The sequence below is a fragment of the Ochotona princeps genome, chromosome 13 (genome assembly GCF_030435755.1).
Source record: "Ochotona princeps isolate mOchPri1 chromosome 13, mOchPri1.hap1, whole genome shotgun sequence".
In the NCBI taxonomy this organism is placed as follows: domain Eukaryota; kingdom Metazoa; phylum Chordata; class Mammalia; order Lagomorpha; family Ochotonidae; genus Ochotona; species Ochotona princeps.
The window spans coordinates 64351547-64636842 of NC_080844.1; the positions used below are offsets into that span (position 1 = coordinate 64351547).

Sequence of the window (285296 nt, forward strand, 5' to 3'; positions counted from 1 at the left end):
TGGATGACAACTGGAGCTTTAGGTCCTGGATGTTTCTGAATTTTGAGAAAGACTCACTAGAAGGACCATGGTGCGGTGCAGGGGGTTAAGCCACTGTTCGGGCCGCTGGCATCCTGTATCAGTGTCCACTGGAGTCCTGGCATTCCTGACCCAGCTCTCTGCTGATGCGACTGGGAAGAACAGGTGATACTCATGCATTTGAGTTCCTGTTACCTACACAGGACACCTTGGTGAAACTCCTGGCTCTTGACACCAGCTTGGCCCAGCCCTTATAGTCGTGGGCATCTGGGGAGCAAAGCAGCAGATGGAAGACCTCTCGCTCTCTGCTTTTCAAATAAATAAGTAAATCTTCTGTTTTAAAGACTCACTGAAAGTCAATGATTTTTCCCTACCTGGGTTAATCTGGTGTACCAGGAGCCCCAGAAAGATTTATTTTAAAATTTGTTTTGGAAAGGCAGATATACAGAGAGAAGATACAGAGAGAGCCAATCTGAAGCTAGGCGCTTCTTCTAGGTCTCCTACTCAGGTGCAACATCTCAAGGCTTTGGGTCATCCTCTATCATTTTCCCAGGCCGCAAACAGGGGGCTAGATGAGGGAGGGCTGGGACACGAACCAGTGCCCATATGGGATCGCGGTGCATGCAAGGCAACAATTTAGCCACTAGGCTACCGTTCTGGGTCTGAGTGGGAACTTATCAGACATAGGCTGACTTTGACCCAAAGAATATAAATTTCTGGTGTGGAGATGACAGCAGGCTTGGCATTGGGAAAGACAAATGAAACTTCTTTTGTCCTGTGATCTACAGGTGTCTTTTCAGGCAGATTTGTGAAAAGTAAGGATGGGACCGCAGGCTGGTCTGCCGTTCCACATGGCCAGGTCCTTTGATGTAGGAGAATGGGTTAGGCAGCATCACTACGGCACATGTGCTGTTGGAAAGAAGAATCAGGTACCCTGTACAGAGCAAGCGGAGACATTGGTAGGGGTACTTCAACAATTTCATGAAAAATAGAGTAGGAACATGTAGTGAAAAAGTAAAAGAGCGAGGCAGACATCCCAGTGGTTCATTCCCCAAGTTTCTGCAACAGCTCTGGCTGGGTCAGGCTGAAGTGAGGAACCCAACACTGGAGCCAAGAATCTAAAAGGGATGGCAGGGACTCAAGTACTGGCTCCTTTTCCTGCAGTATCAGGAAGCTGGAATGCAGGATGTGGGCATAGTGATGTGGAATGTGGGTGTCCCAAGTGGTGTGCAATTGCTATGCTGAATGCTTGATCTGGTAAGTTCATTTTGATCAAAGAAAAAGAAAAGAAATAAATACATACATAGTGTTTTAGTACTATATATTCTCCACCAATTTAAAAAATTTAAAATATGTTTATCTGAAAGAGAAAAGGAGAGATTTTTTCTTGTACTGGTACACTCTCTGAATGGCTGCAACAGCCAGTACTGGGACAGGGAAAGCAAGGGGCTAGGAGCCAGGAGTTTGGTGGGAGTCTCCCAGGCAGATACACTGGCCCAAGTATTCTTTCCCAGACCATTAGCAGGGAACTGGATCAAAAGTGGAGCAATTGGGATGGGAGTGATACATAATGGCTCAACTGACTAATCCAATAAAATTTTTTTTTTTAAATGTGGAGAGGCTGGAGCTTTTTAAAAAAAGATTTATTTATTTTTATTATTATAATTGGAAAGGTAGATATACAGAGAAGAGGAGAGATAGGAAAATCTTCCGTCCGATGGTTCACTCCTCAAGTGACCACACAGCTAGAGCTGAGCCAATCCAAAGCCAGGAGCCAAGAGCTCTTCTGGGTCTCCCACATGGGTGCAGGGTCCCAAGGCTTTGGGCCGTCCTCAATTGTTTTCCAGGCCACAAGCAGGGAGCTGGATGGGAAGCGGGGCCTCTGGGATTAGAACTGGCTCCCATATGGGATTCCGGAGGGTGCAGGGCGAGGACTTTAACCACTATGCTGCTGCGCCGGGCCTGAGAGGCTGGGACTTAAATCAACACTGACATTGGATGTTGGCATCACAGGGGGCAGCTTAACCCATTGCACCAACACCCCCGAACATAAGGTTTATTTATTTTTGTTAGAAAGTCAGATTTACAGAGAAAAGGAGAGATAGAGAGAAAGATCTTCCATCTGCTGGTTCACTCCCCAAGTGACCGTAATGGCGGAGCTGAGATGGTCCAAAGTCATGAGCCAGGAGCCTCTTCTGGGTCTCCCACATGGGTGCGGGGTCCCAAGGCTCTGGGCTGTCCTCTACTGCTTTCCCAGGCCACAGCAGGGAGCTGGAAGAGAAGTGGGGCAGCTGGGACATGAACCAGTGAGCATATGGGATGCTGGCACATGCAAGGCGAGGACTTTGGCCACTAGGCTTTCGTGCTGGACCTTTTCTTCCGGTAAGATTTATTTATTTATTTTTATTGGACTCTCTCCAACTTTTAAAAGACCTTTCATATGCTTGGACTTTCAATGTTTGCACACAAATAAACATAACTTTTGATTTTTTCATTAACTTTTAACAAATTTGCTTACTTGGCAGACAGAGCAACACAGAGAAATCTGTCTGCTGGCTCACTGCCCAGATGATTGCAACAGCCAGGGCAGAGAGGCTGAGCCCAGGAGGCACGACCTCATCTGGGTCTCCCAAGTGCTTGGGCCGTGTTCTCCTGAGTTTTCACGTGCCTTAGCAAGGAGCTAGATTGAAAACAAAGTAGCTGGACTTGAGGTAGTGCTCCAACAAGGGATTCTGGCATTGCAAGTGTCTGCTCTGCTGGCTGCACCACTACACTCATCCATTCATGAACATTTTGAAGATTTATTTATTTTTATTACAAAGTCAGATATGCAGAGAGGAGGAGAGACAGAGAGGAAGATCTTATGTCCGATAATTCACTCCCCAAGTGATCACAATGGCCAGTGCTCGTGCCTACCTGGAGCCAGGAGCCAGGAGCCAGGAACCTCCTCCAGGTCTCCCACGCGGGTGCAGGGTCCCAAGGCTTTGGGCCGTCCTCAACTGCTTTCCCAGGCCACAAGCAGGGAGCTGGAAGGGAAGTGGAGTTGCCAGGATTAGAACCATCGTCCATATGGGATCTTGGTGCGTTCAAGGTGAGGACTTTAGCTGCTAAGCCACGCCTCTGGGCCCATCCATGAACATTTTGAAGTACTGTATCATGATTGACATTTTGGGCAAGATGTCTGAGAATCTGTCCTTGCCACAACTGAAGCTTTCTACCGTTTCTTTTGAGGGAAACTCATTCGTGTAACTATCTCTTGGAAGCGCCTCAGAAGACCCGCCTCAGCCAGCTTGACCCAGTCTGAGGACAAGGCCATGCTCCTGATCCAGGAGTGTCCTGCTCCGGGGAACCCCTGCAGTCTGGTCTCCCCACTTTGGGCCTGACTGGGGCCTGCAAACCTTGCTCAAGGAAGTGCTTCCCTACTGCTCCTCCTGTTACCCGCTCTTATTGGTGTGTCTCCCCACAACTTGTCCCACATCGCCTCTGGCTCCCAGAGCGAGGCGCTTGGCTTGCAGGGGAGAACGAGGACATGCAGCCGGCTGCATCTCTCGCATGTCTCCTTCCGGGATGCCCCTGCAGCTCCTGCTGGTGAGCCAGGGTGCCTTGTCGGCCTACACCGAGGACCGAGCTCTGGAGCTGGCCTCCCTCGGGGGTGACCAGACCTTCCCTCCACCCCTGCTCCTTCTGTTCTCCATTTGCCAAAAATTACTCTAATTGCCCCTTCTAACAAGTACCTAACCAAACCCCACTCCTTTCCGTTGTTCCTCTTGCGTGGGTCTATTCTTGTATTTCTCAGGCTCCTTTCACTGTCAGCCAGGCTCCACAACTCGCTTGCGGCCTGCACCCTAGAAGTTTGGCTTTTCTCCTCCCCATCCTGCTGTGAACTGTTCTCTCGAAGTCTCTTGTTTGTCAGATCCAGTGGCCTTTTCCTGTATTCTAACTATTCCCCGAGATCACTGATGACCATGAACTTGAGGCACATAGCTCCAAGGTCTCCAAAACAGTCCCACATTTTCTCTCTCCTAGCTTTTTGACCACTCTTCCATTTCTTACTCTTCTTCAATATTTGTGTCTTTCTCACTTCTGTGGCTTTCATGGGGCCTTCTCCTTAGGGAATACCCGATGCTGACCGCGACAGCCATCATGCTGCTGTGAGCCCCGGATCTCCGTGTGCCTCACATCTCTGATGGAGACCTTCTCCGTGTGACTCTCACCCAGAGCTCCTAACTTTTGATTCCTCCTTCTGCCCCAGCTATTTTCCCTAGAAAATGCTGAGATTCTACGTCACCCTGCCCCACCCATATACTTCCTGCCCATTTCTGCAGCTGCCTTTCGATGTCCTCACTGGTGTCTCCTTGTTTTAGCTGCACCCGTGTTCGTCTCACACACATTTTGGGTAAAGGGTAGCTTCGGTACTGGTGCCTTTGCCCGTTCCTGGCTCTCTGCTTAAATGTAACTCAGCACAGAGCCACAGTCTGGCATTGGAGATCTTCACAGGGAGGCCGAAGTGTCAATTGGAGCTACACCTACTACAGGTAGTGTGACAAACAGCTGCAATGAAAGCCAGAACAAATTCAATGTCAAGAAAGGTTTCCTTTCTCTAGACTGCACTTATGGTTTTTAAGAAAAAGAAAATAAAGATACAGTAGCTACTTTTTAGCAAATATTTCTCAGAACTCAAATATATATAAGTAGACTGGTAGTTTAGTCTCTGTGTCAAACAGCAGGCTGCAGTTTTTCAAGCGCTCCATTTGTCAGGAAAAGGACATTTGTCTAGGAAGTGAAGAGCTCTGAGTTCTAGTTCCAGCCCCAGCTGCTCCGTCTTTGCTAAGTCATTTCACATCTCAAGGCATCAGTGTCTGCGTCTGCCAGCTTTAGGGGTGGCACTCGCAGAGGTTCTCAACTGGGCTGTGCACGGCAGCCGCGGAGAATGTGTTGAGGGCACCAAGGCCCCCACTCTCCCCACCCAGGGTTTGTTGCCAGGGGTCGAGGGTGGGGCCAGGCATCCACACTTGCACAAAGTAACCCTGGATGAGAAGCACTGATCTCATCTTCAGCATGCTTTCTGGGTGAACGGAGTTGATTGGGATTTGCTCTTTTTGCCCATTACACAATGCCTGTCCCCTGCATCTGCCTGTGGCACTTTCACTGTGTATTCTTAGTAGGTCATTTTCGTCTGACCTTTGCCAGGATGTAGTTTTCTCAACAAATGTACTTCTCATCTGTTTTTTTATTTCTTGCTACATGTTAGATATTCATTAAACACTAACTTAATCAAGAATTAATAACCTTTCTCTTACTGAAACGGACCGGGACACTGCTCTCTGGGAATCCTGCTAACCTGTAGTCAAGCCTCTTAGCAGTTTTGATTCACAAAGCAGAAACGGGAGGCTCTTGGAAGCTCCTAAAAAAGTGTCCACGGAACTATTTGTTCTTACCCCCAAACCTGGTGCTTTTCTTCACAACTGTGCTAACTTCATGTCTGAGAATGCATGTTAAGCTTTGCAGGCAAAAGATTGTTGTAGTTTAAATTCAACTCACTGACAAATCCTTGAGCAGATGGTCCTGCTCGGAGAAAATGGGATTGCTGGAAATCTCTGGCTCAGACCAATAGCTGTGAGTTGTTTTCTTTGGGGAGGGAAAGAGTGACATGGGGAGTTACTTCCTCACCCTAGCAGTGCAAAGAGATGAGTAGCACACAATGCCTCTGCTCATTAAATGTAATCTCACCACAATTTCATTTATTTTTCTGCAAGATTTTCCCCTACAAACTTGAAAAATTAATTTGAAAGACGGAGAGCTCTCCCAGCTGCTGGTTTCTTCCCCAGTTGCCTGTAATGATGAGTGCCAGGCAAAGCCAGGGATGAGGAAGTCGATATGTGGCTCTCACATGGTACCGTAGGCATCACTGCTGCCTTGCAGGTGCACCTTGGTGGGAACCAGACGTGCTGGTGGAGCCCCCCAACACTGTTGACAAGGGATGGGGTGTCTTACCCCAGCCAAATGTATGTCTCTCATCCACAACCTAAACCTGGGATTCAAATGTGAATAGCAGGTTCTTGAGGCCAAATACCCTGGGTGGTGCATGGTGCTACAGGTTTCAATGGTAACTTTGAAACAGGGATCTACCACTTTTAAGGAGTTAATGTCTTTCATGGTCTTTCAAATGCTTGAAACCAACAGATTTCAAGTGTAAGGTAAAGTTGGCTGGGGAAAGACTTTCTAGAAGAAAATTTTTTGACATGACCCTAGGGTTTTAGTAAATGTAGATATATGAACACTGTTTGGTTGTTTTTGCGGTTAAAAATATACCTCACCGTGGAATCTGTATTCTACCTAGAACTTGGGCTCTGGGGAATTCTCACGGGCGTGTTTTATGCATGACTATAATTTATCCTCTGCCTGCGATTTAAGGAAAAGGAGACCTTAAGAAAGTTGGGTTGACCTACAATGGGCAAGGAGCTTATGCTCACGTGCCAGGAGGTATCTAATTAGAGGTGATACATATTCACAAAAACCCACACAAATGGGTAGCCTCCGCGAAGACGTGAATAAAAACAATGTCAACCACACGGATGATTTCAACTGTCACAAAACACCTAGACATTCCTGTCCCCTGACGTGCAAGCCTGGGTTTGAAACCGCCCAGGAGGCCGCCCGCCCAGCGCCTCAGGCACTAAGCCGCTCCGACGCTGACGTGCGACCCGGGAGGCCCGGGGTTCCAGAAGGGCGACGCGCACGCCCCTCGCCTCGCCCCGCCGCGCGCCCCCGCCGCCTCACAAACGGGGCCGCGCGCCGGGGACGTCACCGCGCCGCGCCGCGCCCCCTGCGTCCCGGAAAGAGGCGGCCGGCCATTGGCTGCGGCGCTGGCGGCCTCGGGGCCAATGACAAGGCGGCGAGCGGCGGGGTCCGGCCTTGACGTTGTGCTGCTCGCCGCGGGGTTTATTTGGCTCCGGGTCGGCCTGCCGCCATTAGCAGCCCGCAGCGCCCGAGGCCGCCCCCCGTCGCCCGCCGCGCCCCTCCCCCGCCGCCGCGCCTCCTCTCCGCCCCCCAGCCCCTCAGCCCCCGCCTCCGGCAGCCGGGCGCCGCGCGCGGGCCCGCGGAGACCATGTCCTGACTGAGGCGGGCGGGCGGAGGCGGCAGCCGCGGGGCGGGCGGCGGCGCTGAGGGAGGCGGAGGGGGCCGGGCTCGGCTCGTCGCCGCGGTCCGTGCGGGGAGTCGCCGCCGCCGCCGCCGCCGCCGCTGCTGCCGGGCGTCACGCGGACTGGAGGGCCGGAGCTGGAGGAGGAGCCGCCGCCAGGTAACCTCCCCGGGAGGCGCCCCGCCGCAGGCCCTTCGAGGCCTTGCCGGGCCCCTCGCTCCTCCGAGGCCGCCCGGCTTTGCCCGTCGGCTCTCCCGCTCGGCCCCCGAGGCCGGGGCTCGAGGGCAGCCGTGGCCGCGCGTCCATCTTGGGCGCCCGGTGCGGGGCCAGGCCCGGGGCTTGGGGTGGGTGGATCCGCTCGGCCGCTTGTTTACGGACTCGGGCCGCCGCTCTTAGGTCGGGTTACCCCAACTTGTGTGCGTGAGTGGGGGTCAGGCGGGAAGCCGTCAAGACCTGGGGCGCCCCAAGTTGGTGCAGGTCTGCAAACTTGTGTTTCGGCCCGTCGGCCCGCTTCCCGTCCCCTCCGCCTCCTGTGCCGGTCACCCTCCTGGGGTTGCCATGGCCGGGGACGTGCAGGTGGGCAGCGGAGGCGCTGGCCCTGGAGGAAGGCTGTCTCCCCTCCGGCTCGCCCCGCGCTCTGGGCTGCGTGCCGGTGTCGTCTCCGCCGTGTCCAGACTAAAGGCTGTAATGAACACTTGCACCAAGCGCCGGACTGGCTGAAGCCTGAAAGTTGGAAGCGGCCCATTACTTCGGGGAGACACTGGTGTTCGGGGTGCCTTCTCTCCCCGAGGTTGGGGTCTCCCCGTGGAGTCCGTCTGTGGTCGTGTTGGTGAACCAGTGTCAAGGGTAGAAACGCTGACTTAGGAGGAGTACGGTTGACGATAAACATGCCAGGGGTTGTGCCTGCACCTGTCTTGGTCACCCGTGCTCCCCGCTGGGTCCTCCCTGTTGATCCGACCGCGAGCCCGGAGATGCCTGGAGGGGTTTTTATGTTGGCTTGTGCCAAACAAGGACTCGGAGAAAGTCACCGAAACTATATTGAAGGGAAAAAAAACCCTGGGTCTTGCCCCTTGGTTATTATTTGTAACGAAATAAGGCAACTTAAAAACTCCGAACCCTGGTGTCTCTGGTTTTCTCGGTTCCTCTCTGTTCCGAAGTTTCCTAAGGTAGATGGGGCCCGTGAGGTTCCAGAAGGCAGGTTGGAATGTGGGCGAGGGCCTTGTGGGACTGTCGCCGGTGTGGCCCTTTCAACACCTTCTAATGCCTCAGCCTGCCACAGCTGTTTATTTACTCTTGACATGTGCTTGGGCTAGTTGCTGAGCCCATTCACGGGGTTTATTTTAAGCCCGTGGCCTTGATCCAGATCTGGGCTCTGATAGGGGTTATGGCACATCACAGAGTCCCAGCTGTGTAGTATTGGAGGTGAATTGCTTCAGGTGTTTAATAACTACAGTCGGAGTTCTAGCATGTGCTTTGAAAACAAGTGTGTTAGAAAACGGGTGTTGAAGAGGTAGACCATTCAGCTTTGTTCCCTCGTGCTGGGCGTGGCTGCTCCCCTTCGCCGCCCAAGGTGTGCTGTGGCTGGCCATGGGCACCCCTTTTCCCACAGAGGGGATGTTTTCCCACTTAGGCTGTGGGTAGGCGGTGTCCTGCGTATTGGACACTGACTCACATCTCAACACGTGCGGGGTGCTCCTTGGTGGGCTCTTCCAGTGTCGGGGGGTGGGTGGTCTTGGTGTGATCTTCAGGCCTAACTCCTGCTTCCCTGAGCAAACCCTTACTTCCCGCTTGCTGTTCTGTGAGACCTTGGAGAAGTGGGCTTCAGCGGTGTCCGTTGTATCTGTGGAGGCTGTATTCACTGAAAGTGGATAAAGTGGCTAGTGTTCACGCAGGAACGCTGTCCTGGGATATGTGGCCTTTTAGGTGCTGGAGTTTGAGGCTTGGAAAGCTTCTGAGACAGAGTATTTGAAATTCTCCAGCTCTTAACTATTCTTAGCATAGCTCTCTGCCTGTAGATGACGCTCAACTTTATGATGATTGTATCGTAGTATTAAAAATAAGCACCACAGTTGTGTGGCTTATTTATTTATTTTATTTATTTATTTTTTTAAAGATTTATTTTTATTGCAAAGTCAGATATACACAGAGGAAGAGAGACAGAGAGGAAGATCTTCCGTCCGATGATTCACTCCCCAAGTGAGCCGCAACGGGCCGATGCGCGCCAATCCGAAGCCGGGAACCTGGAACCTCTTCCAGGTCTCCCACGCGGGTGCAGGGTCCCAAGGCTTTGGGCCGTCCTCGACTGCTTTCCCAGGCCACAAGCAGGGAGCTGGATGGGAAGTGGAGCTGCCGGGATTAGAACCGGCGCCCATATGGGATCCCAGGGCGTTCAAGGCGAGGACTTTAGCCGCTAGGCCACGCCGCCGGGCCCTATTTTCTTTAAAGATTTATTTTATAATTTTTTTTACTTTAAAGTCAGATATACACAGAGGAGGAGAGACAGAGAGGAAGATTTTCCATCCGATGATTCACTCCCCAAGTGACCGCAAAGGCAGTTACTGAGCTGATCCGAAGCTAGGAGGCTCTTCCAGGTTTCCCATGCAGGTGCAGTCTCAAGGCTTTGGGCCGTCCTTGACTGCTTTCCCATAAGCAGAGATGGGTAGCAGGGCCGCCGGGATTAGAAACGGTGCCCATGTGGGATCTCGGCACGTTCAAGGTGAGGACTTTAGCCACAAGGCCACCGTGCTGGGCCCTGTGTGGTTTACTTTAGATTTGAGACTGGGGGCAGTGGGCTGGTTCTGCTTGGCACCCACAGTGGTGCTGTGGCTAACTTTCCTATTTGTGTATAAGCCACCTGGAGTTCCATGGAAGAAGGAAATGCTCCGTAGTCTCATTGGCGTTCTTGACCATAGGTGTTGGTGGCTTTGTGTCATTGGTCATCAGGTGGATGTGACAGGCGCGTCTGTGATTCACTGCTGCCTGTCCACACAGTTGGCAGCACAGCAAACTGGTCCATGGTGTCAGTGTATGGTGCCTGGGTGGGTGCTGACACAGATGCAGAATAGGTGTGTGTGTTTCTGTTGTATGTGTGAAGAGGAGGCCTGCGGGCTCATGCACATGGAGTTTCTGGGCAGGAAATCAGCTTGACGTAACTCCTTGTGACTACATGGAAGCCTGTCCTCTTTCTCCAGTTGATCAAAATATTTTTCTTCTTGAAACTTGATTATTTTTTTAATTTTTTTTTTTTAAAGATTTATTTTTATTGCAAAGTCAGATATACACAGAGGAGGAGAGACAGAGAGGAAGATCTTCCGTCCGATGATTCACTCCCCAAGTGAGCCACAACAGGCCGGTGCGCGCCGATCCGATGCCAGGAACCAGGAACCTCTTCCAGGTCTCCCACGCGGGTGCAGGGTCCCAAGGAATTGGGCCAACCTCGACTGCTTTCCCAGGCCACAAACAGGGAGCTGGATGGGAAGTGGAGCTGCCGGGATTAGAACCGGCGCCCATATGGGAAGCTGGCGCATTCAAGGCGAGGACTTTAGCCGCTAGGCCACACCGCCGGGCTCATAAACTACTTTCTAATAATCAAGAATAATCGGGCCCAGCGACGTGGACCCTGCACCCGCGTGGGAGACCTGGAAGAAGCTCCTGGCTCCTGGCTCCTGGCTCCTGGCTTCAGATTGGCATATCACCGCCGTTGCGATCACTTGGGGAGTGAATCATCAGACAGAAGATCTTCCTCTCTGTCTTTGCTCCTCTCTGTATATCTGACTTTGTAATAGAAATAAATAAATCTTAAAAAAAAAAAGTAGTTTAAATTATACAAACTTTTTTCCAAGTGGAGCAACTAGGACTTGAGCTGGTACCCATATTGGATGTTGGCATTGGACTTGTAAGAATTATTTATATATTCTAGATAAAATTCCCTTATCAGATAAGTAGCTTGCATATTTTCTGTTTTGTGTGTTTTTGTTTTGTTGATGGTTTCCTTTGAGGCATTGAAAATTAGGTTTTGGGGCAGGTGCTGTCAGGTGCTCGTATCCTGTTTGGGTGCCAGTTCAAGTCCTGGCTGCTTCACTTCTGACCTAGCTTTCTGCTGATGTGCCTGAGACAGCAGCAGTGTATGGCTCAAGATAGAACTCCTGGTTCCTGGGTTTGGACAGGCCCAGCTCTGGCTGTTGCATTCATTTGGGGAGTGAATCAGGGAATGGAAGATCTTTGTCTCTCTTGCTCTGTGTAATGCTGCCTTTCAGATAAATATGCAAATAAGTCTTTGAAACAGGAAATTTAAAATTTTGATGTCTAGTACATCACACACACAGTGTTATAGAGAGGGAGAAACAGAGACAAATCTTGCATCGGCCCTTTCACTCCCTGAGGGGCTGCAGTGGCTGGAGCTGAGTTGAGCTGAAGCCAGGAACTGCTTCTAGGTTTCCCACAGACTTGAGCTCTCCTTTGCTGCTTTCCCAGGCAGTGTAAGCAGGGAGCTGGATCAGAAGTGGAGCAGCTGGGACTCGAACCGGTGCCTGTGTGGGATGCCAGTGTTGCAGGTGGAACATTAACCACTGTGCTGTGGCGCTACCCTCTCACTTTTCTTTGGACCTTGTGTCTTTGCTTAATCCAAAGACATTATCTGTTTTCATTTAGCAGTTTTATAGTTTTAGCCACTAGGTATAGGTCTGTGATCGTATGAAGTTTTGTGTGTGATACGAGATTGGGTTTGTATTAAGTCTGCTGTTATTGCTACATAAAGTCCCTGACTCTGGGTACAAGCATGGCACTGCCTTCTGCTGTGCTCTGTTGAGGCTGTGGCAGATGCCTGCTGAAGAGATGCCATGGCCCAACTGGGTGTGTGAAGTTTGCTCTTTTTCCCCAGCTCCTCACAGTCAGCACTAGTTCCTTCTGATGGCAGCACCCCAGGCGATCACATTACTCACCACTAAGTTCCCACCTTGCTCTTTTTTAAGATTTATTTTTCTTGAAATTCAGAGTTGGAGGGAGAGACAGATTTTGCATCTTCTGGTTCACTCCTCAGATAGAGCTGGGCCTGCCTAAAACTAAGAGCTAGGAGCTTCTTCCAGGTCTCACCTGTGGGTGCAGGAGCCCAAGGCCTTAGCCCATCCCCTGTTGCTTTGTCAGGTCATTAGCAGGGAATTGGATCAGCAGTGAAATAGCCAGGGCTCCAGCTAACTAGCACCCATTTGGGATGCTGTTACTGCATGTTGACGATTAGCGTGCTACACCACAGTGCTGGTCCTTAAGTCCCATCTTTTAAAGATTCCTCCATCTCCCAGCATTGCCACATGGAGGACCAAACTTGCATCCCTTGAACTTTCAGTGACTGTATACCAGAACCAGCTGTAGCAGCTTGCAGCCTAATTTACTGTAACTGACTATCCAGTTGTTCAGCACCGTCTATTGAAATTTTCTTGGCCTTGATAATATAATTACTGTCAACTCTAAATTGATTATCTTAAGGCTGCATTTCCTGGATACAGAGATATTGCCTGTGTTCTGCAGAGGAAGAAAAATTGTCTCCCCTTTCTGTTGCACATTAAGTTGCAATGATCTGCCTGTGACTGGAATTGTGTTAACAGGGCATCATTTCTATGCTTTTCATAAGCTTCTAGATCCTGTTCTGTTGGGGTTGAGATGGGTAGTAACCTTCATATTTTGGTATTTAATGGGGCTGAGTTTTATCTTTTAATTTTTTTTTTAATTTATTGAATCGGTGGAGCTACAGAGAGAAGAGGAGGTGATAGAGGGAAAATCTTCCATCCATTGATTCCCTCTCTAGGTGGCTCCAGTGGCAGGAACTGAGCTTATCTGAAGCCAGGGGCCAGGAGTTTTGTTAGAATTTTGTAGTTCTCATTCTAGATATGCTTTGGGAGGATTTGTGTATTTGTTTGTTTTTTAGTTATTTTTATTGGAAAGTCAGAGTGAGGGAGAGACAGAGTGAAAGGTCTTCCGTTCACTGGTTCACTCCTCAAGTAGATGTAATGGTCAGAGCTAAGCTGATTTGTAGCCAGGAGCCCGGAGCCTCCTCTGGGTCTCCCATGCAGATGCAGGATCCCAGGTTCTTGGGCCCTCCTCTACTGCTTTTCCAGGCCGCAAGCAGGGACAGAAACTGATGCCCATGTGGGATTCTGGGTGTGCAAGGAAGAACCTTAGCCACTAGGCTGCAGCACTAGGCCCTGTACTTACTTTTTAAAAAAAATTTATTTCTTATTCATTTTTGAAAGGTAGGGTCACATAGCTAGAGGTATCTTCTATTCTCTAATGGCAGCAATGGCTGGGACTGGACCAGGCTGAGTCCAGAAGCTTTATATGGGTCTCCTGTGTGGGAGACTGGCACCCAAGTAGTGGGCCATCTTCCACTACTTTTCCAAGACCGTTAGCAGAGAGCTGGATAGGAAGTGGAGAATTCTGAACTCAAAAGCAACATTCCTATGAGATGCAGACTGCAGTTTAACTTTGAAATTTTTGTAATTTAAAATTGAACTGTGGACAGAATGTATCTGCATCCTCCCCGTCATCTTCCCCCTCCCCAGCACGTTTCTTGTTTAGCTGTTGCCTGTCAGTGTTTGTCAGGGAGGGCCTGCTCTGGGAGAGGACTCTAGCTTGTGACCAGTCTGGATTCTGGGAGGGGAGGGCGGGTGACTCTTGGCTGCAGTGTGTGTAGTGCCCACCTAGCTTGCACAACACCTGGGCTTAGTCCTAGCTCTTGAACTAACAGCTTGTGGCCCTAGGCAAGCCTACTCTTTCTTTGTGCTGGCTTTGTCTTTAAAATTGAGAATAATAATAGTATTTGTCTTTTAGGGTTCTGAGGATTGAATCAGTTAGCACATATGAAATACCTAGGATGCTGTATGATACATAGTCACTGCTTAGTAAGCTTTAGCTAATTTTTCTTTCCTTGTTGGGCAAGGCTGGCCCTGACAAGACTGTGAAATAGACAGTATTGGGGCCTTTGTGGCCAAGTGGGTATACCAGTCCACTGCCTGTGATGGCCGGCGTCCATCTGCAGAGGTGTTCAAGTTCTGGCCGCTACACTTTCTCTCCATTGCCCTCCAATTCTGCCTTTCAAATGAATTAACAGACCTTCCCTTTTTTTTTGTTTGTTTGTTTTAAAGATGTTCTTATTTAGCTTTTAAGTTGAAAGACAGTGTTACAGGGAAAGACATCTTTTATTGGCGGGTTCATTCTGCAAATGGCTGCAGTGGTTGGGATGGCCAGGCTGAAGCCAGGAACCTAGAACTCCCATGTAAGTGGCAGGGGCCCAAGCACTTGGATTATCTTTCCATGCCTTCCTAGGTGCCTTAGCAGGGAGCTGGGTCAGCAGCAGAGCAGCCAGGAGTTGAACTGCTTGGGAGGGTGGCATTGTAAATCTTCACCCACTGTGTCACAGTGCTGGCCTCAATTAGCAAAGATTTTGAACGGAGTAGACAGATGGGGAAAAAGATTTTTTGGGGCCAAATTGTGTATGTTGTATTGGTATTACCTGAAATATTTTATCCATTTGCCTTTGCCAGCTTTTTTTTTTTTTTTAAGATTTATTTTTATTTGAAAGGCAGGTTTTACGAAGAGGAGAGACAGAAAGAAGGTCTTTTATTCACTGCTTCGCACCCTAAATGGCTGCAACAGCTAGAGCTGAGATGATCCAGAGCCAGGAGCTTGTTCTGGGTCTCCCAAGGCTTTGGGCTATCCTCTGCTGTCTTCTCAGGCCACAGGCAGGGAGCTGGGTGGGAAGTGGAGCAGCTGGGACAGAAACCACTGCCCATATGGGGTTCCAGTGCTTGTGAGGGGGAGGATTAGCCAGCTGAGCCATCGTGCCAGGCCCTGCTTCTTCTTGTCACATAAACAGTATTACTAACATTTGATAAAAAGGCATCCTTAAGTGAACTAGATGTCCTAATGAGCATTGGTTTTTCTAGCTGTTTTATAATTTGGTACTAGTTGGTTCATATTGGGAACATAGAATGGATAGAATAGTGAAAGTGATTAAATTCTGAGTTGGGGAGAACATTTGTAGTTCCTGCAAAATTTTTATGTTTTATACGCACTGGATGAATAGTCTAGTTTTGGAATTAATTAGCTCACCTCCATATGTGTTTAAGGAAACTCCCGACTTCCTCAGTGCTGAGACATGGTTTTATCTACTGATGAATTGCTGCACATTTCTGAGTGCCAGTTAGGTGGGCATTGCCCTTGGCTGCCACACTGCCACAGCGTGTGGGGTGTGTGATCCTGCCCAAGTCTCTGAGCCGCAGGAACTGCTGTGCTAGTGGGGGTTTTACCAGAGCTCAGACCTGGGGCTCTCTTCCTGTCTTTGTTACTGTCCAGGAACTGAAGTGTTTAGGTAGAAAAGTTTACCATGTGAAGAAGTAACATTACTCCCAAAATGATGTGAGATGAACAAAAATCCTACTAAATTTGACACAAGGTAAGTAACTTTGTGTCATCAGGATCTTTTTTTACTCTGTTGGCTTGCTAATCTGTTAGTTTAAAAGGAAAAAGACCTATTTTAGTTGTGGATTTAATTTTTTCCTTATTAGTTCAGTCTCAGCAGATTAGGTTGTAAACTATAAGTTTTTTTTTTTTAAATTTATTTTTTATTGGAAAGTCAAATTTACAGAGAGGAGAGACAGAAGGATCTTCCGTCTGCTGGTTCATTTTCCAAGTGGCCGTGAAGGCCGGAGCTGAGCTGGTCCGAAGCCAGGAGCCCTCAGGTCTCCCATGTGGGTGCAGAATCCCAAGAGTTTGGGCTGTCTGCTCCTGCGTTTGCAAGCCACGAGCGGGAATGGGAAGTGGGACAGGGGAGATACCAACTGTCTTCCATATGGCATCTCAGCACATTCAAGGTGAGGACTTCGGCGTCTGACCTTGTAAACCACAAATTTTGTTACATTCTAGACACTAGGGTTGGGTGAAATGAAGCTAGATATAATATTTATAGGGGTAATTACTTCAGTTAATTGTGATACTGCCTGTAAGACCAAAGTCATGGTACCAGGTCGTTTACTTAAATTTACTTTGTCCAGCTTGTTCCCAAATTCCTGGGAAGGACACGTGCAGTGATGTTTGCTTACTCCGTACAGATGCCATTCATAACAGGTGACCTCTGTGTGGGTAGGCCAGGTCAGCTTGGACATCTGCTGATTAGTGGCTGATTGCTTGTACGTAGTTTTAATACGTTCAGGGGATGTTTAATGATTGCAAACCTTTGTAGTTGTGTCCTTATATCACAGGTCTTGAATGGCTTGCCAGCTTGTGGGCTGTTGTAGTAACTCATGTTGCTCATTTTTGGTGTGTGTTTAAGTCTATTTTAGAATCATAGACTTTCAGAGTAATGGGGAAAGGAACAAGTGTCTATTGAGAAGTTCTGTGGCTGCTGGTCTGATCCTGGAGTTTGTAGGTGAGACAGAGCACAGGCGTAGGACATTCTAGGCTGCAGTGTGATGCAGTAGGTTACACCACCGCGTGTGACATGGTAGCAGATGCGCCGCTTCCAGTCCAGTTTCCTTATAACGTCCCTGGGAAAATAAGGGTGATGACCCAAGGGTGGAGCCTCTGCCACCCGTGTGGGAGACCCAGATGGAGTTCTGGGATCCTGACTTAGGCCTGGCCCAGCCCCGGTTGTGTCGCTGTGTGGGAGGAGTGGACTAGGGAATGGAAGATCTTTGTGTTTCTCTCTTGCTAACTTTGCTTTTCAAATAGTAAGTCTGTAAATCGGTCATGTAAAAGGAAATAGAACGTATTGATTAGGAATTCAGTCTAGGATAGCCTAAGTTTGAGCTGTTTTCTTAAACATTCGGTTGAAATGTCAGGCAGCTGAAATCACAACTGCTTGAATCAGGAAAAAGATCCAGCCTGGAGCCATGCATTTTGCTTCATGAATTTGCATGTCATCCTCCTGTCGGGGTCGTGCTCTTCTCTGTTGCGTTCCAGTCTTAGTGCATGTGCCTCTGGAGCGAGCCCTGGAGTCGTCGATCTTTTGGTGATGGGGTGGGCATTAGGTTTGCTGCTCTGATGCCTGTGACTCCATCTTCTGCTTGTGTGCATCCTGGGAAGCAGCAGCACCCACAGGGAGAGTGCATGGGCTCCCCGCAACCCCTTCTGGCTCTGGGTCTTGGCCCTGCCCTGCCCAGTCCCTGCCCAGTCCCTGCCCAGTCCCTGCTGTTGTAGGTTATCTGAGGGCTGAAGCAGCAGATGGGTGAGCTCTCTGTGTAACAGTTAATGGTTAGGGGAGGACTGAGCGTTGGATGCTTGTGCTTCAGCCCACTTTTAAATATTTATTTAGAAGGCAGAATAACAAAGACTTCCTAACTGCCCTTTTACTCCCTAAATGCCTTGGAACAGCCAGAGCTGGGATAGGCTAAAGCCAGGAGCCAAGACTCCATCACTCCATCCAGGTTTCCTGGGTGGATGGCAGGAGGAGCTGGTGGAGTGAAGGAAAACTAGGAGAGCCTCTTGTGGGCCAGGGGAAAACAATGTGTGTAATTAGGGATATGGAACCAGCCATTCACCAAATAACTTAATGATTATTGTGTTTTATGTGTCATTTGAATTTTTTGTAAAGATTTATTATTAGAAAGTGAGATACGCAGAGAGGAGAGACAGAAAGATCTTCCGTCTGCTGATTCATCCCCCAAGTAGCCACAACAGTCTGAGCTGAGCCTATCCAAGGCCATGAACCAGGAGCTTCTTCTGGGTCTCCCACAGGGGCTCAGGGTCCCAAGGCTTTTTTCTACTGCTTTCTCAGGGCATAAGCGGGGAGCTTGATGAGAGGTGGGGCCCCTGGGATACGAACTAGTGTACATGTAAGATCTGGCTGGTACATGCAAGGCGAGGACTTTGGCCAGTAGGCTACTGTGCTGGGCCTAGTTTGAGTTTTTAATTGCTGATGGAAAACTAGGAAAGGCTAGATGCTATATAGTTTTATCGGTTTGATTAATTTGCATATAGTGTGTTTTTGGTGGGAACAGATAGGGAGACAGAAGTCATGACTTTCTGAATAACGTTTTCCATGTCCGTGTAGCTTCGTATGCAGTTATAGTCTTATGAATTGTGGGGAAATGTAGTAAGTTTTGTGTGGTTTGTAATCTGGAGAAATGGGAAGATGTCAGTTTGATGAAGACTGTATCTGTCCAAAAGCTCTGATAGATGGAAGGTGCACTTGCTTTCTTCAAATCAATTTGATTTGAAGTCTGAACTCTCTTGGCAGGAACTTCAGCCTTAGTCATCCTGTGGGCATCTTCTCATGTCATGGGAAAGTTTGGTGTCCTTTGGTTCAGTCTTGCATGCCATGGTTGTGTCGTCTTAGGTTGCACTCCACAGTGCTCCTGGAAGTGCAGGTCCTGGGGCTCTGTCGCCAGCTGTGGCTCCCAGTGCTTACAGCTCGGCATCTTGTGGACATCTTTTACTCAAGTCTTGCTGCTGCAGTAAATTCTCATTCTCTTAAATTTCTCAAAAGCTCCACTCCTTTCTTTTTAAGTCACTGACTATGCTTTTAAGTGGTGTTGGTCCACATTCTGTGCCACTGGAATCCTTGAGACAAAATTTTTGAATGTCGGATTACTTCATTGAAAATTGGGTAGAGGGGCCCGGCATGACAGCGAAATGGTTAAGGTCCTCGCCTTGAATGCGCCAGGATCCCATATGGGCGATGGTTCTCATCCCAGCAGCTCCACTCCCATCCAGCTCCCTGCTTGTGGCCTGGGAAAGCAGTCGAGGACGGCCCAAAGCCTTGGGACCCTGCACCTGCATGGGAGACCTGGAAGAAGTTCCTGGATCCTGGCTTCGGATCAGCGCAGCACCAGCCGTTGTGGTCACTTGGGGAGTGAATCATCGGACGGAAGATCTTCCTCTCTGTCTCTCCTCTTCTCTGTATATCTGACTTTGTAATAAAAATAAATATGAATTACTGTTCAGAAATTGTCTACAAAAAGAAATAAATACCAAGTTGCGAGTAAAACGATGGTTTCAGAGGATGGTTGGATCACTTCCTGAGACTTGAAGATGAGCCTTGAACTGAACCTTGTAGAACAGACAGGGTTTGCTAGAAGCAAGTGCATGTGTCTAAGACAGTGCCTTGGTGTGTTCACCGTAGGCTATGGTGACCGTGTTTGAACTGGGGGTGTGGGAGTGGGTCTGTTTGGAGAAACTGAGGTTGTAGTGAGCTTCAGAAGGAGGGTTGTGCTGCTAACAGTCAGCTGGGTGCCTTTAGAGCAAGGTGCGTGAGGAGGCTGTTGTAGCTCTGACCTGAACCGAGAGAGGATGGGTGTCAGCAGGCAGCCCCCTGGAGTCCAGGTGGGATTCAGTGTAGTTCCGAGTGTCCTGGCTGGGAGAGGTGTCCTTGTTGGGAACTGCAGCTGTCAGGGGAGGGGAGGAGTCTGCAGTGAGAGGAAGGCTAGGGGTGTCACGGAGGAGGCCTGAAGTGAGGCGCCCGGGTGTGAGCAGTGCCTTCACTCCAGCAGAGGTCTTGAGGATCCTAGCACGGACGGCTTGTTTTCTTGGGTTAGCTGTGGTGAGGAAGACAGTGATACAGAAAAATAACTCCTGAGGAACATGGAAGTGACTGTATTAGAGTTTTGGCTTAAGAGTTTAGTAGTACTTTGAAAATTTTAAGTTTTACATTTCAGAATTACCTTAACTAATTTTAAAAACTTGAAATGTCAGTGAATTTGGATTGTTGCTCTTGGTTTTAGCTCTCACCTGTGTTCCTTGAAGATGCTCTGAGCCTTGTTTTCACTGATTTATCTTAATAAATTCAGGGTTACCTTAAAAAGCTAAAGGAAAACCGTCCTGTAAAAGATGAGTGTGATCAGCTCTTTCTCTGAATGACTTGCCATTTGAAGCCATTGACACAGTGTTCCTTGTGTGGAAGTAACCATGATTGCTTGTACCTCTGTGAAGGAGTTTGCACTTGATGCAGCAGCTTTCATTTTGTGCTGCTTTGGTTCTCCGATCGTCTCTCAGAGCTTCTCTTGACATCCAGAGTCTGCAGTGTGGCTGTGATTTTGACCTCAGCGTAGATAAATTTCGTATACAGTGCTTAGTAATGTTTATAAATATGGCTTAATCTTTAAATGTGACGGTATGATATTCTAGCCCATCCCTCCCCAAGAATATATTGTTTTTAGTCTCTGGGAGTGTATAATGAAAGCAGTTAGGAATTTAGTCCTAGAAAATGGCGGCTGTGTTTGGAGACTTCACTCATTTGTGGTAGAGCCTGATGCGCAAATGGACTCCTGGTTCACAGAATGGAAACTCTCAGGATTGAGTTTGAAGCAAAGGGTATTTAGGAGTAGCACTGGTGGTAAGTTCTCCTTAGAAAGTTCTGGATTGTGCAGATTTTATTAGACCATGTAATTGAAGTATGATTCCTATATAGAATCTGGAAATCTGGGCCTGATGCGATGGCTTAGTAGTTAAATCCTTGCCTTGGCGTGTGCCAGGATCCCATATGGGCACTGGTTCTAATCCCGGCAACTCCTCTTCCCATCCAGCTCCCTGCAGTTGAGGTTGGCCCAAAGCTTTGGGACCTACACCCACACTGGAGATCCAGAAGAAGCTCCTGGCTTTGAATTGGCTCATCTCTGGCCAGTGTAGCCACTTGTGGAGTGAAATAGTTGATGGAAGATCTTTGTCTCTTCTTCTCTGTGTAAATCTGGCTTTCAAATAAGTAAATGAAGTAAACAAATCTTAAACGAATTTGGAAATCTGTGTTATATACAGAATTACGCATATAAATTAACTTGTGTGTATATGTTACAATGATATTTAATAGCAGTTTTTTAAGATTTGTTTTTATTGGAGAGTCAGATACACAGAGAGGAGGAGTAACAGAGAGGAAAATCTTCCATCCACTAATTCACTCTTCAAGTGGCTGTAATGGCTGGAGCTGAGCTGATCCAAAGCCAGGAGCCAGGAGCCAGGAGTTTCTTTGGGTCTCCCACGCGGGTGCAGGGTCCCAAGGCTGTGGACTCTCCTCGACTGGTTTCCCAGGCCACAAGCAAGGAGTTGGATGGCAAGCGGGGTTGTCAGGACAGGAACCGATGTCCATGGGATCCCAGCATGTGCAAGGCGAGGACTTTAGCCGCTTGGCTACCGTTCTGGGCTCTAATAGCAGTTTAAGGTACAGTGTTTTTAGAACTGATTGCTTTGGATTTTACATACATTTAATTTAATGGATTTCATTTTACACACATTTTGGAATGTTTTGAAATCTAGAAGAAATGCACTTAGTGAATGTCTTAGTAATGCAGAATCACAAAATTGAGGTGATGTTACCCTTTTCCTTTCATTTTACTTACTATCGTAGGTATAAATGGCTGTCTCAAAGAATCCTCTCAAGTGAATTTTAGCTTTCAGTTATTAAAAAAAACTCTATCTTCAGTTCCTACAAAGTGGATTCAGTACATTGTTATATAACTTATTTCCAAACTCATGAGCTTGGTTATATCTGGACTTTCAGAAGAGACAGGCTGAGCAGTAGCCAGCTGTTTGTCCATTATTCTACCAGGCAGAAATGGTGGTGCTTTGTTAAAGAGGCAGTTGTTTGTTTAGTTTTTATTGTTAGCCTTGAACATTTAAATATATCATGCTGTTAAATTAGTTCCATCAAGATAAAGATAATGTAAATAGGCTATTAGGTTGTGCCTACAAGAACGTCAAAGTAGAAATTACTAAAGCAAGCCTGGATTTTTGAATATGAATATTTTAAATAAAATATTAAAATTATTTAGAGTAGCTTGGGTTATCTTTGTTATAGCAATTATTCTTGTTAAATGTTTTTATTGGTCATTTTAATTTTCAATAGCATGAGAAAGTAGCATTTTTGCATTTCATTTTTGAGAGGAATGACAATTCCAAATGAAAATGAAAATTGTATTCAATTTCTATTGTTTACTCTTTGGATGCCTTTATAATTATGTTCTGTGCCCTTTAACGAACTTTATCTTTTTTTTTTATTGTGATGCTATGTGTGAGATCTTAGTTTGCATAAAATCTAAAAATCTAAGTAAGATCATTTGAACAATCAGGGTGAAGAGATAGTTTACTGAAGTAGATTTCAGAGCCGCATAAAAGCAGTTGCGTTGGCTTTCTCCTTCCAGTAACAGATTGCGATGCTTGCAGGGAGGAATTCACTGAGTAGTGCTAAAAGTATAGCAGCAGGCATGCATCATACGCGTGCTGGAGAGTGCATAGAAAATCCTTTGGCTCACCAGCCCGTTTGATTCACCAGTTTTATTGCTGTATTAAAATTCTAAACATAGCATTCTATCATTAAAACTAGTAAGACTGAAATAAATTGATTAAAGTCTTTTAAAAATGATTTAGGATCCAGTAGTAGCAATCGTCCGGTGAAGTTCAAGTTGGGTCTCCTTTGCAGGAGAACTTGGTCCCTTGGCTGTGTCTCCATAGGAGTCAGATCTGGCCAGCGTGGGGACTTGTCCTTGGTCTGAGTTCAGCTGTGCTTCCTTCCAACCATGTGCAAGGTGAAGGGGCTGTAACATAGTTACTTAATAGGAGCCCTTGGTATAACAGAGTTTTGTTTTTGACATTGTTCATAGCATAAATGCAGATTAGCAGATAAGAACATGATACAAAGTGAAAATGTAGCTTTCCTCGTTCAGGAAAGTGAGTAAAAAACTTCTGTTACTCTGTATGATTTCTTTCTCTTTTTTGATTAAAAATAATGGAGGGGTGATACTGAGTGGCAAAGGGATTTAAGAAAACAGAGGTTACATATGTCACTAGGGGGCTGGCACCAGGAATTGATGGGCTAATCCTCCACCTACAAGTGCTATCACCACATATGGGTTATGGTTTGTGTCCTGGCTGCTCCACTTCCTGTCCAGCTCCTTGCTTGTGGCCTGGGAAGGCGGTGGAGGATGACCCAAGTCCTCGGGACCCTGCACCAGCGTGGGTGACCTGGTGGAGGCTCCTGGCTCCTGGTTTCGGGTCAGCTGTGCTCCAACTGTTGTGGATTTGGCAGTGAACTGGTGGATGGGAGATCTTTCTGTCTCTTCTCTCTGTATATCTGGCTTTCCAATAAAAAATAAATTAATACTTTTTAAGGAATCACTAGATTATTTTGTGTAAGTCATTTTGTGAACCAGTTGTCATTAAATAATAAAATCCTCATGATAATGCAGTGTTAGTAAGCCCAGACAGACTCCTAGGAAGTTTAAGCAGTGAGTAGATTTTGAATAAGAATTGATTTTTGAATATTCAAAATATTTTATGTTTTGAATATGGACCTTCAGAATGATATTGAAATGATTATATAGTAGTTATTTCTGAGATGTTGTATTGCTGATTTGATTCTCCAAGCTCCCATCTAAACTAGATTTTGAGGATTCAGGAATCAGGATATTAAGAAAGTATCTGGGGGCCCGGCGGTGTGGTGTAGTGGCTAAAGTCCTCGCCTTGAATGCTCCAGGATCCCATGTGGGTGATGGTTCTAATCTTGGAGGCTCCACTCCCATCCAGCTCCCTGCCTGTGGCCTAGGAAAGCAGTCGAGGACGGCCCAAGGCCTTGGGACCCTGCACCCATGTGGGAGACCTGGAGGGAATTCCTGGCTCCTGGCTTTGGATCAGCGGCGCACACTGGCCGTTGCCGTCACTTGGGGAGTGAATCGTCAGATGGAAGATCTTCCTCTCTGTACATCTGCCTTTCCAATAAAAAAAAAAAATCTTAAAAAAACACCAAAATTCAGACATTATAAAGCAAGTATATGCTGTACCTAGATAGCATAATCCGTGTTGCTTATAATTTAACATTGCTTGTAGGTTTATGGTGGCATTTGGTTTCCTGTTGTGCCTTTGAGACTCTTAACTGTTAGCAATGACTTAACTGAAATTAAAATTTGTGGCTTCCTCAGTTTATTTTCCTTTCCTCTTAGTACAGATCTGACTTTATCCTCTGCTCCCCACCACCGCCCTTAGCATTTCAAAATGCAATTTGATTAAATCTTGGGGTAAGGGTTTTCTTTAGGTATTCACCTATAGTGTATTTGTGGAAACTGAAATAGAAAATTAGGTCCTATCTCTGAAACCTTTGTAAAACTTCGAAGTTGAAGGGTATATTTATTTTTTGCATGTTTTAGAGTAGAATTACGTAGTTATTGTTTAATAACCACATCCTAAATAATCATGTTCTGCTTATTTGTAGCCTCCTGCCTGACATAATTCACTTGAAGAAGTGCACAATGTCAGAACGTGGAATCAAGTGGGCTTGTGAATATTGTACGTATGAAAACTGGCCATCTGCAATCAAGTGTACCATGTGTCGTGCCCAAAGACCTAGTGGAACAATTATTACAGAAGATCCCTTTAAAAGTGGTTCAAGTGATGTCGGTAGAGACTGGGATCCTTCCAGCACCGAAGGAGGAAGTAGTCCTTTGATCTGTCCAGACTCCAGTGCAAGACCAAGGGTGAAGTCTTCATACAGCATGGAGAACGCGAATAAGTGGTCATGCCACATGTGCACGTACTTGAACTGGCCGAGAGCGATCAGGTGCACGCAGTGCTTGTCGCAGCGCAGGACCAGGAGTCCCACAGAATCCCCTCAGTCCTCAGGGTCCGGCTCCAGACCAGTTGCTTTTTCTGTTGATCCTTGTGAGGAATACAATGATAGAAATAAATTGAACACAAGGACCCAGCATTGGACTTGTTCTATTTGCACATATGAAAACTGGGCGAAGGCTAAAAAGTGTGTCGTTTGTGATCACCCCAGACCCAATAACATTGAAGCCATAGAGCTGGCAGAGACTGAAGAGGCTTCTTCCATAATCAATGAGCAGGACAGGGCACGGTGGAGGGGAAGCTGCAGTAGTGGCAACAGCCAGAGAAGATCACCTCCTGCTGCGAAACGGGACTCGGATGTGAAGATGGATTTTCAGAGGATTGAGTTGGCTGGTGCTGTCGGCAGCCAGGAGGAGCTTGAAGTGGACTTCAAGAAACTAAAGCAGATTAAAAACAGGATGAAAAAGACTGATTGGCTCTTCCTCAATGCCTGTGTGGGTAAGTTTTTATTGGCTGTGTTTTTTGAATGAGCCTGGGAAAGGTATTACAAGTGATGTGAACAGGGATGGAGGTAGAGTCAGTGCTGTGGAGTTGGTTCAGCTGGTAGCTGTGCTGTCAGGTGTCATACCTCACAACCTTGGAGTTGTGCTCTTGTGGTCATTTGTGTTGAACTGTCCACATTGAATTGTAACATCTCTTTCCATCGCTAGGAGGAAAGCCTTTCAAATTAATGTGTAGTTTTACATATCACTAGTGGACTCTAGTTATTGTAACGAGAGGTAGCTGAGTAGCCCAGCTGCTGATGGAGTGTCTGTAAACAGTGGGAGCATCTTGGGATGGCAGAAGCTTTAGTCATATGTTAAAAATATCACAAAAATGGGGACTCCACCAAGTTGAACAAACATAATGGTGACCTTGAAAAATATGGGTGTTAATCTAATATGAATGCCATGTAATAAATATTTGTGAACTTTGTGGAGCTGAGTGCACATAACCAGCTGACTCCGTAACTCAAGCTGTGGTGTGTGTGCGTTGTTGGTGTTTCCCTAAGGAAGTGTTGCATGTTGGTCTGAGTCACCAGAGCTGTTGAGAAAGCCCTGCTCCCTCAGTGCTGACCTTGGGAGGTAAACATGTGTGACTTGAATCGTTAGTGGGTTTTTTTTGGGCAGATTAGATGTTTGGATTTTATGACTTAATTTATTTGGATGGAATGCTTACTTTGACGTTCAATTTGATAAAGGAGTAAAGTTTGTGTGGACAGCACTGAAGCCTTCGCTTGCGTTTTTTCTCATTACTCATTTATTATCCCCCGGGATGTACTCTTGAGTTTGTTCTATATCCTGCAAGTTATAAGTGTAGAATTAAGGGCCCTGCGGCGTGGCCTAGAGGCTAAAGTCCTCTAAAAGCTCCAGGATCCCATATGGGCGCCGGTTCTAATCCTGACAGCTCCACTTCCCATCCAGCTCCCTGCTTGTGGCCTGGGAAAGCAGTCAAGGATGGTCCAGAGCCTTGGGACCCTGCATCCGCATGGGAGACCCGAAGAAGCTTCTGGGAAGTGGAGCATTTGGGGCAGGAACCTCACCCATATGGGATGCTGGTGCCATGTGGAAAGCAAGGATTTTAGCCACTGAGCTGAAAAAGTCTCCTGTCTGGGAGGTCCTCTTATGTTCCATTGATTTCCACCCAGTCTAAATGTGGGAGTCACAGGTGGTGTGATTCTCTATTTTTAAACAGGAAATAAGGGCCCAGGTGCAGTGGCTCCGTGGCTAAATGCTCACCTTGCAAGTGCCCAGTTCATCTTGGCTCTCCGTAAATCTGCCTTTCCAATATAAATAAATAAATCTTAAATAACCCAGGAAATATAAAGGGATTTTTTTATTGGTGTTTTGAAATTGAGATCAAATTCATACAGCCTAAAGCTGACCATTTAGTGCATGCCCAGTGTTGTGCAGCCACGCTCTCTGACTAGTTGCATGCATCATCCCCAACATAGTCCTGTGCCCGTGGACCTGTTGCCATCCCTCGTTCCCAGCAGCCAGGTTCCTCCCTGTCTTCACCTATTCTGAAGGTTTCATATTAATAGGCTTTCTGTGTCTCATGTGATTGTCTTTTAATTATGTATGCTTTTGTAGCAAATAATTTTTGCAGAGAATTGTGTGTTCTATATAACTTTACCACAGGACTGCCTCTGAGTACATGGAAATCTGCAGGTGGAAGTGAGCTGCATCTCCTCTGGAGGTCATTGTATGCCTTAGGGGTCCAGTGCCCATTGTGCCAACTTACTGCATCGTAGGACAAGAATTGCTTGAAACATTTTCTGTCCTTAAGGCATACAAGTTAAAATAAATCAGTGTTTGTCTTTATGAGTCTTTAAAAAAAAGATTAGTTTATTTTTATTAGAAAGGTTTACAGAGAGAAGACGACGCGGAGATCAAGATCTTCTATCCACTGGTTCACTCCCCAAGTGGTTGCCGCAACTGGAGCTAAGCCATCTAAAGCCACGTGCTTCTTCCAGGTCTCCCGTGCGACGTAGGGTCCCAAGGCTTTGGTCTGTCCTCTGCTGCTTTCCCAGGCCACAAGCAGGGAGCTGGAAAGTGGGTGGAGCAGTCGGGATATGAACTGGTGCCCATATGGAATCTCAGCGCATGCAAGGCAAGGACTTTAGTCAGTAGACTGCTGTGCTGGGCCGTCTTCTTCTTCTTTTTTTAAAAGGTTTATTTATTTATTTACTTAAAAGACAGAGTAGCGCATACCCAGGGATCTTCCATCCAGTAGTTAAGTTTACTCCCAAAGGAGACTGCAGCACCCTTTTCTGTGTGCAGCACCCCCTGCTGGATCTGCCCAAATCAGCATCTTGGAAACCAGTCCCCTCTCTCTCTCAACCCCTCCCACCCTCTCTCCAAAACACAACACAACAAAACACAAATACGACACAAGAGTGGGGCCAGCAACTCAGTCAGTCGTTTGCTACTTTCCCTGGTATATTAGGGAGCTGGATCATACGAGGGTAGTGAGAAATCAGTGCTCGAATATGGGGTGTTGGTCTCCCACCGCAGTGAAATGCTACCTCTTACCTTTGTCGTCGTTGTTGGTGTGCCTTTGAATAGACATCTTGGGCCTCTGTGGACATGAACCTGTTCCAAGGGGACTGATAACGGATTTGGTCTTGGGTCATTGACAAAAGTTTTTTTGTCATTACTCTTTCCATCCCAAATGTCCCGGATTCTTAGGCCTAGAGTTGGTTGTATGATAGTTCCTGCTAATGTGGACTGTTTCCCATCAGCAATATTTTTGACTATTTGCTGCACTCTGTTATTCTGAATTGTTAGACGATTGTGGTCCTGCCCTGTGGCACAGCAAGCTAAGCTGCCACACTAGCATTCTAAGAGCAATGGTTTGGTCCCACTGCTTCTGATCCAGCTCCTTTCTAGTGTGCCTGGGAAAGCAGTAGAAGATGGCCCAGGTGCTTGGACCCCTGCCACCCACATGGGAATGAACCAAGCTAGACTCCAGTTTGATTAGGCTGGCTCTGGCTGTTGTATCCTTTTTAAGATTTATTTATTTGAAAGGCACATTTCTGTTGGTTCGAGCTGCAAATGAACACAGTTGCCAGAGGTGAGCTAATTAGGAGCCAGGAGCCTCCTATAGGTCTCCCATGTAGGTGTAAGGACCAAAGGACTTCAGCCGTCCCCGCCTGCTTTTCAAAGCCATTAGCAGGGAGCTAGATCAGAAGCACAGAGGTAGGACATGAACCGGTGTCCATCTTTTCTTTACTTTGAAGCATTTCAGAGAGGAAAAAAATCTTCCATCCTCTGGTTCATTCCCCAAATGGCCTTGATTACTAGGACTGGACCAAGCCAAAATCAGGAGCCAGGAGGTTCTTCTGGGTCTCCCGTGTGGGTGCAGAGCCTCAAGCAGTTGGGCCTTTCTCTGCTGCTTTCCCAGGAACGCTAGCAGGGAAGTGGACCAGAAGCAGAGCAGCCAGGGCTTGAACTGAAGGCAGTTTGGATTGTTGATGTAGACAGAGGCTTGACTCACCATCTCACAACTCTGGCCTCTGTTGTACTCGTTTGAGAAGTAAACCGGTGGATGAAAGATTTCTTTCTGCAGCTTCCCATCACTCTGTTTTTCAAATAAATATATGGTTAATTAGTTTAAAATAAAAGTCATGGACCCGTCTTTATTTATCCTGATTTGCGAGCAGCAGTAAAACATGTTAAAAGGTTGGGGCTTATAGTTTCGTGCATCAGGTTAAGATGCTGCTTGCAGGGCTGACATCGGGTGCCAGTTCCAGTCCTGGTTGCACCCAGCTAATGTGTCTGGAAAAAGCAGTAGAGGATGAGCCAAGTCTTTGGGCTTCTCCCTGCCCCGACAATGGGAGACCCGGATGAAGTTCCTTTCTCCGGGCTATAGCCTGGTGCAGCTCTGTCCCTTGATTCCATCTGGGAATGAGCCAGAGGATGGGAGATGGCACTCTCACTGTCTTTCTTTGTAGTGCTGCCATTCAAGTAGATAAATCATATGTATATATAAAACTTAAAACTTGTTAACCCCCTATCCTGTGGCAGCAAGATATCCTATATGGGCACTGGTTCGTGTCCTTGGTACTTCACTTTCGATCCAGCACCTGCTTGTAGCATGAGAAATCAGCAGAGGATGGCTCAGCTCTGGTCATTGCCACCGTTTTGAGAATGAGCCAGCGGTTAGGAGACTTGTCTCTCCTCCTCTCTGTATAAAAAATCTGTCTTTTAAATGAAAAAAAAAAAATTCCACATTTAAAGTGTTTACATTGTGTTGGGTTAATAAACACAACAATGTGACTCCAACATCAACATGTACTGAAAAGTTAATTTTCTCCTTTTCTGTCTCCTTTCTGTTTCTCAGATTTCATTAGCTATACATCCTATGGCTGTGGTTATTATCCGTTGAATTATCTTCACAGTATGTACACTAATCATAAAATACATGTGAAGGAACTGTCTCTGTGAGGTAGTGGGTAAAGCCACTGCCTTTGGTGTTGCTTGGAGTCCTGGCTGCTCCGCTTCTGATCTGATTCCCTGCTAATGCACTTTGGAAAGCAGTGGAAGATAGTCCAAGAACTTGTGCCCCTGTAACCACATGGGAGACCCAAATGAAACTCCTGGCTTTGGACTAGCCCGGCTCTGGCCATTGTGGTTATTTGGGGAAGTGAACCAGTAGGTGAAACATCTTTTTTTCTCCCCTCTACCTTTGTTACTTTGTCTTTAAAATAAGTCTGTTAGAAAATGTGTATGATATATAATATGTGAGACTTTGTCATGTCAACCTCAGGCCAGTGTGTACCTCATACAATAACAAGAATAGCTCACTTTTGAGGGAGCAACAGTATTCATCAAGCTTCTTTCATCTTAAATATTTATTGGAAAGGCAGAGTAACATAGTGGTGGAGGTAGGGAGAGATTAGTAGAGCTTCTGTCCTCTGCTTTGCTTCCTGAGTGGGCACAGTGGCCAGGGTTGGGCCAGGCCAAAGCCTGGAGCCGGAAATTTCATCGGCTTCCCCTGGGAGTGCAGGGGCCCAGGTACTTGGGCCATCTCCTGCTTTCCCAGGACCGTTAGCAGGGAACTGGATCAGCACTGGAGCCACTGAGACTCAAACCAGCATCCATATTGGGATGCTGTAGGTGCCTGCTTTACCCACTACGTCATAGTGCCAGCACCCCTCCCTTTTTAATTTTTTATTTGTAGAGATTTATTGAAAGGCAGAGTGACTGGGTGACTCAGAGAACGAGTGAGTGGGAGATCTGTCTGCTGATTCATTCTAGAAACGGCATGATAACCATGGCAGGACGATGCCAATGCCAGGAGCCAGGAACTTCATCCAGTTCTCTTGTGGGTGGCAGAGACCTGAGCAACTGGGCCATCTTTTGTTGTCTTTGCACACCCATTAACAGGAAGTTGGATCGAACTAGAGTAGTTGGGGATTGAACTAGCATTCCAGTATGGGCTATGGGTGTCCCAAGCAGTTCTGTTGCCTGAGTAAGACTGTTTATGTGGTGTGAGGACATTGGCGAAAGCAGTGGCAAAATCTGATATCAGGGAGAGTGGCATCTGGGACTGTGTGCCTGTGGTGCCAGGGCTTCTCAGGAGGCTGCCCCAGTACTCCCCTGTTTGTAGACTGCCTTGCCACTGGGTGGGCAGGTGTGCCCGGGGAGGAGGGTGGCATTGTGTGGTACATGGTTGCTCTCATACTGTCTTGAGTCTGTTGCCTTGTGAAATTGTACTTGAGTTTATGGTCCAAGTAGATTTCATGAAAAGATCTAATGAGAATCCCACATTAAATCTGTGCTGTGGCTTGTATTCCTGAGCTCTGGACTCGCATAACCAAGCTGTCTGCTCAGCATTACTCTGTGTATGAGAGATCAGATTCATTTTAAGCTTAGGCTGCAACTGTATGATATCTCTCTCAAATCTATTCAAATCTTACATTTTCTCTTAGTCAGTGGCTAACTCTTCGTCCCATTATTTGCACCAGAAGCCTTAGTTATCCTTTTCTTTTTTTCTGTTATATCCTATTACTGATAATCCAAAAATCAGAATCTGATTCTTTTCACCACCCTGGTCAAACCATGGTAATGTCCGTAATGTCCTTTCCCTTCCCTATCCTGCCCCCCCCTTCTTTGTGCCTGGCACTGTGGGTAGTAGGTTAAACCTCTGCCTGAGATGCTGATATTCCTTGTGGGCACTGGTTTGAGTACCAACTGCTCCACTTTATGTCCAGCTCCCTGTTAATGTGCCTGGAAAAGCAGTGGAAAATGTCCCAAGGCGTTGGGTCCCTGTACCTGTTTGGGAGACCCAGGAGAAGCTCCAGGTTCTTGGTTTCAGTCCACCTCAGCTCCATTTTGGGAGTGAATGAGCAGATGGAAGATCTGGCTCTCCTCCTTTCTCTGCAAATGCGCCTTTCAAATAAAAATAAATAGATCTCTGAACCCTGTAGTGATTGAGAGTGAAAGTCAAGCCACTGAAGACTCCTGGAGACCTCCCCTGGCCTGGAGGTGCACGGTTAGCTCTCTCTCTGCTGTCGGTTTGCTCCCGCCCTGGCTGCGCTGGGCGCCTTTCTTGTCTGCAGATGAGCCTCAGGCTTTGTGCTTAATCGGTCTTCTGCCTGCACCGCTCTGGATCGCAGAGTTTACTAAGTTACCTCCACCAGTTATTTATCAGATGTTGCCTTCTCAGTGAGACCCTCCTTGGCTGTTGTATCCAGAATTTCATCTTGTCATGTACTCTCTGCTCCTAGATTTAATTTGTAATACTTGTCACTTTTGAATATAGTTAGTTACGCATCTCTTTTCCCATCCTGAGTTTAATTTGCAGGTGGAGGGACAGAAATTTTATTTGTTTACAGCTGTATCCTGGTACTGAGAACTTAAATATTTGTCTGGTGAATCTTTTTGGAACTGAGATTTGGATGAACAGGCGTTATATCCTGCTTGTCTTCCGAATGTCTGTATTCTTTCCTTTCTTCCTAGCTCTTTACAGACTTCTTGGGGCTCAACCCAGCAGAGCCGCCTCTGTTTCTCCCTGGCTCAGCGTGGGGAGACTGAGGCAGTGGTCAGGCGGGGCCTTCCTGGAAAGAGGAGAGAGGCTCAGCTTCTCTGTCATTAGGCAGACTGAGGAAATGAAAAATCGCAAGTCGATTTTCTGTACATTTCTCCATCTTCCTGTTTTTGTTGATGACAATACTTGATTTAAAAAATCATTTTGTGGGGGCCCGGTGGCGTGGCCTAGCGGCTGAAGTCCTCACCTTGAATGCCGGGATCCCATGTGGGCGCCGGTTCTGGTCCCGGCGGCTCCATTTCCCATCCAGCTCCCTGCTTGTGGCCTGGGAAGGCAGTCGAGGACGGCCCAAAGCTTTGGGACCCTGCACCCGCATGGGAGACCCCGGGGGAGGTTCCAGGTTCCCATCTTCGGATCGGTGCAGCACCGGCTGTTGTGGCTCGCTTGAGGGCTGAGTCATCGGATGGAAGATCTTCCTCTCTGTCTCTCCTCCTCTCTGTATATCTGACTTTGTAATAAAATAAAAAATGAATCTTTAAAAAAAGAAATCATTTTGTGTGTTCTTTCTAGGGTTCTGTCAAATAGGTTTTACCTGAAACTGTTTTACTCAGTTGTCATTGGACATACTGTTTCATAGTTGGTATTTTACGTAACTTTGTAAATACTGCCTGCATTTTTTTCAGTTTCGCTCATATAGTGCTTCTGCTAATGAGGTTGGGAAAGAGCTGAGACAGAGCTTTTGAAGATGTGGGCAAAAGGAATCAAGTGTGCATAACAGGTAGACCAAGTAGACACTGGACTTTATTGATTGATATTTTTTGGGGCCTAGGGCGATGACTCTGTGGCTAAATCTTTGCCTTGCAACTGCCAGGATCCCATGTGGTTACTGGTTTGTGTCCTGGCTGCTACACTTCCTATCCAGCTCCCTGCTTGTGGCCTGGGAAAGCAGTCAAGGACGGCCCAGAGCCTTGGGACCCTGCACCCACGTGGGAGAACCAGAATAAGCTCCTGGCTTTGGATTGGCCATTGCAGCCACTTTGGGAATGAACCAGAGGATGGAAGATCTTTCTCTTTGTGTTTCCTCTCTTTTCCAATAAAAACAGATCCAACAAACAAATATTCAAAAAATTTTCTCTGGTCCTTGTCTGCTTCCAATTTTGGGTCCCCACCCCCTCTCGTAATAACCATCAGGAGCGCTCCAGAAACCCCTCATAACAAACAAACAAACAAACAAACAAAACTAGAATAGATAGAGAACAACAAGGAAAGTTTAGAAACAGGATACGGTCAGCGGGGATGCACTTATAACTCACTGGGTGGGACACAAAGATTAGTTACTCCTCACTGGGGTATGGAAGATTTCTCTGCACACCCCTCCTAAACATGCTCACCTAAACTGTTGACATATATCCTGTTAGAATTATAGCGTTAGACCACCTGAAAAACAGCCAGGTTCAGCGAAAACGTGCTTCAATGCTATAAACTGCTAAAGACTAAAATTAAAATAGGCATGAGACAGCTGAATAGCAATCTAAGCCATTTTAAGGTGTATAGAATACGGTTGAATATAAACCAAAATTGAAATGTCTATGAAGAAGTCACAGACTTCTTGAGAACCTGCATTTTCCTATTAACATATTGGTTAATCAATACCATGTCAATTAATGCCACAATGTTGTAAATGGTTGGAAATATTATGTTGGGGCTTTTAATTGATTGGGATGATACTCTGCCGGCTCTACCTTCAGACCAGAGATGGTCTCACCAAGAAACCATTGAACTTACCAGGACAATGAGATGCTGGACTTTATGTTTGGTAAATACCTCCAATGAAAAAATCTCAGCTGAATTTGAACTATGGAAATGCAACAAGGTGGAGCAATCTGCCATGGGGGGAGGGTGTGGGGAGGGGCGGGGGGAATCCCAGTGCATAAAAAATGTATCACATAATGCAATGTAATTAATTTAAAAAAATGAAATGCAATAAAAATGTTTAAAAACCAAATATTCAAAAAATTGTTATTGGAAAGGCAGATTTATGAAGAGAAGGGAGAGACAGAAAGCTCTTCCATCCACTGACTCATTCCCTAAATGAAAGCCAGGAGCCCCTTTTGGGTCTCCCATGTTGGAGCAGAGTCCCAAGGATTTGGTCTATCCTCACTGCTTTCCCAGGCCACAAGCAGGGAGCTGGAGCCAAGACACTAACTGGTACCTATGTGGGATGCCAATGCTGCAAGGTGGAGGATTAGCCAGTTGAGCCATTGTGCTGGCCCTTGATTTTTTTTTTCAAGATTTATTTTTTTTAATTATTTATTTGACAGGTAGAGTTACGGAGAGAAGGAGAGACAGAAATCTTCCGTCCACTGGTTCACTCCCCAAATGGCTGCAGCAGCCTGAGCTGGACCATGCAGAAGCCACGAGCTTCATCCTGGTCTGTCTTGTGGGTATTTGGACCCGAGTGTTGGGTCATCCTTCACTGCTTTCCCACACACATTAGAATTGATCTGGATTGAAAGTGGAGCGGCTGGGACTTGAGCCTGGACATGAACTAGAGCCCGTGTGGGATGCTGGCATTGTAGTCAGCCCCAAAATTGGAATTTTCGTATTGAAATGTTCATTTGTCCCACAGTAGTGGCACAGGTCCCTCTGACTGTAGAGAGTGCTTGTCAGTAATGCCTGCCGTCATCTGATCCTGGAGGGTGACTTGCAGTGTGCTCTGGCTGCTTGAGAATTGGATTATTTTAAAACATGGGAAATACATTGGAATTCTGTTATCTGCAAAAATATTTGTTCTAATAGTTTCCTTTTTCTCAAAACTTAATTGCACCAAGGATCATTGTTTCCGGCATTTTTCGTATTGATGCTCTTTTGCCCTTCTTGTGAGAGCCTGTGTATTTTGTCAGTGAGTTACCCAGTGTAGGGTGCTAGGTGTCATTGCAGAACATGATTGGTATTCAACATGCAGTAGTATTTATCCATTTGGTTTCACTAACACACTGTCTTCATTTGAACAAAAATGAGCAGAATAAGGAGTGCTTAAAAAGGTTTGTGGAAAATAGAATTATTATCGTGGTGCAAAAAATTTTGAAATCTTTGCCTGTGAAGGAGCCTCAAAAGTTCGTGGAAAATGTATATTGTGAAAATACTGTGTATTGATTTCAGAAACTTCTTGCAACAAAGCACATTTTAGTAATGTTTTCCCATGAACTTTTTTTTTTTTCAAAGTCAGATATACAGAGAGGAGGAGAGACAGAGAGGAAGATCTTCCGTCCGATGATTCACTCCTAAGTGAGCTGCAACGGGCCGGTACGCGCTGATCCGATGCCAGGAACCAGAAACCTCTTTCCGGGTCTCTCACGCGGGTGCAGGGTCCCAATGCATTGGGCCATTCTCGACTGCCTTCCCAGGCCACAAGCAGGGAGCTGGATGGGAAGTGGAGCTGCCGGTATTAGAACCGGCACCCATATGGGATCCCGGGGCTTTCAAGGTGAGGACTTTAGCTGTTCGGCCACGCCGCCGGGCCCTTCCCATGAACTTTTAAAAGTAGCGTTGTATGTGTTTAATACATATTTAGAATATTCTTTTTGATTGCTTTGTTTTTTAAATATTTATTTATTTTTATTGGAAAGGCGGATATACAGAGAGGAGAGACAGAGAGGAAGATCTTTCATCCATTGATTGATTCCCCAAGTGGCCGCAGTGGCCAGAGCTGAGCTGATCTGAAGCCAGGAGCCTGGAGCCTGTTTGGGTCTCCCATGCGGGTTCAGAGTCCTAAGGCTTTGGGCCATCCTTCACTGCTTTTCCAGGCCACAAGCAGGGAGCTGGAGGGGAGGCAGAGCTTCTGTGATTAGAACTAATGCTCATATGGGATTCTGGTGCATGTAAGATGAGGACTTTAACCACTATGCTATTGCGCCGGGCCCTGTTTTTTGTGTGTGTGTGTGTGTGGTTTAAGATTCATTTATTGCTTTACTGAAAAGTCAGAATTACAGAGAGGAGGAGAGATGGAGAAAAAGCTCTTCCATTCGCTGCTTCACTCTCCCAGTGGCCAACAAGGGCTGGAGCTGAGCCAAACTGGATCTAGGAGCCAGGAGCTTCTTCCAAGTCATCCACATGGGTGCAGGGTCCCAAGGCTTTGGGCTGTCCTTGACTGCTTTCCCAGGCCACAAGCAGGGAGCTGGGTGGGAAGTGGAGCAATTAGGATACAAACTGGCACCCCTATGAGTTCCTGGGTGTTTAAGGTTAGGATTTGAGTCCTAGGATATTCTTGCAGAATTCATTTTGGTGTCGCTGTTAAGAATTGTGTTGTCAAGGAAGTAAATCATGAAGATTGCCTCAGTGTTGTTTTTCCTCCTGAAAAATGAAACTATTCCGTATACAATCTGATTTTTTTTCTTATTTTGATCTTTGTACGTATCTGATCAGATTAAAGGGGTGTGTTGTATGATAATCCAGACAAAATTTTAACTTCAACTAAAGAAGTCATCACAATAAGCTCCTTTTTGAAAGATGGCCATCCTATGAACTGGGGTGATTACAAGGTGATTTAGTTTTTTCACCAGGACCATTATTGAATCATCATAGAAAAGGGTGGGTGGACAGATGATACAGAGGGGAGAGTACAGCCCCGGGCGCGCCTCCTACAGAGTCCTGCTGCTCAGTACCCGGCAGCGGTGCTCAGGGCTCAAGTACTGCATCCTGGGCCCATACACAGACCTGACTCGAGCTCTAAAGGCTGAGCCTGGCTCAGTGTGGTAGTTGTTAGCATTTGCGGAGCAAAACAGCAAATGCAAGATTCAAAAAACCAAACAAAACAAGGTAGTTGACAAGGAAACTCCTGGGCTGGACAGTTGGACACCGTGGTAATTGTTAGCTATTCACTACATCTGTTCCCTAAGTGGCTGCAATGGCCAGTACTGGTCCAGGCCGGGGCCAGGAGCTACGTCTGGGTCTTCCTTGTGGGGGCAGGGGTTCAAGCAGTTGGACATCTTCACTGCTTTTTCCAGGCACATTAGCAGAGAGTTGGATCCAGAATGGAGCAGTGAGAACACTACTAGCCCTCTTAAGGTATGCTGGTCTTGCAGGAAGTGGCCTACTGTGTATTGCCACAGCACTGGCCCTCAAATTAGTGATTTTTTTCAGAGGTGTTTTACTGGTGACAAACGTCACACAGTGTTAGATATCTTTAAAAAAAAAAAAACACTAGTAAGTTAGAGTGTCTGACTTTGCTGTTTTTATTGTCCTGTAGTCCATATAGGAGTACACCTTCGAGGGGAGGGAAAGGGAGGAGAGGGGAGCATGTGTTTGTGAGAGAGAGGGAGGGAGAGTGAGTTAGAGTGATTGACTTGACTATAGTGTATGAGGCAAAATGATGTCTACCCCACCCCATGTGCACATTTGAATTGCAGAATCTGGAGTGTACTATGTGGTGTGTAAAGGCGGCTCTGCCTGTGTGCTAAATTAAGGCTCTCTGGTGTTATCCAGCCAGGGGTGTGGTGGGTCCTGCTGAGTGGAGGACAGCCCGGGCGCCAGTGTCTCGGGGTAGTGGAGAAGCAGGAGTGTCAGTGATGCACTCAGGCTCCGCGGGAGCTCAGGCCTGCTGTCACCTTTGGTCCAGCAGGGCCCATGAAGAACTTCTGACTTCATGGTTGGAATTGTATCAATTGCCATATCTGTAGGAAGTTAACACAAACAACCCCCCCCCCCAAAAAAAAAACTAGACAAATGGCATCTTAATTTGACACATTTTTACCTGGGTTTGGTATTGTGGCACATTTGTATTCTAGCTGCCTGGCTTCCAATCCAGCTTCTTACTGATGTGTCTGGGAGGCAGCGAATGGTAGCTCAAAGCCTTGAGTGCCACCCTTCGTGAATCCTGAGTCGGCTCCAGGCTTCTGGCTTCAGCCTGCCTCAGTCCTTTTGCAGCCATTTAGGGAGTGGACCACTGGATAGAAGATCCTTCTCTTTTCTCCCTCCCTCCCTGTGTCCCTGTTTGTGTCATTCTGCTTTTCAAATAAATAAGTAAATGTAAATCTTAATGTACAAAATATTTCCTGATCATTACTCCCACCCCCCTTTCTAAAGATTTGATTTATTTGTGGGTCCGACATGGCAGTCTAGTGACTAAATCTTGGCCTTGCATCGCTGGGATCCCATGTGGGTGTCAGTTCATAATCCTGGTTGCTGTACTTCCCTTCCAGTTCCTTGTTAGTGGCCTGGGAAAGCAGTGGAGGATAGCCCCAAAGCCTTGGGAGCCTGCACCCACATGGGGGACCTGGAGGACAGTCCTGGCTCCTGGCTTCAGGTTGGCTTAGCTCTGGCCATCATGACCACTTGGGGAGTGAACCAGCGGATGGAAGATCTTTTTCTGTGTTTCTTCTTCTGTATATCTTCCTTTCCAATTAAAAACAAAAAACTTAAGCATCCCCCCAACAACAAGAAAAAGATTTTATTTACAAGGTAGGTTTTATTTATTTATTTGCAAAGAAAACAAGGGGAGACACAGGACAGATCCCTCATCCAAAGAGCTGCAGCAGCTGGGGCTGGGGCAGGCCAGAGCTGGAGTTTCCTCTGAATTTCCCACGTGGGTCCAGGGGTCCACACAAGTGGGCCTTCCTCCACTACCGCATTGAGGTGCGTTCGCAGGAGCTGGGTCAGAAGTGGAGCAGCAGGGACCTGAACTGACGTCCATATGGGGTGTTAGCTGTCTAGGTGGCAGCTGCATGTGCTGTGCCACAACGTTGGCCCCACCTTGCCAGTTTCTAGAGGGCGTCAGTGAAATTGACTAGATCATGAAAGAATTGTGGGAGTTACCAGGCAGCTGTTAAATCTTTATATAGGCAGTGATGGGAAAGGTGTCTGTTGTTGTTTTTGTTGGTTGTGATTGAGAGGAGTACTGTTATTTGAACTTCTAAAAGCTTGATTCCTATGAACATTATGTTTTCAATCCTGCTGTTTTAAAGTTAGCATAATAAAGATTCTTAAAGGAGATTCAGGACTGTGTTCTGACATGATCTGTAAATTTCACAGCATCCCATGGTTACCCACATTATTTGGACTTGATTTTTTTGGGGGAGGGAATGATGGTGTTTCTGTAGTATTCATTCTTTGGTTTGCTTGTATTGGCTTATTTTCAGCTGGCAGAATATCATCCTGATCAATTTGAATCCACAGCATAACATCAACGACAATTTACAACATTATGGAATTAATTTACATGGTATTGAGTAACCAATATGTCAAAAAAAATGCAAGTTCTTAACCACATCCTGTGACTACTTCATTGACATTTCAATTTTAGTTTATACACAGAACCGGTTGCTATACACCTTAAAATGGCTATAGGGTACTATTCAGCTGTCTCATGTCTATTTTCATTTTAGTATTTAGCAGTTTATAGTGTTGAAGCATAATTTTGCTGAACTTGGCAGATTTTAGGATAGTCTAAACTGGGTTATAACTCTAACAAGGCATATGTCAACAATTGAGGTGCAGAACAGTTTTAGGAGGGGTGTGCAGAGAAATCTTCAATACCCTAGTGAGGAGTAATCAATCTTTGTGTCCTACCTAGTAAGGTATGTGTGAGTTCATGCTGACCATTTCCTGTCTGGTTCTAAGCTTTCTGATTACAGATGTGTCTTTTAAATAGTAAGTATTGATGGATGTGTTTAGACCCTGTAGAGAATTGTTCAGTCTAAACTATAACTTCAGCTTTCAGTGCTTTATTCAAGTAAATCATGCACATGTTTTGTTTTGTTTTAAATCAAAAAACAAGCAGCAGAGTGGCTGCAGTGTAGCAGTTTCATCTTCACCTCCAGTCCTGCTGGGAGGGGACAGTCATTTGTTCCTCATCAGTCCTTTATTCTGAGACGTTTCAGCCTGTGTGGAAGGGGCAGAATGGTGGTGGAGCACACGTCCTCTGCCCTGTGCTGCTGGGAAGCCACATGATGCCGATTTGTGTCGTTGATGCTCCACTTCGGATCCAGCTTTCTGTTATGGCTTGGGAAAGCAGTGGAGGATGGACACATGTTGGATGCTGGGAAGAAGCTCCTGGCTCCAAACTTTGCGTCAGCTCCGCTCTGCTCACTGCCACCATATGGGGAGTGAGCCAGTGGGTGGAGGACTTCTCCCTGTGTCTGTCCTCTCTGCAAGAATCTAATTTCAAATAGAAATAAATAAATCTTTTTAAAAACCTGCATGAAAATTACAGGATTTTTTAGGTAGTGCTTTGCTACTTTTGATGTCTTTCTGTGTTTGTTTTTCCTGATTTCTGTGAGAGTTGGTTGCAGACATCATGATTTTTTATAAAATTTATTTGAGGACCCGACTCAGTAGCCTAGCAGCTAAAGTCTTCGCCTTGAATGCACCTGGGATCCCATATGGGCGATGGTTCTAATCCTGGCAGCTCCACTTCCCATCCAGCTCCTTGCTTGTGGCCTGGGAAAGCAGTCGAGGACAGCCCAAAGCCTTGGGACCCTGCACCCTCGTGGGAGACCTGGAGAAAGTTCCTGGCTCCTGGCTTTGGATCGGCACAGCTGTGGCCGTTGTGGCCACTTGGGGAGTGAATCATCAGATGGAAGATCTTCCTCTCTGTCTCTCCTCCTCTCTCTATATATCTGACTTTGCAATATAAATAAATAAATCTTTTAAAAATCTGATTTGATTTGAAAGGCAGAGTTGCGAAAGGGAGAGAGATGGAGATTGATGCGTGTTCCTTTCTGGCCCTGGTTCATCCCGCAGATGGTCACGGCTTCCAAGGATTGACCAGGTCAAAGCCCAGAGCTTCTGGGCCTCCCACATAGGGACAGGGGACAAAACAAGCACTTGGGTCACCTGTCGTTGCTTCCCTGCATCTGAAGTGGTACAGCCAGGACTTGAACCGATGCCTATGTGGGATGCCAGTGTTACTAAGCTACAGTGCGGTCTCTGTGATGGCAGTTTGCCCCGATACTTTAGCGTACATTTCCTAAGAACAAGGACGTTTTCCTGTGTAACTGCACAATGTAATTATCCAGGAGATTAGCTCTGAGACGGCTTGCTGTGTCACCACTCGTCTTAACCATTGCTGCCTACTGGACTCTGTCCCAAGGATTATCCATTACATTGTTTAGTTGCTTTGTCTGTAGTGACTACTAATGTAAAACAGGGCTTTTTCTTCCTTTTTATAACATTAATAATTTTGAGGAATCCAGTTTTGAAGAATAATTCCCAATTGGAACTTGTAGTTTTCCTTATAATGCAATTCTAAGCTGCTTTTTTTTTTTTTTTTTTTTAAAAAGGGAATATTATAGAAGTGGCTTTTTTGGGGGGGGGGTGAGGCAGCACCTGAGATATTTCTAAATAATGTCCCTTTTGAACTGTTTTAAATTTTACTTTATTTTGAAAGTATGTCTAGAGAGAATGAGAGTGACAGAGGAAGAAAAGTAAATATTCTCTGTTGATTCATTCCCTCCCGAATGCCCATAACAGCTCAAACTGGATCAGCCTCCCCGTCCTCCGCAAGGAGGAGCCCAGTCTGTGTAGGGCTCCCGTGTGTCAGGGACCAAGGCCTCGAGCCTTGGTGGCCTCTGGGTTGTGCAGGTTAGCAGGAAGCTAAGGTTCCAAGCGAACGTGGGACCTGAACCCCGGCTCTCTGAAACAGGCTGTGTATGTTCCATGTAGTGTTGGTTTCCCCAGACGCCCACTTCTACACTTCAGGTGTGATAAAATATAATAAAAACTTCTCTGAGGTTTGTTTGGGCTGTCTAAAAAATTTCTAAGATTGAGCCTATGTTTATGCCTACCTGAAAGCACACTTTCAGACTACTGAGGTAATTTTATTTTATAAAGCAGCTGGTGTTTGGGTTTTGAAAGCGTTTGCTATGACTAAGCAGATCTGTGATTAAATCACAGCTAGATGTTAGCGTATGAAGTGGAAGTCATGCCAGTGTTCCAGTTTTTTTAACATGCAGAACCAGTTGAATTGAGTAGAGGAGAGCCACCTGCACACTATAGGCAGCCACATCTACATCTTTCTGCTGACCATGGGTAAAGGACATGACCACTTAAAACTAACTTTTCTCTTTAAGGGTTCCTGAAATTGTGCCAGCTGACTCCAGGTCCACCCTGACCCCACAGCATAAAGCATGCTGTGGTATCACAGCTACCATAGAACTCCAGGGTAGTGTTGAGCTGGCCCATGGGGGCTCAGGTAAGTCCTGGCTTTTTTTTTTACCATTTGGCATTCTTTTCAAAGTTAGTTACCATTATGATTTTATGTCATAAAGGAAAAATAAGGCAAAACTTTGAAAACTGTGCCATATATGGGGGAAAAATAAGTCTGTTTTCTAAACATTTATGAGCCAGCTCCATATTCTATCCAACGGAGTTCCATAGTAGCTGTGAAGTCCCCAGTGACTTACTGACTTGCGGCTTCAGGATGTTTAAACCTGACCCCTGGCCCAGCTTAGAGCACACTGTGCTGCTGCTGCTGCTGCTTTTGTTCACTTCATAGTTAATGACACGAGTGACTTTCATTTCCTTCTCGATCTGCATGTTGAGCTAACTATGCCATTCAGTTTTGCGTATTTGATTATACTGTGGGTTAGTTTGCTGTTCATCTTCAGCTGTTAACTCGATAACATGAAGGAAGAAGGGGTGTAATGTGTAATACATGTTTGTTAAACTTTCATAAAAGGATTAAGAAAATGATGGTGCTCCATTTACTCCTGAGACATCTGGGAGTCAGCAGCTCTAGGAAGCACCTCTAGGTTGTTCTTCTGGAACTTTACCATCTGCTTTCTCACCACTGTTCCATGAAGTGAGATTTTTGTACTCATATGCACTTGCTATCCTTGCCTCCCTTGTTCTTTCTTTTTATTGCTTGATATTGAAAGGTACTCAGAATGTGTGTGTCTGTGAGTCTTCCCCCACCCCACACACTACTTAGTGTTCTCCAATCCCACCCAGGTAGGAAACATCAGGTGATTAAAATTTTAAATTCTGTGCCAGTAAGTGCGTGCCATACGCTGAGCAGCGTGCTGTTTGCACTTCATCAGCAGTGCTCCCTGAGCACGGGGTAATGAGAATGCACCAGAGAGCTGGCAGCTTCAGGACAGCCACGGGAAACTTCATTTGTCAAAGTTGACTAGACGCACTATCCCGCTCCTAGGAATAGACCCAATAGAAATGAAATTTGCAAATGAGCAGGGGATCTGTAATCCTATATTTACAGCAGCACAATCTACAATAACAAAGACATGGAAACAATCCAGATGTGTGTCCAAAGAAGAGTGGTTAAAGAAACTGTGGTACATCTCCTCCCTGGAATATTATTCAGCTATTAAGAAGAATGAAATTATACTATTTACAACTACATGGTCCCAACTAGAGACCATTATGCTCAGTGAAATGAGTCAATCACAAAAGAACAAATACCATATGTTCTCTCTTGCATAAGGAAACCAGCATGGAAAGTGTACCCATGTGGGCAGTGTGGAAGAAACTCCTGGCTCCTGGTTTTGGATCGGCTTGGCTCAGCTCAGTTCCAGCTGTTGCGGTCACTTGGGGAGTGAAATAACTGACAGAAGATCTTTCTGTCTCTCCTTCTCTCTGCAGATCTGCCTTTCCAATGAAAATAAATTAAAAAAATAAAATACACGGAGTGTTTTTAGCTGGTATAAAAGTCTTTTACCTAACAATAATTTTTTTGACTTAACTTAGGAACACTTAAAATTATGTTTTTAAGGTTTTATTTTTATTGCAAAATCAGATATACAGAGAGGAGGAGAGACAGAGAGGAAGATCTTCCATCCAATGATTCACTCCCCAAGTGACCACAATGGCCAGAGCTGCACCAGTCTGAAGCCAGGAGCCAGGAACTTTCTCCAGGTCTCCCACATGGGTGCAGGGTCCCAAGGCTTTGGGCTGTCCTCGACTGCTTTCCTAGGCCACAAGCAGGGAGCTGGATGAGAAGTGGAGCTGCCGGGATTAGAACCATCGCCCATATGGGATCCCAGGTGCATTCAAGGTGAGGACTTTAGCCGCTAGGCCGCCGTGCCTGGCCCAGGAACACTTAAAATTATTTGATTTTACTTTCAAAAGAGCACTGTGATCAGTTGGAAGTCAGGAGTGTTTATTGTTCATGTTGTAACTACCGCTTAGAAAATAGAAATACTGAACTTACCATTAATTTATGTTAACATTAATAAAATAGAGACAGTTGTTTTTAGTTTCATGGTTAAGATGTCTGGGAGGGAGTGCCTGGGTTTGTGTCAGGCTCCTGCTGCTGCTAGAGCTTTCTGCCCCTGCTGGCCTTCAGAGGGGAGGCTCAGGGATGGGAGACTTGGACTGGGTCGCTGACTCTGGCCTGCTGCGGCACCTGGCCGTCTCACACAGTTGATGTGGACCAGTACATGAGAGCTCTCCTGTGCCTTTCCCCCAGAAATAGTTATACAGATCTGTTCAGTCTATGGAAATGAAAGGTTTTTGTTTTTGCTTCATGATGGTTCAACTTTTACTTCATTAACGTTTCCTAATGGATGTTGGGAAGACTTGCTATGATGCATTATCACCTGATTTTGTGTACAGGACAAATGGTTCTGGTCCCTAGCCAGTTGTTACAAGGCTGCAGAGAATAGAAAGCTTGATATTTATTTTGAGTTTGCTGAACAGTGGAGTGAAAATGGCAAGTGTAGTCTGGCACCAATTAAAAGAACACCCCGTCACCATTTTTTAAAGAGATTTATTTTTATTGGAAAGTCAGATTTTACGGAGAGAGGAGAGACAGAGAGGAAGATCTTCCTCTGCTGCTTCACTGCCCAAGTGGCCGCAAAGGCCAGAGCTGAACTGGTCTGAAGCCAGGAACCAGGAGTCTCTTCTGGGTCTCCCATGTCTTTGGGTCGACCTCCAGTGCTTTCCCAGGCCACAAGCAGGAAGCTGGATGGGAAGTGGAGCAGCCAGGATACCAATAGTCACTCATATGGCATCCCGCTCATACAAGGCGAAGACTTTTAGCCACTAGGCTACTGCACTGGGCACAAGTCCCCTCTGTTTTTAATAGTCAGAAATTGTACACCTGGTGCGTGTTGCTTGCTCATGCTCTATAGTTCTTCCATCCAGTGAACTTACTGGCAATTTTCTAGACTTCACCAAAGGCTGAAGCCAGCACTGCTGATTAGGTAAGTACCCAAGTAGGCAATTTAGTTCTGGACAGAAATCTTGGAATTTTGGGAGCAGTAAACTAATTTTCTTAGATTTGGGGGCAGTTGAGTGATATGTCGAGTTTCAGCAAACCTGGGGAAATACAGGTTCGCAGTGAGTGCTTTGCAGAAAAGCACAGCTGAATGCCTCCTGTCTTGGTGCTCGTTGCAGGGGTCGTGGAAGGCGATTTAGCTGCCGTAGAAGCATACAAGTCGTCAGGAGGCGATATTGCACGCCAGCTCACTGCAGATGAAGTGCGCTTGCTGAACCGTCCTTCTGCCTTTGATGTTGGCTATACCCTGGTCCACTTGGCCATACGCTTCCAGAGGCAGGATATGCTAGCTCTATTGCTCACAGAGGTGAGTGTGATGTTTTGAATCAATGTTTTTTTCTTATGTTGAGAAAAAATGTTCTTTAGTTGTCATTTTTAATGTGATGAATAAGCTATTTAATTTTCACCACATAGTTTTTAAATGTTTTGATTTTTTAAATAAATTTATTTCTGATATTTACATAGTTGAGTAGGAATGTTTTTGATTCTTACAGCTCCTTTTGAGCCCATTATTCTTAAGGACATTTTCAAACAGAACAGTTTGTTACATATTTGAGTCATCATATTAGAAAAAAGAAATTGGGATGTGTGAGTCATTCAAGTAAGAAACGCCTTGTTTCTACATTCTGAAGAAAATATTAAATACGTATTAATTCAGAGTTTAAAAATGTCTGTTAATGTATCTAGATGTTTCACTTATATTTCACAGGCTACTTCCTTAATATTTTAGTATGTTATGCTCTTAGAAATGCTGTAGGAATTTCTTTACTTTTCTATAGACACGTTCAAATTAAAAACATAGTAGCTTCCACCTTAAAAACAAGCAAACAAGCAAGAAGAAATGCCTTGTTAGTGCCAGCTGCTTGCCAGGGACTGTGCTGGGAGGGAAGGGCTGGGATGATGCCGGCTCTTCACTCTGGGTGTTGGATGGATGGCTCTGCTGAGCGTGCGGTGATGGAGAGCTCGGGCAGTGCAGGTATCCAGGAAATACAGGTGTGAAAATGGTGCTTTCTGTTATGTAGACTAGGCAGTACATTTTCAGATCCATTGTGATCTGAAAAAAGAAAAGGATTAACCACGTGAAGTCTAGGCAGAGAGGGGCACTGAGGTAACCACTCATGCAGGGCCAGTGACTGTAGCATCTGTGGTGATGTTAAGGGACTGGCTGAATGTGGTCGAGCTCATGATTGGAAAGTGATAGAAGGGAGTAAGAAGAGATGAATAGGGTCAGATTCTGAAGGATCTTGTATGTCAAGGAATTGAGAGATTGATTCCAAGGGCATTGGCCTGTGTCAGGTACAGGAGTAGGAGAATGATGGGCAGATTTTGTCTGGCTGTGGCACATTGGAATGGCCTCTGCTGGTTCCAAGGGCCCTGAAATGCTGCTGGCAAGAACTCAGCCAGGAGGGTAGTGGCTGGCCATGGTGTGACAGGAAAGGGCTGGTTGGGGTGGGAGACTTGTGGGGATGCAATCAGTCTGAAGAAGTGGATAGATTGGATATGAAGAAGAACAGTAATAAGGAGTCAAGTTAATTCTGGGTGTTTGGGCTTAGATAACTAGAAGATTGCATGTGTTAGAGGTTGCAGATAATTCATCCACGCAACTGTATGAACATCCAGGTCTTTTTATTTTTTGATGGTAACAGGAGGAATGGATTAAATATGCAGAGAGACAGATCCATTACATTGAAGTTTTGTGTTTAGTATTTATATATAGTGCAGTGTGTAGGGGCTTAAGAATGTTAGGTGAAAATATGATTTAGATGGATAGCGATTGTGTTCACTTAGGTAAGTTTCCAGTGAAATGGGGGGTCGGGATGAGGAGTGACCTGATAGGCTCAGGGGAGCATTGTGATGGAAAAAAGGTCAGGTTCACTGAACATTGGGCGGGAGGGCACTACTGGAAAAAGGAGCAGAAATTCTGGAACATGGGCTAGAGCATTTCGGAGGAATTCCTGTAGTGTGTAAGATCTGGCTGCAAATGTGTAGTGATGTCCAGCCGTGCTGTGACAGGTGTTCTGCCTGCAGTGTGATGCTGTAATAGGTGATGTCCTTGTGTTAAAATTTGCCTTCCGGGTCTGTTCCAATATTTTAGGATTGCAGGACGCAAGACTGCCCTGTTGGTGAACATCTTGGTGGTAGAGTTTATTCCAGGAGTAGGAGGAAGAGATGTGGGAGATTGTCTCTGCCTGTTAGCTGGTTGGTGTGGCTCTCAGCTCACCTGCCCATGACTTGAGACACTGCTTCCGTGACCTCTGACATGATGGAGGATCTAGGGGAACAGATGGGCCTTCTAGCCAATTACAGTGTCATTGTTGGGTGGATGGACTGTTGGGAGACACCCTCCAGCCCTCACTTTCCCTAGCCTTTATAAGCTTGTAATCTGCGCACAATAAACAGATCGCCCCAGCAGACTGTCCCCTAGGCTCACCCTTGGTGGCCTCAGGGCCCTGAGTGGAGGGACTGTCACTGTGGAGCTGTAAAACTGGTTTTTCATGTTTTGAGTGTTGCTTTAAATTTGAGCTCATGGAATTAAGATGTAGTGACAATTTACTGGTAATTCTGGCTAAATGAAGTCTAGCAAAACTGAATTATCATGTAGGAGTTTTTTTCCCCCCCAAAGAAGGAGTAGGTGGCTGCCTTGGTTATGCAGGAATTTTTTTTCACTTTTTTATTATATTTTTGACAATCTTTACATAGTTAATTAGGGTAAAAAGGTTCAAGGGCTATAGGGAAGTGTGGGTAAGACTATTATTTCCTTATTGTTTCCTTCATGTGTCTGAGGTAAAGGGGGATAATTGAGGGAGAAGCCTCACCCAGTTTCCAACCCACCCCAAGTCCCGGATGTGGGGCACGCTCTGAGATACTTGCTCAAGTGGTTTTGATAGTTCACCAGTTATGAATCACTGTCAATCTCGCCACTCCAAGCACGATGAGGTCGTTGAAGAATCCACTGATTGACACAGTCCATCATAGAGTCTCCGTTTGCCCAGTATTTCGCTGCCAACATATAGCTGAGGTGGTTGATTGACTTGTTCTGTCTTCTGTCTTTTCTTGGCTAGGTTTCTGAGTCTAGCTTTTCGATTGGGGAGATCCCCAAAGAAACTTTGAGGTATTCCCAGACCGGATTCTTGTATGTTCTAGCAAGTACAGGGCCCGGCACAGTCCATCACCACGATCAGCTGCTGGTTGCAATTGCTGGGTTGGTTCTGTTTTCAGCCCCGACTTCCACTGGAACCAATGGGTGTTGCAGTCCAGCCTGGTTCTGCCCAGCGCATACTCGGCCCTCGCATAAACCAGTGGGAGCTGCAGCCCAGTCAGTGTGACCCACAATAACCCTCACCAGGCCTGCCCCCTACCCTGGTTTGCCAGTATGTGTAGCAGACTAGTCCAGTCTGTCCCACATCCCATTTGGCTCTCGTACATGTCGATGGGTATTGAAGCTTAGTTCCATCTAACCAGCTCAACTATCCAGCCCTCACGGTTGTTGTTGGGTGCCTCTCTGTGTAGCCACCTCAGCCCCCATCTTAGTTTTCGTGCCCTCCCGTGGGAGTGGTAACCCATGAGGGAGGAGCCCACTATTTCCTCCCAGGTCTCTCTCACTCCCACATTATGCACTCTTCAGGTGGTTCTGTGGTTTAACTTGACAGAATTAGCCCCCAGTGCCAGCTTCTGTCAGCTGGTGCTGTGGCTAAGCCCAGACAACCCTCACCCACTCTAATTTATGCTTGCATCAGTAGGAATAATCAGCTCAGCCTGGCTTTTGCCTGATTTAGTCCACATGAGGCGCACAGGTGTTGTAGCCCTGCTTAATCTGGTCTGCCCCCATCCCAGGCCACGCTCTCCAGTGGGAGTAGCTGTTCGGCAAGGGGACTCCCCCCCCTTATTCCCCTGCCGGCTCTGCCTCCTCCCTTCCTGGTTCTCACGCATGCTGGTTGGGTGCTGCGGTCACATCCAGTACAGGCAACCTCACCTTGACATTCCGTATTGTGCACTGGTTTTTGTCACGACTGAACCTGTCTCGACCCACACTCTGTTCTGGTGCTCGGATTTGCCAGTGGATGACATGAACTGATTTCAGCCTGGTCTGCCCCCAGCCCATGCTAAATGTATGCCAGTGGGAAACTTCCCATGGCCTTTTCTGGGCTGTTTCCTATTGTGCTTCTTGCGCTTACCTGCAGGGACTGTGTCCTGCCAGAGGAGTTGCCCAGGCTCCTCCATGAGAACCCCTCCCAATGCCAGATTTTGCACATACCAGGGCTTCCATGAGCCAGAGCTACTCAGTTCACCTCCTGTCCTAGCAGGAACAGTGACTTTTCCTTCAACCCAAACTGGTTCTTGCTGTTGGGTGTTTCAGCCCAGCCATGGCTCGTCCATACCCACATACAGCTCACACATGGCTCAGTAGGGGTTGAGACCAAGCCTAGTCCATCCCACATCTACCCTGGTCCTCCAGGACACCACAGGGTGTTGGGGTCTGGCCCGGCCTGGTGGGTCCAGTCCCAGTCCACACTTGTGCCAAGGGAGACTGTTTCCTGATCAGAATGCAGCCCCCCCGTTCCAGCCCACGTGCCCCTTGGTGGGAACCTCAACCGGTTAGGGTGTCCCCTTAGCTCCCCAACCGGGCATGTTCCCAGCCATAGATCACGTTCATGCCAGTGGTTGCTCCGACTCAGCTTAGCTCAGCCCCTCACCTGCCTTGGCCTCTGCCTTGGCCTCTGCCTTGGGCACTGTGGCTTAGTGTCCCTGACTCACGCAGACCAGTAGGTACAAGAACCTAGCTCAGCATGACCTGTGTCCCATGCTGGTTTCTAGTTTATTTGTAGGCTAAGGTTTGCTCAGTCCTTCCCAGTATATCCCGTTCCATTACCAATTCACACATTGGCCAGCCATTGGAGCTACTTTGCCCAGCTTGTCTGACCCCCAGGTCTGGACCACGTGTTCACCAGTGGGAGCTGTGACTCGCCAGGGGAGTTTCCCAAGTTCCTCCACTTGATCCACTCCCAGACCCAGTTCTCATACATGCCAATGGGTTTTAGGCCAGTGCCCGGCACAGTCTGGCCTTCCATTTGGTTGTGTATGAGCTGGTGAATGTTGCAGCCCAGCCCACCCCACACCCTATTCAGGATGCACATTCGGGTGCTACGGCCTTGACCAGTCCAGACTGTTGCGGGTTCCTTTACCTGTGATTGATGGCAAGCTCCTTGGTCACACCTAGGTTAGTCCATCACCACCCAAACTCTTGAGCTGACCACTGGGGCTAGAATTTCCACAGGGTGTGGCCCACACATCCCCCACAGAATCTACCCCTGGATATGGTTCTCAAGTGCTAGTTAATGTCATGGCCCTGCCTAATGTGATCCGTCTGCTGATCCATCATCATGTCAGGTAATAGGATATCTTTATGCAGGAATTTTGAAGCATTGTTTCTGTGAAGAGAATGTAGGTGGTTAAGGTGTGAAAACTGTTTGAGGGACTAACTGCCATGTTCTGCTGCTTCTGTCCCACTTGAGACTGGAAGGCTGCTGTGGGGAAGGTCATCTGGGCACCCCTTCCTGCCCTGACATACTGGACTTGGAAGCTGGTCCTGTGTTTAAATTTGGAGAGGCCAAATTTGTTTTTACAGATTCATAGTGGTAACAAGGGGTTGGGCCAGGGAGGACTATGGCTAGTGGGCGCTGGCCTTTGAAATGTCACACTTGGTTTATTACAAGTCACGGAAGGCATGGAGACTCGTGGGAGAACAAGTTGCCAATTTCTCAGCTAAAGTTGTTATTTTAAGAATGTTATGAAGTTCATTATGATTAGCTTGTTTTATCCTCTTTCCTCCTCTGATATTTTTTTTCTGCTCTGATATTTTCTATGAAAATACTCCTTTATATACATTATTATATGCAACTTTGAGAATTTTCCTGTAATAAATTTTTAAGTAGAATTGCTGAATCAGAGGGTAAAACATTTTATGGTGTTTCCTGGAATATCCTGATGAAGTACTGAAGGTAGTAGGCAGTACATTTTGAAATTAAAAAGCAGCAACCTTGCAGTGGTGTAAAATTTGGCTATTTCTTTTAAGTGCTGTTGTTTTCTGCTCCCGTTTATGATAATAAATAAGATGTAGAAGAAAGTTTCTTTTGTATTTAAGGTGTCTCAACAAGCAGCGAAGTGTATTCCAGCAATGGTGTGTCCTGAACTTACGGAACAAATCCGCAGAGAAATAGCAGCCTCTCTCCATCAGAGAAAGGGAGATTTGGCTTGCTATTTTCTAACTGACCTTGTGACATTTACATTACCAGCAGGTAACTCCAAAAATTTTATGTGGAAAGAAATTGTATTTTAGTATGGTTAAATTTTTCACGTGTGGTGTATAATGTGTCGTTATTGAGGAGCAGATACTTTATGGATCTGTGGCTTTATAGTTATCTTGTATTGGTCACTCAACACAAGCCAGTGCTTAGCTTTCTGGAAGAAAAGCTTGTAACTGCTTGCCTTGTATTTGTCCATTTTAAACATTTTCTAGTTGTTTAAGAGGTAGAGAAACAGGGAAGTAGAGCCGAAGTTAGTTCCCTTTTACTGGTCTGGAAAGTGGTGACGGCTGGAAGGCCTCCGCCAGCTGCTTCCATGGTTGGTCTCAGCAGGAAGTTTGCATTTAGGCTCTCGAGCTGGCAATGGGACATAGACATTCTGGTAAGGACTGGAATGTCCTGTAATCTGCTGGACTGTATGCTCGCTCCTGAAGATCCTGTGTCCTCATTTGTTTTCCTATTTTAGAATAAGTTTCTTTTTAAGCTCTATTTTTAAATGTTCTCCTTTTCTTTTCCTACCTATTACTTTAAAATAAGATAGCTATTGTCTATATGGCATAGGACTTTTAAAAAAAATATTTATATTGGGGCTCGGCAGCGTGGCCTAGTGGCTAAGGTCCTCGCCTTGATCCCATATGGCCGCTGGTTCTAATCCCAGCAGCTCCACTTCCTCTCTATCTCTCCTCCTCTCAGTATATCTGACTTTGTAATAAAAATAAAATAAAATCTAAAAAAAAAAAAAAAAAAAAAAAATTTATTTTTTTGGAAAGTGAGATATACAGAGAGGTGGAAAAACAGAAGAAGATCTTCCATCCATTGATTCACTCCCCAGGTGGCTGCAATGGCCAGAGCTGAGCTGATCTGAAGCCAGGAGCCCGAAGCCTCTTTGGGTCTCCCACGCGGGTGCAGGATCCCAAGGCTCTGGGCCGTCCCTCACTGCTTTCCCAGGCCACAAGCAGGGAGCTGGATGGAAGTGGAGCTGCCGGGATTAGAACTGGTGACCATATGGGATCCTGTCGTGCATTAGGCAAGGACTTTAGCATCCAGGCCACCACGCTGGGCCCCGGCGATAGACTTTTCTTTCTTTCTTTTTTTTTTTTAAAGATGTATATAATTTTATTTGAAAGTCAGATGTACAGAGAGGAGGAGAGACAGAGGAAGATCTTCTGTCTGATGATTCACTCCCCAGGCAGCCGTAACGGCTGGAGCTGAGCCAGTCCAAAACGAGGAGCCCGGAGCTTCTTCCGGGTCTCCCACACAGGAGCAGGGTCCCAAAGCTTTGGGCTGTCCTCGATTGCTTTCCCAGGCCACAAGCAGGGAGCCGGATGGGAGGTGGAGCTGCTAGGATTAGAACTGGCGCCCATATGGGATCCCGGACGTGCAAGGCGAGGACTTTAGCCACTAGGCCATTGCTCCGGGCCCAAGAGATAGACCTTTCATGGGTAGAATCAGGTTACTTGAATTAAAGGTATTAGACATCCTGTTGAATATGTCATTCCTTTCCACTCTGCTGTGTTTGAGAATCAGCTTTCACATTCCAGTTACATGGCAATTGAGTGTCTTTTAGGATGCTTTTTGTCATTTGGCATTGATAAATACACCAGCCACCAAAAGTTTCTGAATAAAAAGTTTCCATTTGGGATTTACTTGTTTTGAACTTTTATTTTTTTGTGTTTTTTTCTATTGTATTTTTATCAAAAACAATTTACTTACTCTTATTGGAAAGTTGTTTTAAAATCCATTTCTGATACTTTTTTAAAAAGATTTTTTCTTAATGGAAAGTCATATACACAGAGAGGAGGAGAGAGAGAAAGATCCGAAAGATCTATCCGCTGATTGACTCCCCAAGTGACTGCAATGGCTGGAGCTGTACCAACCCGAAACCAGGAGCCAAGAGCCTCTTCTGGGTCTCCCACATGGGTACAGGATCCAAGGCTTTGGGCTGTCCTCGATTGCTTTCCCAGGCCACAAGCAAGGAGCTGGATGGGAAGCCGGGCTGCTGGGATTAGAATCTGTAGCCCATATGGGATCCCGGGCAGACATGGTGAGGACTTTTAGCCACTAAGCCACCATGCTGGGCCCTGTTTTGAACTTCATATTCATATGTAAATAGAGGTGTTTACCAGTGGTGGGTGATGAAAATGAGTCCTTGTAAAATGGAGCAAGTGTCCTTTGTATTTACACTCCCCCAGTGATGGTCAGATTTTTATTTTGAATCATGGTAATGAGTCTTAGTCCAAGTTACTCCATTAAGTAACCTGAATAGAGCTTTGGAATTTGAGGAAGGTGACAGAAACAGAGACTGTGTGGCAAAACATATGCTTCATTAATTTTTGGGGGTTGGCATTGTGGCATATCAGGCTAAGCCTGCAGCTGAATTTTGATTAGGCTGCCATTATCCCCTTTGGGTGCTAGTTGGAGATCCAGCTCCCTGCTAATGTGCCTGGCAAATCAGCGAAAGATGGTGCAAATGTTTGGGCTGGCCTTGGGCATTTGTGATCAGTGGAGGAGGGAACAGAACCAGCGGATGAGAGATTCTCTATCTGTATCTCTGCCTTTCAAATAATAAGTAAAGTATAAATCTTAAAGAGTCTAAAGATAGTAGACCGGAACAGAGCTTCTCAGTGTGCGAAAAGAACAAATAAAGGTTTGTTTGTAAGGATGGATATAAATGATACTCTAAATTACAAAAAAAAAAAAAAGATTTATTTATTTTTATTGGTAAATGAAATATATAGAGAGGTGGAGAGGCAGGAAGATCTTCCATCCATTGATTCACTCCCCAAGTGGCTGCAATGGCCAGAGCTGAGCTGATCTGAACCTAGGAGCCAGGAGCCTCTTTGGAGCCTCCCACCTCCCACGTGGGTGCAGGGTCCCAAGGCTTTGGGCCGTCCTCCACTGCTTTCCCAGGTCACAAGCAGGGAGCTGGATGGGAGGCAGGGCCTCTGGGGTTAGAACCAACGCTCATATGGGATTCTGGTGCGTGCAAGATGAGGACTTTAGCCCCTAGGCTACTGCACCTGACCCTCTAAATTATTTTGAAACAAAGTTTGATAATAAAATAAAAAAAAAATTAAAGATTTATTTAATTTTATTGGAAAGTCAGATATATAGAGAGGAAGATTTCCCGTCCACTGATTCATTCACCAAGTAGCCGCAATGGTTGGAGCTGCGCCGATCTGAAGCGGGGAGCTCCTTCCGGCCTTCCATGTAGGTGCAGGGTCCCAAGACTTTGGGCTGTCCTCAACTGCTTTCCCAGGCCACAAGCAGGGAGCTGGATGGGAAGCAGGGCTGCCGGGATTAGAACCGACACCCATATGGAATCCCGGGCAGACATGATGAGGAATTTAGCCACTAGCCTACCAGGCCAGGCCAAAAAATTAAAAACATTTTACATTACAAACCCCTGCACACATTATACAGGTACCTTTTCTTTCCCCCAAAATATTTCTGGCAACTTTCAGTGGAAAGGGAATTATTTTAGTAATTATTCAGTGCTAGCATCAAGCTTATTAAATCATGAGACCTAAGATCTCTTAAGTCTACTGTTTCTTTGTAGATATTGAAGACCTGCCCCCAACAGTCCAAGAAAAATTATTTGATGAGGTGCTTGATAGGGATGTTCAAAAAGGTAGGCATGGAAATCTGCATATGATTTACTTTCTCACTGAACTTTGGTTTTGTTTTGTAAGGTACACAAGCTTCATGTGTCAACTTTAACTTAAAAATATAAAGACCTTAAGAGTAATGTCAGACTTTATTCCTAGCTCTTAGCTGTGTTCGTGCACAAACGGAGGTATAAAGTTTTAGAATGAATATATTTTTGTGTTTAGCATTTTAAAAATATAATATAATGAATTCGAAGATTTGAGTAAATTATTCTATAGCCATTTTGTTTCAGCTGCTCAAACAGTTTATCTTTTAGTTGATCAAATTTATTTAGGTTTTTTAGTGAGTTATATGTCGGTGAATTTATTAGTAAATTATGTGTTCTTTGGTATATGTATGCTGCCAAAGCGAGCATGATGTATCAACCTTTTTACATCTGGAAAGTAGATTTTCCTGCTACTGAATGCCCTGTACCAGGTGTGCAGATGCGTGCTGTTTACGTTTCTCCCAGAGTTAGAGGAAGAGTCTCCAATTATAAACTGGTCCCTGGAATTGGCTACACGTTTGGATAGTCGACTGTATGCACTTTGGAACCGCACTGCGGGTGACTGCTTACTGGACTCAGTCCTCCAGGCGACCTGGGGCATCTATGACAAGGACTCGGTGCTGCGGAAAGCTCTGCACGACAGCCTGCATGACTGTTCACACTGGTGAGCACCCCTTCCCTGGGCCAGGAAGGCACTTGCTGTATCATTTCCTTGCAGTGGTGGAATATTTTTTTTTGTTTCAGTAATGTTTTCTTTGTTTTTTTCTTCCTTCCTTCCTTCCTTCCTTCCTTCCTTTCCTCCTCCTTTTTTTTTTTTAAAAGATTTTATTTGTTTATTTATTTATTTTTGGAAAGGCAGATAAACAGAGAGAAGATACAGAGAAGATGATCTCTGTCTGCTGCTTCATTCCCCAAGTGACCGCAGTAGCTAAAGCTAAACGGGTCCTGTGCCAGGGGTCAGGAGCTTCTTCCAGGTCTCCCATGCAGATGCAGGGTCCCAAGGCTTTAGGTCACCCTCTACTGCTTTGCCAGGCCCTGAGCATGGAGCTGGATGGGAAGCAGGGCCGCCAGGAAATGACTTGGCACTCATACAGGATCCCGGTTCTTGCAAGGCAAGGATTTAGCCACTAGGTTATCACGCCGGGTCCTTCAGTAGTATTTCCAGTGGAAACTTAAAAAAGAAAGTTTTAGTTTGTATGTTAAGACAACTTTGAGCATCTCTGTAGTTTTATATCTTTTGAATTTAAGAAGAGAAATATTTAAAACAATAAGATGGATACATTCTGTCTGTAAAATAGAAACCATACGGCCAGCACATAGGCCCTATCCTACACTCTGCAGTGCCTGTATCCCATGTGGGCACCAGTTTGTGCCCCAGCTTCTCCACTTCTAATCCAGCTCCCAGCTTATGGCTTGGGAAGGTAGCCGAGAGTGACCCGAGTCCTTTTTTCCCCTGTTCCCATGTAACATGAGACCCAGAAGAACCTACTGGGCCCTGGCTTCAGATTGGCTCTGCTCTGTCTGTAGTGGCTGTTTAGGGAGTGAATCACAGATGAAAGTTCTCCCCGGGTCTCCTTCTGTCTGTGACTCTGCCTTCCATCTGCTGGTCAACTCCCCTTATGGCTGCAGCAGCTGGAGCTCGGTTGGCTTAGAGTCAGGAGCAAATCTGGAACTCTACCCAGGACTCCATGTTTGGGACGGCATGGGCCCAACTACTTAGACTACATCTTCGACTGCCCTCCCAGGTACATTAGCAGACAACCATATTGGAAGCAGAGCAGCTGCCATTCAACCCGTTCCCCATATGGAATATGAGCATCAGAGAGCAGCTTAACGTGCTGCACAGCAGCACTGGTTTCTAGTCATTTAAAAATTTGTACTATTTCTGCTACTTCAGTGTCAAAATGTGGCTTTTCTTTCTGTAACTTTTGAATGCTTTACAAATTTCAGAGAACTGTATTGTCCTAGTGTCCTCATGTCTTTTTTTAATTCAAGAAAAGATATAAAACTACAGAGATGCTCAAAGTTGTCTTAACGTACAAACTAAAACTTTCTTTTTTAAGTTTCCATTGGAAATACTACTGAAGAACCCGGCATGATAACCTAGTGGCTAAATCCTTGCCTTGCAAGTGCCGGGATCCTGTATGAGTGCCAAGTCATTTCCTGGCGGCCCTGCTTCCCATCCAGCTCCATGCTCAGGGCCTGGCAAAGCAGTAGAGGGTGACCTAAAGCCTTGAATGGTGTTGCCAGTGCTTGAGGTTACATGAAATGCATAGGCATATCCTGAATCTAGGAGACAGGAATTTTGTTTCCTTGGGGAAGATCTAATACTTGAGCCAGTCTGAGAAGTGGTAAGAGCTTTGTAAGTGATCACAGTTGGCTTGATATGTGCTGTGGAATTTGGCAGTGAGAACAGAAACATCACTCCCCTGGCCCGTACCTGGTGAGTTCTCGCAGGTGCCTGTTGAGGCCAAGCGTTCTCGAGAATTTGTGCAGGAGAGCAGTGTCTTTACTTTCTTGAGATTGGAATCAGAGCAGGATGTATTGGAGTAAAAATTTGTGACCACTTGAAAAAAATAAACACTCCCTGACTGGCAAATCTGGACAGAGCCTGACTGGATCTCTCGGGCAAACAAGCTGAGCAGCTCGGTGGTTTCTTTCATCTTATCTTTGTCCAGGAGAGAGGGTTTGGATGTTTGACTGAGGTGGTTGTGCCGAAATGATTGGTAGTTGAGCAAGAACAAGCACATAGTCAAGTGGTTCATTAAGGCAGGTAAAGCCTTGTACCATTAAGCATTCGTTTTAACTCTCTGGATCACATTGCATGTCCACACTCCAACACCCTGATGAGGTTTGGGCTGTCTGTAGGTGTGGCCTGTGCCTGCAGGAAGAAGGGGTTTGATTTTTGTGGTGGTGGTTCCACGTCTGCCTGGTGCCCTTGCTTACTGGGACTGCCCTGTCCTGTGAATGTACACTTCAGGGGGTGCTGATGTGTAGCTGCTCAGCCAGTAAGTCACGTCTGGACTTTCCTACCAGTTGGCAAGTCTTTAAGAAGGCAGCCTGGTAGGCTACATCCTGCTTGGTTGTAAATTCCAGCAGGTCACAGTTTGTTAGCATCGTGGCCAGTCAGTGCCTTGCGGCTTAGGCTCCCCAGGGTTCCCCAGAGCTGGCAGTAGGTCACCTTGAGGGTTAGCAATGGTATGGGAATGGAGCTCTGAGATGGTGGTCTTTTGAGGCCCCTGCAGTCGGCACAGGGGTAGAATAGCAGCACTGTAACCTGAGGCAATAGAAGGAACCTGAGCTGTTCTTTCAGACAGAAGCTGTGCACTTACCCTAAGCATTCCCAACTCTACAAGGCAAAGACAGAGAGCTGGCATATGGATAAATGTCTCACAACCCGACACAGGTAGGCAGCATGCCCTCTAATTCTGGCAGTAAGATGTGCAGGTGTAGGAAGCTGGGCTGAGTGCTGTGATCATAGAGGCCTTCTGATTGCATGCACAGGAGGGCTAGGAATGAAGATTCTCCCCTGGGACGAAGTGGCGTTGATTCAAGGGTTCTGTATGGATGGGCTTCTAGTGTGACTGTTGGCGGGTAGAATGAAAAAAGTGAACAGCAAAGTCCCGCTGTAGGCCAGGAGAGCAGTGCACTGTCAGCCGTGCCCGGCTCGGGGCCCTTCGTGTGGAGTGCAGACCAACTGGAAGGGATGTCGCGGCATGTGAAAAAGCTATTTAGAACTGAGAAGGGCTTTTTTTTTTTTCCTTTAAATATATAAACCCTATTGGCACCACTCCAAGATATTCTTTCTGGGGTTGACAGCATGGCATAGTAGGCTATGCCTTTGCCTGTGGTATGAGTACTGGTTTGTGTCCCAGCCATTCCACTGATCCAGCTCTCTGCTTATGGCCTGGGAAGACGGCAGAGGATGGCTTATGTCCTTGGGCCACTGCCACTTTGTGAAAGACTCGGAGGAGGCTCATGGCTTCAGATTGGTTCAGTTCCAGCTGTTGTAGTCATTTGAGGAGTGAACCAGCAGATGGAAGATCTCGGTCTCTCCTCTGTGTAACTCTGCCTTTCAAATAAAAATAGACGTTTTAAAAATCAAAAGGTTCTTTTTATGTTTGTGGCTAAATTATGCCTAAAATTTGAACTGATTCAGATTGTCAGAACTGGACATGTACATGGTACTTTTCTTTCAGAGACATGTCAGTCCAATTTCTCGAGGGCTGAAATGGAGCAGTTAACAAACAAGGAGAAAATGAGAAGCGGGTCTTGATAAATTACTCTTTTTTTGGGTTACCCTAACTTGCTACAAATACTGTTTGGAAGTAGATAACACATGCTTAACTGCACCCTCCACAAACATGTGGTTAGTGCTTGGGCTATATCACCTGAGAAGTTTTATTTGCAATGAAAATATTAAAAAGCAAGATGAAAATGTCTCTTCAGGGCATTTGATTCTATTTCGTGTCAAGTGTTGGGTTCAGTCATGCTGTAGCATGCTGCAGTATTTTGCTGCTTTATGTTACTAAATGATACCTCGCTCTGCTGAACGGCTGTCGGCCACGATTGAGTCATCAGTTGATGAACACTGAGTTGTCCCCACTTTTGGCTGTTAGAACAGGGCTTACATAGTTCACATAACAAATTTCCACGGGAAAATGTTTTGTCTTTCGTAGTTACCTAGAAGTGGAATTGTTGAGTCATGTGGTAACTGTGTTTAGCTTTTTAAGAAACCTCTAGATTGTGTGAGTGTGTGTGTATTTATTTTAAGATTGACTTATTTTACTTGGAAGACATAAGAGTTACAAAGAGGGAGAGACAGAGATCTTCCAGGCACTGGGTCACTCCAAATGGCTGCATCAGCCAAAGGTGGGAGTCATAAGCTCCTTTTGGGGTCTCCCATATGGGTGCAGGGTCACCAGACTTGGGCCATTCCCCTTTCTTTTCCTAGGCCAAAGCAGATGTTGGATTGAGAACTGAAGCAGCTGGGACATGGACCATAGTCTGTATGGGATCCTGGTGCTTCAGGAGGATTCTTCTGCTTGGTCATTCCTGGTATTGCTGGGTTACTGAAATGGCCAGGGTTCAGCCAGGCTGAAACTGTGCGTGACTTTACTTGTAAAGTTCTTAACTTTGTTCTTAAGTGCAGGCCAGCCTGACACTTGGGAACCTGAACTATGTCTCCCACATGAGTGACAGACTGAGCTACTTTGAGCCATCAGTGCTGGTTTCCAGGGTTCCAGGGTCTCTTGTGAGCAGGAATCTGAAGCTGGGAGCTGGACTTGGGCAGTGAATCCTTGGTGTTCTAAGGCTAAAGGCCTGTCCATGAGACACTTTTAATTTGAATAATATATTGCAAACCTGGTGAAATATTCACCTGATTACAATAAAGAAATGTTTGGAATGTTTAGTGTGATGTTTATATAGGATTTTTTTTTTTTTTATACTTTTTTTAGGTTTTACACACGCTGGAAAGATTGGGAATCCTGGTATTCTCAAAGCTTTGGTTTACATTTTTCCTTGAGAGAAGAGCAGTGGCAAGAAGACTGGGCGTTTATCCTCTCTCTTGCTAGCCAGGTAAGGATGCTTCAGTCTTTGTGGCTGTTAGAAGTAAATTGCTTGGTCTCATTGTTCATTCATTCGCCTGAACGACGCAGGAGACAGGGTGGTACTGGGTAGTAGTTGACGTATGGTGACTTCTGAGTGAAGAGGTGGCCGAAGGAAGTCCTCACCGCCAGAGCAGTGAGAAGCTGTCCAAGGGACAGTGATACTGAGATGGTTTGCGGCATGCACATAGCCAGAGACTGCTTGTCCTCCTGGCACTGGAGGCCTTAGGCCTCTTTGCCTGCTCACAGTGGAGAACGGCCCCGTGTCATGGTGGGGATGGAGTGGGATCGTGCCTCCTGGGAGGAAGATCAAGTGGACAGTCTTCAGAAATGTTCCCCATGGGGAGGCTGTGTTTATTGCACTTTACAGTTAGTCAGCAGCTGCTTTAACTTGCCATTTACCTTTTCTTAAAAATGGATGTAGATACATGTAGTGTTGGTTGTTGCAGATCATTTTCAGGAGTGTAGTGAGCCTTTTTTTCTTTTGTTCTGTGCAGCCTGGAGCAAGTTTGGAACAGACACACATCTTTGTACTTGCACATATTCTTAGACGACCAATTATAGTTTATGGAGTAAAATATTATAAGAGTTTTCGAGGAGAAACTTTAGGTTATACTCGGTTTCAAGGTAAGCATTGAGGAAGGACCTCTTGCCTGGCTGGGATAAGCCGAGTGGCCCTGAACGGCCAGGAGCTGGCTGCTCCTGGTGCACTGGAACCCTGCGCTTGTCTTCCCTTTCTCCAGGGGTGTACTTGCCTTTGTTGTGGGAACAGAGTTTTTGTTGGAAGAGTCCTATTGCTCTGGGCTATACGAGGGGCCACTTCTCTGCTCTGGTCGCCATGGAGAATGATGGCTATGGTGGCCGAGGTGCTGGTGCTAACCTGAACACCGATGATGATGTCACCATCACATTCCTGCCTCTGGTTGACAGTGAAAGGAAGTTACTGCACGTACACTTTCTTTCTGCTCAGGAGGTAAGCAGCATGTGCCTCCTGCTCATTGCTTGAAGTAGAAATGTACCAGTTGGTGACCCACCGTGTCCTTCCAGTGTGGCCTTATCTGTGCTGCCGGTCATGTTTCTGTTTGTTGTCATCCTTGCCACTTGTAACTACTGGTCAGATTATGAAATTTACCCTTTTCAAAACTACCATGTGGAAGTATGACAAGAAATCCAGTCGTAGGGTGGCGGGGGTGGGGTGCCGAGAATGGACCAGGGGCAGGGCCAGCCATCCAAGGAAGCCTGGCTTCTGGAGACACCTGCAGAGTGGCAGAACGTAGACGGCTCAAGGGAATGAAGAGATGAACACCAGGTGAACCAGGTGATGAATGTGTGGGGGAAAAACCTCTCACAGTCTCAGAAAAGGATTGGTCTTTTATTATTTAGTATACTGTAATGATCAGAAAATGTTTATAATCACAGTAATAGAAAATAAACCCACATCCGTTAAGTTGTATAACTTCAGCTGACCCTGATTCACTGTTGTAGACTTACCTTGTCATGTGTTTGAAGCTGTGATTGTTCTGGCCTTTTCTTTGCTAGGATCAGCCTATTAGAATGCTTGCTTTTTGTTCTTAGAACAAATGACCTTCTCAGGGATTTTCTTACCTTCTAGCTTCCTATGAGGATCTTTTAAAATGTAATCAGGCTAAACTAAGCTTAAATGACAAAACTGCTAAAAGGTTGGGGCCACATTGAGCAACTGTTGCTTGGCTGTCCTCCGCATTTTCCCGGCAGTTTTCTGACCCGCACTCCTTCCAAAGCTAGGTAACGAGGAGCAGCAGGAGCGCCTGCTCCGTGAGTGGCTGGACTGCTGTGTGACTGAGGGGGGTGTGCTGGTGGCCATGCAGAAGAGCTCGCGGCGGCGCAGCCACCCCCTGGTGACCCAGATGATGGAGAAGTGGCTGGACCGCTACCGGCAGATCCGGCCCTGCACTTCCCTTTCTGATGGAGAGGAAGATGAAGAGGATGAAGATGAATGAAAAGGACCCAGGCACCAGGTCTGCGCTGGCCCCAAAATGAGCGTGGTACTCCAGCAGAATGTGTGGCCCGTCCTGGTAGGACGCGTCCTGGAAGGCTCTTGCCTGCCTCACACCCAGGGGCTGCGTCTGCTGCATGAGGAGACGGGACTTTGGTTGAACTAGAGTTTGTAAAAAACGAATTTTATTAAGACAGAACTTTTTTCCTTTGAAACTGTAAATCTGTCTATAAATGTAACGCATGTGGTTGTGCAAGAGTGTGTACTAGGAGAAGCTGAGAAGCTGCAGCAGCATCTGTCCCCAAGCAGCCTCTCCCGCATGGGCACTCCCACCGCACACGGCAGGAGACTGTTCCTCGCTTAGACCTCACACCAAGCCTCCGAGATTGGGAAACTTTTGTACAAATTACCCACAGCAGAACACAAAAATAAACAAGCATTTATTTGATTAATAACTTAGTTCCTGTTGTACCCATTCAAATCAAATATTTAAGGAACAAACTTGAGCTAGTCATTTTCATTGCATTGAGCGAGCCTCACACAGCCATCCCTTCTGTCCTGAGTTTCTGTTGCTGCTCTGTCTGCTCGTTCTGATAGGCCCTCTCATTAGGTCAGTGCCTGTGTGGAAGTTGCCCAGAGGGTGGGTTCTGCTGCAGACCCTGAGCAGGCCCGCTTGTCACTGACGGGTTCTGCGGGAGTCCACAGAGCCCTGCGCAGGCCCTTGGGGTCTTTGCTGTGCATCCCTGCTTAGGCTCATTGGGGACACCACAGTGCAGAGTAAAGATCTGAAGGATGCAGTAAGATGGTACATGCATTGTATAATTAATTTCTGTGAAGTTTGAGAATTTTTGCATGTTTGTTAATTGTGGCCATCCCTATTTAAGGTTAAAACTATAATCTTGGGCAGAAAAAAATTATGGAAAGCAGCATTTTACCACTTCAGGTATACATCCAGTACTGGGTAAAGTGTCAGACAGATCTCAGGAGCTCAACATGTGGCTTCCTGATAGAAGCACTTTGTAGAATGTTTATGTGGTAAGGCATTGCGGAAAACCCCAATCCCTCCTCTCAAATACGGAAGTATATGTAACCCTGACCTGATACTAAAAACGCAGAAGCACCCATCGCTGTCACTGCTTTAGTGCGGGCAGAAAAAACAAACACAAAACAGCCTGATTGCACAGAAATGTATTTTGATAGAACATGTTAATGTCCCAAATGGCCATTTCCTTACATATGGCTTCTACTTGGTTTGCTTTCCTTTTGGTCAGTAATAAATTTTCTTAGAAGGCTGGCTTCGTGACTACTTGGCCTAACTTCTGTAGTAACCTTTCTCCATTAGTGGGCAGAGATGCCGTTCTGATTGCCAGCTAAGCAGAGTCAGCCCTCCCAACTGAAGAAGCCAAAGAGACGTTAGAGGGAAGAAGTGTGTCTTGGGGGTCTGCACTGCAGCCGGCGTGCTCGGGCCTCACGGGCTCGGGACTTCGCTGCTGCCTGTGCGTTGGGGGGGTCTGGTGAGTGTCCTGTCCCCTGAAGGCCCTTTTATTTATTTACTTATTTATCCTCTGTGAATGATCCTGACCCTAAGTAGTTTGATGGGTATAGCATTCTTCCCTGTGGGAAAGCATTAGGTGGATGGTTCCATTTCTTGAGCTTCATACAGGCTTTATGTGGCTCTCACAGCAGATGGGCCCTTGAGACTTTTTTGTGAATTAGTGTTATGGCAAGCTCTTGAATTATGGAATCAAAAACAGCCATAATTAATGTCCCAAGATCTGTGAGTCCGTTTCATGGCTGGGTGACAGAAAAGAATGTTATTTGGGTATCACCCTCCAGTGGCACTCAAACCCAAATTGTATGGACTTACCATATGGTTCTTTTCTAGGGCGAGAACAGTGTGGTACTTTGTGTGGTGACCTGTTTTCCTTTCTTGGAGTCAATGTGTTTATACAATCATTTCCAAAGGACTGTTGGACAACCAAGATCTAATTAAAGCCCAGGTGTACTGTGGACCTGGACCTGCCTCTGTGTTTCTGATGCTTGCATTAGGGTGCACTTGTGTCCTGGCCAGAGGGCTGGCAGGTCAAGAGCCCTGCTGCCCTTCTCCCTGAGAGCGTGTTTAAGGGCTCAGTCAGGATCGGGCTGCCACCCGCAGCGAGTCAGGAGACAAGGACAGACTTAAAATGGGAAGGGGATGGATAAGGGAAGGTTCAAAGGGAGTTAATACTGGAATTTCAAGACTGGCTTCACACCAGAAAACGCATCTAACAAAATGGATTTAATGCTATTTAAGAAGACCTGTCAGATCAACTTGAAGCTCTCAACTTACAGAAATGGCTGATGTTAATATTTTGCAAGACAGTAAATACCACAGTTGTCAGGTTCTTGACCCAAAAGATGCGGTTTCCCTTCCTGAATTTTGCCTTTTGGTAAATTAAAACCAAAACTCTGAAAGTTGACCAAGTTTGTTTCTGGAGTGGACTTAAATCACTGCCTTGCCATGAGGTGTCCAGTCATGGGCAGCACAGATGCCACCCTGGAGTGACTGCAGCTGCTTGTGAACATCTCAAGTAGAGAACTGTTTACAGTAGTGAGATGTATTTGAATTTCAGAACAGAAATTTTAATTTGTTTTTTATTGAAAACTGCACTGAACGCTAAATGTCCACCTTTACAATAAACAAATACAGTAACGGTAACTCACACTAAAACAAAACATTTCTGATAGCCATTAGTTTTCTGCTTGGGAGTTTTAAAGTTTTTCTTTTGTCACAAAAACAGGAATGTACCTATACAAAGGCTGAAAATAGGCCAGCTTTTCCAACAAAAGGTGATGAGTCACCAAAGACCACGAGTAGGACATGGAACTAGATACAAACCTAATAGGACGTGTTAAAATCAGTCACATCTAATAACACATCTGCAGTGTTCTTGTAGAAAATATCACGTGAAGAAAAGAAGACTTTATCAATGTCTAAAAAAGTGGGTTTGTTCCTAGACAATCTGACAAGTCACCATAAAAAGTGTTTCCTGAGACGTAAGGAAATGCAACATTATTCTTCCTGAACCCTTTCAGTTCAAGACTTTCCACTCAATAAAATAGCTGAGGATCTGAAACTGAGAAAATATATTTGAGTACAAACAGCTTGTGAAACTTAGTATTTTTTTCTTTTTTGCATCATCAGAGGGTGTTCCTGAACTCACAGCCGGCTTGCCCGCTGAGTCTGCAGTTCAGCTGAGAGACTTCATCCAGGAGCCCGCACCATCTTCCGTCCTGTACGCGCAGATGTCCAACTCAGGCAGTGTTCTTCCGTCTTGTTAGGGATTCCATCTTCCTGGGATCCAAAGGAGGGAACGTGCCCTGTAGACCGCAGGGACCAGAGTTGCAGGGTGGGGATTTCCTCAAGATTTTTTTATTTGATGTTTGGAACTCTTGATGCAACATTGTAGAGCAAGGTGCTCAGGGCCTGCTGTGCCCCAGGGACTGATAAAGGAAAAAGCTCTATTTATTCTTGGTGATTTGATGCACAGATGAAAAACTTATAACATACAATAACAGAAGTTGGTCGTTAATAAGTCACGTTGTAGTCTTTCAGCGCTTCCGTAAGCAGACATCTTCCGTTTTCTAGCTCTCGTCGTTGTAACACTGCAGCATCAATGATGCCTATGTCCAGGTTCAGACAGTTCCTTTGCCTTCACTGTCTCTTGGTCCCGAGTATGTCCAAATGTTCCACCATCCTGCATCCGCTGCTATTGCTCGTTGGGGTGCTCTCGATTGTCCCCATGTTTTGTGGGCTGGTTGGGTGAAGGAGCTTGGGAGGGGTGGGCCACGGTGGGGAGGCTGTGAGTCCCGGGGATGCCCCCCGGAAGGATCCCTTCCATGGCCGCTGGGAGCCCCCCTGGGGCCACGCCCACGAGGCCTGGTGGGTATCTGTGAAATACACAGAGGAAGGTGTTAGTGCCATCCTGGGAGCTGCTGGCGGGGCACCTGGTCCGCTTCCTCCTTCCCTACATTTCCTCCTCACTCTCAGAGCTAGGAGGCATTTCATTTAGTTCCCTGACATCTGAGCATACTTCTCAGTGCCTGTTGCCACTGTACTGTGCGTGAGAAACAAACAGCCCATGCAGCTCACTGTGTGATGTGATGGCTCCTTAACAGACCTTGACTGTACATTCTCAGGAAACCAGTGTGCCCTGCTGCCCCTTTATAGGTGAAGGTGCCTCTCCCAGGCCCCACCAAAGGTGGTGATGCTAGGGAGAGGCGTTCGAGCCCTCTCACCTTCTCTCCCCCATGTGAGGCTGCAGGGCGAGGCTGTCGGCTGCAGCCCTGGGAGGCATGCTGCAGTTGAAAAGCCATGCAGCCTCAACTCACCAAGACCGCAGCTGAATCTGCTCCATGGCTGGAATGGGGAAGAAAAATAGGGGTGGGCACGCTGGCTGTTGGGGCACCAACAGGCCCTGCTGCACTAGCCACCTACAGAACCTACAGTACTCTGCCCCAGTGTGGCTCAGCAGTCAAGACATACCTACGAGGTAGGTGCTTTTGAGTGATTTGTTTTAAAGATTTATTTATTTTTATTGCAAAGTCAGATACACAGAGAGGAGGAGAGACAGAGAGGAAGATCTTCAGTGATCACAACAGCTGGTGCTGTGCCGATCCGGAGCCAGGAACTTCCTCCAGGTCTCCCACACAGGAGCAGGGTCCCAAGGCTTTGGGACATCCTCAATTGTTTTCTCAGGCCACAAGCAGGGAGCTGGATGGGAAGCGAGGCTGCCGGAATTAGAACTGGCACCCATATGGGATCCTGGAGCATTCAAGGTGAGGACTTTAGCCACTAGGCCACTGTGCTGGGCCCAGCTTTTGAATGATTTTTACTGGCAGTGGCAGTTACCAACACTTTTAAGGGATGACATCTGGGCACCCAGCCCAGGGGAGGCAGTGAGGAGTTCTGGCACTGCTGCCTCTGAAGGACTCAGCAGGCAGAGGTGACCACGTGACCTGGATCGGACGGGGTAACAGGCATTCCAGTTACCATCTGAGCTACCTGTCCAGCGGTGGGGCCGTGTGAGTGGGAGGTGCTACTGGCTTCTAGGACCTAGCGGCTGGGGGTGCAGTGCAATAGGCAGGTCCCTCAGCAGATAGGCCCGAAATGTGTGTGCGCACAGCACAGAAATGTTTTTTTCCTGGAGCCCAGGCTGCTGCAATAACTTTCACACAGAACAGTCCTACTGATCCTGTGGGGAACTACAAACCTCGTACATAGCTAACATCCAGGGACAAGGGTGTTGTGTCTGCCTGCCTGCCCTATTCTTTCGGAAAAATGGCAAGTCAGCAGGACTTGCCTGTAGCCTTTTTATAAATCTTGAACTCAAAAAAGGCCTTGGGGGCCCCGGCGCAGCAGCCTTTGTTAGGTTCTGGCCTTTACATGCCAGGATCCCATTTGGGTGCCGGTTTGTGTCCTGGCTGCTCTACTTCCATCCAGCTCCCTGCTTATGGCCTGGGAAAGCAGTCAAGGATGGCCCAAAAGCCTTGGGACCCTGCACCTGTGTGGGAGAAGCAGAGGAAACTTCCAGCTTAGGATCGACTTAGCTCGGCTTTGGCCACTGCGGCCACTTGGGGGAGTGATTCAGTAGTCGGAAGATCTTCCTCTCTGTAAATCTGACTTTCCAGTAAAAATAAATCTTAAAAAATATTTTGGCCGGAAAAGGAGTTGCTGGCATTTTATGAACAGTCCCCCCTGGTGGTGAACCCATGCCTTTCAGATGCCTAATTCCAGTCCCCAGCTGTCTCTCCAACTTGCGCGGTATTTGAACACTGGATTTTGCACCAGGTTAGGTGGATTTCTCCAAAGTCTGGCCGCCTCTTGCCTCTCTCCCTAAGGAGGCAATGCTAAACTGACAGTGTCAGTTCCTCTTCTCACCTGTATGTGGCGCCATTGAGCTCGGGATGAATAGCTTGCTGATCTATTACTGACCACGGAGCCGACGTGACAAAGAATTCCTTGTTGACACAGTTTCTTAAGCTTTCTGGAATGCGACCTAGAGTGAAATGACAACTGATCACATGTTGTACAAGGGCACCGAGTGTCCCCTGTTGCTGGAGGGACAGCCTGTGGCCAGACCTGAGACCAGTCTGGGCCTGCATACAGCGGGCTCACCTGTGATGGCACGGCGGATCTCGGTGGCTGCGGCCTCCCTCATCTCCAGGGAGGCTTGCTCGCTGTACCAGGCCGTGTGTGGGGTGCAGATGAGGTTCGGGGCATCTTTGAGCGGACCCTGAGCAAAGCTACATGGAACGAAGAGGACAGTGTGAGGGGCAGGGACAGCTACTGCACTGGCATCCCTCAGTAGCCATCCCTACAGGACGGGTGCAGCCAGAGAACCTCGCTGGAAGGCTGGGTGGCCTCCCTAACAGGTCATGGATACAGTAAGGCCATATTTGCCCTCGCCTAAAATGAAGCCCGCCTGTCTCCAGCCATGGGCCACCAAAGTAGTGCCCAGGGCTTGCTTCCCGCCCAGGCACCCGAGGAGAGAGCGAGCTACACCCACCTGAAGGGCTCCGACTCGTGCACGTCGAGGGCCGCCCCTCGTACCCGGCCTTCCTTGAGGGCCTGGGCCAAGGCCTTCTCGTCCACCAGCCCCCCACGGGCCGCATTCACCAGGAACGCTCCTTGCCTCATCTGTGGAGGGAACACCGAGCCTTTAGGTGCTGTGTTGGTGGGAGCACTCCACGGCCATTGGCTTGAGCTTGCTCTCCTAGCCTGCCTTCCTGGCGGGCTCCTGCACCGCTGGCCCACCGGGCACTCGTTTGTTTTGGGGAACTCTCCCCGTGACCAACGTGAGCATGAACCGGTTCCCTTCCCCTTTGGCTCCCACAGCAGGTGACGCTACTTCAACCAGAAGCTTCCAGTCGGTGGGCGTCTTGATTTACCTGCTTTATGGTAAAGTCATTGATGAGGTGATGGTTATGCTCGTTGAGATTGCAGTGCAAGGAGACGCAGTCACTCTGGTACAGCAGGTCCTGCAGGGTGTAGACCCTCTGCACGCCCAGGGACCGCTCTATCCCATCCTGCAAGTAGGGGTCATAAAATATGACGCTGAATCCAAAGGCCTTGGCTCGAACGGCAACTGCCTGCCCTGTGCGACCTGTGCAGAAACAGAAGGTCCAGGTGAGTGAGGACTGCGCTGCGGCAGCCACTGCTCCCTGCCCCCGCTCCCTGCCCCCAGGGATGGGTGTCCCGGGGGAGCGCAGGGGACAGCTTCAGTCACCTCCCTGTGCCCTGCCCTTGGCTGGGTCCTGCTGTGAGTGCATGGCAGGGCTCTCCCATCCCATCTAATGACCACAGGGTGCCCTCCGCCACTAGGCTGTGTGAAGTCACTCCCTGGTTAATAGAAGGGCCTGTGCCAGGTACAGTGGATGTGACAGTAAGAAGGGGCAGCTGATAGCCCCAAGGTTTGATTCCCGCTTCCCTCCGGGCTGGGTCTGGACTGAGTTTTGGGCATCTGGGGAGTGAATTGCTACTTCCCTCTGCCTGAAAGGTGAAAGCCTCAGCCAGGCACCAGCAGAGGGCCTTGAAAAATTACGGACAAGGGACAGGTGTGGTGGCACAGCATCTTAAGCTGCTGCTGGGGATACTAGCATCCCAAGGAAGTTTTGGTTCAAGTCCTGGCTGCTCCACTTCCAATCCAGTTCCCTGCAGTGCCTGGGAAAAGCACAAGATGGTCCCAGTCCTTGGGACCTTGTCATCCGCATGGGAGCCTTGGCTGCAGCCATCGGAGGGATGAACCAGCACATGGATACCTCAACCTACTGGCATTCTGGGCTAAGACTGGGTTTTTGCTGAAAACTAGAATCTCAAACCCTCTCTGTTCTTACACCCTCCTTGAGGTCACAGTCCTGCTGCGTTAACCAGGGAGACGGTGAGGCCCAGCAGCCCCACCCTCCCACTTATGCCCTGCAACTGTGAGGCTGATCTGGTGCGGGGTCCCAAGGGACAGGTTTCTGTGTCATGCCCCAACCCCTTCTGACTCAAACCTACCCTAGACCTCACTGTCCCCTGGAAATAGTAGTAGGCTCTGGCCACTAGAACACAACTGTGCTTTGCAACCCCAAGCCAGAGCCTGTGGGCCAAAACACCCCTCATGCAGCCAATTCCCCACTCTTTGCCCTGGCAGTCTGAAGCCAGAACTGTCCTGCTGAGCAGGGATGGCCACCCTTTGTAGTCACTGGACCAATGCCACGGACGCTCTGTGTACCTCAGCCCTGGCATTAGCTCCCCATTCAGGCCTGAGCTCTGGCAGGGAGTGTGGGTCCTACCCTGGCCCCAGCAGCACGTACCGAAGCCAATGAGGCCTAGTGTCTCCCCGCGGATGCGGGCTGCCCCCGAGGCCACCTCCCGAATCTGCTCCACGCTCTGCACCCGCGTGCCCTCCCGCAGCGCCTGGTAGAGCCACGTGTTCCGCCGGTACAGGTTGAGGATGTGGCAGATGGTGGAATCAGCCGTCTCCTCCACGGCTGCGGATGGGATGTTGCACACGGCAATCCCTGTAAAAACCCAGGCAAGGCCTGAAATGAGCAAGTGCCGTGTTCTGCAGGGAAGGGGCTAGCTGCCCAGAGGGAGGCAGGTTGCCAGGCCAAAATCAGCCACAGCCTGGTGATGTGGCCCAGGGCTGCAGGTCAGTAGGCTCCTGGCCCTAATGCCCACACCCAGCCCTGCTCTTGGTGGCTCAGCAACTTCCTCCCTGGCCTGTGCTCACCAGAAGACCAGGTGCCTCCAAGTGGATCCTGGTCAGTCTGAAGCCCTCAGGGTCCTTCTGGTACAGACTGGGCTGGGTGAGCAAATGGAAGCCAGCTTCTACTCGGTGGCCTTTGAAGTTAGCTCAAAACCCATGTGACTGTTTGCAGCACTGCCTCTAGGGCCGAGTATTCAGCCCAGCCCTTAAAGCACTGTTAAAACACCCAGGGCATAGGGCCTGGCTAGTGCCCGGCTGCTCCACAGAAAGCAGCGGAGGCTGACCCTAGTGCTTGGGCCCCTGCATTGGTGTGGGAGACCTGGAGGACTCTTCTGGCTCATGGCTCCCTGGCCCTACTCTAGCCATTATGACCATTTGGGGAGTGAATGAGTGGATGAAGATCTGTCTGTCTCCTCTTTGTAAACCTGTCTGCTTTTCCAATAAAAACAAATCTTTAAAACACAGTAGGTGGAAGATTGTGTTCCCTGGCTGGTCTGTACTTCCTGCCTCTCAAGTAAACATTTTTCTATCTCTAATTTTTAAAAACTTTTTCTGGAAAGGCAGATTTACAGAGGGAGACAGAAAGATCTTCTGTCTGCTGGTTCACTTCCCAAGCAGCCATAATGGCTGGAGCTGATCTGATATGAAGCCAGGAGCCAGGAGCTTCTTCCAGGTCTCCCCTGCTTTCCCAGGCCACAGCAGGGAGCTGGATGGGAAGGGCAACAGTTGGGACATGCAGGGCAAGGATTTTAGCCATTGCCCTGGTCCCAGTAAATCCATTTTTAAAAACAAACCTAACAGGTAGGGTGTGGGCATGGCCCCTGGGAGAGACGCAGTGCACACTGGGCTGCCTGGATTCACAACCTGTTTGTGGCTCCCCCGAAGCAGCGTGCTGAGGCAGCTCAGGGTGGCAGTCCTGCCACCCATGTGGGGGATGAGGACAGAGTTCAGGCCTTGGCTTGGGCACAGCCCTGGCTGGAAGGAGTCCATGGATGGGGAGGGGCAGGGCTTCTGTGTCCCCCCTCCCTGAGAAAAAAAAGCAAACCCAGGAAAACACCTGGAGCCCAGCATGACCATGGGGCACAGGGCAGGGCTGATCAACTCAGACTCCTTCCTCCACAGTCCCTGAGTACCACCCCCTGCCCTGGTGGCCAGCCGGGGCACAGGCCTTCCTTGCTTAAAGGGATCCCTTCTAGGGCAGCTACAGGGTGAGGACAGAATGCCCCGGAAAACAGAAAAACAGAGCCAGTAGTGACAGGAGCCCCCGGCCCCTGTGCCGTGACCAGGACCTTGGCACCAGTGACAACACGAAACGTGGGTTTCCCAACAAAAGCAACCCAAAACATCTCATATCCCGATGCCTGAGGCCACCACGTTCATGGCCAGGCTCTGCTGGGACTCCCCCAGTTGCTGCATAAAAGGATGGGGTGCCTTGGCAGACTTTGTCAGGGTGTGCAGGGATGGGGTGGGCGCGGGTACTGCGGGTACAGGAAGGCTGTGCCAAGGCCTCACTGCACACAGCAGGTTGGTGCAAGATGGGCTGGCATGGCCTTCCTGGGATCCCCTGCAAGACCTGGCACTCTCAGAGCCACAGCAGCCTCCCTGACCTACTCCTTCGGCGTGCCTCGCAGACCCCAACCGGAGCACAGCAGCAGGGGCAGCTCACCAAGCTCGCCAGCAGCCTTGACATCCACATTGTCGTAGCCGCTGCCGATCCGCACAATCACCCTCAAGGCCTTGAACTTCTCCAGGTCTTCTCTGGTGAGGGTGATGGTGTGGTACATCATGGCGCCCACGGCCTCATTCAGCACCTGCGGCAAGAAGCGGGGCAGGGTCAGGGCAGTGCCAGGCAGCCTCTGCCCTGGGTCAGCCCTCGGCCAGGAAGGGGCTTACCTTCTCGTGAATCTCCTGCGTGGACTGTGCGTCACAGAAGGCCACTGTGGCTAGGTCCTTCAGGATGGGCATCTCCACAGTGCAGTCTCTGCCATCCAGCAGGGCCACCAAGGGGCGGGGGTGCAGGGGGCCGTTCATGATCTGGGGGCGGATACCTGCGAGGAGGACGATGTGGCAGGTGGGCAAGTGAAGCCAGGGCTCTAGGCACAGCGTGGGGAGCACCCCAGGGTGGGTGTATCCCAGAGACCCTGGGTCATCTGAGGCAGCTGGTGGGTGAGGAGGCAGGCTCCCTTTCTGCCTGGTTCTATGGGCTCAGACCACAGAATATGCTGGAAGGTTCTAGGACAATTAGTATAGTGGTTTAGCTCACCCCAGAGACAAACAGGGAAGATCTATGTGGCTCAGGCTCTGCAGGAGGGGAATGCTAGCCTGTGGAGCTTGAGCCAAGAAAACGATGAGGACTCAAGCCAATGGCTACCTGGTGGTAACAGACCCCAGCCCCGGTTCAGCACTGATTGGGCCCCAGTGAAGCACAGCATCCCTCCCTGCACCAGCGGCCCCAATGCAGGGCCTGTGTACCCTAGAGAACTTTCCAGAGGGTTAAAACAGGTGCTGGGCACTGGGGGGTTGGGCAGGGGGTGAGAAGGCGGACGCACAGCTGGTAGTAGCTTCTCAAAGGATCACAGTGAGGGGTAGCTGTCCGCTTGTGCACCAGCCCACAAACTTGAAATCCACACGTACGAGGGGTCTGAAGCAATTCACAGAAACAGGCTGGTGCCAGGAAGTTTGTGTTTCCTGACCTAACAATGTCCTTCCTGCAAATTTGCCGAGTGTTCTAGTTGGGGCGCATACTGGGTAGCTGTGTGGCTGGGAAGGAGTCCTGCCTCTCCCCAGCCTTGCTCCTCCTGGGCGCCCATGGTAGGACAGGCGTGAGTGGGACGGCACCAATGGGGGCCCTTGATGTCCCCCAATGGGCATGGAGGCTGGCAGCAGTGCAGGATGGTGCCCTCTCGGGTCATCCCTGAGTTCCCTCACTGCCTGGCCACCCCAGGGCTCCTCTTCCTTCCTGCTGACAAAGGGCCCTTGCCTAGGAAGCTTCCTGCAAGCAGCACAGGATGGCGCTGGTTAGCAGGCTGATAGCCAGGGGAATCCTGCTTAGCGTGCCCAAGCCAGGCTGCCCATCTGGCATGGGTGCTGCAGCTGTTACCTGGGCAACCGAGCAGGTTGCCTAGTGATCAGATTGGCTGCCTCTTTCACTTCAGCTGATCTTGAAGAGACCCACCCATGCCCTCCCCTCAGGGGGCTGGGGCAGAGTAGTTCTGTCCAACAGGGGCTGGATCTCAGGGGACCTGAAGGGGTAGCAGGAGCTAGTGCATATATGAGGGACAGCTCACTCGTGACATGTTCAAGGCTTGTGACTCTAGGCAAAGGGAGTCTACCTCACTTGTGCCCCCTAGTCTCGGAACTGTCCTGGCACATGCAGGGAGATTCAGAGTAGCTCAGGGGCAGTTGCTGCCTAGTACGTGTTGTCCACACAGCCAGCAGGGGGCAGCAGGGGGCATCAGGGGCCAGCAGGTGGGGAACCTGCGAGAGGCTATAGAAGCCATGGAAGACTGTGCACACACATAGCACTAGGATGGATTTGTAGAAATCCTTATGGGGTCTGCAGGGAGGTGGGCATCTTAACTGTTACACTGAATGCCTGCCCCAGCCACAACTTTGAGAAGCACCCCTGTATAGAGCTGAACTTAACATGACTCAAAGACATTAAGTATGGGAGCAAAGCCTGTTGTGGCAGTGCGCTCCAGCACCATGACCTGGGATGCTGGATTCCAGAGGAGCTGAGTGGAGTCAGAGCTGCTCTACTTCTGACCCAACTCTCTGCTAACGTGCCTGGGAGAGCAACAGAAGATGGCCCCAGCCGCATGGCGCATGTGCCCACATAGACACAGATGGAGTTCCAGGATCCTGGTTCCGGCCTGGCCCCTGAAGCCATCTGGGAATGAGGCAATGAAAGATCTCTGGTTCAAGGAAACTCCTGGGAATCAAGCATGGGAGTCAAGCTGCACAGTCATGGACAAAGCAATGGTTTCTCAGATGTGACAATGAGAAGTTAGAGCAAACCAATACACAAGACAACCACAGAATGGGAGAAAATCGGGCACACCACACCTGCCACCAAGAGCTAGTGAACACTTCAGCTAAGTACAAAGATGGCACGCCCTGCAGAGAGAGAAGGCCCAGACCCCAAGTTCAGGTGGCATGAGGACGTCCCTTAAAGAGTCTGGGGACAATGACACAGGCAGGAGTGGTCAGTGTGTGGGAGCAGGAGTGGCTGCAGTTCCCTCAGGTCAGCCCCTTTAGCCTAAGTAGCAGGAAGCTCAGCAAGATCTAACCTCATTGGGCTCGGCAGCGTGGCCTAGTGGCTAAGGTCCTCGCCTTGATTCCATATGGCCGCTGGTTCTAATGCCGGCGGCTCCACTTCCTCTCTATCTCTCCTCCTCTCAGTATATCTGACTTTGTAATTAAAAAAAATAAAATAAATCTTTAAAATAATAATAATAAAAAAAAAACTAAAAAAAAATCTAACCTCTTTAACCACTAACCACCTTGCGAATGCGAAGACCACGTGACCAAGGAAGGCTTCAACGCAGGTTGCTCAGTGCCAAGCCCTACGTTCCTCCTGGCAGGATGGCAACATGTGTTGCCATCCAGAAGCTGAGGAATGACAGGAAGACCTCACGTTCAGGTAGGCTTTCCAGGAATTCCCAGCTGCCACTGTGGAGGAAGCACAGGCTATGGCTCCTGGTGCTCCACTGGGGGCAGTGAGGATGTGTGCCAGGCGCCTCTGTCCTGCCACCCAGGCTCAGCTCACCTGGTGAGCTCAGTGGGAGAACCCACCCCAGGGGGCAACAGCAGTGACTGTGAGGCCGTGGAGCTGAGCTCAGACCCCGAGGGCCGCAGCAGCCCGGAGTCATGCCCACATGGCCCTGCTTCACGAACGGCCCCAAACACCTTGGCAGCAGTGCGCCTGTCTGACCTGCCCTCTTCACACGGTTCCTGCCTTGCTCGGCCTTGGGAGGACCAGACTCGAGGATGCCAGCCCTGGAACCCCATGTGCACCGGATGGGGTGGAAGGCTGCCCTTGATGATGTGACAACAGGTGACAAGTGGAAGCTCACGTGGGCAACATGGGGGGCGGGTTCTTAAAATCAATCAAGATAAAAGTAGGTTTGTTTATGGAGAAAAGGAAACTGCATGATATCCCAAGTATACATAAATAAATCTAGAGATTTTAATAAGCCCAAACCGCCCCAAGGTCAACGCCCAGCAGACCACCGCTCCCCAGGCTGCTGCCGTTAGCACAGGGAGGGAGAGGTCACGAGAGACTGCAGGGCCTGGGCAGGCTCATCCCTGCAGCTGGCAGCTAGTGCAGAGCGCGACCTGGCCAGCAGGTGCACTGGCCCCAGCTGCCTACCTTCAGCGCAAACATGCTGCTCTGCCAGGGCTCTGCTGCAGACTCACTCCCTGCCACCACAGCCAGGGCTCTGCTGCAGCTGCCACACAAGATGCCAGGGCAGCCAAGCCCAGCCCCCCACCCTGCAAGATGTTCGGTCAGTAAGGAACAGGTCTGACAGCCCGGGTATGGCGACAGCGGTCTGCTGGCAGACCTGGCTGGCATGGGTGTGTAGCTGTGCAACTAGAAACCAAAATTTTCTGGTGTGTTCACAGTGTCATCGATCACCTGCCAAACAACTTACACAATAAGCCCCCTCCCCCACCCGACATGGCTGACGCTGTCCTGGAGAGGTGGCGCAGGACCAACAGAACGCAGGCGAAGGAGGCAGCCCCGGAGGCCCTCCCTCGGCAAAAGCTCTCCACGCCTCCAATGAGCAGATCATCTTTCTGTGATTATGGCCAAACCCTCCCGTTGCTTAGCAACACATAATTAAGGAATATGTTTTCAGATCCGCTTTGCAAGCCTGGCCATTATCAGATGAAATTACTGGAGCAACAAATGTCATCGCCATGCAAATTAGTTGGTGGCAGAGAAAGAATGTTTGGTGGCAAGAGGCAAGGCACAAAGCCCCGCGAAAGTGATCCCACACCCCTTTTCACGCACCAACTGTACAAAAAAAGTCAAAATAGCTAAGAACACACACGTGCGCGGCAGGCCCAACAGTGAGGGAAGACAAGAAACCCAGCTTGGGACGCATTCGCAGTCAGCACAGGTCGCTCCCTGGGGAGGGCACACCAGGTGACCACGGCTCAGGGCACCCGCCAACTGCTGGTTCCCACACACAAAGGGTTAGCATCAGCCCGCCCCTCTGCCCTGTGAAGCCAGGGATTCCGAGAAAGGAGTCAGAGGCAAAAGTGGGAGTAGATCGTTGACATTCTAGAACACAGCGCCAGCCCGTCCACGTCCATCTGGAAGACCCAAGCAGGCACGTACAACACACTGCGTGTGGCACCCGCAAGACAACCCCGCTGCTTCCCACCTGGGACGAACGTGTTCCTCCCTCCCTCTCTTCCTCACAGCAAGCAGAATTCCCAACTGTACTGCCCACTAGGAGATTAAAATTGTTTTTTTTCCAAACAGGGAATTAAGGAGTGTCAACATTTTGCTTTGTTTAACTCACAAGTAGAGAAACACACATTTTTAGCATCCTAGCAGGGAATTCCTGTGTGCCTGTGCGTGGACCTCAGCGAGGTGGGTTCCCGCTGCACCAATCTGCAGCAGTTCAGCTGGGCACCCCTTGCAGGCGTCCAGGGAAACAGTGCTGCCCGCCCCTGGTAGCCACTGCCCACCAGAGAGGGAGGGTGGGCGCAAAACACTGCCTCAGGCAGAGGCTCCAGAACTGGCTAAGGGAGCCTGTGCTCGCGCCACACACAACAGCCCCACCCTTCGCCTCCACCCCCAGCCCTTCCAGGGTCCTGGCTGGGGCAGGTGGGGAAGCAGAGGGGAGCTTTACTTGGTTCTGGCGTCAGCATGGTGGACACAATGATGGGGGCCCCCGTCCTGCGGGCCACCTTCTGGTACGGCGAGTGAGGCGAGTGTAGGCTCTGGCTGACGGGTGGCAGCGAGGGGGGCTCAGCGGGAGCCCCGGGCTTGCGCAGGAGCTGGGGGCTGGGCAGCGGAGAGGTGGCTAGGCTGCGTTCTCGCTTCAGGAGCTCCATGGGCACTGTGTAGGCTGTGGAGTAGGCGGTTCTGGGGCCTGGGTGGCTCAAGGCCACCCCTGCCTGCACAGGGTAGGCAGGGCTGGGCCGTGCAGTCAGGGCCGTGGGGGAGCTGTATCCGGAGTTGGAGGGGAAGTGGGGGGCCTGGGTACCCACCCCAGGGGCCGAGTAGGTGGCTGCAGTCTCCAGGAGGTGTTGTGAAGGGGCGCTGGCTGGCCGGTGGGTGGGGTTGGCAGCTCGGGGGGCGGCTGCTTGCAGAGGACCTGCAGGCTGGGGGTGCAGGGCAGTGGCTCCCAGCGAGGCCACGTCGCCGGGCAGCAGCTCACCGCGATGGCTGAAGCTGCTGGACCGTGTCCGGGGCAGGGGGCCTGCCCGGTCCAGCCTCCGTAGCTGCATCTCTGCTCTGCAGCTGCTGGCCAGGCGGCTGAGCACCCGGGCCTGGCCCAGGTTGGGGGCCACTGACTTGATGTCAGCGTCCTCCAGGGTGGAGAGCACGGTGGGAGAATCGAAACCCTGCCGTAGCAGGGCAGTCAGCGTGGCCTCGGTCAGCCCTTCAGCCCTCAAGAAGGCCAGGAACTCCGGCAGCATGTTCCTCTTGCCCTGCAGGTTGGCTGGGTCGGTGGCGCGATTCTCATAGGCCATCCTGACATGAACGTTCTCGGGCACAGGGCCATAGCCCTGGTGCAGGGCGCCGGGAGCAATTGCTGAGCCACCCTCGGGTGTTGCAGCTGCACTGGGATCCACCACCAGGCATGTCGGGGTCACCTGCCTGCCGGGATTAGAACCCACAGGTCTCTCGCCGATGTCGTTGTAGACCTGGCCAGGGGGGCAGGCAGGCGTCTCTGGCCCGTAGCCGGAGTCGGGCAGTTCCTGTCCATACCGCCCCGGCGACGGGGCCCTGCTCTGTGTCCGCTGCCCTTGGGGGATCATCTTACCTGCAGGATCCCGGTACAGGTGACCAGCATCCGGCAAGGCAGGTAATTGACCTTGCACCTGATCCCACGGCATCTGGCTGCCGAGCACTTCGTAGCTGGGCACCGGGCGGCTGCCTCTGGAGTCATGGTAGTACGGAGGCTCTCTGGGTGCCCGTATGCTTCTGGCCGGGTCGCTGTAGGAACCTGGCGGCAGCAGGGTGCTGGGAGCAGACATGACCGCCTGTCGGCTGTCGTAGAAGGCGAAGTCAGGAGCACAACCCTTTCCGGCAGCGACCGAGTTATAAAAGGCCTCGCGGAACAGGCAGGGCTCGGGCGGGCCAGCCAGGACAGTGTCCTGCGGGCGATGGTTTGTCAGCTCGACCCAGGCGCCCTCTCCTGAGCCATATGTCAAAGAGCTTCTCCTGGCCGGAGGCCGCAGGGCTGCTGCGCTGTCCCAGGGGCCCTTGTACCAGCCGGCGGCATCCCAGCTCTGAGAACGACCAATATTTGTGTGCCTGCTGGGAACGGGCATTGGGAAGAACAAGGCTGAGGCTGTGGTGACGGCAGGTTCTTTACAAATCCTCACTGACATCCATGAGAAACAGCCCCGGCAGTGAGCGAGCCTTTTGGGATGACAGCGGCAGTGGTGCCTGGCCAGGGGTTTTCTGTTTCCGAGTGCGGCCTGAATTATTAATCCTCAGAAACCTTAGTGGACAGCACAGCGCGCTCACAGCTTCTGTGCCTCCAGCCCCAGGCGTGGCTCCAAGGGCTCGAGAGGGATCCGTTGCAGGTGGCTGTCCCCCAAGCCCGGGGCCCCATTGCTGGCCAGCACACTCACATGGCTCTGGGCGTGCTGAACGTGCGGATTAGGAGCTAAATAAAACCCCTAAAGCTTCTGTTCATGTGACATCTTGTTAGCATGATGAAGTGGCCGCCCGCTCCCTCTAAGCCTCCTAGCCAGCAACTGGGAATTGCTGGACTCCCAGGGCCACTAATCTTCCCCCTCCCCGGGGTTTTCTCAGGGGAACACCCGTCCCAAATCCGATGGCTAAGCGGCAACAGCCGGGAGGAAGGCTGCTGCAGCCACGCCAATCCTCTTCCCCTCCCCCACTCGCTAATCCACGGCTCAGCGCGCAGGCAGTGGACAGAGACCCACCCCCCACTAGAGTCGGAGGACGCACTGGGACCTGCCAATGACATGAATCCAGCGGCTCCCTGTGCCCTGTCCATGGATTCCTCTCCGGGTGATCCTTAGACGCAGCTGTCACAATGCCAGGGGCGACGGGCCTGTGTCTGCGTCATCTGGAAGTGATAGCCACGGAGGTCCAAGGAAAGTGACAGCCACGGAGGTCCAGGTGGAAAGCTCCTCCCACACACCCTGAAAGGGCACAGAGACCCTGGCAGGCACCAAAGCCTGCTGCCCGGGGCACCTCACAGGGCAGCAGAGCCCAGAGGGGAGGGAAAGCCACGAGTCAGGAAACATTCACTGCATGCAGGGAGGACCAGGGGATGGAGGCTGCTCCATTTCCACGCACTGGAGCAGCAGGGTCCCGGGGACACACCTCCGGCACCCACAGAAGCCCACAACTCACCCCCAAAGAGTAACAGTCCCCAAGGCTAGGGTCTCTGGGGACCCAATACTGGCTCAGCCATAGCCCTTCCTTCTAGACACCAGCCTCATGTCACGGATTCGCAGAAACCAAAGTCCTACTGATGTCCTCCCCACGCCCCAGGATGGGCACAAAGGACAGACAGCAAGGAGCAAGGAGCCAGCAGTGGAAGGCTGGGTGTCCACATGTGAAGGCTCGTGATGCCTGGTCCCCCAAGACAAGCAGCAAATGTCGGGAGATGCCAAGCCTGGTGTGAACCAGGCGATATTCACACATCCTCCTAACAGCCTGTACAGGTGCACTCAGCTTACACATCCCAAAGGATCGAAACTGCAAAAAACCCCAAACCAGTGAGACCCAGGGACGGCCAGCAGTCCTGGTTCTGGCAGGTTGGTGGGCTGGGACCCTGTATGCCAGCTTTCTCCTTGGTGGGCACTGCCCACAGCTTCCTCCCTGCTCCAGAAAGGACAGGCTCTCCCATTGAATCCTCTGTGCTTGGGGACAGGCAGGTGACACCCAGCAGCCCCAGTCGGCGTCTGTCTGAGCCGTAGTCCAGCCACAACTGTGGCTGCCTCTCCCCTCGTCGCCCTGGGCATGCAGGACCGAGCACTCCCTAACAGGTCAGGCCTTAACTGCAGGGCACTGATGGGAGGAGGGTGACCATGGGCCAGGCCCCGTGTTAGGCACTGGATGCTGCAGCCTGTTTAATTAACCCATGGTGGTGCAGAGGATACGGCTCTGCCTTGGGCGCCTGCATTCCATTCTGAGTGCCTGCCCTGTCTGCCTGTGTGCACCCTGAGAAGCAGGTGATGTCCCTGCCACCCCCATGGCAGGCTGGGATAGAGTTCCAGGATCCCTGGTGTTGCAGGTGCTTGGACGACAAAAAGATGCCTGTCACATTAAATAATAGTAAGAATATAAATATTATATATAAACACAATAAAATATAAATAAAAACAATGAATGGCTGCCCATTAAATAAATATTAATAGAAAATATAAAGTCAGCTGGCTGTCTCGGTGGTTGTGAGGGGGTCATGTCAGAGACCCAGGGTATGGCAACGCCTGCGGCTGCCTGCTGTCCACCTGCCAGAGCAGCCCCCGGGGTCCTGGAAAGGGGGCAGGTACTCATCCAAGTGGTTCTGGCAGAAGGCCCCCCACTCAGTGCCTGGGTCTCAGCTACACCCCTGGCGTGTGAAGTCGCCCTCGCAGATGCAACCTGGCATGATCCTGTTGGAGTCCGGACCGTGAGCCCTCAGCCGCCAGATGGCAGATGCCTGCTGCTGGGGGGGCTGTCCTCCCGTTTCCTTTTCCTGCTTCTAATAATAGAACACGTGGTACCACGGAGCGTGCATGCCACGTGACCCCACTCTTAAGTGCACACAGAAGTCCGGAGCTGCGGGAGCCAAGTTCCTGGGCTGCATTGCCGGGTTCCCCGATGGAAGCAAGGGGCGACAGCACAAAACACACCGAACTCACGCAGCCCCAGCTCTGTGAGGCTGCAAATTGCGACAGATGTTTTCTCACGTGTGGCACAAACTCTGGGGCCTGCACTGGCACTTGTCCCCACAGCCTGGCACATTCCTTCTCGGAATGGGGGTCGAGTTCCAACATTCTCATCTTGCAAAGATGCTCGCTATAAAAAAATGAAGAAAATGCACAGGCCATCAAAAGCCATCCCCTGCTAACACGCCCAGGCAAGCACCGCGAAAAGCTGACGGCCAGAAGACCACTCTGGGAGTGTTACCCACGGCCACTTCACAGCAGGCCACGGAGAGGACAAGCACAGGGTCCCAGAGGGGTAGATGACAGTCACCTACTCCCACCCATGTAGCCAACACACCTTCCACGTTCCCTGTGAAGGGGCGGCAAAAAAACAGGGCATGGACTTCCCTGGGGACAATCTGCAGGGTGAAATGACACGAAGGTCATCCGGTCCAGCTGCTGCCTCCTCCCCACGGCCAGATGCTGCCAGGTCAGTGTCAAGGACAGCCCCTGCGTGGGAGGCGGCCAGCCAGCTTCCAGATGGAGTGAGGAGGAGTCTCTTCTGCCAGGCGGCCGCTGGGACCCACCCAAATTCTGTGACGCAGCAAAGGAAGCCGCTATCCTGCTGCCACAGCCCAAGAGCCACCAGGGAGAGCTGAGGTTAGCAGACATGAGCACATGTTAGGATCACTCTAGAAACCAGTTCCCCGGCTCTGTACCCTTGAACCACGTCCCTTCCTCGGCTGACCCAGCTTGTGTGGAGATCCTGACTGTCCCGGCCACACAGTGGGATGTCTGTGAATGCGCCTGCAAGACCCAGGAACCCAGGCTGTACCCACATGCTCACGGCCCGCTGTAAAAGTGTGTGCTTGCTGGGCCCCAGCGATGGTGGTGGCATATCGTTGGCTCAGAAAGTCTGCCCCAAGCTCCCCCCTCCAGCAACCTGCCCTGTAGCAGGTGCTACACTTCCTTGAGCCTGGTTGAGCGTTCACTATCATCTCTTCCTGCAGACCCCCACGCACATGCACCACGCTGCGCCTTAGTCACCACTCCATGGTCTCAAGTCTCCTCATTCCAGTCGTCCCCTCCCACGGGAGCCCAGCTCACAACTCCCCCTCCAGAAGTCCCCCTGACTCCACCTGCCTCCTGTCCCTGGTCCGGATGAATCTACCAACCTGCAGGTGAATCCACCAGCACCAACATGCCCGGTGGACACACTTGCTTAGGGAGACAGGCCGCAGCGTTCAGGCCATGCTGTCCCAAGAGAGCCCTGCTGTACTGTAACACTCGTCACATATGGAAGACAGCCTGTGCCCTCTGGCAGGTATGAAGTGACAGATATGGAGTCACCAAGAATTCCCTTCCCAGGAGCTTACACACCAAGCATGCTCATTTGCAAGGGCTGAGAAATGGGCACGGTGCTGAGACAGGCCGTGGAGATGGCCAGAGGCAGTGCCACGGTGTGGCCAGGTGCTGAGGGGCCCAGCCAAAAGGAACCCCCCTCATGGAGGCGGCCTGCAAGAAGCCTGCTGTCCCCGCTACCTCCTAGCCTGGCCGTGTTGCCCAGCCAAGTTCCTGTTGGATGCGGAAGGCCAGCTTGCATCTCAGGAAGCCACACAAGGACCCCCTGGGGATGGAGGTGGAGAGGGAATGAGGGCAAAGTGGATGGGCTCCAGTGGCTGAGAGCCAGAGCCCCACCAAGGGCAGCCTGACACTGCTGGCCCTAGTCAACCAGGAATGGGCACATCAGGGCACACTGTCCAGCTCATGTGCTCTGCAGAGCTCAAGAGGGCAAGAAGCCACCTGGAACACGGATCCATCAGGGTGAGTCTTGCCAGGACATGCTGGAGCTTGGGGGGCTCCCTGCCCACATTTGTGGGGGCGCAAGGGATGTGCCACACCCCGAAGGTGACCAGGAGAGCCCAAGAGGAACAGGGCAGGGTATGCGCTGCACGCAGCAGCCACAGGACAGGCCTGGGAAAGCGCCGCGCTCCCCGAGCCCAGTGGCATGGGGACCAAGAACTGCCCGCAGAAGAGAGCTCTTGTTTGCAGAAGGCAGTAAGCAGTGACCATGGTGTGAGCCTGATGGGACGTGGGCAGCCAGCAGAACCCAAACCCCAGGGCTGGTGCTGGGGCTCGTGGGTAAGGATGATGTTGGTGGCACCGGTATTCCAGGGGAGCACCAGTTGGGAGCCGTGGCTGCTCCACTTTCAATCCAGCTCCCTGCTGATGTGCCTTGCATCCTGCAACCACAGGGGAGACCTGAAGAAGTTCCTGGCTTGGGCCTAGCACAGCCCCGGGCACTGTGGCCACGCGGGGGCGTCAATCAGCAAATGAAAGTTGTCTAATTCTGCTTTTCAAACAAATACGTAATTCTTTTTTTTTTCATTGTCAAAAATTTTTTTTATTATATTTTTGACAATCTTTACATAGTTAATTAGGGTAAAAAGGTTCAAGGGCTATAGGGAAGTGTGGGTAAGACTATTATTTCCTTATTGTTTCCTTCATGTGTCTGAGGTAAAGAGGGATAATTGAGGGAGAAGCCTCACCCAGTTTCCAACCCACCCCAAGTCCCGGATGTGGCGCATGCTCTGAGATACTTGCTCAAGTGGTTTTGATAGTTCACCAGTTATGAATCACTGCCAATTTCGCCACTCCAAGCACGATGAGGTCGTTGAAGAATCCACTGATTGATACAGTCCATCATAGAGTATCCATTTGCCCAGTATTTCGCTGCCAACATATAGCTGAGGTGGTTGAATGACTTGTTCTGTCTTCTGTCTTTTCTTGGCTAGGGTTCTGAGTCTAGCTTTTCGATTGGGGAGATCCCCAAAGAAACTCTGAGGTATTCCCAGACCGGATTCTTGTATGTTCTAGCAAGTACAGGGCCCGGCACAGTCTATCACCACGATCAGCTGGTGGTTACAATTGCTGGGTTGGTTCTGTTTTCAGTCCCGACTTCCACTGGAACCAATGGGTGTTGCAGTCCAGCCTGGTTCTGCCCAGCACATACTCGGCACTCGCATAAACCAGTGGGAGCTGCAGCCCAGTCAGAGCAACCTACAATAACCCCCACCAGGCCTGCCCCCTACCCTGGTTTGCCAGTATGTGTAGCAGACTAGTCCAGTCTGTCCCACATCCCATTAAACAAATACATAATTCTTAAAACAAAGAAACAAGAAGACCTCTCCAGATGCGGGTGGAGGCCTGAGGAGCAAGGGCCCCAGAAGGGTCGCTGCCCAGTTAAGACTCACAGGGCATTTTATCCTTAGCCGTGTCACTGGGTCAGTCAGTGACATCTCTCCAACCTTGCCAGTCCTTGGTGTGGGCATAACAGTGTTGTAGCCCAAATATTTGTGCTGTGGGGGTTGAAGCCATGTTTAGTTGACTATTGTATATTTACATAGCTAATGTAATTACAGCCAATCACCTAATTACTGGAAATGTGCATAATTGCCTGATCCCAACATATAATTATAATGTATAGCAACATCATGAATACCATTTTTTAAAAATGACTTGACTTGTTGGGGCTTATTCAGGATATTTATCAGACACGATTGCGGAGCACCCACACGGCCCCGGCTGCATCAACCCTGCCAGTGCGGCAGCGCCCCACAAAACCAACGGGGCTCACTCAAGCATTTAAAGGAAGGTTGGGAAACCCAGCCAATTACCAGAAACAAAACACCCAAACACAGCCACGCAACTGCCAGGGAGGGCCTCACTGGCCCCGGACCATCCTGCCATCTGGGTCACCAGGCGACCGGGAAGCTACGCTCAGACATGCCAGGGCCACCTGGGGGGCCTCTTGGGAGACTGTCCCCCCGGGAGAGCCCCCTCCGGCAGTAAGCACCCCCCAGCAAGAAGAACAGAAAAACCCTGGTCAGGGAGACTGGTGTCCCTGCACCCGCTGTTGCAGTATTTTTTCTGGGACCCCTTGTGCCCTCCTGGATGGTAACCAGGGCACAGAAACCTCATGGGGGGGGGGAGGCACAACATCGGAAGTTTTGGTTGTCCCCCCAGCCCCCTCACCCGGGCTGTGAGCACAAAGGGACTAGGAGGACACACCCCAGGGGAGCAGGCGGTGTGGTGGGGATGGGGCTCCTGGATCCCCGACACCAGGGGGGCAGAGGCAGAGCCCATCCTAGCGGACAAGCGCTGGGGCAGCCAAACCAGCCCTGGCCTGAGGCAGCAAGGCCTCACGTCTCTCAGCTGGTTGACGCATGAACGCACACCATGTCAACAAACTCAAGAGAGAGGAAAGCCGAGACATGAACGGCACACCACAAAGACAACGTTGCTGTCTGCCGGTGAGCAGCCTCTGCCAGCCAAGGCTGGTCTGGAGCAAGGCTTACTCCAACGGGACTCTAGGAAGACTGGGACAGCGGGAGAGGCAGCGGAGGACAAACTTGCATCATCACAAGGGAAAGCTCGCTCATTGTGTCAGCTGACTGGGAGGGGTCCACGAGGTGCTGGCTGCACACATGCTGGGTCCGGCTGGAGGCCCTGCACTCCGGTGCCTTGCTGTGGGGTCACAGAAGGGACGAGGTGAGCAGGGACTGGACCAACATGATGGCTGCCCCAGGCCCGGGGGTACTGCTTGCATTTGGCCAGAACTGAAGCTCTGGCGGAGAAGCCGGTGCGGGTGGGCACAGCCTGTACGGGGAGGGAGTGGGCACAGGAGGGGTGGGCCAGGAACCAGGGTGCCAGAGCCTAAGAGCTGGAGGAGAGACAGCTGTCTGTCCCCAGCCCAGGGGGCGAATGCTTCCGGCTTCTGGTCATTGAGGGCCCCAGCACCCGGACACAGCAGTATAGCTGGGCACACAGGGGGCAGCGGGATGGCCTCACGGCAGCACCTGTAACACCGGAACCCCTGCCCCAGCAAGAAGGTGTGTGAGAACTCATCCAGCTCACACGTGGGAGGAGCGCCAACACTTGTCTAGAGTTAGCGTGGTCACTCAGTGGGATGTGACTAGTTCCCGTGTAAACAAAACAGCTAAACAGACGTGTAGGGGAACATGAGCACGCAGTCTACGCAACAGCAGTACCATGAAGCCAAACTCCCACATGTGAACTGTCCGAAGGAGCTACACACTCTGGGGACACTGCTGTGCCTACAACATTTTCCAGAAGGTTCTGGAAAAAAATCCATTCATTCACTCATCCCTCCATACATGCACACCAGGAAAAGCAGCTGACCTAGCGGAAGGCCCGTGTCTGCCGCCTTTCTGTAGGTCTCCAACATGGTCAGCCACTTCGCTTTTGTTTTTGAAAATCCTTGAATGTTGGGGCCGGCGTGGTAGCCTAGCAGCTAAAGTCCTCGCCTTGCATTAACTGGGATTCCATATATGGGCACCGATTCTAATCCTGACGACCCCGCTTTCCATCCAGCTCCCTGTGTGTGTCCTGGGAAAGCAGTTGAGGATGGCTCAAAGCCTTGGGATCCTGCACCCATGTGGGAGACCCAGAAGAAACTCCTGGTTCCTGGCTTCGGATCAGCTCAGTTCTGGCCGCTGCGGTCACTTGGGGAGTGAATCAATGGACTGAAGATCTTCCTCTCTGTGTATCTGACTTTCTAACCTTAAGAAAAGCCTGGAGTGTAGGGTCTCACATGCAGTGGGAACCCAGGGACACTGGGACCAAGCTCTTGTGCGGAGAGGCGGCTCCAATACCGTCTATGCACCACATGAGGGAGCAGCAATTCGGCAGGGCCGGCGGCACGGCAATGCTGCTGTGTTCCTGTCCACAGCTGGTGTAGAGCTGGAAGGGCAGCTGCACCCACTGCAGTTATGGTGCCACACCCCACACCTGGTCCTGGTCCTGGGAAGAAGGCAGCCCCACCGCACTCACTGAGAGCCACCTTGCCCAGGGCCACCTGCTGAGCAGCGGAAGACTGTGCTTAATCAACATTTCGGATTTCTGTCCCTGGGTTTCCATTAGATTTTAATTATATTTATTTTTCCTTTCATGAATAAAACACTTCCAGACATTTTCAAAGATACCAGGGACTTGAACACAACACGAGGACCGCACAGGGCTCTTATGGAATACCTTGGAAGTCACAGTTGTAAATATCGTAACTGAGAACAGACAGTGCAGAAATGCCAGGAAAAACCAAAGACGGTCCTAGTATACAAGCTTTCATATGCAAACCAGCCACGGGTAGGTGGAAGCAGTGAACCCAGGGTGGCCCAGCCTCGGGAACCAGGGCCAGGCCTGCTGCCTCCAGGCCACACAGAAGGGCTGTGGGGCGAGGGGGCGGCAGGGGTGTAGTACGTTCTGGAACAGCCCAGCTCAGGTGAGCCTGTCAGGATGGGAGCAAGGAACCAGGTCCTGGGGGAACCCAGCACACACGCTGGCTCTTACCTTCGCAAATTCTGTCCAACCGCTGTCGCTTGACTTTGTGCTTATCCACAAGGGCCATTCTTTACGGAACTTTGCAACTCTGATTCAAAAGGCAAAGCGGTCCTCTAAGAACTTAGGGGAGCTTGCCGGAGCCTGCGTGCATGACGCCACTACGCACCCTGAAACAAGCAGAAAACAGTCCTTACTCGGCTGCCCCTGGACACGTGGGACGACAGGTCATCACGGGGACTTGATGGCCACCTGCTAAGGCGACCTGCCGTCCGGGGGTGGACAGAGGCGGCACCAAGTGCACCGAGAAAGCTCAGGCTTCCCCCTGGGTAGCAGGGGCAGGGCACACAGGACAACAGGCAGTGACACCCAAATGCTGCACCAGGGCTTGTGACGCTGTACAGCCACAGACACCAACAAGCAGCCTGGCTCCTGACACTAACCCTGGCTGGACTCACTGCGCTCACAGCCAACCCGACACTACGGCACCCACCAAGACTGCATGGGGGGCTCACAGCCTGCGTTCCGGAAGAGCTGGGCCAAAGCCCCAGCTCAGCAAAGCATGAGCCATTCCCGCCGCGTGTGCCCAGCTGCCTGGCCTGGACCTCAGGGCCCAGCTGGAGGCTCTGGGAGGGACTAGTGGCATTCAAGCCTGCCCGGCCATCCTCAGCATCATTTTAGGCAGTGGTGAGCAAGCTGGAGGCGGCGGGAGAAGGGTCTCCCGTGTCGGCCAAGTATGGGGGCCCTCTAGCAGGGAGAGCTCCTGCCCACACCTTGTCCCTGGAGGGAGAGTGGGCTATGACATCATGGCACTGCAGACCTGACTGCTCAGCCGGTGGCCACCAGGAGCCCCCGAGTGTCCTAACGTCCCTCACTGCTTTAGGGGCTGCAGCCTTCGCATATGTGCAGCGTGGCTAATCCTCCGTAGTCCGCACTGTGGTACAGCGGATGGAGCCCTGGCTGCCCCACGTCTCAGCTCCTGCCCTCTGCACCTGGGACAGCAGCAGAGGACAACCCAAGAACGTGGGCGACCCAGGCGCAGCCCTGGCCTCGGGGTTATCTAGGAGACAACTCCTGGATGCAAGACCTTGCCTTTTTCTTATTCTCTGACTTTTAGATAAATGCATCTTTGAAAAACTACAGTGCTTTTTAAAACCCATTTGATGGGCTCATTAAAGAATCCATGCTCATCGGTGTCTCCAGGAACACAGTAAGCACTGGCTGCATAGCACCCGGCCAGAGGGGGTGCAGGAGACCCCAGGGCTAACAGAGGTCACAGCACACACTGGTCAGCTGTGCAACCCCTAGGGAAGGACTTCACCAAAGGTCAGGCTGCAGCCTAGGCAACTTCCTGGTAGTTAATGGGTAGTTTCCCCAGCAAAACGGACTGAAAAGGCATCCTCAAGATTTATGACAATAATTACGTAATTAAAAAAAAAAGTACAGCCAGGAAAAGCAGCAGTTTCCAATCACCTAAACATGGCAGCACTCCAGATTCTCAGCCCCTCTGAAGGCCCATGAACCACATCAGCCCAGCAAGCGGCAAGGACCATCGACCACGGATGAGGTGACCCTGTTTGGGAACGCCATCCCTGGCAACTGCAGGAGTAGCAGCATGGAGCGACGGGACACAACCTGGGGCCTTGAGTGGGCGCCTTCCTGTGAGAAGCCCACGGGATGCCAGGTGGAGCCAGGGCAGGCCACATCCCTGGGGGGAGACCTCAGCCACAGTGAGGAGCGAGCCAGCATGGTGGGCTCACACCCCTCCCCCAGCCCCGGAGGGGCACATAATCACTCTTTTTGCTTTCCTTTGAATTTTAATTTGTATAATTAGATGGCTTCCTGAAAAATTGATAAGTAGAATCTCGATCACACAATCAAAGGAAAGATGAGCCATCGGCTTACATAAATATGTCTTCCATTAAAGGAAAGTGGCTCCTAGCACGTGTGCTGGGCATGAGGGGGGCGGGGAGAGCCTCCGAAGGCAGCTGCCCACTGGAGTGGTGAATTCACGCTCACCGGACTGCCAGGCTCTGGGGTGGGCTGACCACCTGGGGCAATGGCCATCCCTCCCCCAACATGGCTTTGGGAACCAGAGTCAGGAAATGTGACAGTCGGCTTCCCGGGCTCCCTAGGAGAAACTCTATCTGCAACACAGAGCTGTGCCTCGTTGGCAGCCCGTCGCCCTCCACCCCGGCTCTGGGCTCCCTCTCACCACAGTCCACTTGGTTGGCCAACAGCAGCTGCTGCGCCTGCCTCACACCAGCCTGCACTCCCGCTACACCTGTCACAGGTGGGGGGAGGGCGGAAGTCACAGGACTCACTCGCCTGCAGGAGGACCTTGGGGAACCTGCAGTGCCGCCCCTCTCGCGATCAGGTCACCCATGTCCCAGAAAAGCCACGTGCCAACGAGAAGCCGTAAGGCGCTTCCTGCAAGTGAGAAGGGAGGGCCTCCCCGGTTCTTCAAGCAGGTGCGAAAAGTCAGCAAATCGAGATACCAGAAATACCGAAGTCCACGCATGAGGAGAATTAAAAACGCCACAAGAAATGTTTTGAAAAATTGTGCAAAACAAACATTAACACATACACAAACACACCCTCTCTCAGGTATTGGTTCATTCCCTAAATGTTTGTAAAACCCAGGGCAGGGCCAGGCCAAGGTCAGGGGCCAGAAACGCCAGCTGGGCCTCCCAGGGTGCCCGTCAGCAAGAAGCTGGAAAAGGAAGCAAGGGAGGTAAGAACCCAGAAGCTGCACCTTGCACAGAGGCTAATCCAGCACACCACGAGGCCCAGCTTTTAGTTCCATTTCCTACGAAGCCCCGTGTGATGTCTTGGCACCGGAGTACAGCAGACAGGGGTGGCTGCCCTCTGCAGAAGCCACAGGTTGGGCAGAACAATAACGAGTAACGGCACACGTCACAGCTCTCCCGAGCATCACATTCAGGAGCAAGGAAGCAAAGGACGGTCAACCTCCCACAGCCGGACACAGGGGTGCAGGTGCAGGGGCTGGCCCGGCCAGCGCCAGGCCACAGGGCAGTCCTCACCAGGAACCTTCCTATCTCAGTCAGGCCTTTCATTCTGCCGTGCCTTCATAAGCACTAGGCAGTTGAAGGACTTCCCAAAGTGTGTATCTTTAACAGTGCCTTCAAAAATGGAAACTTCCTACACCAGTGACACAGCATGACAGTTCAATTCTCCTAGGGAGACCTTCTTAAGCAACGTGCGAACAGTGACTAAGTTTTGCAGCACATTAAGGAGGGAGCACGACCCCAGTACAGGCACCTGGACAGCACCTGGAGCTCCGAGCTTCTGGCACCACAAAGCTGTGCAGGATGTCGCTGGCCGGAAAGGGAGCTGCACTATTGCACCTGGCACCACCATGGCTGGCCCCAGAGCCAAAGCTCACTGCTGGGTCCAGGCATGGAGCACCCAATGCACAGAGGCCACAAACTGAAACAGTCGATGGGACCCTCACACCAGGCCAAAGTGGGGAGCCCGGAAGTCAACAGAGCCTCCGACCACATGGGCCTGTGGAGCTGGAGTTCAAGCTGGCTTGCTGGTGTGAGAGGCAGGCATCCACGCAGCTCAAACTTCGGCCAAACATGGGGCTCTGGCACTATTTACATGCTAATCCCCAAGGTGAGGGAAAGCCACCAGGTCGACCTGCCAGCCCTGGACCTGCGGGGGGGGGGGGGGGGGGGCCTGCAGACTTCCCAGGTTGGATAATTACAAGTAAGTGAACCGGAATAGAGTCATACTGTGGCCAAAACTGAGCGCTGTGCAGGTGCAGGAGTGGCTGGATACAGTCAGCGGCGTGGGAAGCTGAGGTGGAGCTGTCATCCCCCAGCAAGGTCAGGAAGCTCATCTTCCCCAGGACGTGCCCGGACGCCCAACTTGGGTGATGTGGACCCCGAGTGTCATGCACCCCCAATTCGTTCCTTGGGCCCCCGAGAGCCTCCAACTCCTCCCCATAGCCAGATCCCTTTCTGGGACCCAGGAGGTCAGGGATGCCTCACGACTCAGAAGAGCCTGGAATTTCAAAAGCTAGCTTATGGCTGGTTATCTGCTCTCCAGGCAGCTACTGAAGTGTCCAAACACGGATGGCAGGGATTCCGGCGGTTTGGCAGAGTAATCTACACTGGTGCACCCTCAAGAATAAGGTCAACCTGGCCGTGGTCACCACCTTCCAGGTTCTGCCTGTTGAGGGTCACCGGAGAGTAGGGGCTGAGACGGACTACAGCAGGGACAAGAGCACCTTGGAGGGTAGCACGCACTCAGGCCAGGTGACTTGGTGCATGGCAGGTGCCAGGAGGAAAATGTGAAAGGCAGGCTGCTCCCTGCGCCTGCGCGCCCAGGCTGCGTCCGCTGCTCACACTCAACGCAAGAAATGCTATACGGTGCTAACTACCTGCCCTTGGAAAAGGCTGTGACTGGGCACAGGACTTGGGGGGGTGAATTCTGCCAGTTCCTAACTGGCTGTTCTCTTTGTGTCACAATAAAAATTCAGCACGGGGCTTCCCATGTTCCAGAAAGAGAAAATCCTGTGTGTAGGATTTTTCCACACACTTTAAAAGTGTTTGTCTCCTAAACAAGTCTTAAACTCAAGACGGGGGTGGGGGGAGGAATAAAACCAAGTAAGCAGTTCAAAATGGGTGTCTTCAGGGTCAGTGGTGCAGCTTAGCAGGTAGAATGGAGACTATTAACTCCAGCATCCCACAGGCACACTGGTTCGATACCTATGTGCTCCACTTGCAATCCAGTTTCCTAACACACCTGGGAAAGCTGCCCCTGCCCTGGCCAGTGGCTGGTAGATGCCCGGATCCTTCACAGCCTGTAACTCCATTTTTCCAGTAAATTCAGATTCCTGCATCCCCTACCCGGAGCCCCTCTCTCCTACTGAGGAGCCTGGCCAAACAGGGAAAGGGGGTGCCACCATGGTCCCCTCCTGGCTACACAGTCACAGCCAGGAAATATTCTGGAACGTTTATGCCAGTGCAACACATTATTCCGAATATTTATATGAGCATGAATACAAGTAAACACACAGAAGTATCTGGAAGATCAGACTCGCTCACAGCCAGGCTAAGACGCGGGGGGCACACCCACCACACGTGTGGCCAGCACCCGCCACAGGTCCCGGCTACCTGGAAGGCGTCCACGCTACATCCACTGAATTATGCCTCTATAATGTGCAACATGCCATGAAGCAATGTAAACTGTAAATCTGGACTCATGGGGTGGAAAGATGTTTAACATTTTTACAGCAACTTTGAATTATTTATCTAATGCTAATACATATGAACCACACGTGTAGTTAGTTATCTAATAAAGGCAATCACAGAAATCGATGGGTTACTAGTTCAACAAGCTGCAACGGTGTGCTCTTACACGGAAAACCAAAAATGTGGATGGTTAGAATTTTTAGATATCTGCCTCTGGGTTTTTTTGTGTCGCAGCTGACACCCAAGCCTTGGGCAATGTCCACTCTCCCCACGGAGCACAACTGTGGATCCCATGGCCTTCAGGCATGTTAGGGACACACTGCAACACCAAATCCAAAGCCAACGGGTTGTGACGCCACCACCCTGTGGGGCTGACCTAGCCCAGCAGAGGGCACTGCACGCCCAGTATGACCTTCTCTGCCTCCAGATTCTGCCAACACTTGTGCTTGGTCAGCGTCCAGGCCAGCAGGGATGCAGAACACCCAGGAGGGTGAGTTTCCATGATGCCCCAGCAAAGAAAAACACAAATGGACAGCAATGGAACTTCTAAGGAAGGGGTCGGGACTGCGGTACCCAGGACAGGTAGGTGCCTACCTGATGACAGCTCAGCTCTGCTGGGTCCAGAGCCATCACACAACTCTTGAAAGGAGGTGGGCATCAGGGATGTCCCCACTGCGTCTAGCAAGAGGCTCACCAGCCTGCAGGTGCTGGGCAGAGTACAGCACATGGCAACTTGTGCCCAGCACCAGCCCCTCCTTCTCAGGAGGCCAGGAGGGGGTGGTTCATCATCATAGTGCCCCCACAGGGGCCTATGCCCCTCTAAACCTCAGTCTTTCTCAGTAGCCACCTCCGTGTAGACAGCCCAGTGAGGTGGTGGGCTGCTGGGCTGCTTTCAGGAAATGGCGTCTGGAGACATCATCTGAGGAAAAGCCCACTCCTCACATGATCCCTTCCTCACAGGGTAGGCACCTCCCATGGCCATAGCACCCAAAGGGGGTCCCAGGCAACCCTGCTGACACCCACTGGCCAGCCTGCTGTGCCCAGGCCACAGCCATCACAGCTCATTCCTCCAGAGCCGTAGGCCACACGTGAGCCCGTGGGGGGACAGGTGTGGGTGGAGGGTGCCCTCACCCAAGCAGGGTGTCACTGCACTGGCAGGCACTCATGTCCAACAGCCCAGTTCCATCCCATGGTCATCCTTCACAAAGCCACTGGGACACAGCAGACGGTACATGGGTGTGTGAAAGCAGCTTGTTCCAGAACTCGCTCTCTGACTGGAATCCCAAGAAAACAGTCCCTTTTACACTACACACCTAGCGTGGCTTCACAGTGGAGGAGAGCCACACGAGGCTCACACGAGTCTCCCATGCGACAAGAACATGAGCTGATCAAACACAGCACTGGTCTTATCAGCGTCAGTGTGGGGAACGCTGAGTCACCTGCAAATACGTCAGGAGCACAAACACGGCCATTTCTCAGATGATCGCAGACAGCGGCCAGCACCTCCCGGAACCTGTGAGCCAGGAGCGCACTGTGGCCCAGCACACAAACGTGGCCCAGAGCCCAACGGCCGGGGAGCCCCTGAAAGCTTTGTACAGCCATGGCATTTTTGGAACCTTCTGCGGTTTTACAGCCCCAACTCAGATCAGCTACCATTAGGGAACTGAAGATTCACCTCAGCCGGTCCATGCTCGAGAACTCTCGCTTATACTACCCAGGGAGACCTTGCTGGACTGAAGTCTACAAAGAAGGGCCAGACTTACCGCCCAGCAGCCGCAACTCATTCTCCCCACCCAGAACTCTTGAACCACTGAAGGAGGCTGGAGAGAACCTGGCCTAGGGAACTCAAATGAAAACGAGCCAGGAAGACGCAAACGCTAGCAGGGGTTTTCTCCCAGGGGGTGGGTGGGTGAGAGAGAGAGAGAGAGAGAGAGAGAGAGAGAGAGAGAGAGAGAGTGTGTGTGTGTGTGTGTGTGTAGTTGGAATGGCTATCTAGCAGGGGTTTTCTCCCAGGGGGTGAGTCTGTGGGAAGAGGGGGAGTGGCTGCTGTGTGTGTGTGTGGGTGTGTGTGTGTAGTTGGAATGGCTATGTCGAGCGCACGCGCGTTCCCACACAGGCACAGATGAGACAGGCCGAGTGTCCCAGCGCTCAGCATCCCTGCCTGTCACAAGCGACCAGGACACCAGCACTTAACAAACACAGCCTCTCTTTTTCAGAGAAGTCCTGGCCCGGCGCCATCCCATTTCACATCTGGCACCTGGTCCCCAGGAGAGACCCAACGGTTCAGGAGCAGGCAGGTCGGGAACCCTCCTGACCAGGGGCTGTGCTCTGGGCACCTGCTTAGTGCTACCCTCAGCAATATGGACACAATCCTGGCACCCCAGGAGCAGGGCAAGTTTGGCCCGGAAGCAGCCTTGGAAGAGTTAATGGACAACATGGAGGAAAATGGCGTCCAGGCAATGAGATGAGGTCAGCGGGCCTGGGGCCGGCGACACTTGTAAGAAAGAACATCTGTTGGTGTCACAAGGTCGGCAGGAAGTGAGTGGGTGTATGTGGCTCTGATTGGCTGGCCTAGCACTCCTAGAAAGAAGACACACATGGCTTAACTTAGCCCTAGAGGAACAACACAAAAACCCTTTCAATTGTCGTGGGCCAGCCCCCGCCTCCTCCAGACAGGAGGCCGAACTCGGGCTCTGGCAACGAAACCCGCCCAGGGCGGCCGCTGGCAGTCAGTCTTTGTGCACCGAAGTCCCTGGAACTGCGGCGAGGGGCAACTGGCTTTGCCTGGAGACAGAATGTGGAGCTCCCTGCCCTGAGAACAGCCCGCACTTCACTAAGTCCATCATCATGAAAGCCAAAACAAGAGCTTCCATGGGAAAAAACAGGAAGTTCTGGTACAAAACAGGCCTCAAAATAGGGCTCATGGCATTTGGTGCCAAATGCCAGCCTCTTGGGCCCTTCTGTCCACCAGGCCCCTCCCCACTCCCCACTCAGAGACTGCCCTGCCCTCCTCCTGAGGCCGCTGGAGGCCTGGGCTGTGTTAGGCTCCAGCGGTGCTGCTGGGGTAGTTGAGTTGCTGTTAAGGCCAGTGCCACTTCCTGGCCTCAGTCTGCTAAAGAGAGGAGGCGGTCTCGGGGGGCTGGTCCCTGGTCCCTAAGCAGGCACCAAACCTGTTGCCTTCCATAACTGGGGGTCTGTTCTGGCCTCCCTGGGCGGGGCATAGGTGTTTAGAGTCTGGGGCTGCTGAAATCTATGTCTCCTCATGCCTTCTGCATGGGATGCGCCATGGGGCAGACAGAACCAGGCTACCCAGTGTGCAGCCTTGAGAGACACGTGCCAAGAACCTCTGGGGCCTGTGTGGGGCCTCACCAGGTATCTCAGAGCCCCTCCCCACCTGCCCACGTGCACCCTAGATACGGCCATACAAAACACATCAGGCACATCAGGCAAGGTCTTCACACCAAGACAACTGTCCCCAAATCCAGCCAACTCCTGCTGCTTTCAGAGCATCCCAACCCTGGGGAGGGAACAGGTGCCACAGGCCAGCGATCTCCACTCCCTCTGCTCAGGTGCAGGCCGGAGGCAGACGCTAAAGGAATGAAGGAGGAAAAGCCGAACGATGGGGGATGTTGCTGGGTCCAGGGTCCTAGCAGGCTCCATGATGCACAGCAGGTGCACAAAGGCAAGACAAGGCAGCTTACTTTAAGGAACGTGGGTGCCTACAGGTATGTGGCCCTCTTAGGGGATGAATCACAGTGAGACATCACACAGATCTAAACGCAATTTGTTCCCAGGCTTGCCTGCTTTCCTGGGCTCACAGGCACTGTGCAGCAGCTCCCCAGGAGCCAATGGGCAGGTCTAGGCAGGCTGGACCTTTCAGGATGGAAGGCATTACCATCATGCCACTGTCCTGCCGGCCGAGGGCTCCAGGCCTCCTGCACGGGGCCTGTGTCAACTGTTCTTCATCCCAGGCCCTCACCGACACACGTGACCATGCAGCCCACCGGCACTGCTTCCTCCCAGCCCGTGTGTGCCAGGGCACTGGGTGCTACATTTACACAGCATCGAGGTGCACCCAGCCCAGACCGCCCAGGCCCACACTTTCACCTCTGTGTTCTGGGTCCTAGAAACCTCAGCTGGAGTGTCTCCATGTGAAAAGGTGCCCCGTGAACCTGGCTCTGGGCCCAAGATAAGCGCGGGTTTTGTGGCAGAGTTGGAACCCTGGGCCCGGACAGTTCCATCTTGGGCTGCGGCTCTGCATTGGCTGTCACGCAGAAGACGAATTGCATTGGCTCCACGCGAGCCAAGCCATGACCAAAGACGGAGAGGAAGCCAGCAGAAGAAAATTTCACATGGGCACGGGTTTCTCAGACAGGAGAGGCCGGGCTGTGGATGTGAGACAGACTGGCTGTTCCCTGCAGACGTCTGCGCCCGCCTCTCCGCACAACGTACAAGAGGACCAGGCCTCACGGCCAGAGGAACGTGTGTCTCTGCTGTAGCCTGTGCCTGGCTTTCTGTCTTCTAGAATCTTGTGCCTAGCTCTGCAGGGGCACCCTGCTGCCAGACTCCATTAGATCCAAGTTCTCTGGGGGGCCTTTTCAGGGTGAATTCCCTGAGGATGACTGCAGAGGCCAACATCCTCATGGGAGACACTGTATCTTCACTGAAAACATCCCAACACGCTGAGCATCCTATTTTCATCTAAGCCCTGGCACTGTCTGCGAATGTGTGTTGAGCTAAGCAAACTGCTAAAGCAAGCATCTTATTTCTGTCACCAACTGCTGTCACAGGACTTCCTAATACGACTTCCAAGAGAATGGCCCCCTCTGCTGGAACCGCTGGCCACAGGCTGACTGCCTCAGGAAAGCCAACTGGGCACAGAGCAAGGCTGCCACATTCCCCCAGCATCTCGGGGCTAAGACAAGGCAGGCGGTGACCCAGGACACAGCCCTGATCTGGGAAAAGCTGCCACAGATGGCCAGGCTGAGCCTTGGCCCAGCATGCACACGAGCCCTGCTCTGCACCCAAATGCCACCTCTCCTGGAACAGCAGCTGGGCACCATTCTCAGTAGGGATGGCTCATTCTCCCCACGTGTCTTAGTTTTTCCCAACACCACCAACAAAACTCAAGACCCAGAACAGGGAACTGTTTGCTCAGGAAGACAGAAGAGATCTGAGCAGGCCCAGTTGTGCAGTTGTTCAGCTGTAACGGACTGGCCTGGGACATGCATTTATTTTATTTCGAGCTTTACAGGTGAAAATGAGAGAGCTGGGCCAGAAGCCAGATGCCTCTGCTACTGGACTCAGCAAGTGGTGCACAGGGGGTGCCCCGACCTGGATGGAGAGGTGCTGGCAGAGCTCCTGGGCCTGGCTTCTGCTCAGGTAGCATGGCGCACTAGCAGACAGCTCAGCTCCAGCCCGGTGTGCACAGGCCACAGGTCACCATGGGCCGCCTGCACAAGAGGGACTCTGCATACCAACGCCACTCCTGCCAGAGCTCTGTGTGCATCCCAATGTTCTGCACCAAAACAGCCTCATTATGAAAACGTACATTATGAGAAAACTTCTGTACCAACGTCAAGGGTTGGGGGTCAGCAGGGTGGGTGAAACATACCTTTCCCTTCCAGTTCTTCATAATTGTTCAGGTGCCCTTGTATTTGAAAATGTCTGCAATCATGTTTAAGAGGGGATGGCGCCTGCTGTGCACCCCACACCTTGTGGAGTACGGCTTGCAGGACCCTGTGGCCGCTGCCACCCAGCCCTGGGCAGCCAGTGTAGCTGCAGGAAGCAGCCTGATCCAACCCCAGGCAGCCGGCGTTGGCTGGAGACTGAAGGAGCAGACCATGCCACCAGTCTTTAGGAAGTGATCTGGACCACCTCCCTGTCACCCCCAAAGCACATCTTTGTTTTGGATGCTGAAACGCACACACTTGCAAGGCAGCCACAGCCACACACACATCACGAGGGCCATCACACCCTGACCAGGGCACTGGTAGCCAGAGGAACCCATGAGGACAGCAAAGACAGTCACGACAACACCACGGCCACAGCCAGAGTCCTTTCTCGCTGTGGCAAAGCTGCTGAGTTCCTGCGACAGACGCAGAACCAAGGGGAAGCTCCCGTACGCTGGCTCCCTTCCAGTAGTAAAAATTAATTGCCGCATAAAATTGCTGATTCCTACCAAATGAAGCTATACGATTTATCAACTCACGGATGGCGCAAACTCAATAGTGGTTTAACTACAGTACCTGAGTTACTGCCCCGTTTCCCACCAGTGACAGCTTTATTGCAGAGCTAAGTTTTGCAGATTCACTCACACAGGACAAACTTTCAAAATAAACAAAGGCAGCAGGCAGACAGGGCTTGCCTGGGGCGGCGCCTCGCTGGCTCCCCCAGGCCTGGGGGTCAAGAAGACCGGCTGGTTTCCCCAGAGTGGGGAGCCCCTGAGCCATTGCTTGTCCTTCTGCCCCCACCATTCAGGGCTATTGCCTCTGGTAAGGACTGTTAAACCCACATCCTTGCCAACAGCTTTTGAATCTTTTGCCAGGGCAATGAATTCATAAACTGTGTACACTCACAGCAGGCAGCAAGCAGAGCAGTGGGCAGCAACTTAGAGAGGGCCAAGGACAGGGCCCCATCCCGCCAAGGGCACGGGACACCTCTGTCAAGGAGGCACCTGCCTGCCTGCACCAACGGGCCGGCCCGAGCAGGAGGGAAGCTCTCATCTGCACTGACCAGGGCACACTTCCTCCAAACTCCTCAGCCCCAGGCCTTTGAGTGCCACACCCCACAGGCCAGGTGTGCTGTGGGCTCCGTTCACAGTCATGGCTGTGGCCGGAACATCATAAAAACCATGTTCTTCAATAGAACACAGACAGTGTGGGCCTGCCCTGACTCCTTGCCTGGCCCCCTCCCCTTCCACGTGGCCAGGATGTGGGGATTCTGCCTAAGGCTGAGGCCAAAGTCACAGGAAGAAAGGCAAGGAATGAAGCCAGCTCACCTCAAAGCTGGTTTTGTTCTTGTCTTTGGTGTTGGCCAACCTTCGCAGATCTAGGGTTTTAGTTTCGCAAGTCGGCCTCCCTCACTGGTTCTACTCAAGGAGTACAGAGTACGCACTCATTATCTGAAACACACCCACGGGCAACCACAATGCTTTCCAGCACCAGACTTTAAAATAAATCTATCTCCCACCCAGGCGTCTGGCCTAAACCATGGTCGGTCCCAAGAGGCTTCCCCAGTTCTGTGCATGTGCCTTTACGGTGGGGTCAGGCAGTCATCAGAACCCAACACAAGCCCTGCTGCCGTGGCAACTGCGTGGCCCCAGGGCCACACCCAGGGGATTCCAGCAGCCAGCTCCAGGGGTCTGGCAGCATTGGGACTTCTTGCTGTGCGCACAAACCCGACCTGAGCAGGGCAGGAGTGAGACGTTACACAGGAAGACAGTGTGCGTGCTTGGCTGTGCCCCTGGCAGGTCACCTGAGCCCTTCGCCTTGGAGGAGCCTCAGCCAGAGAAAGGCTGCAACTGCCCAGAATTGTAAAACAACAGAACAAGAAGGGTATGTGCTTGTGGCGACTCCCAGAAACCTGGGACAGTCACAGTCAATAGGGGTCAGTGAAGACATGATGACTTGGTACAACGCAGGACGGCACGTGGGGTGACGGGTCAGCCCCCATCTGAGACGTAGGCATCCCGTCCCAGAGCAAAGGCTGAATGGCCCAGGAAGGTAGCTGATGACGGTTCAAGTACCTGAGCACCTGGCACCCTTGAGGGAGGCCCAGCTGGAGGTTCAGGTTCCTGCATTTGGCCTGGTCCAGCCCTGGCCACTGGGCCTGTGCGGGTGAGGTGGAAGCTCTCCCTTTCAGTTAAATAAATCAATCCTAATGAAGAGAAAGAGAGGACAGCAGGTCATCTTTGAGTGCATAAGCTTCGGCTAACGCTGACGCCAGCTCATGTCCCTTGGTCACCTGTGCCCCATAGCACGAAGCAACATCTCCTGTAGTGTTGAGTCCCAAGGAAGGTTGAGCCCCAGACCCAATGAGCATCTCCTGTGGCCCCTGCATGCACCTCCCCACGGCCTCCCATCTGCCTCCATGCTCAGGGCTCATGCTGTGCCCAGGGATGCCCATCAACCTGGGGCGGGAGTGGGGAGGCATGGTCAGGTGTCCCTCACCTCAGGTCACAGGTCCTGCAAGACTGCAGAGGCCAGCAGATGTCATGGTGAGCTCTGGAGGGCAGGGCAAGTGCCCAGCAAGGATTCTGCTTGTTCCTTGGGGCAATCACCTCTTGCCCTATGGATGCCAAGCTCCTCTTGAGCCTGTATCTTACAAATGGTTGGCCGCATACACAGTCTGCCAAGCCAGGAGTAAGTGCACCAACCAACCCCTCTTCCTCTGTACCCGGAGTCCTGGCTTCTCCTCTACACTCTGATGCACTTGACTTTGGGCAATCCACCACACTCTGGATTCTCCGGTTCCTGCAGTGAGGCCGCCTGGGGAGGTGCGCCCCCTCAACTGTGCAGTCTCACGGCCAGGCCCACCTCAACTCTGCTGGTCTGCGAGGCCTTTCCAGGCAGCACCTTTCTGGTGCTGCCAAACCAGAGCTGGGTGCACGAAGCAGCCAAACACCTTTGGGTGCTCTTTCCCCAGGACTGCATTCCAGCTAAGGCTGAATCCTCAGTGCAGTAAGTGCAGCCCTGCCTCTCGGCAGCCCAGCAGCTGTCCCCTGGGCTGAAGCAGTCTCTCCCTTCCAGAGGTTTCTGTGTCCCTGGTGCAGCTGCGGGCGGGGTAGGGCAGAAAACACAGCTGAGAGGGGGCCCAGCTGCCTCATCTGCGCAAGCACACACGTGTGCGTCTAGTTCTGAGCCCAAGCCAAACAGGAAATGAATCCAGCCAGGCCACGAGGGGTATTCCAACCACGGTAACAAAGTTGGGGACTCCGCCCCACAAAGGCAGGTAAGACCCTTGGCTGCACACACTGGCCAGCCAAGGCAAGGCGCCTTGCAAGGGCTCACGAAGGACGCGACAAAACTCAAGACAGGAATCAGCAGCTCCACACTTCACAGCCCGGGGCCTTTTCCTTCAGTAAGCATACAGTCACACACACGGCCAAATACGGACACCTTGGCAAAGATGGCCACTAGATGCTGGCGAGAGCAGGACAAGGCGGATGGTGGGCTTTGTGAGGAGGCGGGGCAGCACAGCCAGCTGTGCACAGATGTAGTGAGAGCAAGCAGTGGGAAGGACACAGAAGGTCGGGGGAGTCATCCCCATTGCGCTGGGAGGGTGGCCAGTGGGGCACCAGACGCGCACACATGCAGGCAGCAGCACCACTCCAGGGCCACATGGTCCTGGCCAGAACAGAACCCCCATACAGGCCCTATTCACACTGTAGGAAGACGCATGAGAGAAAGGGGCTGGGGCGGTAGCATAGGAGGCAATCCTCGGCAGTGGTACTGGCAGTCCAGACGGGTCCTGGTTCAAGTCCTGGCTGTTTCATTTCCACTTCTCTGCTAATGACCTGGGAAAGCAGAGAAGGACACCCCAAGGCTTAGGGCCACTGCATCCGCACAGCAGACCCAGATGAAGATCCTAGCTCTTGTTTTTACACTAGCCCAGGTCTGGCCATCTGGCCACCACAGCCACGGAGGGAATAAAAAAGTGGATACAAGATCTCTCTCTATCTCTCTCTCTCTCTAGATCTGCCTTTGAAACAGAAAAAATTTTAAAAAAAGAAAAATAACAATGGCAAACGTGGCATACCCCGTGCCAACAGCGGAAAACAGGACTCTTGCAGGGACCACCCTAGACAACAGGCTTTTGTAGGGCCTCGGTTCAAGACGTTCCACAAACACGGCACATCCCCTCCACGCCAGTCTCAAATCATCAACAAAAGCATTGATTACACTTTTGGCAATCACTACTTAAGTCATTACTGAAAGTGTTGAATGTGATAAACAGAGAGACGACAGCTGAGACCCAGCTCTGGGCCGCACAGCCACGGGCCGCAGCTTGCCCACACCAGCCTTCGTCAGGGAACCCCACCTGCAAAGCTCCCTCGGCACCCTGTCCCAGTCTCCCCAGTATTGGTGGGGACACAATTTCCCCCAAAGCCCCATGACAAAACACTGTGTATACACAAACTCAGCACTGTACAGGGAGGAGACAGGCAGAGTTCTAACCTGAAAAGAAATTCCCACCAAAATAACTCAGGTTAAAAAAAAAAAAACCAACCCACCAAAACTGTGTCTGTCTTCTTCAACTTGACAGCTAAGAGCCCAGGCATCAGTGCCGGTGAGGATGTGGACCAAGACATTCCATTCACACCTGACGGGAGGAGATACTGGTACAACCATTCTAGAAAGTGTTAGACTGGGGCGGGCAATGTGCCATAGCCAGTCAAGCCGCTGCCTGCAAAGCCAGCATCCCATAAGGGCCCCGTTTCACATCCCTAATGCACCTGGGAAAACAGAAAGACCACCTTGCTACTTCACCCCAGCAACTGCGTGGGAATCATAGATGCAGCTCTGGGATCCTGGCTTTGGCCTGGGCCACAGTGGTCTTCTGGGAGGTAAATCAGTGGACAGAAGGTACCTCTGTCTCTCTCTGTAACTCTGCCTTTCAAATAAATAAAATAAATAAAAACAACTTAGGCGCTCTATCCTGCAGCGGGGCAGTTGTTCTCCAGGGAACACACCGGACAGGACAGAAACACGAGCAAGGGAGCACCTCCCAACTCAGAGCCCACAGCCTCCTCCCTAAGCTACAGTTCCAAACACCCACGCACACTTGCTGTGCGGCACTCACAGCGCAACAGGACCCAGCAGGGAGCACTGCATCTTCATTTCCATCAAAATGGAAGATGGGGCCTCACCTCCTAAGCAGAACTGTACCCCTCTTCCCACACAGAGCCTTCCGTCGGTCCCCAGCTGCACACCGTCCCAACCAATGCAGCACCCACCTCTGGGAAGACCACCCGAAGCGTGTGTGACCCAACCACACCACAGGGACACAGCCCCCCAGTGCTCCACCCCACATCCCTTGGTTCTAAACAAAATGAGCTCACCCCCAAACATCACAGGGCTGGTCCTAGAGTGCGCTCAGCAGGGCGTCAGGTTCTGGGTGCCCCTCAGGCTCCCCTTGGTTCCTCACTCTGCACTCTTCCTCCTCCACTGGAGGAACATCTGGGACTGCAGGCAAGGCCTCCCCACCCCGAGCACAAAGGAAAGCCGCATATGCAGTCTTCAAAAAGTTCTCTAACATACTCACAGGGACCCGTGTGACAGCATGGCAGGTTAAGCCGACTGCCAAGCCAGAACCCCACGAGGGCCAGCCACTGTCCTGGCTGCCCCACTGCGACCCTGATCCCTGGATCTCTGATCCCTGGAGGATTCCTGCCTTCAGCCTGGCCCAACCCTGCCCACCGAGCTTACTGGGACAGCAAGCCTTCAGATAGAAAGGGAACTTCCTAACTCTGCTTTGCAATTAAAAAAGCAAACAAACAAAAACCCCCATGCATTATGAAAAGCTATTCAGGGATTTAAAAAAATGTTTTGTGCCACAGTAAGCCGGCTTTTTGATTCCTTTTCCGTGAACTGTGGGGAGCACCCTCACGGGCACCCTCCTGCTAACACACACGGGAAGTGGGTGCCAGGCCACTGCTGCATGGCGGCGGAAGGCAACACCCTGGCTCGGGGTCCATGCAGGCCCCCCGAGTGCCTCTCTGGAGACCAGGGCTCTCCAAAGCCTCCGTCCTGCCTTGAAAATGTCATTTCTCCAAGAATCATCTGCCTCGACTTCCTGCTGACCCACTAATTACAATAACAAGAAATAACCCTGCCGTGATGTCATCCAAACTTTTACTTCCTGTGGGGAGCACATAGGTCAGGCCGCCTGCAGGGTCTGGCCAGATGCCCCAGCTCTCCATCTTGGAAAGGAAAGGGAAAAAAAAACAAAACCTCCTGGCCCCGAACGGAAAATAACAGTCAGACGTGTGCCAGGCAGCGCCACCCCCAGCACGCAGCTACTGTGAGGGGCAGACAAACCTTGCATTGTCAGGCTGAGTGAGTGTGACTTTGCACACACCAAGAGAAAACTACATTTGCAAGACACAAGGCCAAGACGCAGCCATAGAACACAGCGTGCGCTGGGAGCTGGAGCTGGGGTGACTGTGCTGCCTGCGGGCGACGCCGACGACCCAGAGGGATGCAACATGAGAGCCGCCCCAACCCCCACCGGCCTGGAAGCCCATATGATTGATTGGTTTTCTTTATGTTCTGAAGGAAATCTGGGAGGATCATTGAATCTTGGTACATTTTGGGAAGATCTGTGCTTGGGATACCCCTGCAAAGATGGGGGTGCCCTCCAATGCAGACGAAAGGGAGCTTACCTGGAAGGAGATGCCCTCCTCTCTACCCCGTTAACCTAAGGAATGACACAGAGAGAAGATCAGGGGCTGACTGAGCCAGTGCCTTCTCTTCCTGTCCTCAGGTGCTGGACTCAACCTCAACCCCAGTCCCAAGCCTGTGGGTCCACACCCAGTCCTCGCTGCCTTGGCTGCTGGCTCCACCCACCGAGTCCCTGCTGACCTCCAGGGCCGGCTTAGCAGCCAAGACCAACTCCGAGGACTGGTCCGACAATTGCCAAGAAAGGGCATTCTCTCCATCACCCACCAGAAGGAAGGTCTTGTTACCAGTTCCTGGGTGATTCCAGTCAACTTGAACTGGCCAGGCCCTTCTGTCACCCAGTCTTCCTTCTCCCTCCACAGTGTCCTGGTTTGACAGCAGGTTCTCCAGTGGGGTTCCTGGGCTTGTGCAGCCCACTGCCCTACAGCACGTGGGGGACCTGAAACAACGCTGCACATAGCTCCCAATGCAGAGGCTGGTTGGCTTCCTGGGCAGTGGTGGCCTCCTCTGGGGAACATGGGAGGAGAGTTCTGTAGCCTCCACCCTGACTGAAATTTAGATGGGCTCCCGTGGCCTGCGCCCCTCAGCTCCCCCACAGCCAGAGCGAGGTCAACACACAGTGGCCACGATAGGGTGAGAAAAAAACCAACTATGCCCGCCAAGAGAAGGGCGGGAGGCACCTACGAACACAAAGTAGCCGGGCCCTAAGTCTGGAGGGCAGCTAATCTGAACAGAATGACTCCAAAGCGAGGGTGACAACAACGACGTTTCTCCTGGGACCTAGAAACCGCAAACCCCTTCACCACACCCACTGCCAAGTGCATGCCCTCACACTGGGCCCTTCAGGTTTCCAGCCTGTGGGGCGGGACTGTCAGTCTAGCTGGTACCGACTCAGTTACTGTAGAGCAGCTAAGCGGTTCTCTGGTACTGCACCTTTGCAAGGATCTTGTCAAATAAAATCATCTTCCATGTTAACTCTGCCCTGTTTATGCATTTAATATCACAGCTTCCCGCACGGTGCACAAATCACCTTCGGAGTGTAAATTTAACTACCACAAAGGCATTTCACATTCTGCTTCCCTCCACTAAGGGGCCCATATTTCCTGGGGCAGACAAATCATGCCTCCACAGACCTCTACTTAGGAGAACAGAAGTTAAAATTTGGAGAGAAATACACTCAGTTTCTTCAGATCTGGACCCGAGCGTGCCCCAACGTCTGCAGGGACCGCCAGCTGCACCATCCCAGCCCTGCGGCAGAAACACAATCTCCTCTGGGTATTCTCCAGAGTGAACTCAATGCCCCAAGCCAAAAGGTCTCCAGATGCACAAGAAATTTGAAAAAGTAAGAAAACACTTGAAAGCAGAAATCTACGCTCCCAGCCCCTCGAGTCATCCATTATTGACTGCAGGAGGGAACTTTAGTCGCAGCCCATCTGGAAGGGCCAGATCTGGGCGTCACACTGTGCCCCTGAAGGTCACCACAGCTCCAGGCCTCTGACTCCACTAGGCACATCGGCATGTTCAGAACCCACAATAACACACGTGTCCCTTTTGCCAATGAGGAAGACACAAGCCTGCTGCCTCCCCTGCCCCGTCCTATACCCAACTGGACATGAAACAGAACAAGAGACCACATGTGATGACTTAGAGACTCGGTAACAAACGCACAACACCAAGCAGCCGGCTCCAAGGATCACGGTGAAGGCCTCCCCACACAGGGAGGCACAGCCAGTACAGCAGAGGAAACGGGAAGGGTGGGGGACACCATCTCACAGCGACCACACTGATGCCTCCTGGAGCTGACACCAGACACTGAGAAATGACATCGGGATCCAACCACAGCAACAGGTGACCAGCAGACGAGTTAACTATGCGCATCGTACATGGAGAGCCTTCTTTTGCTATAAAGGATATTATGGGACAATGAGCAAAACCCACATCCATCCGGTCTAAAGAGCAGACACTACCATGCTGCAGTCCAGAAAAACGAATTTCTCTACCCCCAGAGTTACACACCCGGCACTCACTCCCTGGGGACTCCTGTACTCGGGGGCTTGGGTTGAGGAACCAACGGCTATGGACCAATGTCATTCAGGCGCCTAGGGGGAGCCCGACTGGGATCCTTGGGGTGCTGCGACAAAGCTTCAGAAGCCCAACACACCATCAAAGCAAAAAGGTCAAGAAAAGCACAGAAATGTCCTCTGTGAGTAGGTTCGAGTTTCAGAATTAGATCTGATACCACCCCCAAGGATCCGAATTTCGGCAACTTCATTGCTTTTAAGATGAATGAGACACAGTGGATTAAGCAGCTGCCTGCAATGCTGGCATCCCTGTTGCTCCACCTCCATCCAATCCAGTGACCTTCTGATGCACCTGGGAAAGCAGCAGAGGACACTGCCCATCCCTCCCCCTGGTGTTTGGGCTCCCAGATACAAGTCCTGGCTCCTGGCTTCGACTTGGCCATTTCTGACCACTTGGGGAATAAACCAGAGGATGAAAGATTTCTTTCCCACTGCGTTTCAAGCAAATAGTGTCAAATAGATAAATGATCAAATGTGAGGCAAGAACCACAGCACATCAGAGGCCTAAGTGACAAACAGGCAGGGTCACAGAGCAAGGTCTCCAGGACAGAGCTAAGATGAAGGCAGGAAGGGACTCCCAGGGTTGGGGGCCCCACTCTGCCACCTGCAGCTTCAGGCTTGGTGTCCCTCAACTCCCTCGGTGCCTGAGAAAGACCCAGGAGCTCAACAGCCAGGGCTGCCTCTTGTGACCACAGGGGTGGCGGGCCACCAAGGACCAGTCCGCCACCATCAGCACAGGCTCCACCAGGGCCATCTCTGGCTCACACTGGTGTGAGGGACAGCCCCGTGCAGTCACAGAGCCATCCGCCAAGCAGCCGGAGCCCCAGGCAGGGAACTGAGCCCAGTCCTCCCCGGGCACCACATCTCACCCCTGCAGACCACGCTGCCTACAGCGGGCGGGCACCTTGCCCTTTAAACATCACCCTCCTGCTCACTCTCCACTAGACACTGGCCAGCAATTTCCCCCAAACTCTCTCCATTGTATTTTAAAACCGAGTGCTAGCCAACTTGGATGTACCTCTTGCCTCAGCTCATTCTTCAGTTCCTCCAGTGGACAGGTGGTGCTTTCTCGTGGCACCCACGACACAGCCTGGCCCTAAAGGCGGGTACGCAGTAAGCCGGTGACAGCTGCTCCAGGGCAGCGCTCTCCCAACCACACCAGGCAAGCAACCCTCTGCTGCCACCTTAAAAAAATGCAGGTGGCCAAGGACACCTGCAGCTCAACCCTGGGCAGCCACTGACCACTGGCTACAGCCTCATCTACCTTTACATTGCAACCTGATACTAGAAGACCACAGATGGCTGACCATACATAGCTAAGGCACTGTGAAAACAAGCTCACTGGGACTTAGTACAGGCGAGTCTGAGCTGCAGGAGGCGATCACTGTGGTCAGAACACCTCCCCGGGGCCGTTGGCAGGGTGGCTATGCAGGGGTTGAGGACAGAACCCTCTGGTACCATGTCGGGGGGCCAGGAGCAGGTTGGGTTCTCTCCCCTGTCCTCCTTGATCCCACATCCTGGCACTAAAACATCAGTGAGGTGACCCTGCCACGCTGCAGGCACACAAGTCCCTCTGTATGTGCCGACACAGGATGCGTTCCCAAGGCCATCTGAGTGAAGAATGTTCCACATGCCTCTAGGACGAAAGATCCCCCACCATGGTCCCAGCCTGAGCAGGAGCAGAACCAGGATGCCACTGGCAGCATGATGCCACCCCCACAGGCCGCGAGAGCACACAGGAGGGCAGTGGCCAGGAGCGGCCCTGTCATCCTTCTATTTCAGGCACACAGCAGCTGTGTAGCCAGGTGACCAAATGACTCAGTGTTTCTGACTCACAGGGAGTGCTCTGCAGGCCGCAAGGCCTGGCCCAGGTTGGGGGCTGTCTCCCTGCACGCTGTGCTGTGCCCTGGTCCTTCTGTCTGGGCAGAAGGGACAGCAGACACTCTCCCTTGGCCCAGACCTTAGTCTCTGTACCTTGACGGCAGCTCCTGTCCAAACAGCTACTTCCTGGGCCAGGTGCTTACAATTCTCGGCCAGCCCATCCTTCGCTCCCTGTCAGAGGGTGGGTCTCGGTTTCAGGCTCTCTACTCAGAAAGCCACTGCAGCCCACTGGCCCCCGCCTGATGCCCGCCCCTCCCCCCCAGACTTTTCAACCAGGCCTTCCCAGCCCACTGGGGCCGTTCCCTACCAAGGCACCACCTTGCCCAGCCTGTCCCTTCGGTCCTGGCCCCACCACCTGTTGCTGTCAGTGCTCAGCTGTGAATCCACCTTGGCCACGTCAGCATGTCCTTCCCAAAGTGCACACTTGCCCTTCAACAGTCCCTGGGTTCTGTGCAAACAAAGCTCTCTCCTTGGCAACGGCATGCTGGGCCTGGCCCAAAGACGCCCTGACCTGGAGCTGCTCCAGAGGCCAGGGCTGGCTCCTGACAGACCAACAGGGCAGACCCTCAGCCCTCCTTCCTTCCTGTGGCTGCCCATTGTCAGTGCTGTCCCCCTGGTTCTTCAGCAGGGCAAGGAAGACGGGCTGCAAACAGCAGCTGAGTTCCGTGGCAGTTTGCTTTCCATGGCTACGGGGGAATGCAGAGAGAAGCTGCCAACATTTTCTCTAACAGCTTCATCACAGCACAGCAGCTCCCTCCTCCAAAACCCTTACGCTGCAGCCGACGTGGTAGGAAAGGTGCGGATGACAAAGTCACTGCGGTGGGATCCTGCCTCCTTCCCTAATGACGGCGAAAGAGGCTTTGCCGCCATATGGCAGGGCGCCACCCCTGTGCACAGCAGCAGTTACATAAAGTGTTTAGCGGAGGATTTAGTTGCTGTAAAGATCCCATTAACCAGAGACAATTTCCATCACAGATTCCTGGTAGGGTTTGGTGGCTTTACTTTGAAAATCAGGGTGAAGAGCTTCCAACAGGAAGGAAATGTTCAGTGTGCGTGAAGCCGAAATTGCTTCACGCCGCAAACTGGTCGCATAAACCTCAGCTGGCCACTCCAGGCTTCCCAGTGACCTCCTCCAAGGTGGGGGGGGGGTCCTCCTACTTCCCAGACCCACTCAAACGATCTCACTTACAAGTGGGTGCCAGGGGGCTATCCTTTTTCAAAAGGAAAACCCAATCATATCACTGAGTCTTAGAAACTCCGCAAATGTCTCCCCATGGCCTGAAGCACAAGACCAAGCTCTTGCAGCCCAGCCCTCTGCATTGGCACCTGCCCCAGGCACCTGGCAGGAGCTGCCTCTTCAGGGGGCCTTCCCATAGCCAGCACCGCTGCCATCCCAGCTCCCTGGTCCCCCAGCCCCCAGCGCTCCCTAGCTCCCAAGGCAGCTCCTCCCCTCTGAGTAGGTAGGCTGCCTTCCTTCTACCTGATGATACTAAGGGAATGAGGGTTCCCCTGCAGACCCAACAACCCCAGGTCCTCACCTCTGCCGTAACACGCCCCAGGAGCTGAATGTGGGACAAGGGTCACAGGATCTTGTTCCAATGACAGTAGTTGTCATGTGCGTGTTTGGCCCAGCAGTAAAGTCGTTACCCAGGATGCCCCCACCCCAAGTGGCACGTGCCTGGTTCAAGTCCCAGATCCTGTGCCTCAGAGCCAGCACAGTTCCAGCACTGGCTTTCCTGCCACCCACATGCGGCACCTGAGCTGCTGGCTTTGACCTGGCCAAGCCTCCACTGGCTGTTACAGGCATTTGTTGGTAGTGAATCAGCAGATGGAAGATCTTTCTCCCCATCTTTCCAATTTAAAAGAATGAAAATGAAGAAACACAGCAGTAGAAGGAGTGAAACGGGGCAGAGGGCCTCGGGCTGCGGCAGCGCCAGCGAGAGCAGCTCCCATACAGCCAGAGTCCAAAACTCGCAAACAGCAAAGAGAAACCACAGCCATCTACTTGCTTCTGTGGCACTTCCAACAAGAACTCAGCTTCCCCTGGACGCCACCTGGCCCTCTCCCGGGACCCTCACGCCCACAGGCTCCAGCTGGCTTACTGCAAGCCGTCTCCGTTCCCTGGGGTGGGCCCGTCCAGATGCAGACACCAGGAAGCACCTCAGGGACACGAAGGCTGTGTTCTGCTGTTTCTGCCCCAACACAGGACAGAGCAACAGCTCTCCAAGTGCATCTATCATTTAAAGCAGGCCAAGGGTGTACAGACCGTTTCAGACAAGACACCATAAGACATGTTTATTTTAAAATATTTGCATGAGATTAAGAGGTGCTTTGGCATAAGAGCAAGGAAAATCAAACCGGGACTAGGGGATGTGTTTTTAAAGGTGACGACTCAAAGGTTGGCACAAAAAACTGTAAGGCTAACAAAATCTGATGGGACAGGAAGAACCTTCCAGTGAAGGTTGGCCCAATCCGCTGAACCCCCTTGTTCCTAAGGGCTTCCTGGAGACACCCTGTCATCCTACAGCCCATCTCCTAACAGGATTCCCAAGAGTGCCATGCACCGCTCCTTCTCCACAGGTCTGTGTGCTTCCAAAGCCCGTGCCCGCAGTCCCAAGGGCAGAAGGAAAACAGACTCCAGCTATCAGGTGCAAGGGGGCAAACTCAAGGAGCAGGCTCAAACCAGGGCTGGCTAGCCTCAGACTGCCCACACCTCACTCAGAGTCCTGGCTCAAAGCCTAACACCTGGCAGCCACTTCAACAACATCTGTTTGATAAAGAAGCCAGTATTTGCATCTGGCTGCTCGGGGAACCCTACAATGTGGGGACCCTGGCACAGGGAGTTGCTATCCTGCTTCTGTGGACGCAGTCCCCCAGCCCCTCCCAGGGCATATTCAGGGAGTCCTTGGGAGCCTTCCCACAGGCCCAAATGTGAGTTCCTGGCTCCTGGCTTTAATTGGGCTCATCCCCCATCACTGTGGCAATCTGGGAAGTAAAATAGCAAACGGAAAATCTTTCTGGCTCTCCTCACTGCCCTCCAGATAAACAAATAAATTAGAAAACAAAAACGAAGCATACACGTATTATTTGCTACAGAATCCTGGGGAAGGAACAGGGAACCTGTTCAGATTCTGCCAGCTTACAGAGGACATTTCCCCCAGATTGTTTATATGGTTTTATTTGCAAAAGCACATACAATATTGAACTGGGTCCCTTTAAGATGATCACTCTCCTTACATGTTAATTTCAAACTGCAAAAGAATTAGCGACTCCCCAGGCCATCTCTTCCAGTCTACCGGCTTGCCTCACCAGTGTGTCCTAGGATCTGATCTTCTGGACAGGTGGACAGACAAGCAACTTAATACGTGCACAAATGGCCAAGGCTGTCTCAGCCTGCCAGGTTTGGTGGGTCAGTGGAGGACACCGGACGCCTGCAGGACTCCCACCTCCACATGCTTCAGGGGCACATCGTGAGGCGCTGGCTCCCTCAGTTCAGCGCAGGTGCTGAGCCATCCCATGCCTCATGAAGCCCACACAGGACCAGGGGACACCTGGCCAAGTTTGCCCCGTGCCTTCCTGCCCTCGTGCCTGAGCCCTCTCATCCAAGCATCCAAGGGGCTCATCAGGGTACATCTGTCAGCCCATGCATTGAACAAAAACCACCCTGATATTTTGGGTAAGTAATTCTTCCCAGCCACCATGACGCGAGGGCGGGGATGCCAACAGTAACTCTGGCTTTGTGTTGGAACTCTCCGGAAGGTCCCCACGTGTACACATCCTTCCTCAGCAGCCCCTGGCTGGGCACATCTCCCAGAGCGCGAGGTTCAGTGTGACTGGGCTCGCCCCCCCGCCCCCCAACTCCAGTCCAGAAAAGCGGCTTGATGCGGATGTGGCCTCCAGGCCTGGCACCCTGGCTGCCCCGCACCTCCTCCTCTCAGGCACAGCTGGGTGGGGACTCACTGACCTAATATCACTGGACAGATAATTCCTCGCCTTGGGGAAAGTCTCGCTGTGGCCATGAAATCTGCCATTTCCAATCTGCAGGGCAGAGGGGTAACAAGGGGCCAGGGCAGAGACCACCGCCCCTACCACCCCAGAGGCCATGAACAATGCAGAACCCCACTAGCACATGCTTCGGGAGTCATGCTTTGCCTTGCAAAAGCCAGGCCTAGGATCCAACTAAATCATTTCCAGCCTGGATTGGAGAAAATAATTGAATTAAAGAGTTGCCGTAACTCATTCAAGTGAGATAGAGCCATCCGGAGGGAAGCCAGGGAGCAGAGAATTTGCTGTCTTCTCAGTATAGGGAAGGGGGAAGCAATATAATGTGGTTCAAAGGACAGATGGGACTTCCCTAATTGTCCCCAGATTCCTAGCAGCAGGGTGGCAACTAAACGGTTTCAATTAAAAGTTAAAGAAACAGGGACAAGCAGGCAGTAAGTTACGCCTGGTGCTGATAACGCTCACAGAGACTTAGTCCTGCTTTCAGACAGCCAAGTGCCAATGGCACACGATTTGCAGAGCCATCCCAACATGTCACCATGACAAGGTGACGAATCAATCTGTCTGTCAAGCATGCTCCATGAACACTCATGCGAGAGGAAGGGAGCCAGGCACGGGTCGGCGTCTTGGTGCGGGCCCCTTCCGTCTGCTGGAGTGGCTCCCTGGGCATGCGTGGGCCTGTGACGTGCCCCCTGGATATGCACAGCACCTCCCACCCCGCCCAAGGGGGCTCCAGGGCTGGCTCCTGATGACAGGTGGGGCTTCAGCGGGCTCCAGCATGAGTAACAACAGGCAGGGGACAAACTTGCAGCCAAAGCCAGAGGCCCTCAAGCAGGGACAGGGCACACCCAGGGATATGGGACAACATCTGCAGGCATTCCAGCTGCCACCTGGGGACAGCAGGCCAGGCCTGGGGTGGAGCCTGGGGATGCCATCATGTGTCCCCCAGGGGAAACAGGGGAGTAAGACACGCAGCTTCTCATCTATCTGACCCCTAGAGGCTTCGCTGAAGCAGGTGGCACCTTGGGATGGTGAGAGAAACGCAGGAGCCACAGCGCCTTCAAAGGGCAGAGAGAGCAGAGAACGCACACCCGGGCCTGCAGGACAAGGTGGATCCAAGGAGTGGCAGGGCCAGCAGATCCAGAGACCATCAGGGGCCAAGCGAAGTTCCCGGGGGCACCTGCTGGTGAAGGGGCAGCTCCCAACGGGACCCAAGTTCATGAGCCCCACTGGTCCTACTTCTAAGAAGAAACAAACCCTAAAGGGTGAGGGGGACCTTAAGCAGCTAAGGCTTGGGGGTGGAGGGTCCAGAGAGCCACCGAGGTCCACAGACTAGCACGCGCCCACCTCGGCTCAACCACAGCCCAGCTCCGCTTCCGGGGGTGTGGAAACAACAGGAGAGACCCCCCCACCGCCCCCGCGAGGCAGGCAGGGGAGCCCTTTGTCCCCAGAGCACAACCACCCTCGGGCACCCTCGGACACCCTCGGACACCCCTCCTCCACTGGCCATGCAAGCCAACTTCTCTACCACTTTACAAAAGCTCTAGGGAGACTTGGCTCTAGGTGAGCCGGGTCCGGATCCAGAGCCTCACTGTTGATGAGGTGCAGGGAGTCCTCCCCTCCCAGAGGCCGGCATGTCTGGCCAAGTCTTCACCCCCACGTGGCACACGCAAAGGCACACCAGATCTGTGTCCAGGGGGTGGGGCTGGTCACCTCCCTTCCCTACTGTGGATTTGTGATTCCTTTGTCCAAAACCAATAGACAAAACTACAGAATTTACTCCAATAACAAAGCCACACGTGTTTATCAGAACAAAAATAGGCAAGACACAGTGAGTACATCTTCACTCTGGATCCCCGTCGTTAATCTTCACGACAACAAGCTCCAACTCATCCTTCTCCTGACATCAGGTTAATGGAGCAAAGACAAGATAGGGCCATAGCTGTGGCAAAGCATGCTAAACCTCAGCCGGGCCACTAGCATCCCATGTGGGCACCGGTGTGGTCCCAGCTGCTCCACTCCCCATCCAGCTCCCTGCTTGTGGCCTGGGGAAGCAATAGAGGATGGGCCAAAGCCTTGGGCCCTGCACCCATGTGGAGGCCCAGACTAGAGGAATTCCACTCCTGGCTTTAGATAAGTTTGGCTTCTGGCTCTTGGCCGTTTGGGAGCGAGCCAGCAGACTCACCTGTCCCTCCCTCTTTCTGTAAACTGATTTTCAAATACAAAATTAATAGTTAAGTTAAAGTGCAAGACAGGACACTGAGGTCGGTTCCACTCTATGGCATTAAAGGCCCCAAATTATGAAAACCAAAAATAAAAATGCTTAACAGTGAGCTGGTGTCGGCGATCAGATTCCCGTGCGACCAGAGACCAAAGCCCGAAGTCACTGCTCACCTACACTTCCCAGCTCCAGCAACAGGGGCCAGCGGCGACAATCACCTAACAGAAACCACTAGAAAAATCACTCCCCACAGAAGGCAGAATCACAGAACAGAAGCTGCCAAGTGGCGTCAGGGGTCAGCTGGGCCCGACACAGTCTCATCGAAGGCAGACAGTCGCAGGTGTGGAAGTTTGGGGGGGGAAGCCAGAAGGCCAATGGAGGTTAAGAAACACAAAAGTTGATCTAGCATGAAATATCTCCGAGAAACTTGTTTAGCGAAATTAACTAGTGGTTTAATAGGGGGGCGAAGTCTGGGCTACAAGAGTGCCCCACTTTCTTCAGAGAAATTAACATTTCAATCCTGTTTTTATCTAGAAGTCATTAAAGTGTGCAACGTGAATTATTGGAACTGTAGCAGCGAATTAGCTCTATTCATCAACCAAGTCCACACTTTAGACTGCATCTGTAATGAAAAAATAGCTCCACATTTCTATCTCTTCTCATTAAAGTAAACCAGTTTTTCCCTTTCTCCAGTATATAAAAATGTCTGCTCTTCCTATAATTTATATTACCATAATCCAGTTCACATTCTAAACTATTACACGCCTCCAATTAATTTTTGCAGCTTTGGCCTGAAAATTTAATGATAGTAGTGTGTACTGAACTTGCTGACTCCAGATCACGTGTGTGCTCCCCATATTAATGGTGGCATCATAAAATCCTGTGGTTCGCACCGGACAGCACCATCGCCACAGAGCGGGCAAGGCAAGTCGTAAGCTGTGCCCACCCACTTCACCCGTAGCTCCAACCATGAAACTCCCTAGGCTCAAATAAAGCTGGCTCCGCTTGTCAACCGGGCAAGAGGAGGAGGAAGCAGCAAGGCAGTCACCTCCCAGCACCCTGTGTATAAACACCTCGGCGCACAGGGCAGATGGGCCGCTGCTTGTCTCAGAACTTCCTGCCCTGTCAAGGAATCGAAGTGAGAGGCTGTGCTTCCTGGGGCCGACACTGTGATGTACAGAGTAAGCCTCTGTCGGAGGCGTCAGCATCCCATCTGGGCGCTGGTTCTAATCTCCACTGCACTACTTCTCATCCAGCGCCCTGCTTAGAGTCTGGGAATGCAGTGGACCCAGAAGAGGCCCCAGGATCTCGGCTTCAGCCCAGCCCAGCTCAAGATGTGGCAGTTATTTGGGGAATGAACCAGTACATGTAAGATCTTGGTCTCTTCTCTATGAATTATGCCTTTCAAATAAGAATTAGAAAGAGGCTGTACTTCTCAGAGCCAACCACAAAAGGCAGTAAAGGCACTGAAATGAGCACAGAACAGCTGTGCCCGAGAAAGCACGGGAAGGGGCCCGGCGTGATAGCTGAGCAGCTTAAGTTCTCGCCTTGCATGCCCAGGATCCCACATGGGCACTGGTTCTAATCCAGGTCACCTCGCTTCCCATCCAGCTCCCTGCTTTATGATCTGGGAAAGCAGTAGAGGACAGCCCAAAGCCTTGTGACCCTGTACCTGTGTGGGAGACCCAGAAGAGGCTCCTGGCTCCCATCTCCTGGCTTCAAATCGGCTCAGCCTTGGCCATTGCAGCCACTTGGGGAGTGATCAACAAAGGGCAGATCTTCCTCTCTGTCTCTCCTCCTCTCTGTATATGACTTTCCAATAAAAATAAAATAATATGGAAAAAAAGAAAGAAAGAAGGAAAGTGCCAGGCTCATGTGCTGGGACCTCTGCACTCACAGGAGTCCCTAAGCAGCAGCCCCGGGCTCCTGGCTTTGGATCTATGCAGGTCCCATGGCAGCCACTTGGGGAGGGAACCAGCAGATGGATCTTTACTGCTGCCTCCCCCCCGCCCCCGTGAACTTTTCAAATTAAGAAATCTTAAACAAAACAAAGCAGAAACAGTCCTAGATAGGACACAGCATGAGAGTACCAGGACACACAGGCCACCGCGAGCAGCAGGGGCTCCAGGCAACGTCCAGGTCCACCGCCTCGGCCTCCGGCTCTTCACTCCAGCTGGTCCATTCTGGCCTGAGGCCGGCAGGAGTAAGACCAAACACAGGCATTCCGGGTTTTCCCTCAAACAGGACTCCATGGCTCAAGCCTAACAGGTCCACCCTGCCAGGCCCCAGGGTGGGCGTTGCCATCTCGCCAAGGTCCATGGACGGGCTCCTCCGCCCTGCTGATGAGCGGAAGCCATTAACTGCGCCACTGGCATGCAGATGTTGCCTATTTCTAAAAATTCCCAAACAGATCAATTAGCATATTATAAAGAATTTACTTCCATTTTCCCTTGACAGATCATAACAGCCAAAACACAACGCTCAGCTTGAAACTGACAAGTATATATAGCAGGAGATGCTGTACTGAAGGCAGACAACAGCATAGGAAAGTGGTATTTATAATGATTAGTCACCTAATTAATTCCAAGCGCGGAATGTCAAAAGCCATCAGCTCATTCCTTCTGCAACAGGGACTTGACATGAAGCAAGTCACGGCTTTCAGGGAAGTCCTGACGTCTTCCTAAGACCTCCATCAGCCATGGGGCTGGTTTTCTGGGTTGGGTACTAGTAAGACGTGGACAGGGAGAATCCAAGGAGAACCTAAGGCACAACCCATCGAGCAACAATAACTTAGTTTCGGGGTTGGGTACTAGTCCAGTACTACTTCAGAGTGCTGGACTCCAGCCTCCTGCACCCTGGGAAGCAGGGGGGCTCTGGCTCCAGGACTGCAGACCCCGCCACCCACGTGGAAGTCGAGGATTGGGAATCCCAGATACTGCAGACCTGGGGGAGCGACCCAGGGGCAGCGGCTCTCCCTGTGTGTCAAGTAAAAAAGATTAAATCCAATAGCACAAATTGGGGTGCTGCTGGGCACGGTGAGTTAAATGCTCCTGCAATGCCTGGGAGGAGGCCCCACCTCTGCCCGGGATCCAACTTCACTGGGGCCTGAGCACTGGGGTTCCCGCCACCCAGTGGAGACCCAGACGGAGCTCCTGGTCATCTGGGGAATGAGCCAGCTCATGAGATCTTCCTCTTTGTCTCTGGCCCTGAGTCTTTCCAGTCAACTCTTAAAATGTAAACAGCACAAATATGAGGGTCATTACAAACGCTCCCAGAAAACTGGAATTACATGTTTATTTTGGTGCCAAGAGCTTTTAAAAATCCATGCAGAGATTTTTCATAAAGACACATTTTCTATCAACTCTGGAAGCACACCCCCCGACACACACACACATGAACACTAACGAGGCCTCAGGATGCCATAAAGTGGGAAGGTTGGGATCTAGAAGCTTCCATCCCTTCAGCTTGGCCATGAAAGGACAGGACAGGTTGCTGGAGGCCAGTGCTAACTAAGGCAGACACAGGGGCCGAGCTGTGACAGGCCAGATACACTGAGCATCTTAGGGGAGCGAGGGACCAGGACACCAACCTTAAGCTGAACCATGCAGAGCGGCCTTCCCAGTCCCCTAGAATGCTCCTTCTACACTGCAAGCGAAAATCTGCATTTAAATAGAATCAGAAGAGGAGGTCACAGGGGAGAAAGGTACTGCAGTTACTATCTGTGGGTGCAAGGCTTCAGGTGCAATGAGACACAGAGATGCCTCCGTTTAAAAGTTACTGATTGGGCCCGGCGACGTGGCCTAGCGGCTTAAGTCCTTGCCTTGAAAGCGCCAGGATCCCATATGGGTGCCGGTTCTAGTCCCGGCAGCTCCACTTCCCATCCAGCTCCCTGCTTGTGGCCTGGGAGGGCAGCTGAGGACGGCCCAATGCATTGGGACATTGCACCCGCGTGGGAGACCCGGAGGAGGTTCTAGGTTCCCGGCTTCGGATCGGTGCGCATCGGCCCATTGCGGCTCACTTGGGGGGGTGAATCATTGGACGGAAGATCTTCCTCTCTGTCTCTCCTCCTCTGTGTATATCTGGCTGTAATGAAATGAATAAATCTTTAAAAAAAAAAGTTACTGATTACCTGGTCCACAATGGTTTGTTGTTACTAGAATTTTTTGCAAAACTCTCCCAATCTGAATAGGCATATTTCTTCTTAGGCCAGAACTGCTAATAAAAGTGATATTACCTCACTCTGCCAATTTAATCCTGAAAAACACTTCCACAATCCAGAATCCCACAAGTCCAGGGCTCTGGTAATTCCAGCCATTATTCAGTGTGAAAACCAAACAGTCTGAATTCATTAACATCGGTTGCTGCAAATCTGCATTTTTAGACTTTGCCATAGAATGCGAGAGTCCAAACCCAGTGACCCGGATCTAACGACCTTTCATGTGAAGTGGCCATGCTCTGGGTTTCTCCCAGCACGCTCTCGTTCGGGGTCAGGCCTGGTGGCCTCGTCGTGACCACTGTGGAGGAGTGACAGAGGGTGGTGCCAGTCTCAGGCCCTGGTCACACTTCAGGGCTCAGGCAACCTGCAGAGACCCCCCCACAAGCTGTGGGCAGACTATGGGGGAAGAAGCGACACTGTGACAAAGCAGGTGTCCAGGGACCAGAAGCTGGAGCCCCCATAGGTGTGATACCAAGGTGCCCAGCCCTGCCAGTGCCGTGGCTCAACCCAGCATACCCACACACAGAACGATACCCAATACTGAGTCCACCTGGGGAGGGCTTTAGGGGACCCTGCATTCAGTATCACTTGGCAAACAAGCATCAGGCCAGGGTGGCACAGCAGGAAAGAAGCCGAGCATGGGTGGGTGCTGCAACGACCTCCTCCCCTTGAGCTGAACCCCTGGACTGCCATGGATGACGATGACAGGGGTGGCGACAAGTCACCCTTCACTACAGGTGCACAGTGTACCCAGTCCATGCGTCCTCTGCAGTGATCTCAGTCCCTGGGTAGAAGCCCAGAGGGGTTCGGCTGGCACAAGGCCGGTGCCCACCAGAGCTGACCAACTAGGATCCCTTCTCCCAACGACAGAAGAGAGACTGTCTCTCCTGCCCCCAAACGAACACAAGGACACAGCACACAGCAGTGAGGAGCTCCCAAGATGCAACTCCCTGCTCAAGAGCCGAGCTGCTTCCCAGCCCCATCGAAGGGCACATCAATCTGCTCCAATTCAACTGGCAAGCGGAAACTGGCCTCTGCAGTGCCCCCCTTGGGCCCCAGGGGAGTCAAAGCACTTCCTGGAGGAAGCTGCACCCCGGGGTTACAGAGGAGGGGTCATTAAGGAAGGAAAGTGAGTTTCAACAGAACCACAAAGGGCAGGAGTACTCTACTGCCAAGGCCAACTTCTGAACAAATGCCAGGGCAGGAGCCGTCAGACGCACAGGCAGCAAGCACCTGCACCCACGTGGCTGCCACGTCAGGCCCGGTCTGACCTTGGCTTCCCAGCAGGACAGCTGGAGAAGCAAAGCCTTCACCTGGGAGGTTAGCCAAGGATAGCACCTAGACAAGGCTGTTCAGAGTCCCCGCTCCACTGGCACCCAAGGGAGAGAGGGCCGGGCCTCACGGAGGCACTGCCGCCCAGTACAGATGCTTCTGGGGACCAGGGGACATCACACACTTGTGCGCAGTCACCCTCCCAGCCAATGAGAGCTAAGCCGGCTGTCCGGACCAGCACCTGTGTGAGCCTGGCTCAGCCTGCACCTCCTGGGTCCCACTGCACACACAGCGTGCAGGCCACATACAGGGAGGCACACTGCACATGGCTCGCCTTCGGGTCTGTGAGCAGCCATAGTTCTGCCCCTCAGGCCACGGCCAGCAGCCACACATTTTCACTTTCACCTGATGGAGGAGCTGGAGGACTGTGAAGCCACCCAAACTGGAAGAGGGAGTGCCAACAGTGACCACGGGTTCTGCCAGATGGAAGGCCCCACCCCTGCACTCAGGGAGCAAATGCAGGGGCTGTGGGGGATGGGAAGCGTGAACAGGGACCAGAACAGCCAGGCCCAAGATCTCCCACCCAGTGATCCACCACTCCCCTGTGCTTCCCACCCAACACTCTGTATTTTCCAGACTTCCTGAGTGTCCCTGCACAAGGCACCAGACCTCGGAAGCCACAAGGAGGGGCTCTGCCCAGCTGCCGGCCTGAGCCTGCCTGAGGCTCCAGGACCTGGCACCTGTGTGTGGCCTCAGCCCCCACGCCATGCCATCCTACAGAAAAGTGTTTGCCTCAGGAGCTGCAGGCTACACCTTCCAGGGAAAACAAAGGTTTCCTTTGAGTGGGGCAAGTTATGGCCCAATGGGGGAGTGGAGGAGGAGCACCAAAGAAAAGGTGTTGAATTACAGTGAACAGGCTCACAGCAGCACCCCTCCTGGCTTTCCACAACCTACACCAAGGACAGGACAATGCTGCTGGCCCACTCCCAGGAGGAAGGCTTGGAAGGGCCTGTGCTTGAGCCATCTCTTGGCGTATGTACGTGGCTAAAGGGAGGAGAGCCATGCTTCATACTCTGGCCTGGCCACCCTGGGCTGAGTGCCTGAACCCCGGCCCATCACCACTTCCCCCTAAGGTCCATCTTTCAGCCATATACAGGATGCCGCGGTCTCTTTCAAGCAGTACACTGCTGAGAAGTGGATGTGCTTGTCTGGCCAGCCCAGAGCAAACACACTATGAAATATGTATAAATGTCACCACACAGGCTGCTTCTCGGGACAAGCAGAGAAAAAGGCCCCGTTTTACCAGCTCAGGTGAGTGTCCACTCAAGGGAGCCCACACACAAAAAGGACGAGTTTCACAGCACTTTCTTCTCAAACCTGCTTATTTACCCTTAACTAGTGCAAGTCTCGGGGAACTATCTTTAATTGCTACATGGAAAGAATGCCTCACTTTTAACAGCATGGGGCCAGCTGGGAGGTGCCAAACACCAATGAATCGAACAATCAATAAAACAAACCTGTTCTTCAGTGTCAGAGAGGAAGTCCCAGACTCAGACATACCTTACACCTGGCAAGGTCTCCGTGGAACCCCCCACCAGCAAAGGTTAACTTCCGGAAAACACACCTGCTACCCTGCTTTAAAAACAACTTGGATCACCAGGCTCCCTCCCTGCTGTGGGGAGCACAGGTCACTGCACACAGCCAGGACCCGTTTCCCAGCTTCCTTTGGGACCCCAACAGCCTATACCAGAGTGCCTGGGTTCTCTCACTTAGGGCCCAGCTTCCAGATTTAAAGCACCACCTGGGGGGTAGTGGGGAGATGGGACCGGGCCTGGGTTCTTGGCTTCATGTCCAGGTTGGCTTCGCAAGCTTGCAAGGCATAAACAGAACCGGAAGCTGTCTGCCTCCCAAATAAAAAAAACATTGAAAAATCAGCATTCCCGGTTCTTGGAGGGAAAAAAGGTATTGATTTGAAAAGTCGAGTAAGACAAGAGGGGACAGTGAGAGATCACCTACTTCCAGAAGGTCCAAAGACTAGAGCTGCCAGGCTCCACCCAGCGGTCTTCTATGGGGATGGCCGAGAGCCCCATACTCAAGCCATCTTCCCAGGCCTTCAGCACAGCTGGAGCTGAGCTGCCAGCCAACTGTCCCACCACAGATGTAACTCTCACAGCACTGGCAGCCGAGGGTCTAACACTCCCATACTCCCATCACAGCTGGGCCCGAGGCAAGCCCCTCAGGCCTCAGGTGTGTGTATTCCCTGGAACACCTAAAACCAAGACCACCTTTTTCTAGTTGTTGTTGGAAAGGCAGATACACAGGCTGAAGGAGAGACCAGATGAAGATCTTCCTCTGCAGGTTCACTCCCCAAGCAGCCGGAGCAGAGCTGAGCTGAGCTCATCCGAAGCCAGGAGCCAGGAGCTTCTTCTGGGTTTCCCACATGGGTGCAGGGTCCCAAGGCTTTGGGTTGTCCTCTACTGCTTTCCCAGGCCACAAACAGGGAGCTGGATGGGAAGTAGAACAACCGGACATGAACTGGCACCCACAAGGGATCCTGGTGGATATAAGGTGAGGATTTAGCCACACTAGGCCCCAAGACCATCATTTTAAAGGAAAATGTTTTCAATCTAGTACTCTTGCAAGTAGTGATAAAACCAACAGTGGTAACACATAATGATAATGAAAAATATCTACAGAAAGAAATAACCCTTTCATCCACCATTAATCACATCCAGCAACTGATCAGAGACCCCAGCTCATTCCCCTGCCTCCCTTCCCCCACGCACACTCAAGGATCCAACCCACGGACCTGAGACCACGAAGCCAACAAGACGCATGGCTCCCTTGGCCAGTGGGCCCTCGACTTCCTGCCCTTGTTCTCTGCTTGTGCTGGAGCCTCGGGAGAAGACACTGCAGGGGCCCGAGTGGTCATTCCCCGGCTCAGTGGGGAGACCTGGAGCGGACAGTGCCTGGCTCCAGGGACCCTTTCCCCTGAAGAGTCCCACCCCTGCTGCTGTCTCACACACCTGGGACAGGGACTGGCCCCTTCATGCTCCTGGGAAGATGGAACCTGGGAGGAACTCAAAGACTCCAGGAAGGCCCTGCTTCTTGGAGGGCTGCCACCAACAGGGCACCAAGGATAGCTCTCTCCACCACTGAAGTCACCTGGTTGGTCAGGGAGGAGCCTGGCCACACTCTGATCCTGTGGCTCTGGCAGCCCAACTCCCACCCCACAGGGAAGGGAGCTCCAGGGCAGTGGATCCCACCCTCTGGGCAGAGCAGCTTGGCAGACTCACCCTAATCAGGAAACCCAGGCAGGCTATTGTCATGCAGGAGACGGGGTCAAAGTGAGAGCCTCCTGCTTGGTTCTTCCATGCTCTGCCAGTCCACTTGGATTAGAAGCAGGAGCTGGGGTGGAGTGAGAGGTTGAGACCCAGGCCTTGAGAGTCTGACCCAGGAGGAATGGGCAGCACAAGCCTCCCTCCCCAAGGCTTGGATTCCAAAACACACACTGTATCCTACAGGCTTAGAGATGGAGTCTGACCACTCCAGCTGGGCTGTGTCCCTCCTGTCCCACCCAGTACAGGCCCCCAGCACCTGAGGCATCCCTGCCCCGTCTTGCCCACCTGAAGCGTCCTGCATCTCATTTATGTTTTGCAACTTGAGCCTCTGGCAAGAAATTGAGCAGGGTCCAGCTATGAGCAAAGGCTGGTGGGGGGGCAGGGGTGGCGTGCACAGGGCAGACTGGGCGGGGCTGGAACTCTGGGCACCAGGGGCATGGAGCAGCCAGCCACACTGCACCACCACCAGCATCAGAGCCCAAGGACCTGCTTCTCGAGTGAGCCATGCCACCCTCTCCCTCTGCTCCTGTCTGCCCGAGGCCCAGCGGTCAGGACTGCTACACCTACGCCACACCACCAGAGCCACACTGCTCCCACAGTGTGGTCCCACCGTGGACCTCTTTAAGCACTAAGAACTCGTGAGGTCCAGGACCCTGCATGGCTGCAACCTGTCCAGGTAGCAAAGTGTGGGGGCCAGCTGCATCCCACAAGACCACAGCCTGAGCTGTTCCACTGCCGCTGCACAGGGCCTGGCTTTGTACTTTGGCACATTCAGCGATGGTGAATCCCAACTGCTTCCCGTCCTGACACTTCTGGTTAAAACTGCAAGGTGCCGTTGCTGACAGTAACTCAAAAACCACCCAAACAGATGGGGAGGCTAGACGCCAGCAGCAAAGGAAGGGGCCAGCCACATGGCCCTCGGCTTCTCATGTAGTCAGAGTCAACCTGGATGGAGAGCCGCAGACCCAGTGCCGCTGCTCACCATTCATGATGAAATGAGACCCCCGGGGAGAACACGGAAAACTGCGATGTGACCATCTTACAAGAGGCCCCAAAAGACCAACTCTGGTAGGGCAAGAATACCAGCCAACCAAGATGCACTTGGAGTTACTATGCTGACCAGTGACTCCCAGCCTGCTGCCCGGAAGTCACTCACTTGGAGAGGTGGTGCAGGTTTTTAAAGCACACCTCCTCCTTGGCCCCACTGTGCCCAGGCGTGGGATCTCCACCAGTGAGCTCCTGGGATGAAACCAACAGGCAGCCCTGACTCAGGCCACAATCCAAGACGGGCCAGTTGTTGCTATCAACCGCAGAGCTGAGCAGGTGGCTGCTTCCTGCCAAGTGCAACCTGCCAGGCATCGGAGGAGACACAGAATACACAAGATGCTCAAGGGCAAAGACAAGCTCTTTGAGCATCTGTGAGAATGGCCACCAGGGGCACAGTCAACGTGGCTGTGGGCTGCAGACACCGCAGGGCACAGCTGTGCCACAGCGACCACACTCCCTTGCCAGCTCAGCACCACATGGAGCCTCTTACGCCTTGTTCAAGTGTTGGCCAAACCCTCATCCCAACTCCACCCGCGTGGGTTGGGAGTGGTGGTGTAGTCCACTCATCTTCTGCCTGTGTGTGTGGGGGGGGGCACCAGCTGTACTCTGGGCAGCTCTACTTCTCTCCAACTTCCTGTCAATGCACCTGGGAAAGCAGCAGAGGACAGACGGTCCAAGCCCTTGGGATCCTGCAACCACGTGGGAGACCCAGAAGAAGCTCCTGGCTCTGGCTGTAGCACTCATGTGGTGAGTGGAATAGAGAGATGGAAAATGTCTTTCCCTCTTTCAAGTAAAATAAATCAATCTTCAACAACAACAACAAAAACGGGTGGTGGGAACAGCAGACAAGGCCGGGTGTTTGGGCACGCCTGGCACTCAGGAGTAATTTGCTAACATGAAGTGGGCTGCCTCCTCATCCCGGCACCAGGTGTGTGCAGAGCGTTAACACTGTTCTCGGAGATGGAGACCACTGCTAACAAGGATTCTGCACTAGTCCCCGTACACTGCATCCTATTCAGAGTCTTTACAACAGCCTCATCTTTATAAAAAGTTCTCGAATGTTCCAGCTCCTGGATGAATGACAGGCTGCCCACTCAGCTGAGAACAGGCTGATACAGATGTGAAGTCCACATGGGAACATCACCCCAACAGGCTGGAATCAGGGTCCCAGCACCACACTGGAGCTATCATCCAGGGACACAGCAACCCCGCGACGCTGTCCCCAGCTGGCCCGCAGGTCTAAGAGTGAGCAGGCAAGGGGCTCGGCAGCGTGGCCTAGTGGCTAAGGTCCTCGCCTTGATCCCATAGGGCCGCTGGTTCTAATCCCGGCAGCTCCACTTCCTCTCTGTCTCTCCTCCTCTCAGTATATCTGACTTTGTAATAAAAATAAAAATAAATCTTAAAATTAAAAAAAAAAAAAAAAGAGTGAGCAGGCAAGGCCAGAAGACAGGACAGTGGCCTGGAAAGGCATGACTGAGGGGTCAGGCCAAGCGGCCGCTGCCGCTTCCTTCCAAGTCAGGGTTCCTCAGGGGATCCCTGGGCCCCGTGAGTAGCCAGAAGTGAGTTCTGTGACCTGCTGGACAGCCAGGACAGACCTCTGCAATGAGTGGGGATGCTGAGGGGCTCCTGGAGTCCACTTGCTCGGCTCACCAACTGGGCCTCCAAGAGCTGGAGGTCGCACAGCAGGTGAGCCTTCGGGGTGCAGTGGCCCCAGCTGACCCTTCTCCATGGCAAAAGGAAGCTACCCCATCCACGGTCTTCTGTCCTGGTCCACAGCCACCCCGCCGCTGGCTGGGATGGCTAGGTCTCAGCTCTGGGTCCCTCTCCCAGTGCCCAGGGGCAATACAGCGCTCACAGCCTCGTTGTGGCTCTGGCAACTCTGGCCACGAGGTCCAGAGTCATGACGGAGGCTTCACCTTCCTCCGGGGAAGGCTTAGTCACCTGGCCGGAAGCAGCAGGTTGAGCTAACCCACACTTACTTTCGAATGACACTGCCGCTCAAAGAGAAAATGTTCTTTTTATAAAGCCTTGTACTCCTGGGTAAAAATCAACCCATCAGAGAAGCTGCCACTCTTACGACACTAAGATCCACATTTTATGAAAAATGCTTAAAGGCACGTGGAAACTCAACATGAACCCCCAAACCTTGCAGGGGTGAAGGGTGAAAGCATCATTAGCTACCATTTTTGGAGCCGCATGCGGTAGGAATGCGGTCGGAAGGGGAGTCTCCGCCCGACACCACCCGGGGCCAGCTCCTCCAGAGAAAACTGCTGGCGAGCCATCACTTAGCAAGCTGCTTTTCCCCCAAAGACATCCATCTGCCTGGTAGGAGTGACTGGGGGTGGCAAACCATTTCTCTCATTCATTTTCACTCTTTTTAATTAATACGTCAAAGTCGTAATACTATTTCCATTCTGACTCCAGTTTCCTTGTAGTATAATTTCAGTTGACTTATCTCTATAGCAGCAGCAGCAGCCAAAAAAAAAAAAAATCACTTTGCACTGAACTATATTGCTTCAGAGTTAATTACATGTATTTTGCTTTTGATAAATGAAAATACCAGATGCAATTAATTGAAAGGCAATCAATACAATCCTGCCGCCAGCCATCCCGGTGAGACACGCAGGAGCTGCCGGCCGTCCACGACCAGCGACTAATTGAAAGCACATTCCACGGGGAAGCTGCGAAAACTCAACTTTTACCTGGAGACACTGGGCAACAACTCACCGGCAGAGATCCGTCCACACTCTATAGCGCACGCGGCAGACTGCTCGTCTCACTCAAGGAACACAGCTTCATGGGTTCAAAACCATGTAAGGCGAAGAAAGCCTATAAGCAAGACGCACCAAATCAGTCAAGTTGAAGCAGTGATCCTGTTTGCATCCCACTGTCCTTTAATTGCATTTTTGCAATGCTTTCGACTCCGAGCTACCAGAGGTTATTAAATGGTTTCATTAAAACTACTATTTGTCTTGCTTTAGTCACACACCAGATCAAATTAAACAGTGGAGCACCAGAACAAATGAACCCTTTCCATGCATTGTGACATGATGCCAAGTGTGCTAAAGCAGACAGTGATACTGTGTCATCGCCGAGAAAATGTCATCTGGCTTCTTTACATCTCTGACTAGCAAAGCAAAGACGGACAAAACAATCGATACCTTCCAGCCAAAAGTATTTTCAACTGTTTTGAGGAATATGGAATTAAAAAGTGCAATCCGTAACCCCATGGTTTATACGTGCCATTAGCATAAACGCTGACAACTGTTCATCTACTGGTACTCTGATTAACGGTTGCAGTTGTCCATTAATAGAAGGCATTTTAACTTACTACCGAAATTGATTACTCAGTTAAGAATTCAATCCTAATGTTCAATAAAATTGCACTTTCTTGGCAAATGCAATATGAAATGAGGTGATGCATTAAACAGCACTCACATTTATTTTACTATACACTGAATGAAGAGGAAATATATGGTACCATCCATAGCATCTCAACCACTTCTTCATACGCAGCGCTTTAAGGGGGTGGGAGATCATGCCAAGCTACCCCTACGGCAAAGGCATCCTGCCCAGGCTACAAGCATGTCTATGGTCTTGCCATGGAGAAAACATGGGATTTCTAATACTTGGGTTGCTATGCAACTGAAGTGTCCCTGTGCTACAGCAGTCATTCTCAAGCCCACGGAACTGCCACAGCTGACCGCGACCCGTCCAACCCTAATGGGCAAACAAGAAGCCATGAAGCCACAGTATCCAGGACACCAGTTACACTGCATGTCCCCATGAGGCCACGGGATCCAGGGTCCCAGTTCCACTGCATGTCCCTAACCACAAGGCCATGGATCCAGGATCCCAGCTACACTGCACATCCCAATTCCCATCTTAAGAAGCTGTAGATTCCCCAAACAGGCTCTCCTTTTCCAAAGGAACTAATCTCTCAGGATCCAGTCCTGCAGATACTTCTCTGTGTTAAGTGACAAAGAGCCAACACTGGCCTCCCCAGGCGCCCCTGCTCCCCTGTTCTTCTTAGGACTTAATGACACGGGACATCTGTGTCCTGACAGCCAGCTCCTAGTTCAAAGGCAGAAAGTATTCTCAAGAGGTAATTAACTCAGGGAAAGGGTGGACTCCACAGTTGGGGTTATCACATCCTCAAGGTTAAGGGTAACTAACTCACCACCACCACCAGGACCCCACATGCTGTGACCAAAGTTCCCCACTCCAAGTTAGCAGGGGCTTGAGGGGACAGGGACTGCCTCTCGGCAACCCCCGCTCGACAAGACTGTCCACTGAAGCTCGGCTGGGAAACTGCCACCCAGCTTCCGAAGCCATCTCCCAGCCACGCCCTGCGATACCGCAGGCTTCAGCTGCCTATGTCCAACTCTAAATGTTAAGCTACTTGAATGACATTGGACAAGTAAGAGACCACGCTATCTTATCCAACCACTCACTGGTTTATTTCCCAGGGCTGTTTTGGGCCAAAGCGAGGAACCCCGCCCCCCCCAAACTGCTCCCATGTGGTGGCAGGAACCAGAGTCCTGCTGCCCTCAGGCACACTGGAGCCCAAGCCAAGGTGGGAGGCCATCCCAGGCACCCCAAGCGGCGGCTCAACCCTCTCATTCCATAACACCGGCCCCCTCTCCTCCATCAGGTCGCATTTATTTCCGGGATGTAACTGCACGACAGGGTTTATGTTTCCTGCATGTTCTAGCGTGCCAAGAGCTTCCTGCTGCCTCTGTCCAGTGCATGGCACAGTAGACACAGGTAGCTATGGATTTGGCCATGAAAAGCACTTTCAGAAATGCAGGTTTGAACTTTCAGACTATAATCCCTTTTGGAGAGAAAGGAAGCAAGGGAAAGGCATTGGCAAGTTTAAAACTTCGTGAAGTCTTTAAAGATACTTGTTTCTTTTCTTTTAATCTAAAAAATTCATATTTATTTAAAAGGCAGAGAGAGATTTCCCAACTGCTGGTTTATTTCCCACATAGTGGCAACAGCCAGGGCTGGGCCAGGAGCTGGGAATTCAATCAGGGATGCCACTACATTAGGCGTATCTACTGCCTCCTAGGGTGCGTGTGAGCAGGAAGCTGGAATGAGGCGCGGGGTCAGGCGCTCCACCTGGCCTGTGCATGCACAAGCAGCGCTTCAGCGGCTATCCCAAACACCTGCCCAACTTCTTGCCTATCTAAGGCACATGGAGTAACATTTTTTTTTAAACATTTTTCAAGGTCTTCATTGCCATGATATTCTGCTCTTTATCACAAGGTAACTGTAAACCAACATTCTTTATGAATAGACAAACATAGTAAGAAAAAATAGCCTGTGAAATCCAGACATATACAAAAATTGGGGTTTACAATTCAGGCATTTAGTTTAGTAGTTCAGACATTCATATTCCAGATTGGAATGCCTCAATTCAATTCCTGGTTCCAGTTCTTGATTGCTGTGTCCTGCCAGTGCAGACCCTGGGAAGGCGGAGATGATAGTTCAAAAATTGGGTTCCTGCCACTCAAATGGTAGACCTGGCTTGAGGTTCCTGGTTCTTGGCTCCACACCCAGCCTTGCCCCAGTCACTGCAGCATTTGGGGAATGAATTAGCAAATAGGGTGTTTACGTGTCTCTTCATCTGAAATAATCGGTTGTCTTCCTGGATCTCCCAGTCACTGGAGGAAGTATTCAGCTGCTGCCCATGGCAACCGTTGGAAAACTGGAAAAGACTGGAAAACATTCTCCTGTTCTGAGTGTCTGGGAAGATGGCATCTTGGAAATTAACTCCGTGAGGCAAGAGGTTACAGATTTCGTCCATCCTGAGGAAGAAGAAATAGGAGTAGTCCTGGACCACAGTGTGCGAAGGCACGAGAAGTAGCCAAGACCGCTGAGGTTGAGCCTGGAGCCGGCGGGAACCTCCAGCATGCTGCCCCATGTCCGAGCGCACAGCATCTCCACTTCAGCCAAGTAGAAGAGTCCTTCTTGGCCGGCGTCGGACTGCCATGGCAGGTGGTGGTAGAGGCCGGGTACCTCGGGGAGCAGCGCAAGCACCTTGGCGTACATGACGGTCTCTACAAGGCCCAGGCTCTATGTGAGATTACTATCTCTCATAGTTGGGGAGCAGACAGCTGTATGTACCCTTGCACGTCTCCAAGGGGTGCTCTCTGGGAACTCTCAGCCGGGAATCTGGGAGAGCCTGCAGACTGCCAAGCGAACAGTGAGGGCTTATTGGTGGATTAAGTGGATGAAGAAGGCTTGGGAGACTGAGGACCTGGAAAGTGAGTGCCCATTGGTATCTGAAGGTCGAAAGAAGTACTTACGAAGGCTGGTGCTACAGAACAGCTAAAAATTCAGAAACACTTATTTCAGCAGATCCTGGCTGACACTGTGGCAGGCAGCGGTGCCCCGAGGACTCGCTGGGGGAAATTTTCTCGACAGGACTTTCGTAAGAACTTCCAGGAACAGAAACGACGGAGATTAAAATCACCTCCCAACACCCCGCACCACAGGGGCCTAGGCCGCCCAGCGTGTGAGATGGCAGGCAGTACATGCACCACCACCCAGGTAACTGGCCGCTGCTGGCATGCAGAGGGGTCATGCCCTGGAAGACGTGTCCCACCATTGCTCCTGGAGTCAAGTGGAGCCAGAGCCAGCATGGCAGAACTCTCTACCTGCGGTTCTCAGCCTGACACTGACGGAGGTGGGGAATCTAGCGCGGCTTTTAAGGGGGCCAGTGAGGCTGTGCCCTTGGCTCCATTCCAGGACCTGCCTTCATGCCTGCAACTTCAATAAAGGACTCGGGTTGTGTATGGCACTGAAGACCAGGCACCCCTGCCTCAGCCACACCGGCCGGCATGCTGCTTCTGTCCCGCAGGAAGAGAACCTGCATAACACAACGGGGACGTTCTGGCAATACCGGGGCTCCACCAGCCAGCTGCGTCGAAGAAGAGGTGCACGTAGTTGGGGCACCTCCGGGCTGCAGCTTGGTCCCACCTCTGGGTCTGCCACACACAGGGTCACACCTGAGACAAGGTGCCCTCCCACTGACAGCGAGGCCCCACGTGGCACAGGACAGTGCTCCCCGGCCATGGAGCACATGGCATTCAGGCCACGGTCACAAAGAACCAGGAAATGGCACCGTGACCTGGCCAGCACCACGCTGCTCACACAGGGGACGTGGCACGGTACAACCCAAGGCCCTGGCACTGGAGTGCACCAGCTTATTCCTTCCCAGGATTCAAACCCTCTCACCAATGCCTACGAATACACAAACAGCATTAATTAGTCTCAAAACAATTATTCTTTATCCATTGGGGGTGGGGATCCCACCCTGATCGCTAATTCTCTCCACGCCTTTGCCGCAGCGGCAGCCTCATGCCACCCCAGGTCTGACTGGCACCTTCGTTCCAAGCCCCCGTGCCCAGGAGCTCCGACTTCGCAGAGCCTGTGCAGCCGCGCTCTTTGTGGCGCCAGTGTTTATGGATGCTTTGTGATATTAACTGCACTCAGCTGGTCTGAAGCCTTAAGAACGTGGGAAGCCCCAGCAGCCAAGCTTCGAGAACTCTCGCCTTCCAGTTATGAGGACAGCCAGCGGAAAACTGTCAGGCAAGCCCTGGAACGCTGCCACTTTTTAAAGGAAAATAAAATAGGATATTTTCCCAGTGTTGTCTCAGATGTAGCCAATTAATTTGTCCGTTTCTCCACTCCCTCTTTCAGCTTTTGACTTTAACACACTCCAGAGCCGAGGGCGGTGAGGGCAAGGAGGGGGCGCTGTGCCCTTGGCGCCCAGCCGCCAGACATCAGCTCCCCCCACCCCTACCCTCACCCCCGTGATGGCCCCTTCAGGAGGGGCTCCAGGGGAAAGCGGCAGCTAGGGCGTGAGAACGTCAGATGGGAGGGCTTGTGGGGGCTGGCGTGGGGAAGACGGGAAGCCCCTCGATAGACAGGGCCTGGCACGGGCCAAGTCCAGGCAGGAAAACAGCCCATCACGGGCTGCAATCCACTGGCCCGACGTCACCATGTGAATTCAAGCTGTGCTCCCACACCCCAACTGCCCAGCAGGCCGTGGAAGGGAAGGCAGCTGCTGTGAGAGGCTCGGCCGCAACCCCCAGGGTCCCAGCTGGTCCCTCACATTTCCATGTGAGACACTCCAGGCCAGCCGGCCCACTGCCTCCTCAACTCAGAAAGGACAGGGTAATAGGAGGGAAAACAGCACTCGGCCTGAAGCCCGTCCCCAGCCTTCCATGTCCCAAGCAGCACAGGGACTAAGACAAACCCACAGCCACCTCATCCCTCTAGCCCCCGGCGCTTCTGCATGTGAACAGGCAAGGGCCCCACTGAGTTTGCACCTGTACCGGGTGGGAATGGGAGAGGAGCCAGCTCCCACGGGCCAGCCCAGGGTATCAAGGTGTCAGAGCACGGATCTGCATGTCCCCACACATCAGAATGAGGCTCTGGGATGCCCCTAGCGGGCACGGGACCAACCCTGCCATCCCATCCCAATAACTGGGGGTGTGGTCAAGACTGGCATAGGTCCAAAGAAACAGAACTCTGAATACTATGGTATAGTTATACAGGCATGTGTACCCACATCACATCCTATGATACTTCTATCAACAGGCTATATATCAAAAGGTATACCAAAGCATTCACGTCACATGGAAAAACTAAATGCAAAACAGTCCACTCTTACCTGGGGGTATTTCACAAAGTGTGGGGGAAAAATGGAACTAAAAACAAATCCATTTTGATGAAAAATATTTTAGAAATCCATTCAGCATTTTCAGAATCTTGTGAAGGCCTTCCTGTATTTCCAAGTATCCCTCAGGGAGCTTCACTTTGGGGCCGTGGGCACACTGATTTAGGCTTCAGAGAAAATCCCCCTTTGCCTTCGCAATCGACAGCAAAGCGCACACACACAGCTGAAACCAGATGGACCACTGGAGAGAGCCAGGCTGGAGACCACCCCGTGATGGAGGCACAGGAAGGACCTCAGGGAGAGCCTGGGGAGCTGACCTACAGACCGCTGACCCTCTCTGTTCAGGGCTGAGACTGTACAGAAAGTGCCCAGCTTGGCTCCGCATTCCTCCAGCTTCCCGCACACGTGGGAGCACCTACACAGACTAGAATCCAGAGCCTTGAGGGGGACTGGGTTCCACAGCGTTTCTAAATTACAAACACGGAGCTTCAAGGAGCTGCAAGTTTAACACAAAAGCCTTAGCACCCTGTGTCAGAGGGGCCACTGTATCTGCAATACGGACAAATTGTGCGCCAAGCCCCGCTCCCGTGCCTGGAAAGGCAAGGGGAGCTGCAAACAGCTGTCACGCTGCAGTGACTCCCCATTTGTGGGCTGGCCAAGGACCCCAGCAAGTCACCCAGTCCATCGTACCAGTGAAGGGAGATGTCACCTGCACTTAGGATGTTCCAACCACCCCCTCACACACACCCAGACAGCCCCTCCACAGCAACACAAGAGACATCAGACCCATCTTACACGGTGGGCCTACTCAGAGGCGGCCAGGGAGAGAAACAGAGGCCTGTGGCCCCAAGAACCCCGACCAGGCACCCAGACAAGTGAGCCCACTTCTCGCTCCCCGACGGCTCAGCCTGCACCCAGCAGTGGGGATGGCAGGGCAGCCTGGGCTGGGGGCACAGAACTGGGAGGCCCCCCAGAGCATCAACACTGCCCAGGGAGCTGCACACACCACGTGACCACCACTGCGTGGCTGCGGCCTGCTCAGGCGCTTCTGGTTGGTTTAGCAGTTAGCATGCAAACCCGTGACATCAGCAACCCAGACACCATCCTTCCACTGCCACAACTGTGCGAGCACTTCCCTGAACGCACACTCCAAACGCGGGGCCAACTGGGCTTTCATGAAGCACCAGCGGCAGCACAGCTCAGATCTTCCCTGTGAAAAGAGACTCCCGGGACTTGAAATCTCACAGCCTTTGCTCAAGCACGCCCAAAACACGGAGTGGTGCAGGGCTGGCTCCCAAGGCGGCACGCTGCCTTAGTCCGTGCCCCAGGCCTGGCCCTGTGGATTACTCTGAGTAGGACTGCTAATAAACACACACAACCTCAAACTCAAGCATCTGGCATCCAGTGAACAGGCATTGTGCAAAAACATGCAATCCACAAGGGGCAGGGGGCTCCAGAAGCAGCTGTGGCACGGTAACCCAGAACCACTCACATGGGTTACCCCAGGGATGTCTGCGAGCCATCGAGACAAGCTATGTCAGGGCTGGAGACCAGAGCCGCTCCAGTCCCACACACCCAAGGTCCGTGGGGGTAGGGAGGTGGGAGCCTTCCTCTCCCCCAGCACTGCAGTCTGAGACCTGGTCACAGTCTTCATAGATCTATGGCAACCAGCGTGGGGCACATGCAGCAACCTGCGTGGACTGCAGAGGGAATTAAGCCAAGTGGAAAAAAACCCAAGGCACCAAGGCTACAGGATTCACGCTGGTGTTCATGGAACGTCCTTAAATGACGGAGTTATGGAGATGGAGAACAGCTGCCTAGCCTCTGGGCTGGGAGGGCGGCAGACGCTCCAACTTCACAACTTTTCTACAAGTTGAGCCTGGTCTCAGAAGCTGACAGAGCCCATGTTTGAGAGGGGTGTGCCAGCAGGGTACAGTGCTGGCCACCTCCAGGGGACACAGCTACAGGAGGGCAAAAGGTCACTCGCACTAGAAACAAACAGGAGGCTCCTCAGGGCAGGACCCAGGGGAACCTAAAGTACTGAGGCTCGGACTTGTCCCAGGGCAGGCAGAACGTGGCTCTGAGTCAGTCCGTTTCCAGCCTGTAGCAGGTGCTGCAGCTTGGCCCAGGGTCTCACAGGAAGAGAGGGCCAGAAGTGCTGGGCATCTCCTGTATATACACTTTAGAGCTGCAGGTGACCAACTCCGCACCAGCCTCAAGATGACAAATTCCATTGTCAAAAATAACCAGAAAGTCTGTCCTATCTAGGGGTCAGTTGGTTCAGTCCGTCTTGTGCAGATCAACTAAGCAGGGATGGACACGGTCAAGCAGACACTGGAGGAGCCGGCACACACAGGAGACCATGTGCTCTAGCTCCCAGGGTGCAGCTCTCAAGCAGCCACTCCTGGACCCCACCCCCTCCTGCAGGAGCTGGCAACAGCCCAGGCTAGATCAGCACTTCCCCGGGAACAACTGGCCAGCCACAGAGGGCGCCTTCCAGGGTAGAGTAGCCTAGGGCAGGCGGGGTTGCCAGGCCCCCTGGCCACAGCCCCAGCACTCCATGATCTAGTCTGGCAGGCTGGGACAGGCCAGGGCCATTCCTGGCTGACACAGCAGGCAGTTCGCCGAGCTGGCCAGCTTCCAACAAAACCCAGCCAGCCCAAAGAAGGTTCTAGAGCCGGAGTGCTCGGGCCAATCGCCATGGTTGGAAGAGCTGCCGCCGGCCACAACTACAGCACTGCTTTCTCCAGAAGCGGGGGACCCTATCAGTGTGCTCAAAGCCCCGCCATGCTGCCACAAGTCTGTCCTACAAGAACGCCTGCCACCTTCCCTAAGAAGAGTGCGCACGCCCACCACTCTCACTCCCAGCAACTCTGTTGATTCAAAGAAGCCAGAAGGAGGAAGATCACAGGCACACGCCTCTGCGGGGTCTCCAGGGTCACACTTTTCTTGCACCTGCTGGGCAGGAGTTAGTCCTTCCTATCCCCTCCCTAGCCCTGAGGCAAACACTGTCCTCTCCCTGGAATGTCCCAGTAGCTCTTCAGAGAAGACCACTTCCCAGCCCCCTTGAGTCCTGAAACAGCCATTTACTGTAGAAGCAACCCAACGCAAGCACTGTTTGGCTTTGAAGCTGCTAAAAAGTAAAAAAAGGGGGAAGGGTTTGGGGTGAAGGGGGGGGAATCCCAGTACCTATGAAATTGTGTCATGTAATGCAATGTAATTAATGAATAAATGAAGATTAAAAAAAAAAAAAAAAAGTAAAAAAAAAAAAAAGAAAAAAGAAAAAAAAAGAAGTAACTCTTCCACATGGCTAGAAATTACATTCTCCATAAATTAAATATATAATTTGATTAAACATGTTTATGTCTTTGCAATGACATTTAAAATAGAGGTAATCATTTTCTCTTTGCAAAGAAAAACTCTTTCAAATATAATTTGAAGCTGTCAGACCAATCTTGCAGCACAGATCTTTTAAATGTCACATACCTTCACCAGGGGATGGCAGTTTCCTTTCAAGCATGCACATCCAAGTGGTAAGAGCAGAATCGAGAGTGGATTAAAATACGCTGCTGGCATTTACCCCACAGAAGCCGGGCCTCCTGTGTGCTCCACTTGGGAGCATGGCACTCGCATGGGGTGGTCAGTGCCACTGACCGGCAGAAGCCTCACGGCTCCACACCAAGTGACTCCTGATGCCTTCGGGGGTGGAAGGGATGGCAAGGCTGTCTTCCTGGAGTCGCCCCCGCCACGCTGCCAGCCCAGATGGTGTGCCCAACCCTGTGTAACCCAACTTTGGCACTGCACCAACACCCAAGGGTAAGATGGTGTTAATCAGATGCAAAGAAAACCCCTTCTCATCTAAGTCAATGACCTACATATCCAATTGCTCATGGCCCGTCTTGGTAGCAAACACATGCTATATTTAAACCCCAAGCACAGACCTCTTTCTTCTACAAGGCTTAGAGACAGGGCTTATGCTCCAGCCCTGAGCTCCTGCCCATCTTAGGAGAGCAACCCAGATGTTTTGGGGGATACTCTGGGGAACAAGTCTTCCGAGTGGAGCTGAAGCCGAGGGCAGCAATGGTCCCCGGCTGCCTCCCAGGAGCTAGCAAATTGGGTGTGTTCGGAGTAAAATGAGCAAATGACAACAAGCATATCACACACCAAAGGGCCATACTACAGTCACATGGAGGTGAGAATGCGGTCCCCTCCCGGTGCTGGTGTCTTGGTATGGGGGACCAGCGTGTGAATAACCTTGCAGCCAGAAAGAGGACAGACACCCTGAAACCTGCTCAAAGGCAGGGCCCCACAGCCTGAGAGAGAGATCTTCCATCTGCTGGTTCCTCCCCCAAATGACTGCAAGGGCTGGAGTTGGGCTGTTCCAGAGCCAAGAGCTCCTTTCTGGTTCCCTGGTGGGCACAGGGGCACAAGGCCCTAGTCCATCCTCTGCTGCTTTCCCAGGCACATCCATCAGAAGTGAAGCAGCTGGGAATAGAACCAATGCCCACAGGGGATATCAGCGCTAGCCACTATGCCCATAGCACCAGCTCCCCTCAAGCACAGTTAAAAATGGACACCTATAAAAGTGAACAACCAAAGTCAACTTTTCAGTTACGGGGAGCTTGGAGCAGGTTTGGTTTCAGGCAGATGGGAAGGATCAGAAAACACCGCCAGCAAGGCCAGTCCCTGCAAACACAGGTGAACCAGAACCTCCTAAGAGCGCGCAGCCGAGCAGGCCAGACTGTGGGCCAGAGCACCCCAGCCGGGAGCAAGGCGCTCAACCCTGCCCTACCAATGCCAGGCGCACCCAAAGAAGTTGTTACGTGACCACTGTTCTCATTTTTATCGCCTTAACACATGAAACAACCTCTATATGCAAATATTTATGTTTCAAAGAGCCGGTGGAAGCAGACAAATGCTCCGCCTAGCAGCTAAGGTGCTTGTATCCCGCATCAGACTAACTGGGTTCTACTCCCAGTTTCCGGGCAGCACAGCAGTGGAGGAAGCTGTGGCCACTGAGGAAGAATGTGAGTGAGCACCCTCTTACCAGTTTGAGGGGCAGGATGCTTCACCGCCTGTGCCACCACATCTCAGGGTACCACCTGGAATCCCGGCTGCCCCACTTCCGATCCAGCTTCGCTAACGTGGTCCAAGTGTTTGGGCCACTGCCACCGACAAGGGTTTCAAGAACCGGTTTTGGCCTGGCTCAGCCCCAGCCATCATGGTCATTTGGAGTATGACCCAGCGGATGAAGATCTGTTGTTTTCCCCTCTGCCTGTCAAATAAACTCTTAGAAAAAAACTAAGGACAGACGGTGCAGCCGGCCAATCCTCCACCTGCAACACCGGCACTCCATGTGGGCGCCAGTTCATGTCCCGGCTGCCCCACTTCCAATCCAGTTCTCTGCTTACAACCTGGGACAGCAGTGGATCGTGACCCAAGCCCATAGGGGAGACCTAGAAAAAGCTCCTGTGTCCTGGCTGTGGATGAGCTCAGCTCCATGGCCATGTGGGGGGTGAACCAGCAGACGGAAGGCCTTCCTTCTATCTCCTCTTTCTGTGACATCTGCCTCTCAAAAATAAACACCACCCTAGAAAAATTTCTAAAGTGAATTTTTAATGTTCGTAGGAAAAACGGCATTGCACACTATTGATTTGCTGCAGAATTTGAGATCTACAGTTCTTTCCATACCAGGACAAAACATCTAGAACATTCTGCAGTACCCCCATACAGTCAGTCACCCACTCAGGATCATGTGGCGGCAGCAGGCTCTCATGAGAAACCGTGCCTCGAGTTGTGCTTTTAGTCTTCCCCAGGCCAGACACCCTCAGGTGGCACACAGACAGGAGGTACCTACCACACCAATGGGCCCAACCCTTAGGGTCACTTAAACCCCATCCTGAACCGATGATCTCTCCAGAGGGGCCTCTTACAGCCTCACCTCCCTAAACCATTCCTCCACACTGCACTACGGGGCTCCAGTTTCGCAGGTCACGTGGTGGCCATGGTACGATGGTACCCCTCTGCTCAGCTCTAGGTCACAGGGCCACCCGGCATCGGCCACCCTGTCCACGGCACCACATCTGGAACTTGCAGCTGTGGCAGTCAGGCATCTCCCCAGGAGACCTGGGCAAGCTAGCCACAGGCTCCCTAGGCGTGTGGGGCTAACCCGGCCATCACACTGCAACTCCAGGCACTAGGATGGCTGCTGTGGCAGCACCTGTCTGCTTCCACTGGAGCAACCACCTCACACTTGGGAAGCAAATCAGAAGCGTGTGCACTACCAAGTGATCACAACCAACATCGGAGCTTGCACTGAGATGGCTCAGGGTAAGCCTCTGAGGTTCTGCACCCCACACAGGAGCCAATTCAGGTCCCAGCAGGTCCTCTTCCAATCCAGCTCCTTGCTGATGCGTCTGGAAAAGCAGCAGCAGATGGCACTTGGGCTCGGCCCAGCACTGCCATCGTGGCCATTTGGGAAGTGAAGTAAGTAGCACAAGGAAGAGCTCTTTCTCTAACTCTGCTTTAAAAAACAAACAAACAAACGGGGGCAGGGGGCTTACAGCCACGTGGGAGCCCAGGAAGCAGCTCTCAGCTCTGGGTTCCTGAGCTTCGGCCTGGTCCAGCCCCAGCCACCGCAGCCACACCAACAGATGGAAGATTCTCTTTCTGTCTTTCCTCCTCTCTGTTAACTCTGCCTTTCAAACAGTTTTTTAAAGTTTTAAAAACATCTGCAGTAGCAGGAATATTCCTTACCCCTGGATCCTTTAAAATATATATCAACAAAAACAGCCTGTGTCGGCTGATTCACAACTAGCAAAAGAGGTGGCATAGACAGCAAAAGAACCCACAGGGACACAGCAAGAGGCCACGCAGCAAAGACCACACCGAACATGGAGCAAAAGCGAAGGAAGCTGTCCTTGTGCCCACGTCATCTCGAGCAGGTGCACTCCACGGCAGGGCACAGTGATGGGGGGTGGGGTGGGAGGGGCCTCCACTCCACTGCACCTCCCTTGCAGAAAACCAACTCTCTGATAAGGTGTTTCAAAAACAGCTCCAATTTCAGAATGTGATTGGTAGAAGCATAAAATGTTCTAACTGCTTCTCCAAGACTAAACACACACCCACTCCATGACCCAGCAATTCCATTTCTAGGAACTTACCCAAGAGAAATGAAAACATATGTCCACATAAAGACATGGATAAGAATGGCTCTGAGCGACTGTGTTCAGCAGAGCCAAAAGCTGGAAGCAGCCCACTTTCCAGCAACAGGTGCACAGGTAACAAGTGTAGTGGGTGAGGCAAGAATAGGCAGTCAACCACATCAAAAACTTTTTAAAAGTTAACTTTAAAAAGTCAAAAATTTTAAAAAAAGCTTTAGAACAAAAGGACATGTGGTGTAGTATGCAGCTATGTTGTACCAGAGATTCATGTTACAGGAATATGTAAGTTTGTTAGACTGCATTACACCAAGTTCTAGATAAGACAAAGCCTGAGTGATGAGGGAACTGGGGACAGCGGGGAGATAGTCTGGCAAGGGCCACAAGGAGGGACTTCCAGGAGTGGGACAGCACGGCCTGTCTTCCCAGAAGATGAAGGTGCGGGGTGTGCCAGTGGCACGCTCCCACTCCCCTCAACACCTCCCCAGTTTATTTCAGAGGAAATAAAACCCCACTGACACCATGGCCACCAAGTAGACGTCCATTGATGAGAACTGCTGAGATTTGGCATAGAATAGCAGGAGCTGGGCAGAGGTGGAGCTCACCCAGTGTTGGCCACAGCAACTGTGGGGGCTCAGGGACACTGTAGGTCAAGTGCACAGGTCACTCAAGGGAATGATGTCCCATTAAGGGACTGATGTCAGGGTGCAGTGGGTTAAGCCACCATCTCCCACGAGCGCAGGTTCCTGTCCTGGCTGCCCCAACTTTGGAAAGCAGCAGAGGAGGAGCCAAGTTCTCGGGTGGAAAGACCGAGATGGAGCTCTCAGCTCCTGGCTTAGTCCTGGCCCAGTCCCAACCACTGTGGCAACTAGGGGAACGACCCAGCAAATCAAAGATCTCTCTACCTTTCGAACGAATAAAGCCATACGATGTATAGATCTGAGTATTTGACAGGCAGAGTTAGCTATTTCATCCACTGACCAGAGCCAGGCAGGTGATCCGTGCCACCCACCAATTTCCCAGGCACCAGAGCAACAAGTTGGAGCGTAAGTGGAGTAACTGGGACTCAAACCAGTGTCCATATGGGACGCAGGCCACAATGCCAGTTCAAAAACAAATCTTTAAAAGTAAAAACAATAATGAGCACAGCCAGCAAGACAACCTTCTTCCCCAGCTGCTCTCAGAAAACACACAAGTCATGGAACCTACAAAGGCAGAGAACAGGGGTGGGGCACCCCCACTCTGGAGCTGCCTCCAGCAGCAGACAGCACTCAGAAAGGAGAGTTCAGCACCACTGGTGCCAGGGCTTTGAGGTCAGCCCCTGGCTGCAGTGAGGGACCAGCACCACTACCGCTAGCCGGCCCATCTGGAACACACCGACCGCCTCACCAGGCCAACACAGCCACATCTGGTGCAAGCAGGACAATCCGAAACTGTGCTGCTGGCACAGGTCACACGCAGGCTGCACTTACACATCTTACTACCCAAGAGACTTTTCAAGTATGAAGCACATAGGGAAACACACACAACTTCCCAGTTAAAGTACAGCGTGGGGGCTCGGCACAGTGGTGTAGCCTAGTGGCTGAAGTCCTCGCCTGGAACGCGCCGGGATCCCATATGGGCGCCGGTTCTAATCCTGGCAGCTCCACTTCCTGTCCAGCTCCCTGCTTGTGGCCTGGGAAAGCAGCTGAGTACAGCCCCAAGCCCGTGTGGGAGACCTGGAGGAAGCTCCTGGCTCCTGGCTCTGGATAGGCACAGCACTGGCCGTTGCGGCCACTTGGGGAGTAAATCATAGGATGGAAGATCTTCCTCTCTGTATATCTGATTTTGCAATAAAAATAAATCCTCAAAATAAAAAATACAGCGTGTGTGTGCTCTGCCGGGCCAGCGCCATGCCCGCCCCTTCCCTGTTCATTACCGAGGCTCACCCAGGCGGTGGGGAAGCCGTGCTACAAGAACACAGAGGAACAACAGAAAAAGGGGATGGCCCATCCTCATCCCCATCCTGCAGGTGGCCAAGAACACCCCTTCATTTCGGGGGTGATCCACCACACGGCCTGTGTTGGCTCAGCCCCTCCAGAAGCCAGGCACAGGCAGGTCTGCCCACGGGTGCAGGTCCAAGTGCAGCCTGACTGGCAGGTAAGGAGGAATCAGCCAGCTTTGCTAACCTGAACAGAGCACCGACACCTGGGGCCTCCCATCACTGTCATTCCAGGGAGCAGCATCTTTTTGGCTACCACGCCACACCAGGTCATTTTGCTCCAGGTTCCAACACAGACTCTCGGGGCTGAACCCAAAGCGAGGGAACAGAATCTAGAAGACTGACTCAGGGCTTCAAGAGGCGGAACAGCCGGAGCCATGCTGAAGCAGTAACCCAGCATGAGATGCCGGGAGGCACTGCTAAGTGACCAAGGACCCACACTCAAGGCGCTACTACACGGACACGCTGTTTTTTTTTGTTTGTTTGTTTGTTTTAATAATTTTTTTATTGATTACAAACACGCTGTTTTAAGACACCCACCTATGCATTAGCTCCCTACAACACATGCTCATTCTCCCATCACAGGAGAGCAGACTGATTTTAAGATTCCTGGGAGGTGCCCAGCTCTGCCGCACAGACACCTACAGGGCCTCAGGACCTTCCACCTAGGCACTCCTGGCTGGCCTTCTCACACCCTGGGGACAGCCTAAGGAAGAACTGGGCAACTTCTTTAACTGCTTCTGCCAGGACATGGTGGCACAGGCATACACTGGGATCCCTGGGAAGGAACTAGTATGGAACCTGTGACAGCCCAGTCCCCGGGAGCAGAAAGGACAACTCCTGGCACACAGGCATCTGGCCGCCCCCTTCTCAGTCTAAGGACAGGCCTGTTTTGGGAGCCATCACGTCACTCCGGTCTCTGAACATTGAACCAAACAAACGGGAAGTCAGAAGCCACCTCGGGAAACCTATCTGCTGAAATTCTCCTGCGGGCAAGCAGCTACACCTTAAATCCAAGTCTGAATTTTCACAGACCAACTAAAAAGCTGAGAAACTGTGCTTTCTTGGGAAAAAGCCAGATCAGGTGTGCGACACTGGCCATCTTAGTCCAGTACAGGACGGAGGAAGACGACGCTCGACTATGGTATGCGATCGGTTTTATGGTGCAAGTCCATGCCAAAGGTAACACGCTGCAGAAAACTAAAACAAGACTAAAGCCCTTGCCTTACAAGCACCAGGATCCCACATAGGTGCTGGTTTGTATCCCTATATCTCGGCAGCTCCACTTCCCTTCCAGCTCCCTGCTTGTGGCTTGGGAAAGCAGTCAAGGACGGCCCAAAGTCTCACGACTCTGCACCTGTGTGGGAGACCTGGAAGAATCTCCTGGCTCCTGGCTTCAGATCAGCCATTTTGGCCCCTGGGGGAGTGAACCAATGGATGGAAGATCTTTTTCCGTTTCTCCTCTCTGTAAACTTGACTATCTAATAAAAATTTAAAATTTTTTTATTAATTACATTGCATTATGTGACACAGTTTCATAGGCTCTGGGATTCCCCTATCCCCTCCCCGCCATGGTGGATTCCTCCACCTTGTTGCAGTATTGTAGTTCAAATTCAGTTAAGATTGTTTCTTTGCAAACATATACTAAGCATAGAATCCAGCATCTCATTGTCCAGATAAATTCAGTTGCTTGGGGAGACCATCTCTGGTCTGAAGGTGGAGCTGGCAGAATATCATCCTGATCAATTAAAAGCCCCAACACAACATCAACAGTTTACAACATTATGGAATTAACTGACATGATATTGAGTAACCAACATGTTAAAAAAAGGAAGTTCTTTTTATTTTTATTTTTATTACAAAGTCAGATACACTGACGGGAGGAGAGACAGAGAAGAACATCTTCCATCTGATGATTCACTCCCCAAGTGAGCACCACGGCCAGTGCTTGTGCCGATCCGAAGCCAGGAGCCAGGAACCTCCTCCAGGTCTTCCACGCGGGTGCAGGGTCCCACGGCTTCGGGCCGTCCTCAACTGCTTTTCCAGACCACAAGCAGGGAGCTGGACAGTAAGTGGAGCTGCCGGGAATAGAACCCGCGCCCACATGGGATCCCAGTATGTTCAAGGCGAGGACTGTAGCCACTAGGCCACATCGCTGGGCCCAAAATGCAAGTTCTTAACCACATTCTGTAACTACTTCATTGACATTTCAATTTTAGTTTATATACAACCAACTTTTATACACCTTTAAATGGCAATAGGGTACTATTAAGCTGTCTCGTGTCTATTTTCATTTTAGTATTTAGCAGTTTATCATGTTGAAGTATAATTTTGCTGAACCTGGCAGTTTTAAGGGTAGTCTAAACTGCTTATAACTCTAACAGGGCATATGTCAACATTTAGGTGCAGAACAATTTTAGGAGGGGTGTGCAGAGAAATCTTCAATATCTTAGTGAGGAGTAACTAATCCTTTGTGTCCTACCTAGTAAGGTATATGTGAATCCACGCTGTTTGTTTTGAGGGGGGGTTCCGGAGTGATCCTGATGGTCATTGCGAGAGAGGGTGGGGACCCAAAGTTGGAACCAGGCAAGGATCAGAGAAAGCTCCTCTCCCTAGTCCCGAAGGAAGTTAACTGTTCTGTTTTTGCGGACCGCTTAGGGCTCCTGACTGTTGTTCCGATGACCTTGGATCCTGCGAGGAAGGATTTGGGCTTCTTCCATCCCATGTGGGAGATCCAGATGGGGGTGGGTGACCTCAGAGTTCTCAGCCTCCGATTCCCCATGGTCTCCTTGGCAGTTGGGATGTAGTCCTTGGTGCCCGATAGTACTTGGTGAGGATCTGGGAGTCTTCAGGGTTGGGATACAAGCCTCCTCCTGTCCACCTGCTCCACTCTGGAGTCCCCCCCCTCCCCCGGCTCTGTGTATACGACCTCCTGTTAAGAGGTTGTCAGTATCGCTCCTGATTGCCCCCATATGTCTTTGTAGTTTTACTACTGTCTAATGCTGATTTGAATGTTACTATAAGTTACCTGTTATGTTCCTGATAAGTTATACTTCATGTCTTCCTCACACATTCTAAGGAGATGGAAGACTTCTCTGCCCTCCCGCCCCCTTTCCGAGTAGCTTAGGGTCTTAAAAGTATATTAGGTTTTACAATTCTTTGATAAGCAGTCTGACTCACATTGATTGTATGTTCACTGGTTACATCAGAATATCTTACTGCATGAGATACAGCCTGTTTGGGGTTGGAATATTACAGTTTACAGGTACTGTTTTTCGGATTGACGTCATTTCATCTTTAAGATTTATTTATTGTATTACAAAGTCAGATATACAGAGAGGAGGAGAGACAGAGAGAAAGATCTTCTGTCCGATGATTCACTCCCCAAGTGAGCCGCAACGGCCGGTGCGCGCCAATCCGAAGCCGGGAACCTGGAACCTCTTCCAGGTCTCCCACGTGGGTGCAGGGTCCCAAAGCTTTGGGCCGTCCTCAACTGCTTTCCCAGACCACAAGCAGGGAGCTGGATGGGAAGTGGAGCTGCCAGGATTAGAACCGGCGCCCTTATGGGATCCCGGGGCTTTTAAGGCGAGGACTTTAGCTGCTAGGCCACGTCGCCGAGCCCAACATCATTTCATCTTAAATGAAGACAAACATGTGGTATCTAACCTTTTGGGGTTGGCTCATTTCCCTTAGCATGATGGTAAATTTGACTTTCTAATAAAAATTCAAATCTTAAAAAAAAAAAGTAACATATGAAAAGTCTTTACAAACAGGGACCAGGGGCTCCAGGGCTGGGGTGTCTTGTCAGTCACCCTACATTAGCAAGGGAGAGACCTGGAAGAGCGGAGTCTATCTGGAAGCTTCCACGTAAAAAGCCGAGCTCCAATCATCACCTCCACTCAGATTCCAACTCAACATGGCCAACCAAACACCTTGGATATTCATGTAAACTCATCTGAATCTTAAAAAAACAAAACAAACCCTGAAATACGGGTTTTCATCTGTGTAACACTTTACCAACAAATTCCACGACATTCAAGTGAGAACATATGATACACTGAAATACCAAAAAACAAGAACCGGGTTCGGTAAACAGCTGCGCACTATTTTCGCCTCATCTTAATGAATTTAGTTTCAATAAACACAATCAAGCAAACACTTGAAAATTTCAATGGCATGGCGCAAAACAACGCTTCGAATGACAACATTAGAAAAAGGATCTCCTTTTGCCAAGCGGCAGATGATGCGAGAAGGGCGGAGTGAAAATGGATGACTCTGTTCCGAGGGTCAAGCTCCTGACCTGGGTACTGAATGCAGCAAGGACAGCCCCAGACTACTGACCCTGCAAGCACACATTGAGGCTGCAGGCTCAGCGTGAGCACGTGCTAACAGCAGGTGGTCAGCAGCCACCCGGGAGGCCTGTCTTCCAGGAGAGCCCTCTCCGGACAGCCTCAGCAGCAAGAGGCCCAGGCTCTCCCACGGCTCTGTCCCCACCTGGCCAGCACTCACAGAGGTTCCTAGCCAAGAGTTTAGCAACCTAAATGAGAAATGACCAAGCCGGAGACCCATCCATCTAGCACAGGCCCCGCAGGGGGCTCAGGAGCTGCCACTCCTGGGCCTTTCCTTGTTGCTATCCCAGAACACAGGCTTGGTGTTGGAGCTGTGAACGGTGCACACTTTGACACTCATCGGGACTGTAAATTGCAGCCGCCACACCATGAACACCAGACAGGGCTTTAATTTTTTTCCAGCATCCCAATGTGAGCATATTTAATCAGTTACTTCTACAAAGAACCCTGAAGTCTAGCAACCTCCCCCCAAAACTCAAGTATACCACCCTCTGTCCCCTTCAGAGTCCTGGGGTTGGCCAAGTCTCACAGTCCAGTTAGAGGAACTGAATTCTGGGTTCCGGCAACCACTTCCTGGCCACAAGCCAGGATCCCAGCAGCTTTTTTTTTTTTTCCACCCAGGAGTGATATAATTTAAGTCTCCCCCCTGCAAAAAAAAGTGGGAGGGGGGCAATACAGAAAAGGATTTAAAACTCCACAGGTATGATGCGACATGAGAAAGCAAAGGTGCAGACCAGAGCGGAAAAGCACACGCCCAGAGGAACAAACACCACCCTCAGAAGCCATGGCCAGGAGCCCCGGTTGTTTCCAAGGGGCCCTGCTGAGTGAGGGTGCAAACATTAAGCAGCCCGAGGTCCTACCTGAACTGCTTTCCTGAACTCTGAGGAACCCATTCCCCAGGGCCTCTCCAGCAGCACTTCCCTGGTCAACACCCACTCAAGGGCAGCCTGAAGCCCGGGACATGGACCACCAGGGCACAGACACAGCAGACGACAGAGAGGGCCTCAATTATCCAGGCACCTTATCAATCCCATCAACAGCTGGGCAACTGTGGCAGCAAGCCCCTCCTCTCCCGTGATCCTCCACCCTCACCCTGCCCTCCAGCCCCTCCCCCAGGCAAGTGCCAGGATCTTATCTGATCTTCCAAATCCCAATCACCTCCCAGGCCTAGAAGCTTTGATAGCAGCAGGAGGCCTGGGGGTGGTCCCCTGCCCACTAGGCCCCACTAACACCACACACCACTTACTACCACCGAACACCCCAGCCTCCCTCCTCCACTCTGCCCTCCTAAATGCCCAAAAACCAGTGGTACCAGCTTGAAATTGCTAGCCATTCCCCTAGTTCCCACACCAAGGCGCATTCCAACCTGATCCCAGTCGCCCAAGACACTGCAAACATGGCTCATTTCCCTGGAAACAAACCCACATTGTCTCCACCTTCTCCCCTCCATGCTGTGGTTTCTGGGGCTCACCTGCCACCCTCCACCTGGGTTTGGGGTCCACAGGTCTCAGGAAAACCTTCTTCTAGAAGCAGCTGCAGCCCCTGGGGTGCAGGAGGCCCCAGCAGCCAGCGCCCAGCCCCAGCCCCACATGGACCTCACCACATATGTGGCGGATTCCAGCTAATTCCACTGCACTCTTTTAAGGCCACACCACAGGCCTGAAAGAGGTCCCTCACTGGCTCCCTGGCAGCCGGACCTCGCCGCTCTTCCAACTCTAAGGCAGGCACCTGTCCCGCCAGGTCTGTTGGTGAAGCTGCCTCACACTATCTATCCCCTTGCTCCCAGTCCAAGGGGTGTGGGAGTCAGGACTGTCCTTCATCTCTGGGATCGTGGGCAGCAGGAGACCATGGGCTTCAACTGAGGGCACTGCTGGGCAGCGGTTCCCCACCTGGGTGTCTACTGCAACCACCTGGAGTTTCCCTGACCACTGAGTCAGTACCACCTGGAGCAGGGCTGGCCTCGCTTCCCAGGTGGTTCTGGGGCGCGGACAGGGGAGGGACCTGGCCAGCTGCAGAGGAGCCTGGGCAAGGAGCAGCCTCCTAAGGGAGGAGCTGCCAGGGTCCTGGGGCTGGCATGGAGGCCCAGAGGGCTAAGCTACCATCTGCAGCAGCAGCTAACATCACAAACGCTGCTTCCAGTCCTGGATGTTCTGCTTACCATTCAGCTCCCTGCTATTGCACCTGGGAAAGCAGCAGACGGTCCAAGTGCTGGGGCTCCTGTACTCATGTGGGAGACCAAGAGAAAGTTCCTAGTGCCTGGCCTGTGGCCTGGCCCAGATGCAGCCTTTGTTGTCATCTGAGCAGTACACCAGTGGGTGGAAAATCTGTCACTCTGCCTTTAAATAAAATATTTCAAAAAGTAGGGGAGAAGAGAAGCAGAAACAGCGGGGGAGGGACACCCTGACCTCTGGCTGGGCAGTCGGCTCCTTGGAGGCGGGTCTGTGTCCAACTGGCTCAGGCCAGCTGGCTCAGGCCACCGCCACAGTGCCTAGCACACTGTCACCCACTCAGTCTGCCATCCCCCAACGACTCCGGAGCCCCAAAATGCGGAGGGGTCCACTCCGCCCTGTGTCCATCTGAGTGGGATGAGGTCTTGCCAAACAAGGACAAGGAGACGTCACCTTGCAGCCAACTCTTCAGTAGCCTCGCCCCAGCACCTTCCCAGGCCCCCAGAGCCCTGGCCCGCTCCTAAAACGAACCTCATCAAACACAAGATTCACTTCACACTCCGAGCCACGCGTGCTACCAAACAGGAATGGCTGAACTTGAACGCAACAGTCTGTTACCAGACACCATCCAGAACACTGACTCTTAACCCCCAAAATAGCTTTGCTAGTTCAGGGACATTGAATCCATTCTCCCAACATGGTAATGGGAGGTCTCCTGGTGGCACTGCCCATGGCCTTGGAAGAGCGGGGGGGGGGGGGGGGTCAGACAGGCTCTGGGCAGAGGAGGGCAGTTAAAGGGAGGAAGAACTTGGGAACCCAACTTTCCCCGACTCAAACCTGGAGCACTGTGGTCCCCGCTGGGGAACCAGCAGCTCCCGTACCAGAAGACCTCCAGCTCCAGCTTTGACTTACACCTAAAAAAAAAGTCTAAACTCCCACCACCTGGGTCTTCTCATGCCTAAGGAGGGGCTCAGGAAGAAAAGGGGATAAAGACATTGAGGCGATAGGAGAAAAGGCCAATCTTCTGATCTTGATGGATTCCAACTCCCCTGTGACCCGGCAGCTGTACCCAAACCCAGGACAGCATCTTGGCAACCCCTCTGTCCTCGCCACCTTGGGGTGCCCCCAGCAATCCCCCTCAGGGGGCTGCAGCTAGCCCTCCACCCACCACCATCCGCCCACCACCTGCAGGGTGAGGGTCAGGCCTAATATTCTGAGATGCACAATGTGCTTGAGCCAAAAACAAAACAATTCCGAATTCCTGAAACACACTGGGCTGGAAAAAAATGGAACCCAGCTTCCTCTTATTTTTCATCTTACATTGGCTGTTGTTTATAATAAAAGAGAATACCTTATTTATTTGCTTACCTTACTTGGAAAGACAATAAATGGGAAAGGCTGCATAAATCTCCCAGGGAATTCCTTTAAACAAGGGCCTTCAGCAGAAACCGTGAATAACCTCCTGCAGGAGGCTGGCCATCGCTCCACCACACACACTTGTTCCTTCCTGCTTTTGTACTAATCCTCCAGCAAGCAAAGCAAATTCAGCCCCGAATCCTTCTTACTCTTCAGGTGAAAACATCCGGAGATGGCCAGGGCCAGCCCCATGGCCTCTTGAGAACACCGGGCTGCAGGGCAGACCCCGGTGGGGGTCCACCTCTGCACCCCCAAGCATCCTCAACACATCTACACGGGCGGGAGACGCTCTTAGGATCCACCATGGCAGTCACTCCATCAAGAGCAAACCACCTGCACAGCCCATGGCCAACACCTCACAGACCAAGTTCAGGTCTCCACTCAGGTCTCCTCCCTCCTGGGCCAAGGACAGTGACAACCACACAGTGATCACATCCCAGTGGTTTGGATCAACCCCCAGGCTGACCAAGTCAGAGCAATGAACTCGCCATGCCCAAACAGTCCTGGGCAGGTCCCACAGCCAAGATCAGCGTGATGGGGCAGAGGGCCACAGCCTTGGCGGCTCAGAGCCAGCAGAACAGGGACCGTCTCACCCAGGGATTTCAAGAGCTGAACTAAAAATAAGTTGAACTAGAGGCAGACGCAGGCTTGTGTCATCCAAGACTTGAAAGAACTGCAGTGCTCAATTTACATATCAAGTACCTATCAGCAAAATGTAATTATCAGAATCAAAGCAGAAGTTAGTCTGAGCCAAAAGAAAACCCAAAACATATATAAATCAGACCAATAGCACACCAGAAATGCCTGTTTTTATCCAGGATCACCCTCCCAACCACCGCCAGTTTCCGGTGCCTCCTACCTTTACAGTGCAACCTTTGGGTTAAGAAACCCAAGCCTGCTGCTGTGCATGAGGGTTCCTCATCCCACCAAGGCTCCCCACAGCAGCTGCCCCGGGGCTGTGTTCCTGGGCGTCTGTGAGCTTGCCAGTGCTGGAATGTCCAGCCTGGAGAAGGCATGGCAGCAACTACTCCCTGTGCCTTCTCCCATCCTGGGCAGCACTGTCCAGTGAATGGATTTCCAATCTTCTTCCAAGACAGAGGGCTGCCTCAAGCCGTCCCTGTGTGTATCTATTGCACTCTGTGGGAGCCAGGGTCCCCTGGAAGGGCCACAATGCCTCTCTACCATGCAAGGGGCAGTTTTAATCTCAGGATCCACCATGTGGAGCCAGGAGCTGGAGGCCAGGGGAGGCTCTGCATCCAGGACTCCGCCAGCACTTGCATGAGGCCCAGCTGCACCGTCACAGTGCACGGGTGAGTGCTGGCCAAGGAACAGGTGCCTAGGCCACTCTGGCTCTGCCCGTGCTTACACTTGTCCATCAGAGCGATCAGGTGCTCCGCAGCAGCTTTCCCCAGCACCTGCACATATTCTGTGAGCTGGTGGGACCTGCATGTAGGCCCAGGGAACCCACCACCAGGACCCAAATCCAGCATTCCACTTCTCCAGGAACATATTCCACAATTTGCCAAGGCCCCAGACTAACAGCAGCCGCTGCCCCAGCTCTGACCGCTCAGCCTGTAACCCCCACATCTGCAGGCCCCAAGTCCTGCAAGCACAGGCACAGGTCTCACCGTCTTCACTGGTAGCAGGTCACAGCTGACCACTCTAAAAAAGGCCAAGGATGCCTAGCCACGGACATTAAAGGGCACAGTCACACAGCAAGCACGCAGGCAGCACCCGGAATCCACCACCATCACCCCAGGAAGGTTTTCGCCTGCACTAAGCCACAAACAACGCCAACAGGAGGGGGCAGGCAATGCGCATGCAAGGACAGAAGTTTCTGGCAAAAACAAGAAAATTAATAAATGCAATGATCCCCAGTTAACAATTTTTAAAATTCCAAGACCCATTTCAATAAAGCTTCCCCATTTGAACGGAAATTAGAGAATATTAAAAACTGTTAAGAAAGCACGTCACAGACAGCTCAGCTCCCTGGTGTGGCAGGAGTACCTGCCTAACTCTTCCTCCGAGCTGGGCACCTGGCCCCACCTTACACAGCGCTGACTGCAGTGGGGACACTCACCTGTGGTGCCCCACTGAACCTCTCCTCAAGGGAGGTGCTCCACTTCTTCTGGGCTTCCCACAAACCACAGGAGGGTGGCCAGCCCAGCTGGCATCCACTTTGCAAAACCAACAGGGACCCACAGGACATCCAGGAGCTGCGGAAAACACAGCAGCAGTCAGGAAAGGACAGCCAGGCACAAGAGGCATGTGCTGCCTGGCCCTCCTCTCTGTGGCAGTCACCCACAGTCCCTGGGAGCTGTAGTCACGGCTGGGCTGCGGTCGACGCAAGATGCACCTGTTCCCAGGCACCTTCCAAGAGGGGCTGGCGGGACACTGAGGAGAAGCGTACAACAGCTGCTCGGAGTGTCCTCAGGCAGCCTAGGGACAATGGCCTTAGATGCACTGAGGCCAGCCAGTGTAGGCCTGGCACTGCCCACTCCCACCGTGGGTGCCAAGTGCAGGAAGCAGGCAATCCCAGACCGTTGTCGCTTCTCATCTGATCCACCCAGCACAAGCCAGGGTCCTTAAGTCTCAGGCACCCTGGGGATGGTAAGGGGATGGTAAGGGTGGGGTAAAGGGAATTTTCCCCCAAGAACCAGAGGGCCTTGGGCACCACCATGCCCCTCACACAAACGCCTGGCAAACTCTGCAAGCTCCCCACATTGGCTTTTCCATTGTCAAAAAATAACAATTTGACCAGTGATAGCCAGGGGCTTGAGGGGGCATTCTCCCGGGTGCTGGACGCACAGGCAGAACTCGGGGATCAGAACGCCTGCATCCCATGAGTGCAGGCTCAAGTCCCAGGTGGTCCACTTCCAATCCAGCTCCCTGCTCCAGGTTTAGGGACGTAGACACAGGCTGACCCTACCCCAGAACTCGGCTCCACCCAGGAGGGACTGCCACACCTGCAGACATGCAGCTGGCAGTCAAACAATGACACCAGGCAAAGGCAGGCAGCGACCAGGAAGTGAGGAATGAATTTTCCTTAACTGCTCTTACCTGCAGACCCCCAATCACATCTGGCCTCATCATATCCCCTCCAGCCTAATTCCAAAGCCCAGGACATCTCTGTTATCAGGAACCAGGGGAAGGGGCTCCCTGACAGAGGGCCAGGGTCTGAGCCTTCCTTGCAGGACATCTCAGCCACTCCAAGCATCTCACCTCTCCCTTCCCAGGGCTGTGGACAGCAGGTGCCTGCCCGAGGCAAGTCTGGCAGTGCCTGGACCCACAGAACCCAGGGACTCACATTCACACAAGGTCACGGAGTCTTGGAACAACCACATACAAGTGCTGAAGCTCCCACACTCCTGTGACTAAGAGAGAGACAGCCTCAAGGCCCTGGCCCACAGCAAGGCTCAACTAACTCTGCCCCGGGACACCCAGGAGCTTCCCAAGGCCTTGTTCAACACCTGGAGATAACGACTACTCCATCACAGCCTGAGAGGAGGGACCAACCCCACCCACCCACTCATGCATGCCTTGGACTCCTGACCTCATAGCCCCTTCAGTGAATGCCAGGCTTCAGGCATGGCCACTGCACACCCCTGCTGCTGACAATCCGACCCCACCGGACCACACAACTGCAACGGGTCCCAAGCCAAGCTCCTTTCCTCTCCCAAACCCCAACAAGTGCCACACCACCTGCCAGCACATGACCATCACCCACCTCCCCAGCCCGAGTGCACTGCAGCCACCACAGCCATCACACCAAAACCCTGCACCTGGTGTTGTAAGTGTCTCCTCGGCTGCCATGCCCATTAAGCCAGTACACGGCCCTTGGGCCTCTCTTGCCCCTCTGTGCTCAGTGTCCCACGTGCACACTTTCTGCCTCGCAGAGATAAACTCAGGCCGAGAATTCAGGCATTTGCAAAATCTGCAGGACCCTCAGCCATCTAAGGCACAGGTGGACAGGACAAGGGGGTGGGGGTTCCTTCCCTTCTCCCAGGCCCCCGAGGGCCAAAGTGTACCATTTGAAGGGGGATGTTCCCAACTTCCCCCAAGCACCAGGAGCTCAGTCACAGGGATCCCCTCGGGAGCCACTGGGAAGGACAGACGTGCCCTGCAGGCTGTGTGGCCTCACCCCTCTCTCTCTTCCTCCCCGCCCTCCAGCATCATCCAGAGCCTGGGGGTATTTGCATATCTTTGTCCAGAGGGAATTTCACCTCCAAGTGGCCACACCAACACCAGAGAAGCCAACCCAAACTAAGTTACCACCTTGTCATGTCATGTGACATGTTCATACCCTGTGCCTAAAATATTGCTCATCTATTTTTGATTTACTAAATTATAAAGCTTTTCTAAATCTCTGAAAGGTAGTTTTCCCCAGTAATGTATAACTGCTTAATTGGGGAGTGTAGAAAACATAATTACACTGCCTCCCACTACAATATTGCTTATGGGAACATCTCCACGCATTCCGCTTTATTTTGTACTTAATCTCTATTAAGACATCTATATGAAAGCAGATAGGTATGCAAGTCTTCATAACCACCATAAATCATAAAGTCCTTTCTTTGGTAGCCCGAGCCAAAAAAACTGCTAGGGTTCCACCTGCTACCAAGTCTTGCTTTCAGGCAGGCCAGCTCCTTCCCAGGCATGGAAGTTAGTAGGGGAACTAAAGTTCCCACTTCCCTCACAAAGCCATCACCCACATCCAGAAGACACCCATCCCAGAACGACCTGCCTGGACCTCCTGACCAACCTTGCCTGCATCAGGAGATGGACAGACACCACTCAGCTCACTCCTTATCTGCCAACACCCAGGCATGTCCTTTCCAGTCTTCCCTTTGCCAAAGGTTCTATCTGGTCTCTCCAAATTCCTCTTGCTCTGGCCAAGTGCATATAGTCCTAGAATGTGGGCTATGGAAACACACAGTCAGTCTCTTTTCACTTATTTTATTTGAAAGGCAGACAGTGACAACTGCAGGAGAGACCGTCCATGTATACACAGCCAACACGCGAGCACCTCCCACCGAGTCACACCCCAAGTCTCTGTAACAGACAGGACAAGGCTCCATCTGGGTCTCCAGCAGGATCAGCAGGGACCCAGAATGGAAGAGCTGTGACCTGAATCAGGCACAGAGGAGATCCTGACAGCCTGGTATGGGTGGGCAAGAGTCTGTGCCATCCTTTAACTGCCACCATGCCACTGGGCAACAACCGCCCTGCCTCCCAGCCTCCCAACAAAACATGCCTCCCCGAGCTCCACTGAGTCATAAAATTATACCATCACCCTAACAGGAATTGCCACAAAATGTGTTGTTCTTCATTTCTCAAACAGCAAAGTGTGGGGGAGTCCCAGCTGCTCCACTTCCCATTCAGCTCCTTGCTCATGTGCCTGGGAAAGTAGCGGAGGATGGCTCAAGTTCTTGGGTCCCTAGCAGACCTGGGAGCAGCTCAAGGTTCCTGGGTTCAGACCCATTCAGTTCCGGCCATTACATCCATTTGCGGAGCGAACCATGAAATGAAGATCTATCTTTGTCCCTCTTTCTTTGTAAATTACCTTTCCAATAAAAATACATAAAACTCTTCAAAATCAAAACCAACCAGGAGCTGTGGTCCCCAAGCGGCAGGCACGAGAATGAAGTGGTGCAGCTGTAGGCAGGGAGCTGGCCTCACCCGGCTCCAGCTCCTCTGCAGGATGTGCACCAGCCAACATCCAGGCCATCAGCTCCAGGCCGTCCATCTCTGGCTTGGGCTTGCAGACTTCCGTAGTCTCTCACAGGGAACTTCAATGTAATTTGTAAGAACTATCTCCTCTCCGGCCGTGACACTTGGCCCAGTCTCAGCACACAAATGACAACCTCTGACAGACTAAGAGATAAAAGCTGAATGTCAAGGGTATCTGAATTTGGGACGGGGGAGGAGAGGAACTGGTGATGTTGAAGCGCAGAGGATGCTTCTAAGAGGAAGGGACAAACCCACGTTCCCATCTCCACCATCCCCGCCCTCCACTCACGGGCTTGTGCAAGTTACATAAAACCTTTCAAATACTATTCATGCCAAATGTTCCATATAAAGACCCTCTGTGTGCTACTGGCAGGCTCTGGGCTGGCTGCACGCAAAACCACCTCAAGGGGAGTTTGCTACAAGCACAGAGGTTGGAGCTTCCCTGCGGGTCCCCGGCCTTGGCACTTGGACACTGCTGGCTGGGGTTCCCTGTTCAGGGGCCCACCCTCGTAAGGCCTCTCTGGGGACTGTGTGTAAACTACCAAGCCCACAGCCAGTTTCCCACCTCTCAGCCACTGCAAGAGAGGGGTCCCTGGGTGCCAGCCCCTCTCTACCTGCTCTCCTGAGAAATCAAAGCTCTCAGGACTTCTTAGGACCCTGGGAAAGCCCCTCATTTCCGCTTTATGTCCAAGGATTCTACTCAGGGCCAGCCTGCAGTGTACAGAGGTGGCACACAGCTACCACCCTAACCATGGGGGCTGCCTTCAGGGCTACCCTGCAATACAATACCAGAAACACAGCAAACACAAGAACGGTGCCCACGCACTGCACACGCTCCCCAGGATGTGCCAATGTGAAAACCAACCCTGACCACTGGCCTGCACACAGGCGTTGCATTCCAGCGCCCACTGCTCCCCAAGGGCATTGTCAAGGACCAGCTGGCCTTCCCGGGCGATTCCCAACAGCACACACCGAGCCCAAGGAAACGGCGCTGTTCTGTGAAATGACCAGACCACCCTGAAGGCGACAGTCTTCCCAGCATTTTCCTAAACACAGCTCCCTGGCAGCAGCCCTGCGCCCCACAGGAACCCCGCCTGCTCACACGGCGGGTGAGGGAGGGGAAGAGAGTGGTGGTGGTGGATGGGGTACCACCAAGGCAGGAATCAGGACTGTCACCCCACTTCCAGGGCCCAGGGTTAGGGGCATGCTTGGACACCCAGCTGGGAGGACTTGGCCTAGGCTGTTGTGGGTCCACTGCCCATCACGCGCCAGGACATACTGCAGGACGCACACTCCAATGTTGGGCAGGCCTGAATGGTCCAGGGAGACACAGCCATGGAGCGAGAGAATGAGGGCACTTGGGGACCCTGGCCGGTACAGCCACTCCATTAGCCTCTATCTGCGAGGTGGGCCGGCCTCGGGCCAGGCGAGGCAGTCTAGTTCTAGCCTTCATTCTCCAGAAACGGAAAGTAAGTCTTACACAGAAAGTAAATATTGCATGCACTGGAGCATCTCTTGGAGTAAGCCAATACAGAACAGCATTCCACTCACTGCAAACAGGCCTTAGGTTCATTTTAAGTCATTTGGCCCCAGTGAGAAGACAGCTGCTCCCTAGCTAAGCCAGCTCCCGCCACCCACTGTGCCCTTCCTTGTCCAGGTGTGCCTGGGCCCTGGGACTCCCAACCCCAGAGGCTTCTCACCACGCTCCTTGCCCTCACAGAGCTTGACCTGGCCCTGGATACAAACTGCATGCCCACTCCCTCTTGACCAACCTGCGACTAGCCAGCGGTGGCCACCCTGTACTACCAAGGAAGACAAGGCCTGGAGAAGCTGGTGGGGACCCCCACCCCAGGAAGGGACCCCTCTTTTTACACTGCCCAGCGGTGGACCCCACAGAGCCAGCCTTCGCTGCTGCGTCTGCTTGCACTGTATTTCACTGTATCGTATTTTTAAAATGTTCACAAACAGCTACCATGTGTCAGCCTGCTCTAAGCGCTTTATAAACATTACCTCACCGAGTCCTTGCAGCACCCCCTCTTCCCACAGCCTCTCACAGAATCAGAAACCAAAGCCTCTTGCAAACTTCACAAATGCCAAGAAGAGGAAGGGAGCCCATCCCTTCCCCACCACGCCTTCTGCAATAGTCCACATGGTGTACACACCCTGGTGGCCTCCAACAGGCAGGGCCGGTCCTCCTTGGGCTCAGCTTCCCTGCCCCACAACCCACAGTCAACACTCCCAAGGAGGGCTGCCAGGGACCCCAAGTCAGGTTTTTGCCATCTGAGCCTAGACTCCGAGGTCGCAAAACTCCCAGTGAAAGTCATGGCCAAAAGGCAGCTGCCAAGTGATTCAGTCCTCCTCCTGAGACCCAGCTCCACACAAAGCCCAGGGCCACCGAGATGGAACTGGGTACACCACTTCAGCCTTCCTTTCAGGAAAGCGTGCTGAGGAACAGCTCTGTGGGGCTAGCATGACAGGCGGAAGACGCTGCCAAGAGCTCAGGCCACACTGGCAGCTGACGGGCAAACCTGGCCTTCTGCTACTTTCGGTGCCCATCACTCAGAACACCTGCGTCCAGCTGGGGAAGAAAAGATCTCCCCCACCACTCAGGGTCTCCCTTAAAGATGTCATCACCAAGAAATTCAACTACTATTCTGCAGCCTCCTTGGGCATCCCAGGCTGAGGTGAGAAATGAGAAGTAAGGGCTTGCACACGTAGGAAGCCTCTGACCCTGAGTGTCCTGTACCAGGTGCTGTGCAGGGGCAATGCAATACCCGCCTCAGCAGCCTTACTGCAAGCAAGTCCCCCCAAAACCTGGACCTAGCTCCTGCACAGGCTGCTCTTGTGAAGTGACTGATCAACAGGCAGTGCACACAGCGGCCGGCAGGCCAGCCAGCCAGCCAGGCCTGAGCAAACTCCAGGGGCCATGGGAACACTGCCTGGCCCAAAGCCAGCAGGACCCAGCCTGGTGCACGCAGTCTCCCAGAAGTATCTTGGAGAGGCCTGCCGGGTAGCAACCTGTCCAGGCACCATCACCCCTTCTGCGTGGAATGAGGTAGAATGGAGACCTGTTGGAGAGCTGGAACAGGGCCAGGACCCTGGGACCAGCAGGAGCAATTGATCAAGAGACACCTCCGGGGCTTCCCGGGGTGGGGAGGGAGAGAGGACACCCCGAGGCTCAGCACCACAGCGCTCCCCAGGGAAGAGCTGGGCTGCCGAGCAGGAAGTGGATCTTGTCATGAAAGAAAAGCCTGTTTTTCAGGAAAAACTCTCCTTGGTGGAGACCTTGCCCTCTGCAAGCAGCCAAGGTCAGCCAGCAGCTCCAGCACCACCTGCCTGGGTGCCTGGCAAGTGAGTTCATCGCCCTAGCAGGGCTGGTCTGGGCTTTCTGGACACACCCAAGTTTGTGCCATTCCCTTTTAATCCTGATAGCGTCCCTTTGTTCGGCGCCATGAATTCAAATTCCTTCCTCAGGCAGCACGGCACAAAGGCAGGGCAACAGTCCAGGGGAAGTTCTCGGACAGCACCCGGCTTCTCCTTGGTGTTCCCAGCCACCAGCCCTGCGGACACAGGAACCCGGGTCAGCTGGAGGCTGTGTGAGGGGGCGGGGAGAGAAGAGGGCTTGGGAGGTGGGGCTCACACTGCCAGGAGAGATTCCTACTGAGCTGTCTTCAACTCAGACCACTGCTGAAGATGACAACTGGCTGCTAGGGCCCATGACACCATAGGGGGCAGTCCACGTGCTGAGGAGTCCAATGGCGGCTAGTGTGGCAACATCAGCCCCAAACGCCAGTCAACTTCAGACCTGAATCAGGTGGCTCTACTCCCGGCCCCCTCACTGAACCACTCCGACCCACAGTTTCTTCATGGGGACACCAGCGACCTACACCTGCAGGAACGCCTAGACGAATGCAGACCGTCAGGAAAGCGATGGCCCTGGGGCAGCCCAGGGGCCGGGACCCTGTGAGCCAAGGACCAGGGGTGAGCTAAAGGTGGTGATGAGCGTGTGCCCCTGCCACAAAAACCCCGAACCAACTCGGAACCAAAGGAGACCACGGCACATTACTCCGCGTGCTGTCTCTAAGGAACATTTTGAATGGGAAGGTGGAATACACCAACTTCAGGGCAAGCCTAGACCCTCTGGCCCCTCTCAGGGGCTGCACAAGAGGCACTGTCCCATCCACAGGGGTCTCTGGCAACAGCGCTTCTACAGCCTGGTTCAAACCTCAGGTCTGCCACATGCAATCGTCCGGGGAGCTGATGAGACACTAAATAAATGCTCAATAAACGAGACGGCCACAGGCGTGGAACACAGAGCCGAGGGCCTGCCTGACCAGGTCGGACCCCCACGCCCCACACAGCACCAGCCTCAGCTCCGTCACCTGCCCTCGAGGCCCACCAAGACTGCTCCCACCTCAGCCACTGCCGCACAACCCACCAACCTCCTCCAGCGTCCAGCGCGAGGGCCTGGGACGCTCCAAGGCCGCGACCACAGGCAGCAAGGGTGGCCACAGGGCTGCTCAGCCCAGCCGCGGATCCCGCGTGGCCTCCGACTCCTTCCCTCTCCAGGCGCCCAGCACAAAAGCCCGAGGGAGGAGGGGGCAGGGCGCATTCCCAACCCCTCACTGGCTCCCCCGCCCCCGCCGGGGCACATACTTTACAAGTGAAAAGCGCCAGGGGAGGGGCGCTTCCGGGGGTGTCAGGTGCCCGGTCAGGTCCGCTGGGCTCCCTGCCCGCCAAGGGAGGAGGGGCTGCCGGCCAGGTAAGCCCGAGGCGGGTTATCAGGCCCGCGGGGAGAAAGCCGCCAGGTGCAAGCGGCCTGGAGAGGAGGGGTGGGGCCGCCAGGCCCGCGACTCCCGGGAACTAAAGGACTTCACCTGCGGGCGCGGGGCCCAGGGATCCCGGAAACCCAGGCCGGTCCTTGGGCGGAGCCCTAACGTTGTCAGGGCGCGGGCGGGGAGAGGCGGCCAGACCCCGCCCCCGGCAGGCACCGCGCGCCCAGCGCCGGCGGGCGGGCCTTCACCTAGGCCCAACTCGCCTTCCTGGCATGGCAAGGGCGCAGGACACCGGAAGTTGTCGAGGTGTGGGGTTGGGACAAAGGCTGGGATGGCCGCGCCCCAGGCGCAGCAAACCGGGAGTTAGGAAAACTGGAGCGGGAAGCAGCCTTTCCATGACTTGGGGGAAGCAACTCAGTCCGCACCGCTTCCTCGCGCCAGAGAGGACTTGCTCTATTTTACCCAGCTCGCAGGAGCGTCGTGAAGATGGGAAATGTTTTTCTTGCAGCCACTTACAAGTGTATTCTGATGTCTGTACCGCAAGACACACTCCTGCTGACCTCCCGGTCGCCATCTAAGAGGGACTAGGTGGCCAGGGTCCTTCTAGGAAGCCTCCACACAGCTCCACTCCCTGCAGCCCGCTCCCCAAAGGGCAAAAACTAAGAATATGAGAGCAGCACCCACAGCCGGTCCCCCAGCTCCTTGGGCAGGCATGTCCTTGGGTGTCCACCAATCTCCAGTGTCAGGAAAGCCTCCACGCAGCGGTGGTCAGCCACGTGTGGCAGCCCACCAGGCCATCTGGCCTGGCAGCTCCATGCACAGCCCCCACCTCAGCAGCACAGTTCCCCAGAGACCAGGGCCAGGTGACCACGTGGAGGACGTGGGCTGTCTGGGAGATGGGGGCTGCGCCTCCAGCTTAGATGTTCTCATGAGACACTATTTTGAAGAGCTCTTTGGGGCCATGCGCACTGCTGGCTCTGGCCACGCTGGGGTGGGCGGACCTTGGGTCCGCTGCACCACCGTGTGGGACAGGAGCACTGGCCCACCGGAGCCTGGACTCGAGAGGGGTCACTGGGTTTGGGTGCATTTGTATACCGACTACAGAGAGGACCAGCCACCAGCCAGAGAAAGAGCCCCACAGCAGAGCGCCCCTTCTAAAAGGAAATGTGAGGGGGTGTGGCCCAGCAGTAGACACAGCTCCAAGTCCCAGCTGCGCCTCCTACTGCTGATGGCTCAAACAGCTGCATCCCACTCGTCCATGGGAAGAGACCCAGATTCCAAACCACGTTCTAGGTTCCTGGCTTCACCTGGCCCTGGCCTCCCTGAACACGCTTGGAAGCTCCCTCTGGCCCTAACATACAAACATTCAAAGGTGCACACGAACTCCTTCTTGCCCCCTACCCCTGACATACACAGTAGCTTCAGGAACATTTGGGGCAGGTACAATACCCTCAGGTCTGGTGCTGCTCACTCACCTAGAAAACGATTATCAGCCTCAATTTCCAGGTAAAAATTTTCTTAACTGCCATACTTGAAAGGAAAAAGAAAAATCTCCCTATGCCAGAAGTCCACTTCTGTGACCAGGTGTGCAGGGCCTTCGAGAGAAACCTCCCAGATTGCACAGTCAAGTTTTGGGTTGTTCTGGGCTGGGGCACGTTGCTGGGGGCCAGGACTTCGGGGCTGGCTGGGGTGCATCCCTGGGTCGGCCTGGTGCGCCCTGCTGGAAGGCCCACACACACAAGCCACAAGACCTTCCATGGGGCCCTCGGCTCTCCTGGGAAGAAATCCAGCAATACTGCCACTACGCCCCATCAGACCGTCTCGGCGGCAGCTGACAGCTCCTTCTAAGGCATAGTCAGAGAGCTGTTTTAATGCCAGAAGCACATTTCTGATGGGCGAGGGAGTAATCATGACAACAACACTGGAAGGTACATTTTTTCCCTCAGGTCGTCTGTCTGTTGTAGAAGTGGGAGGGTTTTTTTCAGAACCACACATGAGAAGCTGTGCCCTTTACCCCTGAGGCCCACAACCAAAGAAAGGCAAGGCTGGCACCAGGAATGCTAGCTACTTGGGCTGAACATCCTGGGAATGCCAACCAACCTCGGGCAAGAACAGGGCCCCTTGGCAGAAGTGACACTTTCCTCCCTGAACAGCCCACGGCATCGCTGCTCCATCATAAGGAAGGACCTTCCATCACTCTTCCTGTAAACAGGGGACCACCATACAAACACCTGCTATGTACAGTCAGCTATGTGGACAGCTACAGCCGTGGCCTTCAGACACCCACTGAAGGAAGGGCTGAGCTAGACGCCAGTGGCGGGGGGGGGGGGGGGGGGAGAGAAGCTGCCACTTCGTCCCCATAGTTCAGACCTACCAAGTTGTGGCTACACAGTGGCCGCCTCCAGCCGGCCACACCCAAGGGCGGGGAGCAGAGACGGGCACTTTGGTGGACGCAGGAAGGCTTTGTGAGCAGGAGCAAGGCCAAGAGGCTTTCTTGGAAATGCAGCAACTGCTCAGGACACACGCCCCGAGCTGTCCTTCCAGCCACGGACAGACTCCAGTGGAGAAGAGAAAACCACACAACCTCTTCCTGTGACTTAGGACTTCTGCCGAGCATTATCTCTTAAAATCATATTTCAAGGGGAAGAAAGTTTGCTTTTTACACTTTCCTGGGAAAACCTTCTTATCTGTGTTTGCGATCTCTCTGAGAATACAAAGCTCAAATTCCCTAGCAGTCCAGAAAAAACTACCTTCTGAGCAAAGTTCTGGGAAGGAGACAGGTGCAATTTCCACAGCCAGTGCCGATGGGCGAGTGTTGCTCCTGCTCCCCTCCTGTCTGTGGCTCCTGAGGACCCCAAGGCCCTGCTGCCCTGGACCCCATGGTCAGCACTGCACACCAACAATGGCCGCCTCTGGCTCAGTGTCCGAGCCCCATCCTGTCTTCCGTACCCTGTGCACAGCCCTTTGCGCAGGCGAGTGCAGCCACAATTTAGGAAAATTCCAGATTACGCCCCAACGTTAATTTGTGAATATCATTAAAGGCATGATGATGGCTTTTGGAGAGGCTCCATTAAATCATGATCAAAAGCACCACCAAACACCTCAAAAATGGTTCTGAAGTTTTCAGCAATTATTAAGTACAATTTTGCAAATCCAGAGATTTTTTTTTCTTTTAAAAATCCTTTCAAAAGTCTTTGATACATATTCCATCAAACACAGACCTGAATAAAAATTACCCTGTGAAGTTGGAAGGGGGCTTGTGCCTTGGAAGGGGTGAGGGCTGTAACTTTAATTCCGGGACGGTGTAAATGAGGGCGCACTCACCAGCTACCAAGGAAAGCCGATAGGGCCCCCAGCAGCCAGGCCTGGCCGGCATGCCCGGGTGTGCCAGCGCTCCCACATCCACTCCAAGTTCTCAGAAGGGGACATCCTCACCAACATAAGATTGAGGGGGTGCAAGACACCCCAATGGCGCACCCAACAGTGTCATTCCTGCAAAGCATAAACCCTTCTTTCCTAAGGGTCAGAAGCAAGCTCTGATTTTTTTAAATGACCACAACTCCTTCCAGCCTTTGGACGTGGAAGTATTAACCCAAGTCGGGCACTGGCGGGGACAGTTCAGCATGAGCAAAGGGATGTATTTTGATGACAGTCCCTTTAGCTGGAAATGACAGCAGTAAAAACTGGCATGATGCCACCTTTCCGTGGCTACTGTAAACTCAGAAAAAACTTCCCACGCAGCGAAAGCGTCCCATGTGAATTTATGCTTTCGAAGGTGCCTCCTGACAGTCTGGAGTGGGAACTCGGCAGGGGCCCATCTGTGAATGAAGAAATGCTGTCCTGACCCCCACCCTACTGTTCGGTGTCTCCACATACTGGTTTTCTTTAACAGCAGCGGCAGCACCTTGCTGGCTCAGGAGAGACGGAGACACTCAGGCTGGAGTGCAAGTTCCTCAGAGCACCCACAATGCAGCAGGTGGAGTCTGTTGTCCTTTTGTCCACTCAGGGGACACTCAGCTGCCTGACTGTTGTGTTTATGTTCTTCCAAAAACCACCCAGACTTATGAATAGGTTTTTTTGTCTGGAGTTTTGGAAGCAGGAAGTTATAGATTATTTCCTGAAAGAACTGATGGGCTAGTTAATTATTACTCAGATAGCAAGCCTCATTCTTTCACCTTGAGCGCAGGGCCAGGTGGACATGTCCCAGACAGCAAACTTGGGCTGCAGGCCCTGAACAGGTGTGCCTCGGGCTGAGACAGCCCAGGTTTCTCCAAGTCTGTCCCAAGGGTGGCTTGGTTTTGTTTTCCTTTCTCCTGCAAAGGCACTCAAGAGCTTGCTTCTGAGTAGCCAAACTTTGCTACTTTCTGAACTTTGAAGAAAGGAGGCTGGAAGGGATTCTTCACTGGCCCCCACACGAGTTGTAAAGTGTGCCTTACAAAAAAAAAAAAAAAAAACCACTTTAGGGACAAGGAGGGATTAAGAACAAATCACAGTTTAAAAAGATAATTCACTCTGCTCCTGCCCTTCCCCCCATAATATCCATTCAAGGGTGGGTTTCAAAGATTCCAAATGAAACAATGATGACTCCCAGTTCGGCTCCCACTCCACTCTACGAAGGCACAATGAGAGAAAAGAGGCAGCACACACCTACAGTATCATCATCCCAAACAGGGACAAAATTACACAGAAAAGCACCCTGTCCAGTTCAAAACAAGCTGCATACCCAAGATGGTTTAATTCCCTCTAATAGCTGCTTTCTACAGGGAGCTAACAGCAGTTCCCCCTACCCCTGAGCCACAGAAAACCAATCAGCTCCATAAATCCCCCTCGCCTTCACCCCTCTCTCCCCTGGGCAGGGACAGGGTGGGGGAGGGGGCACTTAGGCCAAACCCTCAGCACCGCACAGAAATATGCGCCTATTTCCTTTGTCTGGCCATGTTATACTTGACCAAGTGTGAACGATTAAACCGGTTTCATTAAAGACAAATGCATTCACTGTCAACATCCAACTTCAATGGCAACTGTGAGCATATTTTGCAGGAAGCAAGACCTGAGAATTTTTTTGGGGGGGGGGCGGTTTTTTCCTTGCAATCTAAGATCTCATTAACTTCTTTTGGGGGCAACAACAAAAAGAAATCTTGTTTCAGTACGAAGGCTGCTCTCTCTGAAACGTTTAGTGAACATTTTAAATGTTACTAATTGCTGTAAAAAGTATTGCTTGAAATCAAGTGATTGTACCAACAAGATCCTTGAGAGTCTCATTACTTCCGAATATAAACGATTGACGGCCATATATATATAAATAAGGTTTCAAAGCCGTGGGAGTCTCCCAAGTGCTCAGAACTGCACGCGAAGTCCTTTTTAAACTGCCTCTCAACCCTGGTGCCCGGAGAAAAGTCAATGAAAGAGTGGGTCCGGGCCGCCAAAGCCAAAAATCACTTAGTAAACTTTACCCAAATACAACGTCCCCTCAAAATTATCCGTGTCAGATAAAAATACACCAGGATCTAGAATATCCAGCAGAATTGCAAATCAGTCGTTTAGCATTTTAAATTCCCCACATATATTTATAGAACAGAATTCTCCAGTCTACCCTTGAAGCCACTCGCACCCGACACGCGGGGAAGTCGGACGAATCGTGGGTCTCCCCCGCTCCGTCCACCCGCACAAGGCTCAGGAGCCCGGCGTGACAACGTAGGCCGTCGCCTGCACCTCCAGCGCGAGCGCGCAGAGCCAGCGGGCATCCATCCTTACAACGAATTCCTCCTCTCCCCCATAACACGCTCCTCCACGCAGGGTCGCCTGCAGCCAGCTGCTGCTCTGGCCGCCTCCGGAAAAGTACCGGGCAAGGAGGGAGCAGAGAACAAGCACCCGCACCGGCGCGCACACGCTCGCTCCAGGTCCACGACCCTCCCTCCGTCGCCGGCGCAGAGCGAGCCCCGGGAGGGGGTGCGCGCGTGGCTCTGCGCGGCCCACGGTGACCGTGCCAAGCTCTCGGGCCCGTGGCCCCGTAGGGCCCCGGGCGAGCCGTGGGTTGTTGGCGGGCAGCCGGGCCACCTCAGGCCTCCCGCTCCAGGAAGGCCCCGGGCGCGCCCCGGCCTCCTGCGCGCCTCTGCCCAACTCGCCCCGGGCGCTGGGCAGAGCGCGAGGCAGAGAAAGAAAGGCGCTTCCTCTGGGCCGCGCGGTGCGTCCGGCGCGGCAGCGGAGCAGGGCCGGGGCGGCCGCGGTGGCCCACGCTGGGTCCCCGGCGCCTAGGGCGCGCCCCGGCCGGCCCCTCCTGCGAAACTTTTTCCTTTCGGTTCGCCCCACCCGAAAAGTGCGGCCCGGACGGGGAAGCTGGGGAGGCGGGCGGGCCGGGCTCCGGGCGGCCGGCGAGGAGGAAGTGGTGCCCGCGGGAACGCGGCTGGGCAAAGGAAATGCCCGGCCGCCTGACCGCCCAGGCCCGCCGCCCCGCCACCGCCTCGGCCCGGAGCCCCGCTCGCCCAGGCCCCCCGCCCCGCCGCCGCGACTTTGGCGGGCCGGGACCCGCGCGGCAGCGGCGGCAGATGTGGCCGGGCGGCCCGGAGCAGCCAACAATGCCGGGCCGGCACAACAAAAGGTTCCACTTGGCCTCCTTCGCAGCCCTCCGCCAGCGCTCCCGGGGCGCCGCGCGGGTTCCCCCGCAGCCAGGGGCCGCGCCCCCCGGGGCCCCGAGCCGCACGCGCGCGCGCGCACCCCGACTTCCACGCCGACCCCCGCGCCCCGCTGGGCCTTGCCTCGCGGGCGCCGGGCCCGCCGCACCCCGCCGTGCTCGGACTCCGGGTCTCCAGGGACCCGGGCGTATTGTCCCCGCGGCGCGCCGCGCGCTCGGCCCAGGTGGCCGCCGGGCCCCCGCGCGCGCACCCACCGGGCTCGGGGAGCCGGGGACGGCCGTGGCCGCGACGCCCGCCGCCGCGCTGCTGCCCTCCGGACGCCGCCGCGCTCGGGGTTTCTTTCTTTCCTTTTTTTTTTTTCCAATCCTGATGGGAAGGAAGGTGACCGCCTACTTCGCATTCATCAACTCTCATCACAACAAAAATCCTGGCGCAAACGGCTGCTGGCGGGCGCAGTGGAGGGCGGGGGGCGGCGGGCGCGGACCCGCGGAGCCGCCGGCCACCCCCGGCCACCGAGAGGACGCCTGGGGCCGGGGGCGCACACCAAAGATGTCCTCGGATGCCGGCACCGCGTCCTTCGCCCTCCTCCTCCCTCTCCCGGAGTGGCGCAGTGAGGCGCGGGCACGGCGCCCCCAGCCCGCCGCCGCGGCCCCAGCCCTCCCCCGGGGCCCCCTTACCTCGTCCCGGGCCGCCGGCGGCCACGGCGAAGGGCGCCCACCCGGGAGGCGGCGGCGGCGGCTCCCGCCCCTCCCACCCCACCCGGCGGCGGCTGTGCGGCCACCCCCCGGTCAGCGCGGCATGGCTCCCGGCCCGGTCCCTCGCTCCGCGGGCCGCTCCCGAGCCACCTTAAAATGACACCCGTACACGGGGACACACACAAAAACTTAATCTCCCGGCCGCGCGCCCCTCCCCCCGCCCCTCCCTCCTCCTTCGCCGCCGCCGCCTCCGCCTCCTCTCCCGGCCGCCGAGCCTCTTCCTACTTCCCCACCCAGCCACCCCTTCCTCCGCCCACCGGCGCCCGGTCCCCACCCCGGGCCGCCCGCCCGCCCTCCGGGAGGGGCCGCGCTGGGGGTCCCCGGGCCGCGCCGCTCACCCCCGGAGGATGCCGGCTCCAAGTTGGCTCTGGCCGGGCAGGTCCTTGGCCGCCGCGCGCCTCCGGGCCACTCGCCGCTCTTTATTTGTTTTCTCCTCGGGGACGGAGGCGGCGCGCGGAGCGAGGGAAGCGGAGAAGCGGCCGGGCCGCGGCTGGGCGCCGCCGGCTGCGCGGGAGCGAGGCGGGAGCCGGGCGGGAGCGAGGTGAGGGTCGCCGCCCGCTCGCTCCTCGCTCCTTTTTTTTTTTTTTTTTTTTTTTTTTTTTTGGGCAAAGGCGGGGTCTCTCTTTGCAAACCAATGACACAACCCCACATGGGCCGGCCTCGCCCCCTACGGATACTCCTCACTACAAATGGGCGCTCTCGGGGGATTAGCGGCTCCGCCAAAGTGCGCGCTGGCGCGGCGGGCACTCCCCGGCCCGCCCCCGGCCCGGCCCCGCCCGGGAGGCCCTCGGCTGGCGCGGGGGGCCTCGGCCGCGAGGGCGGGGGACCCACCGCAGCCCGCCCGAAGCCCGGAGCCCTGTCCGCTCAGCCTCCTCCGCCTCGCCTTCCACGTGGGGCCCTGGGCGCTCGGCCACGTGGGGGGGTGGGGAAGGATGAAGGGGACGCTAGCCTCAGCGGGCCTCGGCGCGGCGCCCAGGGGTGGCCGAGGCCCCCGCCAAGACCTTGGGCACCGACCTGCCCTCTCGCCAGCCCTGCGCCTCCAACTTCCTGTTGGGCCCCCACACCCGCCGCTTCTGCCTTGCCAAGCCCGCAGGGGGCCGTGTCCGGGAAGCCGCGGCGGCCGTGTGGGTGCGTGGGGAGGGGGCTTCGGGTGCTGGAACTTGGCGACGGCGGCAGCTTTCCCTCCGAGAAGCAAAATATTTTTGCACATTAAAAAAAAATGTTGCTTCCTGTTGCCCGAATCTCGCCTGGCTATTTTTAAAGCCTTGCCCTGGGTCGCAGCCCCAGGCCTCGCGGGATGGAGACGCGCGGCGGCCTAGGGGCCGGGAGTCGGCGCTACGGGGAGCGTGCACTGGCACCACGGGGTTCGACCCTGGGGTCCCGACTCTGCCATGGCTGGACCCAGTGCCCGTGACCTCCTGGCTGGCTCCGGAAGGGAACCGGTGGCCCGCGCACTCTGGGGACCCCAGCTATTGCCTCCCCTCCCTGGGCTCGCCTGTGCGTCCTCCAGCGTTGGCTATGCTGAGCCGGTTGGCGGCATGGCTTTGAAACCATCTGGTTATGTTAAGACCTGGGGCGCGACATGAGCAGGCCAGGCGTGGGGAGGGGGCTGAGAGCAGGCGTTGGAGGCCGCCATGCCAAAAGCAGGGTCGCGTGGTGCAGCGGCCTCGGGACCCTACACTTCTCACTCTGCGCAGACTGGAAGGCAAGGCCTGGGCGCTGGGAAGCAGCAGCGACTGCAGCGCGGATCCCCCAGCTGCACCCTGCAGCGCTGGGCTGCTCAGGTCTGGAAACTTTTCAAACCCTGGTCTCGGCCGGGCACACCCAGGCCTGGCCGGCAGCGTGGGCACACTGGGCCTTCTGACCGGGGGTGTCTAGTTAGGCAATATGTTTGCTACTCGATTCTGGTCCACCAGAATGAGCTGCTCCGGCCAAGAGGTCGGAGCAAGCGCTCCACGCGGGCCCAGCCCAGGGTTGCGCGGCCTAGGTTGGCCACACAGCTGGCCGGCAGGACCCAGCAGCTTTGCCTCAAGGTCTTGAATGGGCCCGAGTCTCCCGCGGGCTCCCAGCCCCGCAGCTCCCACTCGCTGGATTCCCTTTTCACGAAAGAGCTCTGATTCGAAGTGTCGCCTGTTGTCACCGAGAAACCACAGAAAGTCAGCTGTTGGCTCACAGTTCTTGTTTGACTTTCACGTCGTCTGTGAATTCTCATTCTGACTTGGAAATATACTACGCTCTTTGTTTTGAGAACATGAGAAGGAGGCGTCCTCGGAGCTGAAAATTATTTCTCGCTTTACCTTGACATCCCGGTGGTAATGATCACAGTCCCCTGGACCCCCAGTGTGCGGTGATTTCTGGCTCCCAGTTGCCTTGTTTTGAAAGGTGTTGCAAGCTTACAGAAAATCCCAAAATGGGCAAAGATGCCAACATTTCCCCCAGGAAGGGGCACAACTGGCCGCCGAGTGCTTGCAGGCCAGGAATTAGGGCTATGCGAGGGGACAGCTTCAGTAGGAGACCACCGCCGTCCACTGGGTTGGCTTTGCTCAGCCAGGCAGCAAACAGGAGGCTGGGAGGCTGTGGAAACAGGCGCTCTGGATGGAGCTTGCAGTGGGGATGGGTGCCAGCCTAGCAGTGCCTGGAGGCACAGCAGACCCTGCTGGATGCAGGAGTTCCTCTTCTAGGTGAACATCACCACAGAACCAAAATGCTGCCCGTGCAGTGGTGTTCATACTGTCATCCTTGGCTGCTTGCCGTCGCCCCAGAGGTGAAAATGAGCCAGATCTCATTCAAGGGCAGAAAGGGTGAGTCCAATGGGATCTATACATTCCGTGGAATATTATTCAACCTGCAAATGGGACAGGACGTTGCTCCCCCGTCGCCATGTGGGCAAAGTGGAACAAGCCAACACAGCAAGGGTGAGTACGGGGTCATTCCACTCGCATGTGAGGTGCCGAGGAGAGACGAAGTCCTGCAAAGAAAGAAGGGTGCTTTCCAGGACAGGCAGTTCCCATTTGGGGGTGCAGAGTTTGGGATGAGGAGTAGGGAATCAGGTGGGGTGATGGGGTACCACATGGCGAGCGTGCTGGTGCCACCAGCTTGCGTACTTGATACTGTCACGTGTGTTTTGACCACAATATAGAAAAACTTGGAAAATAGCTTTTGTCTCACAAACCACTTAGTAGTTTCATATGAAAGTTAAATGAAAGGGAAAGCGTTTTACGGTATGGTTCATCTCCAGATGAAAGTCTTCTAACAGTCATCTGTGTGTCGCCTTTCTGCAGCACCGACTTGCTAACTGGCCCTACTCCCCGTGATCTCTTCTGATCCTACTTAGCTGATCACGTTCAATATCTCATTCATCATTGGCTTGGACAGATATAAAACAGAAATGCCGGGCCCGGCGTGGTAGCCTAGTGGCTAAAGTCCTCACCTTGTACATGCCGGGATCCCATATGGCAGTGGTTCTAATCCTGTTGGCCCCATTTCCCATCCAGCTCCCTGCTTGTGGCCTGGGAAAGCAGTCAAGGAAAGCCCAAAGCCTTGGGACCCTGCATCCATGTGGGAGACCCAGAAGAGGCTCCTGGTTCCTGGCTTCGGATCAGCTCAGATCTGGCTGCTGCGGTCACTTGGGGAGTGAATCAACAGGCGGAAGATCTTCCTCTCTGTCTCTCCTCCTTTCTGTATATCTGACTTTCTAATAAAGGTAAAACAATAAATAAAAAAGAAGAAGAGCCATAAAAATGACACTAACTACGGTCAGTAGCAGCACCAGTTCTCCCGGGCAGGCTGTGTGCCCAGGACTGCACTAAGCACTCCACTTGCTTCTCAGGTCCTCACAGCCACCCTTTAAGGAGGGGAGGGGTGCTGATACTGTCCCCATTAAGAGGATGAGAAATGCTGACACACGGAGACTCCCTACAGCGCTGGGTGAGTGAGGACCCTGCCTGCGGGAATCTGGCTCCGCTGTCTTCAACGCATTCTCTCCACTGTTAAACCGTTCAGAAAAGACCAGGTTCGCTCATTTGAAACATTATCTTAGCATCATCGCCTTGAAAGTTTTCAGAAAATATTGAATGATGAGCCTTCAATGCAAAGACGGGGAGCGAGAAGAATACAGAGGATTAAATGTGTTTTCACAGACTGGATTTAAAAAGCAGAAGAGAGAAATGAGTAGAGCGTGGTGGGTTTTCAAGCTCCTCAGGAACAATTGCAATACAAAACTGTGATCATGAGAGACCAGAAAGCAAGTGGCTCGGTGTAAGGATTCCAGATACACGGTTTAACATAAATGAGGTAATATGTGAAATGCAGGGAGGGAGAGGCAGAGAGCTTGGACTTGCTGATGCACTCCCCAAGTGCCCAAGAACAGCCAGGGCTAGGCCAGGCTGTAGCCGAGAGCATGGTACCTAACCCAGGCCTCCCACGTGAGGCGCTGCGACCAAGGTGTTCAGCCATCACGCATTGCCTCCCAGGATGTGTGTGGACGGGAAACTGTAAACAAAAGTGCTGAGATAGGAACCCAAGCCTTGGCGTGGAACACAAACGTGCCATGTGAGGTCTTTAAGTAGAATGATACTAATAAGTAAACTTGATTTGGTGGACAGACAGATCTCTTCCCAGATGCCTGCTACAGATGAGGCTGGGCCAGGCCAAAGCCACATGGTTTCAGGGTTCCAAGCTCTTGCCCCATTCTCTGCTGCCTCGGAAGGTACACACGGTGGCAGATAGCTGGGTTGGAAGTAGAAGAGCCGGCGCTGGCACCAGGCTCTGTACCAGGAGACTGTGGGTATCCTAGGCCACAGTTTCACCACTGCACGCAGCAGCACCCCATGTTCATTGTGATTGAGAAAGAAAAATTAATAAAAGGAAGAGCACACGGATGCCTACTGTTCTCTAAAATGCCTACACGCGCCCTCGCCTGCCTGAGTGCAGTAGAGGTGATAGCGTTCATCGGGCCTCTACGCAGGAGAGGCAGCTGGTATTGCTGGTGTACACAGGAGAGGCAGAGTCCCTTTGCCCGGGATGGCCCATTCCCACTTGAGGTTGCCAGTTAGCACAACTTTGTCTGTTCTGGGTTGAATCTTTCTTGAATGTCTGCAGTGCAAACTCTTCTGTCCCATCCTCTTTCCTGGGTGCCTGAGTTTGGGATTCAGATGGGATTCTGGGGAGGGGAGGTCCTTGACCTTCAGATGAGAGATCCAGCCCGTTGGAACATGAGGGCTGAAGTCTGGAGTGGCAAGTGGCCCCGTGCCCTGTCTGCACCGAGGGACCGGTGCAGCCTAGGCCATGCAGGGTCCACCCTCTGGTTGTTGCATCGTGCTCTCTACTCCTGAGTGCCCCCAGCAAGGCCAGCCTTCAGCTCCAGGCTCCAAATCCAGTGTTCACTGTGTCGCCAGCAGGGCTGTGGCTTCTCTCTAGACCGCAGCAGGAGTGTGTGTGGGGGAGGGTGTTGATCTGGTCACTGCAGTGTGCAGCCTGCTGCTGGACAGAGGGCAAGGGGAGGCTGCCTGAGCTGGTCCAGCCTCCTCCTCAGCCTGTGGGAGTGTCTGTCAAATACCCCTGCACTAGCGCAAAAGAGAGCTAAGTGCATCTCTGAAGAACTCATGGGTTGGCCCTTAACTCGTCAACAAAACCGTACCGTCCTGCTTCCTTGCCAACCTGGCTCATGGGAAGCTCTGAGTCAATTTAAAAAAGTATTTAGTTAAGTAGATTGAGAGAGCAATTTCTTTAGTCTATTGGTTCACTTCCCCATGTCTGCAACAACCAGGGTAGGACATGGTGAAGCCAAGAGCCTCCAAAGAAGTGCCAGGGAGCCATGTCCTGTGTCATCACCTGCCACCTCCCAGAAAGTGCAACAGCAGGGGGCTGAATCAGAAGTGGAGGAGCCTGGATTCGAACCAGGAGCTCCCATATGGGCCTCAGGTTCCTGCTGGACCGAGGCCACCCTGTGCTGGGCTGCCATACAGCACCTTCCCTCCTGCATGACTTGCTGTGGCAGCAGGGAGGTTTGTGCTTCTGACATCATGGTAAATATTTTCATCTAATCTTATATTTGGAAAACTAAATAACAACCTTAGGATGCAAGTTAAGGAAAATAAAGCGTGATACATTTGGATTAGCAGAGGACTTGAAAGCGTCACTTCCCAGAGCTGAAAAACTGGACTAAGAAACAGTTTCCTTGTTGAGTTTCTTTCATGTAATATAAGATCACATATTGTTTGGCTACAGCCGGCTGAAACGCTTCCTGGGAGTCGCTGAGAAATCAGTAAGAAACCACAGAAGTCCCAACCCTGTCAGGGTCAAGCACATTTTTGAAATATATTATACATATATGTATGCTTATTTTGATTTGAAAGAGAGAGTTACAGGGAGAAGATGGGTCAGGGGGGAGAGAGAGAGAGCTTCCATTCACTATTCAATGGCTGCAACAGTCAGAGCTGAGCTGGTCCAAAGCAGGGAGCCAGGAGCTTCTTCTGGGTTCCCGCAGGGGCTCAAGCATTTGGGCCATCTTCCGCTGCTTTCCCAGGTGCATTGGCAGGGAGCTGGAAGGGAAGTGGAGCAGCTGGGATATGAACCAGTGCCCACATGGGATCCTAGTACTTGCAAAGTTGAGCTATCATGCCAGCCCTGCTCCTTGACTTTTTAACAGTATAAAACTAAAGGGCCCAGTGCCGTGGCCTAGCGGCTAAAGTCCTCACCTTGAAAGCACCTGGGATCCCATATGGGCACTGGTTCATATCCCAGCTGCTCCACTTCCCTTCCAGCTCCCTGCTTGTGGCCTGGGAAAGCAGCAAGGGATGGTCCAAAGCCTTGGGACCCTGCACCCACCTTGGAGATCCAGAAGAGGTTCCTGGTTTCAGCTCTGGACATTGTGGCCATTTATAAAATGAACCAGCGGGTAGAAGCTTGTTGTCTCTCCTCTTTATAAATCTGCCTTTCCAATGGAGGGGCAATGGGGGATTATGTGTGTCACTTCCCCCTTTCCTCCCTAGTGAGAGTGACCTTGATGCTGGTCCTATGGGAATTCTTTCTGCTGTTCTAATTCAATAGGATTTCAAACCTTTAAAACGGTGATGTAGAAAGCCCCCAGCCCCAGTGTGGGTTTTGCAGCATTCAGCCTCTGTTAAGGAGGAGGGCGGGATGTCATTCCCGCTTCCCACCTTGCTGGGAGCAGCTTTGAAGTCCCCAGGCAGAGCAGGCCTGTGCGAGGCCGGTGGGACAGGCTCTGCCCCAACCCCGTGTGCTTCCTCTGCTTGAATCAAAGACCTCTTAGTGAAGTTCTCAGTTCTCTGTTCCCTCTGTCTCTTATTTCCAGGAAACAGCAGTTGTAGGAAAATAAAAGGACAGTGACCCTGGTAAGAGTGGGTCCTTTCATTGTAGCTGTTCTGTGCGATGAAATGGACACGCTGCGTGCACTTGAGCATTTCGAGGGCCTCCGCAGTGCCAGGTCCCGGGAGCTGGACTTCACCCTATTGTTCCGCAGCTATCTCCGCCCTTCAGGGTCCGTTCCCTTCAGAACCACAATTATCTGCCACACTCAGTTGCCGTTGTCAGTAAAGGAGGGAGTTTGGCTTCAGCCTTGCGTCAAATCGCTGTGCTCCCAGTGGCTGTAACGAAACCATGGTGAGACTCGTAACTCGTTCTCATCAGCAAGTACCTATGGCATTTACAGATGTCACGGCCCTTCCCTGCGGTGCATCAGAACTCGAACGCCCGTGCCCCACGCTGTGAGGGGAACAGATCAGAGTGGCTGCAGGACTGAATTGGTGTTTGGGTTAAACTCATTACTTCTGTTTTTAATAAAACACCACACACACACATACACAAACAGACACACTGCCCAAATCTTTCTAAAAAACGGCGACAGCAGTCCTAGGAAAATAAAAACAAGCGCAGTGATCTATCCCAACATCGATGAACCTACAGTGCAACATCTGGAAGAAATAAACATGTCTGAAGAACTCGACCGACCTGGGAGAAGAGCATTCTCCCTGCATGGCCCAGACTGGCCCCTGGGAACAAAGATTAACCCCGAAGAGAGGGCAATCAAGAGAAACTACACTGACCTGAACCTCACATGACTGAGCCGAAGGAATCAGGAGTCCCCTGTTACCTGTGTGAAAGGTGAGGTTCTTGGAGAGACCAGAGTGGGCTGGCTTCAGGACAGTGCGGCCTGTGTGGTCCACGCAGTCCTGTGTGGAGGTGACCCGTGGGGTCCATGTGGCCCTGTGTGGAGGCAGCCCTGTGTGGAGGTGGCCCCGGGGGTGCACGTGGCCCTGTGTGGAGGTGGGCCTGTGTGTGGGCGGCCCTGTGTGGAGGTGGTCCTGTGTGGGGGCAGCCCTGTGTGGAGGTGGCCCGGGGGGGGGGCAGCCCTGTGTGGAGGTGGTCCTGTGTGGGGGCAGCCCTGTGTGGAGGTGGCCCCGGGGGGGGGGGGGCAGCCCTGTGTGGAGGTGGCCCGGGGGGGCAGCCCTGTGTGGAGGTGGTCCTGTGTGGGGGCAGCCCTGTGTGGAGGTGGCCCCGGGGGGGGGGCAGCCCTGTGTGGAGGTGGTCCTGTGTGGGGGCAGCCCTGTGTGGAGGTGGCCCGGGGGGGGGCAGCCCTGTGTGGAGGTGGCCCGGGGGGGGCAGCCCTGTGTGGAGGTGGCCGGGGGGGGCAGCCCTGTGTGGAGGTGGTCCTGTGTGGGGGCAGCCCTGTGTGGAGGTGGCCCGGGGAGGGCAGCCCTGTGTGGAGGGCAACCATGTGTGGAGGCGGCCGGGGTGGCGGGAGGTGGTTCATGTGGCCCTGGGCTCCAAGGGCCCCACCTGGCTCTGCTGTGACTCTCGAATCCTTACTGCTTTCAGACCATAATCTGCGCCTTCAACCCGCAAATTCTGTGGCCGGATTGGATTAAGTATTTTGCCCAAGGCCCCTCAGCCTCCAAGAGACTAAGCTGACATGGAAGGCAGGGGTGTTTTTTTTTCTCTCCTTTTAATTATTTACTTATTTGAAAGCACAGTGATATAGAGGGAAACACAGAGACGGAGAGAGAGCAAGTGAGCCAACGAGAGAGAAAGCTTTCACCTGCTGATTCACTCCCCAAACACACGCAACAGCTGGGGCTGGGCCAAGCTGAAGCCAAGCAGCAGGAGCTCCCCCGGGGCCTCCCATGTGGATCCAGGCTTCCAGGCACTTGGGCCATCTTCTGCTGCTTTCCCAGATTATTAACAGAATAGGATAAGAAATGGAACAGCAGGAACTCTAGCAGGTGCTCATATGGGATGCTGTTATAGCAGACAGAGGCTTAACTTGCTATGCCAGCCCCTAGACAAGCTAATTTAAAAACTAGATGAAACAAGCCCATCTTTGCTGAGCCGGACTCAGAGTGGTTAAAACCCAAAATTATTTATTTGCAGTCATCAACCGAAACGAGAGCTGACTTTAGTTTCTAAGCAGCCCCTTGTGAGGCACCTGTATGCATGCGCAACATTGAACCCGCCCCCTGCAATGTGAATTTTCCTACAGCAAGTCAGACCCATGTGTGCGGCCCTCATTCATGTTAGCAACGGTGAGTAAGGCCAGAGTGGTACAGACCACTGACGTGACTCAGCAGGGCCCAGTGGAGAGACTGGGGGAGTGGGTGGGAGTGCAGGGCAGAGGCGGAGGGCTGGCCTTCCCACCCACAGCTGTGCACAGTGCAAGGGACTCCATCAGCAGGGGGAATTGTTCAGCTCCAGGTAAAACTGGTCTCAGGGCCCAGAACTTTACTTTTTGGCAAACCCCATTCATCCATGCTTCTCCCTGGAACTCCACAGATAAAGCTCCCGTTGGCCGTGTGGGCTGGCTGGGGGAGCTCTAGTCATGCCGGCTCATTCACCATTCCATCCTTGCCTGGAAAGCATCACCATTTCCTGTTGGCTGAGCCTGCTGAGGTCTCACGGTGGGTCAATGTCCAAGGCCTCCCAGCAGGCTGTACATGAGGCTCAAGTGGCAACTGCAGGGCTTTTTTTTTTTTCCCAGATTTATTTTATTTTTGTTGGAAAGTCAGATATACAGAGAGGAGGAAAAACAGAAAGGAAGATCTTCCGCCTGTTGATTCACTCCCCAAGCAGCTGCAACAGCCAGAGCTGAGATGACCCAAAGCCAGGAGCCTGGAGCCTCTTTGAGGTCTCCCACGCGGGCGCAGGGTCCCAAGGCTTTGGGCTGTCTTCTACTGCTTTGCCAGGCCACAAGCAGGGAGCTGGATGGGAAGTGGGGCCACCAGGCCGAGAACCAGCACACATATGGGATCCTGGTGTGTGCAAACCAAGGATTTTAGCAACTAGGCAATGGTGCCAGGCATAATTTTTAATGTTTTATTTACTTATTTTTGTTGAAAAAGGTGGATTTACAGAGAGGAGGAGAGACAAAGAGGAAAATCTTCTGTCTGATGATTCACTCCCCACGTGACCGTAACGGTTGGAGCTGAGCTGAGCTGAACCCAGGAGCCAGGAGCTAGTTCCAGGTCTCCCACATGGGTGCAGGGTCCCAAGCTTTTGGGTCATCCCCCACTGCTTTCCCAGGCTGCAATCAGGGAGCTGGAAGGGAAGTGGAGCAGCTGAGACACGAACTGACACCCAGGATTTAGTCACTAGGCTACTGCGCAGCTCGGAAGGCTGATTTGAACAGTCAGTGAATCCTCCTCCCCAGCACACCCAGCTGGTATTTGAACTGTTCGTTTGGATTTGGTGGTATTTGCTTGAGCTCTGTCTGCATAGAGAGGCTTTTCCTACAGATTGGAGAGTAAGCTGCAGACAGCCAGAGGTTTTGCTCCAAAATGCCCAGCGTATTCTCCCCTAAGAGGATGGAGCTGCTTCAAAACCCAGGCACCTATCACACCTCTGAGGCAGAACGGTCCTCCCAGCACCAGGGCCGTCCACTCAGTACAGTGCAACGTGGGGCCAACCTGCGGACTGTGCTGACAGAGCCACCGTGAGCTAACCCTCCCACCAGAGCCAGCTTTACACAACTTTCAGAACCTCGCAGCAGCGTAGTTTTTGGTTATGGAATCTCATCTTAACAAAATCTGGACTCAAGCTGACATTTCATCCAGTGGTTAAATGGCTTGTGATGTACCCACCTGTCAGGATTCCAAGTCCTGGAAGGCAAGGAGGTGGGTCCCTGCCACTCCACCGGGGGACAAGGATAGAGTTCCTAGATCCTTCCGGCTTTAGAATGGCCCAACCCCTGCTGTTGTGGACATATGGGGGGACGTGGCCCACCTCATGGGAAATCTCTGTCACTCTGTCATGCTGCCTTTCACATAAAAATAAATACATATATATATATTTAAATTTGGACTTGCGTTTTGTATGGTTTTAATTTTATTTCCCTAGAAAGTCATTTTTACTTTACTTTACCCACTGAAGAGCAAAATAAAAAAAATATTTCCTCACTGCAGGTTATTTGAGAGGTACAGCAAGTACCTGGACATCTTAACATCACCCCACTTGTTAGAAAAATGCTCTGGGGCTGCCGCAATAGCCTAGTGGCTAAATCCCCGCCTTGCACACACCAGGATCCCATATGTGTGCCAGTTTGTGTCCCGGGTGCTCCCACTTCCCATCCATCTCCCTGCTTGTGGCCTGGCAAAGCAGTAGAAGACAGTCCAATGCTTTGGGACCCTGCACCTGTGCGGGAGACCTGGAAGAAGCTCCTGGTTCCTGGTTTCAGATCAGCTCAACTTCAGCTGTTGTGACTACTAGGGGAGTGAACCAGCAGATGGACAGTCTCCGACTCTCCTTCTCTCTATAAATCTAACTTCCAATAAAAGTAATAAATAAATATATTTTTAAAAAATGCTCGCTGTGGATTTTGTCTGGAACAGCACCTTGCACTGATTGTCATGAAATCCACTGGCTTGCCCAGCAGGTATCGAGCCGCCTTCCTGCTTCTCTCTGAGCCACAGCAGCGGTCTTGCATAGCGACATGTCTGAGCAGCACTCGGGATCTGGCCAAAGTCCTTGGCTCAAGAATTGAAAGTTGTCTGGTTTCTGCTCCGGTGCGTTGCAGGTATGGGCTGGTGTTGCTGGGCTTGCCCAGCTAAGAAGTGAAATGCAGTTCTTGATTCTGTTCCCGCTGAAAGGAGGCAATGACATGACTGTCCTCGGGCAGGACTCAGGCCTCTCTGTGTGTGTGGAGACCATTCACCAGGGAGCCTGGCACACGACTGATGCTCAGAGCAGAGGTGCCCACAGCAGTGCCCTGCGCCACACAGCTGTGATGGGCTTTGGGGTTACCATGCCTGCGGGTGTGACAGTCCCTGCCCCTAGCTTGTTGTTCTGCCACCTCCATCTGAAGCTTGAACAAAAGCCTGCTGATACAGTTTGCACTGTATCAGCTGGTCCTGCCCCCTCTGCCGCTGTCTGAGCTGTCTCAGGCCCGCCCGAGCAGCAGATCCAGGGTGCGGTTGGGTGCACTCTTCGGCAGTAAACCCTTCCGGCACGGTGGCCCAAGTTTTCCGCTTCTGTTCCCAAGCCTCCTCCAACACTCGTGAATCTGCACTGCAGTCCTGCGGGGTGGGCAGACAGCAGATGCAGGGGACCCCACAAGCTGCTGCTCTCCCCGCTGGGGGATGCACCTGGTGGATACATGCTTTGATTCTTACCTTTTGGAGAGACAGAGAGAGTTCTGGGATATGTTCTACATACTCCTGGGAGTCCTTGGCACACTGGAACTCTCCCATCCCAAGATTCCCTATGCCTCTCCTGCCACCCCCTGCCAGCTCTTGGGACTCATCTCCCGACTAAAGCAGCTGTACCCACGGCCTTCATTGCATGAGGTTCTGCTTCTGGGGCAAGCCATACTTACAGCTGGGGGGCAGGAGTGGTCGGTCTGCACGACCTGCACCACGATGTGAGTGGGCAACCCTCAGTGGTAGGACTCAGGGAGGTAAGTTCGGGAGCCTGCAGTTCAGGACCTGGCTCCAAGCTGTAGCTTTTGTTAGAGTAGCTGCTGACCTCTCCGGTCCCCATGGTGGGTCTGTGCCTTTAGTTCCAGCAGGAAGTCCAAGAGCAGGACTCACAACAGGCAAGGTGCACAGTGTACGCCCGGCACTGTGTTAGGCTCCTGGGGCTGCTCTAAAGAACCAGCATCATACAGGGACTCCTTTTACAAGGCAACTTTGTAGCCAGAACTGTAACACAGCACGTTAAGCTGCCTCCTGCAACAATGGCTCAGGATCTAGCTGCTCCCCTGCCAGTGAGGTTCCTGGCTGATGTGTCTGGGAGGGAGATGGCCCAAGTGCTGGAGTCCCAGCTGGAGCTCCAGGTTCCTGGCCCAACCCTGGCCATTGGGAGCGTGAGCAAGAGAATGAAAGATCTCCCTGGGTCTCTCTTCTCTGTAACTCAATCTTTCATAAATCTTTTAAAACATCCACACAAACTCGGTGCTGAAAGTGACTGATTCAGTCTTGCCCAGTTCTGGGAGCCAGAAGCCTGAGGTGGGAACGGGGCTCTGGCGCGTTCCGAAGGCTGTGGGGCCCCTCCTTGGTCAATCTCCTTTGCTGAGGCGGCACCTGCACTCCCCTGACCGTGCCTGTGGCCGCTCTGCTGTGCCCCTTTAGGGGTGCCCATCACAGCCCAGAGCCCAGCCAGTGTGGCACCATCTGCCTCTTAGAAGTTCATGTTCACAGTGCCAGGAGCTTCTGACCTGGACCGTCCTGTGAGGGGTGCAGTGTCACCCACTGCCAATAGAGAATGAGATTTGCTGAAGGTAAACACTTGGGCCTGGCACTTGAGTTTTCTCTGATAACGGGGCAGAAAACAAACAAAGGAGGACTTGTAGCCCGGGCTGGCTCAAGCGTCACCTTATGTGGCGTGTACACTATTGTGTCATTGTGAGGAAGGCACACTTGTTGGGGTGGGTGGCGGCTGTGCTGCGACACGACCTTTTGTAAGAGAGCTGGGAACTCAACTTCTGACACAGACCGTGATCACAGCTGGGCTTATCCCACAGAGCTGTTTATAAATAGCCCCAGAGGTTAATTATTAATACATGTAAAATATTTATTAAGCACTTAATTTATGCCAGGCTCCCATGCCAGGCACTAGAGAGACCAAGGAGGCACAGGTGTGGGCTTGGCCGCTGGCGAGTCCAGGCCCAGCAGGTGGAGAGCCACGAGGGGCTGGTGTGGCACAGTGCCGTGGGTCTGAGGCCTTCATGCCTCCATGTCTTTGATATAACAGGGGTCTCCAGGCAGCTGTTCTAGAAGAAATGTTAGCCCAGGAGCCATCCCAGGGTTTTCTCTAGCGTATTTAGGCTGGAAGCTGGTTCTTTTTACCTCTTTCTGCATTTTCTTTTTAACTTTAAGACTGATTTTTGTTTATTTAAAGGCAGAGAGAGAGACAGAGAAGAATATTCCATTCATTGTTTCACTCCCCATGTAGTAACTGTGGTTGGGGTTGGTCCAGGCTGAAGCCAGGAGCTAGGAACTCCATCTGGGTCATCTGGGTCCCCTTCATGGGTGGCAGGGGTCCAAGGGTTTGAGCCTGCTGCCTTCCAGGCACATCAACAGAAAGCTGGACCACAAGCAGCTGGGATGCAATCTGGCATTGGGATGTGGGGTGTTGTCATCTCAGCAGGCGGCTTAACCCACTGTGCCACACGCTGTCTCATTTGCTCTTTTCTGACCCAGAGGTTTCTGATAGATCATGTTGCTTTCTGCTCTCTCTCTTCCCATGTGAAAATGAGTAAATGATGGGGCTCAAGTTGTGGTGTAGTGGGTACAGCCACCAACTGTGGTGCTAGCATCGATTTTCAGCTACTCTTCTTCCAATCCAGCTCCCTGTCAATGCACCTGGAGAACCATTGGAATACAGCCCAAGTGCTTGGGCCCCTGCACCCACATGGGAGACCTGCAAGAAGCTCCTGGCCCCTGGCTGTGACCTGGCCTACCCCGGCCACTGCAGCCATTTGAGGAGTGAATCAACAGATGGAAGAGTTTTCTCTCCCTCTCTCTGTGAGTCTACCTTCCAGATGAGTAAAATAAAGCTTTGGTGGAGGGCAGAGAGAAAGGAAAATGAGCAAGAGAAATGAGATGGTGGCAGAGGGCTTCTCAGCTCTCCTGCCACTGTCACAGTCCACCCTGGCATTTACCAACTTTTAAGCACTTACTGCATGCCAATAACAACACCACGCCCTTCCCTTACGGCATAACATTCAACCCCCCAACAATCCTATGGGATATGAATTACATTAAGTTCACAGACTAAAAAGCCATCTGTTACATACAGTAATCAAGCCGTTAGAACAGGGGCCTTCCTCGAGTGGTCTGACCTGAGCCCAGGTCCTGTTAAGGAGCACCCAGGGCCACTTCCCACACGGCTCCTGCTGGGGTGGTATTGTGAGGAGCTTCTCCGTGTAGGGAGGGAGTGCTGCATGAAGCTTGGGCCAGCAGGGAGTAACAGCCCAGGCTTCTGCCTGTTTCCCACTCAGCTGAGCAGGCTGCCATCCTGACCCGATGTGTCCGCTCTTGGGCTACTGTTGTTCTGCTGGGGTTCTGTCTCTGATCTAGCCCTGAAAGCCCCAGGGGACCTGAAGGGGTACGCCTCCTGCTCTCGCTCGCTATCCGCTATCCGAGGCTCCAACTCGCTTGCCAACTCGGGCCTTGCTGTCTTTCTCTGAGTCCCCCTGGATGCCCTTTGCATGCATTCCCGCTCCACCACCTGTCTAGGGAGGCTGACCCTGAAGGTCCGCCAGCCTGCTTCCTGACCACCAAGAGGAGGGGAGGAAGGAGACTGGTGGCTTTAGGACCCCAGCCCGTGTGCTTCCCGCCAACCACCCGTGCTGCACAGGATGCCTTGGCCTGTACATACTTTCCCCAAGGTCACTCCCTCTTCTTAAAAAAAGAAGCAACTTATTGAGATGTAACTCTACTTCCTTTCAATGTCATGGTTTCTGTGGTTCACAGCACACTCATGAGGTTGTGCAATGACCTTCATTGTCCAATCCCAAGGGGGCAATATGTAAATTTTTTAGGTATCAAGTTTACTTAAAACGTGATGAGATTTTGCCTGACACAGTAGCCTAGTAGACGAAGTCCTCGCCTTGCACGTGCTGGGATCCCATATGGGCACTGGTTCGTATCCTGGCTGTTCCACTTCCCTTCCAGCTCCCTGCTTGTGGCCTGGCAAAGCAGTAGAAGATAGCCCAGAGCCTTGGGACCCTGCACCTCCCTGGGAGACCTGGAAGAAGCCCCTGGCTCTTGGCTTCAGATCAGCTCAGCTCCACCACTGCAACTTCTTGGGGAGTGAACCAGCCAATGGAAGACCTTTGTCTTCCTCTGTAAATTTGACTTTCCAATTAAAAAAAGAAAGTGATGAGATTACAGAAACACATTCAGCGACAGAGCAGGCAGAGAGATGCGGATGTTTCTACTTTTATCCTGTGTCTGTGGGGAGAGGGTGGCCTTCCCGTTGCCTGGGAAGGGGAGTGGTCACATGGAACCACCCTCCAGTGCCAGGGGAGGGGGCGTGCACCCTGGGGAAGGGGTCGCTAGTTGACAAGGAGGCAGACTGTAATAGGGCAGGGGAGGCTGCTTCCAATTTGTGACTCCAATCTAGCTACCTGTCAGCTCCATTTCATTCCCTCCTGAGACTTCTAAACCCTATTTTTTTTTAAAGATTTATTCATTTTTATTGGAAAGGCAGACAGAGACGAGGAGAAACACAGAGGAAGAACTTCCATCTGTTTATTCACTTTCCAAGTGGCCTCAACAGCCAGAGCTGAGCCAATCTGAAGCCAGGAGCCTCTTTCAGGTCTCCCACATGGGTGCAGGGTCCCAAGGCTTTGGGCCGTCCTTGACTGCTTTCCCAGGCCACAAGCAGGGAGCTGGATGGGAAGCGGGGCCACCAGGATTAGAACTGGCACCCATATGTAATCCCAGCACGTTCAAGGCAAGGATTTTAGCCATTAGGCTATCGCACCGGGCCCTCCAAACCCTATTCTTAAGGCTTGCTGAAGGATGTACTTTTTTTTCTCATGCTCTGCAGCTACTTCCTGCTGACTAGAGGTATAGGCCTAGTTGTCCTGGGTTTCTAAATCTCTCTCTATCTCATCTAATGGATCCATCTCACAAGCCATAGAAAGTGCAGCTGGTGCCAACAGCTGTGTCCCCACATTCCATTGCCACTCTGAGAAGTTGCTGGCCTTTTTCTGCCTTTTGAAGCAGCATCTGGGACCTCACTGACTCCCAGGAGCAGGCTGACTTCGTGTGTGCCTCGACGTGATTCTCTTGCGTAAGAGGCAGCACGGCTCATCACAGTATCTGGTCTCCGAGACCCGAGACCCTGTTGCATCTTGGACCAACAGGACACCAAAGCCGGATTTCTTGGTGGTACCAAAGGCCATCACTGGGGGTCCCCTCCAGGACCCTAGCCTCAGGATCCTGGCCTAGCATGGTTGTGACCACCTGGAATATTGCTTTTCTCAGATCAGCACAGTGTTGCATAGTGGCTGTGGCCTGCCCAGGCCCCTCACGTCACTGTCCCGCCAAGGTCAACAGTGGTGCCTCCCCTGCCCCCACTACAAGACCCTAAGCCAGGAGATGAATTACAGGGGTGTGGCCTGCCTAGGGCCCCAGCTTCGGGCCCCTGGTCTGCCACTACCAGACTGGCATTTAGATGCACATGGTGCTGTGTGCATAGCAGGGCTCCCTGGCCTGCAGGTTCCCAGACTCTTTGGCACATCTTGGGTGCGACCCAGTCCCAGGCCATTATCCCGGGAGGAAAGCTGGCAGCCGCTCACTGTCTTCTCTCCGGGTGGCTTTCCCTGTGCTGCACATTTTGTGTGAAGTCATGAGCTGCACAGTTCTGGGGGCCATGTTCTTTTGTTCAGTCTGGTGTTTTGTGGGTTCACCCATGTGACAGCATGTGCCTGGGGTTCCCTTCAAGACTCCACAGATCTGTCTGCCTTCCAGTAACTTTCACCCCTCCTCGCTCTTTGTACCAGCTAGTGCTGACAGCCCTGGTGCTGGTCCTGCCTCATCTAGAGGGATTTTCCCACACCCACATTTTCGTAAATGAACCCTCCCTGAGTGTGCCCTTTTGGGGGGATGTCTTTGTCATCTGTTGGGATCTGACTTCATGTACATGCTAGGTATTTGTGTGAATTGCTGTAATGTGTTTCACATACCTTCTCATGATAAATTGAGACAGAAATGAATATAGGATAGGCTTTCTGGTATGTGCACTTCTTACCAACCCACTGGATGGTTTTAAGAATCTTTTTAGAGAGAGGAGTTCATCATTGTGGCACAGTGAGTTAAGCTGCTGCTTGCAATGCCTGTGTTGCATGTTGGAGCGTTGGTTTGAGTCCTGGCTGCTCCACTTCTGATCCAGCTCCCTGCTGGTGTGCTTGGAAAAGCAGTGGGAGGTGACCCAAGAGTTTGGGTTGCTGCCACCCACATGGAAGGCCAGGCTGGAGTCCCTGGCTACTTTGGCCCAACCCTGGTTATTGTAGTCATCTGGGGAGCAGACCAATGGCTGGAAGATCTCTCTCGCTCTCTCCCTCTCTGTCACTCTGCCTGTCAAATACATGCATCTTTTAAAACAGAATGTTGGAGAGGGAGGGGAATGTTTACCTCATTCCCCTGGCCCATGTCATTTCTGGAAACATCTGCTGTGGAAATCCCAGCTCTTGGTTGCATTTTTGAAGTTGCTACAGTCACATGGCTCCGTGGCTGTGGAGGAAGTCCCAGGAAGGGCTGGATGGAAAGCTGTGCCCACTCTTCAGGTCACGGGCTGGTGAAGCCCTAAGTCTGAAGAGCAGGCTCCTCGGTTGCTACTATTCGGCCCACACAGAGCCCTCTTCTTGCTCTTGTTTGTCATCCCTGGTGGCCAGGGACAGACTGTCCAGTCTCTGTGGACCATGAGAGTTCTTGAAAAGGTTTTCAAAAAGTGTCATTTATTAACAAAGAGCTGCTCTACTAAAGACAGGAACCTCTCAGTCCTCCAGGCTTTGCTGCTGACTGCGCTGCTGCATGAATGGCAGAGGCATGGAGTCGCTGCGTGGCTGAGGCGCAGTTCTGAGCTGTCACGCACAGCCAAGGGCTGCTCTCTGCGGCTGTCTTCGATGTGAGTGCTCGGAACTCTCCGGGGCCACTGGCCGTGCGGGTCTCAGCAGCAGTGCAATGTCGAGTGTGAGAGCTCTACAAGGCCAGGGTGCCAGGCACTGCCCGTAGAGGCCATGAAGGCTGGCAGTGCCCAGCCCGGATGCTTCAGCTTCAAAGCCAGGGTCCCACTGCCCCTGTGAAGAGGCACATGTGAAGAGCTGGCTAAATATGTCTTTTATTTTAAAAAAGGTGTATGGGGCTTCTGCCTAAACATGCACGGGCGGAACTCCAGGCTCCAGCAGAACGAGCTGTGGCAACGGTTGGGAGGGAAACCCGAGACAGGTAGGCGAGTGAGATTGACCTTCTCCAAGATGGTTGGCAATGGTGGGAAATGGAGCTCCATTCTGAAGGCAGACTGGATTCTTTTCATCTTTCTCTGCCTTTAGTTTTATGGCATCAACATATTTTTCATGTTATTACAAGTTTTTTAAAAAAAAAATCCTCAAGATGCCATTCAACACTTCCTGTTGTCATCGTGACATCAGTGATCCTTTGGTGGCAATCTCGTTAGCTTCGACACTGTCACCATGTTGTTGAGTTCTGCTCAGATGAGCTCCTGAGGCCTGACGCTTAAGTGGACTTGCTGGGACGAAGGAGCCTGCCACCCCTGGTGCCTTTATAAAGAAATCTTATGTTGTGAAATCAAACTTCATGTGGGCAAGCTACAGATGCTGTTCCCCAAGATGAAGAGGCTTTGTTTTTCAAAGCCATGAATGATTCAAATTTAAAAAAAAAATGATGGAGGAGTTACTCCTCTACTAAGGCACCACTGTCCTTTCTAATTCTTTCTTTTTAAGGATCTGTCTTATTTATTGGAGAGATGAGAAAGAGATCTTCTATCCATTGGCTCACTTCCCAAAAGGCTGCAATGGCTGGAGCTCAGCCAATCTCAAACCAGGAGCTTCCTTCATGTCTCCCACATGCGTACGGGAGCCCAGGAAGCTGGGCCCTCCTCTGCTGCTTTTCCAAGTACATTTGCAGAGAGTGGGATCAGAAGTGGACCAGCCAAGACTTGAACCGGTACCCACGTGGGTTGCCAGAGGTGCAGGTGGCAGCTTTACCTTCTAAGCCATGGCACCTCCACCAGCCTCTAGAGAGCTTTTCTGAAACAATGGAGAAGACCCGGGGTGCCTGTCTCCTTTTCCTGATGAGATGGCCCGAGCCAGGCTTGGGGACTGGAGAGCGCGGCCTCCACAGACACAATTGTGCATTCACAGTGCCCATGGCCACTGTCTTGGTGTGCAGGTGGGGGGTTATTCATTGTGATGTCAAATGTCCTGGGGGGCATGGCATCCAGATGCTAGCAATTAACTCCATCGAAGAATCACAATTCGTACAAATAATAGCGCGCCACTCTGCCCCTGTTATTACAAACTCGCCCCAGATGCCAGCACAACAGAGAGCGGGGGCCTTCTCATTAGGCAGGGCTTTCAGCGCTGATGAGGAGTGACGATGCTGAGTGCCTGAGAGGCAGGCTGGGCTTTGCTCTGTGCACCAGCGGCGGGCACTGCATGGACCCTGGAGTCACTGGTGCTCTGAGAGTGCTGGGAACAGTGCAGTCCCCACTCCCAGAGCCCCGGAGGAGAAGCTGTTGTCCCTGGCACCTTCAGTCAGGTGTGATGTCCTGTCTGAAGAGGGGAGCCTGGCGTGTCCTGGCTGGAGACAGTCTTGTCCCCCTCTTGAGTGAGGTCCAAAGGCTGCCGTCTCCTTGCTTTCTTGTCCCAGGTGTGTGCTAGGAGAAAAGTACCATCCCTGGAGGGCAGGAGAGTCCAACCTGTGTCTTCAGGCTCTGGGAGGGTCCCAGCAGGGCCCATAGCATGCGGAGAGGGCAACCCCCCATGCCTTCTGTCCTAGGCCTCCTGGGCAGTGAACAGCCCTGGCCAAGCATGGTTTTCTCTTACATATATACAGCGAAAGTTTTTTGTTTTGTTTTGTTTTGTTTTTTAGCTTTTCTTTGTGTAGTCTGTGACTATGTGGAGAGGGAGGTGTGAATGTGGGAAAGGGAGGGTGTGAATACAGGAAGCAGGGAGCAGGTGTGAATCCATGGAGGAGCAGGAAGTAGGATGCAGGAAAGAGGAGGGAAGCAGGAATGCAGGCACGAGGGGGAGGTGTGAATGCAGGAAGGAGTGAACTAGCTTTCTGCCCGAGCAACAGTGCCATGTACGGGACTGTGTGTGTGCCAGGGCCACCTCGGCTGTCCCTGGTCCTCTCAGGACTTCCTCCATGCAGTCTGGAAGGCTGGTCCTCTCTTTCTCTCCCCTCCCGTCCTCCCCTCCTTCTGTCCGGGTCGCCCTCACCTCCGTGCAGTCCTGCCTTCATCTACTCATAAACCAGCCCCCTCCCCAAGCCTGGGGGTTCCTGGCAAGGGACGCGGTCTTGTCCATCTCCGTCCAGGGCCTGTCCCAGTAGAGGCCACATCAGGCTCACTGAGGCCAGCTGGACTTGATTCTGGCCATGGGCTTCCCAGAGCTTTCCCAAGGCCCTAAAACTGTACCTGGGAGCAGGGTGGGTCTCGGCTGAGCTGAGGGTTTCCCGAGGCCTGTGCAGGACAAGCAGCCCACAGGACCTCACACTGGAGCCAGAGGACAATGGAACAATGTACTAAGGAATTGTCCAGAAGGAAATCTAATCATGCAAATGTGTTCCACCAGAGACCGAGGACACAAAATGCTTATGTCCCCAAGGGGGACTGCCTTCCAGAAATACCACGAACACAGCCAGGAACAGTGCCCGGCTCTGCGGAGCCATCCTGGCCAGCCCCTCCTCTGCCGCGGGACACTCCCCTTGGCCATCAGGAACGTCTGGACTGTTGCATCAGATGTTGGACATCTGAGCTGAGAGGTAGGAAAGACCACCAGGCCCTCCTCCCAAGAAATCAGGGCCTAGGGGCGCGGACAGAGGACAGTGGGGGCGTCTGCACCAGCTCAATGGGCTCTTCTCTCAGAGGCAGAGGAGGGAGAAGGGCAGGTCCCTCACAAGGTCAGTCCTGGTTCTCTGTGGGCACTGACGGCTTCTGTGTGTGCCCTGGGCATCCTCAGAGGCGGGCGTAGGGCAAGCCAGTCATATACACAGTTAGGGCCATCCCCGTCACAACCAGCTTCCTACATCAGCTGCCACCCCCACCTCGTCCAACCTGTCCTCTCGCCTCCTGTCTGCAACCTCCCTTCCTGGCAGCCGTCTCGTCACCATGGATACTTCCCGGGGTCCGACACAGAGATGTACCTGGACGTGTGGGCTGCTGATGGAGTCACCCAAGCTGGGACGTATGTTCCTGGGCATGAGGGCCGAGCCCTTCCTCGTGTGGGTGGGGTGACGAGGAGTACCCAGACAGCCTGCAGGACCACTCCCAAATGGGAGGAATGACCTTGCAGCTCTTGGTTTCTCTTTGCACCTGCTTGCCGTAGAGAGTGATGAGTACTGCTCAGGTCCTGTGCCTGAGAGGGCTTCCAGAGGCCAGTCAGAGCGGTCTCAGCCGGACACAGCTGAGCTGTGGACATGCTGTGACACAGCTGGCCCACAAGACGGACAGAGTTTGGCCCAGGGGCAGGAAAGCATGGCCATGGTAGCATCAGCGTGCAGTCTGGGAAAATGGCTCAGGTCAGACATGTGAGGAACATGCACGTGTGTGAGCATACACATGTGTCTACACATCTGTGTTGTATGCAGGTATGTAACGGTCTGGATGAAAACCTTGAAATAGATGCATATGAGGCTTTGGGAGAGATTTTCATGTGTTACGAAAAAAATGATGTGTGGAGCATGGATTTTAAAAATAAGTGTCTTTCCATTCTAGTTTCGGTAAGCTTTTGGAGGCGCCCTTGTGTGTTCCGTTTATATTGACTATGTGTGTGTGGGGTTTGCAAGGATCTACGCACACACACATCCTCTGTGCACATCCTCTGTCATCTGCACCCACATATGTGTTCCTCCCCGTGTTGTCTGAACCATCCCTGACAGATGGTGGTTGTACCTCTGTCAGCTTCGTGGCAGTGCACGGGTGGGTCACCTTCAGGGGAAGCGCAGGGGGTCTGTCGCATGGCCACTGGCTAGCAGCTGGCCCTTGGTGGCAGGCATGCTGCATTGCCGAGCCAGACATGGAGCGGGTCAGGTGCCTTAGAGGTGTTTTTGACCTGATGACACTTTGGATTCCTGTTGGGGCCGTCATCAGAAGCTGAGCAGTACGCTGCAAAGTGTGCATGTGAGGGTGTGTGCGGAGGGAAGGGCGTGCTGACAGTGGGGACGGCACAGGCCACAAACACAAGGACAGGAGGGAAGGACAGTCTGTCATTTTGGGCTCTGAGGGAGAATAGCATCAGGTAACAATGACAGCTTTGGGGACAGAGGCACCTGAAGATGTGGGACTGGATCCCTGGGCCTGGGGTGTCACTGGAGGTTCCGAGTTAAGGGGGTGACTTGGATGGAGCATCCGATAGCCTCTGCTTCCCATCCTGCTCTGTAGAGAGCCACGGGACCTGGCCAGCACACAGATGAGGAGGAACTTGACTTTGCCAAGAAGTCTGAAGGAGGCAAGTCAGGACCTGGGTTTCCCTTGTTGGGTCCTCCCCTCTCTATTTCCGTGACTTTGAACTGACTGTTTAATGCCTGGAGTTAATCGCCAGCGATGCCCATGACCCTGGCCACTGCGGAAGGATGGCTCCCCCACGAAGGCTTCAAATGCCTGGACCCCCCCAGGGAGTGCCTGCCACAGGGCTCTCAAAAAGAAAAAGAAGTCATAAGTGCCTGGATTTTGAACAAACTCTTTTTTGTGGGAATCGTTTTTATGTTCCCAAGTATTTGTGGGTTCAATTTTGCATACAATTAATTGTACTCACAAATGCTTCCTTGAGGGCACAATTAGTCGCTGGCAACTCATTCCAAAGGCGCCAGAGGCTAATTGTACCCCCGAGTGAGATGTTTCAGGTGTAATTAATTATTCTTTAATTATTAAATTTATTATTCATTGGTTGGATGCACAAAGTTGTGCTCAGATGAACTTGCTGGCACAAGCATGGTTACTGTGCAGGGGCCTGGGCTCCCTCTGGGCCAGTCTCTGCCGGCTCAGCGTGGCAGATCCCTCCAGCAGCATTAGGGAGCCAGCAGGGCGCTGTGGACCACGTGGCAGGCAGAGGGGGAGGGATGGCATCTGAGGTCCTTAGCAGGGTAGCATCTCTCACCTGGAGGGTGGAGTGGGGATGTTGACCTCAGGCCTGTGGTGTGAATGCTAGGGGATGGTTTAGTGATGAGTGGGGCCCAGCGAGCGTGCAGCAGACCCCGAGTGCCCTGGAGAGGTCTGGCAGTGACTGTGGGACAGTGCTCGGGGGCCAGCCCTGGACCAAAGAGGACACTTCCAGAAGTGTGTGGCAGATGAAATGAAAGATGCTTGTGGGTCCAGCATTGTGGTGTAAATCAAGCTTCCACTCACAGTACCAACATCCCATATGGATGCCAGTGCCAGCTCCCTGCTTATGACCTGGGAAAGCAGCAGAGGATGGTTCAAGTCACAGGCCCCTGCGCCCATGTGGGAGTCCTAGAAGCTCCTGGTTCCCGGGCAGTGAACTAGCCGCTGGAAGCTCTCTTTCTCCGTCTCTCCTTGTCTCTGTAACTCTGCCTTTCCAATAAAAATGAATAAATCTTTTAAAAAAGAGAGAAGGCTTTGGTGTAAAACATTGTGGACTCCATTCACAATACGCATTTCCCATGAACCATTGGGAGCTACCTCATGTGCACACCAGCCACGTGACTGTGGGCAGCCATGGAGTCCCCCTGAGCCCCGGCTTCCTCCTGTGTGAGGTGTGGTACCCCCTGAGCAGGTGAGGACCGGATGTGTCGAAGTGCAGGAAGCCATTGCACGGTGCCATTGCCTGCAAGGTGGCTGTAATGCTTCGCTCCTTCCTTCCAGGACCACAGATCTGCTTTCCATGGGAAAGCCAGAGGTTAAGACGCCCGCAGCACATGTTGGAGTGCCTGGGTTTGTCAGGACTCTACTTCCAAGGCCGACTTCCTGCAAATGCACCCCTCGGGAGGCAGTGCAGGGGAGGGGTAGTGGTGGGGGGCTCCAGAACTTCGGTTCCTGCCCCCCACGTAGGAGGAGACACTGGTCTACCTGGGGGTCGGTGGCTTCTGCTGGCCCAGCTCTGGCTGTTGCAGACCTCTGGCGGGAGTGGGGGGGAGTAACCAAGCAGATGGCAGATCTCTCCTTTTTCTCTCTGTCTTTGAAACAAGCAAATGCATCCAAGCACCCAGTGCTGCAACAGGCAGTGCTCACGGTGAGTAGTGCAGCACCTTTGTCTAAAACATGCTCACTCCCGCCACTGCTGGGCGCCAAGTGCCTGCTGGGCAGCGAGCGCCAGGAGAGGTGTCAGAATGCCGCAGGATGGGATTCTGGGGGCAGTTTCTTCTCCTTATTATTCAGTATCTCATTGTTCAGTTTTGCTTGGTGTGGTGACGGCTGCTGCTTCTTCTTTTAATGTTTATTTATTTTATGTGGAAAAGCAGAGTTAAAGAGACACAGGGAGATAGTCCATCTACAGATCCACTCCCTGCCTGGTCACAACAGTCAGAGCTGAGCCAATCCAAAACCAGGAGCCAGGAGCTTCTTCCAGGTCTCTCACGCAGGTGCAGGATCCCAAGGCTTTGGGCTGTCCTTGATTGCTTTCTCAGGCTACAGGCAGGGATCTGGATGGGAAGTGGGGCCGCCGGGACAGGAACTGGTGCCCGCATAGGTTGCTGGTGCCTCAGGTGGAGCCTTAGCCGACTGTGCCACAGCACTTGTCCTCGTGTTTTATGTTTCCAAGATGCGCCATGTTACCAGACAAGGGCCAAGTGAGGGGTGCGGCCGCTCGCATGGCCCTGTCACAGCACCTGGATTCCAGTCCTGGGTCAGCTTGTGATTGCAGCTTTGCGTGGATCACAGCTGAGGAGTAGCAGGTGAATGGAGACCCACACTATGTTCCAGGCTCCCAGCTTCAGCCTGGCTCGACCTCACTGGCTGTTGTAAGCATTCAGGGTGTGAACCAGTGAATGGGGGATCCTGCTCTACCCTTAATCTCTCTCTGCCTTTCCAACACAAAGGCAAGAGGATAGCATGCATGCTTCCCAGCGTTTCATGTGCTTGTCTGCAAACTGACCCCCCATGTGTCCAGACCCCAGCTCTCCTTCAGTGCCCTTGAAGGACAAGTCCAGTCCTCCCAGCTGTCAGCAGCCCTTTTTCCCCAGCTTCTCACTCTTTCCCTGTCACCTGGCCTGGCTGTCACTTCTAGGGTTTGACCTGCTCCTGCCCAGGGTCTCGGTGGCTTTGCTGCAGGCCACACCCCCTTGCCGTCCCCAGTCCTGGCTCAGCCAGCATCCAGCCCGAGTCCCCACTCTGCCCATGAGGGGAGGGGCTCTTCATCCCATTTCGTTTGGGCGCTGCCTCGAGGATGAAGTCACCTATCCCCCTCTGCCAGACAGACAGACACCAGGACATTTCACGTGGACCCTGGAAAATGGAATTAAGAAAAAATGGCTCTTTGGGTCAAAGCATTTGGCAATCCATGCACGGCTTCTTATAGCCCTTCCCCTGAATTGTCTGGGATGCTCCTCTAGGCGAGTTCAGACATTTCTGTTTCAAAATGAACCTCTCTTAACTTAGTTTTTCTGAACTTTCTGAAGTCCCCTTGTAAGACAGAGAAGAGAGATGAAAAAAAAAAAAAAAAAAAAAAGGCAGTGCAGTAGGCCTGCACCTGTAGGAGCCGTGGTGGCCTACGCGAGGGGGCTGCCCAAGGCCTCAGGACCTGGGCACCAGCCCCACCCTGTGACATCAGAGGGCCTGGCTGGACAGCCACTCGCGGCTTCCCATCTTCCTTTGTGTGGGTGACTGTCACACGATCAACTTCAGCCACATACTACATTTTCCCCGGATGACCCCCCAGATGAATTATACAAATAATAGAGTTTCAATATTTTTAATCCAGCAATTAATCTTAGCACACAGCTTCGTCTCAAATGCTGGTACAGGGGCCAGAGTGCATTCATCAGAGCGGTGTTGGGCGATGGGAGATCAGCTCGGGAGGTGAAATACGGGTGCTTGTCAAGGTCTGAGACTGCTCTGCCATGGGTGCCCAATGATGCCCACAAGGCACCACTGGCTCCAGCCAGCAGTCTGTCCAGCCTGGGTGTCTTTCCTGATTCTGAGTGGGTTTAACATTGCTGGGCGTGCTCAGCACAGGAAAGGGCTCACTGGCAGACTAGTACATCAGCCTAGACCAGCTGTGGTTAGAGTGGCGAAAGCACAGTGTTCGTGCACAGAATAGTTTACGTGAAATTAAAAACCGTAACTTATCTCCCAGACACTCCGTTTAGTACATCTGAGGTTAAATATGGTTCAAAGCAGCTCTTTCAATTAAATTCTTCTTCCTTTGCTCTAGTAAACTATATTAAACATAATTTCCTGGAAAGTAACAGAGATCATTACTCTGTTTGCAAATTGATACCATGTTATTAAAAATAGGAAATATTTCCAGGGACGGTTGAGACTGCTCTAGCTTTTTTTTTTTTTTTTTTTCAGAGAAACTGATCTTGACTCAAATCTCAGGCTCTGTGGTCAACAAGGGGGCAGGTGAGCGGGGAGTGGGTTGGGGTGCAGAGAGACTGTGGAGGCCTCAGAACAAGCGGGTCGGACCGAGAGGAGCGCCCAGCCTGGTCTGGAGAGGCTGGGAAGTGTGGCCGCAGTGGCACCCTGTCCCCCAGCTACATTCTGGGTGGGGCTGGCCATTATATCTGCTTCTTCCTTCGCAGTCACAGAAACGTTTCAAGTTCATGTGCAAGGTCTTCAAGTGACTCCTCCAGGTTGGGAGTGCCAGCTTGGTTCCAGGAGCCCCCAGTAGGGCTGCCAACTTCCACTACTCTCGCCAGGAGAGGCTTCGTAGGCCTTCCTGAGTGGTCCCTTGGCAAAGCCCAGCATGAACCATGGGCCTCTGTGGGGAACAGAACCCCCAGGGGCCAGGTGCACCTGGACCCTCGCCACCTGTCCAGGCAGCAGGAAGTGCTGATCGTTCTGCAGTATCCCAGTGCTTGCTGGGAATCAGGGGTGATTGTTGGAGGGGTTTTGGCAGGAGCACTGGGCGGCAACTCTGCCAGCATGTGTTCAGCAGGAACGAGGCAGAGAGCCCTGGGCTTGGTCACCCTGGGGTCCATGTGCCCTGAGCCCCTGTAACTGCACATCAGGCTGTGGGTGTGTGACAGGTATGGGCCTGTGTATGCATATCAGGACTGCACACAGGCATCAGTACGAACCTATTTTTGTACCCCTTTTCCTCTGGGTTTTCTGGAGTCCCCCCCCCTTACCTGGTCTGGAGAGGAAAGGAGCAGTTGGCATCCCAAGTGTGTTCCTGCTGTTAGGAAACCCAAAGTTTGGGACATGGGAGATGGTTTTGCTTTTTTGGGACATGGGAGATGGTTGCATTTTTACAGTTGCCAGCAAGGTGCAGCATCTTCCACGTGCTTATCAGCTCTTTGCAATTTCTCCTCTTCTTCTTTTTAAATGAAAGTTTAAAAAGTTAAAAGTCTATGTATTTTTTATTTGAAAGGCAGATTTACAAAGAGAGGGGGGCGGTTTCTACCCACTGGTTCACTTCCTAAATGGCCACAGTGGTCCAGGGCTGAGCTGATCCAAAGTCAGGAACCAGAACCTTCTCCTGGGTCTCCTGTGCAGGTGCAGGGGTCCAAGAGCTTGAGCCAGTCTCCTCTGATTTCCCCGTCCGTAAGCATGGGGTTGGATCAGAAGTGGAGCAGCTGGGACTGGAATCTGCATCCATCTGGGATGCTGGCACTGCAAGGTGGAAGATGAGCCTGTTGAGCCAGCATACTGACCCCTGCAATTTGTTTTCTACAAATTGACTGAGTTCTCTGCTCATTTTTCTTTTGGGTTGTCTTTTTGTTATTAAACCAAGACATTTGTTTATACAATCTGATTATTGCTTTGTCATATGCTGTGAATATTTTCTCCCAGTCCAGTTCTCTTTTAACATAGTTGGTGATTTCTGTTTTTCTACAAAAATATTCTTTCCCCTCCAGAGAAATGCTCGTTCTTGAGTAAGCAGTCGAGACAAAGCTGCCGCTGGAGTTTTTAACATGTCCCATCAATAAGGAACTAGCCAAGCAAGCCCAGAACACATCCTCACCGAGTATTGGACTACTGAGCTGTGGGAAAAAGATAAATGAGGCCTATAAGCACATGCCAGTGAAGAACATTCTGGAAAGCCATTGAGGAAGATACCACTGAAATGAACTGCTGTTTACCCAGCAGACAAGAAAGCTAGCCACAGCTTTCCTTCTATGCTATGTCTTGTATGATTACGTCCACAAACACCGAGAGAATTCTGGGAAGCTCCATGGAAGAAGCTGGGATGGGCGGGGAGGTTGTCATGGATCTTGAGTTACTGGTGTTGCTGTCGCCTGTAGGGCCTCAGCTGGGTGACACTGTGTCCCTGTCTTCCATGGGTGATGGGTATGGGACAGGGGACATATAGCACAAGCTCCACCAAACCTGTGAGAGCAGCAAGATGCCTGGGCCCACCCGCCTCACCTGCGCCCCCTGCAGTGAGTCTGCAGAAGTGGTCCAGAGGAAGCAGGGGCGAAGCAGGGAGAGGAAGAAGGGAGGATGCGCCAAGTGTCTGTGGGGTGTCTCCCAGGCCTCAGCTGCTGTGCTGGGCCTTGTCTGCAGGGTTGGATTTGTCAGTTATTGCCTGTGTGGTCTTGTGCCAGGGCTCTGGTTTCTCACCTAGTTTGTGCCAGGCAGGGGACAAGGTGCCAGCAAAACTCAACAACCTTCAAGAGCCCGCAGACCTTAACGAGAGCATGTGCCAGGGTCCACAGCTCGACGGGCTGGGTGTGGCTGGCAGAGACGTCCTTGCAGAACCCTGTCATGCTGTTTACTTCCAGATGACAGAGGAAAATCTCAGGGCCTCCTGTTTCTCTTAGCCCGTACCCTTGAGCTTGCCTTCAAAAGGGGGCTTCAGGTCCTGACATTGTGGTGCAGCGCGTTAAACTGTTGTCTGTGATGCTGGCATTCTATATGGGCATGGTCCAAGTCTCTACTGCTCCACTTCTGTTCCAGCTTTGACAATGCACCCAGGAAAGCAGCGGACAATGGCCCAAGTGATTGGGCCCCAGGTGGGAGACTCAGATATAGCTCCTGGCTCCAGTCTGGTCCAACCCGGGTGGTTGTGGCCATTTGGAGAGTGAACCAACAGAGGGAGGCTCTCTCTCTCTCTCTGTAACTCTGCCTTTCAAATACATAAAAGAAAAAAGCACCTGATAAAAAATGATCTATAGCAGCAGAGATACTGTAGGTACTGTCCTAGCATGGCACTTTCAGGGTTAAAATCTCAAAGGATAGTAAGGAAAATTCCAGATGGAGAAGACCCTCCGGGGGTAAAAAAAACTGAGATGAGACGGGCCATCCATTAGGGGCCATGTCTTTCCTTTCGGAGATGATCTCCAGGGTTATCCATCAGTGTCAAGGCCGGTGAGAAAGACCCAAAAGGATCAATTCCTCCGTGCAAGACAAATAGTTTGAAATAACTGTATGTATGTAAAGGGTTTGTCTTCTAACTGGAGGGAAGCGAGGGCTGGGATGGCTGGGGAGACGAGACTGCAGCCGTGCCCAAGCTGAGGGGCGCCTGGAGTTGGTTAGGATTTGCCCCCCCCGGGCTAATGGATTCATCTTAGAACAATGTTCTGGCTATGTCCTTGCTTTTCTACATTGATCTGTAAGTTTGTATCTGGTTTTTGAGAGAGCTTCAAAGGGGCATTAAAACCCACAAAATCCTGGGGAGAGTAGGGAGAGAGAGAGAGAGAGAGAGAGAGAGAGAGATCTTTCATCCACTTCCCAAATGGTCAAAATGGTTGGGATTTGGCCAGCCTGAAATCCGGAGCCAGGGACTCCTTTCGAGTCTGTGTGTGGGTACAAGGGCCCAGGCACTTGCGCCAACTTCTGCTTCTGTTTCGGGTGCATCAGCAGGGAGCTGGATGGGAAGCAAAATGGCCTGGGCTTGAACCAGGACTCTGAGATGGGATGCTGTGGTTGAAGGCTTAACCCACTGCACCACAAGACCAGCCCCTGCAGAATTCTATTTCTGGAAAGATGGAATGAAACCATCCTTGTTGGGGGTGGGCATGACCCCACTTGTTCAGACCCCATCCTCTGCTCCCAAAAGTGGCCCCGCAACGGTGGCCTCCGAGGCACCTGCTTAGCACCTCAGGGATTTGAATGACGTCACAAATCTCACTAACCCACCCCCCTCAGTTTGGCAGATGAGAAAGTTGGGGCTTGGGGAGGGGCAGTGGCTGGATGAGGGACACATGCAAGGCCAACGGGGGGTTGTCCACTGCTCCGCTGTTGCCTGGCCAGCCTGTGTCGCAGCAGGGAAGCCCAAGGCGCTGGATGCTCCCCTGCCTGCCTTCTCTTCGATCCAGGCGAGCCCCAGTTTGGCAAGAATAAGCCAGCAAAGAGAATGGGTGGTTCTTTTGGCCTTTCAATGTGGCTGTGATAATGATATTAGAACTGGAGCCATGGCAGCTCTCGCATCATTTGAGCAAAGCGTGAGGAGGACACTGTGTTTGCTAGAGGCCAGCTGGGAGGGGACAGTAACACAGGGATGGCTTCCATAGGTGATGGGGCAGCTGGCAAGCCAAGGCAAAGGAAGAGGAACCACCACGTCTCCAAGAGGGTGGCAATCACAGGACACTGGATGGCAGAGGAAGGAGTGGGCAGGGAGCCTGGGAGAAAGAGCTGGGAGCCTGGGAGACAGTTTGTCTGAGGGGCAGCCACTGGGGAAGCCACAGGAAGCCAAGAGAGGGAGGGAAGTAGGGCGACTTCACCTGCCCGCTAGTGCCTCCTATCGGCCAAACTTCCTTAGAATCCTGGGAGCTGCAGGGAACTGGGCCAAAGTGTGTGGGGTAGGGGAGGGTCTGCCAGTGTGATAGCTGAGAGTCGGGGACTGCCAAGAGCAAGTGCCAAGTCCAGGGTCCGGCTGGGCCAGCTCTCTCAGGTTCTCAGGTATCACATGGAAGAGCCTCCCCAACCCACACACTCCTCACGGTCATCAGGCAGGAGACAATGTTGACAAAGTGCAGGGCTCTCGGGCACAGCTCAGATTGTAACTCCTGACCCTCAGGAACAACTCTGGCCTAGGTGCCAGCCCCCAGCGTTCCTGCTGGCCTGCTGCCCAGAGCTCCCTTTGGGCCCCAGATGGGGCACGCCCCTTGCCTCCTCACGTGGACTCCACAACCTGCGACCCTTACTCCCAGGCCTCCTGGGAGCACCCTGCTCTTGCTCTCATAGCTCTGCTTTCGGATGCTGGGATTCTTATTTGGTTAAATAATACATTTTAAAAAATTGTTGTGATTCCATACTGAAGCTTCCCATATGGTTAATTGGAAGTGTTCTCACCAATAGCGCAGGCTGTAAAAACTAATGAGGTAAATGGGAAATTTATCAAGTGCCACAGTTAGAAATTAACTTATTGCCTGATGCCGCACTCATGACTAATGAAGCTGGGTGGCTGGGGGTGGGGTGCTCTCCACACAACACAGCAAAATCGCCAGGGTCAGCCTAACCTGCTGGCTGGCCAAGGGCGATCCTTCCACCTGGCCTGCTCGGCCCCAGTCCTCCTCGCCTCTACTGGCTATCAGGAGGGTAAGACAGATGGCCAGGCTTTCCAGCCCCGTGGAGGTGGTCCCAGTCCTTGAGGTATCCCAGCCCTGAGTGGCTGTGTTGGTCCTGGCTGCCTCATTAGGGGTCTTTTCTCGTTAGCTCAGGCTTGCTGGTGAGAGACTGTGATCACCTGTACCTTGCAGATGAGGAAGTGAGCCCAGAATTGAAACCGGCGTCTGGTTTCATGCACACGACCCTGGCAGTGCAGGAAACCATTCACTCAATCAGCCCAGCAGAGGCGGCTGAGCTCCCACGTCTCCGGGGACTCCAGAGTGGAACAGGACACTGATGACAATGTTGCAGGGAGACCTGTCTCTCTCCGGGCCACCTGCTGGCTGGGGGCTAAAGGCCTGGACCTTTAAGCTGTCTGTCCGTATCCCTTCCTCCCTTCTGGACTTACCTGGGGACCCTGGGATGTTGGCCTGGATGGTCCATGTCGTGGACCCCGTTGCCCAGTGGCTGTTAGCCAGTGGCAGGGAGAGTGAGGTGTGGGTGTGTAGGGTGTGTCCTGACTGTCACTCCCCCTTGCTAGTTACAGCGGGTCATCTGCACATTTCCTGGAACCCCTTGCTCTCAGCCCTCACTCTCAGACCCAGCAGGACTCACGGCTGCCTGTCATCACATGTATTTGAGTCTATGTCATCCCTTAGTGATTTCCTTAGGCCTTCCCACCACTCCTGCAAACTGTGCTGTCAAGTACCTCCCTCAGCGACCACTGCTGGGACTGGGCTGCAGGGGCTTGAGGCGTTCACTAAGGCCATTTGTTTGGTGAAGTATGGACTGTCGTGGAGGTGGGTGTTCTGGTGCAGTGGCTGGGGACTCCAGGACCCCGCGTTGGAGCACCTGCTATTCCAGGCTCCCCGTGCAGCCTCCTGCTGATGGACTTCCTGGGAAATAGCGGGTGGAAGCTCAAGGGAACCCGCCACTCACGGATGCCTGGCTGGAAGTCAGAGCTACTGGATTTGGCCTGAATTAATGCTGGCTGTGGGGAATTGAACCAACAGGTGCAAGATCTCTGTGCTTTTCAGATACGTCAGCGATTTAAACGTTGTGTTAAAACCAACCAACCAACCAGGAACATGGGCCTGGTGTAGTAGCCTAGTGACTAAAGTCCTTGCCTTGCATGTGCCGGGATGTCATATGGGTGCCAGTTTGTATCCCAGTTGCTCCGCTTCCCATCCATCTCCCTGCTTGTGGCCTGGGAATACAGTCAAGACCCGCCCAATGTAGGAGACCCAGAAGCTCCTGGCTCTTGGCCATTTGGGGAGTTGGGGCCATTTGGGGAGTGAACCAGTAGATGAAAGATCTGTCTCTTGTCTCTTCCTCTCTCTCTCCGTAACTCTGCTTTTCAAATAAATAGACCTTTAAAAAGAAAGAAACAAAAAGAACAAACTCCTTTCTCTTAGAAGCAAAGCACAATGAAAGAACTTTTAGGATGTTTTTCCGGCGTGATTGAACTGTCGGGAGTCCTTGTCTGTATTTTCTCATTTGTCAGCTCCCCTGAGGACAGACCAGGTTTAAGCCCACCTTGGGCTCGTCTCTGTGCAGACCAGCAGGACTGTCTCAGGAAGCGAAGGGAGTTGCAGAGGCTTTCTTGGCCTCGGGGTCCTGTGTCATGGGATCTGCGTGTCTTGGGCGTGCGTGATGGAACGGGCGGTGCTGACGGGACGCCAGCAGCCCTCGGCAGGACTGGATTTTGACCCTTCCCTTTGCTCCTCTGGAAGTGGTTCCAAGGCTCCGGCAGTCAGTTGATCGCTGTACAAGATCTTGCTGTGCTTTCGGAACTTAACACTTGCTTCTGTTCAACCAGTGATGTTCACTTCTCGCTGATTTGGGAGTTGATTCATAGGTCCCGCAGTGGAGTTTAGACTTCAGACTTCCTTGTTGTCAGTAAAACCCTCCACCTGGCTCCCAGCTCACACTCACTTTCATTTTGAGGGTTTGGTGAGCCTGAAGGGCATGGTACAATTGTGCAAGGATGTGTGCATGCATAGGCAGCCCCTGCACTTGTGTGCTTGTGTGTGCACACATGTGTATGTTTCTCCGTGCATGTGGGTGCGTGTGTATGTGTGTGCTTGTGTGTGTGTACACGTGTATCTCCGTGCCTGAGCCTGCATGTGTATATGCATGTGTACATGTGTGTGCGTGTGTGTGTTCTACCTAGGACGAGAGCCAGCGCTGCTGTGCCAGTGGTGCCAGTTGCTTCTTTGGAATTTTCAGGCATAAAATAGTAATAATAATAATAACGATGATGATGATGAAGTTTCAGGCACTCTTTTTTTTAAAAGATTTATTTTATTTTTATTGGAAAGTCAGATAAACAGAGAGGAGGATAGACAGAGAGGAAGATCTTCTGTCCATTGATTCACTCCCCAGGTGACTGCAGTGGCTGGAGTTGAGCTGATCTGAAGCAGGAGCCCAGAGCCTCTTCCAGGTCTCCCACACAGGTGCAGGGTCCCAGGGTTTTGGGCCATCCTCTACTGCTTTCCCAGGCTGCAAGGAGGGATCTGGATGGGAAGTGGGGCAGCTGGATTAGAACCGGTGCCATATGGGATCCCAGCGTGTGCAAGGTGAAGACTTTGGCCAGTAGGCTACCATGCTAGGCCCATCTTTACTCAGAGTGCAGGCACTCTTTTACTTAGCAGATACTGACAGAGTTCTTCTTGGGTACCAGGTGCAGCTTGGGCGCCAGGGCAGGGGTGAGCCAATCTAGATGGGCCCTCGTCCTGAGAGGGTGCCCAGTCTTTCAAGAAGAGGGGCATTCATCAAAAGCAACAGCAGTGAGATTTTGGACATGGCAAGCCTGAGGTCAAGGCCTGACGCCTGAACTCAGCTCTGCAGGTGGATCTCTCCAAGTGCAGGTGGATCTTAATGCAGGTGGATCTCTCCAAGTGCAGGTGGATCTCTCCAAGTGCAGGTGGATCTCCCCAAGTGCAGGTGGATCTCTCCAAGTGCAGGTGGATCTCTCCAAGTGCAGGTGGATCTCTCTAAGTACAGGTGGATCTCCCCAAGTGCAGGTGGATCTCTCCAAGTGCAGGTGGATCTCTCCAAGTGCAGGTGGATCTCTCCAAGTGCAGGTGGATCTCTCTAAGTACAGGTGGATCTCTCCAAGTGCAGGTGGATCTCCCCAAGTGCAGGTGGATCTCTCCAAGTGCAGGTGGATCTCTCCAAGTGCAGGTGGATCTCTCTAAGTACAGGTGGATCTCCCCAAGTGCAGGTGGATCTCTCCAAGTGCAGGTGGATCTCTCCAAGTGCAGGTGGATCTCTCTAAGTACAGGTGGATCTCCCCAAGTGCAGGTGGATCTCTCCAAGTGCAGGTGGATCTCTCCAAGTGCAGGTGGATCTCTCCAAGTGCAGGTGAATCGCTCTAAGTGCAGGTGGATCTTAGTGCAGGTGGATCTCTCTAAGTACAGGTGGATCTTAGTGCAGGTGGATCTCTCCAAGTGCAGGTGGATCTTAGTGCAAGTGCAGGTGGATCTTAGTGCAGGTGGATCTCTCTATGTACAGGTGGATCTCTCTAAGTGCAGGTGGATCTTAGTGCAGGTGGATCTCTCTGTATAGCTGAGTCCCTCTTAGTGCATGTGGTTGTCTCTCCATGCAGGTGGTCCCTCTTAGGGAGCTGCAAGGACTGTGGAGAAAGCCAAGCGTCTCAGTCCATCTTGTGACCTGGGAGGGAACAGAGTTTGTGTTGCAAGGTGGTGGGGTGTTGGTGAGGGCTTTGGTGCCGTGACATCCAGGGCAGAAGGCAGAAGGCAGAAGGGCCAGACCGGGTGCGACTTGCTCTGTGATAACCCACTCCTACAGCCACAGTGCTAGCCAGTAGATGTTATGGATGCATGGGGGTTAAGTTTTTAATCCCCGGCTTAGCGGGGGTGGGGGGCACATGCAAACCCCAGCATGTCCACAAGCAGAGTCATGTTCTAGTCCTTGCCTGTTCTGGCCCTTCCCCTCAGCTTCCCAAGGCATCTGTGCTCCTGGATGGGGTCCACTGCGTGGGCTGCAGGAAAGGCTGGCATGGGCCTGGGCGAGGTGCCCTGGCTTGGCAGGGAGCTGGCCTGGTGGAAGTCAGCACTCAGCCACCCTGGGCCCGGGAACGGGAGCACTGCCCAGCAGCAGGCAGCCCCTTCCCGGGAACCCTTGGCATGGGGGTTACCCACCCAGGGCTGCCCTACATGCCAGCCTCTGGGAAAGGGGTCTGAGCATCATGTACCTCAGGCAGAGAGGCAGAGAGGAAGGGAGAGAGCATCCATGTTGGTGTGCAGGGTTGCCCACCTATGGGAGCCAGAGGAGCACCACACACCCACATGGCGAGCCCCCAGCCCTGCCCCTGACACAGCTCCACCTTCGTTCGTCCCTGGGAACATCGCAGCTGTCACAATTGTTGTTCTAATAAAATGCTCATCTGACCATCCATTAGTCAGGCCTAATGTTGACAGGAAGTGCGTGTGTGTGTGCCGCGTTCCCTATTGCCTTGTCCACTTCCTGCCTCATTTTTCTTGGGAGGGCAGGAGTCACTGGAGATAATAGCATATTGACAGAGCGAGAGCACGAATGTGTGCGAGGCAGAGGGATTGGTGGGTGGTGGGTGGGGGTGGGGGACTTCGTACTGCCAAGGGCTCCAGTAGGAAATCCGCAACTCATTTCCTGCCCCTTGTCAGTGGCCAGGCTGCGCCTGTTGTTGCTGGGGCTGTGGCTGGGGGAGTTGCCCTCGGGAATCCACAAGAGGCTGCAGAGTGAACCATCTTGCTTGGATTAGTCAGAGGGACTTCATGAAAGCAGCTGGTTTTCTAGAAACTTCGTTACCACAAACCACCTTTTCTTTGTGGCTGTCACACTGCAGCCCAAGGAAGAGAGCCACGCTGGTGCTGCGAATGTCAGGGATGGGTAGAACTTTCTGGAATGAACTTGCCTGTGGGTCAGTCACACCCCTGCACACACTTGTCACTCTTCTGTGTGGTGGAATTGAGCTTTGCTGGCCTCGGGAGCCGGGAGGGAGGGGCTGAGGCCAGGATTCCACAGCGGGGAGTCCCTGTTCAGGCTCTGAAATGCCTTCTTCCCAGGAAGACCAGGAGGGCTGCGCAGCCTGAGCAAACGTGGAAGCAAGGTTTGGAAATTCGATTCACACCATCTCAGGCAAAAGAAAGTTTGTCGGCTCAGGTGGCCCACAGTGGAGGCCTTGCGCTTTTCTCTGCCATGGCTGGATGGTGGCTGGGAGGGCACTCCGTTACGGGAGAGCTCTCTGCTCTCCAGCAGGCCAGGCCGGGCTTCTGGAACCGTCTTGCTGAAAGGCTGCTGTGGCTCCAGATCCCAAGGTGCCGTTAGCTCAACGTGAGCAGAGGGTCAGCCAGTTTCTTTCTGGAAGTGAGGAATGACGCCAGTGGGCCCAGCCTTCACAGGTTCTGGCCTAGGACCCTGCCTTCCCCACACCTCATCCCAGTCCAACCCACACTGGCTGGAGGAGTTTCATTGTACCCTCACAGCACCCTGGCACCCTGCTGAAGTGTTTCCCTGGGGAATGGCACCTGCCCCACCCACCTGTCCGAGGGCCACATCCTGGTGCCTTCCCCGGGCTGAGCGTGCAGTGGAGTCCCCTTGGCAGCACTCTGCCCTGTTGGAACCCCCGAGGCAGAGCTGAAATGTCTGCAAGCAGAAGTTGTTTGTGTCTGGGTACTGACTTAGCTTTTCCTTCCCAAACCAGCTTCAGCATGTCAGTCTTGCTCTTAAGGAAACCTAGGCCAGCAGCAAGAGAAAAGCACACTGGAGTACCCGCCGCCTCTGCGTTCCTGGGTCCCGAGACCTCGGGCAGGCCATGTTGGAGGCCACCCTGAGGGCCTGTGACCCAGCTGTCGCTGCACCTGCTCCAGGGTCGGCAGCCCGGCTTCCCCCACAGCATTTGACTATTCACATGAACGTGACGTGGGGACTCGGTTCATATTGGTGACACCTACCTAGTTTCCAGCTCTGTGAGTGTTCTTGTGTGGCTCAGCGGTGTGCAGCACACTTGCTCTGGTGTGCAGTTGGCACCACCATCCGTTCCAAGCTCCCTATCTCCCCAACCCAACCCTGTCTTTACAAACCCCAGATGTCTGTCCTCCCTCCCTCCGTCTCTGCCCATAGCCCTGGGACCTGCACGCGTGCTCTGTGGCTGGCGTATTTCACTTGGCCTAGCAGGTTCTTTCTTTGCTAAGTCTGAATCACCCACTAGAGGACTCCTGCTGTAGGGCCCATCCCATGTCTGGTTTATCTGCTTGTCTGTTCTTGGTTGCTTGACCTGATTCTGTCTTTTGGGTATTGTAAAGGAGAGAGAGAGACAGAGGCAGAGAGAGACAGAGAGAGCGGTATCTCATCTGCTTCACTCTGTAATGGCCCCAACAGGCAAGGATAGGCCAGGTCAAGCCAGGAGCCCCCTCTGGGTCTCCCGTGCAGCAGCAGAGTCCCCAGGCTTTGGGTCATCCTTCTCTGCGTTCTCAAGACCACAAGCAGGGAGCTGGATCAAAAGCGGAGCAGGTGGGACACGAACCAGCGCCCACAGGTAGAGAATTAGCCACACTGAGCCATTGTGCCAGTCCTCGCAAGGGTTTCTTAACCGCTGTGTGACACAGTCTCCAAACGAGACTCGTGGGAAGGTATACATAAGGCCAACTTCAACCTCTGTAACAAACTTTTTTTTTTTTTTTTTTTTTTTTAATATATTTATTATTTAACTTCAGTAATTACATTGTATTATGTGACACAATTACATAGATACTTGGGTTCTCCCCACCCCTCCCCAAACCCTCCCACCATGGTGGATTCCTCCACCTTGTTGCATAACCACAGCTCAAGTTCAGTTGAGATTCCCCCATTGCAAGCGTATACCAAACATAGAGTCCAGCATCTTATTGTCCAGTCAAGTCCAACGGCTTCTTAGGTATACCCTCTCTGGTCTGAAGACAGAGCCAGCAGAGCATCATCCCAGTCAATTGAAAGCTCCAACATACCATCAGCAAAAATTTACATCATTATGGAATTAATTGACATAGTAATGAGTAACCAACATGTTAAAAGTAAATGCGAGTTCCCAGTCACCTTCTGTGACCACCTCACCTATACTTCAATCTTAGTTTATACACAACATATAACATTCAAAACATAACATGTTATACATAACATCATATCATCTTAAATTAAGGCAAACATGTGGTATTTAACCTTTTGGGATTGGCTCATTTCCCTTAGCATTATGGTTTCCAGTTTGGCCCATTTGGCCACAAAGAACTGCATTTTGTTTTTTTTAATAGCTGAGTAGTATTCCATGGAGTAGATGAACCATAGCTTTCTTATCCAATCCTCTGTTGATGGGCATTTTGGTTGCTTCCATGTTTTTGCAATTACTGATTGTGCTGCTATGAGCATAGGAGTGCATGTTGGTTTCTCATAAAACAAGTGTTCTGGATATATTCCTAGGAGTGCTATTGCTGGATCATACGGTATGTTGAATTTGAGTTGTTTGAATATTCTCCATACTGATTTCCATAGAGGCTGTACCAGCCTGCAGCCCCACCAGCAGTGGAGTAGGGTTCCCTTTTCCCCGCAACCTCGCCAACAAGTGTTGTTGGTGCATTTATTCATGTGGGCCAGTCTTACTGGTGTTAGGTGGTACCTCATTGATGTTTTAATTTGGATTTCCCTTATTGCCAGGGAACTTGAGCATTTTTTCATATGTTTATTTGCCATTTGGGTTTGTTCCTTTGTGAAGTGTTTGCCCATTTCCCGTGCCCATTTCTTGAGTGGCTTGTTTGTTTTGACATTTTGGTTGTTTTGTAGCTCTTTGTATATTCTGGAGATCAGCCCTCTATCACCTATGTCGTGTGCGAAGATCTTCTCCCATTCTGTGGGTTGCCTTTTTACTTTGTTGATTGTTTCTCTAGCTGTACAGAAGCTTCTTAGTTTGATGAGGTCCCAATTGTTTATTTTGGTCTCGATTTCTACTGCATTTGGAGTCTTTTTTAGGAAGTGAGGGCCTACCCCTAAGTGTTCCAGTGTGTTTCCAACATTTTCTTCCAAAAGTTTGAAGGTTTCTGGATGTAGGTTTAGATCTGTTATCCATTTAGATCTGATCTTAGTGTATGGTGAGAGATGTGGATCTATTTTTTTGTTTCTGCAGGCTATCAACCAGTTGTCCCAACAGCATTTATTGAACAGACCTTCCCATTTGCCTGGATTGTCGTTTGTCTTTTTGTCAAAGATTATTTGGCTGTATCTGTGTGGGTTTCCTTCTGGTGTTTCTATTCTGCTCCATTGGTCTTCCTCTCTATCTTTGTGCCAGTACCACGCTGTTTTGATAACCACTGCCCTATAGTATGTCCAGAGGTCCGGAACTGTGATTCCCCCTGCTAACTTTCTGTTCTTCAGGATGGTTCTAGCTATCCGTGGTTTTTTGTGCTTCCAGATGAACCTTTGGATCATTGTTTCCAGTTCCATGAAGAATGTTTTGGGCAATTTGATTGGGATTGCGTTGAATGTATATATTGCTTTTGGCAGTATAGACATTTTAATGATATTGATTTTACCTATCCAGGAGCATGGGATGTTACTCCATCTTTTGAGGTCTTGTTCAATTTCTTTTTTAAGTAGTTTGTAGTTTTCTTCAAATAAGTCTCCTACATTTTTGGTTAGATTTATTCCCAGATATTTCATACTTTTCTCTGTTATTTTGAATGGTATCTTGCTGGTTAAGTCTTTTTCCATCTTGGGGCTGTTCGCATACACTATGGCTGTTGATTTTTGTTCATTAATTTTGTACCCTGCCACTCTACCAAACTCTCGTACAAGTTCTAGCAGTCTCTGTATTGAGTCTCTTGGCTCTTCTACATAAAGAATCATATCATCTGCGTATAGTGAGAGTTTGACTTCTTCGACAAACTTGTGCAAATCCCAGTTAGCTCAGCAGAGGTCCGGGAGTTCAGAGCTCATTTACATAACCTGCAGAGTGGGTGGGTCCTGGGTTGGTGGTGCCACTTCTCCTGGGTGCTTCAGGGTCCAAGGTCATTCCAACCTGTAGGGTCTGTGACACCTCTGTCCCTAGGCATTGGATGGGCACAGAGATCATGGAGATCTGACTTGCCAGTGACCGCTCAGCTCCGTTCGTACCTCAGTGGTGTAAATAGTCCCCTGGCTATGTCTGATGAGGCAAAGGTTGCTGGGAGATGCAGCCCTTGGCTGGGTAGCGGCTCCCGGGATCATCTACTTGTGGAAGGTGGGGCGTGATTTTGTGTATGAATATCTCGCACCAACTGGAGTGCGATTTCACATGGAGAGGAAGCCCTGTGTGGCCGAGGCACTGGGGTGGGCACGGGGGCGGAAGCGCAGCTTGCCTGAAGCCCTGTCTTGTTGCTGCTTCCCCTTCAGGGTCCTCCAAGGTCATGGGGTATCTGGAAGGCCACAACACCTTGCCTCAGTGTGGAAGCCTCCTTCCACAGGCGGCAGATAAAGATCTCTTAACCTCGTGTTTTCCTTCCGTTCATCATAAATAGCTTATGCCATTTCAGGGAGCCTGACAGTTTCTACAATGAGATCTAGATGCAGCCGCGTATCTTCTTGTTATATATAAAAAAGAGTGACAGCATTCATTGTTTACTATGACATCAATGAAGTCGGCTGGCGGAGGTTCCCGATCCATCCATTCATAATAGCTTTTATGACTTCAGGCTTTTAAACGCGTCCCTCCGGTCTGTGTCTCAAATGTGCCCCATTATCAGCTTGGGGAGCCAGTCTTCATTTCATCTTCCCAAGAACACCTGGAATGTCTTCATTCCTGTGGGGCTTCTCCACAGGGCAGGCTGTCAGGGTGACTGATGGCAGAGGGAGGAAGGAGCCGTGGCAGCATGGCCCTCTCTCTGGTGGCCACGCCCAAGGGGTGTTGCTCATCCTTCACCTTCCTTGTCTTTTGCAGAGAAAGACTGGGAGGAATGTGGGTGTGGGGGAAGATGGAGGGCGGGCAGAGGCGGGGGTTACAGCCGAAATGGAATCACACTGTGGGCAACCCCAACCCGGAAGCACATGCTGCCTCCTAGGGCAGCCCATGCGCCCCCAGGAGAACTGGCCTTTCATTCGGGGCGAGGTGGAAGAGCTGGCCTCTTACAGTGGAGGGACTGTGAGGCCTTGCAGTGGATTGGAAATGTTCTCCTGAGCCCCACATGCCTGCAGACGGGACCCTGCGTCCTGCCCAGCCGCTGCCCATTTTGCTACTCTGAAGATGCAGCACTGAATCCCAGGGTCGCCCACTCGTGGCTCTTTGCTTTGCCTGCCAATCTGTTTCCTGGAGTTGGGCAGGATCAGTTCTGGGTTCAGCTGTGTCTGAGCCCATCCCTTGGAGAGGGACGGGGGCAACTGAGCCGGGCAGACTTGCGGGCACAGTTGATTTGGAGATGGGAGCTGTTGAGAAATCTCGACCTTCCCACGGGCAGCCACGGAGGGCACAGGCCACCAACACGCAGGCTGGCCAGGAAGGGAATGGTTGACCTATTTTTTTTGCCATAGCAAATCCCTTCCCTCACACATGCCTCTCTAATTACAGGTGAGAGCCTTGTGGGCTTAGCGAGGGTAGGTAGAGTCGGTTCTTGGCACACAGGAGATGCAAGGTGTGTGCAAGGAAGGCAAAATGATGGCGGGCAGGGGCACGTGGGTGGGAGGAATTGTGGCAGAACTGGTCTGCAGAAATGCCACGGTCTGATCTTTCCAATACTATCACCACAAGGCGCTCATGTGTTTCGCATTCTTGCTCTCTGGCCGGCCCAGGCCTGCCGGGCTTCCCCAAACTGGTCCCTGCCCTGGCGGCCCTGGCTGTCTGTTGGCTGTCTGCTGTGCCATGCTGATCTGACAGCGCCGGGGACCGGCAGCCGGGGATGCCTGGCGTTTGTGGAGGACAGTGGAGCAGTGTGCAGCCTGCAGGGGGCTGTGTGAAGAAACAGGATAAAGGACTCAAGCTGGCTCCTGAGAAAGCCTTGCAACTGAACTTCTCTTAAACATAACCAACAGTGATTTTACAAAGTCCTGCCTAGCCTGCAATTGCTTCAAAAAGTTTGTGGACAAAAGACTATGTTCATTCTGGCACAAAAAATTCTTTTGAAAGCTGTGTGGAGTTTCACCTAACACACACATTCTGCAAAGTTTTTGAAGACCACCAAGATGCCTGGATTTCAGGCTTTTTTTTTTTTTTTTGCATCAAAATAAACTTATAATTCTCTTTTGCACAAACTTTTTTGAAGTTCCTTGGTATTTGTTACCGTCTGGCTTCAAAATTTGGCAGATGAAAATGACACACATTTGCTACTCTGTGCTTCAGGTGTGGCCGAGCTGGGGCCTCAGCCGCAGGATCTCTGACCAGCCTGTGCAGCTCTCCTTGGCCAGGGCTGCGTTTGACCTGAAGGTGTGAGCGAGGAACAGACTATGTCTGTCTGGCTGCCAGGGGGCTTCATTCCTGGTGAGCGGCTAGCGGGGGGGCCCATCCCTGCTGGCTCCTGCTGGGCCTCAGGTCCCTGCCCGCAGTGCCTCAGGTCATGGCAGCTGACTCCCCCTTGGAGTAAGGAGAGCACCCAAAACAGAGGCCACTGCCTTGTTACAGTGGAAGTGACACTGCAAAGTCCCGCCCCCAATCTAGTGCTAGACATGAACTCAAGGCAGGGGGGCACTGAAGGTGAAGATTGCAGGGGTCATTTCGGGGAGCTGCTGCCACACGGGGTGGCCCCCAGCCGGTCTGGTGCACAGCTGTCCCCGAGGGGGCACAGGCAGAGGTCAGTGAGGGGAAGGCCTGGCAGCCGTGGGAGTGACGCATTCCTTTGGAGTAGCACCTTCTGCCTTGCGGAAAGAGTGTGGACAGAATATCTGAGCAACATGGTTGGTGGCAGGAGCACAGACAGTCCCTCTTCTATGGCCTTTGTCTGCTCTGCCTTGACAACCTGGGATGGCCACCTTGTTAGTTATTTAAAACAGTTAAAATTCTAGTTTTTATGTTGTTACGCGCAGCTAATTCCCGCAGCCTGGTTCTTTACCGTGAGCCGAAAACACCAGACGCAACGAAGTATCTTAGGAGGTTTATTCCAGCGGGGCGGAAACAGCACTGAGGTGCTGAAGAGCGGCTAGGGGAAGGGCAGATGGAGGCACCTGGGGCTGCTTAAGTTCAGGTGAGCCTGCAAGGCGTGGAGGGGCAGGATTGGGAGGGATTGAGGGCAGGCCCGGGCAGATTGGTGCCTGCAAGTGAATGCCTAAGGATGATGGGCAAGTGGGCAGGGTTGGGGAAGGGGGTGGGAGATGGGGGGGTGAGATTCTCAGGTGAAATGCCGGATTGTCTCATTGATGAACAGGTGGACCTGCGTGAATTTCATGAGCTGTGAAGAACAAAAAATGGCGCTGGGTCCAGGGTGGCAGGATCTCTCCAGACGACCTTCAAATCACTCCTCACACACCTGACCACTCCTTGGCCTTTCCAAGGCCTCCTGGAGGACCACAGCCTGGTCTGTGGATGGTTTGCAAAGTGCAAATGAGAGTGGGGCCTCTGTCTCCCTTAGCGACAGAACAGGGCTGTCCTGCAGGACCCCCTCCCCCTCTCCTCCCTTCCCCCAGAGCTCAGCAGGGCGCCGAGTGGGAGCCCCAGCCACTTTCCTGGGACATTGTCCTCACCAATCCCTTGAATCGGAGCGGTCTTTTTGCTGACGCTGCTGGATGTAGCCGGCTTCATTCCTCCAGGTGTTCGGGCCCAGGTGGAGGTGTGTGAACAGCAGGCGTGGGTGCCCTGGCAGCCGTGGACGTGAACTGGACTGTGGCTGGAAGGTTTGTCTTTCCTCCCGAGCAGCCCGGAACAGGTCCACCAGCCTTTCCCACCTGCCCTCTTGCTGGCTCCTCTGGTGGCGACAAGTATACCCTTCCTTCCAGGGAAGGAAGGTGCTCCGGCATTGACTAACCATGTCTGCAACAGGTGAGGGAGGGTCGTGGGCGGGGGTCCATATGTCCTGTTCTGAGGCACAGAAACGTTGCTCATCGTTTTCTTTAGGTTTGTCTTGAGGCTGCCTGGCATCAAGGAAGCACCTGAACTGGAGAGCTGACCAGGTGTGGGAGGTGTTCAGGTAGGTTCCTGGGGCTGCACAAGACTGGAGGCAGCCCCACCGTCACGCCATCGGAATGCCTAGATTCAGAAAAGTCAACGCACAGAGCCCCTGGGCCATGGAGGCCGAGAGTGGACATGGGGTGCAGGTGGCCAAGGAACTGACACCCCAAGAGCCTCGCTGTCATCGGAGCGGCCCCTTCTTGAGATGTAAGTCATTTGTGCCGGCTCATCCCAGTTTTCTCATTAATATGCAAATGAGGCATGCCAGTTGTTAGGTTAGAAGAAAGCTGTCATGTTTATTGTGACAGATTTAATGGATGTGTTTGGATTGTGCATTCAATGTGTTTTCAAGAGCATGTCTTATCTTTGTTTAGGCAGTAAATCAAAAATGTAAACAACAATTCATTAGCATCTGTCAGAAGCTCAAAGCCACACGGTTTCACTTGAAAATCTTCCAGAGGTGGCGGAGAGAAGAAACCTACATCTGACTTCTCCGAGATGAGATGAGTGAGGGGTTGTGCTGGCTTGGCCCCTCTCGGTGGCTGGCGGTGCACACAGCCATGGCAGCACGCTGTGCGGCTGGGTGGGATGATGGCGACCCAGGTGGGGGTTCCTTAGAGGGAGACTCCCCAGAGGCACAGGTGCTACGGAGTGTTTCAGGGAGCTGCTGGATTGGGGACAGGGTGGCTGGAAGCTGACTACCACAAAGGGGGAAGTCTTGTGGGCCTGCAGGCCCCATTCTTCCATGAGGCTATGAAATTTATCCTGAAGATTTGGCTCTGAGCTTCCTGGAGGCCAATGCAAGAAGAAGTGCATTTTGAGTTACAGAATTCAGTGTGTCTAAAAGAAAAAAACGAAAAGGCAAGACAGATTTTTGTACTGCTTAGGAGAAACGAACACACTCGTGAGGTTTGGTTCTAAGTGCTTCACAGTGGCTCTGCTCAGAAGGGCAGCCCAGGGCCTACCTAAGTGCGGAATTCTTTCTTTGAGAGATTAATTGTATTCATAGGCTAAGTTACACAGAGAGATCTTCTAACTACTGGGACTGGACCTGGTCAAATCCAGGAGCCTGGAACTCCATCGGGGTCTCCCGCATGGGTGCCGGGGCCCAAGCGCACTTGGGCCATCTTCTGCCACTTTCCCAGCACTTCTGCAGGGAGTTGATCATCGTAGAGCAGCCGGTGCTCGTCTGGACTGCTGGCACTGGAGGCTGGCCCAGGGTGGGATCCGTCAGCATCCTGTGGTATAGGACGAGGTTCTCCTTCCTCTCCCGGAGCCTTCCCATCAGTGTCTGCGCTTGGCTGCACACCCCTCTTCCCTGTGGCAGAACAGTGTCCACCATAACCCCCCCCTTGTCCCCCCCTGACCTACCACCTCCCAGTTGGCTCTGATCACCTTTCCCACAGTGACGTGGGGCCTGCGCCTGGGCTGCCTTGCTCATGGCTGCTGCTGGCTTCCTGGCTCTGTGAGTTCCGCCCTTGGCTGCTGGCTCCTCTTATTTTCCAAGCACAGCCAGTGCTCTGTGATTTTCCCTCTCTGCCAGAGGCCCTGGGAGGGTCTTTGGTCCCAGGTCTGTGTTTGGACTTCCAGTCCTACCCCCACCTAGCTGTCTGCTGGGAATCTCTGGGCTGCCATCCGTCCCACTCCGGTGCCCTGGTGAGCGCCTGGGAAGTCACCTTATGAAACAGCTATGATTTTTTTGCACCAAAATGAAGTTATATTTCCCTTTCATTTCTCCCTGAGTTTCCTGAAAACCCTCTAAGTGATGTCCTTGGGTTCCAAGTGCCACAATTGCCTGATACCAGCTACAGCAAAAGGTTGCCAGACCCCTGTCCCAGTGGGCACATAAAGAACATGAATGCAACCGTGCCCCTTGTAGGTTCAAGTCTTCTTTGGCAATTCTGTGCCTTCTGAGGTCCATGCCCAAGGCCCTCACCAGAGTCTGGGCCCCTTGGATTCCACCGCAAGGAATGTTTCCTGGAACATGGCAACATCCGAGCCCTGCCTCCTCTGCCCTTTCCTGCCCCCAGCATCTCCTCCCTGCATGCCCATCACCTGTCTCACTGGTCACACCCTGTCCACTCCTGGCCACACCTCCTCCTGCTCTAGGGCCTCTGTCAATGCCACTCACCCCACTTACTGAGCTTTTCGGAGGAGTTGGTGGCACTGCACCCCTAGGCTTCCTGCCTTCCTGGTTTTTCTCCACCCAGCAAAGGCTGGCTCCTGCTCCTGCCAGCTCATGCAGCTACAACAAGCACACCGCAGTCTAGGGACCTGAAGCCATGGACGCTCACCATTCTCTGTTCTGGAGGCAGCAAGTTCAAGACCAAGGTGAGGTCGGTGTTGGGTTTCCTGTATTCCTGGTTCATAGCCTGTTTGCTGGCTTCTCTCGTGCTGAGAGCAGAGAAAGAAAGTGAGCTTGCCACCCTCCTGCCCTAAAGCCTCCCAATTGCATCGTCATGGGGAAGAGGATGTTTCCCTCCCGAAATATTTATTTATGTATCTGGAAGGCGGAGTTACAGAGATGCCAGGAAGGACTAGGCAGGGGAATATCCCATCCACTGGTTCATTTCTGCAGCTGCCAGGACTGGGCTAGGCAGAAGCCAGGAGCTGGGAACTCCATCCTGCTTGGTCATTTGGGACCATCTCCTGCTGCTCTCCCAGATGCACCAGCAGGAGCTGGTTTGGACAGCAGCGAGCAGCCGGAACTTGAACCCTCACTCATACGGGATGTTGATGTTGAAGGCCTTGGCTTAGCTTGCTGTGCCACAGTGCAGGCCCCCTTGTGTGAAGGTCCCCACCTGTGATCTGGGGCCTGGGGAGTATGGTGTTCAGCTATGACAGCTCTGCTCACCCAGCCCTTCCAGAGGCCACTGACCATGTCTTCGCTGCTCAACCCAACATTGAACTTCATCAGCATCCCACACTTGCCCTCAGTGGCAATTAGCACCCAGCGCCACCCTCTGTGGGGGTCCTGCGCTCTGCCCCACTGGCTGCCCTTTCCAGGCTCCTCTGTACCTGCCTGCCTTTAAGCTGGACCTCTCGTGTCTGTCTCCCCTGCCCCTGCCCCATCCACACAGCGTGGCTTATGGTGGCCTCAGCCCCTCCCTGGACTTCAGCTACCTCCTCTGAGTGGATCCACTCTTTTCCTGCTGATGTCACGGTGCCACTGTGACCTGGGACTCCCTGCCACTTTGCTCCATCCTTTGGCATCTGCAGCCTGTGGTCACCCCCACTTCTAGGGGATTTCTGTCTTCCAGTAGGCAAAAACCACACCTCTCCTCTCTGTTGCATACAGGCCTGGCCCAGGCAGGCAGGGGTGGGGTGTCCCAGACCTCACCACTTCCTCCTCCGAATGCCCCCTCTCTGGCCTCCAGCTCTCGGTGGTCTCTGGGTCTTAGTCTAGAGGAGAAGTCTAGATGGCATAGGGTTACACGTGGACGGTGCAGCCACAGCAACCTGGTAAGGTTGCAAGGCCAAAGACCTGTTCATGGGCTGTGAAGTCTGCAAGCAGAGGCCACACAAAATTCCCCCAAGGCTGGGTTGCTGTGGTGGCCCAGCAGGTTGAGCTGCGTGCATTCCATTTCAGCATACTGGCTCTAGTTCTGGCTCCTCTTCCAAGCCAGGCTCTGCTGACGGGCTGGCTCATGGTCCAAGCACTTGGGCCCCTGCTTCCCACATGCGATTCAGATGGAGTTCCTGGTTCCTGGTCAGCCTGGCCTGACTCTGGCTGCTATGGGGAGTGGACCAATGGATAGAAGACTCTCTCTCTTTGCCCTGTCTGAGGGGTCTGGGAGCCCCAGGAACAGGCTAAAGGACAAGGTCCAGAACCTTCCCTTTCAGCTGCCCTCATCAAGGTTTGAACTGAGACTGAAGCGTGTGTGGACCTCCCGGCACTGCCTGAAATGCTGCCCTCCATTTAGAGGGAATAGAAACAACTGACAAGCTTTATCAGAGAACAGGAACGCAAACACGAGGAGCCACGAGCTCGAACACCGACTCCCAGGGTCGGTGTTTATTTCTGTCCCCTTAACTAATAAAACGACCAACATGCAACACTTCCCAGAATGCTCCACATCAGGCAATTAGAGCCACAAGAACTCAGGGGAGAAGAGGCATGTATACTTAGAAATCAATGTCTGTATCCTTAAGGGGTTAGCCTACTGCCTGAAGAAGCCTCTCTGACCCCTGCCCCGCCTCCCCCAGACCAGGGGGGCCAGGGGGACCAGGGGGACCAGGGGGACCAGGGAGCCACCCAGAGGTTAGGATCTGGATCTCAGATCTGAAGTTGAGGGATGACTCGTAGGTGAGCTTCTTGAACTGTTTTAAAAATCAATAGGACAGGGCTTGGCGGCGTGGCCTAGCAGCTAAAGTCCTCACCTTGAACGCCCCGGGATCCCATATGGGCGCCGGTTCTAATCCCGGCAGCTCCACTTCCCATCCAGCTCCCTGCTTGTGGCCTGGGAAAGCAGTTGAGGATGGCCCAATGCATTGGGACACTGCACCCATGTGGGAGACCCGAAAGAGGTTCCTGGTTCCCGGCATCGGATCGGCGCGCATTGGCCCGTTGAGGCTCACTTGGGGAGTGAATCATCGGACGGAAGATCTTCCTCTCTGTCTCTCCTCCTCTCTGTATATCTGGCTGTAATAAAATGAATAAATCTTTAAAAAAAAAACAATAGGACAGCCATAAATGGATCATCAAAAGCTGCAGCCAGACCCTTCGGCAGCAGGAGGGGACTTTGGCCTACAGGCCTGCTGCTCACGGGGCAGGAGCAGTCCCCTGATTTTTTTTTCTTAAAGATTTATTTTATTTTTATTACAAAGTCAGATATACTGAGAGGAGGAGAGATAGAGAGGAAGTGGAGCTGCCAGGATTAGAACCAGCGGCCATATGGGATCAAGGTGAGGACCTTAGCCACTAGGCCACGCTGCTGAGCCCAAGAGTCCCCTGATTCTTGATGCAAGGAGAACAACTGCTCCTATAGGCTCTAATTGCTTCCTCAGGAACAGGCAGTAGAGACCATGCCCCTCCCATCAGCTGGGATTTTGCTCAGAAGGAGTTAATGGCACACCTTCCATGACCCCAAGTGTGTCTGCATCATAAACTGATGCTGACAAAGATGCATCCCACAAACAGGCTGAAGCTGTGCTGCTGTCGGGGCAGGGGGCTCTGGGCCACGGGGTGGCTGACACTCCCATGGCTGGAGCCTGGCGTGGCTGGTGCGGTGCTTCACCACCTGCGCGATGCCACGTCCCACACAGGCACTGGGTAGAGGCCAGGGTGCTCCACTTCTGATCTAGCTTCCTGCCAATGTGCCTGAGAAAAACAGCAAAAGACGGCCCAAGTGTGTGGGCCCCTGTCACCCCTGTGGGAGACCCAGAAGCTGCTCCTAGCTCCTGTCTGGCCCAGTCCCAGTCTTTGCAACTTTCTGGGAGTGAACCAGCAGATGAACATGCTTTCTCGCTCTCTCTAACTTCAGATAATCAAATAAATAAATCTGTAAAGGAAGGAAAACCATGAGCCATCTGCAGGGGCCTGGAGGTCACGGCCAGGGAGGTGTGGGCCTGACAGCCTTTGTCTGCCCAGACTCCTGGGTAACTGTCCAGGCCCTCCGGCCCCTCCCCAAGCTCCCTGCGCTCTGCTGTCCACCTCTAGAGGCCACGGTGAAGGTCTTGTCTGTCTGACTTCCTCTCTCTCAAGGAACTTACAGTTTAATCAGGAGTCCCTAATAGTACACACATTCTAAATTGCAATCATTTATTGCATCTAGCCTGGGGCTTTTCTGTCTGTTAGAAATATCAGGGTTATTTCCTTCTTTTGAGTTTATGTTAAGAGAAAAAAAATTACAAATAATGTTTGCTGTTTAATGTTCTCTCCTGAAATATCAATCTGAAAAAAAAAAAATAGAAATCCTTTCTTACAATTCATCCCAAGGAGAGAGTCCTAGTTTCTTCTAATGTAATGAATGTGGTGGCAGATAATGGTCCAATAGTGCAAATGAAAGCCTCATATAATCAAGATGATAATGGGGCGTATTGTACTGCTTGTATAATAAAATCCATGCCAGTATGGAAATCATATCTCAAGGCAACATTCCCCGCTTTGATTTTTGTAATAATTGTACGTGTAAGAGCAGGGCAGCAAGGAGTGGGGGGAGCAAAGGCCTTTATTGCTTCATTAGGCAGCTGGGGTTCTGGCGGTCCAGCCTGTCAACAGCCGTCCGCTGATTTCCCTGAGAAGCTTCTGCTCTTCCCGCACCGACTGATTGACGGCGCCTGTCACTCCCTCTGCCACCTCTCTCCATGAACCGAGCTGGGAGGGCCATTCTGATTGGCACCTTCTGTCGGCTGGGCCCACTGACGCTCAGGGTTAGGGCCAGAAGGAGGCCAGGCCAGTGGGTGCTTTGCAAACAGGGACAGGAGGCCTTGGCCTCTGGCAGCCTCTGCCCAGCTCTGTGTCTCCTGCCTGCTGGGCTGGCTGTTTGCGTACCCTTCAGTCCAGGCTGGGCAGCAGGCACTGGCTGTTGGGAAGGGCTGGTTGTTTGTGTACCCTTCGGTCCAGGCTGGGTAGCAGGCACTGGCTGTTGGGAAGTGGCCACTCTGGAGTCTAATGCAGAGACTTGACTGTCAGCTTGGCCTTGACTTCTGGGAGCTCTGAAGATGGCAGACCGAGGTGGTCGGGGGCCGCAGCCTGAGCAGGTGGGGAAGGCAGGTCCAGCAGTTCTGATCAAGGCTCTGCATGGGACTGGAGGGGTGTCAGTGGCTGATGCTACCCCCGCTGTGATGTTCGCAGCTGTCCTCCGGGGTCTCTCTTCTTCAGCCAAAGGGCCAAGCTAGTGTGGGCAGTAATGAAGGAAGAGCTGGCTGCGTAAAAGCATCAGCATTTCCTTCCGGCTCCTGAGGATAAAGGGTGTGGGTGTAAATACTGGAGAAGCAAGTGCTGTGACCAGTAGCTTGCAAATTACCTCTGGGTTCCACCAGGCTCAGATCTTGTTCCTGAGTGCTCCTTGGGCCCTGTGGCTCTTGGGGCCAGTTCTTCTGGGCTGACGGACAGGGTCGGTGGAAGGGCCTGACCCAGGGAGCCCTGGTCACTGTGGGTTAGGTGGGAAGCCACAGAGAGGGCTCCTGGAATGTCAGACCACAGCGCTGGGCAAAGGCTGGGCCAGGGGAAGAGCTGGCTGCTCCAGGGCTGGAGCTGAGGTGTGGAGGTAGAGGCCTTGGCCCCTGGGGCATGTTGCAGGGTCTCTAAGGCCCCTTGCAGGCTGGCTGGCTGAGGACTTGTAAGCGGCCATGCTGATGGGATGTTGGGCATGGTCTTAGGACCAGGTTTCTTTATGGGATCCTGAGCCTGACCCTCTGATGCTGTTCCACCTGTCACTCAGACCAAGCCCCTAAAAGGGAGCTCATCCCCTAGGAGAGGGAAAGTGATACACAAATAGGCAGATTGAGACAGAGAAAGAGAGAGAAAAAGAGAGAAAGAAAGAGAGAGAGAGAAAGAAAGTTCTTTTATCTGTTGGTTCACTTTCCACATGACTGCAAGAGTTGGGGCTGGGCCAGGCTGAAGCCAGGAGCCAGAAGCTCTGTCCAGGTCTCCCATGTGGGTTCAGGGGCCCAAGCACGTGGGTCGTCTTCTGCTGCTTTCCCAGGCGCATTAACAGGGAGCTGGGTTGGAAGTGGAGCATCCAGGGCTTGAGCTGGTGCTCGGACACGGCATGCCAGAATTGCAGGTGACAGTTTAGCTTGCAGTGTCATAAGCAGGCCTCAGTCTGTTTTTTTTTTTTTTTTTTTGGTGGTAGACTATATATGACAAAATACATCATTTAATGGTTTGTAAAAGTCATTCTTATTGGAAAGACAAATTGACAGCGAGGAGAGACAGAGATATATGACAAAATACATCATTTAATGGTTTGTAAAAGTCATTTTTATTGGAAAGACAAATTGACAGCGAGGAGAGACAGAGAAAGAGCTTCCAACTGTTGGTTCATTCCCCAAAGGGCACAGCGAGTGAAGCTGAGTCAATCTGAAGCCAGGATCCAGGAGCTTCCTTCATGCCTCCCACATGGGTGCAGGGTTCCAAGGACTTGGGGCCATCCTCTGCTGCCCTCCGAGGTCACAAGTAGGGACCTGGATGGGAAGTGGAGCAGCTGGGGCACAAACTGGTGCCCAACCGGGAAGCTGGTCCTGGCAGGTGGAGGATCAGCCTGTCGAGCTCCACACCAGTGCCATGGTTTGTTTTCATTGCGTGGTTTAGTGATGCGAAGGGCATGCATGGTTTCAGGCAGTCATTGTTACCATTGATCTCTAGTACTCGTCTTGCAAGACGGAAACTCCTACCCCATAGGACACTAACTCTCCATGTCCCCTGCCCCTAGCTGCTGGGGACTGACATGCTATCTTCTATCTCTGGGACTCTGGCCACTACTGACCACTCCTGACCACTCCAGGACCATCATCCAGGTGGAATCACACAGCACTTACCCCTGTGCATCTGGTAACTTGTTGTCCTCAAGACTTGTCCATGATGCACCCTGAGTCAGCTTCCTCCTCTCTGTGTCCACCTGTTCATCCATTGATGGTCACTTGGCTGCCCCACCCTTGGCTGCCTTGGATGTCAGTCCCTAAAGATCCCCAGGGCCCCTGCTGATGGTTCCTCCAGCGACAGACCCGGAAGTGGTGTGGCTGGAGCTCTGTTTTCCACAGGGCTGCATGCTTTCACTCCCTCCAGCAGGACGATGTGTCCTAGCTTCACCACATCCTTGCCAACACTTGGTATTTTCTGTTTATCTGTACGCGTGTGCACGTATAGCAGGTATCCCTGTTATACCTGTGGCATTGCACTGGGGTCACTGTACTCACTATAAAGCTCAGGCTTGGAGTCTGGCTTCCTGTTGGCTGCTCCTGGATAGCCTAGCCTGGGTTGTCAGGCCTCCTGGAGACGGTTAGCGCAGAAGGTGTGTAACCGCTTGCCCCCATGTGCCTGCGCATTGCAGAGGGAGGTGGGGAAGGTTGGAGGGCAGCAGGTGACCACAGGGTGGCCCCTTTTTGGTCCCTTCTAGTGCAAACCCTTGCGCTTCTGGGCAGTAGCTCAGAGGACTGGGTTTCTGTCCTGGTTCCCTCACTATTACTACAGCTTCTTCTGTTAAAGAGATTTCTTTATTTTGTTTGTGGAGTGCAGGTGTCAGAACTGGGTCTCTTCAGTTGCTGAAGCCTGCACAGTGGACGGCATGCCCAGATGCACACGGGGGTGTGACAACCAGTTCAGTGAGGCCTGCAGAGGACGTCTAGTGCCATGGAGGGCAGAGCAACATGGACAGCTCTTCTGGTCAAGCTTTGACAGCAAGTAGTACCACTAAGGTAGGCTATGTTGGTAAATAGACCTTGGAAGGATTTCCTCAGCCTTGGAGCAATGAAATCAACAACATCTCAGAACTATTGGAACCACGTTAGCAGTGTCCTCAGAACATGCTCCACATCAGGGACCCTGGGATGAAACTGGCCGTCCCCCATCCCCAGGTACTGATGCGTTTGGGTGGCTGGGTGCGAGCTTCTCCCCAGATACAGGAAGCAAAAAGGAGATTGGAAACGGTTGCCTCATTCACTTCCCCCCATTCTTTGACCCTCCCCATCCTTATTGGTAGTCTACAGGGGCATTCATCTGTCTCAACTATGTAAACATCATCAAAAAAGCAAATTTGCTTTAAAAAAATACAAATGAAAGATATCTGTTTTGTTTGAAAGTCAGAGTTAGAGAGAAGGAGAGACACAGATAGAGGGCTCTTCCATGTGCTGGTTCACTCCCCAAATTGCCACAACAGCCAAAGTTGGGCCCATCTGAAGCTGGAAGCCAGTAGCTTCTTCCAGCTTTCCCACGTGAATGCAGGGGCCCAAGTCGTTGGGCCATCCTTTGCTGCTTTCCTAGGCTATTAGCAGGGAGCTGGACGGGAAGTGAGTAGCCGGGACTAGAACTGGTGCGCATGTAGGGTACCAGTGCTGCAGGCTGAGAGTTAGCATGATAAGCCACCATGCTGGTTCCACTCCATCACTTCTGACCATGGCCCCAGAGGCCAGGCATCAGCTGTTTGTCCTTCCTCTGGCTTCCTTTTCTGTAGAGTGAGTGTGTGCTGTGTGCGCAGCGGGACCTTCCGGCCATGGTGAGCTCTGCGCGAGAACGCTGGGTACATGTCAAGAGACACGCACGCTGCTTATTAATCAAGAGTGCGCATCTTAAAACCAAATTGTTTTTTTATGTGTAAAGTTTGCATGTTGACACAGAGGCGCTGTCACAGGCAGCAGCGTTTTAGCGGCTCATTTATTTGTCTTACTGCGTAAAACCGTGAGATGCGGACCCCAGGCGCAGCCGCCCGTGCCTCCTTGCCGCTCGGAGAGTGGATTTCCTCTACCGGCCTCACACTTCCCGAGGCTGGCCCCAGACACCCGGCATCGGGTGGCAGCTTTGAGTTACAAGTTAATTATTCTTCTCTATTATATCGAAGACACTTACTATTTTTTTAGTGACTGATTCTGCTTCATAATTATAGATGCGGTGATTAGAATGTCTTATTTCCGGCATTACAGATTTTTTTTTAATGTAATTTATCCCCATTGCTGATTTTAAACTCTTCCTTTATAAGTTTTTATTCCTGTCTTCATGACAGTGTATAGGGAGTCCGGCAGGGCCCGGTGCCTCTGCGAAAGCTGTTAGAGTCACCGTGTATGTATATAATTAAGGAATTTCAAAACATGAATTACCGCCTTTGGGGCCAATAGTCAGGCAGTTACCATCCGTCAACACAGCTCCCGAGATGGCTCTGTGTGCGTTTGCTAAAGTAAATTGCGATACAACAACTTTGTTTAAAATAAAGCTCAGATGGAAGATGCAGCAAGAAGCAGGAAAAACAAATACTAAAGGGAGTAGGGGGCAGGAGAAGCAGAGATTCCAACAAGGTGCCAGTTTTTCCCGGGCGCCTCCCACCACCTGCACATGCTGCAGGGGGGTGTCTAAAGGTGGCTGGCTCCCTCCAGCTTCTGGCCCAACTTCCGCTGACTTCGGGTCATCCCTGTGGGCTTGGGAGGGGTCTTGGGAACCTCATCTCAGCCACATGCCTCAGCCTGTGGACACTCACAGTGACAGATCCCATGGAGCAGCTCCAGGCGGGGAAAGGGCACTGGAAGTCTCGCATTCGTCCGTCCATCTTCAATACCAGTGTGCTTGGGAGCTCTGTCTCTGGTTCTTATGCCCAGTGGGGGCTCTGGGCCTTGAAAGCCTGCTTCTGGTTTTGAAAGTTAGTCTCTGGGTCTAGTGCGATGGCTTGATTGGCTAGTTCCTCCCTTGCTAGTGCCCGGATCCATATGGGCACTGGTTCATGTCCCAACTGCTCTACTTCCCATCCAGTTCCCTGTTTGTGGCCTGGGAAAACAGTGGAGGATGACCCAAATCTTTGGGCCACGGCACCCACATGGGAGACCCAGAAGAAGCTTCTGGCTTCAGATTGACTCAGCTTTGGCCACTGTGGCCACTTGGGGAGTAATCAGAAGATGGAAGATCTTTCTGTTTCTCCTTCTCTTGTAAATCTGTTTCCCAATACAAGTAAACAAATCTTAAAAAAAAAAAAAAAAAAAAAAAAAGAAAGAAAGAAAGAAAGAAAAAGTTGGTCTCTGTCCAAAATTACAAATTATTATTATTATTACCATCAATAAAACCATGTTCAGGGGCTAATACTGATGCTTTAACAAGTTGCCCTTTGGAATCTGAAAAAACAGAACAGGTTTCTTTAAAGCCAGTGCTGTGTTTGTGAGTGGTGCCAGCCACCCAGGGAATGGGTGTGGGCCCTTTTCCATCTCACTAAGAGGGGACAAAGATGCTGCCTTTTCATACACAAAAACCAGAAGGCAGGTGTCATCATGCGTCCACAGTCAGAAGGCAGGTGTCATCGTGCGTCTACAGTCAGAAGGCAGGTGTCATCGTGCGTCTACAGTCAGAAGGCAGGTGTCATCGTGCGTCCACAGTCAGAAGGCAGGTGTCATCGTGTGTCCACAGTGATTTTTGTCTCTGGGTGCTTTTACCTAAAGATGATTTTTTTTTATTTTGTGAAGACTTATCTATTTATTTAAAAGGGAGAGTTACAGAGAAGGGAGAGACAGGGAGAGAGAGAGGAGAGAGAGAGAAAAGAGAGAGAGAGAGTTAGAAGGCAAGAGACAGAATCTTCCATTTGTGGATTTACTTCCCAGATACCTGCAACGACCAGGTCAAAGCCAGGAGCCTGAAGCTCTGTTTGGGTCTCTCATAAGGGTGCAGAGGTCCAAGCACTTGAACTGTCTTCTGCTGCTTTCCCAGACGCATTAGCAGGGGGCTGGATTGGAAGCAGGGCAGCTGGGAATGGAACTGGCGCCTGTACAAGATGCTGGTGTCATAGGCAGTGGTTTAACCCACTGTGCCCCACCACCAGCCCCAGATGGATCTTGCTAAAAAAGGAAACTAAAAACATCCCTTTGTATTCTTTGTGCTTCCTGCTATAGTATGATACTGAATGCTTGTGCAAGTTGGTGTATCTTTGGTCTAATGATTTTTAATGGTTTTCAGAGATTCCTACTTCAGCTGAGTCCATCATTGCTGCAATCTTTTTGCTGCTGATGAAAATTTAGTCTCTTAAAAAAAACCTATTAAGGCTAATGCTTCAATGAGCATCCTCCTACATGCATCTTCGTGGATGTCTCTGGTAATTTCTTTAAGATAGATTCTTGGAAACGGGGTACTGTATCAAAGGTTATGCACACTGACATTACCATTTATTCCTCTTAAAAACAGCACTTTCCTTGGTAAGAGAAGCAAACCGCATGAAAACAGATGTGCTGCACTTCCTGTAGAATTCGTGCAGAACATCTCAGCAAGAAGGGCTCAGGTGTACTGCCTCTACAGCCTGACCAAGGGGTATCCCCGGGAACAGAGCAGCCACCTGTGGGAGAGGTGGGGTCATGGAGAGCTGGGTGGGCAGGAGCCAGCCTCCATCTCCTCGGTATGTGCTAGCAGCAGGCCCCCTCCCCACCAACCCTCCATCAAAGCAGAGACCAAAAAAGAACACAGGAAGCAAGAAGCCATCACTGCTTGGGGGAAGCCACTGCCAGCTTCTTCCCACACCAGGCCAGTGCCCATCAGGGAGGGTAGATGCTATGAGTCTTTATCTGCTGCAGGGAACTGTGGGTAATAGGATCCCGGGTTTGGGAGCTCTGTGGGAGGAGTGGCTATTGCAGAGAGCTAGTTTGCACTGCGAACACAAAGATGGTCTCAGAAGGTTCCAGAAGCTCTCCCAAGTCAGCAGCTTGCAGATCATTGGTGGGTAGGAATCCAAGCACAGGTTGCGTTTGAGCTGCTTTTCCCACTCATGAGGGAACAGTGGGAGTCCTTGGGGGCCATGCTCCTGTGGGATTGGGATGCCCTCCTTCAGGGCTGCTGCCTCAGTGGAACCCTGTGCTTCCTGTGCTCTCAGACGCAGCCAGCATGGTCTTTGATGAAAAGTCCCAAGGGCATGCTACTCCCCTGCCTTCCGGACTTGTGATGACGGTGAGGTTGGTGCCAGCTCAATTCGACCACACCATTAACATGTGCAGTCTTTTTGACCCCAGTTTGATTTGGGTTTCTGACACTTACCTAGAAGATTCCTGTTATTAATAGTCAGTGTTACCGTGATATTAACTTTCAACTTGATTCATGGATCTAAATGCCTTGGAGGTGGTTGGAGTGGGCTAACACAGTGTCTCAAAGGTGAGTGTGCAGGTCAGTTAAGCTGCTGCTCATCATGCCGGAGTGCTGGATTGAGTTCCAGCTGCTCTGCCTCCGATCCAGCTTGCTGCAGGCACATCTGGGAAGGCGGCAGAATGGCTCCTGCCACTCATGTGGGAGACCAGGATGGAATTCTAGCTTCTGGCTTTGGTTTCATCTATACCTGAGTGTTGCAGCATTTAGAATGTGGACCAGTAGATAGGATGTCTCTCTCTCTGCTTTCCAAATGAATGAATGAATGAATGAACAGATGAGTAAGAAAATTTCTTAGAAGAGATGGGTATGGGACGGACTGGGGAAGGAAGGATCACATTCTTTTATGATTCTTGAAGATTCCTGGAGGTCTACATACAAAACCAACAGCAATTAAATCACAAAATAGAAACATTATTTCTAGGAGCACCAAGAACAATAAAAATAACAGAACAGAGCAAAACACAACAGACACTCCCCCTTCCCAAACCCATTTTAGATATTTAGAAATTAACCCAGTGAAAAATATGCGAGTATTCAGCACTGAGAACAGACTGTTACTGAGAAGAATTAAAGAAAAATTAAATAAGGGAAAGCTATACCATGTTCATGGATTTTTTTAAAATGTAAAAATCCATGTAAAAAATGTAAAAAAAAAAATCCAGTGCTATGAAGATGTCAGATCTCTGTCAATTGTTTTGTAGAGTCAATGTAATCCTAATCCCAGCAACATGGACTGACAGAACCTTGCAGAACGAGGTTGAAGCAGCCACACTGATTAGCTAGCAAGACTTACTGCAGTAGACCTATCGTAGTGAAAAGAGCACAGTGTTAATCCCAAGACTAATCTGTCAGAAAGGAGTGAAGTCCAGTAGCACACTTACATGTACGGTGTTGGTTGGTTTATGACTAACATGAATGACAGTGTAGTGTGCTAGCCTTTCTAGTAAATGGTACCAAGATGGCTAGACATCATTTTGGAAGAGAAAGGAGACGTGGCTGTTTTGTCATACCATACCCAGAAAGAAAATCTGTACATATCGTCTATCTAAGTGGGGACAATAAATCATTAAAGCTTGTAGAAGACAATTAGAGAATATTTTCCTAATCAAGATAATTTCTAAAGTGGACACAGAATCACCAATATTAATAAATTGAGCCGCATTAAGATTAGGACTCTTTTGTTTCCCCAAATCCATGTTATAGGAGGAGAAGACAAACCTTAGGATAGAATAGTGTATTTCCAATGTACATGTCTGACCAAGGACTCATGGAAAGGCTACGTAAGTAACTCCACAATCAATAAAAAGACAAGCAACCCACCAGAAAGGGGAGGAGAAACATGAGAAAATACTTCTTAATAGAGCATTGGAAAAATACCAATATGTATCTGAAAAGTGCTTAGCCTCAATAATCATTAGAAAATATATGTTCAAAACACAGTTACACACATACCTAAATGGCTAAAATGGTAAAGAATGACATTACTGTGTGTTGGAGGGTATACGAGGCAACTGAGATGTTTATTCATTACTGGTGAGAGTGTAACTTTTCAGCTCTGTTTTGGAAAGTGATTTGGAGCCAAATACTAACTTTGAACATAATTTTGTATGTTTGGAGCCATATACTAACTTTGAACATGACATACCCCGTGACCTTGTATGTTACGAAAGACAAAGCAGAGCACACTATTAGTGAAGTCCTGAGCTGGAATCACTCAAGTATTTGCCAAAAGAGGACAGATGATTAAACTGTGGCTTATGGAACACTACACAGTGATGAGAAAGAAAATGACAGTTACACGCAGCAACATGGACAAAACTTCCAGACACACATAGCTGTATTGTTGGATTTCATTTGCACAGTTTAAAAACACACACATACACATATACACACTCACACACATATACATACATGCATATGCACAACACACACCAACACATGCACACACATATACATACACATGTACACATACATACACAGCACACAGAGACACAGAGACACACATTTACCTGCACACACGTACGTATCCACACATGCACACATACATACACACATCCACACATATACATATACAGCAAAACCAATTCATGATGCTGCAAGCAGGGGCAATTTTCTCTATGTGGCTGGGAGGTGTCAGGAGGATGTATGGGAAGCACTTGGGGTGCTCGGAGTATCTTGTGTGTAGATTTGGCTGTGCACTTGCTTGATGGACATTTACTGATCTGTGTACTTTGTGAACATAGTCCTTCCTTCATTGGAAAAGCTTGATAAGTGACCCCATGTGTGCTTCAGTGTGGGGTGCAGGGGGTAAGAGGGACGCCATGGGGGTCCGTGAGGGAGAGGGAGGCTGGTGGACTGGACTTTGCCTGTCCTCTGTCCCTGCTGTGACTGTTCTCTGAGCCTCTGCTGGACTAGGGCTACAATCCCAGGGGGCTTCAGAGGTCTGTGGAACCCAGACTCTATGCAAAGCATGCGTGTGTGTCTGTATGTGTGCCTGTGAGTGCGTGATGTGCACATGTGAGTGTGTATATATGTGTATACATGGCTGAGTATGTATTTGTGTATGTTTGTGTATGTGTGCATGTCTATGCATGTGTGTGCATTTTGCTGGAGAGAGGGTTAGATTTATGCAGCTCTAGATAAACTTTCAGAGCAGTGTTAGATTTACAGAAAAATGAGATGGAACGTGCTCTCTGTCTCTCGTCAGAGTGGCCTGTGTGTTCCATGAACCAACTGCACAGACATGTCACTTTCATGCCATGTGTCTAGTTTACACCAGGATTCAGTGCTCCCCTGGACAAGGGGAATGACATATGCTGGTGTTCTAGAAGTTTTCCTTACTTTCCCAATGCATTCCAGCCTCCTGATCCTTTTCATAGCTTGTGTTTTTTCCAGAATATCACAGAATTGGAATCACTTAGTGGACAACATTTTCAGATTGAATACTTTCATTTCAACATAGGCGCTTAAGGCTCTTCCATGTCTTTGATGATTTGATGAATCATTACCTTCCAGTGTTGGGCAATGCATCACTGTTTGGAAATGCCACAATTTATTTATCCATTTTCCTCCTAGAGGTCCTATTGTTTGTGTCTGAGTTTTGCAAAGCGGTTGCAGGCCTTTGCAGGTGCTGAGTTTTGATCTCATCTGGGGTTTTGTAAGAGACCGAGGAACTGTCCTCTGTTATTCTGCATTCCCTCCAGGCATGAACGAGGGTGCTTGTTGTTCCCAGTCTTTATCAGCACGGAGTAATGCCTGCAGAGACTTTTCCCTCCAAGGCTCCTCCCCGCCACAGTCTGCTGCACCCTAGGCAATCTGGTGGGGGGGCGTGTCTTACACAGGGTGGTCCTGGGGTTGAAAGTCAGCGTGGAGTTAAAATAATGGCAGACAGCCCACCGTCAGGGTCCACGCCTCCCCTTCTATCTGTAGTCACTGGTCATGCAGCACCCAGGAAATGCAGCTCTCTGTGAGGGTTTTCTGCTCCCAGGGGAGTCCGTCTCTGCTCTTGGGTGAAACTGTTGCAGCCATGGCTTCTCCTTGTTCCTGAGAGCACCTACACACCTTTCCGGGGGATTCCCAGCTTTGGGGGCACTGAGAAGTTGTCACAATGGATCATCAAGTCATCTAGACACAGTAGAGATAACAGGGACTGTGTGATGACTTCAACAAGGACAACTCCTTCCTTCCTGCTAAAGATTTATTTATTCATTTATTTTTAATTTGATAGGCAGATTTTATGGAGAGGAGAGATAGAGAAGTCTTCCAACCGCTGGTTCATTCCCAGAATGTCTGCCACTGTCTGGAGCTGATCCAATCTGAAGCCAGGAGCCAGGAGTTTCTTCTGGGTCTCCGTGAGTACAAGGACCCAAGGACTTGAGCCATATTCTGCTGATTTCCTTGGCCACAAGCAGGAAGTGGTTTTGGAGCAGCCGAGACAGGAACCGGTGACCGCATGGGATGCTGATGCTACAGGTGCAGGCTTAGCCTGTTTGTACCACTGCACTGGCCGCAGGACATTTTTTTCCCCTTAGGAAACAGGTCACATCAACCAGTAACATCAGGAAGGATTAGTTACGAGTGAATTCCTGAGACCAGAACTTGGCCCGAGGACTACGAGAAACCTCTCCTGGGTTGGAGACAGGAAGGGTTTTGTGTGTGTGTGCCATAAGTCTTGTCATGGGTGATGCTTGAACACCTTTTATTTGTTTTGACTCATGGCACCATTTGAAACAATTCCAGGGAGTTTCATCCTGTGTGTTTGATTCCATGATTTCTAAATAAAAGCAGGTTGCTGAGGGAGGAGTCAGGGGAAAGATGCCGTCCACTTTCATCTGTGAGCTGAGAGAGACGGAGGCACTCAGCTGTGCTCAGGCGACCCTCTTGGTTTGGGATCCCCTTTGCTGACTCTCAGGAGAAGACCAAGATCTCAGGGTGCTGGAACCCCAGTTCAGTAACTTACTGGTGGTATGGTGTTCCCCTGACCTTGATTTTCTCTTCTGCTTGAAAGATGATTTGGCAGCTCTGAGCTGTGGTAGGACTTACTAGATGATGAGCAGTCAAGAGCAAACAGCAAAGGCTGGCGCGATGCCTCAATCGACTAGCCCTCCACCTTCAAGCGCCAGCATCCCATAGGAGTGCCAGTTTGTGTCCTGGCAGCTCCACGTCCCATCCAGCTCCCTGCTTGTGGCCTGGAAAGGCAGCAGAGGATGGCCCATACCTCTGTGTGAGAGACCAGGAAGAAGTTCCTGGCCTCGGATTGGCTCAGTTTTGGCCATTGCGACTGCTTGAGGAGTGAACCAGCAAATGGAAGATCCTTCTGTCTCTCCTCTCTGTAAATCTGTCTTTCCAATGAAAATAAACTTTTTTTCCCCCTTAAAGGTCAACCAGCAAGCGGTGGCTGTCACGGCATCCTGAAAGGCCAAAGGAGGGGCCAGCAGGGTGTGCAGCCTTTCTGCAGTGCATCCCCGTGGGCTCCAGCGACGAGGCGTCTGAGATGCATTGCTGAAGATGAAGAAGATTTTTGGCGGAATTGACTGAAGGTAGTTCCTCAAGCAGAAGGAAGACTCGTGTATCAGGTTTCTAGGGAATGAGGAGCTTCCTGGGGCTGGGGATCAGAACTGGGATGTGTGGAGGAAGGGTGTAGTGGGAAGGGGCAGTGGCAAGGTGGGGGCTGAGTGGGCTGAGCATTCCCAGGGCAGGCCTTAGGGGTCCAGTCACTGAGTGTCGTGACCATGTCTTGGTTGCACGTTAGCTGCTGCTGGTCATAGAACAGGTGCACTCCTGGTACACTGCTCAGGGGCACGCAGCACCGCCTCTCTGGCTCTACCCACTTCTGTTAACGTAAGGCCAGAGCAGAGGCTAAATTAGACTGCAACAGAGAGAGAGCCATGCAATTAAAACTCCAAGGGCAGGATTGAGTGGTTAGTTGTATTGCAGCCTTTTGGTAAGAATAGGTCCGGAGTTTCCAGCGAAATGATGATTCCAGCATATAAATTCTTCTTTTGTATGGGAACAAATGAAAGTCATTAAATGTCATTGTCTTATTTTAAAAGCAGCAACATCCTGCCTGATTGCAAGTGCTTGGAGGAGGATGATTAAACAGCAACCTTATCTTCACTGTTGCAAGGGGAAAATTGGAGAAAAGTTATCCAATTATGGATGATAAAGCCAAGAAAAAGCCCCCAGAAGAGGCAAACTTGGGTCCACAGGTTGTATGAGACTGTGGCCACCTTGATGCTGTCCACATCCAGAAATATACACGGCCACAAAGTTGCATCATTGCTGCTGTATGCAGTGGCAGACCAAAGCATCCACAAGTTCTTTCTGTAATACTTCCCCAAGTTCCCGTTTTGGCTGCTGGTTGCTTGTCTGTTGTAAATTCTAGAATAAATGCCGAGGCATTCAAGCTAGCTACGGGCATATGGGCACATGAGCCCTGATCCCTGAGATCCTACCTTCCTCATCTGTACTCTGGCTCTGTTACTGGCCCATTGGTGAGCTTGTGCTGGGGGCTGGGTGACATCAGGCTCCCTGGAGTCCCTGCCCTTTGCAGATAGAACAGTCTTTGTGACAGGGCCTGTCCTGTGCATTGATAAGTGGTCTCTGTGATCTCTACCCCCTGACAATCCCGCTCCCCATGCCAAGAAGTAAGAAGCTGAAGTGTAGACACATCAGTTGCCGCAGTGGAGAAGCACTTGCGCAGTGGGAGCGTCTGTACCCACTGAGCTCGCACCCAATCCATTGCACCTGTAATGATCTCCGCTGTCAGAAACTCCCCATAGTTACAGTCCAGTCCCACGTGACCGCTGAATGCATCCACGGCTCCATGAATGTGGTTAGCCTCAGATTTCACTTTTTTTTCCCAACCATATAAATATATGCAACTTTTAGTTTGGAAATTCATGCTTCTGACACGGATTTTTTTTTCTCCTTCAGAGGATGATGTTTGCCTCCTGAGTGGTAAATGGAAATTTTGGGTCCTGCTGAATGATGTCATGGGGCGGGGATCATCTCATAAGTGGGAATCATATGGCCCATACCTGTCAGACTCAAGGATGGTCATGCAGTGACCACGTGGGAGGTATTGTGTGCCGTGGGACGGTTCAAAGCAACACGTGTTGACTGCAATAGCACAGAAGCATGGTTTGAAGAATTATCAGTCCCATTACAGGGTCATGAAAATGAGGGTGAGGCCACATGGGCACAGGCAGCATGGACCAAGACAGAGCGCTTTCCCCAAATAGTGATGTCTACTAGCTAGTTGGGATTATATTTCCTGGGGGAAAAAGAATTTAATCACAATTAGCATTTTACTTATGTAATTTCCATTCCCTTTAGATAAGCTTTTAAAAATTTATAAATGATTTTTCTAACCACCAAAGGAGAAATTGAGGAAGGAAACACAACTTTATTAAAGTCAGTCCGTATTGGTCAGAGCCCATTTGGATCAACTTGGGAGAAGTGCCTATCTTGTTCTTCAAAGCTGCCTCAACTGGTCGCTACAAACTCAAGCGCCTCGTGGGGGGCTCAGCAGGGTCACCCCCGAGGTCCTGGGTGTGGGTCCCTCTGCCTCTTCCAGGTCCCGCTGCCCCAGGCTTGCCCGGGCTGGTGGCCAGATCACTGTGAGCTCTATCTCCCGCATTCCTGTGGCTTCTCTGGCGTGTCTGTGCTTCCTCCTTTCCCTGTCCCTTGGGAGAATGCTCGACTTTGAATTTCAGGCCTACCCTAATCCAAGATAATCTCATTTCAAGATCTTTACCTTAATTCCCTCTGCAAAGAGTCTTAATCCAAATAAGGTGGTCTTCCGAGGTTCTGAGTGGGCAGGGTGGTGAGGGGTGTGCCCTGATGGAGTTATTTCCCAGTTCACTTAGCACACATGTCCCGGTGGAGCTTAGGACACATCTTAATATGTATTATTATTATTATTTCTTGTATGAGAGGCAGGGTGAGAGATAGAAGATATAGCGTTTCCATTGGCTAGCCTACTCTGTGAACGCTTGCAATGGCGGGGCTGAGGCTCAGCTTGGAACTCAACCAGGTCTCCCACATTGGTGGCTTCCCATGCACATTGGTGGGAAGGTCGATCCAGGAGCTGGAGTTGGGCACTCTGGTGAGGGAAGTGGGCACCCTCACTGCTAGACTAAGGTCCGCCCAGGTAGAACTCTGCAGGCTGGCTCATCTCCAGAAACTGAGGATAAACAGCAAGTGTTAGCACGTGGTAGTCTCCCCACTTCCCCCCCCGCCCCGGCCTTCAGCTTCCCTCTTGGTTTGGGGCACCTCTTTATGGGCTTTGGGAGTGGACAGGGAAGCCCCCGCTGATGGCTATAGTGCTACCAGAAACCTCAGGAGGAGCCCCGTTCTTCCTCAACCCCAAGCCAGTCCACTGAAGGTGGCAGTGAGCTGATCAAGATGGAAACTTTAGAAACAGGAAACTTTGATACCAGAAATAGCTGCAGAACTTGCAGTTTGTGCTTCCAGGAGCGGTGTTGCTCGGAGCCCCTCCTGCTCACGCTCAGGCTGGGCCTGGTCGCCAGGTGTGGTGCTCAAAAGGGTCTAACTAATCCATGCTCCATTGTGCTGGAATCTTCCAGCTCTGCTGGGGTCGACTTTGGTTAGAGCGTGCTGTCCCCTGGGGGCTGTGTAGCAAGGTCTTTGTGGTCTTCCAAAAGTGACTGCAGAGTTGAGCACAGACACTTTGCTCCTACGTAGAGCTTTGGAGAATCTGAACTATTTGATACACAAGGCAGGAAGCATAGTTAAGAAGCAACTTCAACACTTCAGGATGCATACATGGCTGCACCCTTTGGCTCCAATGGTCACTGGATGGGCTCCGGAACCCTGCACCTCTCTCTGCTCGGACAGCCTTAGCAGGGCAACTGCAAGACAGATCCCAAATGGGACCCAAAGAGACAGAAGCAAATGTGATTGGCTGCTGACTGTCACCAGACTCTAGACCCCAGCTTGAAACTCACCCCAGGAGCAGCTTGGCTTGGCCACACCTAAAGGCTTTGGCCCAGGCAGACTTGATGCTCCTCACTGCCATGGTTTTTCTGATGGACAGCCTGCACTGAACTTGAACATGCAGTTTACCAGATGTTAGTGACAGAACAACACATGTGTGGCTTGCAGGGGTGGAGAATGTTCTGCCCCCAGGCCATGTAAGGCTTGCAAAATCACCTGGGCTGGCCTGCTCGGGCACCTGCAGCTGGCACTTGACCTGTGATGGATCTACAGCAGTCTCGTTTCTAAGTGGATCATTCTGTGTGACTTGTGAGTGACATCATAAATATCCAAATGGCCTTGGCCTTGTCAGAAAAACCTCCTGTACCCCTGCTTTGGCACCCAGAAAGTCCACACTCAGTGTTTGTTCTTCACAACTGGGAGGGCAAATGAGGCTTACGGTGCCACGGCCGGTACCCTGGGGACTGTGCTGCTGAACAAGCCTAGGGTCCTCCCTTCGTAACACAGTCTGTATTTTTAAAAAAGATTTATTTATTTTTATTGGAAAGGCAGACATACAGAGAGGAGGAAAGACAGTGAGAAAGATCTTCCATCTGATAATTCACTCCCCAAGCAGCCGCAACGACCAGAGCTGAGCCAATCTGAAGCCAGGAGTTTCTTCTAGGTCTCCCATGCGGGTGAAGGGTCCTGAGGCTTTGGGCCATCCTTGACTGCTTTCCCAGGCCACAAGCAGGGAGCTGGATGGGAAACAGGGCTGCTGGGATTAGAACTGGCGCCCATATAAGATCCCGGCACATGCAAAGTGAGGACCTTAGCTGCTAGGCCACCACGCGCTGGGCCCTCAATCTGGATTTTTAAAATATAATTTGATTATAGAATGAAAAGAAATCCAACTTGGGGAAGGCATTGAATGTAGTGGGTAAGAGGCTGCTACTATTGGGATGCCTGGCTTTGTGTTGTGGCTCTGTCCCTGAGCCCAGCTTCCCACTGCACTACTGTGCACTCTGGGAGGTAGCAGGTGCCAGCTCGAGGATGAGGGTCCCTGCCACTGCTATGGGGGACTCATACTGGGCCCTCAGGTCCTGGCTACTGTCTGGCCCAGTCCCAGCTATTGTAGACATTAGGGGAGTGAACCAGCTGATGGAGAGCTCTGTCGCTGCTTTTCAAAACAGATAAGTGAATAAAATTTTAAAACTCACACCCAAAAAACTACATCCCGGAAAAAAACAAAACAAAACCAGACCTAGTTTACAATCAATGGCAATTCCTCTGACTTCATGATGCTACTACATATGAGCTAAGAAAGGAGAACCATGGGACTGTGTGGGCACGTGCAAGCTCAGCCTTCACCTCTAACTCCTCGGGGAGCCCTCCAAACGCGCAGCTTGTGTGTCTCAGGAAGCGTTTAGCTCTGCAAGAACTTAATTAGCTGTACAGAAACCCACAACGTTGGGGCGTGGACCATGCGCATCCCAGGAAGAGGCTCCCCTGGTCCTTCGACTCTGCCTGTGCTGGCTCCCCCAAAGAGCAGTGATTTCCATTCTCTTCTGGACGAGGAACCGCTTGAGGGCCAAGGCACGGGTCCTTCACAGATGCCCTGCCTCCAGGATCTCACACAGGAGGGATCAGGAACGGGGCGACCTGGCGGCCAAGTGGGCCAGGGTGGCCCACCAAGTTTCTGTCTCCCCTGTGTTCGTCTCTGCCTGGCTGGAGACTCAGAGGCCCAGGGCCATTTTGTCTCACAGGTCCAGAGGGTGAGCTGTGGTCTCCATGGCAACCTGTCCCACGTGGGCATGGAAGGTCATGCTGCACGGAGGACGGAGCCAGCCGGCAGCAGTGACGTGTGTGTCGTGTCAGTGGCCCTGCGGAGTGGTTGCCATAACATCCGAGGGTGCACTTGCTGAAGCGGCTTCTGCTGGCTTCTCATCTCCAAACGTCATGCGAGAAGTCCCATTAATAACATGGTCCATGGCTCCCTTTCCAGAAGGTTGAAGCTTAGCCCTTTAAACACCTTTTGCTTATTTTGTAGAAGTGGCTTTAGGGAATCAGAAGCGAGAATGGGGTGACGACCCCCTCCTGTGGTGATGTGGTCAGGTGGGATGGAGTCCCACCTTCAGGGGGAGAGGGACAGCCAGCACCCCGCCCCTGCTGAGGGGAGACTCAGTGGACCCCTCGGCTCACGTCACTGTGGCGTGCCCAGCCAGCTCCAGGGTGGGCACTGCGCAGTGATACGGCATGACCCAATGCTTCGCAGTGGCAACTTCCCATTCATGCTTGGCTTGCCCCTCTGATGGTTAGAAGCAGACTGGGAGCTGGCAGCGTCCCCCTGTTGTTTTTGTTCAAAAGAGTTTTCTTCAGAAGTAGACTTGTGGCTGTCTTTGTGAATTTAGGCAGTGGTTTGCGAAAGGAAGTTCCGCAGATCTCCCTGAAGTCCTCTGGCCTGAAAGGTTGGTTCTTCCATCTCTTCTCTCCTATCTCCCCAGGACCACCGGGCCTCCTCTGCCTCCTTCCTGCCCCCTCTCCTCTGGGCCTTGTCCCCATCCATTCTGTCCCCTTCTCCTGCCCAGGTCTCAATGACATGCAGAAGAAATTAAGCCACTCTTTGCTAAAATGGTAAGCAGGCTGCACAGATGTTCGGGACCACGTGGGGCATGGGGAAGCAAATGTGTTTGGGAGCCTGGGAGGTGGGTTCAAGTCCTGGTCCCACCTCTTCCTGTGACGTGTGTGGCTGAACTCCCCCCACCCTGAGAGTGGGGTTCATGGTACCCTCCCCCTTCCTGGTGTGGAGGGTGTTGACTGTGAGGAGCTATTTGAAGGTCACCACGGAGACTGATACCCTGGACCCGTCGCCATTCCTTCTTCCTCACAGCTCACGAAAGTCGTGCTGTCCTAGCTATCCACCAATCAGATGTAACCTGGCATTCCACCTGAATCCCACCCAACAATCTTCCAGCCCCTTCCCCAACCCCCCCACTCACCAATCATCCCTAGGCATTCACCTGCAGGCGCCAATCCCCTGGGGCCTGCCCTCAATCCCTCCCAATTCCCACCCTCCCAACACCTGGCAGACAAAAAGGGCCCCAGGTGCGGCTCCTCTCTCTTTTCTTTGCTCTCCCCCTCTTCATCTTCTGGCCTCCCTTCCCTTCCTCCCCTTCCCCTTCCTCTCCACCCTGTTCCTGCCCGGCTGGAATAAACCTCCTAAGATACCTCGTTGCGTCTGGTATTTTCAGCTCACGGTAAAGAACCAGGTTGTGGGAATTAGCTGCGCGTAATAATATAATAATATCATAATATCCTATGAACTAGAACACTCTCTTTTTTTTTTTTAATAACTGACATTGACACTGTGCCGAACGAGGTGGGGGCTGAGGGAAGAGCAGAAACTCCAGCTGAGGGCGGTGCTGTTTGTGGCCGGGACAGGGTCCCACGTTGCTTTGACAGCAGTAGAAAGATCTCCGGGGACCATGGCAAACTAATGACCCTTCAGATACATTTTCTTCTTAGTTATTTGAAAAAGGCGCTTTTGGGATTGGTCTGGGATGAGAAATGGTAGCTCCTGATCTTCGCTGATTGGGAAAGTTGCATCAGTTGAAGACAAAAAGTGCTTGTTGGATGGTTTTAGGGGTTGGCCTGAAACTGCATGCAGGGGAGAGGCGTGTCGGGGTGCAGTGACCTGACTCAGCAGGAGGCTAGCTCTGTGAACGCCACCAACTTTGGGACAGAGAGGTAAGGCTGCCTCTAGGCCAGGAGGGGACCCTGCTCCCGGTGTTGCAGTCTCTCCTGGTCTGTTTGACACGGCCACAACAGAGTACCAAGCCTGGGTCATTTCTAAGAGCAGAATTTTAGTTTCTCATGATTTTGGAGGCTGGGAAGCCCAGGACCAAGGAGGCCACATCTGGGGGGGGGGTTTCCTTCTGTGGAAGGTGGGAGGGCAAGCCCCCAGGATGCTGCGTGAAGTTGTGTTCACAAGGCGCTCATCCTGTGTGAGAGGGAATGAGCCCCGATGCGTTTGACCCTTAAGGGGCCCTTTGAGCACCACTGCGCTGGGACTGGGAGAGGCACCCTCAGACCGTGGCTGACTGGCATGCACATGACTGTTGGGCACATCTGCCAGCTGCGTCCTGTGTCATTATCAGTGCTGTATAACTCATTACAGATGCTGAATGACATCTCGCACACAGACACCACCTCTGGGCACCAGGTATTCGAATAGTGTCAGACACCGGATGGAAAAGGGGCAAGCTGGGACTGCAGAACAAGGTGTGTGGACAGGGCAGGGTGGGAAAAGAGCACCTACGCCAGTGACCGCCAGCTCATATGCACTGATGTGGGCCAGTCATCTGTCTGTCCCAGTAGACATGCACGCAGTGTGAATGACGTGCTACCCGCTTCATCCTAGGATCCATCTTTACCCTCAAGGTCCACCGGAGCCTGTGCAGGTGACATGGCTGTGGAGAGTCATGGAGCTTCGTGCCAGGGGAGGCTGCACCTGCTGGTGGCTCTGCAAGTGGGGGTCAGGGAGGGCCCTGGGAAGGGCCTTGGAAGACAGCATGGCAGATGTCGGCTGGTGGCAGGTGCGAGGGAGACAGAACAGTCCAGGAGGCAGGCACTGCCTGGCAAAGGCAGCATGGTAAAACACCCATGGGTGGAGCCTGGAGGAGAGACCGGGTTGCCTGGAGCACCCCGGGTCTTAGGGTCTGACAGGGAGGAGTGGGAGATGCTGCCTCATCCCCAGTCCCTCCTATCTGTGACAACATTGATCCTGTGGGAAGGAATTGTGACCCCCTCCCCTCCACTCCCCTCCCCCTCAGTGGACACACTGAGGCACACCTGCCCTTGGCCAAGCGACCGGGCGGTGGGGGGACCTCAGTGGTTCTGGTATTCTACCTTGGCTGGTTTGGGACCAATTTCCTCTGGGACCAGCTGGGGGCCCCAAGGCGTGGTGTGCCCAGGTGCTGCCTGTGACCCCCGCAGAAGGAGCCATTTTTCCTCTCCCTCGGGACGCGCTTGGCCCTGGGGCACCCTCTGAGCTGTTGTGCCACCCCCAGCAGGGCCGGATGAGCAGAGCTGAAGGTTGACCAGGCTGCAGAATTGGGCCCCCTCGGCCAGCGTCCCTCCCAGGAAACACACAGGCGCTTCAGAGGAATCTTTCTCGTTACCTTCACGCAAGGTTATCTGCTGGAGTGTGTACCCAGTAAATGAGGCTGTTTGGCTTATGGATACAAATAGATACTGCTTTTTTGACTTGCAAAACGAATCCCACCGTGACCGGCTCCAACTTCAGTATGCTAATGTGCCATGAACCGGTTGTGTATTTATTTCTGTTTATGCCTGCAGACCCATTAGCAACTTTTTCTTGTTTTCTTTGAGAATATTAAGCGGATCCAACATATTCTAAAAATTAGTTGATTAGCTTGTTAGGGTGCATTTTAACTGCCGGCTCCGCCAAACCAAAGGAGAAAATGAAGGTAATTTTGTTTGCGAGCAATGTGTGATTCGGAGCTGACTGTTGAAAGATGTGCAGCGCCAACGTAATGAGAGAGCGTAATGTCTTCGTTTGCAGCGTATGGAAATAGCCGTGCGCTTCCGCAGACCTGAGGCCGCAGGCATCCCCAGCCTGCTCATTATGCATCCCGGCTCTGATTATGAAAAATAGTGTGTTTTCTTTTAAAGAGGAGTCCACATTATCCATCAAACCACACCAATTACTCCAGAAAGGGATCACAGTGACACAGACAAGGAGCTTTTCAGCCACAGCAGTGCCTGATAGGCAGGCCCAACGGAAGGGGTGTGATATTTTTATTTTGTGACAGTTGTTAGTATTAATTAGGAGCGCTAACGAAGTATTTTGTGTGGTGGCACCCAGACAACCTCCTCTCCCTGCAGCCGTCCGGATTTTCATTATTGTGTTTTAATGAGCCCTGTCTTCAATAATATCAGTGCACTTCTAATGACACTTCGTACCCAGCCGGACTGTCCCTGCGTTCCTCTTCTGGGGCTGTCATATCAGACAAACAGGGACAAGGGGTGGGGCGGGGGGTGGTGAGAAGAGACACAATGGGAAAGCCAGAGCATGCGATGAGACAAAACAGCACGCTGCTCATGGCAGTGTGGGGTGTGTGTGGGCATGTGGCGGGGGTTGGCAAGCCTCGCCATGACTTCTGTTCTGACCTTGTGGGCTGGTGAGAAAGGTCAGTCCAGGGGCCAGGGGGGTGGTTCCGAGTCACGTGGAGGTGTGGCTCCTTGGATGGCTGCCCCTGGACTGTAAGCCTAGGGGATGAGGTGGGGTGGTGGTGAGGGTCTCGCTCCTTGGAGGTTTTGCTGGCAGGTTCCTGCTGGGACCCCTGTGCACTCAGCACTCAGCTATTTGCTGAAGGAGCGACTGGAAAGAAGAGCTGTCTCTTTCCTGCATGAAGCCCATATTCCCGGGTACTCAGCCCACAGGGGCACACATGCCCGGGCAAACCCAGCAGAAGTCCTCTTAGATGCAGGGGGTTGTGGATTAGGTGTGTAGGACACCCACCTTGCAGCTTGGGCTGCCTTTGCAGAACTTCCTGAAGCTCCCTTTCCTGAGGAGGGGTGTATGAGAGGGTGCCAAGTGCACACAGGTGGCCCCTGGGGACAGCAAACACCCAGGCCACCAGCACACAGGGACAGGATGGCACAGCTCAAGCTGAGCTTCATCTGGGTCCCCCAGTGGCCGGTGTACCTGCCAGGTGGATGGAGCATTGCTGGGTGTGCTGGGTGTGCAGGCGTGCCTTCCTCAGGGGGCCAGAAGGGGTGCCAGAGAAATCCGGGCCAAACATGCAAGAGGTGTCCCCTCACTGTTCCTGAGCTCCCCACCTGCACCCTGGCTCACCGCCCTCACCCACACTGAGCCTCGGTGTTCAGGGACACCCTCTCCTGTCCCAGTGGAGGTGGTGGTAGTGGGGAGACAGAGCGGGCCTGGATCTGGCGAGCCTGGAGGGAGGGAGTTGGGGTGACAGCCTTGTAAGGCGCAGCGTTCTACAGACACACAGGCATCCCTGCTGCTCTCATGGCTGCTCAACACACAGGACACGTGCACCTGGTCAGGCCCTGGTGCTGCCCTCCAGGCACTCGCACACACGTTGTCATCCTGGTCAGAAGGAGTCTGTGTCTCAGACAGTCCCAGCTCAGTGTCACACAGATTCTGAACAATGATGGCAGGCTGCCGGGAGAAGCCCAGGAGGGCTTCTTGGGAGAGGTGCCCTGGAATTCATTTGACAACAGCATTTCCTGAGCATGCCTCTTGCAGCTTCCCTATTTGCTACAACCCCTGGACTGCTCCACTGGAGCCTGGACGGGTCATGGGAAAGCTGGCTCATATGTGAGAGGACTCCTTAGTGGGGTGGTTAGTGCAGGGCAGGAAAGCGGCTCAGGACCCGATGCTTGCCGAGGAGAAGGGGAGGGTATGGCCTCCATCCAGGGGATCAGGGAGGCTAGGGTGAGGAGGGAGGGAGGGCCTGGAAGGGGAGCAGATCTAGAGGAAGGGGCCTGCGCAAGCGCGGGTGCCAGGTCAAGGCAGCCTAGTGGGCCCCGGGGAGCCAGAGCAGGGTGCTGAGAGGAGCAGGGGAGCAGTGCATGGGGGGGAGGCTGGAGCAGGGGAACCCCACTTGAAGACCTGGAGCACTGTGACTACTGGGAGCTGTGCAGGGTCATCTGAATGGGGAGGGCGAGGTGGGCTTCTCCCTGCAAGACTGACCAACGGAAGCTTTTGTACGGGAGGGGAGTGGTGAGTGCAGAAGGGCGGAGGGAGGATGAGGATGGCTGAAGAGGGGCCGCTTTTGTAACAGGACTTGGCCACCCCTTGGCCTCCTCTTCATACCCAGCAGTGGGGAGTTGGAGGCCAGGACAGGATGGGAGTGGGGCTCTGCCGGGAGGGCCTCTGCGGGATCAGGCCTGGGCCGGGAGGGTCCAGCCCCCTCACCCTACCTCCCACACTCACGTGTGTTCTGTGCCTGAAACAAGCAGCTTCTGAGGATGGTGCCAGAGTCAAGAAGGAGAAACGCACAATGTTCCCGAGAAACCCAAACTCCAAGGATAAAACGAGTAATGCCATGGTGTGTCTCATGCAAAATTTGGGAAATGTTTGAGCTAAAAAAAAGTGAACCCGTTGTTCACCTTAAGCTTAGATGCAGCTGGAGGCCCTACATTTTACACTGTGGCTCCCCTCTTGGGCAGCAACTACGGGCAGAAGTTGCCAGCCATGGGTTAAAGGATAGAGGTCTCTGCGTGCAAGGGCCCATGTGCATGCACGAGAGAGAGAGAGCGAGCAAGAGAGAGAGACAAAGACAGAGATAGAGAGTCAGAGAGAGACAGAGACACACACACAGAGAAACACACAGAGAGAGAGAAAGACAGAGAGAGAGAGAGAGAGAGAGTCTATATAGGCTGTCTTGTCTAAGGGGCCAGTAGCCAATGATCTGCCTTCCCTCGGACCATGGACGGCCTGACTCTGGCCTGGAGCTCCTGCCAACTGGACAGTGTATCTGCTTAGGGGCTGGTGGCCATGCCCCTCCTGGGTGACCATGCCCCTCCTGGGTTACCATGACCCTCCTGGGTGACCATGCTCTGCTCCCCACCAGCAGTAGAACCTACTCCTTGAGGCTGAGCTTAGCACTGCCTGGTGCTGACTCTGCTCCAGCTGCCTTGTCGTAATGGCCCTGACTGGGGGTGCTCGCTGGGATGCTCCTCTCCTTGCCATCTCCCCCAGTGCCTGTACATGGAAACATCTGTGCAAACATGAAGTTGATGAGGACTGTGAGGGTCCTGGCATCCCCTCCTGTGGCTCACAGTGGTACTGAGGGAGTCAGGACATTCCTGGGCTGTTGGTGTAGGACAAGATGCCCAGCGAGGCTGCCTACATGATTGGGGCCTTCCTGTTTGTCCTTCCTGTGAGGACGCAGGCAAAGCACCCTGAAGCTATGGACAAACCTCACCTGGCATGTTGCCACCACAAAGAATATGAAGGCTATTTTGATCCCACATTCCTTGGGCTCTGGGTGCTGCACAGCCCGGGAAGCTCCTGGCATGGATGCCCAAGGATGAGTTCTGTGCTTGAAGGAGGCCTCCCCATGCAGAGGAAACACTCGTCCCTCCCAACCTCAGGGGCTTAGAGTGAAACCCTCACTGACCCATGGCCATCTTCCACCGCCACACAGTGTGGGATCTGACTACACCAGCAGGTGCTGCCAAGCGTGCTGGGAACTCTGCCAGGCTGGGACACACATTCCTGAGCTGGTGGCATTCCTTTCCAGTAATGGTGACTTCCTTCCTCAAAACCCAAAGAGGCCCAGACTCATGCCAGACTCTGGGAGAAGACCGGGAGGGAGGAGGATTTCAGAGCTGGCCAAACCCGGCTGTGTCCTTCACTCTGTGCAGTGTCTGTGTGAGCTTGGGGGAAAGTGCTTTGTCCCTGCATGTCAGCTTCCATGTCTGTGAAGAAAATGGGTCGAGGGAACTGAATGAGGAGATATAGGTGAGACAATGACCCACTGCCCTCACCCCACCGCCCGGAGATCACCTGCTGGGTCCCAATCCACGTGCTTTGCTTTCACTGGCTCTTTTAGTCCTCATGGTGTTCACACCCAGTTTGCAGATGAAGCCACTGGGGGAGGAGTGTGAGTTCCTGTCCCCACAGGAGCAGGCGCTGGCCTAGATGAGCGGGGTGGGAAGTGGCAGAAGCCTGCTGAGCTGCTGCTGGCTGCGCATGTATGCAGGCGTGTCAGTTGACGTGTGTGTGCACATCTGGTTGTGGCCATGAGAGTGTGTGTAATGTATTTGCATGTGTGTCTACTTGTGCACATTGGTATGTATTTGTGTGTATGTCCATTTGTGGGGATGCCTCTGTATGTGTGTGTGTGCACATGTGCTGGTGTGTGCGTGTGTGTGTGTGTGTGTGTGTGTGTGTGTGTTGGGTGGGGCACCAAGGCAGTGGGAAGCTCTGGAATCCTTGGAGTTTTCTTCTGTGTAAAGTGTGGCTGTCTCCTGGGTACTGACTCCAATGGAAACCATTTTTAAAGTCTCTATTATTGGATCTGTCTGTCTTCCTAATAAGACGTTTTCTGTGGCAGTGAGAGCCTGCCCTTTCTGTTCAAGATGGAACACTGGACTTGACATTTAATGGAAAACAGGGCCCAGGGCTGCTGGACAAGGTGAGCCAGATGGCGTCTGTGCATGCGCACAGCCCTTGGTGCGGCAGGGCAGGTGTGGTTTTCAAGTCAGCGCTCAGCTGAGTGTACCCACAGACCAGTCTGCACCCTCCATGGGTGGGCGGGCACTGGGCATGTTTGCCTAAGCTGCAAAGCTCTTGGAAACAGCTGTCACAGAGGGTGGCACATTTGGTGCTAGGGAAAGGGAGATGGTGTCCCTCTGGGGTCTGTGGAGCAGGTGGCCCTGGAACTGGCAGACTTTCCATGTGAGCGAGGGTCACAGGCCTGGGGGAGAGAGAAAAAGAGGGTGGGGTCGTGATGCTCCAGTTACCAGGGACAATTCTTACTCTGAACTGCAGCAACAGGGACTCCTGGGAAAAGCATCTGCGTTCAGCTGGGCGAGGCAGAAGGGCTGGACTTTGCCTGATAGTTGGGTCTCTGGGTAGGGCTGTCCAGGGCAGAACTTGTGCACCTGGCCCAAGTAGACTCACGCCAGCCATTCCTCCAGCAAAGGCAGAACCATGTTTCACCAACTTTTCCAAAGTGTCTTCTGGTGCTGGTGCTGTGACACAGCGTGTTAAGCTGCCACCTATGATGTTGGCAACTCGTGTGGATGCCAGTTGGAGCCTCAGCTGCTCCGCTTCAGATTCAGCTCTATGCTAACGCATCTGGGCAAAGCTCTGGAGGACGGCCCAAGTGCTTGGGGCTTGGCATCCGTGTGAGAGACTCAGACGAGGCTCCTGCCTCCTGGCTCCGGCCTGGCTCAGCCCTGGGTTTTTTGATCATTTGGGAAGCAAAGCAGCAGGCAAAAGATCGCCTTGTCTCTCTCTCTCTCTTGTTCTCTCTGTAACTCTGCCTTTCAAATAAATAATTAGATTTTAAAAACAAAGGGTCTTGTGGTGAAACTCTAATTCTACCAGGAACACATGTGCTGTGAAAGAACTGAAATAAAAGCCAAGGACATGTGACAAGGTGGTTAGGAGAGACAGAGCCACATAACAATGACGGGATGACATTTTGGGTTGGAGTCAGAGATAATTATGGCATCAGAATGCCATTTTTCTCACTGCGTTGCCAGGGTCCTGTGTGCAGAGACGGAAGAGAAGCGGAAATGGTTTGACTCCAGTTTCAAGCCTTGTTCCTCTCATGGTTCCTAGTGGGATGCTGCTGAGTAATAATTATCCTGGAGTCCCTCCCGAGCCAGATGCAGCTGCGGCCAGTGGGGCCTGCCATTGCTCCCTGGGGATGGGTCTCGAGGGCTGGCCTATGGGTGTGGCCGACGGTTGCACCCTAAGCTCCTGGGCTGTAATTGAGCAGGTGCCAGTGGCTGAACATGGGATCTTGACTGGGCTTTAGAGGGCCAACTTTGTGGGCTTTTCCCAGATGAAGGCGCAAAGTCAGTCCCGCATCATTCACTGCTATGCCGTCCCCAGCAACTGCATTCTCTTCACGTGCTGGGGTTGCCATTGGCGAAGCCCTGCTTGGGGCTTGGAGTGTCCTCCCCAGCGAGGGCAAAGCCATCTCCTGCCCTTTAGAACGTCTCGGAGAACCCTGGCTTTGGCTAGAGTGTCATAGACAGTACACCGGCCATGGCACATGCTTGCAGGTAAGGAGCTTGGCAAGGGGTTCCCGAGTCACAGGGAGGTGACAGGAACCTGAACGGACGTGAGGGTAGGTGGGAGTGTTCCAGAACACGGACCACTCCATGAGCCATGATGCACAGGTGTGTGAGCAGGCTGCATGTGCAGGGAGACGCAAGCTGGGTGAAAGCAGCGCAGGCCCCTGTTGGCCCCAGACCGTCGCCTGCTGCCTTGGTTGTGAAGGCAGCCAGAGGCAGATCTTAAACACAGCTCTTTGAAACTCGGGGACCCCTGCGTGGTCTCCCCTTCTTCACAGGTTCTCTTTCTCCTTCTGCTTCCCTATTTGTTTCTTTCTCCTTCCCTCTTTCTGCCAGAATCGGGGTGACACTGCCCTGGGGTGACGGGCCTGGGTCACTTGCTGATTCCACTGTAGACATGAGCCCATTGCTGGACCTTCTTAATAGATGCTCTACTTCATGATTGTTCATGTTTTATTGCGTGGTTGTACTACCATTCTCTGCACGCTTGCTATGTTATTCTGCAGTTAGTTTGTTTTCCGTTTTGTCTTGTTATAAATAACACTATGTTGAACACCGCGATGAAAACTTTTGTCTTAATTCTTAAGATAAATTCTTAGAAGCCTGCAAGTGAAATTCATCTAAAATATACATTGTTAATTGCTTGCGTTTTCAAAAAAGTTTAACCCCCCCTTTTACCTTCCAGGTGGAGGTCATCCTGAGCCTCCACTCCCCACCACAGGAGGGAGACTTTTAGGAAAAGGCATTACTTCCAAGCACGAGGGAGGTGAACAGATGGACAAGTAGCAACTGCTTTTGTAGATTTGTGAGGGCTGAGTCCCCAGCTGGTGGGTGAGAAAGCGGAAAATCAACTCAGTGTAAGCAGCGAGCTCCTCAAGACACCCAGGAGTGGGCAGTGCCAGGTGATGCCCTGGAAGGCAGGGGGCGGTTCAGAAGCTGTCAGACCCTGAGCCTTCTGCCCCGCACTTAGAGCTGGGCATGGGCTACCCAGTCTTGGCGCCTTCCTTGATTGGGACGCCTTTTATTGGAGTACGCAAAACTGAGTGCTTCTGAGCCTGCACAGTTGGTTGCTGGGACCTTAATTTGCCCCCTTCCAGTCTCCCAAAACACTAATGTCTGGGGATGAAAGGGGTCTTCCCTCGGAAGTTTGCAGGAACAAGAAGAGAGGCTCTGAGCCATAATGTAAAGGTGTTTCCAATGAGCACATTATAGGGAACTTAATAGCTGATTTTCCCTGCCCACAAACTTAGAATTTCTAAAGGGTTTCAATTTCTCACGTGTAAACATGACCAAGTGATCAAGGAATGACAGTTAGAGAAAGTTCCTAATATAAAAACGATGGAAGCAAAGTATTAACTCCTACCTCACGCCATCATGGTTTGAAATCTGAAAGATAAGATTACAAAGCTTCTAGCAGAAAACATAGGACAGCATGGTCATGAAGAAGAAGTAGGCAAAGATTTCTTTAAAACATCACAAACATGCGCTAATTATAAAAATAGAAACAGAATTATTTGCAACTCATTAAAATTGAGAATTTCTGCTCTCCCAAACACATCATTTAGAGAATGAAAAAATAAGCTGTGAAATAGGACTAGATATTTGCAAACCAAGTACTAGACAACGTTTCTATCAAGACTATACAAACAGTTCCTGTAAATCAGCCAATGAAAACCAGCCAGCATGGTGGGCATGTGGCATAGTGGACTAGGCTGGCACTGGGACCCAGGTATCCCCTGTGTGAATGCCACTTTATGAGTCCCAGCTGCTAAGCTTCCGATCCAGCTTCCTGTTAATGCACCTGGCAGGGCAGGGCAGCAGATGATGGCTCAGGGGATTTGGTTCCCGGCCACCCCTGGGGGAAACCTACACGTCATTCCTGGCTCCTGGCTTCTGCCCTTGCGTGGTATTTGAGGAGTAAACCAGTATATGGAAGAGATCTTTCTTCTCTCCTCTGTCACTCTGTTTTTAAAATAAATAACTAGTGTATTTTTTAAGATGACAGCCAATGGAAAGATTGCTTAAAGAAACAAACAAGCAAGCAAACAAAAACAAAAATAAGATTTGGAAGCTAGAGTTGAAGAATCTTATACAGATTGAACAAAAAGTCCCAGGTATGGAAAGAAAAATAATTAGACAACTAGCTGACTAGTTCAGAAAATAAGAGGAGAGAAATAACTCAAGAAAAGGTCCCGAGAAAAGGATCTAAAGTGGAAGGATATGGTTTTCAAGTGGATCGGGCTCACAAGTGGACGATGAATCAGACAGAGCCCCATAAGGAAGTGTCAAGCAAGGATCAGCATGCTGCGCCACGTACTGTCAGAGAGGCAAGAGATGGAGCGTCCTAAGCGAGAGAACAGGTGCATTCAAACAACAGGATGGGCACCATGGGCTTCTCTGCCTGGAACCAGCCCTGGAGTGGAAAGGTGATGAGCCATGGCTTCAAGCCAAGGAAGGAGAACAACTTTCCACCTGATTTCATGTGTCCTGCCAATCAAACCTGAGAGTAGAATCACCAGAGTTTCAAGCTTGAATCTTCCCCGCTCCCTCCCATGCCCATGTCTCTGGAAGATGCAGTAGTTTGGATTTTACTGAAAATAACAAAACAAACGTGGACAGCAGGATATGACTCAAAGAGGAAGGGGAGACCTCCCAGGATGGTGCTGCAAGGTGGGCCTGGTCCCAGTGAGCCCAGAGTGTGGAGGACACCGGCTCGGGGCAGTGTGGTCCTGGCACCCTGGAGATGCCCTTCGTCCTTGTCATGTGTTTTTTGTGCACTCTTTAAAGATGGCTTTCTTAAAAAAGAAACAATGGAGAGAGAGGAGGAAAGGAGCGTCGTGAGGGATAGCACGGTGTCTGTGACCACAATGAGTATGTTTTGTCCATATTCACATCACACTAACACGAAAAACACCAGATGGCGGAAAAAGCAAAACAAAACCCCAAAATCTTAAAATTGTGATTGTGTATGTGTGCATATATATTTGCAAAATTTATTCATTTGAAAGAATTCAAAAGAGAAGGAGAGACAGAGAGGGAACTTTTATATGCTGATTCATTCTCCAGATGGCCACAAGGCCAGGGTTGAGCCACCTGGGCCAAGCTTAAGTTATGAATTTCATCAGACTCTCCCATGTGGGTGCAGGGGCCCAACTGCTTGGTCATCTTCTGCTGCTTTTCCCAGACCATTAACAGGGACCTGGATTCAAAGTGGAACAGCCGGGATTTGAATATGGCTCCTCCACAGAAACTCTGAATGCATAATCCTGAAAGACCCAAATCCCTACAATCTAAATCCTGAAAGAATAGAATTCTGAAAATATAATTTTGGAAACAATAGTAAGGAGTTTTTTTTAAAAGGCATTTATTTACATTTTCAAAATTGCGTTTAGCTAACAAACATAAAATTAAGACAGAATATCTTGCATGGGTTAAACCACTGCCTAGGATTCTGACTATCCAGTCCTGGCTGTTCCACTTCCAATCCAGCTTCCTGCTGGTGTGCCTGGGAGGTGGAGGATGGCCCCTAACTCTCATGTGGAAGAGCCATATGGAGTTCTAGGCCTGGGGTTTCTGCCAGGACCAGCTCTGGCCATTGGGGCCATTTAAGGCAATCAACAGTTGGAAGAAATCTCTCCTCTTTCTGTAACTATGCCTTTCAAAGAAATCTTTAAAAAATTCTTCAAGACCACTTTACACAACAAAATAGGCAATAGTAACACACTTTTTGCAAGCATAAGCTCTCAGTTATACTGACAATAGTTGCATGCTGCATGGATATAACAACCATGAGCATACCAATAGTATTCACAAAGAAATACACCAGAGTGCACATTGCTGTTAGGGATAAAGTTAAAATTTGTCTGTGCGTCAAGGGGACTGAAGTCCAGAGACAGGACCCAGACCAGGCTCGAAGAGTCACAACAATAAATGTCCAGTTACACCTGGAATGCACAGGATTGTACGACAAAAGAAGTGGCCTTAACATTGCGTCAGTCAGCTGCTTTCATAGATTGTTGTCTATCTCGGCTTCGTGGCTTTTTATTATTATTGCAATAGGTAGGCATCAGCGTACTCGGTGGACACAGAGGAGTCATGGAAGTCTCTGGATGTGGTTAGAGAGTGTCTGAACTGGTTTCTTTTGCTAACATTTGATCTGTGTGACAAGGTGTAAAATAACATACTAGGATAAGTTGTTGCAATGTCTTCTGCAGTTGTGATGTTGGGGATTTTAGACTTGAGGGGTTTTGACCACCCAGGTTTTCTACATCCTTACATTACTCCGTTTTCTGGCACTGTAATAAAATACCCAAGGCTGGGTGCTTGTAAAGCCGGCTCTGGTGAGGGCGTCCTGTCTGTGTCCCCTGTGTGTGGACAGCACCTTGACGATACAAGTGCAGGCAGGGGTGACAGGTGACATCACAAGATGGGATCGGAGTGCCAGGGAGGACTTGCCGGAGTCCCCCAGACTGTGCTAACCCCCCCAAGGGCACAGCACCGATGACCTGAGACCTCCTTCTGCTAGGTGCTCCACACAAGATGAGCCACGCAGCAGCCATCCCTGTTTATCTGCTTCCTTGCATGTAACGTGTTTTCAGAGTCTACCTGGAGTGTTGCATGGTCCGCGTTCTCTTCCTTTTGATGGCTGAGTAATATTCCTTTGCAGGGCTGGGGCGTGTTTTGTGGATACTTTTGTCTGCACTCATGTGTGTGAACCTGACAGCACCTGTATGTTCCTACTGCTATAGGCCACCCGAACCCCTGCTGAGGCCCAGAGGCTGGGTCTGCTTCCCACTGCTCACTCTGGCTGACTCTCTGCAGGTGCCCCCAGGCAGGCTCAGCTCCAGCCGCAGTCAGACTGTGGGCGGGGCTTATCTCTGTGCCCACCGGGCCCTCACTCCCAGCTTATGGCAGGCTTGACGCCTGCTACTCAATTTCCAAGTTACTTGTTGCTTGCATTCATTTGTGTAAAAGCGTTTCAACTTGCCCACATCTAGTCTAAGAACTGCTGGACTATACAATGTACGTTTGCAACATTTGTTAACATCACATCAGAAATCAAAGCATGACCGTTATTCCTCTTCATGTCACTAGTAGAGACGCTGGCCGGTTCTTCTTAACGTTTGTTAGTCTTTGTGTTTATTGGCTGTTTTTGAGCCTGTGTAGTTTGTTTTTAAAGGACCCTGTGCTTTTGGCAACGGGCTGCTGAAAACATGTTGGGGCTGGGCTGGTGGAGCGATGAGGACAGCAGGAGGCTACTCGATGGCTCTTGCTTCTCCTCTGTGGGCTTGTAAGTTCTCATCCTGTGTCTTTCAGGCAAGGAGATGAAAGTCATGGCCCTGCCAGGGTTGTACGCGCAGTGTGGCTGGTCACGCCCTGTTCTGCTCACAGTAAGTGAACTTACAAGTTCCACAGGGGAAATGGCCAAGCTGCGTGCCATCCAGCTATGCACTTGCTTCAGTGACGTTTACTGAAAGAGGAAAAAACAGGTTTACTGGAGTTTGAAACATGATTTTAAAAAATGCTCATGGTACAGGCTGAGCATCCCTAATCCCCAAACCCAGAATGTAAAACCCAAAACATTTCGAGTGCCAATAGGCTGCTCAGAAAATTTCAGACTTTGCAGCGTTTAGGAAGTTAGGGTTGCTCAACTGGCAAAGTCTATGCAAATGTTTCAAAATCTGCAAAATTCTGGATCTTGAAATCTCTCTGTCCGGAGCATTTATGACAAGGAATGCTCAACCTCCAGGCTGGCACCTAGAGACCAGGCCTCTGTTGCGTGTTGTGTTATTACAACCGTGTACAACCTACACTCAGGGAGGAGGTCTGGCAGGGCATGCAACCCAGAGTGAGCCTGCCTGGTGCTGGGCAGCAGAACTGGAGTGGAGCACCTGCCCCCACGCTGCCTACCTCCTGGATATAGACTTTTTAAAATTATATATATATATATTTATTATACTATTTATGCATCTGAGGTGAAGGGGGATATTGAGGGAGAAGCCCCACCCAGTTTCCCACCCGCCCAAAGTCCCGGATGTGGGGCATGCTCTGAGATACTTGCTCAAGTGGTTTTAATAGTTCTCTAGTTATGGATCGCTGCCAGTCTCACCACTCCCAGCTCGATGAGGTCATTGAAGAATCCACTGATTGTAACAGTCCATCATAGAGTCTTCATTTGCCCAGTGTTTCGCTGCCCAACATTTAGCTGAGGTGGTTGATTGATTTGTTCTGTCCTCTGTCCTCTCCTGGCTAGGGTTCTGAGTCCAGCAGATTGGGGAGATCATCAAAGAAACTTAAGCTTCAATGCCCATTGACAGGTATGGGAGCCAAATGGGAAGTGGAACAGACTGGACTAGTCTGCTATGCATACTGGGTGAGAGGTGGGCCTGGTGGGGGTTATTGTGGGTCGCCCCGACTGGGCTGCAGCCCCTACTGGTTGATGAAAGGGTCGAGTACGTGCTAGGCAGAACCAGGCTGGATATAGACATATTTTAAGATTTATTTATCTATTTAACAGAGTGACTCAGAGAAGAGAAATCTTTCATGTGCTGGTTCACTCTTGCAACAGATAGGCTGAAGTCAGGAGCCTGGAGCAACATCTGGGACTCTCATGTTGGATGCAGGGGCCAAAGCACACGGGCCATCTCCTGCTGCCTTCCCAGGCACATTAGCAGGGTGCTGGCTGGGACGTGGGGCAGACAGAGGTCGCTGTGTTGCGAGTTGTGGTTTAATCACTGCGTACCACAATGCCGACTTCTTCTTGGATTTTTTTTTTTAAACCGGAAATGACCCCTTTCTCTCATAGGAGACCAAGTATTGAAAATAAGGTGCGAGATACTTACCCTGCGCTCAGTGAAGATTCCCGGAGTGCTGGCCAGCTCTCGCGAGGGTGCCGGGCCTGCCTCCCTGGCCCAGCTAGCCATCAGACAAAACAGTTGTGCCGACATATTTGAAAGCAGACGTTGGGTCCTTCTTCGCTGCTCTTCCCCACTCAGACACCAAACAATAGGCATTGCGTGCAGCACATGATTGTTAACGAGGTGACAGGAACAAGTTTCTTTCTAGGAACAAAAATTCCTCCCAGAAAGCGTGTTGGGCAACAGGAGCTGGCTGGCCCCGAGGTTCTTGTGTCCTGTGAAATAGCGCCAGATCGTGAGCTGCAGCCCACTTCCATGTTTGTTTAAAGCCAGACCAGGTTGGTGTGCTGGACGCAAGGCTTCTCGCTCTGCCGGCAGGAGTGTGAATTCACACAGTTTTTCTGGGGGACAATCTGGCGACACATAAGCAAAGCTTCGTGGCTCCACACCCTTTCCTGGAGCAAGTCTGTGAGCAGGGGTCTATTCTAAGGAAATCATCTTGGTATTTGTAAAAGTAGAGCGGTAAAGTCCTTTGCTGCGGATCCTATAGTAAAACACAATTGGAAACCATAAAGAAGGTTCAGTTATATAAATGACAGCGCCTTTACATAAAGGCATGTTATGTTTTCGAATACTATTGAGTAAAAAGGCAATTATTCAACCTATAACATATAAGCACATGCATGAAGCTGACTACAGTGTGGGCTTTGTAACAGCAGGAGCCAGCTTGTAGGGACACACATCCTTGCAGGGCAGACACTTGGCTTGGAAGATGTCTAGCGCTCAGCTGGAGTTTGAGTCCCAGCTCCAACCCCTGATTTCAGCTTCCTGCTACCATGGGCTCTGCGAGGCAGAGATGATGGTTCAAGAGATGGGCTCCTGCCACCCACATGGGAGCCCGAACTGAGGTCTTAGCTCCGAGCTTGAACCCTCTTCCCCTCCACTCCCCTCCACGTGGTTATTTAGGGAATGAACCAGCAGGTTCGTTCTTCCTCTTATTTAATTACCAAGTTAATTAGTTTTAAAAAGGAAAATATATTCTTGCTAGTTAAAAATAATGGAAATTATGTACAAAACAGCCAGCCGTCCTCAGTCCCTGACTGCCAGCCTGGTGGTGATTTTACTTGATGGATTCCTCCAGCGATACAGCACACGCCTCTCACCCGGAGTGTGCCGTGGAGTGCCTTCTAGCCAACGAATCGTGGCTGGGTGAGGTCGGCTATGCCGGCCTGGTCCCTGGCACTCTGGGAACCCTGCAAAGGCCCACAGCCAATGGCCACAGCATCGGGGAAGAAAGCACACAGTAGGCCGGCCAATGCCAAGGGGGCTTTGAATCACCACTTCCTGCACTGGGTTTGGGGGAAAGAAGGATGCCCTTGTTTTGGCCTTTTTGGAAATAGTTTGCCCTCTATAAAGTCACTTCTTAGTGGATTGTCCACCCACCCACCCATGCATGCGTGTATCCACCATCTGCTCAGCGCCCTGTCCTGTCATCCATTGATCATTCACCCATCATCCATCCACCTATCCACCTGTTCCTTTGTTTTGTCATTCGCTCCTCAAACACAGACATAGCACCTGCAGCTTGCTAACACCCATATCTGGCTGATGCCAAGATGAAGACACACACCTCAGCACCAGGGAGTTCAGTCTAGTTGTCACCATTGCTTGGGCCAAGAAGCATTGTGGCCACCTTGGTGTGCCCTGACAAAGAAGTAGCAATCCAGGTCCCTCTAACCCTCAAAGGCTTCTGTAGGGAAGAAGTGGGAGCTTTAGTTGGGAAGGTTTATAGGAACATGAGAAGCACATTTTGGGGAAGTGGAAGCGTTTGGAAGCTCCTTGTCACTGAGAGGGGAAGGGGCTTTGCATCAGAACTTGGACTAGGTTGACTAAGCCCTGGGGCAGGCGCAGGCCCAGGGTGAACAGGGCTGTGCAGAGCCTGCGCATTGGGTACAAAGCTCTGGTGCCCAGCACAGAAGCGGGGAAGCTGCCCCACGGATCCCAGTGCGGTTTGGAGACCAAAGTGTTGTTCCACCAATGTTCTGGACAATGGTAGATTTCTAGAGTTTCTGTTGACTGCAGGAAAGGGAAGAGTTCCCTAAATGACAGAGAGCAAGTCACTTATGGAGCCAGCCCGGGGGCCTCTGACAAAGTGAAGCAGTACCCAGTTATAAGGAGGATTGGCATGCTTCCTGAGCTTTGTTGCTGTGGAAGAATGTCCCACTGCTTGCATTTGTAATTGTCAGGCCTCTGGCTTGACCTCAGGGAGTGGCTCGACTAGGGACCCGGGTCAAAATGTTCTGTATTTATAAACTTTCAGTCGCTCCACTGGATTCCTTTCCCAAGAGGTCACAGTTGTCCTCCCGTCACATTCCTGATAACCTTGGCAGGGCTGCATGTTACGAACACATTTGTTTTTTGACTTCCTGGTAGTACAAAGTAATTATTTTAATGCACATTGCCCTGACTGCTGATAAGGTTGAGTGTGTTTTCATGCGTTCATTGCTCATTTTCACCTTGCCTTCTGTGCCTTGTCTGTTATAATTACAGGTGGTTTACCTTATGTCTCTGGGAAGCCTTTGTCAGGGCCTGAATAACAGAGAGAGTGTCTCCAAAGAGTAATAAGCAGCCGTGCAAGAGGACCACATGGTACAGTATGTGCATCTTCAAGGGGTTTGATGCAAGGGAAATTTGAAAATTTAAACGTATTATTTATTTTCACTTTATTGAAAAGGAGTCACAGATCTTTAATCTGCTGACTCTTTTTCCAAATGCTCCTACATTCAGGGCTGTTCCAGGCTGCACGGCCTCTCACTTGGGGGCCAGGGCCGGAGCCGTCAGCTGGTGCTTCCAGGGGTGTGCGCCAGCAGGTGCATTGGTGATGGAACCAGGACTCAGAGCCCAGGCATGCGACTATGGGAACATGGCTTCCCCAGCCCCTCCTCCCTGGATGCCTACGTGACAACCTTCCTTTAAAAGTCTGGTGCTGTTAATAAGCTTTGGCTATTGACCATCAGTCAGGGTCCATGCGTGTTATTATCGGCTCCGTGCACCAAGTCCATCGCTGTAGGACAGCGACAAGTGGCGCCCATGAACAGGGAATTGCAAAAAGAAGTGTAAGTGTGACGGAGACCCCACGGAGGTGAGTGGGGATAATCGATGCACAGTGCAGCCTTTTATACCTCTTACGCATAATCTTTTAAAGAAAAATGGAGTAAATGGAACGAGGCAGCAGTTGCGTTCTTGTTTCGAGGTTATTTGTAAATATAACCCTTGGTTTCCGGATGAAGGGACACTAGAAACCGAAGCCTGGGCTCGTGCCCGGAAACATGTAGAAGAGGCCCGAATGACAGGAGAAGACATTCCTGCTGGTTTTTGGAGTACATGGTCTTTAATTAATGTGGTTATTACAATTACAGGAGGGTAAGACAGGGAGGAGAACCTTCGACAGGCTGTCACGGATTCCTGTGATGACTGTGAGTTCAATGCGGAAATGAAGCAAAAGCCTAAAAAGGAAAATAAGAAAATATTTACTAATACCATTCCCTCTGCACCCCCACTTTCTGACTCACTTCTTCATCCCCCCATCTCACAGTATAGATGAGGAGGATGAAGGGGAATCCGTGATAGGACCCCCTCACCAGAGAGGCTACCATTATATGGCCAGAAAGGAAATTCTTCAAAACACAGCTAGTTCCTCTAGCAGGTTTTTTGTCTAAACCTGTGAACCAGGATGTATCCTGCTCATTCATCTCCTTATCATTGCTCCTGGTGCCTTCAGGGGGGATTCAACCGGCTATAGTCTCCCACAAGAGCAAAGATTCTGAATGTCCTACATTAGCCAGTCACAATGTTGTTGTACTGTTGGGACCGCTCTTCTGCCTGCCCCCTTCTCCTATATAAGCTTGTGACTTCTTTCAAATAAACGGAGAATCTTCACCACCAGATTGTCTCCAGCACACTGCTGCTTCACCCCTCGGTGGTCTCAGGGCCTGCTGGACAGAAAACCTCGAGCCCCTTTACCCCGAGTTTTGTTCCTGTGATGCCAGGTGTGGAACAAACACCAGGACAGGAAGCCTGAGTCACAGTGCATGAGTGTGGAGGCAGCCCGGCAGCCAACAGGGACAGGTGGAGAAGCAGGTTGTCTGAATCCTCATGTGTCTGCCTTAGCGTGGCAAGGCACAGAGCACCAATGACTGGACCCTCTGCTTTTGGGGTTTCAGGGCCATCTGTGAAGCAGACAGACTGTCTACCCCAGCTCTGTTGAGTTCAACATGGCTGCTCCTTCGGGAGGGTGGCTGGAGACTCCCAGTCAGAACACAGATCGGTAGGGCTGTGGGTCCTGCTGGGCATGTCTGGGAAGCCTAGTCAAAAGTGGATAAAGACAGGATCTGGAGTGACAGTGAGGGCAACGGCAGGTGGGAGGGGAGGAGTACTTGCTGGACCCCTCAGAGATCTGGGCAGTGTGGGTGAGGACCTACTGTGGGTCAGCTTGTGTACCCCCTCAGTCCACTGGGGCTGAGGGAGAAACAAGGAGGCGTTCCTGGGGAAACCGGGGTGGGGCTTCTGGACCTAGACACAGACTTTCCTGGTCTGGGGAGGCACTGAGGGGGATGCTGGGGCAGGGGAGCAGCTCCGGGTGCAGGGAACAAGGGTGCACATTGTGGGGTCCCCAGGGGAGCCAGGGATGCAGAGTCTCCCCCTAGCCACCGGGGTGGGTGCGTCTGCAGGCCCCAGCCTTGTGGAGTTCGCAGACAGGCTCGGTGCAGATTGTCCAAGCTGGGCGATCACAGGCAAACTTTTAATTTTCATCTAAAATTTCATTTTAAATTTCATCTCGTCCTGTCACCACCCTGCTGTGTAAGCCTGGTCCCCAGAGTGGGCGCTCTGGCTTCCTCTTCCTCAGTTGGCTTCAGACGAAGGCAAACGAGCCGTGGTGCTGCAGGGCCCCTTGGCTCAGGCTCCCAGTGCCCCGGGACCGCAGGCTCCTTGCCCATTGTCTTCCTTGGGTGCTCAGTCTGGTCATGAAAGGGAAGGGACGGGGTGGCTTCAAGGCACATGTCACCGAAGGAACCGGCACGGTGACCCCTGGACTTTATGTGGTGGTCTGGTCCCACTCATGATTGAGCCGTCATGATTGTGTCCCGTGTTATATTTTCCTGTCTTTAACCTGCTCCTTCACCCCCAGGCAGACATCTGCTGTCCCAGGGTTCTAGCAGAGGGCCTCTGTGTTTTGTCGTTGGCGTCTCTGTTCCCCTCTCCCTTCCCAAGCTGACAATCTCAGCGCGGATGAAGAGGAAAAACAGCACAGGTAACACATCCTTAGTCCCCATCTCCGGATTCTGAGCCGAAGAGCTGCCCCCTGCTTTCAGGGCAGGCCGAGTGGTTCTGGGCTCCTTCGCCCCACCATCTGAGGGCCAAGTCCAGGGCAGACAAGGCCAGGGGAAGTCCTTCCTGTGCAGTGACTGGCGCTGGCTCTGGCCATCTCCCTCTGGTTGTGAGTGATGGAGCCTGAATGCTACAGCCGGAGTAAGCCAGCTGTAGGATGACACCGACAATGAAGGCGTGGAAGCAGAGAAGGAAGGCCCTGGATGTCGGCAGCATCCCTGGACTTCCGGACAACCAAGACCCGAGCTGCAGTTCACCCAGGACAGGCACCCTCCACCCCCTTCACCAGGACAGGTGTCTGTGTGTTCCTGTGTGTGCGTCTCTGTCTCTCTGGCTGTGAAGGTCGGAGCAGGAGTGTGTTTCTGCTCCATGAACTCTTCCCAACACAAGCTCCTTCTCTGTCTCGTGGTTTCACAATCCCTAGCATGTTACCCTTCCTGGTGACCACCACCTGCCCACTGAGGCCGGGGGGTGTGGGGGAGCAGGCGAAAGGACCTGGGAGGGGCTGCCCCTTCCCTTCAAAGGACGTCCTTACTTTCACTCACACCCTGTTGGCTAGAACTGATTTCTACAGCCTCTGCTGGCTGCAAGGGAGTCTGGGAAATGTAGTCTTTCTAGACAGCCATTGTGTTTGATTACAGTGGAGGAGGAAAGGAAGACTAGGAGGAAGAGGAGGAGGAATGAGGTTGAAGGTGACTCTCCATCTGTGCAAGCCTCATCAGCATCAGTCATGGACTAATGTTAGCTACGGGGAGGAAAGGTGAGTTTCATCCCCACTGGAAGTTTCCTTGTTGATGCCAACCCAGGGAGTGATTCTGAGCCAGGTGTAGGCGGGGACCAAGTGACTTCAGACACTCACCAGGGACAGTTTCCTGGAGCTTGTGTCTCAGAGCACCACTAGAGTACGCAACTGCCAATGAGGGCTTCATCTTCTGCGCTCAGGCAGCGCCTTGCCTGCTTCGGTGAGTCACAACGACACAGAGAGGCAAGCCCGCACTAGGACAACGTAAGAAATGTCCTGTTGGCAGCAAGACCCAAGAGCCCGCACATGTGAATTTAATCTTTACTGTTTTCATTTTTAGTTGAATGGCAGAAGGGCATGGGGGAAGGAGAGGAGGGGGAACTCCCGTCCTCTGATTCACTTTCTTTTTTTATAAAGATTGTTTTTATTATTACTGGAAAGGCAGAGAGAGAGAGAGAAAAAGAGAGAGAGAGAGAGAGAGATATCTTGCATCTGTTGGTTCACTCCCAAAATGACCACTCCCAAATGGCTGGTACTGGGCTAGGCCAAAGCTAAGAGCCAGAAATCCTCTGGGTCTCCCATGTAGGTGCGGGGGCCCAAGCCCTTGGGTCAAGGTGGGGATGTACATCAGCTGACATCTGATAGTCAGCTTGCGTTCCATCCAGTGTTTCTCATGCTTTCCCAGGCACATTAGTGGGGAGCTGGATTGAAACGGAAGCCAAGAGATGAACCAGTGCCCACACAGGATGCCGGCATTACGGATGGAGCTTTAACCCTCTGTGCCACAGTAATGCCTTCTCTTGCTTACTGTCTACATGTCTGCAACAGCCAGGGCAGAGGCAGGACAAGATGGAAAGCCTGGAACTCAAGGGGGGTCTCCCCGGTGGGTGGCAGGCTTATCATCTGCCACCTCCCAGCATGTACAGCAGTGGGAAGCTGGGCTGGCAGTGCAAGAGCTGGGACTCGAACCAGGCTTTTGATGTGGTGTTATATCAGCCCCTGGGGCCGGCGCTCACCCCTCGGGATCTTGCGGCTGCATCCTTGGATGTGGACCAGATGCTCTGTAGCTTGGGGTGTCACACATTCGCCGAAGGCGAGACTGACCTCTGCTCAGGGCACCTTGTGGGTTGTTGGCCTCCACTGTGAAGAAGGCTCTCCATGCCGCTGACTACGTAAAGAATTTCTTACGATGAAACAAATATTAAAGCTGAAGGCAAGAGTGGCAAATACAGAACAAGCCTGCCCCCTCTGCCTCCCCCTGGGTGAGGGCTCTGGGTTTCCACCGTGAGCTAGTGACTGACCCTTAGGGCTAGAAACGCCTAGTGAGGTTGTACACAGCCTAGAGTGGGAAACGCTGGCCTGCTAAGTGGCTCGTCCATCAGACTTGGAGCCACCCCACACTGCTGATCCACACTGCCATGGAGATGCCCTCCAGATGTCACAGCAACCTCATCTTTTCTCCCCAGGCCTTCCTTGGGTCCCCAGTTTTCCCCGTGGAAAATTCCTTTTCTCTTTCATGCGACCTTAGCATGCCCCTGCTGAGCACAGTCCTGGGGCCACATGGTCTGTGGCCTGTGTTGGGCTTCAGCTGGGCACTCCTGCCTTGCTGTGGAGAGGGTGTGCCCTTGAGGGCGATACTGCAGCGCTCCACCCTCATGACGATGTGCCACTCTGTCTCCGTGGGTGGTTCTGGTGGCTGCCTTAGGCAACGGCTCTGTAGATGCTTGTGGGTCTGTGGGGGTCTTAGCCCCTGTTGTGTCCAAACTCTTGGAGGGAAAAACTCCATTTCCTAAAATGGTGCATTCCATGGCCCTCAGCTGCGGTTGTTGCCTCGCTAGGCTATGGTGGAGTGAGCTATTGAGGGAATGACTGGATGATTTTTCAAACTTAGATCGGCAGAGTAAGATGGCAGCTAGAATGACGGTGGAAACAGTGTTTTGTGAAGATTTCTCCCTGGTCAGGGTTTTTGATTCTTTGTTTTTAGTAGTCAGTTGAGAGGGAGAGGGAAGAAGAGAGAGAGAGATACATCTGAATTGCTGGTTAGCTAACCACAAATGCTTGTAATGGCTGGGACTGAGCCAGGCTGAAGCTGGGAGCTGGAAAATTAACCCAAGTTTCCCACGTGGGTGGTGGGAACCCAACTACTTAAGCCATTATCACAGCCTGCCAGGCTCTGTGGCAGTTAGCAGAAAGCTGGAGTCGGAAGCAGGAGCCTGGATTCCCACTGAGTCACTCGGACAGGGGTGTGGGTGTCCTAGCCCTCATCTTGACCACTTGGCCACACGCTCATCCCTGGCGAGGGTTTTAGCCTCAACCCGGCGGAGTGACGGGTCCTGCGGTCAGAAGGCTGGGCTGGGGCTGGCGAGCAAGGCTGGGTCTGAGGCCGGCCCGCAGGTACGAAGTGAGGGATGCTTTTCAGAAGCTAGAGCTGGATCGCATCTACCCCTGAGGGCCCAAGTGTCCAGATTTGGTTACAAATGGGAACCTGAGGTCCCTCAGAATACTAAGCATGGAATTTCCAAGTAACTCTGCAATTCTACTCCTAGCTTTGTACCACAAAGAACTAAAAGCTGGTGCTCAGACAAAACCACGGGCACCCTCATTTCCAGCATCCCCGTTCAGGACAGGTGGAAGGTGGGGATGTGCACCAGCCGGCATTTGATCGCTTGCGTTCCCATCCACGTGCGACCACGTTCTGACGCCTGCCGCAACACCATGGGCCTCAGGACATTGTGCCTGGGGAGAGGAGCAGCCTGAGATTTCCACTTACATGTGTGGTCTGGAACAGGTCAGTAAGGGGCTTGAGGGTTGCCACAGGCTGGGAAGAGATAAGCAGAAGTGGCTGCCTAGTGGATACAGGGTCCCACTGGAGGGTGAAGGGAATGTTCTGGAACCCACACACCACTGTGGATGCACTGAAAGCTGTTAACTAGGACCTGGGGCCTGTTATGTTACATGGATCTCATTTCAATTGAAAAGAAATTCAAGAAAGGAAAAGAGAGATTTGGGACTTCCCAGCTGGGGACCCTCTCCTGAGAGTAAGGGAACCAGCAGCGCCATGTGGTAGAGGAGCAGGGGACAGGAACCCAGGTAATGGGACTGATGGCAGCTACGCTCAGAGAGGCAGCACAGCTGGGGCAGAGCAGCATGGGCTGCCCCACCCAACATGTCCCCACGAGCACCTGCTGAGTGTCATGCTCTGTCCTGTGACCCGCCTTGCAGCATTGTTTGAGGAAACAGCCTTAGTAGAGCCTGGGAGGGGGCACTTCCTTGGGGGACTTGCCAAAATGACTCTGAAGTGACAGATAACAGAAGAATGTGGGACCAGAGCTGGCATGAGACAGGAAAACACCCGGCTGAGACAGTGGGTGCAGAAGAGAAGGGTTCCAAGTCAGCAGCGAGTTGGTGGAGGGTTAAATGGAGAGGGGGCCTTGAGGAGCATGTGCTGTGGGGCAATCTAGAGGCAGTGAGTGGGGTTAATGTTTGGATGCGGCCCCAAACTGGCAGTCCCAGCTCTCTTGACTGTTGGCCCTGGGGGCAGGAGAGAGGGTGAGGGCATGGGGAGGTGGGCAGAAGTGGCCCCAAAGGCAGTGTGCAGCGTGAACCACTTTCAACTGCTCTCTGCTACCTTTGGGTGTCCTGCGCCTGTCTGCCAATCCTGCCTTCTTTCCCTGTTATCCAGCCGAGGAGGCACCTGGCATCTTGTCACGAGTCCCATCAGATCCCGGAGGCCGAGATCCAGCCTGAAGCTTTGGATAGACTTGTGGTGGCTTTGGTGCCTCCCTGCTCACACTGCGCTGGCCAACGAGCAATGGCATATGCGGCCCCATTCTGTCCAAAGCGAATTGTACTTAGGAGCGCAGGCGCATTCTAGGAGCCATCTGTTTGCTCTTCTGCTTAAGGAAACTCCCCTCTCCCACAGCCGCCTAGGGGCAGAGTCAATCAATCCTAACATGGAGGAAATTTATATACATATGGGCTAGAGATCGTATGTTTCCCAAAAGGTATGATATTGATATTAAACCTGACTTGAGCATCGCCAGGCATCAAAGACGTACTAAATGTACCAATAGGAATGAGAAGGGAATTGAAGATCCTGCCGAGGTGCGTTTATCAGCCAGGACACTTGTCTTCCCCTAGCAGTGGAGCAGGAGAGCTATCGGAGGAGCTCCGCGGGGGTTTCCAGAGCTGATTCCACTGAGGAGCACCTGACCCCGACAAGCCGTGCTCCCTGCTCCCAGCCTGCTGCCAACACCAGAGTCCCCACGGGGAGACAGAGCAGGGAGAGGGATTTGGGTTCACAGCCTGATTGTCACCTGCCACCTTTACATACAGAGGCTGTGTGCCATGGTGTCCAAGTTAAGCCCGCCCAAACTTCAGTCCCCTCATTAGTAAAACACCTTTCTCATGAGCTTAGAGTGAATGGTGGCGGCTGAGACACACAGTATGTCTACACATCTCACGTCTGTGCTCCCAGAGCATTGTGTGCGGGGGTCCTGGAAAGCCACGAGTGCCAGTGCGGTGCCCATCCCGCCTGCATCGTGTGGACTTGCTTTGCTCACTGCTTGTTTGCTGACTTCAAGAATGTAATTTTCTCATGCCAAAACACTAAACAGAGTAGTGAATGTTTAACAACACTTTGTTGATGTATAGGGATCACACACAGTGTAATTCTGCCAGCAACTTAAACTCAGTGGCGACATCCATGCTTAAGGACTCATTGAGGATGCAGCTGTTGATGCGTGTTGATTGGTGCTGCGTGTTTTAGAGAACATTCCAAGTTTCCCTAGATAATCCCAGGAAGAGGGGAGATGTGGAGTCTGAAGGTGGGTGTGGTTTCTGTTGGTGCTGGGGGGAATCTTCTCTGCTTCCCCATCAATGGGATTGAGCCAGCCAGTCTCCTTTGGATCTTCCAATACTATTTGAACATCATGACAGTGGTATTTATGCCAGAATCATATTTTTAGGATTTTCTGTGACAAATGTTTTAGGACCAACATTTTACGTAAAGAGTATCGCACCCATCCACTGGTGTTTCGGTTTTAGCCAGCCGGGGCCTGTGGCTTAGTCACTCGGCCTGACGTTGGGCGTGGGTGTGAAACTCCAGTGCGCAAGTCGCTGTGAAGACGCGAGCTCCACGTGGGCCTTCTGAATTGAGGTGGATACACTCCATCATAGGATCTACCTGCTGGGCCCCGTTAAAGGCTACATGGGTTCAAGTGTATCTGCCTGGTGCTTTAGGCCAGTGATAATGCTATCTTGTGATGATTTAGAGCTCATCAATTTGAGGTGTTTCTTATCTGGCTTGGATTTGGTAGTTGAGAAGGTAAAACAGCACATTATGGTTTAGGACTCAGGGGTGGGGAGTGTCCAGCCTATAAGGCTATTGCCCTTTAAGGCGTGGCGCATCGCTTGGACTGGTCCTGTCAAGGCAGCTGCATGTGGAACTCAAACTTTAACATTTCTACAGCAGGCTGATTTTAAGTCGATCATTTTGCATGGCTTTCAAACAATGTTATAGATACTTCAGTGGCCCTTGGCAGAAAAATGCATCCCCCCTACTCTGGAGATGAACACATCTTTTAAAAATATTTTCTGTTAAATTAGATTTTTAAAAAAAGATTTGAAAGAGAGAGAGAGGCTCTTCCGTCATTGGGTCATCTTCTCAAATGCCCCCAACGCCAGAGGTGGCCAGAACTAAGTCAGGGTCTGGGGGTCTGGGTTTCCCATGTGAGTGGCAGGAGTCCATCACTGTTACCTCCCAGGGTGAACAAAACAGCAAGATGGAGTATGGAGCAGAGTGGGAGTCCATTGGATGCAAGGCTGCCTTACCAGGTGCAGGTGTCCTAGTTAAGGCATCTTAACTGCTCTTAGGGGAATAGATCTCGCTACAGCCACATCCATAAACACTCTCCATAAAAAAATAAATCCTTGCCAAATTTCATTAAAAACTCATACAAGACAATCAAAAATAGACAGCCCAGTAAAAATTAGGCAAAAGTCTTGAGCAAGCACCTCACCAAAAATGGCATTCCAGTGGTAATTAAGCACATCAGGACATACATGAAGGTCATAATAAAATACCACAGCACACCCCGCACACTGCCCGAAGGAAGTCGGCTCACACCAAGTGGTGGTGAGGATGCAGGCCGCTGCTTGGGAAGAAGCTGAGCTAACATGTGTGCCGTGGATCAGCAGTTAAGCTGCTAGATCCACATCAAGAATGAGCAAAAATGTTCCTGCCAGCTACTAAAATTGGAAACCACCCACATTTTCACCAAGAGTAGAATGGATACCCTCACTGTGATATACTCAGATAACAGAATGTTCTACAGAAATATCAGCAATAAGCTCTTGCTGTGTTAATATGGGTAGATCTCATGCATTTTACAAATGGAAAAGGCCAGACACACACACACATTGCACAGATAGTGTCATTTGTATACACTTCCGAATAACTTACTCATTTAAATTTGCTGCACGTCTTGGGATTGCTCCATCTCTGAGCAGTGACTTACTACCGCACTCCTTTAGAATCTGTTGTAATTTCTGTAGCTGGTCCCACGCAGGTGGGCACTGACCTCACTTCCAGTTGGTTCTTAGGGTGCTTCAAGAAAAAGCCTCATGGGTCCATCTTTTTGCAGGTGCATAATTCTGTGGGATAAGTTATTGGATCCATACAGACAAACACGCATCATCTATACATGCACGCACACCCACACAAACATCTATGCGTCCAAAGAGCACTACGTGCTTCAGGTTGGCACCACCAAGTGTTCTCTAGAGATGGTGTAGTCTGTACATCACCATCAGGAAAAAACTGTATTTATTATCACCGTGATAAATGCAAGAGAGCAAATGTCTGTTAGTGTTGAGTCTCAGGAGTCGCCGTGAGCTGCTGGAATCATGATGTCCATGTCTTCCAGAACCCGCAGCATGAGCAGGCAGAACACACAGCACCCTTGAGGTGACGCCACCGGCTGATGGCATTGTCTGTGGGGCTCCAGCGCTGGTCGCTGTGCTGCCAGTGTTTAAAATACTTCAACATCACTCTACGTGGCATAATATCAATATCTGCTAACCTGTCTGAACTCTTGTTTTAAAATCCTTTCCCGTCTTGTGTTAGTCTTGCTTAATATGCCATATGTTTTAATCATCCCGTTTACAGGTATTGGGAAGAACTTAAAAGCCTGTCTTGTGTCTGGACATTCACAGCCTATTTAGCAGAGTTTTCTTCTTTTTTCCTTTTTTTTTTTTTTTTTTTGAAGTCAGAGTGAAGATATGAAGGATAAGTTTATCAAGCACGTCCTTTTCCTGGAGGAGTTTGTTTCTGTTCCATTGCGACAACCCCATTGTCTGAGCGGATGGATTTTTGTTTTAATCAGTCTTAACGTCCAGGGGACCATTCTTAATATATAAGATGACCTTGGCAGTTGACCAGTAATCAACAAGGAGCCGGGTTCGTCTGGGAGGGAAGCTGACAGGCACACAAAGGCCTCTGGAGAATCAGCCTGGGCCCGGACTTTGTTGTGCTAAACCCGGCTCATAAAACTTCCGGCTGGCACTTTCTTCAAAAGTCTTTGCTTCTGTGCCTCTTTCTATTTCGTCTTTTTTCCCCTTCTTTCTTTCTCTCTTTCTTTCCTTTTGTTTTGTTTTACAATAAGGATTCAAGAGGGAAAAAACAACTGGACAGAGAGAACTTTCCAATTGCAACAGATGCCAAGATCTCGGCAAGTCGCTCCGTGGATATGCACGAGGTGGTTATGAAGTTCCTATGGAGAGGCCAAAGCGTCAGAATAACTGCCATCATGCTGAAGGGGGCAAAACTGGACGGCTCATATGGCTAGACTCCAAGGCTTTTCATAAAGAGATGGTAATCAAGACAGTGAGCTTGACTTAAGAGCGAATAGATTCGTGGCAAAGGAAAGAGAGAGCCTTGAAACAGATGCACAGCCATGCAGTCAACCTGCTTTCTGACAATGCGGCAAAGGCGACACGATGGTAAGAGGATGTCTTCTCAACAAATGTGGCTGGGATGGCCAGATGGCCAGCTGCAAAAATGAAACAAACAAAATGAACCAACCAACAAACAAGCTAACAAGACACTTGCTGCAGAGGGCAAGAACCAGCTCCTGAGGCACTGGGGAAGGAAACACTGGATGGGAGGCTGGAGCAAGACTTGGAGGGAAGTCTCGACCCTGCCCAGTCCGGTGGGGCAGCACAGCCTGGCCCAGTCCCTGAATGCCGCATCTTGAGGAGATGCTGCCGAGGCTGCCCTTTCTTTATAATGCCCTGGGGTGGGCAGTGACACAATCAAAGAGGGTGGCAGCTTTTTGCATCAAGCCAGTGACTTCTGCTCCGGAGCAAAGAGGAGCACCGATAAATACTCATTGACTTGGTCCAGGCTTATCTAAACAGACTCGTTAATGGTGGCTTCCCAAAAGCATATTTCGCCCGCTTGAGCAGGGGAAAATCAATAACAATATTAGGTTTATGTGAAGGTCAGAGGGTCTGGCACTTAGTGTCTCGCAGCCTTAGCTTAGAAAGGAAGCGAGGGAGGCGCATTATTCCTTCCCATCCCGCCTGGGAAGCATCTGGAGCAAGATTCTGGGACTTAATAAAAGATTTATGGTGGAAATTCTGCAAGCAGTATCTTGTTAAAATAACTTCCTTGCTAACCTCAAGTGACAAGTGATTGCTAAACTTGTTGCCGCTGCTCGTGGGCCCTCTCTTTAATCTTTTATTAGCTCTTTCCTCCAAACTTGAAATACAAGGGGCGGCCATGGCTTGGGCCCATTATCTTTGACATGAGTGCTTTTTGCTGAGTTTTGGATGTGTGTTTTCCCTTTCTGAATTACAAATGAAGTAAATGTCACCATTTGATGGTAATGGATGGCATTTAAATGCACACTGAATGTCGCATTGCTTAAAAGTCAAGACCCTTGTAAGCAATATTAAGTGATGGGCAGAGAGGATTCACTGGGGTAGAAAGGACAGTGGGGAGAATTCACAGCTCTGATGTTGAGAGCTGGAAGCGTCGTCTGCCTTCAGCTAACTGGGAAGTCGGTTGTACCTACATCTCTGTTGTTATAACTTGAAACAGAACCACAGGCATGCGTATGTGGAAAAACCGGCCAATCCAGAGATGGTCAGTGGCCAGGAGCAGCTCAGAACCTGCGGACCGGGGCAGATGCTGCTGGCTGTCTATTGCTGTGGGCTGAACTGTAGCCCCCCCTTGACCCCTCACCATGACTGTATGTTTGGGGCCAGGGCCGTGGGGGAGGCAATGGGGGTTCAATGATGTCATTCTTCATGATTTCGTTGGAAGACGCACCATGGAAGAGCTCATACTGGGCGTGGTAACACCGTGGTCATTCACAAACCAGAGGCACCAGTAGAAGCCAAGCCTGCCAAGACCTTGAACTTCCAGCTTCTGAAACTGCAAGGAAATGGATTTCTGTCCTTCAAGCCACGTGGTTTGTGGAATTCTGCGGGAGTCTCTTAGCTGGCTCATGAGAGGGTATTTCCAAAGGTTTGTGAAAAATGGAACCGAAAGTTGAGCTTGTTGGGAGCAAAGCCAACTTGACATGCGGCAGAGTTGTTCATAAAATGCATTTTCCACGGACTTCTGGAAGAGTGTTCATACACAGGGATTTCAGATGTTGGTATCAAAACAAGCTGATCTTTTCATTCCGTTTTCCACAAACGTTTTGGCGAACCCTGGCGTCTATCCACCCTTTTCTAATTGCAGTTGCTTCGGCAGGCCGACTGCACCTCCTGGGACTGCCAGAAAGAGCTGCTTCTCTGCTCTCGCAGCCTCCCCTGCAGGTCCGCATAGCTGTATGCGGACCCAGTCCTAGCCGGGAGGCAGGAGATGCCTGAGGGGGACCCTCCTGGCTTTAGGGTTACTGTGTGAGGAGGTGAAGGCTGGAGGCGCTGCAGCTGCCTTAAAGTGGGGAAGGTCCAGAGAATGGCGAGGGAGTGGTCTCCTCCCCTACGCTGGGGCGCCCCTAACACAGCCCTGGGAACTGCTTACTGCTACGTTCTTTGGCATGTGAGAAAAATAAACCCATATTTAGGCCACTTTTACTTGAATATGCATTTATGCATTGCTTCAGGCTGAACATATGCTAGCTGTTTTTCTTTCTTTCTTCTTCTTCTTTTTTTTTTTTTTTGAAATAGAGGAAGTCTATTGAAAAGTTTGCCGCTCCACGTGATACCATGCCAGACAGACAAGATGTCTCGTTTGAAAGAGTTCTAATTAACCCAGGCCATGGGAACGTTGGGTTTGAAAGTGTTTCAGTGTGGCCATTACCTGTGGACTGCTGAGTTCTGATGCAAGGGGCATCCCCAGGTTTTTAGAATACTTCTTTTCAAGCACCTTCCAATCTCGCCCCCTTTCCTCGTCCCCACCACAAGCAGCCCTAATCCACCGCCTGGTTCCTGTGTTCCCTGACCTGCTTGTCTGTTGACACACAACTTCAGATGGAGGCCGCCTGTGCGTGGCTGGACCAGGAGCGGCTTAGCAGGGGTCCCAGTCCCTCCAGCCCCACTCTCAGGGCCACCACTGTAGCTAGTAGACCTCCTCTCCTACCCCTGTATGGTTAGATTCCTAGGAACTATGTTACATTTTCCCCATCTACAGGTTAGGCCTATATACTTCGTCATCCATAGCTTAGTAGTTTAGGAAGCTAAGTATAAATGTACCACATGACGCATCTGTTCTACTCAGAGCAACAGGAGCCTCTCTCCCCACAAACACTGGTGTGAGGATGCTCACGGCAACATTACTCATCAAAGCCAAAGGCAGAGACGACCCAACTGCGCACCAGCTGCCAAGTGAAACGCAGTCTACCCATATCCACACACACAACGCACCCACACTCACACACACGACGTACCCCTCACAACACCCCCCACATGACGCACCCACACACACATAACATACCCATGCACACACACACAGCACACCCATACACACACACTGCACACCAAGACAAAGGAGACAGGTGCTGACTCATGCTGCAGCGTGGGTGAGCTTGGAAGACAGTCCACTCAGCCAAACAAGGCCTGCACAGAGGTCACGGGGTGCCTGCTTGCACTGGTATGCAAAGTCCAGCAAAGGGCAGTCCGAAAGGGGCAGTGGTCGCGAAGTGCGGGGCAGGGTGGAGGAAAGGGAGTCACTGCAGGAAGCCACGGTGGCTCTTCCTCAGGCGAGGGTGTGCTCCACAGCCGGACGCGAGCGATGGCTGCAGGGCTGTGAAAATTGAAACAATCACAGGATGCTACATTTTAAGAGAGAATTTCAAATAATGTGTAGATGATACATCAAAAAAAGCTCGTCACAGGGGAGCACGCACTTGGTGCAGGGTTGCAGTGCTCCTTGCGGTGAACGCGTCCCACACCTGCACGGCTGGGTTGGAGTCCTGGCTCTGCTCTCTTCCTGTGCTGGCTCTGGGAAACTGCCGGTAACAGCTCCTGTCGTTGGGTCCTTGTCACCCACAGTGGGGGCCTGGCTTCCCCTGACTGCTGTGCGCATCCGCTGGCCCACTCCCAGAAAGCCATCGTTTAGCAGGGCTGCTGTCTGCTCGTCCTGTCCTAAGCGGACTGCTGGACCCCCATCCCACCGCCTCTCTGTGCGCCCATTGGCCAACTCCTTTGGGTTCTATTTCAGTTTCGTTCTGCAAAGAATTCTAACATTCTAACCTGTGTCCCCTCCAACTCAGTCCCACAGGGTTGAAAGCAGTGATCTACACTTAAATTGATATTATTTTGCAAATATTATTCACAAAATACATCTTTGAGGTGACCAGGCTTCCTTTTTTTATGATCCTGACGTTACTCCCCTGCACCGCTCAAAGGATGTTCAAATAATTCCCCATTTTTCATAATTGTTCAAGATCATGGTACCCTTTTTTTTTCCCCAGTCATTCAGTGCTTTTCTCAGACAGTGGCACCCTCCCCATCCAGATTTTTTTTGTAAATAGCCTTTATATTTTGGGTTTGCCGAGGAACTGTGATGTTGGTTTAAAGAGTTCCCACACACTGCACATTCAGTTGTCACTACTATTGACTTTTGATATGAATACAGTATATTTGTCACTATTTATAAACTGCTGCTGAGACATTATGGCAATCCAAAGTCCATACTTTCTATTGCAATTTCTTTGGTTCTAGTGAAATACCCTTTGTCAGAGCATTCTAGAAAGCACATCTTATGGAAGTGCCCATTTCCTTGGGTTGCTCTTGGTTCTGCAGGGTTTGGATGACCTGGACAGTTTTGAGGGGGACTGCCCAGGTACCCCACTCTGGGGACTTGTCACAGTTTGTCTCGGGATAGTAAGTGGGATGAGGGTTTGGTTCAGGGCGCGGCTCGGTCACCTCTCTGAGCGGGTGTGGGTGGGGCTCCTCCCTGTGCACTCCTCGTCACGCACACAGAAGGAGTGGGGACTGTTTTGCTCACGCTGGGTCAAGTAGCTACGTAAGTGTCAGGATTTTTCCCTCTGCATGGAAGCTCATCTGTGCTCCTTCTATATTTATTTATATTCAGTGCGGGTGGACAGATGAGGACACCCACTAACCTAACCTCATTTTTGCTTATTTATCCTGTCTCTAAATGTAGTCCCACTCTGAGGTGCTGGAGGCTACGTCTTCAGCATACTGATTTCCAGGGAATGTAACTGAGCTAATGAGACCCCAGCCCACTAACAGTGTGTGTCTACACTAGCCAGTCTCTGATCTTTATTGAAAGGTTACTTATGGAATGATTTTCATCTGCTTGAAAGGTAGAATGAAAGGCAATAGTGACACACATACACAGAGAGAAAGCGAGAGATCTTCCGTCCGCTTGGTTTATTCCCAGATAACTGTAATAGCGTGGGCTGAGCCAGGTAGAAGCCAGGCCCCAGGGGTACAGGAGCCCAGACATTTGCGCCGTCCTCTTCTGCTTTCCCAGGTGCATTGGCAGGGAACCGGATAGGAAGTGGAGTAGCCGGGATTGGAATTGTCTCCCTATGGGATGTCAGCATACCAGGCTGCAGCTTAACCAACTATGCTACAATGCTGGCCCAAAAGGAAAATTTAACATTAGAATATGACGTTGACACCACCCTATGGTAACAGACTTAAACACAAAAACAAGTAGGTTTCCTAGTAAGACACAACTTATCGAAACTGACCAAAGAAACATTTATTGTTATTGTTTATTATTATTTGAAAAAGTAATAGGACTAGAAGATTTACAGAGTTTTATCGAGTTGTTAGAGGACAGGTAGAATGTCATTTAACTCAAGTTTAAGCCCAACACAAGAAATTACTTTGTTGCCTAAACCTGACATATAACTGCAAAACCAGCAAGAACACAAACCAATTTTACTTATAAATACAATTGCAAAACCACTAAAAGATTATTGAGTAGAATACACATATGTTAAAAAAAGGTCTGTATTTGCTGTCTACATAGGGGCTTAATTTCAACAAATGCTTTGTGCCAACCCATTACATGAAGAATTAAAAGAGAAAAACCACATAGGTCACTAGAAGCTTAAAAAGTCATTTTTTAAAAACCAGAAGCCATTGAGGAAAAAATCCAATTAACGTAGAAACAGGAGGATGCTACTTAAACATAATATTGCTTACCAATATCTTATAATACTCTTTTATTTTAAAAGGTAATATCCTGAAATAATTTAATTAAAATGAATAACTATAAAGAGGTCTATCTCCATTATTACTTGATTTTATCACAGATATATAGATAGATATATATTTAAGATTTCCTTATTTTTTTCAGAAAGGCAGATTTACAGAAAGAATGCGAGGCAGAGAGGAAGATCTTCCATCCACTGGTTCACGCCTCAAGTGGCTGCAAAAGGCTGGAGCTGAGCCAATGTGAAGCTGGGGGCCAGGAGCTTCTTCTAGGTCTCCACGTGGTACAGGAACCCAAGGACTTGCAGTGGTCCTCCACTGCTTTTCCAGGCCACAAGCAGAGAGCTGGATGGGAAGCAGAGTAGCTGGGACTAGAACAGGTGACCGTATGGGATGCTACGTTTAAAGGGGAAGGATTAGGTAATTGAGCCATTGTGCCAGTATCTGTCACAGGTATTTTAGCAAATGTAAGAAAATAACGAAAATAAAAATGAAATAAACTCCATAACCCCTGGAAAGATGAGCAAAACTATTAATCTGTGCTGTTGATATCATAACTAGAAAGCAAAATGTTGCTTGTTTAAAAAACATGTTTAGAGAAAACTCAGGAAGATAAATGGTTTCAGAAATACAAAAAACACTTTCCTGTTCTAACAACAGGCTTCTTGAATTAAAATGCAAAGAGCATTTCATTAACAATAATGGCAAAGTCTATGGACTATTTACAAATAAATGTAGCAAAAGGACTCCACAAAGAGATTTATAAAATATTGAAGGACATAGAAAACTGGAATCAAAGCAAGAACTATTATAGTTTGGAATGAAAGGGTCTTTGTGAACTCACAGTGCTGTGCCAACTGCTGCATGAGTGTCATGGGAACTAGGCAGCTCTCCATGTCTTGTTTTTGAGCAGGATAGAATAATCTACAAGCATCGGTGAGGAATACGTCCCGGGGAGTAGCCGAGAACGCACAGAAGAGAAGCTTCAGGAGGGAAGCCCGCCTGCTCTGATTTCAGACTAACTGGAAGGATTTGCAGTGAAATCTACATGGCATTTGTCGGAAATCAGATCCAGGAGAAACTATTGTATGAAACGACGGATGGTTGACTTGGTGAGAAAGCCTGGATTATTTAATAGATCTTCTGGTACAATGCACTATCCACCTTGATGAAAACCAAAAACCTTATAACCTCCCCACTGGCAGATTACCACTGTACTGTGGGAGCAAACAAAGGAGGCAAAGTCCAGCAATTTCATGCAGAATTTACGTGTGAGGAGTTCCCCTCGCCTCCCATTGACAAGTTTTTTTTTCCCAAAGAATAAAACCTCCACAATTGGAATATAGAAAATACAATCCTTTGTATGGTGAGTAATACTGTAAACAAACTCAAACAACGGAAACATATTTAATGCAGATGAGCAAGTTTATCTCCGTATGCTATGTGCAAGAGCTCTTACAAACTGGTGATGAAAAGCTGATTGATGTGTGCCAGTGGGAAGACAGTGGATCTGAACAGGCAGCTCCTGATAGAGCAGAGCAGAGAGGCAGCAAGCAATTTGCTCCTGCCAAAGGAGTTGCAAATTAAAGGACCCGTGTGGTGTCACTTACACGAGGAGTCTTCAGATGAAAAGAGCATCATGTGTGTAAAAGGAAGGGTCAGGTGCCTTACACGTGTCCTTGTAAGCTGGCCGATGGGCACACGTGTGTATGTATACATGTGTCCATGCTCCTAGATGCATGGAGAAACCAGAAAGGTTCCTTCCAGGGTGCCAACAGAGGTCACTGTGCTGGCGTTGGGTGAGCAGGGAAATGAGCCAGGCAGAATGAGCCAGGGAGGAGAGGAGGTCTCTTGGTCAGTCATCAATGTGGACTCCTCTGTGTGCACATGGAGCTATTTTTTTTTTTTTTTTTGAAATAAAGGAAACATTTCCCTCAGAATCTTGAAGTGCATTATCCATTGTCTTCCCTTTTCATTCAATTGTAAATCTGTATTTAAAACGTCTTCTTAGGGGCTGCAACTGTGGTGCAGCACATTAACTGCTCCCTGTGGTGCTGGCATCCCATATGAATAGCAGTTCAAGTCCAGGCTGCTCTACTTCCAATCCCGCGCCCTGCTAATACGCCTGGGAAAGCAGCAGCAGATGGTCCAAGGGCTTGCATCCACCACCCAGAGCTGCCATTTGGGGAGTAAACAAGCAAGTGGAAAATCTCTCTCACTCTGTCTTTGAAACTGTCTTTTACATAATGAATCTTTTAAAAAATCTTTATTTTTTTTATTTATCAGAAGGGGAAAAGGGGACGGAGGAATAAAGAAGAAAAAAACAGAGAAAGAAATCTTCCAGCCACTGGTTCACAGTGGGCAGGTTGAAGCAAGGAGCCTGGAACTTGACTTGGTACCTGGTCTCACTCCCTTCCAGATAACTCAGGGAGCCCCAAAGGCACTGACTCGTGGTAACTGCCAGCCACATCCCGGTCCTGCCTCTCATACCACCTGTTTCTAAGCAAAGTGGTTTTCTCTGGGGAAAAAGATGCACCATGTCACCCGATGAACAATCAATAAAAACCTTGGCCCAAGACCTACTCCAACAAATTCAGACTTTTAGGCAAGGCTCATGTGTCCCCTGGGTTGAAATGAGCAAAACTTGCTCGTAGATGGGTGACATCTGTGAAGTCCTGCTTTCTTTTTTTTTTTGTTTTTTAAAGTTTTTTTATTATTATTGGAAAGCCGGATATACAGAGAGGAGGAGAGACAGAGAGGAAGATCTTCCATCCAATGTTTCACTCCCCAAGTGAGCCACAACGGGCTGGTACGCGTCAATCTGATGCCGGGACCTGGAACCTCTTCTGGGTCTCCCACGCGGGTACAGTGTCCCAATGCACTGGGCCGTCCTCGACTGCTTTCCCAGGCCACAAGTAGGGAGCTGGATGGGAAGTGGAGCTGCCGGGATTAGAACCGGCGCCCATATGGGATCCCGGGGCGTTCAAGGAGAGGACTTTAGCCGCTAGGCCATGCTGCCGGGCCCGAAGTCCTGCTTTCTGCTTGACCACTCTTGGTCAGTCCTTCGTGGCTGTCACCAAACACTCACAGCCACCTTGTCTGAGAAAATGCAAGACCCTTGAGGAACAGCTTCAAGTCGATGCACGTGCACCAGGTATTGAATGGCTGGGGCTGTGGACCCAGTGACCGTGGACTTCAGGTCCAGCTATGTAGATCCTAAAATGAATGGCTTCTGTTAGCTGAATGGAGGCCAACTGGCTGCTTACAGGAAAGCGTGTAGAGAATCTTGTGCCGCATCCAGGCTGGTGGGAAGTCATTGCAATTCCTGCAAGGTCACACGCGTGCTGGTCCTTCTGATGCACCTTTTCTCCAACCGATTTGGCGCACCTGCTCTTAGCATCACCTGTTGCAGACTGAAAGGCCCAGCATCCCCCCCCAGCCCCTTTGAAGCCTCTCTGTGCTTCTAGTTTGGGTCATGGAGGCATTGCTTTACAGATGTGCTGCTGAGTGTTAGCTCTTGTTAGCAACACGTTCTTCGTTGAAGTAGCAGAAAGCCCAACCAGAAGTGACTGGGACAAAGGCAAGGTTGTTATGCCACGTGCCAGGAATCCCAGAGGTGGCCAGTCCTGGAGGTGGGTTAATTAGCAGCCCAGGTAGTATCAGAGACCCAGGAGCTTTCTGTCCCCTCTACCTGTTGTTCCCAGGCATGCTCCTGAGTGGTCCTGTTGACAGGTGGGCGGGGCAGCCCGAGTGGGAGACGATGAGTGTTTATTTTTTTCCAGTGTGTTTATTCTTATCCCCCAGGAAAATCTTACGCAGGAGTTTCTCAAAGTTTCCCCTAGTATCTCACAGGCAGGATTTCCCCACACACCCACTCCTCACAAAGCGGGGGCAAGGGAGAATGGATGAATGGTTCAAGCTAATTAATGTTTAACCTCCTGAGCAGCTTGCCTGCAGCACATTGCTGTCTTGTATGGAAAAGCCTGGGATTTGTTAGCACAGCGAGTAGACAGTGATGGTTGCAGGGCAAGTGGTGGAGTGTGTCTGTGTTCCGCTGAGTGCCGCAGGGTACACTTACAAACAAGCCTGCCCTGGCTCCCAGGAAAGCACACTGGAGACCTGCTCCTTACATGGGAGAAACGGTTGCTCTGGAGGCCTATATGAAGATCTCTGCCCCACTTTCCACTGGTGGCTGGGGTGTGGGGTAGACCTGTTGGCTTGAGAGTGCCTCCTGCTGAACTCATGGCCCGCCTTTGCCAGCCTTTGGGGCACCTGAGTGGCAGTGGCAGTTGAGTTCAGTTCAGACTGATAGAATTATAACTCTGTAGGAAAGGTTATGTTATTGCAACAAGATGTGGTCCAGACTATTTGTAGGGAGTCTAGCAATTTTTTTCTTTTATTCTGGTGAACTTGTTAAAGTTACAGTTTTATTTATCTCCATCTTACTTGAAAGATAGAGAGGGAGAGAGAGAGAGAGTTCTTTCATCTGCTGTTTCGCCACTTCCCCAATGCCACTTACAACTGCGGCTGGGACAGGCAAATGCTAGGAGCCTAGAACTTCATCTGAGCCTCCCAAGTGGGTGGAAGAGACCTAAGTACTTGACCCCTCAGCTGCTGTCTTCCTGGTGTGCAGTAGCAGGCAGCCGGGGCGGAAGGGGAGTAGTTGGCATGGGATTTGAACCAGGCACTCTGATATTGGATGTATTCTAAGGAGTAACCTACTTGATATGCCAAATGCCCAGCCTTCAGCAATACAGCAATAGTATTTTAAATTTCTAAGAACTTTTATTCTCTGCTTTTTAAAATATCCAGATGAGACTAGTTATTTTGCAATGGATTTAATGTTCTTTTTAACAAATGAACTTATTTGTTTGTTAGAGTTCCAACCACTGGTTCACACCCCAAATGTCCTCAGTGATTGATTTTTTAAGATTTATATTAATTTTATTGAAAAGGCAGATAAATTAATGGAGAGAAGGAGAGACGGAGAGCAAGTTTTCCACCCACTGGTTCACTCCCTAAATGGCCACAACAGCCGGAGCTGAGCTGAGCTGATGCCAGGGGCCAGGAGCCTCTTTCGGGCCTACCACGAGCATGCAGGGTCCCAAGGCTTTGGCCATCCTCTGCTGCTCCCTAGACCATAAACAGAGAGCTGGATGGAAGTGGAGCGAACTGGCATGAACTGAGCTTGCAAGGTGAGGATTATTGCACCAGGCTTGCCCTCAGTGATTAAAACATTGAGGCTTGGAGCCAAGAACTCAACCCATGTCTCAACAAATTGCTGCCTTCTGGAATTGCAAGCAGAGCTGGGATTTGAACCCAGGCACTCTGATATAGGATGTTGGCATCTCAACAGGGATTTACCTGCTAGGCCAAATGTTCACACTTAACATTCATTTTTATTGAAACTAAGCTTTTTACAGATACAACATCAGCACAAATTAAAAATTTAAAGCTCAGTAGAAGTGGTACATTTACTCAATGGAATATTACTCAGCCATTAAAAAGAGCGAAATTACACCATTTGCAACTAGATGGTCCCAACTAGAGAGCATTATGCTCAGTGAAATAAGTCAGTGCCAAAAAGGACAAATAGCATATGTTCTGTCTAATATAAGGAAACCATCGTGCAAATTAGGCTTTTGTGTTTTCTTTGTGTCACCCATACATTGGTTATTCAGTGCTGTGGTTTTTTTTTTTTTGACTCAGTGGTGCTTTTTTGTTGTTGTTGTTGTTGGTATTGTTGTTGTTTTAACTTCATACGTGTTGTTGACCTTGTTTTATGGCTTCTCATTTAAGGGACTGTATAGTGATGAAGTAATAGAGACTACCATATCCAGATGTGAAGATACAATGCAGTATGCATCCTTACTACCAAATCAAAGATGGACTCACAGTGAAACTATTGGACATATCTAGACAACGGGATGCCGGACTGTCTGATGTTGTCTGTACCAGCAATGTTGGGACACACTTAAAGAACAGAGCGAAGGAATTATAACTCCTTATGAATTATGTATACATTGGGGAAACCAGTTGGGGGGGGGCTGGGAATTTGAGGGATTGCATAGAATCCCAGACTCTATGGAATTGTACCATAAAATTCAAAATTCAAAATAAAAATTAAAAAAAACCTCAGTAGATTCTCATGGACCTGAACTACCCATGAGATTGTCAAAAGACAAAGGCCACTGTAGCCAGCAGCCGCACTGTAGCCAGCAGCCACACAGCAGCCAGCAGACGCACCGCAGCCAGCAGCCGCATCGTAGCCAGCAGCCGCACTGTAGCCAGCAGCCACACAGCAGCCAGCAGCCGCACCGCAGCCACACAGCAGCTGCACCGCAGCCAGCAGCCGCACTGTAGCCAGCAGCCACACAGCAGCCAGCAGCCGCACTGCAGCCACACAGCAGCTGCACCGCAGCCAGCAGCCGCACTGTAGCCAGCAGCCGCACAGCAGCCAGCAGCCGCACTGCAGCCGCGGCCCCTTTGTGGCCCATCGGGTGGATCCCTGTCCTCTAATGGGTGATGAAAATTCTGACTTCTCACCTGGTTTGGACTTTATATAAGTAGCCTATTTTTAAAAATTTTTTATTATTATTGGAAAGCTGGATATACAGAGAGGAGAGACAGAGAAGAAGATCTTCCATCCGATGTTTCACTCCCCAAGTGACCACAATGGGCCGGTACGCGCCGATCTGATGCCGGGAACCAGGAACCTCTTCCGGGTCTCCCACGCGGGTGCAGTGTCCCAAAGCTTTTGGGCCGTCCTCAACCACTTTCCCAGGCCACAAGCAGGGAGCTGGATGGGAAGTGGAGCTGCCGGGTTTAGAACCGGCACCCATATGGGGTCCCGGGGCTTTCAAGGCGAGGACTTTAGCCGCTAGGCCACGCCGCCGGGCCCATAAGTAGCCTATTTTTTAAGAATACCAGACAAGTGTCTTTCTATGCCTTGTTCTTTTACCCAACATGGCATCTATCTGTGGTGGTGTGTCACAATTACTTGTGTATCTGCGTTTGTGAATACTCTTGTAGAAATGTATCATAATTTGTTTAATAATTCTGCTGCCAATGATATTTCCTGTTTTAAGCTATCTAAATGATCTTGTAGGAAGCAATCTTCCACATTTTTAAAGATCTATTTTATTTTTATTGGAAAGTCAGATATACAGAGAAGAGGAGAGACAAAGATCTTCTGTCACTCCCCAAGTGGCTGCAATGGCTGGAGCTGCGCCGATCCGAAGCCAGGAGCCTGGAGTCTCTTCTGGGTCTCCCACACAGGTGCAGAGTCCCAAGGCTTTGGGCTGACCACGACTGCCTTCCCAGGCCATAAGCAGGGAGCTGGGACACCGGGATTAGAACCGGCGCCCAGATGGGATCCCAGTGCTTGCAAGGTTAGGATTTTAACTGCCAGGTTACCGCACTGGGCCTCACATGTTTTAAGGGACAGACTGCATGCATCTCCAAGAAGTAGGAGTGGGTTACTGAGCTGAAGAGCGTGCATGTATTCAGCTACAAGTGACCATGGCAAATCCCTACCCTCATCTGACAGCTCAGTGTCTCCAGAGCACCTGAAGTCCCAGCCTTTTTAATTGTAGCCATTTTAGAGGTTATATACTAGTATTTCAATGTGGAGTTAATCCTCATTTCCCTAATGTGTAAAGAGTGTGGAAATCTTCCACACATTTTTGGCATATTTGGATGGTTTTTTTGTGAAGTGCCTGGTTTTCCATTGGGCAGTGTGCTTTATTTTCCCTTATTGGATTTAGTAGTTTTTTGTGTATTTTGAAAGTGAATCCCTTGTCAGTGCTTGTGTCTTGCCTTTTTAATATTGGTTTGTTTTTAATTCGGGGAGAGAGAGAGAGAGATGGCTACCCCTGCTGAGTCACTCCTGGAAGGCCCACAGTAATGGGCATTGTGCCTTGTCAGAGTCCCCATGGCAGCAGGAGCCCAAGCACCTGGGCCGTCTGTGTTGCTCGCAGGGAACTGCAGCTGGAGCTACTATTTTGAAAAGGATCTATTAATATATTAGCATCTCAGGGTCACAGCAAATGCATGATAATTACTGTAACACTGCTCATCCATTCGCATGTGAATATGATCTTAATACAAAGCAAGCCAGTTGCACGCAGTTCATAGACGCAGCTCTGCGAACGCGATGGTACCTCCCTCCTTCCTCCCCCTTTACGCGCGTCCTGGTGTTTCTGACTGCGTTCTTAGCGTTTAGTAGTCTAACATCACCTTTT

General features: G+C 51.7%; 2 protein-coding genes and 1 pseudogene across 16 annotated transcripts; 1 reads left to right on the forward strand and 2 right to left on the reverse strand.

Annotated features, from left to right (window-relative positions):
* The first annotated feature begins 7157 nt into the window (after nucleotides 1-7157).
* ZRANB1 (zinc finger RANBP2-type containing 1) lies at nucleotides 7158-66574 on the forward strand. Of its 4 annotated transcripts, none has more exons than XM_058671428.1 (10): nucleotides 7158-7318; nucleotides 24342-25192; nucleotides 45578-45765; nucleotides 51601-51754; nucleotides 55320-55391; nucleotides 55881-56079; nucleotides 60875-60995; nucleotides 61522-61651; nucleotides 61768-61997; nucleotides 62785-63447. In XM_058671428.1, the coding sequence occupies exons 2-10, from the start codon at nucleotides 24379-24381 to the stop codon at nucleotides 63001-63003; spliced, it is 2127 nt and encodes a 708-aa protein (XP_058527411.1). In that variant the 5' UTR covers nucleotides 7158-7318; nucleotides 24342-24378; the 3' UTR covers nucleotides 63004-63447. The 4 variants fall into 4 exon arrangements, with proteins under 4 accessions (XP_058527411.1, XP_058527408.1, XP_058527409.1 ...); XM_058671425.1 differs by lacking the exon at nucleotides 7158-7318 and adding an exon at nucleotides 66184-66574 and having other exon boundaries at nucleotides 24343-25192; nucleotides 62785-63021; XM_058671426.1 differs by lacking the exons at nucleotides 7158-7318; nucleotides 62785-63447 and adding an exon at nucleotides 66184-66574 and having other exon boundaries at nucleotides 24343-25192.
* On the reverse strand, nucleotides 65618-171071 carry CTBP2 (C-terminal binding protein 2). 12 transcript variants are annotated; one of them, XM_058671430.1, is made up of 11 exons: nucleotides 170845-171071; nucleotides 129554-129680; nucleotides 89180-89337; nucleotides 73625-73779; nucleotides 73398-73542; nucleotides 71337-71543; nucleotides 69930-70144; nucleotides 69548-69678; nucleotides 69157-69284; nucleotides 68920-69037; nucleotides 65618-66929 (listed from the first exon to the last, which is right to left on the reverse strand). In XM_058671430.1, exons 3-11 carry the CDS (start codon nucleotides 89235-89237, stop codon nucleotides 66749-66751), a joined length of 1338 nt encoding a protein of 445 aa, XP_058527413.1. In that variant the 5' UTR covers nucleotides 89238-89337; nucleotides 129554-129680; nucleotides 170845-171071; the 3' UTR covers nucleotides 65618-66748. The 12 variants fall into 12 exon arrangements, with proteins under 12 accessions (XP_058527413.1, XP_058527412.1, XP_058527414.1 ...); XM_058671429.1 differs by lacking the exon at nucleotides 170845-171071 and adding an exon at nucleotides 170429-170573; XM_058671431.1 differs by lacking the exon at nucleotides 170845-171071 and adding an exon at nucleotides 170006-170136.
* LOC101519005 (coiled-coil domain-containing protein 3-like) lies at nucleotides 132266-136225 on the reverse strand (annotated as a pseudogene).
* Nucleotides 171072-285296: the final 114225 nt, after the last annotated feature.

Bases quoted from the DNA above. Each gene is read 5' to 3' on its own strand.
- CTBP2 (XM_004579746.3), bottom strand. From the start codon at position 80,308: ATGTCAGTGAGGATTTGTAAAGAACCTGCCGTCACCACAGCCTCAGCC. The intron at 73,780-78,597 runs GTAAAGCTCCCC...TCCTCCTCGCAG, and splicing joins CATGCTGACGCCAGAACCAA to GTATCCGCCCCCAGATCATG. The intron at 70,145-71,336 runs GTACGTGCTGCT...GTTTCTGCACAG, and splicing joins ACTAGGCCTCATTGGCTTCG to GTCGCACAGGGCAGGCAGTT.
- ZRANB1 (XM_058671428.1), top strand. From the start codon at position 24,379: ATGTCAGAACGTGGAATCAAGTGGGCTTGTGAATATTGTACGTATGAA. The intron at 56,080-60,874 runs GTGAGCACCCCT...TACTTTTTTTAG, and splicing joins CTGCATGACTGTTCACACTG to GTTTTACACACGCTGGAAAG. The intron at 61,998-62,784 runs GTAAGCAGCATG...CTCCTTCCAAAG, and splicing joins ACTTTCTTTCTGCTCAGGAG to CTAGGTAACGAGGAGCAGCA.